Raw genomic sequence first — 288358 nt, 5'->3', positions numbered from 1 at the left:
TTTTTTTTTTAAGATTTTCTCCATTTATTTGACAGGAAGAGAGAGAGAAAGAGAGCACAAGCAGGGAGAGCAGCAGGCAGAGGGAGAAGGAGAAGCAGGCTCCCCACTGAGCAGGGAGTTTGACACAGGGCTCAATTTCAGGACCCTGGGATCATGACCTGAGCTGAAGGTAGACACTTAACCAACTGAGCCACACAGGTGCCCCTCAACTAAGTTTGTTTTCAAAAATCTATATTATTGAATTATAATTTAAATACCATAAACCAAAGCAAACCGCATTTAAAGTGTTTGGTTTGAGTTTTTTTTTTGTTGTAGTTTTTGGCTTAAGACAACAAAGATTTACTAGCAGTCTATGTGAATAGGTATTTGAGAGTGCTTAGTTGGATTTTTCTGGCTCCAACTCTCTTATAAAGTTGCAATTAAGTTGTCAGGCATGGTATAAAGTAACCTGAAGGTTTGAGCGGGGTTCGGGGATATGCTTCTAGGATGACTCACTCACTTGGCTCTTGGAAATAGGCCTCAGTTCTTCTAACCACACAGACCTCTCCACTGGGCTGCTTGAATGTTCTCACAAAATGTCAGCTGGATTCCCCAAGTTCAATGAATTCTGAAAAACATACACCTGCAAAACCACTTACAATCAAGATACAGAACATTTCTTTCATCCAAACAGTTCTTTCAGGAACCTTGCCTCACTTCTGCCCCCAGAAGAGGTGTTTTTGGGGGTCGCCTGGGTGGCTCAGTCGTTAAGCGTCTGCCTTCTGCTCAGGGCATGATCCTGGAGTCCTGGGATCAAGCCCCACATCAGGCTCCTCTGCTGGGAGCCTGCTTCTTCCTCTCCCACTCCCCCTGCCTGTGTTCCGTCTCTTGCTGGCTGTCTCTCTCTCTGCCAAATAAATAAATAAAATCTTAAAAAAAAAAAAAAGAAGAAGAAGAAGAGGTGTTTTTGGTTTGTTTGTTTGTTTTGCATTACTTCATGAAACCAGTTGCCGTCATAGACACAGCTACAAAAATATCCATATACTGGGTTACCATATAAACTTACTTCTTGCTATGCACTTCATATTTGAGTAACTCTGCATTAGAGAGAAGAATGACCTTCAATATGCATGTGAGGAGAGGCAGGATGGAAGGTTAATCTTCCCAATAAACTTGCTCTAATGTAAGCTGCTTAGAAATGGTATCATTCTCCAGTTTTAAATTTTTTCTTCATCATTTTGTTGACCTGGAATTTCTGCTCCTGTTGAAAATGCTGTTCTAGTTTAGTTTTCTTCTATTGCAAATGCATCAATTTTCTGGAACGCTCATTAGTGAGGAACTCTTTCTTCTTGTAATTTACAACAAGGGTATCTTTCTCGTTCTGCAAAGGAGAAACTTGGCTTTCTATTACTGTTGATTAGTATTTATTTTCTAGAACTTCATGTAAATGGAATCACATAGAATATAACTTTTGTGTAGGACCTCTTTCACTTAGCATGTTTTTGAGATTCATTCCTGTTGTATGTATTGCTAGATTATTCCTTTTTATTGCCGAATAGTGTTTTGTTATATGGAAATACCACAAAAATAGTAATTATTATACTTTTAATTTTACCAATAAAACATTATTGGACATATTTTGTCTTGTTATGTGACTAGCTACACAATATCCTTATTGTGCAAAGTCTAAAATATTTGCTACCTAGACCCTTAAAGAAAAAGTTTGCAGACCTCAAACTAGCTGAATGGTCATGAGCTGAGAGCTTGATAAAAATGCAGAATCATAAACAATACCCTAGAACTACTGAATCAGAAACTGGATTTTATTAGCAAGATCTCCAGATAATTCATATGCATATCAAAGTCTGAGAAGCCCTGCTGTTTTCTTTTTCTTACAATTTTTACAAGAAACAATACATATCATATATGTAAAAGTGTGTGAGCCTGTGCATGTGTGCATTGATAAGCCTAGAATCATTCATATCTATGATTTTCGGAAAATTATTACAGTTATCTAAGATAAACTCATAAAAAAGCAAAATACAGAGGTATAAGCAGGTTGAAAAGTCTTATTTTAAAATCATTTTTTAGATATAAAATGTTCATTACTTTCCAAAAGAGCAAGTACAGCACAAATAAAAACCATTCTGTCTTCTGTTCAAGGATGTACCAGTGATTAGTAGAGATTAACAGATGATCATCTTCATGCATGTGATCAACAAGACCAAAAGGTCAACAGGGTTTTAGTTCACCATATGCTGCAAAATTTGTGCTGCAAACCTACTTGGCATGTGCTTTCATTACACATACCTTTTCATCAACAAATTAGAAGTTAGAGAACAAATTCACTTACATTCCTATTAACATTTGTTCAATAAGTACTAGAATATGAAGATTTTTCTCTTCTTTATGCAAAATAACATGATAAAGATATTTTCAAAACCAGAGAAAACTAATTTATATGTAATTATTTTAAATTTGCTATAAGCAGTAACAAATGACATTTTTATTACTAAACTCAGATGTTCAGTTTGTAATAATCTCATATAACCAACAGCTGTAACTTTTTGGGTTTCCTAGTTAACATTTGAAACTAAATTATATTTATGTAACTACCATTTTAGATAAAGAGTTTCATACTTTCACTGACTTAGTTCTATCAGTTCTAAGTTACTATTTGAGATTCAATAAAATTCTTCAAGATAAAGAAAACTTTAAATTTCTTTTACATATTTATTTCATTAACGCTAGCCAGAAAATAGCAATTTCTCCTTTTCAAACAATCTTTTCCAGAATTTCTTGATTCGCTTTGTATCTTTTTGCACACGTTAGTTCTAAATATATATCTGAACTCTAAATGACTTCTGCTCATATTAATAGTCCATAACAAGCTATTAAATCTTCCTTACAACAAGCAACAATATGCCAAAACACTTGCTTTGTATTTTGGTACTTTCATGAAAAGAACCTGTAATTCCCCAAAAAGTAATTGTAAAACAGTCATTCCTTCATTAATATATATTGTGTTCTTCATTCATATAACAAAATTCAGCAATAGTCAGAAACTATCAAAAGAATTATTCAAAGGCCAAGCGTTTTGGGGATTTTTTTCATCTCATTTGAAAATGTATATGTATCATGCTTAAAACAAGATTATTTGGTCTCTTTAAGTCCTTCAGTTATGCAGTTCAATTAGTCCCACTTTGGAAAGTGAAAGTTGTTTCCATATTATTGTTAAAATCAGAAAACAAATTAACACAACAGTACATCTTTCTGTTTCTGTTTGGCATTCTGTTCATATTTATCTCTCATTCTTCAGATAAAGTTGAATTTGTGAAAAAACATACAATAGATAAATTATATACTATAATACCTAGTTTAGAAACAAGAATTTATTAATGGTAAGAAAAATATAATAAAAAGAAGGGTTACATTTAAAACTCTGCTTCTGAGAAATATAAAAATAAGATGAGAAAGATTATATAAAGAGAAATACAAGCAAAAGTATAAAAAAGGGCAGCTAAAATGAAACTCTAGGTTTAAATATAGGTGTTTGGAGAACACATAGGTTATAATGTAATAAGCCCTGATTTTAAAAGTCAAGTTTTTCACTCTGAAAAATACCCTTTCATATTTGTAAGGTAATATATGGAGAAAAATAGAAATCATTAATGATGCATGAGTCAGAACATTAGTTTAGAGTAAAAGCCAATTACAATTATGGAATCTGCATCTGTTCATTACAACTTTGTCAGTTTTCCAGAATATGAGGCTAGGCAGTTTTTACAAATGACGTAAATGGAAATGTGTTTAGAAACGGCTAAACAATTTGTGCAACATGTAAAAAATGTGATGTTACAGCTAAAAAGGAATTCACTCTTCTTCACATTACTATTTATATAGACTTCTCTTGATTCTATTTCTATGGACTTTTTTCTTACTCTGTACAATTTTGCCATTAAGAGACTGACTCAACATTCCATGAATGCTTAAAATTTTGACTACTTTTTCTATTAGAATATAGAACATCTCCCACCAAGGTGTATAAAATGGTTTACAAAGAATGTAAATGACTTTGAAATTTTGCTATAAATTGTCTGATGAGTGTGTGATAAATGTTTAGATGAATAATCTTCCTAAAACCATCTGTAATACATAGGCTCAGCTTTTCAGAAAATCAATGGACTTCTTAAGACGTGTCATTTAGCCGAAAAAAGGCTGTGTGGATTAGTAAGAAAGAAAATACATTTTGGGCATATCAAGTGGACCAAAAATGACATCACACACACACACACACACAAATAACAAGGGAATTAGTGTAAAGAAAGTTAAGCAGAACTTTAGATATCAAATAAGCATTTCCTGTCTCTAACAAACTGAGAAAATGGGTTTTATCATTAAGTAGGCTTCAAAGATACTGAGTATTCTCCTTCCTCTAAGACAGTCACAGTGTACAATAATAATGAATGAAAGACTCTGTTGAGCAAAGTGCTGGAAAAAATATCAACCTGATTTTTGTGCATGAAATTCCCATTCCTTTTTGAAAATTTCAACACACATATTTTTCCACAGAAGAAAATTCGGGAATGTTTTAATAGATAATTATAGATATTTAGGCAGCAAAATGTTAAAAGTAAAAATGTCCCACAATGAAAAACTATTAAGTTAAAAAATGAGCTGAAGGAATTTAAGATTAAAAAAAGAACCAGCAGCGAGTTGAACTCTTCTTTCAGCCATTATTCATTCATTCAACAAATATTTACAGAGCACTAACTTAAGTACCAAACATAATGCTAGGCACTGAGTATAGTTTTGACTTTCTAAGAAGTTGTTCTCACCTCATCTTCATATTTCCCCCCAAAAGACTAGGAATCTTTTTGAGAGATACTTGAATATCAACTGCCAATTTCAACTCTAATGTAATGATAACCTTGTTTCACAAGGACTGATATTAGTAAAGGTATTTAACAATCAGGAAAATAACCAAATGCTAGGAAATGCAAAAATAAACAAGTGGGACTACACCAGACTAAAAAAGCTTCTGCACAGCAAAAGAAACCATCAAAATGATGGGAGAAAATATTTTCAAATCATATATCTGCTAAAGGGTTAATATCCAAAATATATAAAGAACTTACACAACTCAATGGCAAAAAAAACCAATTAAAAAATGGACAGAGTATCTAAACAGCTGTTTTTTCAAAGAAGACATACAGATACTCACATATACACGAAAAGATGCTCAACATCATTACTCATCAGAGAAATGCAAATCAAAACCACAATGAGATATCACTTATCACCTGTTAGAATAGCTGTTATCAAAAAAACAAGAAATAACAAGTATTGGAGAGGATGTAGAGAAAAGGGAACCCTCTTGCACTGTTGGTGGGAATGTAAATTGGTACAACCACTATGGAAAACAATATGGAAGCTCCTCAAAAAAATTAAAAATGTAACTACTATGTGATCCAATAACTCTACTTCTGGGTACTTATCCAAAAAAAATGAAAACACTAACTTGAAAAGATATGTTCACTGGAACATTATTTATAATAGCCAAGATATGGAAGCAACCTAAGTATCTATTGATGGAAGAATGGATTAGGAAATTGTGTATACACACACACACTCACACACACACACCAGAATATTATTCAGCCATAAAAGAGAATGAAATCCTGCTATTTGCAACAATATGGATGGATCTCAAGGGCATTATGCTAAGTGAAATAAGTCAAACAAAGACAAATACTATATAATGTCTCCTATATATGGAGTCCAACATGCACAGAGAACAGACTGGTGGCTGGAAGAGTCAGGGGGTGAGAGGAGAAATGGGTGAAGTGTCTTTTTTGCTTGAGTTTAAATAAATTGAATAAAAATAATAAAATCCCAGGGCCAGGGCATTTCTTTTAAGCAAAAGAATCTGAAGTTACATCACTTCTGCTCATAATCCATTTGGTGAAATCTTTGTGTCATATAGTCATGACTTTGCAAAAGTGACTGGGAATTGTAGTCCCAGGCCAGGCAACCATATTTTAGCTATGGCTCTATTGTTATGGAGGATGGGAGAATATAAATTAGTGACTGCGTCTCCGCAAGGTCTATATATACCTATAAACAGAAAGAAAAATATCTGTTCTCTCCCTACCCAATATCCAAAGGTGATATGGGAATAACCATAATGAAACTCCTATTTGGAAAAAGGAAGAATGAGAAACACTAACAGTCACTGATCCAGATCAGTTGTTAAGCCCACTTAACAGGTAATCCAAAGACTCCTACCTCTGATCGTGAATTCCTTGACTAGACCGACTGCCCTGATTTTACTGGTGGGGAAAATTCCCGTGACCACTATCCTCTAGGGGCCTGTCTTTGCTCTCTGGGAGTTTCTTCTTTGTCTATTGTTCCCCATGATCACAAAGAGGAAGCTGGGGAAATATTCTTCTTGGGAGCTGTATCATTTTCATAACCTGATTCTTGCTGCTGCATGTTTTTCCAAACATTATCATCCTATGTGTCACCTAGATGGTTTCTAATGCTGCATTGGTTAATGCTCAACTATTGTCTCTGGGATTTCCCCAACCATTGGCACCCACTGTGCAAGTTCTGATGCTGGCACTTCTTCATCCTACCAGAATTTTAGCCTTCACTAATACCAAATTTATGCTTTGTTGCTCTGGGCTTTTTGCAAATAGATTTTTTTTTTTCATTTCAATGGCAAATAATACTATATTTTTGACATCCTTTTTAATGGCAATGGAACTTAACATATGTGGTATCAACAATGCATATAATGGGATTGCTGGGTGGCTCAGTTGGTTAAGTGCCTGCCTTTGGCTCAGGTCATGATCCCAGGGTCCTGGGACTGAGTCCTGCATGGGGCTTCTTGCTCAGCAGGGAGCATGCTTCTCCCTCTGCCTACTGCTCGCCCTGCTTGTGCTCTCTCTCTCTCTGATAAACAAATAAATCTAAAAACAAAACAATGCATATAATTCAACCAAAGTGACGGCAATATGAATTACTTTGGCTAAATTCCTGCATGTTTTAACAATTACAAATACATCAGAACAGATGCTTGACAAACAGGGATTGTAATTCACTATCAATTATAAGATACTCTTGATTTCCAGAATATCAAAATGTTTTTAAAAGCATGTCTTAGAATTAATAATTTGAATGTTATCTCCATGTTCACTGCAGCACTATTTACAATAGCCAAGACATGGAAACCTAAACATCCATCAACAGATGAAGGACAAAGATTATGTATATATACATATAGTGTGCTTGTGTGTGTGTGTGTGTATAACAATAATATTCAGCCATAAAAAAAGAGAGAAATCTTGCCATTTTTGACAACATGAATGGAACTTGAGGGCATTATGTTAAGTGAAATATGTTAGAGAAAGACAAACACCTCATGATTTCACTTATATGTGGAATCTAAACAAACAAACAAAAATCCCCAAAAACCCAAACTTAGGAGATGAGATTTTTGGTTAGCAGAGGGTTGAAGCAGGGGAAGTAGAGAAATAGTTAATACTGCTGCATGGTATATTTGAAAGTTGCTAAGACAATAGATTTCAAGCGTTCTCATCACAAGGAAAAAAATATTTTTTCTTTTTTTTTTGTATCTATACAAGATGATGGATGTTAACTAAATTTATTGGGGTAATAATTTCACAATATATAGAAGTCATTATGCTGCACACCTTAGTGCTGTATGTCAATTACATTTCAATAAAACTTAAAAGAAATAAAGAATTGATAAGAAAAGGAAATAAACGTGTTAATTATATGAAAACTCTTCTCAGAACTGAAGAGTGAATAAATCAGTGAATGTTTTCCCAAGTTAAACAGTAACAAAGCATCCTAGTGAAAACACCTTGCTCTTAATAATGGGTGTGAGATATAGGATAATCCAGAGATGAGATACAGGCAATCATATGATGAATAATATTTGACTTTAATAGTATAATGGTAAGTCAGATATTTTAAATAGGTTAATGATATTCAGCAGATAAATAATGCCATAATCCATATGACTTTTATCAATACTGCAAAACAATCCTATTTTTATTAGGTGACATACTCAGAATGAATATAAATCAGCTGAAGGGCTCCCTCTCACTGGTCAAACCTGGGATAATTTGAGCATCAAATAACTAATGATAGCAATGGATTTTAACCACAGAATGAAAGAATCCACGAATCCCTAACAATAGAAATAAATTAAAAAGGGAAAGTTCTTTCTTAAAATAGAATTCCAATTAATAAATGTGGTAGATTTGATAGATTAGAAAAAAATCACAATTTGTCATGAAATAAAGTGAAAGACTAAGGAATTACCTCAGAGTGAAGGAGACCAATAGAGACATGATAACTAAATGCAATAAGGGACCCTGGACCAAAGTAAGAGCAATAGGATATTTAACAAAATTTGGAACAACTCTTTTTCTTTTGCTATAAGAGGCATCTGTGGAACAACTGGCACAATTAGAATCTCTAGACCATTACTGTCTAATAGAACTTTATGCAATGATTAAAATGGTCTATATCTACGCTTTCTAATACAACAGCCACTGAACAGCTAAATGCTTGAAATGTTAAGTAGTATGACTAAGGAACTAAATTTCTAATTAATTTAAGTAGCCACATGTGGCTACTGGTTATCATATTGGATGGCACAGGTATATAGATTAGACAATGATACTACATCAATGTAAATTTACTGATTTTGATAATTGTATTGAGTTTGTCATACTGTCCTTAATTTTAAGAAATATATAGAGAAATTTTTAGAAGTTAAGGGGCATTACGTGTGCAGCTTAAATACTTCAAAAAGCTTCAGAGAAAGGTGAGAGAGAACTAAACCAAATGTGGTAAAATGTTAATATTTGGATTATTTGGGTAAAGGGTACAGAATTCATTGTATTATTTTTGCAACCTTTTTGTAAGTCTAACATTACTTCAAACTAAAAGTTAAAAAGAGAAAAGAATAAAATAGCTGCATAAAACCAATGTTATTCTCATTAGAACTTATCATAAATATAAAATTATTGCGTTCCTATTCAGCTCCGCATTTTTCACTAGTTTCTGAAATTTAAGTATCAACCAATTTGATTTTCATAAAAAAACCATTCCTCCAACATTTGAAAACCAAATATTCACTCTTTTTTTTTTTTAAAGATTTTATTTATTTATTCGACAGAGATAGAGACAGCTAGTGAGAGAGGGAACACAAGCAGGGGGAGTGGGAGAGGAAGAAGCAGGCTCATAGCCTGATGTGGGGCTTGATCCCATAATGCCGGGATCACGCCCTGAGCCGAAGGCAGACGCTCAACCGCTGTGCCACCCAGGCGCCCCCCAAATATTCACTCTTGACCCAAAGTGCGTATATTTAGTTATTCTAAACTTAAGAGTTAGCAGAGAAGGACTGAGGAAAAAGCTCAGATTTTGGCTTGAGTATTGAATGTTAAAAGCAGCAAAGGTATTTAAAAGTTAAGGTCAGGGGCGCCTGGGTGGCGCAGTCGTTAAGCGTCTGCCTTCGGCTCAGGGCGTGATCCCAGCGTTCTGGGATCGAGTCCCATATCAGGCTCTTCCACTAGGAGCCTGCTTCTTCCTCTCCCACTCCCCCTGCTTGTGTTCCCTCTCTCCCTGTCTGTCTCTCTGTCACATAAATAAATAAAATCTTAAAAAAATAAATAAATAAAAGTTAAGGTCATTCAGGAGAGCACAAATAACATTTTAAGCATCTCTCTGAGGATGTGGAACATATACAGTCATCCCTACAGAGTAAAATGGAGAGGCCTGCAAAGAGTAAGATATAGTGGATTCATCCTTAGGAAGATAATCAAGAAAAATATTCCTATATGTCTCACCTATATGTGATCAATCACATGTCAATGACAAATAATGCAAAATTTGCTGAATAGAAAATCTGGAAAAAAAGCAAGAAAAATTATCTAATTTTAAATCAGATTTCTTTTTTTCTATATACTACTTAATCCAGTATAATCAAGTTAATCACCATTACTTCACTAAACTATTCTCAGCAAGATCATTTATGTACTTTTCACTAAATCCAATGAATAATTTTTGGTTCTTAATATCTGGATAATGTTTGATAATACAGACTATGTCTTTTTTCTTGAAACATTCTTTTCTCCTAACTTTAAATGATGTACATTTTCCTGATTTTCTTATCTCTCTACATCCTGTTTCCAATATCCTTTGCATGCTCCTCTTTCTTTACTCATTGACTATTAATATTTCTCCAGATTCTGTTCTAGACCATCATCTCTTCTCATTATACACACTATCTGTGGGTAATTTCATCCCATATTCCTGGCTTAGAAAACCATATACTGCACCTATAGGAATGAATCCAAAGAGCATGCTGTCCTAAACTGTTCTGAAGGTTCATGCCCACAGATGGACTCATGAGCATATCCAGTTGAATGTCTTTCAGGAACTCTAACTCAACATGTCAAAAAGGACGCTTATTACCTCTGACTCCTATGGCTACTGCTTTTCCATACACTCTTCCTTCATTCCTGCTCTTTAAAAATGGCACCATCATTTATTTGGTCACGATAGATCTGGGATTTATTTTTGATTTTTCCCTCTCCATTACCTCTATTTAAAGGATCATCAAGTTTTGTACATTCTATCATTTAGAGCATATTCCCATTATCTGCAGTAGTTATGCTCTAATAAAGGTATAAAGTAAATGTTATTGATTTAGGATCTTTTTTTTAAATAATGTAGCATTTATAGTTCCCAGTAGTTTCTAATACTTAAGAAAATGAAAGCCACAGCAGCAGCAAGGCCTGAAATAAAAGACCAGAGCTTTTAAATATAAAACCTGTGTCTAGTTGCGATTTTTGGCTATGATTCCTTACACATGAGACAAACTAGAATCAGCTAAACTAGAAGCCTAAAATTTGAGATAATTTTTTTTAAAAAGTCACATATAGCACTTATAAAAGCGTCTATTTAACCCCTAAAGAAAATAATGGGCTCCCAAAAATGCAACAGCAGAAAGTTGTTCTTAAGTTGCACATCCCACAAGAGAGCATATTCTCTAATGTACAGTTTAAATGTGGCTATAAACAAGAACCTTCTAACAGAAAAGCCAGGGATCACAGAAGATGGAAGAAAATATTCCTACCAACAAACAGAACTGGGGAGAGAGGAGGAGATAGGTGATGCTATACTATACGTGGGCAGTGGTTATGGCTATTTGGATGGTCTTTTACTTATCTATTGCAGTGTAATAAATTGCCACAAATTTAGCAACTTAAAACAATGCACATGTATTATCTCAGTTTCTGAGGACAAAGAGTCCAAATATTACTTAGGTGTGTCCCTTGCAAGGCAATAATCAACATGTTGGCTAGGCCTGGGTTCTCATCTGAAGGCAGCATTCTATTCCTTAAGATTATAATCCTGAGCTTTATATACCTGCCATATTCCACTCAAACATCACAGAAAAGCGGTGGCTATACCCCCAACCCAAAGCCTGATAGATTTCCACTGTGATCAGGATATAATGAGACAACCCTCAACTGTGCAGAACTGGAGTCAAAGAGATCAACAGGGAGACAGGACTTTCATTCCCACTGGCTGATAAAAGGCCCTACTCCTGGGATGTCAGTGGAGGCCTTGTGAGGAGATGGAAATTGAACACCTATCCAGCTGTCATGAGAAACTCCTCTCCACAATCTCCCCTTGGGAATCAAGAGAGGACAACTGGGAAACCTAACATTTCTATCCCCACATGGCAGTAATGAGGCTCCTTCTCCTACTGGACAGGTAAACCTATTAGCTAAAGTAATAGGGTAAATAATATTTGGAGTCTCATACTGTAATTCTGGACAAATTAAAAATGAGGTTTTGACTGAAAGTTACTCATCATACAAAGAACCAGGAAGATCTTAAGCTGACTGAAAAAGACATTCAACAGATGTCAAAGCCCAAATAACAGAGATGTTAGAATTCTCTGACAGAGATTTTGAAGTGGCCATCTATCCTTCAGGAGCAACTAAGAACACATGTTAAACAAATAAAAATTAGAAAATTCAGCAAAGAAATAAGAGATATAAAGAACTAAATGGAAATTTTAGCAATGAAAAATATATAACCTAACTAAAAAACTCAATGCATAGGATCAACAGCAGAATGAAGGAATCAGAGAAAATAATTAGCATACTGAAGATAAAACAACAGAAATTTCACAATAGACAAAAAAAAAAAAATGAACAGAACATTAGGAACCTGTGGACCTATAACAAAAAAAATCTAACACTCATGTCATCAGAGTCCTGAAAGAGGAGAAAAAGTGTGGGGCTGAAAAAGTACCCAAACAAATAAAGGTTAAAAACTCCCCAAATCTGGAAAAGATAAAACTTACAAATTCAAGCCCCCCAAACATAAACCCAAATAAATTTGTACCAATATAGTGTCAGACTTCTGAAACTAATGACAAAGAAAAAAACTGGAAAGCAGCAAGAAACAATCTGGATGACAGATTTTTCATCAGAAACCATAGAAGCTAGAAGGCAGTGGGATAACATTTTCAAGAGCTAAAAGAAAAGAGCTGTTAACCCAGAATTCTATATCCATTAAAATTCCATCAAGTATGACAGATTAATCAAGACATTCCTAGAAGAAAAACTAACAGAACTTGTCACCAACAGACCTAGTGTATAAAAAAGCTACAGGAAATCCTCTAAACAGAAAGGGAATAATAAAAGAAGAAAAAAAATATGGGTAAATACAGTATACTTTACTTCTCAAGTTTTCTCAATTATATTTGATGACTGAAGTAAAAATTATGTTAACTACTGTCTCTAAATGTATGTAGAGCAATACTTAAGACAACTATATTATAAATGGGAAAAGATAAAAGAACATTAAGGGAAGTAAGGTTTCTACACTTGAACTGGTAAAATGAGAACAGCAATAGACAATAAGGTGTGTGTGTGTGTGTGTGTGTATGTGTGTGTGTAGTAATACCTGGAGCAACCCCTTAAAAAGCTATACAGAGATATTCAGAAACACTAAAGATAAATCAAAATTCTAAAGAATGTTCAACTGACCCATAGGAAAATGGAAAAAATAAAACAAAAATGAAACATACGTTAAACAGAAAAAAAGAGGCAGACTTAAGTCCAATATAGTCACAATTACATTAAAAGTAAATGATCTTACTACACTAATTAAAAGACAGAGATTGGCAGGGTGGATGAAAAACATGACCCAAGTATATGCTGTCTACAAGAAATTCGACTTCAAAAATAATAATATAATCAGGTTGAAAATAAAGGTATAGAAAAGATGTATCATGCAAACACAAGTCAAGAGAAAGAGGTGTGGTTCTATTTAGTAGACTATTACCAAATTACTAAATACAGACAGTGACATTATATGATAATAAAAAGTTAGTCCATTAAGACAATATAGCAATCTGAAATGTGTATACACCAAAGAGCAGAGCTGCAAAATTTGAGGTAAAAACTGGTAGAACTAAAAGAGGAAATAGACAATCTACAATTACAGTTGGAGATTTCAACACCACTCTCTCAACAACTGATAGAACTAGACAGAAAATCAGAAAGGATATAAAATCTGAACAATACAACCAACAAACAGGATCTAATAAATATTTATAGACTACTCCATTCGTAACAGCAGAATATACACTCTATTCAAATGCCCACAGAACATATACCAAGATAGACCATATCTTGGGCTATAAAGCAAACCTCAAAAAATTTAAAAGAATTGAAATATAATAGAGTATGTTCTCTGACCACCATGGAGTCTAACTAGAAATCAAATATCAGAAGGATAATGGGAATATCTCCAAACACCTAGAAACTTCGTCAAAGACCAAGTCTCAACATAAATTTATAAAAATTCACTGAATTGAATGAAGTGAGAATAAAACATACCAAAATATGCATGACAGATAAAACAGAACAAAAAGTTATTATCCATTAGGTATATTCATATGAAAAGAAGTCTCTTATCAATAATCTGTTCTCACCTCAAGATCCCAGAAAAAGATCAAAATAAATCCAAAGCAAGTAGAAGGAAGGATATAACATAGATAAGAGAATAAATCAATGATATTAAAAGCTGAAAAACCTATAGGGAAAAATCAAAGAAATTACAAATTGGCTCTTCAGAAAGATCAATAAAACTGACCTCTCACAAAAGTGAAAAAGCAAGAAACAGACAAGACACATATTACCAATATAAAAAATGAAATAGTGATATCATAATAGACCTGCAGGCATCAAAAGGATAACAAAAAACTATTACAAAGAACCCTGCACACATAAATCTGACAAGTTGTATAAAATGGTGCGATATCTCAAAAAACACAAACTACCATAACTCATCCAATATGAAAGAGATAATATCCAACATAATCATAATTACCTTAGATTGAATAACCCATCATCTAAAAGACTCCCAATGTAATCAATCTTCAGGCCCAGGAGTCTACCAAATGCTTAGAGAAGAACTGACACAAATTCTGCAGTCTTTTCCAGAAAACTGAAGAGAAGGGAACACTTTGCAATTCATTTTATGAAGCTAGTAATACCCTGACACCAAAATAAAAAACAGTATATAAAAAGAAAACTACAGACCAATACCCCTCATAAGTATAGATGCAAACATCCTTAACAAAATATTAACAAACAGAATTCAGCAATATACAAAAAGGTTGTTTCACTATGATCAATGGGGTTTATTCCAGGAATGCAACGCTGGTTCAATATCTGAAAATCAATGTAGTCCTTCATTATTAACAAGATAAAGAAAAATCACATGATCATAACAATCAATGCATAAAAAGTATCGACAAAATTCAACACCAATTTCATAATTAAAAAAAAATAACTCAGAAAAATGAGGATAGAGGAACTCCTTCAACTTGACAGGGTATCTACAAAAACCTACAGCCAACATTATAGTTAATGGTAAAACTGAAGGGAGAAACTTAGAAAATCCCAAGAAAGGAACAAGTATGAAGGGATGTCCTCTCTAAACTACTTCTATTTAGCATAGTGCTTGAAGTTATAGCCAGGGGAATGGTAGAAAAAAGAAATGTATAGAAACTGAAAAGAGAGAAAATTGTCCCTGTTTGCAGATGACATGATTGTCTACATAGAAAATCCCAAGGAGGGATGCCTCGGTTAAGCGTCTGCTTTTGGCTCAGGTCATGGTCCCAGGGTCCTGGGATTGAGTCCCATATCAGGCTCCTTGTTCAGCAGGGGACTTGCTTCCCCATCTCCTTCTGCCTGCTGCTCCCCCTGCTTGTTCTCTCTCACTCTCTCTGATAAATAAATAAATAAATAAATAAATAATAAATAAATAAATAATAAATAAAATCTTAAAAAAAAGAAAGAAAGAAAATCCCAAGGAGTCCACAAAAAACTCCTAGAACTAATGAGTTCAGCAAGGTTGCAGGATATAAGAAAAATGTATATTAGCAATGACCACATAGACACAAAATGTGAAAATACAATACCCTTCATAACCATTCAAGAAAAATGAATTACTTAGATATAAATTTAACAAGACATACAGTACTTGGATGCTAAAAATACAAAATAGTGATAAGAGTTAAAAATCCTAAATAAATGGAGAAATATACTGTATTCATGGATTAGAAGACTCAATATAATTAAGATTTCAGCAGTCTCCACATTGATATTCTAACTTCATTCCATTCCTATCAAAATCACAGCAAGAATTTTTGTAGATATAGGTGAGATTATTCTAAAATTTATATGAAGGGTAAAGAATCTAGAAAAGCTAAAACAATTTTGAAAAAACAAAGTGAGAGGAATAGAGCCCATTTTCAAGGCATGACATAGATATAGTAATCAAGACTTTATGATATTAGTGGAGGGATACATACATAGATCAATGGAACCCAAATAAGAAACAAGAAACACATCTATACGAATGTGGCCAACTGATTTTTGACTAAAGAGCAAAAACAATTCAATGAAGCAAAGATAGCTCTTTCTTCAAACGGTACTGGACCAATTTGGTGTCCATTATCTCCCCAACTCCCACCAAACAAGAATTTACCTAAGTTTCACACCTTATACAACAATTAATTCAGCATCAATCATGGACTTAAGTGTAAAATATAAAACTATAAAACTTTAGTACCTTTGAAGAAACCAGATTTTACATTGTTTTGGAAACAACCCAGATGTCCTTCAATGGGTGAATGGTTAAACAAACACAGTGGCACATCCATACTATTGAATAATACTAGTCAGCGATAAAAAATAACAAACTACTGAAACATACAACTCTCTGGATGAATCTCTAGAGAGTTATGCTGAGTGGGGGAAAAAAGCCATTCCCAAATGGTTACATACTATATGATTCCATTTATATTACATTCTTTAAATGATAAAATTATAGAAATGGAGAACTAATAGATTAGTGTTGTCAGGGTTAAGGGAAAGCAGTGGGAAAGGAAGTAGATGTGGCTTTTTAAAGTTAATGCAAGGGATCCCTGTAGTGATGGAAATGTTCTGTATCTTGACTGTTTTAGCATCAATGTCCCAGCTGGGATATTGTACTATACAGTTTTGCAATACACCATATTGAGGGGAACTGGGTCAAGGGTACAATGTCTGTAGTACTATTATTACTTAAAATTGCATGTAAATCTACAATTATCTCAAAATAAATGTTCACTTCAGAAAAGTCTTCAGAAAGTATGAGAAAAAAAAGACTACAAAATACATCTGCCTAAGAAATCCCTGCATTATATAAAATGATAATATTATTGTTTATCTTATATTCTCTGTGTTGGGTAATTAATTTTGATGGAGACACAAATAAATAATTTGAACAAAATAGCAATGTTGAATATAGCATAGCTGATTAAATTTAGCAAAATATGTAATATCTTAATTCTTTTAAAACTGATAACATGAAATATAACATTTCATACTCTCGTATGCAAAAAGATAGGTCTATTTTTCTTCTGGTATTTCAGACAACTTTCATGCGAGAGCTTTTTGCCCCTAAAAAACCACCTTATAATGGGCTTCTACTATATTAAGTTTCTTCTGCAATACCTCATTGACGTGGTTGATCCTAGTTAATCTTATAAGCATTCTCATTAGTGTCAAGGGAAACTACATTGAAGTAACCATCTGTTAGAGATGGAAATCTTAAGGCTCTACAAAAATAATTAGCTGGACACTTTAGATTGCTAGAGGATTGTTTTTTAGATTTTTAAAAAATTTATTCATTTGAAAGAGAGAGAGAGAACACAAGCAGGGGTTGCATCAGGCAGAGGGAGAGGGAGAAGCAGGCTTCCTGCTGAGCTGGGAGCCTGATGCTGGACTTAATCCCAGTACCCTGAGATCAGGACCTGAGCCAAAGGCAGTTGCTTAACTGACTGAACCACCCAGGCACCCTGAGTTTGTTTGTTTTTTTAAAAATCAAATGCATACAAACATCATTTTCTAACTGTGATCTTGACCAATTTATTTAATACCTCTGAGACTCAGTTTCTTCATATATAAAATTGCATACTTCCTACAGCAAGTGACAAAATAAACTACAAGTATGGAAGTAGTAATGATATCTGGCAGTAAACAGTTATATTTAATAAGTTTCAATAATAACTGATACTTCTTGGTTAAGGAATAAATAATATAACATAGGTATAAATTACATCACGCTGCTCTTTAAAATCTCTTGAACCAAAGGATGTTTTCTTTTTGGGAAGGGGAACAGATTGTTGAAGTTGTTTCCATAAAGCAGCATGATTAGAGTAAAATCATAAGGAGGGATTTCAAAATCTTTTCTAGTGTAGGCTATGTCACAATACCTGTGACACCTCTGATCATGTTGAAGAGCACTGACACAGTTATCATGTGGTGAGATAAGAGGAACTGAAACTCTTCATCTTTTCATGCATGTTTTAGTTGTGTTTTTTATTTAGGCAAAAGGACTAAATGAGATAATCGTCACTTGCGGTGCACAGAATGGCTTCAAAAAAAGGACACAAAGCTCACTTTGCACATAATCTCCCTTCTATATAAAGTTAGTATTAGATGCTAAAGGAAGGCAAAATGCAAAGTTGTTAAGAACAAGTGGCTTGGGGCACCTGAGTGGCTCAGTTAGTTAAGCAACTGCCTTGGGCTCAGGTCATGATCTCAGAGTCCTGGGATCAAGCTCCCCGGGCTCCCTGCTCATCAGGGAGTCGGCTTCTCCCTCTCCCTCTGCCCTTCCCCTTGCTCCTGCTCTCTCCCTCCCTCCCTCTCTCTCAAACAAACAAATAAATAAAATCTTAAAAAAAAAAAAAAACACCAAGTGGTTTGGGGGTGAAAATGCCTGGGTTTATTCTTATTTTTTTTTTTTTTTAGAGATTCTACCTATTTATTTGACAGAGAGAGACAGCCAGCAAGAGAGGGAACACAAGCAGGGGGAATGGGAGAGGAAGAAGCAGCCTCCCAGTGGAGCAGGGAGCCTGATGCAGGGCTCGATCCCAGGACCCTGAGCCGAAGGCAGATGCTTAACGACTGAGCCACCCAGGCACCCCAAATGCCTGGGTTTAAATTCAGTCTCCATCACTTCCCCGCTGTAAGACTTTGGTCCATTTACATTCTATTTCTAAAATTGAACTTCCTCATCTACAAAAAAAGTTCTTTGCATGTGAAGTTCTTTGCATAAATCCTTTTAGATATTAAGAGCACAATAAATGTTAGCTATTAATAATAACAATAATCTTACCTAAAACAGCTGCTCAAGTATAACAGAGATAATTATTGAAATCACATCTAAAATATCTTTTCTGATAAGGTGAGATGTAAGGATTAAAACATAACTTAACTGCAGAAGAGCCACTAGAACTGAAAGAATTTGCAGGGTGATTTTGCCTGAATGTGTTCATTATTCTGAGAAAGTATTATGCACTCTGCTCTATAAATATTTGATAAAAGAACCATAATTTCCTTTTTAGCTCATTGATGGCAGTTTTCAAGCATAAAATTAAACAAAATTGTTACATTAATAATCATCTTCATATTCATGAACAAATACATTAAAAAAATACTTTTAGAAATTATTTATGCCACTTAGAATATTAGTCAATTGAAACAATAGTTTTATAAACATATGAATCTATCTCCTTAACTGTCAAATAAATTGTCTTTAAAAATCAAATTGTAATAAACAAACGATATTATGAAAACTTTAAGATTAGAAATTAGATATCATTTGGGCCTGGGAAGGGGAAATTAACTAAGAAATTCTATAATTGTAAGTAACAGCTGCACAGTCAATATTTAATCACTATATTGTGAGACAGTTCAGTAGTGGAAGACAGGATTAACATATTGCTTTAAAACATTCCATTACTTTCTGCATCTGTTTACTGATAATAAAAGACACAGCTGTTCTAAACGAAACACACTAACAGGTGTAAAGTGCCAATTTGGCATTTTACATAAAAGTTACTCCTCATTTCCTTTTGGAATACTCTAAAATTATACTCTAAGCACAGCTACCAATAACTTAAAGAATTTTTATACTAACTTGGATTATTCTAGTCATTGAGGAAAAGATAGCTTCTTTCTCCATGAATTCAGGATTGTTTTTAAACAGTACACATCCTGAACTAATTATAATTACCCCAGATGTTTTCCATAAAAATGGTCACACATTTGAACAGGGTTTCTTTAGCAACTGTTCTATATCAAATTTACTGCAAAGAGCATCAAAATTATGAAGTAACACTGTCTCAGATTTGTTGCGTTTAAACTACAAATGATAATGAAGCTTGAGCTTGTAATTTATCTTGACAAGCATTCCAGCTAATCTGTAGCTGTATGTATTTAATCCAAGGCCACCATAAGGAAATTCAATATTTTTATAATAAATTCTCAATGATCACTCACCTAAAGCATGTCAAAGTAACCAAAATTTTTGAATTCCATAAACATAACTATATAGTTTACACTTTTTTTGTTTGCTTGTTTTTAAAACAAAATATACCACAATCAACTTAAAATATCCTAAGTAGAAGAACTCCATTTTAGTAATTTAATAAACCTGGATAGCTACTTTTTAAATTTTATAAATACATTATGAGACAATTACAAAATCAATGTCAATGAAAATATTAATATATTAGTGATAAGAAAGAACACTGAAATATTTTAATTTGGCCATTATATTTACTTTAATATATAAAACTTGGAGAGGAAACATTAAGGTAGAATATCAAAGCAGTCCAAAGCGTTCCAGTCTCTTTCTTTTCTTTTCCTAAAATAAAGACATTTGTTAAATTAGCTTTAGAAAAAGAGGTTCACTAATATTTAAAAATACGTAGAGTCCTTGAAACTATGTCTATATTTTAAGATATACCATCCGAGGAAAAACATAAAACATACATATTTTAATTAAAATTATATAAAGCATTCACATCTTCCCCCAATAGTTCCTTTTCCTTATTAGCTCAGGTACAAATTCAAATAAAATACTCTACAGCTTTGCAGTAAAGTGTCCTCAGGTCATTTAGTTACAACAGCTTTTCTGGTCCTTCTGGAAACATGTTATGATCAATGAAAACTCTATTAGTTTGCTTCTTAAGCTTTGAAAAGAAACACGGGAAGCAAAATTTTACATCAAAAGAATAAAGAAAAACATCAGTTTTACTGTGAAATCTAATAAAGTTTAACTCTGCCTATAATGTGGTAAAATTATGTTACCTAGAAAGATAATCATGGGATTTTCTGATTTATAAAATAAGTCAAAGTATATAGTCAGTAATCCAAATCATATGATAATGAAATTTGTGAATTGTTTATATAGATTTCATAAGGCTCGCAGTCTTCATAAATTTAATTACTACATATAATGATTTATCCAAGCTATCTTAATCTTTATCATATTTAATTATCCAGAAAGGGGTTTATTACTTGGAATTGCATGGAAGCACATGCTGTGCTTATCAAGTACAAAAGTACAATGCACACCTTAAAGGATTTTTAAATTCCTTTCCCATACAAGATTATATTTAATTGTTTATATACATATATATACCTACATTCTAGTAATTACATATTTATTTTGCATTGTTTTGTGTTCATAAGGAATGATGGATCAACCAATTTGTATTATTAAAAGAAACAGTTGAGGTAGATAAAAAAGAAAAACTAGGAGTAGAAAGGAAAATAGAGCCTCCCTTAGAAAACTGAGATTTTAAAACACTTGCTACAGCAGTTAATTCCATTACTTCAGGGAAAAATATGACAAAATAGTAACCTAGAGACAAATTGACTTGTAATTCATTAAAGATGGTAGGGATGACAGTTTAATGCCTTAAAAAAAAGCAGCCTTTAAAGGAATTACAGGATGAGTTTCTAACAATGAAAAACTACTGAATTTTAAAAATCCATATTGTACAAATTTAGTCAAATTTCTATATTAAACTCTTGACTCTTTTTCTAGTATATATAAGTATGGTTAGAATCATGAGATACTGGCATAGGGTTTTACATTACACAGCACTTGAATAGCCACTGCACTTCATCTAACAATCAAGTAATGAGTTACAGCTGTGGTTTGAAATTTTTAGGATGTAAGAAATCAATAAATTCTCTAAACTTCTTTTGTAATTCAATAATCTTACAGCATGTATCTCATAGATCAATCTTAAAAACTGATATATTTCCTCCAAAACTAGTAACAAATACATAGAGTCCTATGTTCAAGTGGATTTTAATAAAATGGTATGTTAAGACTAGCAAAGCTCAGCTTTGTTCTATAAAATTTCATTTAAAAAACTGTATTGAATGTAATTCCTACAAGCATGATGTAGCTATACATCTGGTAAGTTCTGAGAGCATTAATGATTAAGTCTAAATAGTGTGCTTTCCTTCCACCTTCTAATATGCAATATTTCTTCAGATGAAGTAAAATTCTTCTTCCTGCTCATTGTTTTTCAAAAATTCAAATAAAAGTTTGCATCAATATGTAACTCCATGTAGAATAATACATAGGAGACTTCATTTAGAAAAGGTATATTAGAAGCTTGACTTAAATCCATGGAATGAATTCTGCCTTTCCTTTGCTTGAGATGTGAACAGTGCTTAAAGAGGAAAGAGATCAAGGTATGTATAGTTTATATCAGATTACCTCCAATCTTTAGTGAAAAAAAAATTACAAAATAGTGTTTATAAATACCTTTTAAAAAGTTACATATGTTACATATCACCATTTTACACCCCCAAAACAAAAGCTGTGTCTTTGTTTTCACTGAAAACTTATGCTACCATATTAGCAATTTAGTTTCTGATTTCAATACTGATTAACTTAAATACTGATTAACAGTAAAGGAAAATTGATTATGCTTCAATTGTTACAATTGAATAAAACAAGATACTCATAAATACAGACTACTAAGACATATTAATCCATACTACTAATGCATATTAATTAAGCATAGAAAACTATTTTAAGTAGTAAATAAGTGAATTTTAAAGAACAGGAATTTCATTGTTATGTACATAGTATCAGAATAGGTCAAACTACTACCTGTTAAAAATCAAAGGGGATTTTCAAATTGTTCTGTGACTGTGTGGTTTGAATATTTCCAAGTTTTAAAAAAATCAATTAAAAATACAAACTCAGGGGGCGCCTGGGTGGCTCAGTCGTTAAGCGTCTGCCTTCGGCTCAGGGCGTGATCCCGGCGTTATGGGATCAAGCCCCACATCAGGCTCCTCCACTATGAGCCTGCTTCTTCCTCTCCCACTCCCCCTGCTTGTGCTCCCTCTCTCACTGGCTGTTCTCTATCTCTGTCAAATAAATAAATAAAATCTTTAAAAAAAAAAAATACAAACTCAGATCTTATATATGACATGTTTACATAAACTAGAAGATCATCAATGTATTAGTTTGGGTGTTAATGGAGAAAGATTAAGAGAGAGATTGAGAGAGACGGGGAGAGAGAACAAACACAAACCTTGGAGTAAACTTTGTTTGGTCATCTCTGCATACATTCCAAATTCTTACGACAGTACAATTTAGGAAAATATAATTTGGTATGGAGCTGCTGGCTTAAATTCAGACTGGCCAGCCCAGGTCCACTGTCAGGAGTATTCAGATGAGTGTAATAATACTGTGAATCAAGACTTGTGATATGACGAAGCCAAAACAAAAAATGATAAAGACACTGCAACCAGTGCTGATATAAGGCTACAACTATTACCTTTAACCTTGTTATATTAGTTCCTAAAAACACTCTCTTGTTCTCAGACATTTTTATATAAAAAGTAGATATTATAAATTAACATAACTTTTATGCACAGTGCTTTTAATGTTTGTTCTAAAGTCATTAAAATATCTTTCATTTGTATATTAATTTATTTAGCGAAATTTCATAAGTCAAAGGCAAATACCCGATCCATTTCAAACGATAAATTCTTAAATGAATAAAATTTGGACCATAAAGCCAAATTCAGAATAAGTCTATTTTCAGAATAATATATTCATGGGGGCTAATTCAAGCATAGAGCTAAAGCAAAACGTATTTATTCTAGACATTGGACCTGTGTTATAGAGACCATTTTTATACTTGAGAAAACACCATTAACAGAATTCTAAAAGCAAAATTTTTGTAACTATCACCACCGAAATCAGTAGTTATTCATAAAGCATTTGAGGTACATAGAAAACATAGTAATAACCATCAATATTGGTAATTTTTTTGTTCATACATATTATAGCTTACCATGTCAGTATTAACTTCTTTGCCTAAGAAAAAAAGATAATTCAGATATCAAATGATACTAAACATTGTCAGATAATAGGTTCAATTTTAAAAACTGAAAGAAAAATATCAATATTTATACAAGCAATCTAAGCTCTTCCTTATGGTAGCTACCATTACTGAACACCTACTACATGTGCTAAGTACTGTATATATAACTCTTTACATGGATTATTTGTATGTTTAAATCATCTCTACAAGACTGGCATTTTCCAGATTTTATAAATAAGATGACCATGAGATTTACTGATAAAATTGGTACATTTCTGAGAATAAAGGTGTTATTAATAATTATGCTAGGAGGACAGGTGTAAATCATGACTGTTCTAGGAAAACGACAATACATAGTCACCTTACCGATGAGGAAACTGCATCAGACAGACTCATTCAAAATGTAGTCAGTGAACATTTATTGAACAGATTTTGCACTGTATGTTAGTTAATGGGGATGGCACTCTGATTTTGCAGAACAGGTAACTGTAATATTTGCTTTCAAAGTTTTATCTATAACCACTATATACACTACCTACAACCCATAAATAATCTGAATCTCTAAAGCTTTATGTTTTTCAAAACATTTTCACATTCATATATCCTTTGATTTTAAAGGTACAATTATATATTACCTATCCATTTCAACCAATAACTCCTATACTTAAAAAATGCTCTGAGAAGTTTGATAGGCATTTTTATTTTCTACTAGTTTAGTTCTAGTTTGACATTATATATATATATGTATTATATATATATGTATTATATATATATATATATGTATTTAATACACCTCCAACTTACTTTGAAACATAGTATGAGATAGGATTCTAAGTTCTTTTTTGTTTTGGTCCAAATAAATAATGTAATGCCTGAATATGGTTCTGAATAATTCATTACTTGACCAATGATTTATAGCACTTGCTTTTTCATTCTTACAGGTTAAATTTGAGTCACCAATTTCATTCCACTGATATCTGCTTAATCCCATGTTATTAATATACTATCTTATTTACTGAAACTATATAACTATTACTTGGCCTTACCACTCCTTCTATACTTGCTATTGTTGTCTATTTTTGCAGATTCAAATTTGAATCAAGATAATCAAATTCCAAGAAAAAAAAAAAACAAAAAATTGAGAAAAAATTCAGAGAGAAAAAGACAGTTGTGAGAATCAATGGTAAACACAGAAACTGGTACGATCTTGGTTAACAATTGACATAACATTTCTATATTTTCTGTTAAAATACTGAAACAAATTCTAGGTAATTTTAACAAGAAATTGCCTTGGGAGCTCCATGGGTAAAGTTAAATTTGTCTTATTCAGGGGGAAGAGAGATGCTGACTAATTTTGTTAAAAAAAATTACAGTCAAGAATATATTTTAGGAGGACTTTCCAAGATGGTGGAGTAGGAGACCTTAATTTTGTCTGGTCCAAGGAATTCAGTTAGATAGCTATCAAATCATTCTGAACACATGTGAACTCAACCAGGGATCTAAGAAAAGAACTGCTGTAATTCTACAAATAGAAAAGTGATTACTTTCTGCAAGGTAGGAGGTGCAGAGAAGTGAATCCAAGGTGATATATTGGAAGATAAACTGTGGAGGAGGGAGCTTTCATAAGCCAGCTACTGGAAAGTGATATAGCAGTGGAGTGCAAAATCAGAACTTTTAGAAGTCTGCTCCAGTGAGGGACGTCCCTGCCTAGTGGTGAAACAGGGTGGAATCCTAGGTGGGACAGTGTGGTCTCAGGATCCTGGGAGTCAGAGAAAGAATGGGAATGCCTGAGTGTGGCAGAGTTCCCAGGCATCAGAGGGGGGAAGCTGGCTGCAATCACTGAGCCCAAGTGGGCTTTCAGCTCAGTGTTGCCATAAAGCACAAACCACAGAACAGTTGGGCAACTGCGCTGTCCAAGCAGGGGCCAAGCAAGCAGCAAGACCACAGTGAGACTTCCCCTCCCTCCTCTGGGAGGAATGGTGAGGTTGTGCGCCTCAGGAGTCTGCAGCCTTTGGATACTCAAAGCGGGATTGCATGCCTGAGATAGAAATGGTCAGTCACAGACTGGGTGAGCACAGAGTGTGGACAGAGACCAGGGAGACAGGAGTGATTGACTGCTTTGCTCTGAGGGCACACTGAGGAGTGGGGGGCATGAGCTTTCAGCTCTGGGGCTGGAGATTGGGAGGCTACTATTTTCATTCTCATGCTTTAAAGAGGCACGGAAAGCCTTCAGGGAAAAAAACCCACATAGAGCAATCCAGAGCCACTTAGACTGGCCCCCTGACAAGGGCAGTGCAATTCCACCTGGGGCAGAGACCTGAGCATCAGCACCCCTCCTACAGAAGATTAACAAGAATATCCAACTAAGACCAAGTTTACCAATCACACAGAACTACAAAACTCCAGCACTAGGGGAAAATAGGATATAGAATTCATGGTTGTTTTCTTATGATTCTTTAGCCTTTCAATTTAATTTTTTTTCTCTTTCCTTTTCAACCAATTTCTTATTTTATCAACTTTTTTTAAGTCTTTTTTAATTTTCATCTTTACAGTTACACTCTATCCATTCGTTGTATTTAATTTTATTTTTGTAAACATATAAGTTTTTCTTTCTTTACAATTTTGGGATATAGTTTTCTAACAAAATGACCAAAATACACACAGGATCCAGTGTATCGCTCCGTTCTGTTCACCTGTCTGGTTATATTCTCTCTTTCTCTCTCTCTCTCTCTCTTTTTTTTTTTTTTTTTTTGGTTTCAGGTCTCTTCTGATTTGTTTAGTGTATACTTCTTTGGGGTCACTGTTGCCATTTTAGTATTTTGTTCACTGTTCATCTGTTCTACTCTGGACAGAATGACAAGATGGAAAAACTCACCTCAAAAAAGAGAACAAGAGCAGTACTGACTGCCAGGGACTTAATCAATATGAACATTAGTAAGATGTCAGAACTAGAGTTCAGAATAATGATTATAAAGATACTAGCTGGGGTTGAAAAAAGCATAGAGGACACTAGAGAATCCCTTTCTGGAGAAATAAAAGAACTAAAATCTAATCAAATTGAAATCAAAAAGGCTATAAATGAGATACAATAAAAAATGGAGCTCTGCTAGGATAAATAAGGCAGAAGAGAGAAACAGCAATATAGAAGACAAAATGATGGAGAATAAAGAAGCTGAGAAAAAGAGAAAAAACAACTACTGGATCAAGAGGGGAGAATTTGAGAGATAAGTGATACTGTAAGTGTAACAATATTAAAATAATTGGGATCCAGGAAGAAGAGGAGAGAGGGGGGCAGAAGGTATATTGGAGCAAATTACAGTGGAGAACTTCCCTTATCTGGGGAAGGAAACAGGCATTCAAGTCCAGGAGGCACAGAGAACCCCCTTTAAAATCAACAACAATAGGTCAACACCTCAACATATAATAGTGAAACTTGCAAATCTCAGAGACAAAGAGAAAATCCTGAAAGCAGCTTGGGACAAGAAGTCCTTAACCCACAAGGATAGAAACATTAGACTGGCAGCAGACCTAGCTACAGAGACCTGGCAGGCCAGAAAGGACTAGCATGATATATTCAGGGTATTAATTAAGAAAAATATGCAGCCAAGAAACTTTATCCAGCCAGGCTGTCATTCAAAATGAAAGAGCTAAAAAGCTTCCAGGACAAACAGGAACTAAAAGACTTTGTGATCACTAAACCAGCCCTTCAAAAAATATTAAAAGGGATCCTTTAAGTGAAGAGAGAGTCCAAAAGTAACACAGACCAGAAAGGAAGAGAGACAATATACAGAAACAGAAACAGTGACTTTACAGGGAATACAATGGCACTAAATTCATATCTTTCAATAGTTACTCTGAATATAAATGGGCTAAATGCCCCCAGTCAAAAGACAAAGGGTACCAGACTGGATAAAAAAGCAAGACCTATAAATACACTGTCTATAAGAGACTCATTTTAGGCCCAAAGGCACCTCCAGATTGAAAGTGAGGGGGTGGAAAACCATTCATTATGCTAATGGACATCAAAAGAAAGCTGGGGTAGCAATCCTTACATCAGACAAAGTAGATTTTAAACCAAAGACTGTAGTAAGGGAAGAAAAGGAAAACTATATCATACTGAAAGGGGTCTATCCAACAAGAAGATCTAACAATTATAAATATTTATGCTCCTAACTTGGGAGCAGCCAATTATATAAAACAAATAATAACAATTAAAGAAACACATTGATAATAATACAATAATAGTAGGTGACTTTAACACCTTACTCACAGCAATGGACGATCATCTAAGCAAAAGATCAACAAGGAAGCAAGGGCCTTGAATGACACACTGGACCAAACGGACTTCACAGATATATACAGAGCATTCTATCCCAAAGCAACAGAATATACATTCTTTTCTAGTGCACATGGAACATTCTCCAGATCACATCCTGGGTCACAAATTAGGTCTCAACCATATTGGGATTATTCCATGCATATTTTCAGACCACAATCTTTGAAACATGAACTCAATCACAAGAGGAAATTTGGAAGGAACTCAAATACATGGAGGCTAAAGAGCATCCTACTAAACAATGAATGGGTAAATCAGGAAATTAAAGAATTTACAAAATTCATGGAAACAAATGAAAATGAAAACACAACTGTTCAAAACCTTTGGGATGCAGGAAAGGCGGTCCTCAGAGGCAACTACATAGCAATACAAGGCTTTTTCAAGAAATAGAAAAGTCTCAAATACACAAGCTCTCCTTACACCTAAAAGAGCTGGAGAAAGAACAGCAAATGAAGCCTAAACCCAGCAGAAGAGAAATAATAAAGTTAGAGCAGAAATCAATGAAACAGAAACCAAAAGAATAGTAGACCAGATCAATAAAACTAAGAGCTGGTTCTTTGAAAGAATTATAAGATTGATAAACCCCTAGTCAGACTTATCAAAAAGAAAAGAGAAAGGACCCAAATAAATAAAATCATGAAAGATGAGAGATCACAATCAACACTGAAGAAATACAATTATAAGAACATATTATGAGCAACTATATGGCAACAAATTAGGCAATCTGGAAGAAATGGATGTATTCATTGAGATGTATAAACTACAAAACTGAAACAAGAAGAAATGGAAAACCTTAACAGACACATGACCAGCAAGGAAATTGAAGCAATAATCAAAAATCTATAACAAACAAGAGTCCAGGGATGGATAGCTTCCCAGAGGAATTCTACCAAACATTTAAAGAAGAATTAATACCTACTCTTCTGGAGATTTTTCAGAAAAAAAATAGAAATGGAAGGAAAATTTCCAAACGCTCTATGAGGCCAGCATCACCAAAACCAAAGACACCACCAAAAAGAATTACAGACCAATATCCCTGATGAACATGGATGCAAATATTGTCACCAAGATACTAGCCAATAGGATCCAACGGTACATTAAAAGGATTATTCACCACAACCAAGTGGGATTTATTCCTGGGCTGAAAGGGTAGTTCAACATCTGCAAATCAAATATAAAATACACTACATTCATAAAAGGACAAGAACCATATGATCTTCTCAATAGATGCAGAAAAAGCATTTGACAAAGTACAGCATTCTTTCTTGATTAAAACTCTTCACTGTGTGGGGGTAGAGGGAACATACCTCAATATCATAAAAGCCATCTAAGAAATGCCCACAGTGAATATCATTCTCAATGGGGAAAAACTGAGAGCTTTTCCCTTAAGGTCAGGAACATGGCAGGGATGTCCACTATCACCACTGTTCTTCACCATAGTACAGGAAGTCCTAGCCTCAGCAATCAGACAACAAAAAGAAATAAAAGGCATCCAAATCAGCAAAGAAGAAGTCAAACTCTCATTCTTCACAGATGACATGATACTCTATGTGAAAAACCCAAAAGACTCTATCCCAAAATTGCTAGAACTCATACAGAAATTCAGTAACATGGCAGGATATAAAATCAATGCACAGAAATCAGTTGCATTTCTATACACTAACAATGAGACAGAAGAAAGAGAAATTAAGGAGTCAATCCCATTTACAATTGTGCCAAAAACCATAAGATACCTAGGAATAAACTTAACCAATGATGCAAAAGATCTGTACTGAGAAAACTATAGAACACTCTTGAAAGAAACTGAGGAAGACACAAAGAAATGGAAAAACGTTCCATGCTCATGAATTGGAAGAACAAATATTGTTAAAATGCCCATGCTACCTAGAGCAATCTATACATTCAATATAATCCCTTTCAAAATATCATCAACTTTTTTCACAGAGGTGGGACAAATAACCCTAAAATTTGTATGAAACCAGAAAAGACCCCAAACAGCCAAAGAAATGTTGAAAAAGAAAACCAAAACTAGTGGCATCACAATTCTGGACATCAAGCTGTATTACAAAGCTGTAATCATCGAGATAGTATGGTACTGCCACAAAAACGGACACATAGGTCAATGGAACAGAATAGAGAACCCAGAAATGGACCCTCAACTCTATGGTGAACTAATCTTTGACAAAGCAGGAAAGAATATCCAATGGAAAAAAGACAATCTCTTTAACAAATGGTGTTGGGAAAATTGGACCACCCATGCAGAAGAATGAAACTGGACCATTTTCTTACACCATACAGAAAAACAGACTCAAATGGATGAAAGATCTAAATGTGAGACAGGAATCCATCAAAATCCTAGAGAAAAACACAGGCAGCAACCTCTGTAACTTTAGCCATAGCAACTTCTTGTTAGACATGTCTCCAAAGGCAAGGGAAACAAAGGCAAAAATGAACTATTGGGACTTCATCAAGATAAAAATCTTTTGCACAGCAAAGGGGAACAGTCGACAAAACCAAAAGACAACCAACAGAATGGGTGACATTTGCAAATATCTGATAAGATGAAGGGCTAGTATCCAAAATCTATAAAGAACTTGTCAAACTCAACACCCAAAGAACAAATAATCCAATCACAAAATGGGCAGAAGACGTGAACAGACATTTTTCTATAGAAGACATACAAATGGCCAGCAGACACATGAAAAAATGCTCAACCTCACTCAGCATCAGGGAAATAAAATCAAAACCACAATGAGATACCACCTCACACTGGTCAGAATGGCTAAAATTAGGGGCGCCTGGGTGGCACAGTCGTTAAGCGTCTGCCTTCGGCTTAGGGTGTGATCCCAGCGTTATGGGATTGAGCCCCACATCAGGCTCCTCTGCTGGGAGCCTGCTTCTTCCTCTCCCACTCCCCCTGCTTGTGTTCCCTCTCTCGCTGGCTGTCTCTGTCAAATAAATAAATAAATAAATCTTAAAAAAAAAATAAAGAATGGCTAAAATTAACAAGTCAGAAGATGACAGATGTTGGCAAGGATGAGGAGAAAGAGGAACCCTTTACCCTATGACCCAGCAATTGCACTACTAGGGATTTATCCCAAAGATCAAAGGTAGTGATCCGAAGGAGCACCTGCACCTCAATATTTATAGCAGCAATGTCCACAACAGCCAAACTATGGAAAGAACCCAGATGTCCATTGATTATATATATATATATATATATAATATATATATATATAATATATATATATATATATATATATATACACACACACACACACACATATATACAGTGGAATACTACTCAGCCATCAAAAAAGAAATCTTGCCATTTGCAATGATATGGATGGAACTAGAGGGTATTATGCTAAGTGAAATAAGTCAATCAGAGAAAGACAATGATCAGATGATCTCACTCATATGTGGAATTTAAGAAACAAAACAGAGAGGATCATATAGGAAGGGAGGAAAAAATAAAACAACAAAATCAGAGAGGGAGACAAATCATAAGAGATTCTTAATCATAGGAAACAAACTGTGGGTTGCTGGAGGAGAGCAAAGTGGAGAGGTGAGGTAGCTGGCTGATGGACATTAAGGAGGGCACATGATAAAACGAACTGGGTATTATATAAGACTGATGAGTCCCTGAACTCTATCTCTGAAATTAATAATACACTGTATGTTAATTAATTGAATTTAAATAAAAAGAAACTAAAATTAAAATGACACTCTGAGTGTTTAAAAAAAAGAATATATTCTAAACATTAAAGAGTAAGAATTAAAAATAAAAAACAACAAAGACCAAGAACAGCAAACAAACAAAAAACAGAAACAAAACCCACTGCTTCCAAACTAAGGGAAACTGAAAAAGGGAAAATAAATTTTATTTTTTCAAACAGAAAGCATTAAATCGGGGAAACACACACACACACAAACAAAACAAAAAGCACAAAATAAGATTAAGATGATAGCAATATGTCCAAATAGATCAGTAATCCCAATAAATACAATGGTCTAAATTCACCCATTAGCCAATATATATTGTCAAGGAGATGAACAAAACTATATCCCCAATTCTGTTAAAGGACTGGAGGTAGAGAGAAGCCATGCTGCCTTCTGGTTTCAATTTTCTATACAAAACAGGCTAACGATTTAAGTCTAAGGTTGTACAGACTCTCTTCTAAAATATTATTCTTCCTTCTCTCCCCACCAAAACACTGATCACGCATACTTAATAAAAAGATCTCCCAGCCTCACTGGGTCTCCAAAATGCTAGTAGCCAGGATTATCCTTTTAGAAGGAAACTGAAATATTCTTCTCTTGGGAATAGGACCAGCCCAAAGAAAAGACCTGATATCTGGCCTGGCTCCCCAAAGAAGCAGTCCTCATAACCATTTAAGGACGCCTTCAATAAATAAACCATACCCAACTAGCTATTTAATGTCTCTTATTTTTAGTATAAACAGGCAGTCAAGGATCAGAAGACATCTGAGAAAAGCCACTAACATAAAAGACTAAACTAAAAAACTGAAAGAGAAACTTGGAACGAACAAAGGGATATGAAACCTTCTAAAGAACTCACATTGCTTATTGAGAAAGAAGCAAACTCATATATGATTAATGGAAGTGCAAAATGGTACAATCCCTATCGATAAGAGTTTGGTTATATCTAACAAAATTTTAAATGTATTTACCCTGTGACTCAGAGTTCCTATTTCAAGGATCCATCCTGAATATATATCTCCACCAGTAAAAAAAAAAAAAACATATTTCCAAAGTTATTCACTGAGGCATTATTTATAATAACAAAGACCAGAACAACAAAAATAACCATATTAGGGCATTAGCTGAATAAACTGTTAAATATTCACATAATACTATGCAGCCATAAAAAAGAGTGAGGAAGCTCTCTATGTACTGATTTGGAATGATCTCCAAGATACATTGTTAAATGAAAAAAAAACCAAGATGCAACACAAGCTATCTCAAGAAAAAAGAAAAAGCTCAAATAAACAACCTAATCTTATACCTTAGAGAGCTAGAAAAACAAACAAATAAACAAACAAAGCCCAAAGCTAGTAGAAGGAAGGAAATAATATTAGAACAGAAATAAATGAAAGTGGGGTGCCTGGGTGGCTCAGTTGGTTAAGTGTTGACTTGTGATTTCAGCTCAGGTCATGATCTCACGGGTTGTGAGATCGAGCCCCACAGTGACAGGCTCCATGCTCAGTGGGGAGTCTGCTTGAGAGTCTCTCCCTTTGCCCCCCCCAACACATGCATGCTCTCTCTCTAAAATAAATAAATAAATAAATAAATAAATAAATAAATAAATAAATAAATAATTTTTAAAAAAAGAAATAAATGAAACAAGACTAAAAAAAAAAAAATAGAAAAGATCAATGAAACCAGAAGCTGACTCTTTCAAAAGATAAAATTGATAAACCTTTAGTCTGACTCATCAAGAAAAAAGAAGGAGAGCTCAAATAAATAAAATCAGAAATGAAGGAGAGGTAACAACCGGCACCACAGAAATAAAGGATTGTAAGAGAATACCATAGAGAATTAATTGCCAACAAATTGGACAACCTGAAAGAAATGGATGAATTCCTGGAAACAGCTTATCTTCCAAAACTGAAATAGGAAGAAACAGGAAATTTGAACAGAATACAAGAAATGAAACTGAATTGGTAAAAAACAAAAACAAAACCTCCACACAAACAAAAATCCAGCACCAGGTGGCTTCACAGGTGAATTCCACCAAAGAGTTAACAGCTTCTCTTCTCAAACTATTCCAAAAATAGAGGAAGAAAAACTTCCAAATTCATGCTACAAGTCCAGCGTTGCTCTACTACCAAGACCAGACAAAGCAAATATGAAAAAAGAATACTACAGTGTGATATCTCTGATGAACGTAGCTGCAAAAATCCCCAACAAAATGCTAGCAAACTAAATTCAACAATACATTAAAAAAATCATTCTCCATAATCAAATTACATTTATTCTAGGGATGCAAAAATGGTTCATATTCACAAAGCAATGTGCTATGTCACATTAATAAGAGAAAGGATAAAAACCATATGATCATCTAAATAGAGGCAAAAAAATTTTGATAAAATACAACATCCATTCATGGCAAAAACCTTCAATAAAGTGGGTTTAGAGAGAACATACCTCAATATAATAAAGGTCATATATGAAAACCCCACAGCTAACATCATACACAATGGGGAAAAACTGAAAGCATTTCCTCTAAGATCAGAAACAAAATATGAATGCCCACTCTCACCACTTTCATTCAACTTAGTACTGGAAGTTATAGTTCTAGCAATCAGACAAGAAAAAGAAATGAAAAGAATCCATATTGATCATGAATAAGTAGAACAGTTATTATTTGCAGATGACATGACATTATACATAGAAAATTCTAAAGATGACCAAAAAACAATTAGAACTAATGTAAAGTCACAGGATACAAAATTAATATAGAGAATTTTGTCGCATTCCTATACACTAATTATGAAGTAGCAGAAAGAGAAATTAAGAAAATAATCCCATTTGCAACTGCACCAAAAAGAATAAAATACCTAGGAATAACTTAACCAAGGAGGTGAAAGACCAGTACTTTGAAAACTATAACACATTAATGAAAGAAATTAGAGATGACACAAATTGAACAATAATCGACACTCACAGATCGGAAGAAATAATATTGTTAAAATATTCAAAATACCCAAAGCAATCTATAGTCAACGCAATGTTCATCAAAATACCAATATTTTTTACAGAACTAGTACAAATAACACTAACATTTGTATGGAACCACAAAAGACCCTGAATACCCAAAGCAATCTTGAGAAAGAACAAAACTGAAGGTATCACAATCCCAGATTTCAAGATATACTACAAAGCTGTGGTAATCAAAATATAGTATTGTAACAAAAACAGACACATAGATCAATGGAACAGAATAGAGAGCCCAGAAATAAATACATGATTATATGGTCAATTAGTCTATAACAAAGAAGGCAAGAATACACAATGGAGAAAAGACAATCTCTTCAATAAATGGTATTGGGAAAACAGGACAGTTACGAACAAAAGAATGAAACTGGACTATTTTCTTACACCACACATGGAAATAAACTCAAAATGGATTAAAGATCTAAATGAGACACCTGAAGCCATAACCTCCTAGAAGAAAACACAAGCATTAGTAATCGCTTTGAGACAGGCCTTTGCAACATTTTTCTAGCTCTGTCTCTTCAGGCAAGGGAAATAAGAGCAAGAATAAACTATTGGGGCTACACCAAAATGAAAAGCTTTTGCATAGCAAAGGAAACCATCAACAAATGAAAAGGCAATCTACTAAATGGGAGAAGATACTTGGAAATGATGTATCTGATAAAGGTTAATATCAAAAAATACAAAGAAGTTCTATAATTTAACATCAAAAATACAAATAACCCAATTGAAACAATGGGCAGAGGACCTAAACATTTTTCCAAAGAATACATACAGATTACCAATACACACATGAAAAGATGCTCAATATCACTAATCACCAGGGAAATGCAAACCAGGACTACAATGACATATTACCTTATACCTGTCAGAATGACTTGAATCAAAAAGACAAGAAATAACAAGGTGGTTGTGGAGAAAGAGGAACCCCTGTATACCATCGGTGGGAATGTAAATTGGTGGAACCACTGTAGAAGAGTATGGAGGTTCCTCAAAAAATTAAAAATAGAAATACCATATAATCTAGTAATCCCACTACTAAGTATTTACCCAAAGAAAACAAAAACACTAATTCAAAAAGATATATACATCCTTACGTTTATTGCAGCATTATTTGCAATAGTCAAGGATGCAAGGAACCCAAGTGTCCATTGATAGATGAATGGATAATGAAGATGTGGTACGCACACACACACACACACACACACACACACACACACTGGAAAATTATTCAGCCATTACAAAAAATGAGATCTTACTACTTATGACAATGTGGATGGACCTAGAAGGTACTATACTAAGTGAAATAAGTCAAATAAAAACAAATACCATTTGATTTCACTTATATGAGGAATCTAAAAAAACAAATGAACAAAGAAACAAACAAATAACAAAAATACCCTTTTAAATACAGAGAACAAATTAGTGGTTGCCAGAGGGAAGCTGGGTAGGGGAATGGGTGAAATGGATAAAGGGAATTAAGAGGTACCAACTACCAGTTATAAAATAAGTCATGGAGGTGAAAAATACAGCATACAAAATATAGTCAAAATTATTATAATAATATTGCATTGGTAACAGCTGATGACTACACTTATCATGGTCAGCAATGAATTATTGAGTCAATAAGTTCTGCAATGGGGCATCTGGGTGGTTCAATCAGTTAAGTGTCTCACTCTTGATCTCAGTTCAGGTCTTGAGATCAGGGTCATGAGTTCAAGTCTCATATTGGGCTCCACACTGGGTCGGGGGGGGGCTACATAAAAAAAAAAGTAGTGGATCTGAAACTAATACTTTATGTTAATTATACTTCAATTAAAAAAAAAGGCAAGGTACAGAACAGTGAATAAAATAAGTTATGTTTAATCTTAGAAAATAGAAATAAATTACATATATGTATGTATAAATGTATGTATTTGGGTATTTTTGCAAAGGGAAACAATGGAAATATACAAACTAATAAAAATGACTGTCAACAATAACGTCTATAAGAATGGGATGGGGGTGTTTCTCTGTCACATAAATAAATAAAATTTAAAAAAAAAGAATGGGTTGGGGGAAGGGAGGACATGAAAGCAAGACTTCTCTAAATACACCTTTAGATTTTGACTATAAACATTAAAAAATGTTTTATATAGCTTAAAATAAAATTAAATACAAGTAAACCCTGAAAATGAAAACAAACTACAGCAAAAAACCAAATTAAAAAAAACGATGTTACAAAACCATTAGTAAAAGACTTATCAAACATTCTTAGTCAGAATACAGACTTTAAGATATAGATAAAACACGTGAAAAAAATCTTAACTTTCCATCAGTATTTTCACAGTTAGCTTTACTATTGACTTTTAAAAGCTGTCTTACATATATTGTAAAATAAAATAAAATAACATTTTAATGTCATAAGAACCCAGACTTTCAGGATAAGAAAAGCAATTTTAAGTATAAAAACAAAGCAGAAAAGGAAAAAACCTGAAACATTTTGAGTTAGAAATACATATTTGAACTCAATTTTTAAAAAAATGATGTGTGGTGTGTGTGTATATGTGTGTGTATATCTCTATCCATCCTACCTACAGGCACTGATAAAGCCCATAATTATTAATACCATCCCAGTAGAGAATGAGTACACCTAAAATACCTGCCATTAGTTTCTATATGCTATTCTGACAAAAAGGAGCGAGGAAAAATGGCTGATTTTCAGGGGTGAGGAAAGTACAATATGAGCCTGGGGCATCATCATGTGAAAAAACAGTGATGTGCTCAAAGACTATAAAAGGATAAGTCAAAAGGACACAAAATCAGCTTGAAGGGACTCTTAATGGGCAGATTTGGAATAATTTAAGTGTTAAAAGAGTATATGTAATTGACTCTAAGATACTGAATTAATAAACATTCAAGAATCCATTGTACCAGTCAAAGGGAAAGGAAAAAAAAATCTTTTGCCACCAAAGGAGAGGACTATCAAATCACTTATACAGTGAAAATTGGTAAATGTTCAAGAATTAGACATTCACCCTGCTTTTTTTACTCTAGTTGGTGAGGGAGAGCTCTACTTCAAAGAAAAAACAAGTCCGCTAATAAATATAAAAAGAACAATCCAATTAGAAAGTGCCATTCTGTAACCCCCAGTGTAATGACTGACTTAGGAATATTTGCACAATTAGCAAGGCACCTGGGTGGCTCAGTCGGTTGAGTGTCCGGCTCCTGATTTTGGCTCAGATCATGATCTCAAGGTCGTGGAATCAAGTCCCAGACTGGACTGTGAACTCAGTGAGAGTCTACTTAAAATCCTCTCTCTCCCTCTTCCTGTGCCCCTCCCCCCACTCGTGCACTCTAAAAATAAATTCTTTTAAAGAAGGGAGGGATATTTGCACAACAGCAAATATCTTTTCCCACTGATCACTTGCTAATTGCAAAGGGAAAGTACATCTTTACAATGAAGAGGTCAAGCAGTCAACACCTTCACCAAATGATCAAACATAGCATCATGGATAGTGGAACAACCTGATAATTATATCCTTCCATTATTATGTAAGATGAAATACCCAGTAGTCATCTATGAAGTATTCTTGCCAAAAAGATCTAACCTGAATTTAATGAAATTGAATTTAGAAACACAAAGCACAGAACAAGTAAAAAAACAAAAAAACAAAACAAGAGAAAACAATCAGACAAATCCAGGATATGATTCCTTCTTCAAGACAACTTTCTTGGGCTCTTTAAAAGGACAAAGCTATTTTTAAAAAATGAAAGAACTGTTCAACATGAAAAGAGACTAATAGATACAATACCCAAATGCAATGAATGAATCTGATTGTATTTGAATTTTATTTATTTTTAAAAGATTAATTCATCTATTTTGAGAGGTAGAGAGAGAGAGAACACGTGTGAGCAGGGGTAGGGGCAGAGGGAGAGAATCTTCAAGCAGACTCCATGCTGAGCATGGAGCTGGACGTAGGGCTTGATCCCCATGACCCATGAGATCATGACCCGAGCTGAAACCAAAAACCAGGCACTCAACTGACCGAGCCACCCAGGCACCCCTGTCTTTGAATTAAAACAAAACAAAAAAACAGTTCTAGAAGATATTTTTGGACTGGGAAAATCTGAATATGGATGGATATTAAGTGCCTTAAGGGATTAGTATTAATTTGCTTACATATGACACTAGTTTTATTTTTGAAGAAGAATATTTCTAGGAAATGCATTCTTTTAGGAGACACATCTTGAAGTACTTAGAGGTCAAGTGTCGTGATGATTACATCTTTCAAATAGTTCAGGAAAAAATACAAACATGTGGGTAAATATGGCAAATGTTAACAATTATAAATCTAGAAGGTGAGTATAGGGTAATCACAGTACTGTTCTTTCAGTTTTTCTGTATATTTGAAAACATTCGTAATAAATTATTTGAAAAAATACAGAATATGAGTTCATATTAATAATAGATTAGCAACATTTTTTTAAAAAATTGGAAAATGAAATTGAGGAAATTTAGAAAATAGAGCATAAAGGCAAAGAGATAATCATTCATACACATATACACACACACACGTGTATGTAGGCATGTGCATATCCACCTATATATACATCAATCTAAGAAGAGTTTCATAAAACAAATTTAAGAGAATACACACAGGAAGAAACCAACTAAAAAATAACAAAAGAAAGTATCTCAGAACTAAAGAACATAAATTTAAAATTGAAAAGGCTCATGGAGTGCTTAGCACTGTGATAAAATCAAATTCTCACCAAGACACATTATCATGAAATTCCAGAATAGTTAGGATAAAAAGGTCCTACAAGTTTCAAGAGGGAATAAACAAGTCAGATACAAAAAACAAAAAACAAAAAAAACCCCCAAAAAACAACAAATGGCTTCATATAGCACTACTAGAAGCTAAAAAAAAAAAAAAAAAAGCAACGCCTTAGAAGTTCTGTAAGAAATTTCTTCCACACTAGAATTTTATATCCTGCTGGGTATAAGAAATCAAATATAAGTAATTTCAGGCACAAGAGGCCTCAAAAACTTTAATTCTTATACACCATTTCTCAAGAAACTACTGGAGGATGTGCCTCACTAAAATAGGTAGAAAACAGGAAAGAGAAACTGGGATTCAGAAAACTGGATTCAACTCAAGACAGATGTAAAATGAATCCCCAGATGATGGTAGATCCCTGGAAAATGGCTGTGTATGAGGCATAGAGAATGACCAATTCAGAGTACAGCAGATCAGAAGCCTTCAATGAGGTGACTTAAAGAAAATAAAAATGATAAACTACATAATGTGTGTAAATGTACTGAGAAGCAATTTAGACAACTGGGCAGGTTTGGTGGATAAATGAATGACAGATGTAAAAACCCCAAAGGAAAAAAACACATAGAAAATAAATTTATATTTGATCATGGAATAGGAAAAGTTTCTTTACAAAAACCTGTTGTTAAAGTTGTTAGATTCTACAAGCAATATTTGCTCTATATAGCAAAAAAAAAAAAAGTATAGAAAAATATATAGGAGAAAATTAAACCCACCTAAAATTGTATTACTTAGAGAAAATAGTCATTCATTAAACACATAATTATTCAATGCTAACTATATGTCCTGCCCTATTTTAGTATCTGGGATTCAGCAGTGCCTAAAATAAATTCTTGTTTTCATAAAGTTTACATTTTAGTGAGTAGAGACGAACAAACCATTAGACATAGATTAGGTCGGTGGTAAAAAGAAAAATAAAAGTAGGATAAGTGGGACAGAGTAAAAATAAAAAGGGAGGGATGGGCTATGCGCTATAGAGTGACTAGGAAAGTCATTGCTGATAAAAGGATATTCTGGCAGAAAGTTCAATGAAGTGAGTCAATAAACAATGTAAGTACCTGGAGAAGAGCATTCTAGAGGGGAAAAAAAAGCAACTGGAAAGACCCTGAGAAACACATGGCTCACACTTTGAAGCAACATCCAAGGAGCCAGTGTGGCTAGATGAATGAAACATGGAACCAGATATAGAATGTTAAAACCAGAGAGAAATGGAAGTTGGGGGATGGGAGGCATTCATAAACTTTGTAGGGCATAGTAAGGACTCTGGATTTTACTCTGACAAAGGTGCTGGAAGTTATACACAGAGAAATGACTTAATTTCTATAGTTAAAGGATTGCCCTGGCTCCTATGTGAAGAATAGATTATAAGGAAGCAAAACTGGAATTAAGAGATCAGTTAAGCAACTTAAAAAAAATAATAATTCCAGTTAGCTAACATACAGTGTTATACTAATTTCAGGTGTACTATACAGTAATTCAACAATTCCATGTATTACCCTGTGCTCATCACAACAAGTGCACTCCTTAATCCCCATCACTTATTTAAACCCATCCCATGGCCCGCTGCCCTCTGGTAACCATCAGTTTCTTCTCCATAATTAAGAGTCTGTTTCTTGATTTGTTTTTTCTTCCTTTGCTTGTTTCTTAAATTTCACATATGAATGAAATCATATGGTATATGTCTTTCTCTGACTGATTTATTCTGCCTACTATTATACTCTCTAGCTCCATCCATGTCTTTGCGAATGGAAAGATTTCATTCTTTTTTAAGGCTGAGCAATATTCCATTGTATATACACACCACTTCTTTATCCAATTGATGGACCCCTGGGCTGCTTCCATACCTTGGCTACTATAAATAATGCTGCTATAAACATAGGGGTGCATGTAACACTTTGTTGTTGTTGTTGTTGTTTTTTAATGCTGGTTATCACTTAATGTGCCTCCAGCTTCTTTTTTTTTTTAAGATTTTATTTATTTATTTGACAGAGATAGAGACAGCCGGCGAGAGAGGGAACACAAGCAGGGGGAGTGGGAGAGGAAGAAGCAGGCTCATAGCAGAAGAGCCTGATGTGGGGCTCAATCCCATAACGCTGGGATCACACCCTGAGCTGAAGGCAGACGCTTAACAGCTGTGCCACCCAGGCGCCCCGCATGTATCTCTTTGAATTAGTGTTTTTGTATTCCCTGGGTAAATACCTAGTAGTGGAATTACCAGATTATATGGTATTTCTATTTTTAATTTTTTTTGAGGAACCACCATACTATTTTCCACAGTGGCTGTACCAGTTTGCATTCCCACCAACAGTGCAAGAATGTTCTTTTTTCTCCATATCCTTGCCAACACCTGTTTTTTCTTGTGTTGATTTCAGCCATTCTGACAGGTGTCAGGTGAAATCTCATGGTTGTTTTGATTTGCCTTTCCCTTATGGTAAGTGATGATGAATATCTTTTCATTTGTCAGTTGGCCATCTGTATGCCTTCTTTGGAGAAGTGACTATTAATGTCTTCTACCCATTTTTTATGGGATTATTTGGGGATTTTTTTGGTGTTGGGTCATATAAGTTCTTTATATATTTTGGATACTAACTCCTTATAGGATATGACATTTGCAAACATCTTCTCCCATACAGTAGGTTCTCTTTTAGGTTTATTGTTTCCTTTGCTATGCAGAAGATTTTTACTGTGTTGTAGTTCAAATAGTTTATTTTTGCTTTTGTTTCCCTTATTTCTCAGGAGACATATCTAGAAAGATGTTGTTACAGCTTATGTCAGAAAAATTACCACCTGTGTTTTCTAGGACTTTTACAGTTTTGGCATTTAGGTCCTTAATCCATTTTAAGTTTATTTTTGTGTGTAGTGTAAGAAAATGGTCCAGTTTCATTCTTTTGCATGTAGCTGTCCAGTTTTCCCAACACCATTTGTTGGAAACTATCTTTTCCCCGTTGGATATTCTTGCCTCCTTTGTCAAAGATTAATTGACCATGTAATCATGGGTTTCTTTCTGGACTTCCTATTCTGTTTCATGTTTTTGTGCCATTACCATTTTGATTACTACAGCTTTGTAATATAACTTGAAGTCCAGAATTGTGATTGCCCCCAGCTTTGCTTTGCTTTTTCAAGATTGCTTTGGCTATTCAGGGAGTTTTGTGGTTTCATACAAATTTTAGAATTGTTTGTTCTAGTTCTATGAAAAATGCTGTTGGTATTTTGATAGGAATTGCATTAAATGTGTGCATTGCTTTGGGTATAGACATTTTAACAATATTTGTTCTTCCAATCCGTGAGCACAGAATGTCTTTCCATTTCTTTGTGTCACCTTCAGCTTCTTTCATCAGTGCTTTATAGTTTTCAGAATACAGGTCTTTCACCTCTTTGGTTAGGTTTATTCCTATGTATTTTATTACTTTTGGTGCAACTATAAATGTATTTATTTTCTTAATTTCTCTTTCTGCTTCTTCATTATTGGCGTATAGAAATGTGGGACGCCTGGGTAGCGCAGTCGTTAGGCGTCTGCCTTCGGCTCAGGGCGTGATCCCGGCGTTCCGGGACCGAGTCCCACATCAGGCTCCTCTGCTGGGAGCCTGCTTCTTCCTCTCCCACTCCCCCTGCTTGTGTTCCCTCTCTCGCTGGCTATCTCTGTCAAATAAATAAATAATCTTTAAAAAAAAATGTAACAGAAGGGGTGCCTGGGTGGCTTAGTCACCTGAGTGTCTAACTCTTGGTTTCGACTCAGGTCATGATCTCAGTGTTGTGAGATAGAGCCCCATGTCAGGCTCCATGCTCAGTGTGGAGTCTGCTTGAGATTCTTTCCCCATCTGCTCCTGCCCTTGCCCTGGCTCATGCTTAGATAGATAGATAGATAGATAGATAGATAGATAGATATAGAAAAAAAGAAATCTTACCCCCCAAAAATGCAAGACTTCTTCTGTACATTGATTTTGTATCCTATGACTTTACTGAATTTGTTTATCAGCTCTAGTAGTTTTTTTGGTGGTCTTTTGGGTTTTCTATATATAGTATTATGTCATCTGCATAGTTAAAATTTTACTTTTTCTTGGATGCCTTTTCTTTCTGTTGTCTGATTGCTGTGGCTAGGACTTTTAGCACTATGTTGAATAAAAGTGGTGAGTGGGCATTCTCTTGTTCTTGACATTAGGGGAAAAACTGTTTTTGCCCATTAAGGATGATGTTAGCTGTAGGTTTTTCTTATATGGGCTTGTATTGAGGTCTATTTCCTCTAAACCTACTTTATTAAAGGTTTTTATCATGAATGGATATTGTACTTTGTCAAATGCATCTATTGAAATGATCACACGGTTCTTACCCTTTCTCTTATTGACATGACGTATCACATTGATTGAGAATACTGAGCCACCCTTACAACCCAGGAATAAATCCCGTTTGATCCTCGTGAATGATTTTTTTTTTTAATGTATCATTGGATCTGGTTTGCTAGCATTTTGTTGAGAATTTTTGCATCAATATTCATTAGGGATATTGGCCTGTATTTCTCTTTTTTTGTGGTGTCTTTATCTGGTTTTGATTATCAGGTAATGCTGGCCTCATAGATTGAATTTGGAAGTTATCCTTCCTTTCCTATTTTTTTTCGAATATCCAAAAATTCTTCTAGCTTGAGAAGAATAAATATTAACTCTTCCTTAAATGTTTGGTAGAATTCACCTGTAAAGTCATCTGGTCCTGGACTTGGAGTTTTCAGTACTGATTCATTTTCTTTGCTGGTTATCAGTCTGTTCAAATTTTTTATTTCTGCCTATTTCAGTTTTTGGTAGTTTATATGTTCCTAGAAATTTATCCATTTCTTCTAGGTTGTCCAGTTTGTTGGCATATAGTTTTTTATAATAGTCTCTTATAATTGTATTTGTTATTTTGGTGTTATTTCCCCTCTCTCATTTGTGATTTTATTTGTGTCCTTTCTCCTTTTTTCTTGATAAGTCTGGCTACAGCTGATCAATTTTATTGAGTTTTTCAAATAATCAGCCAGTGGTTTCATTGATCTGTTCTACTGTTTTTTTAGTTTCTATGTCATTTATTTCTGCTCTAATCTTTATTATTTCCTTCCTTCTGCTGGTTTGGGGTTGTTTGTTTTTTCTTTTTCTGGTTCCTTTAGGTGGAACATTAGGTTGTTTATTTGAGATTTTTGTTGCTTTTAGGCTTGTATTGATATAAACTTCCCTCTTAGAACCACTTTTGCTGCATCCTGATGGTTTTGGGCCATTGTGTTTTCATTTTCATTTGTTTCCATGTACTTTTTTTCTTCTTTCATTTCCTGGTTGACCCATTCATTGTTTAGTAGCATATCATTATTTTTTTTAAAGATTTTATTTATCTATTTGACTGAGTGAGAGAGCACAAGCAGGGGGAGCAGCAGAGCGAGAGGGAGAAGAAGGGAGGGCTCCCTGCTCAGTGAGGCTCGATCCTAGGAGCCCAGGATCATGACCTGAGCTGAACACAGACGCTCAACCATCTGAGCCACCCAGGCACCTCAAGTAGCATATTATTTAACTTCCATGTATTTGAGGTCTTTCCATATTTTAGTTGTGGTTGACTTCTAGTTTCAGTGTTGTGGTCAAAAAAGATGTTGTGATATGACTTTGATCTTGAATTTGTTGAAGCTTCTTTTGTGGGCTAATATGAGATGTGTTCTGGAGAATGTTCCATGTGCACTTGAAAAGAATGTGAATTCTGCTGTTTTAGGATGGAATGTTCTGAATATATCTGTTAAATCCATCTGTTCCTGTGTGTCATTCAAAGCCATTTTTTCCTTGTTGATTTTCTGTTTAGATGATCTCTCCATTGATATAAGCGGGGTGTTAAAGTCCCCTACTATTATTGTATTAGTATCGATTAGTTCCTTTATATTTGTTATTATTTTTTATATTTGGGTGCTCCTATAGGAAGCTTTTTTAATAACTCTGGTGAAAGATTATAGCAGCTATTAAGATCTTAGTGTAATTCCCTCTAGTCTTTTCCTGTGCATTTTACTGTATGTATAATTAATGTAACTGGGATTAAAAGATGTGTACAGTTACATACCATGCTTATATGTAAAGTTAAAATCTTTCATGTAATTTAAAATTCTCATAAAAGGTAACAATTCTGTATCTAACAAATATTTTTCTTTGTTTCTTATATCCTAATACGTTTATTTAAGTATTAAATGATATATAGAAACTTTGAATAAAAAATCTGAGAAAATTATAACAATAGAAATCGTCAAAAATAATGTTTAAACAAATCAACTTCATATGCTGAAATACTGTGTAGCTATTAAAAACAACACCTAACATTATTTTTAACATATGAGATAATGCTTATATAATGGAAAGTATAAAAAACAGAATAAGATTATATACACCAATATTCTTATCTATGTAAAGTATATATCAAAAACACTGGAAGGAAATATATACAAATATTATTTCTGGATGGTGAGATTATGGGTATTTTTCTATTGTATTCTGCACTCTTCAAATTTTCTATAATGAATTGGAATTAATTTTATAATTTAAAGAAGTTCATATTAACACAAATTAAGAAACACATAGAATTGAAAGATATAAATTCAAATGTCTTATATGATACTAATCAGCTGTTTCTTAGATTAAGTTCTCTCCTAAATATTGATTTTCTCACTTTGAAAATGAGGATAATAGTTTCACCCTCAAAAATGACTCTGAAGATTATAAACATGAGTGCTCTCAACTCAGTATAATTCCTAACATATTCAATGCTTGATAAATGTTTAAACAAATATGAAAATCTGATGGTCTGAGAATTCATATTTCAAGTAATATGCAAACTCTCTCACGAAGATCTGATTTAAAACAAGTGAAAAATGTCATTTTTTCTTTCACTCTGTTCACTCTTACCTGCCATCCAATTCAAACTAAAGAAAAATAGATGACTCCAAAATTAATATAAAAGGCAAACCAAACTGCTACCTTCCTTCTTGGGGCATCTGTCTGCCTAAAGTACTCCCTAATATCAGAAAGAAACTTTCAAATTTTGCTGCTAAAAATTCTCTTCCTAAAGTTGAATGTAAATGCTGAAGAGGAATTATTTAAGTCCCCATTTGTCAAGCAGATGCTGAATGAAAAGTGATTAAAGCACAATTTCCCACAGCTGATGAGAGCTTGGAAATTCATATATGGTACTGACTCAATTTAACAGAAAATTATCAACTGATCATAGATTGGGATGGAAGTACTTTTAACATAATAAATATATAAAATTTTAATAGTGGCCAAGGATTCAAGGTAACTGTGGACTGTAGATGTTGAAGAAAAAGACAGGCATTTCCTCTCACTAGAGGAATCTAAAATTACCTTATCTGCTACAGATTTTTTCCCATAATTATGACTTTCAGATTTTGTTATGTGTGGGCAGGTAGGGGAATTATGAATGTCAGTCTTGTGCCAACTACATAATTATTGCTATATACTTATTCATTCAGTCCCTGACTGAGGTAAATGTCCTCATTTTCATACTTTTAAAATAAAATAATAAAGTTCAAAATATTTCTCTAAGCAGCCCCATATGAATGGAAACCTGAGACACTGTGTACTTGCAACTAAACTATTGATTTTTTTAAGGAAATACAACTGCAGGTGTCGCTAGCTTGAAAAGACTAAAACTCCAGATTTAGAGGACAAACAAATTATGAAATTACTGTATTATACAACGTTATCTCACTCTAATCAAACACTTTATCAAATTTTCTTTTAGGTGGAAACCTCACTCCTGAATTTAAGTATTTATTTGTAAATCTTACTTATTGGTGGTGGAGTTTTAATAACCTCATCCTTCTCTTTTGAATAGAAAGGTAAGAGAGATGCATAAGTATAGATTTCAGTAGCAATAAATGAAAAAAATTATGGTGCTTTCATGTTATGATCTTGTTTCACATGAATAATTCCAACAGATGATAGCAATATTCTTACCCCATTTTTTAAGTGAGAACCTAAGGTTCAAAGAGGATAAATGATTTTCCGAAGGTCACCGAACTAGGAAGTACCAGGGTCATAATTTGAATACAGGTCTTCTCACTCTAAACAGTGTTTTTTGTAGTATACAAAATCATCTTTTCTGTGCCACATTTTCTCTCAAGGTAGGTTGTATAAATTTAAGGATTAAAAGCCAAAGTACACTGATGTTAATAACTGCACAATCATTTAAAAAACCATTCCTTATTTTCAAATATCTTTTCCCAAAAGTGACTTTAAAAAACAGGTTCTCTCCACAACATGGCCAAGATGACTCACTAGGAAATTGTTTTTGCATTTCATATTAAGAAATCCAGTTAGGTAATCTTTTCCCATTCTGTGCTAACAACTTTAATATATTCAGAGATGACTAAAAGAAACAACTATTTTGTCTTTATAAAAAGTATAATTGTAACCATAATTCTGTAAGCAACTCTGTAGAATGTCAGCATGGTGAAAGAGAAGTGAACCAAGAGTAAAGAGATTTGCCAGGGACAAACCTTGGGCTAGTTACTTAATAAGCATGTTGTGCTTCATCTGTAAAACAGTAATGACCTATAATATTTCTGTGAGAATTACATAAATATTATTATGATGACAATCTGTAAGGCATCAAGCACTATATAAATATAAGATAACCAAATTACTCATTTGCTCATGTGTTTCCTAATGTAGATACCAATCATTATTCAAATATATAGTTAAACTTATTTTAAGCTATAGAAGTTACTAAAAATTGTGCATAAAACAAATTTTGAATACTCTTTCCCCTCCCACCTATTACTTATAAATTAAAAATTTTTACACATGAAGAATGACTATAAAATTCTAAGTTTACTTTCTACAAATCATATACATAACCAGTCTCATTACTTATCATCTGAAGTGTATCTTATAGGCAATGTGTCATCTCTTTTTCCAATACAGAATAACAATTTGAATTAATCCAAAGTTTACAATGTAGAAGGCATCAAATATTTATATACTGACTCTAAAGGTGATGACTGATTAATGTTAACTAGTAATTCTCAAAGAACTAAAATAAAATGATTGAGATATACTTAATACAAACTATAATAAAAATTTTAATTTTCCTTAAATGATAAAAACTTCTCTTCAAGATCTTCCCTTGCTCTAAGAATTATTATAATGTATATGAATTATTGTACAGTATTTTAATAATCATTTAGCTATCTAAGACTAGTGGTTAGAAAATTAATTTATAAATATGTTTAACATAAGTTAATACGTGCAATCATTTTATTTCCCATATTGTTCATATTATTTTGGATTAATTTTATCAGCCTATATAATCTCCTACAATAATTAAAATTAAACCTAGTAACATATTCAGCATTAAAGTTTTTATATCTTTCAAGGAAAACTGTGCAATAGAATATATAGTTACATAAGGTTTATAGCTATTCTGCTCAATTTTTACTCGTTGATCTTCCATGTATGTTTCCTCTATATTTTACACTTCCAATTTTTCTTATACTTAAGATCCTTAAAAAGCCCATTTTACAATATCTCCTAACACCTATCCTGTTAAACTACTTCCTTCCTTCCTCATCTCCCAACTGTTAGTTTCTTTCTCTTCAGTTTCTTTCATCATAACCTTAAGAAATAATTAACAAAGAATCATTTTTACTTAATGTACTTGAACAAGGAAAAGGGAAGAAACAAGATGTGCAGGAAAACTGATAACCTTCCTATTACTAGTCTTCCCTATTGACTAAATTCAAACAAAAATTGGGGGTCATGAAAAAAAGATAGCAAAGCTGAACACTGAAGTATAGGTTTTTCATGGCTGACCAAAAAAGGATAATTCTGATACCTATTACTCATAGATAATGTTTATGTCCTACACGTTTACCTTAATAGCATATTTATAAGCACTTATGCAATACATTTAATAGTGACAGTACATACCAGTTGACATATTGAATCCAAAGCTTTAAGGAAAAAATAAAAAAGAAAAGCTCTATGAGAAATTTCTAACTATGCAACTATCACATAGAAAATATTTCATATTTTGCATTTTTTGAAAAAGACTTTATATTAGGAAAGCAGGAATTACCAAGAATTTCCTGGTGATTTTCTGAATTCTTCATTTGTAATTATACCAAACTTCTTTATTCTCATATTAAGCCTCTGAAAATGAATAAAATATTTTATAAGCTTAAGAAACTGTAGTAACATTGGAAATAAAACATAACAAAAGATGACAATATACCTAGTAATAATCTCAGGAAAAAAACAACAGATAAAATAATTAAGAACAATATTTAGAACGTCAGATATCTATATAATTTGTGGAGAATATATAGTAAAGAAAAATAAGATTTTAACAGATGAAGATAAATACAATCTCCTAGGCTTTGAAGAAACATAAAGATGGAAAATTTGCCTTACCAGATATTAAAATTTCTTATATAGCAATAATTATGAAAAGTTTGGTTCTGATCACAAAATAGAATCAACAATGTTAATAACAAAACTTAAAAATAATTCATTTATTGGGCATATACTATGAGTCAATCAATGTGTTAAATGGCATATATGTTTTATTCATGTTTACATTTAATGACTCATTTAGCTCTTGCAAAAGATTTATTATCTCTATTTTATAGATAAAGAAAAGTGCAGAGGTTAGGTAATTTAGTCAAGGGCATAGAGCCAACATACTTGAATGAATAATAATCTAGCATATGATCAAGGCAGTATTTCAGGTGAACATGAATTATTTTCTAAGTTCGAGAGACAACTGGCTACCATTTTAGAAAAGAAAGGTATTCATGTCACTTCTCATACCAAATGAATTTCCATAGTTAAAGATTTTCATTAAAAATTTAAAAGGACCAGGGGGTGCCTGGGGGGCTCAGTTGGTTAAGTGTCTGACTTCGGCTCAGGTGATGATCTCAAAGTCCTAGGATCTAGCCCCGCATCCATCAGACTCCTTGCTCAGAGGGGAGTCTGCTTGTCTCTCTTCCTCTGACCCTCCCCCTGCTTGCATTCTTTCTCTCAAATAATAAAATCTTTAAAAAAATTTTTTTAAGTACCAGAAGAAAACAATAACATACATTTATGTAATTTTGAATTGCGATTATTTGTGTTAGGATACCAAGAAAAAAACAACCACTAACAAGGCCTCTAATATATTTGATTACATAAAACTCAAAACATCTACATGGTAAAATACATCACCAAGTTACATACACATAATAAACTGGTAATATTTTTTTCAACATATAGTACAGTTTTACTCTCTCCAAAATAGGAGTTTTACAAATAATAAAACTACTGATACTCTAAATAGAAAAAGAAACTGGTAAAAAACAGAACAGGGCATTCACAAGAGAAGAAACAATGCTCAATTAACATATGAAAATATTTTCATCTTCACTAGTAATCAATAAAATGCATACTAAAAATAATATCAAGGTATATTGCTCGCCTGATGAGCAAAGATAACTGGTGTTGGCAAAGGTGTGGTAAAATCTCCACTGACAGTTATTGTGGATGTGAGAGTTAACTACACCATATTTTCTGTGGGTAAATGTGGTGACATGTAAAACATCTTTTTTTAAAAAGTCATAGATCTAAAAATTTTACATCTTATGAGTTTATCCTAAGCAAATAAACAAATAGGCATATATTTTTGTAAAAATGTTTGTGGGCTGCACTGTTTATAAAGGAGAAAAATACCTGGAAGCAAACAAAAATTGAACAATTCAATACTGTTTAAGTAAGTTCAAGCAAATCCATGATATACTAGGCTATGATTAAAATGGTGATACAAATCTATATACACTGATATGAAAAGATTATTGATAAGAAAAGCAAGACATAGACCAACATGTTTAATACTATCCTAATTTCATGAATACTGTATATGTAGACTAAAAGACTAAAAGAACAGAAATTAGGTCTGGGTAGGAATTAAGATCACCTTTTTCTTTGTTTTGAATTTTCCACTTTTTCTAAAAAAAAGCAACACTTACACAAATAAATTAATTTAAAAAAGCAAATAGGTAAAAAGTAGAGAAGCAAATATAATGCTTTTATGATAACAGGTTATAAAGGAGACAGAATGAAGGTGATAGCCAAGGGGCCAACATATGAATAAAAAAGAGAGACTCACAGTTAACAGGGATGAGAAGGGCAAGAGCCAAAGGAAAACACATACAGCTTGGACCATAGAAAAAATATTTCAAAATTATTATAGAAACAGGTTTGAATTCGTGGTCAAAGATCCTTGAACAAATAATGGATCAAAGAAAAGTGGAAGCTAAAGAAACACATATTATCCCATTTTTGACAATACAGTCACCAATGATCTCAATGAAAATAATGTGGTGGCCTAGGAAACATATGAGTTAATATTTTCCAAGAATGTGTATGAAGGACAGCAGTGAACATAAAACAATGATTAAGCTGATACATATGAAAGTACTATGTAAACCGCTCAGATTTACAGCAATGATATTACTAATCTTAAAAACTGAGTCAATGAAGTTAGCTCAGAATGAAAACTGGCTTATGAAAACTACTGAGGCAATGTAAGAAGATTTTTAGATATGCTTAAAGCAGGAAGATAAACCAAAAGGATTTGTTTCAAATGATAACGTAACTCTGAGGAAAGTGATGTAGACAAAATAACATAGATCAGCTTCTACTCTGCTTCCTTTTCCTTGCCATATTAAAAAGAAATTTTATTAGAAAAGGTAGAACATGCAAAACTGACACTGCAGATACAATGTAGATACGTTACAGAATCCTACAAATTCTTTGAATTAAAGGTCTCCAAGTAAAACCCAGATCATTCTGACATGAAATATATGTGATAATAAAACACTGGCAGCTCAGCCAGATCCTTAAACATTCAGAAGCACCATTTCACATATATACAAACCCCAGTTCTCGACAAAGAAAGATCAATAAATGCTATCATCTAGAACTAATGTAGCTTTCATGTTCATGGGTACATGGGCACATTTAATCATGACCTAATTGAGAAGAATATCCAAATTTCTTAGAACACTACATGACTTAGGTCTAAAGGGAAGTCTCCGGGGCACCTGGGTGGCACAGCGGTTAAGCGTCTGCCTTCAGCTCAGGGCGTGATCCTGGCGTTATGGGATCGAGCCCCACGTCAGGCTCATTTGCTATGAGCCTGCTTCTTCCTCTCCCACTCCCCCTGCTTGTGTTCCCTCTCTCACTGGCTGTCTCTATCTCTGTCAAATAAATAAATAAGATCTTTAAAAAAAAAAATAAATAAAGGGAAGTCTCCATTCCTTGCAGCTAGAAATAAAGTACTCTAAAAAAGCTAGATAGACATGAAGAAAATGAGGAAAGGCAGCTGAAATCTGTTCTTCCTCTATCAGCAATTAAAATGTTTCCCAAAAGTAGAAGTACTATATGATGCACATCACTCTGCAATTAAACAAAGCTAAGGTACATACCTGACCTCAGCTAGAAAGTGGTCCTCGATACTCCAATTCCCATCAGCTCCTATCTTTACTTCCTCCTATCCTGTTGGATCCCATGTCTATCTCATTCTGTTAATGATTCCCTCTTCTGCACCTTTACCGATTCTTCTCTATGCCTCTTTCCTAATATGTAAACATGTTAAAAGGTTTTTTTTTTTTAAACATATTTAACAAAAATTCTCACTTGGCTTCATATCCCATTTTGGCTAACACACTCTCTCCTCAATATATTATTCTTTATGTTTACATTCTTCTTTTCTTATGAACTTCTCAACCCACTATAAGATAGCTACTCTTTCTGCTCTACCGAAAGTGCTCTTGCTAAGTTCCCCAAAGATCTCTAAACTGCTAAAGGATATTTTGTGATCCTTGTCTTATTTGACCTTACGCATTTAATACTTTCTCCTCCTTCCTGAAATGATCATTTCCCTTTGCTTTTAAGATCACTGCTGCTTATCTCCCCTGCCTCTACAACATCTCTTTGGCTGCCTCTTCTCTATAATCTTTATGGGCTCATCCTGTCCCTTAAAATATTAGTGCTGGTCAGGATTCCATTCTTATTTTCTAAACAAATATATAAATACGTGCAATTCCAAATTTTCTTCCCCTGCATATGCTCTTTGGATAATTTATCTACACTAGAGACTTCACTTATACAACTATTAGTTCACGTCTGCATTTTCAGCTCAATTCTCTGTTTCAAGCCATATATATGGCTTGGAACAGAGAAATATCTCAGTGCAGATGGTCCCTAAGTGCTTTGGGTGGGGGGGGGGGGGATAAAACCAAAACAAAAACAGAGGATAACTTTCAAATTAGTACAAAACAAACAAACAAAAACATTCCACTGGAACCAGAAGTAAAAACATCCATAATCACAGTGAAAGATTTTAACATCCTCTTTCAGTATTCAACAACAGAGAAACAAAAAAAAGTTCATGCATGTTTGTGTTAACAACACAATTAATGAGCTTGATCTGATCTAATGAAAGGGTGTTTGTGTGTATGTGTGTGTAAACCTGCATTCAACAAATGGATACTCTTCAAAAACATTTACAACAGATTTATTTTATAAAGCTGTAATAATTAAAAACAATGTCTTAACTATGACACAAAGAAGCCAATGAAACAAAATTGGGAATTCAAAAATCAGTGGAGGGAGGATATACCTCGGTAATAATAAATATCATAGGATAATTGAAAACTTATAATCTATATGATAAAAAAAATTTGAATATATACAAAATAAATTCTAGATGAATTCAATTCTTGAGTGTAACAATGCTGAAGTTTATCTGAACCCTGTGTTCCCTGAAAGGAGTGGTAGCTGAAAACTCCCACCACCTTTCTGTGATCCCAGAACTGACTAACTACAAAAGACCACTCTGCTCTAACGAGCTCTACCTATTCCCAGATATGACCCACTTCTACCCTTCCCCAGTGATTATAACTTCCTTGTTTACCTGCCATTATAAAATTCAAGTCCCCTTCTTTTGCGATGTTCCTAACCATTGCTGCCACTATTGCAATACCCTCAATAAAATCATCTTCTTAATTGTGTAGTGCCTCTGACAAGTATGAAAAGCAAAGTGAAAACACTGTTAAAAGAAAATGTGAGAGAAAAGGTTGGTAACACTGGGGTAAGTAAGAATTTCTTGTCTAAGATAAACTTCAAAACATGGATAAAGTTCAATAACACTGTTAAAGTGAAAAAAAGTTGCAGAAAAAAACCCTTCACTTATATATTTATATAAAACTTTAAAAGTGTGTGTAATTAAGGATCCAAACCTATGTGATAAAAATTTAAACCATGGACAAAAAGGATACATATCAACTTTAGAATAGTTATTATCTATTGTGAGAGAGGGAGGTGAATAGCATGGGAGAGGGGGTAAGTTTTGTTGGATATATATCTTCTTTTTAAAAATGATTTACAACAAAGTTTCAAATAACTTGGGAATTTTGTTAAAATACAGATTGTGGCTCAACAGGACTGGGACTGGGGATGCTGCTGAGATTCTGCATTTCTAATAAACTCCCAGGTGCTGTTAATGCCGCTGGGCCATGGACCACACTTTAGATCCTTGAATTTCTTTATTAAACCTAGGTGGTGAGTATAAAAGAGTCTATTGTTTTCTGATATATTTGAATTAGTTCATAAGTAAGTGTAAAGTTGAAGAGAATTTCTACCAGCCTCACTGAGGTGCCACCACGCAGTAGTAAATAATTCCTCTTTCAACTGTATATACATATAGCTTAAGGCTGTTCTCATTTTGTGATACATACAATACTATTTACAAATACATAAACATGTATGAAAATAAGGAAATCACTTAGGATTCTAAAAAAATGTCAGTAGCATAAATTCTTATAAAATTATTTTATTAATTGAATAAGATTATTAATAAAATCATTAATAAATTTTTAATAATTAATTAGTGGTAAAATTTTACTTTTTTGTCATTTAGTCCCTAAATGTTGACAAGTTTCTTAGTGAATTAATCCTAACCTCTTCATCTGTCATTGATGAGATACTCCTGAGGGACACTTTTTGAGGTGTTCTTACACTATAAAAAAATGGAATATAATAGCATTAATTCAGATTAACATTTAGAATATAATAATTCAGATTAATATGTAAAGTAACATAAGTAAAGTACTTCACAAAAAAGAGAAAAAACTCTGCTTCATGAATGGGTAGTTTCTGTATTTGAAGAAATAGGTTTAGGAAGTTTACATCAATTGATTAAGACAATCATTAAGCATAGAATAAAAGGTCTCTGAAGGCCAGAGCTCTGGTGTGGCTTGTTCTCTGCTATTTCATCAGCATCTGAAACACTCCTGGTATATAAAAGCCCTCAACAAATAACTGTCAAATAAATAAATAAATTTCACTTAGTGATTCCAATGTACCAGGATATTGTAAAGGCTATAAAGATAAAAGACAGTCTGGCCCTTCAGGTGTCAAAATCTAGTAGGGATGACAGACAGAATAAATTTATATCTTATATATTATAAAATTATATATGTAATAAATAATATTGACATATTTAGAAATCTATATATTTTTATGCAGTAGAAAAAAGTATGGTCATGTAGAAAAGGAGGAAAGACATGTATTCAGAGAGAGGATCTACATATAAAGATGTGTATAATGTGACAATAGGTGAGGTGGCAAGGATGGTAAAATATGTACAAGATGCTATGAAAAAACATTAAGGAGAGAATGCTCAATTTGCTCAAGGAGATCAAGAGTTAATTCTCAAGAATTAAATTAATTTTGAGTCTTGCAGGATAAATCAAAGTTTGATGGGTGGCTGTGGACTGACTTGGGGTAGAGCAGGAGGGATTAGATTGTTGGGAGACAGATATTCGAGCAAGAAGAATGTACAGAAAAGCAGGAAAACCAAGGCTTATTTTAGAAAACTTCAAGCAATTTTGCATGTCAAGGTTTGATGTAGAAGAGAAAAAATGATTGGAAATGAGGCTGAAAAGGTATACTGAGGCCAGACTATGAAGTGCTTGATACACCATGCTAAGAAGTTTGATTTATAACAATGATTATAAGCAAGAAGAGTGATTTGATTAGATTTGTATTTGAGAAAGATTCTTTGGTAGCAACAGGAAATATGAACAAGAAGCGGGTAGGACTAGAGAAAAAGAAAGGTCTTTCAATACGATTGAGGCCAAAAGTGAATAGAGCTTGCGCTAAGGCAATAGTTTTGATGAGTGAGAACAGATTCAGGAGCTTTCAGGAAGTGAACTGACAAGATGATAAGAGAGATGTTAAAATGGCTCCCATATTCCTGACCTGGGAGACTGGGTGCAGTGCGTATCAGTGATTATAAGTATACCGATGCATGTGTGCTAAAAGCATATGCATAAGACAGAAAGAAAATGTGAACAGAGAAGCACGTCAGCATGCAGGAAAGATGGGGAAGGCAACATATAAAATGAAGTATATATATGATGTGTATGTGAGAGAAAAGATGGACACAGATGGAAAAATATGTTTGTGGGAATGTTTTTGTTTTTTTTAAGCAGTCCTCATTTTCATTTCAAATCACCTAAAAGCTATACTTGCAATTCAGGCAATGTCTAGTTCTCTAAATGAGTTAACATATATAAAAGGCTTAGAATAGTATCTAGTAGTTAACTTCTGAATGAATTTTAACTATTTTATTATTACCCTGAACCACGTAAGAGCTTTAGTCCCCATTCTCACTTTTCTACTTCTCTCACTTTTCCACTTCATTCAATTCTGAGTTCCAAAGAAGATTTGGTAACATCTCTGGGGTAGATATAACTTTCAAATTCTTCAACATTGTTACCCAATAAAAGCATTTTGTTGAACTAAAGATAGTCTGTTTATTCAAAACAAGGAGAAGCTGGAATAAGAGCTTTCATTAATTATGGAGATTTGCCCCAGGAAATATATGAAACTTACCCACCCCAAGTAGGTATTAGTGACAGCGGTTTCAGATCTGCCTTAGAAAGATACTTTATGTCATTGAGACTTGATGCAATCTGTTTCTAAAATGGAGTTATGAGTAAGAGAATAATTTGAGAAGAAAAGGAAAAAGAAATTCAATAAATTTCTGGAATTGCTTGAGTTGGACCTTCAAAATGTTCTTATTCTTTTCCTTGAAGAATTAGAAATAATCAGACCAAAAATATCCATATACTACAGCAAATTTCAAAGAAAATGTAAATTATTTTTAACTATATAGGAGCTTTCTTTCATTAGCTTAGTAGAAAATTAACTGTAAATTCATAATATCAAATTATTGTCAGCATCTATTTACTCTAAGATACTGTCATAATGAGCAACTTACCAAAAATGATATACGTTTGTTATATTTAGATGTACAGTGACAGACTAAGCATTTTTAAAATACTTAAAAAAAAAAAAGGAAGGAAGGAAGGAAGAAGGAAGCAAGCAAGCAGGTAGGGGCAGGGCAGGTGGGCAAAAAAATAAAATGCTTTGTTTTTTAACTGTAATATTTCTTAAGAAATAGTTGAAAAGAGATAAGGGATGTGAACTAATATTCACTGAGTACTATGTCCTAGGTATTGTACTAGCTGCTTTACATTTTCCCTCATTTTGTCTTTACAAAACTTGGCAAAGTAAATATTATCCCCATACAACATAGAGGTGGCACATAGAAGTTAATACTCTATCATAACAGAGCTAGTAATTGATAAAGCTGGAATTTAATACTGAAGCTTTCCAACTCCAAGGCCCACAGTCTTACAGCATACTATACTACTGACTCTTAAATATAGGACATATATGTCTTATATTTGAATAAAAGTTAAAATTTTAAAGAAATTTGTATATTTCACTGACATATCATGTGCTTCTTTTGAACTACCATCTTCACTTATAGTTTCTGTTTCTTCCTCCTTTGGGGAAAAGAAAAATGTAATATTAGGACCAGTCTTAACATGTATATGAGAGTAGGCAGTTTTACCCCAAAATGTATATCCCTAAATTGCCTGAAATTCAGTAATTTAGAGATTAATTTCAGAGCAACTGATTCATTTTAAAAATCCAAATATCCTAGTCATTCATAGCATAGTTTTCCCCCCTCTATGACAGAATGTACCTTTATATCATTTACATTGATAAAAAACCCTTTCAATCTAATCCTTTTTAACACTTGGCCAAGATCAACCAGATTAAGAAAAAGGAAGTGTAATCTGTGGTTGGGAAAGAAAGAACAACCAAGAAGTTATCTGGAAATACTTAGGCCCCTAGGGAATCCAGAGAAAGTACAGAGACAGTAATAAGGACATGAAACCCACAAAATCTATAGAGAAGGATAACAAAATATACATTTCCTCCCAAGGCGACACATCAGAATATTTGCTGTTATGAAAATGAAGACAAATTAAATAAATTTAAAGCATCTTTTTGTCCATGTGCACCATAAACTCAACATTCTTGTTAAGTATGGTTGATCATCATCCAAAGTCACTAATGAACACATTTTACTGGCAAATATTAGACAGAAAAATGGAAAATAAAAATATATGCTTTAAAATTTACTTTGAATTTACGTTTAGAACTAATATATTTTTATACCTCAAGAATGTCAAATTCTTCTTCAAGCTCTTCTAAAGAAACTTCTTCTTCTTCTATGTTGAATGAACACAATGAAAATAAGATGACTAAGACACTTAGACATAACATAAATGGAATTTTAGCAGTGTGATCTTTTTCAACTAACCTTCCTTACTCCTTCCAATTCATTTTCAACATGTTTTAAACTAATATTCTTAATGCACCGTTTTGATTATGTTACTTTTCTTCTTAAAAACTTTTAGCTGCTCTTACTAAAGAAAATCTTTAGTCTGGGGGCGCCTGGGTGGCACAGCGGTTAAGCGTCTGCCTTCGGCTCAGGGCGTAATCCCGGCATTATGGGATCGAGCCCCACATCAGGCTCCTCCGCTATGAGCCTGCTTCTTCCTCTCCCACTCCCCCTGCTTGTGTTCCCTCTCTCGCTGGCTGTCTCTATCTCTGTCGAATAAATAAATAAAATCTTTAAAAAAAAAAGAAAAAAAAAAAAAAGAAAATCTTTAGCCTGATATTCAGGGCCCTTCAAAATCTGTTTCCAAAAGAATTTCTAATCTTACTTCCTGTGACCCTCCTTTGGATGAAGAATAAGAGTACTGGTGAGTCAGTATTTGCAGATTTGGAATTAAAAGAAAATAGTGCTAAATAATAAGCTATCATTCAAATATACAGATAATTATAGATTGCCTCTGCATGCTGGGTGATAAAGATAAGCAGAGGTAAAACTATATATAAGAAAGATTACAATACTTAGTGACTTTAATACTAATTATACTAAGCATTGAATGAATGACAAACACAAGTGCTAGAGTTTAGGGTTTACTTCACTGTTTTGAAACAAACAAACAAACAAACAAACAAAACAAAACAAAACAAAACAAAAAAACAGAAGGATGCCCAAGCACAGGTAAGAGTCCTATAAGCTATGAGTGAGAAGGAGAAAATAAGGGAAGAACTTTTGTAGTGATCAAACAAAGGTTCCCTCCAAACCTAGGGTTTCTTCCTTTCTTCCTATTGACTCTGGCTGTTGCTCTCCACCTAGAGAGCATTTTTATTTTGTCTTTTCTGTATTCTTTCATATTCTTTTACTATTTAATTTGAATGTCTTTTTCTATGTTAATGGTTCTGATCTCACTTTGTTTTTTAATTGTAATCCACTGCAAATCCTTTTTGGAAATAAACAGTGATCAAGTCACATTTTCTTTACTGTTTCAATTTTTTTTTCCTTCAAAAAGCAAACAAATTAAAAATGTATCTGAACAGATATTTTTCCAAAGAAGACATATGCTCACATGTACATGAAAAGATGCTCAACATCATTAATTATTAGGGAATTGCAAATAAAAACCACAATGAGATATCACCTCACACCTGTTAGACTGGCTATTGTCAAAAAGACAAGAAATAGCAAGCATAGGCAAGGATGTGGAGAAAAGGGAACCCTTGTGCACTGTTCATGGGAATGTAAATTGGTAAAACCACTATGTAAAACAGTACAGAATTTCCTCAAGAAATTAAAAATAGAACTACCATATGGTTCAGCAATCCTTATTCTGGGTATTGAAAGAAAGAAAGAAAGAAAGAAAGAAAGAAAGAAAGAAAGAAAGAAAGAAAGAAAGAAAGAAAGAAAGAAAGAAAGAAAAGAAAGAGAGAGAGAGAGAAAGAAAGAAAGAAGAAAAAAGAAAGAAAGAAAACACTAATTTGAAAAGATATATGCACCCCATGTTCACCAAAGCATTATTCATAATAGCCAAAATATGGAAACAACCTACGTGTCTAATGATGAATGAATGGATAAAAAAAAAAAACCCTGTGGTATAGATCTACAATGGAATATTATTTAGCCATAAAAAACATTTGTGACATTTGCCATTTTGACATGGGTGGACCTAGAGGGTATGATGCTAAGTGAAATCAGTCATTCTCTGATCTCTTAAATGTGGAATCTAAAACACAAACTGATAGATAGATTGCCAATTGGTGGTTGTAGAGGCTGGAGGTGGGGGGGGACTGGGTGTACTGTGTTTAAGTTTAAATAAATTGAGTAAAAATTATTTTTAAAAGTACACTCAACATTACATAACCTATGATGGAAGAATGTGAAAATATTTCATTAAAAATGGTAAGTGTGAAAAAAATAAAGTGAACAAAACACATGCAAGAAACTTGAGAAACAAAACAACAAAACAAGAAAAATTCCCAGCCCCCACAGCCCAGTTGTGCAATATTCTTCATGAAGAATATATCACCCTTGCTGATGTGATTTGCATTTATTCTGAACCTGGATTTTTATTCCTCTCATTCAACATTGATTCTAACAGGGTTATTTGTGGACTATTCTCTTTTAATAGACTAAATCTTCCTGACGGCAGATATTATGTTTTATTAAATTTTGAATCCTTCTATGTCTTGAATTCCCCAAAGTGGTTTTGATAGATGTCTGGTAAAAACAGTGAGTGAATAAATTTGAGTAAGTTTTAAAATGTCACTAAAATCATTCTTTATGAAAGAGGTAAAGCCCAGAGGAGATTGCCCTTAAGAAACTATTTTGGGGAACGATATCTAGACAAACAAGAGCATGAATCAAAGATAAAAGAAAAGTTAATATTCAGTAAAAATTATTAATCTCTTTCTCACTCATAGTTTGATCCCATGGATAGGTGACAACATGGGCAGGTAAGAATAGAAAATTCTAGTGATTATGTGGAAGAGCTGAAAATCAGACCTTCAAATAATCCTCAAAAGTAATATTATCTCCAGTCTCAAAGGCATAATCATAAAATGACTTAAATATAAATTATTTTTTAAAATATAAATTATTTAATGCTAGAACATTTTCATGAGAAGAAAATAAAATGTGGGGCACGTGGGTGGCTCAGTTGGTTAGATGTCTGACTCTTGATTTTGGCTCAGGTTGTCATCTCAGCTCAGGTCATGATCTCAGAATCACAGGACTGAGCCCCAAGTTGGGCTCCATGCTCAGTGGGGATTTTGCTTCTCTCCCTTTCCTTTTGCCCCCTCCCTGCTCGCACGTGCACTCTCTAAAATAAATAATCTTTTAAAAAAAGGAAAAAAGAAAAGGAAAATGGGAGACATTTCATAAATTTATATTTTAAAAAAGACCACAACATTTTTGTATGAAAATTTCAGATGAATTTCCAACTCCTATACTGATCATTTTCTCCAAGAAAAACATGACATTTTAGTAATAAACCTTCTCAAATTGGCATAATGTAAGTGTTCTGTTTGTCTATCTCTGTATAATAAACTACATCAAAACTTAGTGGTTTAACAATTTATCTTTCATGGTCCTGGAGGTTGATGAGCTCAGCTGGGGCGGTTCTCACTCTAAGTATTTCATATAGTTGTAACAGATGGCAACTAAGGCTGGAGTCATCTGAAGGCATCTTCCCTTATGTCTGGCACCTAAGCTTAGGATGGCTGAACAACTGGGATAGGTAGTCAAGCATCTTTCTCCACCTGGCTAGCTTGTGCTTTCTTCTAACAGACTCAAGGTAGAATAACTTCTTATGAGGTGACTAACTTCCTCAGAGAAACTGTTTCGAGAGAGCCAGCCAGGAGGAAAGCCACAGTGGAAAGGAGGAAAGCTGCAGGAGGAAATCTGCTTTATCTTGGAAGGCATATAGTGTCACTTCTGTTATAATCTAATGGTCAAGGTAATCATAAACTAGCCCAGATTTAAGGAAGTAGAGGAATAGTCTCCACCTCTTAATGGGGGAATGGCTTGTGGGTACAAGAAGGTAAGAACTGATGGTGGACATTTCGGAGTCAGGTACCTCAGTAACATTCTTGAGAATATATAAATTCAACTTTTTTTTTTTTTTTTTTTAAGATTTACTTATTTATTTTTGAGAGAGAGTGTGTGTGCATGCGGGGGAGTGGCATGAGAAGAGGGAGAGAAACAGACTTCTCGCTGAGTGGAGCCCAAGGCAGGGCTCCAGGGCTCAATCTCAGGACCCTGAGATCATGACCTGAGCAGAAATCAAGAGCCCGAGATACCTGGGTGGCTCAGTCTGTTAAGCGGCTGCCTTCGGCTCAGGTGATGATCCAGTCCTGCTTCAGGTTCCTTGCTCAGCAGGGAGCCTGCTTCTCCCTCTGCCTGCTCTGCCTGCTGCTGCTCCCCCTGCTTGTGCTATTTCTGACAAATAAATAAAATCTTAAAAAAAAAAAAAAAAATCAAGAGCCAGAGGCTCAACTGACTGAGCCACACAGGCACCCCTAAATCCAACTTCTTAAATAAAGAATGGTGTCGCTTAAGAAAACCTAACTTCCCAATGAAAACTGAGAATAGAGAACCATAAACAGACTCATAATTCTGATTATTTGATTTTCAGTAAACGTTTATATTAAAAATGTATCTGTATTCTATTTCAAGAACCTAGCATTTGGCCAAAGGATTATATGTGTACTCTTGTTAACCCAGTATGGTTCCTGAACCAGTAGAAATGTCAGAAATGCAGAATATCAGATCCTACCCCAGAACTATTGAAGCAGAGTTATATTTTAGCAAGATGCCCAAGAGATTCATATGCACACTAAAGTTTTGGGAAGTGCTGACTTGAACCATACTCATACACTAGTATACACAGGGTATCCTCAAACTTCTCATCATAGGAAGAAACCTAGAAAAGATGAAGTATCCTTCTTCCAACTCTGGAGCAAAGAAGTATTGTATATTTAACTTTGGTTTTAAGTGGAAAAAACAGCTAAAACTTGACTGCCCCTATAAAATCTTTGACAAGTTAGAAACTACTTGTGTGGAGTGGAAATCTTGTTTTTATCTGGGACATCAAGGATCATCCCTACGTATGTGGGAAAATGTTTGATCTATGACAGTTTTTTTAACATAACTAGGGAAGTTAAGGAGACAGACCCAAAAAGGTGCAAAGAACTTGAAAACAGATTAGAAGTACCTTATGTACATTTAGCTAGTTATATATAAAGACACATGGAAATGTTTTCTGCTATTATTAGTGAATTATTTAAAAAATATTTTTAGGCAGGACAACATCACTGTCTTGCAAGTTAGCTTGCTATTATTTACCAATGTCTTTAAATTAAATGAAAGCAAATTTAAAACCAAAAATGTCCTTTTTAAATAAATGAAATTAACTTTTGAGAACATACCATTTTCTTCCAAAAATATGTTCAATCCATTCACAATTTCTTGCTTGTTTCTTCTTAACTCACCACTCATTTCTATGATCTAAATTATAAAATATAAAATGCCTACAAGAAAGTTCTTGATCAAATAAGTTCAACATTAAAGATAATTTTTAATTTGCCACCATTATTTTGTCTTGCTAGGAAATTATATTTGAACACTGAGGTCCTTTATGAATAAAACTATTTCATTTCAGGAACAGCTAGAAACTTTAGGTTGGTTCCCAAAGGCCCCAGATACAAGCCTAGATTATAACTTAAACATCTGATATAATAATTTTCTAAAAAGATATTGAATTATTTTCCTAGTCTGTGAGAAACTCAAAAGAATTAGTTGCAATTATATTGACTTTTTAGTAAAGAAAGGAAAGGCAAACGAGCCTCTACTCTTCTAGTAATCGGATAGCACCATAAATTAGCCAAATGAGGAGAGACTTCTTTTCCACTTTAATTCTATTATGGCATCGTCTCAGAGAATCTAAACTGAAATCGCCCACAAGGCTACAGGGCCCTCGCTACCTGTCAAATAGACTCTTTTCAATACTACAGAGCCTTTATCTCTTTCCATTTGGATCACTCACACTGTCTGAATTCTTAAGTAGCCTGCTAACTTGTTCTATCTGCTTTTAACTTGGCTAACGTCTTCTGAACCTTACTGTGTACTTTCCTGCTTAAAAATTTTAATGGCTTTCCACAGTCCTTATGATAAAATTTTCCAAATCCTTTGGGCGCCTGGGTGGCTCAGTAGGTTAAGCGTCTGCTTTCAGCTCAGGGCATGATCCCAGGGTCATGGGGCTCCCTGCTCAGCAAAGAGGCTGCTTCTCCCTCTCCTTCTGCCCCTCTCCCTGCTTGTGCGCGCTCTCTCAAATAAGTAAATAAAATCTTTAAAAAAAAAATCCAAATCCTTAGAGGCCTGAGACCCTTTATGAACAATGTACTGCCTAGTATTTTAATCCAACCTCCGCTTACTCAAGATCCAATGATGTAGAATTCCTTGCATTCATCAATACACTGACACATGCTATTTCATCTGCCTGAAATACCCTTCTTTCTTCTCCCAGATAATTCCTTAACAAGATTCAGCTTACTAGTTTCTTCCATAGATTTCTCCAAGTTGGAGTGGGTGCGACTTTATGTGCCCATAGTACATACTACATACCCTCCTAACATTCATATTATATTGCAATAGTTTTTCTCCTCTAGAGGGCAAAAAATGTCTTTGTAGTCTGTGTTTAGCACTGTGTGACACTCCATGTTACCGAATAAACAAAGAAAGTAATATACAACTAAAGTAGAGATGGAGGGGTTTGTTTTAGTGATTTCTAGTCCAATTTGAGCAAGGTGGAAGAAATCTACTCCCTCCTCCCCCCTGCCACTGATTTATAGTTTAAAAGATTTTATGGAAAAAGTGGCCTAGTCAGAGGCACTTAAATATGGTCAACAGTAAGGTAGTAATAATTAACTAAAAAGAGGTTATTCCAGGTCCTAATGAATGTTCAAGACAAAATAGGAAGAAACAAAATTATGGAATGTTATAAATGATTGTGCACTTGGGGGTCAAGTTTAGCATCTTCACTGCAGAGATGAAAAATAATGAGCTGAAAGAAATGGATTTGAGACTGTTGGGGGAACTCTGATACAGGATAGGGCAGTGGTTCAAATCGGTGTGGCTCAAATTTGATAACCACTGGGACAGGATTTTAAAAACTAGAGAAAGGATCTTTATATTAATTTGTAGTGGTTTAAGGAGGAATAAAAAGTATAATAAAAAATAAAACAATCTCAAGACAGCAGTGGTGAGACTTAAGTGACGTGTTGCTAATATTACTGAAAACAATAAAGGTTTTGAAGGTTAAAAATTTGTTAAGTTTAGGTGAGATCAATCAAAAGATCCGGACTAAGGTAACAGTTAGCCCTCACTTATTCATGCTTATAAAGTAACTGACAATATCAAGTCATTTTTTAAAATTTGGCTTTGCAGTAAAATTTATTCTTTCAGTACTTACCTTGCTTTTCTTTATGGTAATAACATTTGAAGTAGAACTAGTAGAGTACTAGATCATCTGTGGGCACTGAGGCAAATCACTTACTTATTCATCTGTAAAACTGTTCGGATTAGATCACCTCAAAGGCTCTTTTTATTAACTATGAATCCGCCAACACTGGTTTGCCATAATCAACCTAGAATGCTCCAATTCCAACAAGTCTAATTCATTTAAATACCTTAATATCATTATTGGTATTTTAGTTTGCTTGGTGACTCTGGTTTTTAAGTTTGTGGGTCAACATTTGGGTGCCCAATAAATACGTCATATTTATATATTTAGTTAAGAAATGCAGGCTGCTGGTGAGCTGGATTGCAATTCCTACAATCCCAGGCACAAAATCTGGACTAAGATCACAGAGAATCAAATAGCCAGTATAAGTAACGACAAAAACCTGTCCATCGGAATTAAGGCCTAACATTTTCAATAGGTTAAATAAACGGAACTTCGTAGGCACTGCTGGACCACGCATGGCTACCTTCAAGGCAAAAGGTCCAACGTCGGCAGCCTGTAGGCCTCGCCTCCTTATGGCTTTGGCGTCACTTCTGTGCCTTAGCTACCGCTGGGATGCTAAGTTAGGCTCTTGGGTCTCAAGAGCACTTTGGAGAATCCACACCCTGCGAGTCCCCCCTCTCCCCAGCCAACTGAGAAAAAGGGGCAATTTAAGGTAGGCTTTTCTTTCTCTCTAGATCTCCTCCCCTCACCCTTAACGCCCAGTACCAGCCTCCCAAACTGCAGTGGCCGTTACCTCCATCCTGGGAGCCAGGGCTTCACCGTCGCTGCCGCCCGCTCCAGCCATTTTGTCCCTTGGGGCCACGGCTGCTGCAAGGACTTGTGGGGCGATGGGGAGGGCACCCAGGGCAGCGCGGGGGCGGGGCTTCCGCGGCCTCCTACGAAGTCAGGAGACGGGGCCTCAGACCAGCCTGGATCCCACTCACCAAACTCCCTTAGAGAAAATGCTACTGCCCAAAGTTGAGCTAGGATTCCTTACAGTGGTGCCAGGGAGCGTTCTGTACTTCTCTTTTCCCCCAAATACTTTTATTGGCCTTAACGACTCTACAAGGCCTATTTCTCATGGCAGGCAGTTTAACAGTGGTAAAGAACAGGAGTTCTAGGGATAGAGTCTCAATAGTACCTACAATCCTAAATTTGTTAAGATTAAATGGAGATCATACAAGCTAAGTAAGTGCATTGTGTATCCAGCAAATAGCAAACCTGCCATCATTACTACTAACCTGATTGGGCACAATCCAAGGCTGCAAAAAAAGGCCATTGTAGGATCTCCTGCAACAACTGTTACCAGCTAGAAAATGAGTCCTAAATTTTGCTTGGCACTGGCACAAATGTGTGATGCCAATTCGTCATCTTCTATATCTCCGTGGGCTTCTCTTTCCTCAATTTACCCAGAGACTCAGAATGTCTCCCAGAGAGGGGTCCCAAACTTTCAAAGGGGATTATGGAAAAAATACAGTATTTAGGTTATAGGTAAAGGATCATGTTGTCAGGGAAAAAAAGGCCTGGCTTCAGGTAGAATTCCAGGTATCACAATTTGTATCTTAACAAAACAAGGTTCGTAAGAATTGAAAACTTCTTGAGAATTATGGGAGATAGTACTGAGTATGGAGATAGTGTATCCAGTATAACACATCTTACTTTATAAAACAAATATATCCATTAAACATGTCTCAACTTTCTGTAAATTAAGTGTTTTGGTGCACGGTGTGTGGGACCTAGTTTTTTAAAGGACACGATGAATAATCTTAACCTAAATTTTCTGTTAAATCTCTGGATCTTCCCATTTTCTCTGACAAATGTTAACCTCAAAGCCCAATATTTCTGTTACCCCAAAATAGAGGTAAATGGCAGGATTTTGAAAGCTAAACTTTCTTCCTCTAAACTTCATTTTCTCACTCTCTCCCACTCTGTCTCTCCATCCTACTTTAAACAACATGGACAACTTCTGTCAGATATCTGCCAGCTCAGTCTTTAATTTCTCTCCGCACAGGACTGACCCAGTGCATTAGTCCACTCAGGCTGCCATAACGTAATAACACAGACTGGGTGGCTTAAAAGAACAACAGACATTTATTTTCTCACAGTTCTGGAGACTAGAAGTCCAAGATCAAGGTGCCAGCATGCTTGGTTTCTGGTGAGAAACCAGAAACTATTCCTAATCTATTCTTGGATTATAAAGGGCCACCTTCTCTTTGTATCCTCACATGGGAGTTGGTGGGAGAAAAGGAAAGAGAGTGAACAAAAGCTCTGATGTCTTTTTTTATAAGGGCACTAACCACGCCATGAGGGCCCTTACCCTCATGAGTTCATCTAAACCTAATTACCCCTGAAAAGGCCCCATCTCCAAATTCCATCACAATGGGGGTTAGGACTTCAACATATGGATTTTGGTGACACAATTCAATCCACAGCCCTTAGTAAATCAACCACCCAAGAATACTAGGTATTTTCAGTTTGCAGTTTACAACCAATAATTATTATGAAGGCTGGTTCTTGAGAATAAATTGAATAGTTGACATTGGTTTAAGTTTTCAAAAATTTTTAAAATATACAAGTCAGTGAAGCTTCACTTATAAAATACTTAACACATGATAGTACAAAGATGGCTTAAAAACTGACTCCTATTATTTTATTATGAAATCAATTTCAATATAACAAATTTTCTTATACATATTTAATCAGGTAGCTTCTGGAAGATGGGTTAAATGATGAAAAAATGGGCGACCATGAACACACCCTTTAATTTCATTTCCAAATTCGTCCTTCATTCTGTAGATAATGTCTTGGACGTCCTCTTTGGATAAGTACATGGGCAACTGTCTAGATAGACGCACTGCTTCTCCCTGTGAAGAGAAAGCCATATGTTTTACCATGATATACCCTGAAGCAGAAAACATGTTATTCCTAGCAAGAAAGAAGACAAAAATAGATTATATTCTTATTATTCATTCACTCACATATTAAGCACAAACTATGTGTTAGTCGCTACTGTAGGTTTTACACACAGTGGAGAGTAAGACAAACATCCTTGCTTATGTGAAATTTATATTCTAGTGCAGAGAAACAAAACAGATAAAGACAAAATTGTGGGGCGCCTGGGTGGCTCAGGTGGTTGGGTGTCCAACTGTTGATTTCAACGCAGGTCATGATCTCAGGGTTATGGAATGGAGCCCCATGTTGGGCTCCACACTGGCATGGAGCCTTCTCTCTCCCTCTCCCTCTCCCCCTCCCCACACCTCTCTCTCCCTCTCTAAAAAAAAGAGAGACAGAGAGAGAGAGAGAGAGAGAGTCCTGACATGAATGGATGAATGGGAGGTAGAGTCAAAGCCTGTTGATGAACTAGTTATGAAGGATACAGAATCAAGGATAATGTCCACATTTTTGGTACGGTGATGCTGTTTTCTGAGATAGGAAAAACTGAGCATTTAGGGGTAAATAGTATTAGCAAAGCTGGCTTCTTTTAAGATTTATTTAAAAAAACTGTACTTCAAAGAACTTGAGCCTACTATTCTAACCACATACCCTCTCCCATTATCTTTCCAACCATCCTACTCCTTTCCAACTAAACCTATTGTTTTCTTCGCTTTGACCTTTAATCTCCTCAGTCCCTCCTAATTCCTCTGCCCCATCAGCACCCTTCTTGTCATCCTTGTATTCCTTTTTGTTCCTACAAATTCATCTTTATATTCCTCTAGGACCTAACACAGTTTCTCGTATACATTGTGGGTTCAAATGTGTTCACTCACCCCCTTGTTCTACCATATTCATCTTGTAATCCTTATACTTGGATAAACTGTATCATGTACTATTGGAAAAATCACCAAACTATCCTGACTGGATCTAATAACAATATTAGCTCTTATGAGTGCTCCATGCCATTTGGACATCTTAGTCTTCTCTAATCAATCTTCTCTTATGGTACCTACAGCTCTTATTTTCAGATCTTCTCTACTACACTCAAATCCCCAATACCTCACCAGCCTCTTCATTTTCAGTAATTTCTTCTACACCTTCATCACATGTATCATACATGACTTCTCTCAAGTTTACCTCAAAATATTTTTACTTCCACCTTCCCTCTCGTCTGCTCTTGACTGAGAGAAGTTTCTCCTTTCTAAAACTTATATTGTTATCCCAACTTCCTTCCTGCCTCTTCTGGAACATCTGCTTTCCAATCTTATACGTCAGTCTTTTCCACCAACAACATACACAAGCTAATCTCTCTTCTTCTTTTCACCACCATATGACTTGCTGCCTACTCTTTTTCACCACTGCCCCACTCTTAAGCCACTGGCAAGTCTTCCATCTGGACTACTTTTCTATTGCCACAGCTATCTAGCAGCCATACCAGATGGTCTTCAAGCAATTACCCTATAAACAATCTGATACTACTTTCTCATTTTTAAATTTCTTTTATTCCTTGACCTTTATATCTATGCCTCTACTGGTTTTTCTTTTACTCTCCTACCTTTATTTCTGATTATCTTATTCAGCTTGACCTTAAATGGAAGTATTCCTGTAGATTTTTTTTTTTAAGATTTTATTTATTTATTTGAGAGAGAGAGTGAGAGACAGCGTGAGAGGGGAGAGGGTCGGAGGGAGAAGCAGACTCCCTGCTGAGTGGGGAGCCTGATGTGGGACTCGATCCTGAGACTCCAGGATCATGACCTGAGCCAAAGGCACTCGCTTAACCAACTGAGCCACCTAGGTGCCCCTCCTTTAGATCTTACAGAAGTTCTCTTTTTTTCCTAAACTCTCTTCTATAACAATCAATCCACAACTGACTTAATGTAATGAGAGACATAGTATTAGTAAAAATATTTATATCTAATCCCAACCACTTTTTTGGTTATTTTTGAAATCATATTTCTTCCCAGGTGGTTTTTTTCAATAAACAAAACACTACCCTCAAACTCCTTCAACCTTCATTTAAGTTTATACTACCTCCTTCAGAAGAACAGATTTCTTTGAAGTCATTAGAAACTCAGTGTTAAATTGCTCCCACAAAAGGCTAGGAAGTTCCATAGGTCAAAGCTCTTGAAGGACTTACAGAATCTACTGAATAACAATCCTTGGAAAGGGTAAAAAGTGGACTTTCCTGAAGTCTGACCCTCAGAATACAGTGGGCACATCATGATTATAGTCTAAACAAAAATGGCCCATTTTTTTTTTTTTAAAGGGAGAAAACAAATCTCATTTACATTCAGGTTTGTTCTTGAAGTAATACCAAACTTGAGGAATAGAACTTCAAACATGGAGACACTCAGAATTGTTTCCCAATCACTATCCTATACTTGGACATTCAAAACCTTATAATCTTCCTCCAACCCATATTACTTCAGAACTTACTTTTTATCCCACTGTTACATTTCTCATTTGTGGTAGATATTCCTAGGAAACTAAAATTTCCTTTTATTCAATAATACATCTTTCACTTTTCTTCCCTTTTTGCCCTTGTAGAGATCGGTGATTGAAATCCCACTGCAGTTCTTTATAGACAGGTATTTGGTGTAAAGATGGAGAAATCTTATATCCCTTCTTAAAAATCAGAAAAATTTCTCCAAAGGAAAAAAAAAAATCAGAAAGAACTTCTCTATAAAGGGTCTCATGCATAAGGCTCTTCCTCAATATGCACTCAAGAAATAATGTTAACGTAAGGATCCATGATAGTTTACTACAACCAGTCTATGATATGAAATTTTTTCTTTTTTAGTATTTCTTCTTACAAACAGATAATAAACCTTATAGAAACTTTACTATTTTGAAAACTTACTATTTTAATAAGAAATAGTTAAGTATGTTAAAACCTAACCAACCTACATAACCTAATAATGCATACCTCTAAATAACTTATGACTTTGCGAGGTCTACATTCATAAACTTCCTTTGCATTTTTGTTTAATATAGCATTAAGAATTTCTTTTAAGTCCATCACTCCATAGAATGGGAGACAATTAGCCATTTCTTCTATTTCCAAGTAGTCTTCAGCAATGGAAACGCCTAAAAGAAAAATAAATAAAACCACATGTAGATAGAGTTAGTTTTGTTTAAATTATATTCCAGAAAATATCTATTAAAAACAAAATCACTGTTAAAACACTTAATGAGCCCTCCTTAGAATTTAATATAGTCAGGACAAAGTTTTGTTCCTTAGTTGGAGAACAAATAATAATTTCCCATAGGATTTCACATTAAGTCATAAGTGCTCATAGACACCACATGTGCTTTATATCATTTAATTTAATCTTAGTTATTGCACTTCTGTTCCCTACATTTGTTTAGAACATTTCTTACTTTGGAGAGAAAATGGAGTCCCATGATATTTATTAAAATAAAACTGGTCTAAATGTTTTAACAACTGCTGCTGTTCAAATTTTGTTCTACTAGTTTAATACTAATTTAAAGGCCTGAATTATTTCTGTGATTATTTAAACTTACAAATTATAAAAATACTCACATAGTAATTTATTTTTTTCCAGTTTTATTGAGATATAATTGATAAACACTAAGTTTATGGTATACATAGTATTGATTTGATACACTTATATATTGCAAAAGGATTACCACTATAGTAACTTACTAATATATTACTAATTTGAGGTAATGAAATACTGTTTACTCAGTAATGTTTACTCAAAATATTTTAGTAAAACAATATTTTAAAACTGACATTATTTATCAAACTACTTTAAATAATTTAGTGACTAAAATAAAACTAAAAACCAGCTACATGATTAGCTATATAATGGGGTAAAATATCCATAACACCATAAATTCCAAAGGATCAAATCTGGCTTTAGAATGCATTTTAAGATGTAGCAAAATAGCAAATATTTGACTTCTTTGGCTCCATCTGCGTAACAGTGTTCTTAATATTTAAGTCCACCCATGTTACCTAGAATTAAGAAAATGAGACAGTTCAATGTTGGGTAAGTAGCAGCTATCAACAGACGAATAAAAAAAGAGGAGTGATGTAGCTTGAAGAGTTTCAGATCCTGAGACGTCAGTGATCCTGTCCCTAATCTGCTTCCAGTTAAGATCACTTCCTTGACCTGGATAAGATACAATGGTGGTACACTAAACAGAGCAGGCATCCCTGGAAACAACTGGAGAGTATCAGAAGATCTATAATCAAGCATTAAGGAATAAAACAGAGAGTTTTGTCAAAGGAGACAAAACGAGAGTTTGAGCAACCAGGGGAACTTAAATGGGACCTGAAACAGGATTTACACAGGCAAAAAGGAGGAGGCAGAATATTATAGTCCACATCTTTTTACATATATAGATAAGGAAATTACAAAAATATTAGCCCAGGGACTTTTCACTATTGCTGGTTCTTCACCTTTTATAGTATAATTAGACTGAAAAGTCTAATACTGACAACATTTGCCCTGGAAAATCATACACATTTCACAGAATTACTTGTGGATATGGGTTAGTATTCGGCAACAGATAAGGAAATTGAGCAATATTTTAATCACCATGTTTGCAAAATTCTGATATGGGAAACTTACAGACATTTGGAACCTTGTAAAAATAAATTTTCAAGAATTTTCCATAAGATTCTGTGAAATGCTTCCCAGTTTTCAGGGAAAACACTTCAAATGAGTAAGTGGAATGACAAGTTTTCGCTTCTTAAAATACGGAATTCTTATTGATGTAGAACAAAAAACTATTCCCATGAACAAGAAAAATTCTTAGGATCACATTCAGAATCTTTTCCCTCAAAGTCAGATGTATTCCTCCTCTCTTTTAAATGTCCTTATCATTCAAAGATGTTTTGTGACAGCTAGCAAACTCCTTATCCAAAGTTTGCCCAAGACAACAAACTCACTAAGAGAAGAAATGGTCTTTAAGAAAATATGACATAAAAATTAATGAAGGGGAAAAAAAGGCTTAAAAAGAGGAAAACATGAGAGTTTTTAATTTGATCTGTTATTGCTAAGATAAATAATGCTGATGACAATCTAAGAAAAATTAATTCTAATCAAATCAAGTCAGTTTGCAGATGACTCTTACTCATTTTTATATCTTTGGTGCCTTGCAAAGTACCTGGCATTCAACAGGACTTAAAAAACACAATCCACAAGCTAAGAGCTGAAAGCATCTGTCAGACAGAAACTTACTGGGTAACTCAAAAATAAACATGCTCTTGGAAAAGGCAGGGAAGTAGTGATCCTAACCTTAAAAAAACCAAACCCAAACCCAAACCCAACAAAAAAAAAAACTGCTGTGATAACATTTTTCATGAAAAAAATGGCACCTGCCAGCAATACCACATGGTTAATTAGAAAAACAGATTAAGGGGGCGCCTGTGTGGCGCAGTCATTAAGCGTCTGCCTTCGGCTCAGGGCGTGATCCTGGTGTTCCGGGATTGAGCCCCACATCAGGCTCTTCCACTAGGAGCCTGCTTCTTCCTCTCCCACTCCCCCTGCTTGTGTTCCCTCTCTCGCTGGCTGTCTCTGTGTAATAAATAAATAAATAAATAAATAAATAAATAAATAAATCTTTAAAAAAAAAAAAAAAGAAAGAAAAACAGATTAAGAAAAAAGGAAGTCTTATTACTCACATACCTATACACACCCCTTGCCTCACACTTCAAATAAATTAAAAAGATGCTAGGTGTTTCAAGGAAGAAAGATTTCTGGGAGGACTAAAAGAAATGACCAAAAGAAATGACAGAAAGGGTACTGGAAGATGGGAAGAAGAGAATATTCGAACATCTTCCACTGGCAAGTACTATGCTGATTTTCCTAAGTAACTCTTTAATGCTCACAACTACTTTATGAAGTAAATATTTCAGTTTTTATTGGAAGCAGTATAACAAATTAGTTAAAAGCTACACTGTAAAGGCACTTGGGTTCAAATCCTGGTTCTCCTACTAACTGGTACCCTTAAGCAAACTTCACTGTGCCTTGATTTTTCCATCTATAAAATGGAGACAGTAACAGAATCTACTTCATAGGGCTACTAGGAAGATTAAATAAATTAATACATTTAATATTTAGAACAGTGCCCTGTACATTATAATTATTCAATAATTATTAGTTGTTACAATAAGAAAACATTAAGGCCACTCTAAATCTAAATATCCAAGATTGAGGTAGAAGGTACAAAGTTTAGGGTAGGTGTTCCTAAAACTGCAAAAGTGAGTAAAATTGAAGTTTGGAGCACTAAAACATTTTCTGTATATACTTAATTTCATAATTTTGTACAACAGTTTTTACTCGTTTTCTTTTTATGTCTCAGTAAAACATTCCTATAAAAATCTTCAACACTGTTTTGGTTGAACTTTGTTTTTCTACATCTTGGTCATGACAAGTTTAGGAGCAGGCAGGAGAGGGGACAGTGGAATCACTCTTCATGGTACCCTTGATACCAGACGAAGGGAAAGTAATAGGACAAGACCAGCCTAGGCAATTAGGGCAGAAAACAGTTAAGTATGAAAGTTATGAAAGAACAAAGAGAGAACAAGCAGGAAAACAGAAGTCTCCTTCCCAGAGGATTTACTTTTCTCTCCACCCAGTGAATTGCCATACAAAAAAAAATAGTGTTATCACAGTCTTTTTTGTAGCAAAGCAATGGAATCAAATCATTCCCTCTCCAAATAGTAAGACTGCTGATGTTACAAATCTAATTGGCAAAACAGGAAAAGAGATGTCCATTTTTGTCAGACCTTTCCAACATACTACACATTTATTTCTTTTATCATCTAAAGGAGTATTAAATAATTTAAACAAACTAGGCAGCTTGCATTTTGTGACAAAAGATGTCAAAAATTACAATGAAACTACTCGATTAGCTATGAAAACACAAATGCAAGGTAACAGACTGAAAGGGATGCCAAACTTGCTATTTTCAGAGATGACCTTTTTGAAATATGACTGTTTTTACATAGCTGACATTGTACTTTTGATGAGACACAACTATACCCTGATATGTACATTATGAAACCCAAATGTAACTTCTGGAACAAAACTTATCTTTCTAATTCAGGAAATAGTAAATAAACCACATCATCATACCTGGTATCCATTTTATCTTGAAACCATTTGCTGTAAGACGAGGATCAGACAGGTAAGTTGATCCACTATATCTCTGATCATCTGTGGTCATTTTACATAAAATCTCTAAATAATGAGATCCATTAAAAAGACTGAAAAAGAAATTATGGTCCTTTAACTTATTAAATATGTAAAATGAAATAAGAGGATTTATGGAAAAATGTTAATGCAAGGGCCCTTTAAAAATGATCAGTAACAACAATACAAAGATATAAGTAGTAGCCCTGTGAGAAAATTTACTTTTCTACATTTCCGTTAATATCTTTTAGAAGACCTATACAATATACAGAAAGGAGGAAAAATGGACATAAAAGACAGTTTTTATCTCTTAGAACACTACAAACTAAATGTGAAATCAAAAACTGGTCTCTCTATATAATACAAATGAAAACTTTATTTATAAATAATGCCATTATTATATTATTATTCTATCATAAGGTTGTTGTGAAGATCAAAGGGGTTTAGTAAAGTTCCTATCATATGGTAAGTCCTCAACAAACATTAGCCATTGTTGTTATTACTGAGTTCTTACTTTGCATTTTATAGAGATCTAAATTACTCCATTCAGAGACAAACTACACAATCTGCATTAGAACTGTAGTGAGAAAACTGAACCCAACCCATAATTACCCTGTCTTTGACTCAGTTTTGAAAAACTTATAATAATTGTGGTGGGCATGTCACATTTCAAAAGAAGGGTGAAAACAACTTTGAATTCAGCTTTGTTGCTGTCCATGTTCAAATAAGAAAGCTTTATTTTCAGGCTTTAGTTTTAATGTATTTTTAGTTTTTAATGTATTTGTTTTTGAATAACAGAATATCACTAAAGGAAAACATCTTTAAAAATGTTTAATTTGTACAAGCACAAAATGATTGATTTTTAAGATATAAATGAAAGTTCACAAATACCACTGAGAAAAGTAATCAAGTTTAAAATTTCAGATACACCCTAGCTCTTTTTAAGGGAAGAAAGAGAAAGTACTATCAGATCTCTGAACTGTTTAATACAGCCCAAATCTGTATTAATTCTTTTTCTAATTCGTTGACAGTTTGCTAAGTCAATCTTAAGAGAATACTATGCTAAGAAAAATGCTGGATTTAGGTGAATGTGATTACTGTTGCCTTAATTAAAAAGACAGCTCTGACAAATGTTTTCCTGTGTCCTGGTCCTATTTTTTCCTTCTGGTAGCAGAACTTTTTTTTTTTTCAAAAGACAAAATTATATTGTATTTTATATATATATATATGAAGACCAGATAATTAGAAGGTGAAATTCAAAAAAATAACCCCATTTATATTCGCATCAAAAAACAAAATACTTAGGAACAATTTTTCAAACAATACCTTTATACTGAAAACTACAAAATATTGCTGAGGAAAACTAAAGAAGACTTAAATCAATGGAGACCATTGTTCATGGATTGGAAGATGCAGTATTGTCAAGATGGCAATTCTCCCCAAAATGATCTGCAGGTTCAAAGGAATTCTAATCATAATTTGGTAGCAGGGCTTTTTAACACAAGTTTTAATATATTGTATAAAAGATTTTTTATTTATTCTTGGGAGTTTGGGAACAGAGCTATCTAGTGATGTGTCCTAGAGAACAAACCCTCAATATCTTTCTAATTTCAGGTTTTTACCTCCTTTATCATACATATGATTCTCTCCTCTGTCAGACCAAAAAAATAAATATTAAATATAAAAAAGGGAAATGTTAATTGGTTAGTTGTCAGCTATTCATTTTTACAGAAAACAATTTGCTCATGTAGGATATTAAAGGGAAATATCCCATTTTGCAATCTATAATAAAATCAGTTCAGGCAATACTCATTAATGGACGAAACCGTTAGACGGAAAGGCTGACAAGGAATTTTAAGGTATGAGAGCGGGCTGTCAGTGGCTGAACCCAGTGATAAGTACCTTTTGATGTGATGAAATATGAAGCACATAGCACAACCTATTAAATAGAAAGCAGAATCTAAATCTATTCAATCCCCCTAACTTCTGTTTAAACATGGGAGAGGAAAAAAATAAGTTGAACACCACCATGAGGAAGCAAAGGGACAAAATGAGACAACAGGATATTCTAACAAACAAGTGACTTAGTATCAGCAGCAAGTTAATGGTGTGATATTTAGAAGAGATTTAAGAAACAGATCAAATGTAATAGCTGGACCTTATTTAGATACAAATTAAACTTAATAACTATAAAAAAGACATTCTGAGACAATGAGGAATATTTCCAAGGAATTAATATTGAGAAAGATACGAAAAGGTCACTGTGGTTAGGTAAGTCATTTTTAAGACAGAAACTGAAAGATGAGTAGGAATTGTCTAAAAAACTTTAGGAGAGAAAAAGAAAATATGTGTATGTGTATATATACATACTATACATACATATATTTGAAAGGACAAATAGACAAATGTGGCATAATCTTGATAATGGTTGATAAAGGCATTCATTGTATAATTCTATTTTGGTGTATGTCTGAAATGTTAGAGTGTACAATGACAGAGAGTCATGGCAACCTAACTTCAAAATTATCCTAGGCAAGTCACTAATGTACAGAATTGAGGTTGATATTTACTGACTGCAGAACTATCCAGAATATTCTAAAATTATTTGAAAACAGTTCCATTAAATATTAGAAAATCAAGTTTTAAAAAAGATTTCTTTAAATAAACTTTTCCCTATCAGAAAACACTTCTAACTTTTTACTTTCAATTTCTAATCTAGTATGGACTGATAAATGTTTTGAGAGTTAAAAAAAGAATTATATTATTTCACCATACCTCTCTGTTAATATAATTGGGTTTTCCAGTGGCTCTGCAGGAAGTTTATGATTCTCAATAAGTCTTTTAAATAGGAGAGCTTCTTCCACTCTGTAAGGATTTAATAACATTACCTCTGTTTTGGATGTAATTAGCCACGCATCAGGAAACTTGAGATTGTGGAGCAAGCAAAGTTCTTCCTTCTCTTCTAAGTCAAATTTACATTTCTCAAAATTTCTTTTTAAGTTTTCCATAGAAAAGGGTATCTGAACTATTTTAACGTTTTGGTTCTTTTTCTCAATTTGGGACTGAAAGAGCTCATCAAGTTTTGGCTGATTAGATAATGAAGTTTTCAGTTTGTGCTTCTGTGCCAAGTTCCATGCACTGGTGGGCTTTATCTTTTTTCTGCCATCCTTAAATGATATTTGTGACTCTTGTTCAATGGCTCTCTTGATTTGCCTATTATATCGTTCCAAATCTTTAGTAGCCTTCTCTTCATATCTGGGAATAAAGATAAAATAGAACTAATGAGGATAAAGATAAAATAGAACTAATAATCAGAAATGAACTAGCCATCTGAAGTAAATTTTACAAAAAACAAAGAGCTGGTGTTCCAAGTCTGATAATGATGAAGGAGCTTGTACTGGACTAACCCTCCCATATATAACTATAACTCTGAACAAAAAACAGAAATCAACTATTTAAAATGGACAGGGAAGAGCAAACAAAAACAGGCAGACACTGGAATGATTTAAATTTGAAAAAAGAGATCCATATTTAAATAGCTTTTACCCAAAGGGCAGTTCCCTGCATTAAAGGGGAGTGGCAAAAACTCAAGCAATAAGCTGTACTCTTTTTAAAAAATATTTTTATAATTTTTATTATTTATTTTTATATCACACAAAATTACATTATATAAGTTGCACTCTTATTAGCTTGAATAATCAGAACAGAGTTCCTTGCTTCCAAAACAACTGGAAATTGAAGGAGAAAATCCCAGAAAATTCCATATGTGGAAGCCTAGAGGAAAAAGACTGCTAAAATGTTAAATGAGCTAAACAGAGATTTTAGTCACTACCTAACTGCAGAGTAAATGGAATTTGGAGTTTGAATTCTATATAATTAGATGGCTTAATAAACACTTTGGGCTTTAAATGAAAATTAGAGGAGGACTACATCTTAGGGTAAGGGAAAAATTACTTCCTAGAACTAAGGAAGCTGACCTAGGATTAAGGGCAAAATTTAAACAGTTTTTCTCTAAGGAAGTATAAAACAGCCTTTACAAGCTCAGTGTGATCTGTCAGTAACTTAAATAGTTGCAGAACAAACACCAACACTTTTCAGAAGACAACAGAATCTAGTTTCTTCAACATATCACCCACAATGTACACTAAATAATCAAAAGTTATCATTCAAGCAATAAAATGGAAAATGTGAGTCATGATCAAGAGAAAAAGTAGTCAGTAAAAACCAACCTCAGTATGATTCAGATGTTGGAATTTGAAAAAAAAATTACTTTTTAAATAAGTTTTTATAAATATTTAAGGACTTAAAGGAAAGATGATTCTAATGAGAGAAGAGAAGAGGAATCTAAACAGAGAAGGGAAATTATAAAAAAGAACCAAAGAGAAATTCTACAACTAAAAAATACAGTATCTGCAATGAAAAATTCCCTGGGTAGGCTTAACAGCAAATCAGAGATGGCAAAAGAAAGGGTCAGCAAACTTGAAGACTGATCAGTAGAAATTACCCAATCTGAACAAAAGAGAGAAAAATGAAGATTAAAAAAAATCCCCGTGGCGTATGGCACAACAAGCAACCCAACATATATGTAATTGGAGTCCCAGATAAAAGATATAAAAGTGAAGAGAAAAAAAAAATTTTGGAAAAAATTATGGATGACAATTAGGCAATTTGGATAAATGAAAAAATTTTATAGATCCAAGGAGGTCAGTGAACCCCAAGCAGGATAAATACAAAGAAATCCATAGCTACGTATATTAGGATCAAACTGTTGAGAAACAAAGACAAACACAAAATCCTTGAAAGCAGTGAGAGGGGGAAAAAGACACTACAAAAAAAGAACACCACAAATGATGGATGTAACTTCGCATCAGAAGCAGTGCAGAGCCAGGTGACAGTAAATAACATCTTTTAAGTGCCAACAGAATCCAGAAGTCAATGATACAAAGCAAAAATGTCCTTCAAAAATGAAGATGATATAGACATTTTTGGATAAGAGAAAGCTTAGAATCTGTTGCCAGCATAACTGCACTCTTGAATTGACACCAGATAGAAACTGTGATTTATAGGAAAAATGATAAGCACCATGTAGGTAAACAGCAAAAAAGGATCTTTGAAAAAATTCTCATTTCTTTGAAAGATAACTTAAAATTTTTTAAAAATAGCATTGTAAGCATATGATTTCACTCATGTGGAATTTAAGAAACAAAACAAATGAACATAGGGAGAAAAAAAGAGGGACCCAACTCATAAGAGCCTCTTAATTACACAGAACAAACTGAGGGTTATTGGAGGGGAGGTCAGAGGGGTAATGAGCTAAGTGGGTGATGGGTATTAAGGAGGGCACTTGCTGTGATAAGCACTGGGTGTTATATATAAGTGACAAATCACTAAATTCTACTCCTGAAACTAATATTACACTACAGGTTAACTGGAATTTAAATATAAACTCAAAACATAAATAAATAAATAAATAAATAAATAAATAAATAAATAAATAAATATTTTAAAGTGTGTTTTATATTGTATATAGATATAAAATATATGACATCAACTGCACAAAGGACAGGGGTAGTAAGTGAAATTATACTTGCAAAGTTCTTATATTCTGTGTGCCTGGAACCCTATTAGCTCTAACTAGATTATGATAAATTAAGGATGTATAATATATTCCCCAAAGCAAAAAATAATGCAAAGCCAACAGAATTAAAATTAAACATTAAGTTATATTCTTTTAATGCTAAAGAAGGCTGCCTGTCTCCCACAAAAAGGAGGAACAGAGGAACAAAACAAAGATGAAACATATAAGAAAATGGTAGACCTAAACCTAACTGTATCAGTTATTACATTACATGGACTAAATATTCCAACTAAAAGGCAAAAATTGTCAGAGTGAATTTAAAAGCAAAATCCAGGGCGCCTGGGTGGCTCAGTCAGTTAAGCATCTGCCTTCGGCTCAGGTCATGATCTCAGGGTTTTGGGATCAAGTCCCGGATAGGGCTCCTTGCTCAGCAAGGAGACTGCTTTTCCCTCTGCCTGCCGCTCCCTCAGCTTGTGTGCTCCCTGTCTCTCACTCTGACAAAAAATAAATAAAATCTTAAAAAATAAATAAATAAAAATAAGCAAAAAGCAAAATGTCTACATTTTGCTATGTATGTCTACAAGAGTTATATTTTAGACACAAATACTAGTTCAAAGTAAAAGAAAAGATACACCATGCAAATGGTAAGCACAAAAAAGAATAGCTATAGTAATATAAGGTGAAATCAATTATCAATTTCAAAACAAGAAATTATACAACAGATATGAGGGAAAATTCATAATGACAAAAGGGGCTAACATTAGGAAGGAATACCAATCACAAATGTGTATGTATCTAATAACAAAGGTACAAATTACATGAATCAAAACTTACAGATCTAAAGTAGAAATAAATCCAGAATCATAGTTGGGAGACTTTAATACCCCTTTCTCAGTAACTGGAAGAACTAGACCAAAATATAAAAAACAGTAAAGCTACAGAAGATTTTAGGAATACCATCAACTACCTTGACTAAATAGACATTTTAGAACACTATATCTAACAGCTGCAGAATTCAGATTCCTTCTAGGTGTTATATACTTGGAACATTCATGAAGATAGATCATGTGCTGGGCTTAATTCTCAGTAAATTTCAAAAGCATGAAATCTGACATTTTCCCTCTCCATGACAGAATAAATTAGAAGTCAATAAGATATTTAGAAGTCCTCCAAATATTTAGAATATAAATAACACATCTTTATTCATAATAGCCCCAAACTGGAACAACCCAACTGGAGACTGAATAAACAAATTGTGGTATTTATACAACTGAATATTACTTATCAATTTCAAAGAATGAACTAACTATACAAAGATATTCAACAAACATGGATGGAAATCACAACATATTTTGTTGAGAAGTTAGACATAAAAGAGTACATGTTGGGTCGCCTGGGTGGCTCAGTCAGTTAGGCATCTACCTTAGGCTCAGGTCATGTTCCCAGAGTCCTGGGATCCAGCCCCGCATCAGGCTCCCTGCTCAGGGTGGGAGTCTGCTTCTCCCTCCCCCTCTGCCCTTACCTCCCCCTCGTGCGCATGCTCTCTCTCAAATAAACAGATAAAAGCTTAAAAAAAAAAAAAAGAGTACACATTGTACGATTTTATATATATGAAGTTTAAGTACCAGCAAAACCAAAGTAGTGTTATGGAAGTCAAAACAATGGCTGTGTTTGGAAACTGGTGGATAAGTAGCATAAGGGAACTTTCTGGGGTGATGAAAGTTGCAGTATTTTGTTTGAGGCAGTGGTTACATGGGTGTACAACATATAAAAATGCATTGAACTATATATACAGTTAAGATCTGTGTATTTCACAATGCTACATTTTACCCAATTTTAACAACCACTTATGGAAGCACTGAAGACAAACACTAAAAAAAAAAAAAAAAAAGAAAAGAAAGAAAATCTTATAAAGAAATAACTAAAACAGTTAATTCTATATCTGAAGAGTTCCTTACACATTTACTGTAATATCAACATGGAATAAGCAATTTCTTATTTGTACACGATAGAAAATTTGTACACAATACTCCATTTACTAATTAGATACTAGTAAAATTAAAGTCATTCTAATGATAGCATGCAAAATAAAAATTTTATGATTAAATTTGTAATGGATTCATAGCTAAATATTCATTTTTCAGTTGCTATTTATTTCTCATTTTAGAGACATCAGTGAAAAAAATAAATTCAAATAAACTCAATACATCCAAGCCATTTAACTTAATTCAGTTTCAAAGGTATCAGATAATGGATGCTTTAAAATTATACTGGGTAAAAAATCAAGACATCTTTTCTTTTGAGTTAATGACACTTCTATAGGCAATCAAAGACAGTCTATCATAGTGGTTATAGCAACCTTTTCTAAAAAATTGAGATGCCTGAAACCACCCTCAAATTTTCAAATTCTCTAGGCCGAGACTGAGGTTGAACAACACTGTTTTGAAAAGGCTCCATGGGTAACTCTAATGCATACCCAAAAGTGAAAACCACTCTTAGGTGGTTCAGTAAAGTGTAGTGGTAAGAACACAGACCCTGGAGACTGACTGGCTGGTCTGGTGCTGCCACTTAGTAGCTCTGTAAATCTAAATAAATTATTTAATATTTCTGTGCCTCAGGATAATCATCTGTAATATATAGATAATCTACATTTACTTCATAGTTCTGATAAGAGCAACAAAATGAGTTAAGATGTTTCAAGTACTTAGAATAATGCTTGACACCAGAGTAAAAGATTATAAATGTTTGCTATAATTTTGTATCAAGAAACACATCTTATAATGAATGGGGCACATTTTTGACTAAAGGCTGGTAATTATTTAAGCAACTTAACAAATTTTTAAATGCAGTTTTAAGTTTGAGACTGGAGAATTAACGCTGTTTCTAATCTTAAGTAACTCTTAAGAAACTGGCTAAATTCTATTGTAGGTATTATACATGACACATTTTTAAGGAGAAATTTAGAGAGGTATGTGTTAGGAAATAAAAATCATATTCTTGGGTAAACTATGTTAAATGTTAGAATTGAGACTAAGAGACAAAAGACCACAACACGTTGTGTAGTTTGTACTCAGTATATGCTAAATACAGAAATGTTAGCTGGGTAAGAATGTAAAAAAGACCTTGTTTCACTGTAAACTAGATGAAAAATACTCTCTGATTACTTACCAGGCTATATTTATAATTTTGTACATGATTTTCTCCCATCTCTATTTAGAATCTGAACTTCTGGACTAGCTACATAAAACAGATAATTTTCAATAGTTTACTTTCAATAGGTACTATTAGTAAGTATTTTTTAGCTCTTGGACATTCCAATTCAAGATTTTTCCCTTACGGTGAAAAATGAGTTCAAGATGAAGGTCACCACTTGTAATTAATTATAATGTGCAAATTTTCACATATGGTACTAATCTTATGACTTACTCAAGAAGTCAATTTAATTAGTTCCTTGGGAAATATAAAAAGCTATCTCCAAAGGAATATTAAGCAAATGTTAAGTTAAAACAGCTGCTACCTTTGACTTAATGTCATTAAGAGATTCAGGAACCTGAATGGAAAATATTAATTTTGATTTGACCAGTAACCAATTCAAATGTTTTTGTGACTAAAGATTACATGTAATTATAAAGTTTATTTACCATTTTCAATACCCCAATTACAATATTATTCTTATTTTAAGTAGAAGTATGTTCATAGTACTGCAAATGAAAAGTTCAAGTTAACATCAACTGACTGAACCCCAGTGGGCAGGGCACAGGCCTAAATCTGGCTTCTAATCCACCAGAGGAAAGGAGAAGAAAAGCAAAGGAAAAGTATCCAGAAAAGAAGAACTAAAAAATGAAGTACACCCCACTCCAAAGTCTGTCCTAAGCTCTCAGCAGAAAAACCTTGATCCTAGGGCTTATTCAAACTCTTTGTTATGGCTTACAGAACCTTACATAATCTGGCCTGCCTTCCCTCAACTTACTTTACTATACTCTCATATTCTGTTCCCATCACAGAGAGCATCTTTAATTTCCTTAATGACAATATTTTCCTTCTAGCTGTTTTATTTAGAAAATTCCCTTTCCGATTATTTCTACTTAGGGACTCATTTCCTATCTCATAGATGAGATTAAGCCCACTGCTAAGTATTTTCATAACTCCTTATATTTATTTTAAAACTAACTCATCGTATTCTATGATTATTTGTTTGTGTTTTCCTTACTATACTGCATCATTTATGAGTAGAGAAAGTATATTTTATTTATCACTGTATCTGAAGTGATTAGCTAGAGTACATAGGGCCTTGTATACAGAATGCCCTGAATAAATATTTCCTAACTGAAGACAGGTAAAAAGTAAGGGAGGGAAGAAGGGAGGAAAGAAGGGAGGGAGGGAAAGAAGGAAGAATAGAAGGAAAAGAAAAGGAAAAAGGGAAGGGCAAGGAGGAAAAGAATGAAGGGAAAGAAACAGTAAGAAAGGAGAAAAGGAGAAGGGAAGGGAAGAGAAGGAAGAAAGGAAAGAAACAGGAAGACTAGAAAAAAAATGAAGGGAGGACAGATGGAAAAACCAATTATTCACAGAAGAGGTGTCCACTCTGATATCCCTTAGCATTTCCTACAGAATATAGGATCACGGAAAGAATTCCAAGATTATTACAGAAAACTGGTAGTGTGATTGTTGAGTGTGATATCATTTTTGCTCCACTTTCTCACTGATCATAATTTTGGACACAGCCATCATGGTCCCCAAACCCCTGGCTCTGGAAGATTCTAACACAATATTTTGTGACATACAGTAAGCTCTCTTGATTCCAAAATACTTACATTTTCTTCTATTTTTGGCCTCCATATTAAATTTAATCTTGACTAAGCAAGTGAAAAATAATGTCAATCACAACAGAGAAATTTCCTTTTCACAGGTTAAAAACTCTGAGTAAGATCATAAACAATGTGCCATTTTTCTTTCATCATAACACACAATATCCTATTTAATGCTCACAACAATCTAGGAGATACTGTCCACAGATTTTTACAAAAAGCTAGCAGAGAAAGAAACTGGAGTTAAAACCCCGGTGTAGTTTCAGAGGTCTGCTCTTGACCAACACTGCCTCTTTTGTCTACCTTATGGCAATAAGATAGAGAAAATTTTGGATTCCTGAATACTGCCCCATGATAAAATTTTAGATGAGGCCCATTAACCATCATCCTGTACCCTGATACTTTGGGGCCCACAAGAAGAAACAATGCTGACACTCCCCAAAAGTCAACTGTAACAATACCTGCTGTTGTGAGGCTGTGAAGGAGCAGCTATCTTAAGCCGCTACACTGTCCCTATCTTCCATGAGAGGGAAACAGCTATGCTTTTTCCCCTCCTTCTCAGATAATACTCAATTCATCAGCTCTCTGGTCAATGCAATTTAACTTCTGTGGGCTTGCTGTACTAAAACTTAAATGCTCTGATCTTTAAAATGCCTATGTCATTTAGATAAAACTAAAGACAATCACACACTGTGAACCTTATTTGCACGCTGATTCAAATAAACTTTAAAAAAAACAATATTAAGTAATTAGAAATTCAAACACTGAATATCTGATATTAAGGAATTCTCGTTTTAAAAATTATGATGATTGCATTATGGCAATATTTAAAATAGGAGCATCTTTACTTTTTACAGATACATAGTATTTATGAAATAGATATTATCCTAGGATGTGCTTTCAAATAATAATAGTAAAAAGGGGAAGTGAAGTGCATGGATGTATGGATAAAATGAGACGGACGGTGAGATGATGGTTTGTGAAACAGAGTAATGAGTTTGTTGTACTGTTTTGTCTACTTCTGTGTATGCCTGAAGAAAGAAAACACAACCACCCCCACCAAAAAAAAGAAAAAAAAAAAGGTAAAGAGAGAAGCTAATTTATGGAAGTTTTGCCTGTCAGTGTTAATAGTGGCACATGATGTGATGAGCACTGGGTGTTATACGCAACTAATGAATCGTTGAACATTACATCAAAAATTAGTGATGTACTATATGTTCGCTAATTGAATTTAAATTAAAAAAAAGTTGCATTCTACGCACAAAAAATAGTGGTCATGGGGCGCCTGGGTAGCGCAGTCGTTAAGCATCTACCTTCGGCTCAGGGCGTGATCCTGGCGTTCTGGGATCGAGTCCCACATCGTGCTCCTCTGCCGGGAGCCTGCTTCTTCCTCTCCCATTCCCCTACTGTGTTCCCTCTCTCACTGGCTGTCACATAAATAAAAATAAAATCTTAAAAAAAAAAAAAATAGTGGTCATGATTATGTTAAATTGATAGTGTCTTTATAAGACTGAATAAGCTAATGAAAAAAGAAAAAAAAATCGGTCAAGTATCCATGTTTGTCACCAAATAAAAACTATGAATGATAAGTTATGTTTAAATTTTCTTCCAGATGTTTAATATAATATTGAGATACCCTACATAATAATATATGATTGGAAGTATAATTCCACTCTTTCGTTTTCTGGTGGGCTAGATCACTCAAGACATAGTACTTTGTATTTATAATAATTGCCCTAAGTCAACTATACACACTCATATTATTTTATATTTATTTAGATCATCTAATCTAAAGATGGCAATATATAGTTATTTTCATCAAAGATAGATCAAACCGCCTATTTACCTACCAAAATATCCCACCATAGTTTATAAATTGCCAACAAATAAATAAAAGATCTGGAAGGAAGGCTTCAGTTTATACTGAATAGGGACAGTACTGACTCCACTAAATTGAATCTGTAAAAATACTGTAATTTTCATATTGTGTTCAATTTAAAATGGAGACCAATTTAAAAAAGGGAATAGTCAAGATATTTCTTAAAACCATCACTGTTACAATTGTTCTAATGCATAAGCTTAAAAAAGAGAAAGTTCTGTCATAGAAAGATTCTTCAACATAAAATAAAAAAGAAATAGAAGAAAACAGTAGTTTTAAATTAAGAAGAATGGAAAACCTTTAACTTCAAATTTTAATAATAAAGTAGTTAAGGCTTGTACCAAAAACAACAAAACCAAAACAAAAAACTAAAAATCTCTCAATTTAAAAAAGTGATTCCAAAAAAGGTACTCTAGCCAAACCAAAAGGCATTTTCCATTCTGCTTTTCCATAAATAAGAAGTTTAAATTTTTTTTTAACCCAATGAGTCATATAGAATGGAAATATCTCAGCATCAGGTCACATGCAAGCTCTGGAAACTTACTTCAATTTTTCCTCTTCACTCAATGTCTTCCACAGTTCTTCAATTTGTACTGTTGTATCCTCCACACTGGTCTTAGAATTTTCTGTGAGAAACTGAGCACGATGATCTTGAATAAAAAGGGCGCTTGCTGACATGGGTTTCTTGATTACCCGATTACTAATTAAATCATATGCTGTAAGCTGTCCAGATTTGTTATCTACCACATTTGATTTTTTGTTACAGGAACCTTCACTGAGATTCTTTTGTTCAAGGCTTGGATAAGCGTTATTATTTAGTTTACATGCTGAACTTTCTTGAGGCACTAAGATTTTCACAGGTTCAATGTTTTCTCCCATTGAACTTTTAAGTGTATTTCCCTTGCTCCAGTCATCTGCACAGATTTCCAAAGACTTCTCAGGAACTGCTGCTTCCTCATTTTTCCCAGTCTCATCTCCATTGCTTTTATTGCCATTTTCTGATTGGGTATGCTTAACAGAACCTACGAAACAAGTTTCACTACATTCCTTCTGGGCATCCTCACATGGTAAATTATTCATTGGGATCTCTTGAAATGTATTTCTAGTGTTTTTATCAATGTTAGAATTTTCACTATTAAAATGTTCATCATAATGGTCATCAACATGTATCTGAGGATTTAAACAATAATTAGTGTTTTTCCCAGATCTGTCATTATGCACATCATTTTGGAAAGGAATGACTGAAGTATCAACGTTTGGATAATTATTTCCAGATGATTCCATCTTATTAAAAAGCACATCTGTTTCTGTTGTATTACTAACAACCATGTCAGCTGAGGAAACATCTGTTTTATTATTTTCGTAAGAATTTGTACTAGGTAGTGATCCATAACAAGTCGTCATCAGATTTTCAAGAGCAATTAAAACAGATTCCTAAAAATATAAATTAACAAATGTTAGGGAAAATTATGAAATTAATAAATAGGCAAGATTTAAAATAATATTTAAAAATATGTATGAACAAGCAACTCTCCCATGTGAAAATGCATAAGTTTGTAAGTAACATTAATTAAAAAAATTATCCAAAATTTACCTTATTCTGTAATAATACTTGACTTTTATCTGGTGTTAAATTTACGTCCACATCAGCTGTAGGAACATCAATTTTCAGGAAAAAAATGGGATACAAACGAGTAGATTCCTTTAGGCACTTCAGAGTGTAATAATGTCGGATTAGCTAGAAACATGTAATAAAGAAAAGATAAAAATACCATGTAAAGATAGTACTGCCATCCTTAAATATAACCAAAAAGTATAGTCAGCTGAGAAACTGAGTGGATGTAACTGCTTATGAGGAAAAGCAGTGTCTAAATGGTAATACTCATTTAGAGGCCTTGAATTTACAGGAAGCACAAGCATTCATTAAGAAGTACAACCTTCCAGTGCAGCTGGCTTCACGGTTAAAAGATCATAGTGTCATGGATGTTTACAAAGTCCAGGGTTCAAATCCGAACTCTGTTGCTTCCTGGCTACAATGGGCTTCTTTGTCACTAACTTCTTAGTCACTAACATTTCAGTTTCTTCACTATAAATAGGGATAATAATTCATCACAGAATTGTTGCGCAAGACACCTAGCACAATGCTTATTAAATATTATGGTATCTGCTTATCTCCTTCTCCTTATTTTAGAGCAAATCCTTAGAAGCAGTCCTTACAACAGTTGACAAATGACATTCTGATCCAAGTAGTACTTTTTTTTTTTTTTTCTAAAATAGATTACCTTTAATATGTCTTTTTGATGTATTGGTCTACTGTTTATAAAGATAAAACTCCTTTCTGGGGTTGAAAGACTTGTTAAAGAGTGGTCTGCATCGCGCTTTGGAAGAAATCCACTTAGATAAATCTGCAATTATAACAGTTACAGAATTAGTATACACTGTCGACAATGAATGTGGTTCCAGGGGTCTGGCTACATACAGTACAAAAGGTATAAAAAAACAAAATGGATTTTCATCTTACGGTCTCAAGAGTCCTATACTTGCTGATAATCACGTCCTGAACATTAACATTAAATAAAATATGGAAGCATATTACACTGGTGTTCTTGGCTTCTACCTCTTTCTGAAACTCTTTTTAAGGAAAATGGCAATCATAAAAGCTTCATGAATGTGCATAATGTCTTACTGTCATATGACATACAGCATAAATACTGCTGTCGGTTCAACCCTATCTTCTTTCTTAAAATTTCTTTTTTTTTGGATAGAAGAATGGTTTATTTTTTTAATAATTTTTTTTTATTATATTATGTTAGTCACCATACAGTACACCCTTAGTTTTTGACGTAAAGTTCCATGATTCATTACTTCCGTATAACACGCAGCGCACCACGCAATATGTGCCCTCCTTAATACCCATCACCAGCCTACCATTAAAAATTCTTCATATTGTGACTTTCTTTTAGATGTTTGTCCTTTTCTTTTTAGCCATTTCTTCCTGTAAAGAAGTGGCTGTTTCGATCTTGTGGAGTCAATCTGACTGGGTTTTCATTTCTCAATTAAAAGTCCCTTTTACTCTGACACCGACTGCAGTACTTTATTTTCATTTTTGTTTAGAGAACTTTTCTACAATCAAACCAATTATTTTTATGCTCTTTCTCTAGTTTACAAATGCATGAAAAGGAGGGAGAAAATGATGAAGGATCCTAGAAAAAACAACAGAGAGAAGAGAGAGATTGAGGAGACAGAAGCCAAAAAAAAAAAATGTTCCTACTTTTTATCTCGAAAGATAATACAGAGATTTGTTAAGAATACAGGACAGAGCCAGACTAACATGATTTAAATCCTAGAACCACTACTAACTATGTGATCTTGGTCAAGTTATTTAAAATATAAGCCTGTACTCTCTTATCTGAAACCGCTAGAAACAGATATATTTATATTAACCTGTTAAGAAACACTAATAGTAAAATTTCAGCTTAGGTTCAGGAAAGTGAGAGTGTCAGTGGAGATGTTATTTTTAGGTAAGAAGAAACCATGAGGCTCTTTAACAACACATAGGGTAGTCTGCCATCTATGTCTACAGCTATCCCTACCCTTGGAAATAAGTGATTAAGGAGATGCATTACCAATTTTAGAACACTAAGTGCATTATTGTCGCAGTGCCAAACTGAGCCAATTTAAAAAATAAATTAATAAAGCTGGATAATCCATTACAAAATACTACTTAATTAACTGTAAAACTTAACAGCATTTATAAATGGTTGTATAATTTACCAGGTAACATGAGACCCTTCTTAAAGCACCTGCTGAGCATCAGGAAGCACCTGTTTAGTCTCTGAAAGACTTACTAGGTGTGTGAATTATAAACAAAACTGCCCCAAATAGGTAGAAATGAAAAATAAAATGAGGAAAAACTGGTATTATTGCTTGTGTTTTCCTTTTACACCATCTTAGCTGTCCACTGAATAATTATTATCATTTCCAAAAAGATGGCTTAGGATAACTGTAAGAACAAAGTATATTTAAGTTATATGGAAAAGTAAAATCAAAGAGCAAAGTCTAATAAAATGCTCTAAAAATGAAAATCAAGAGTAGTTTATGGAAAAAGAGTATCTGTTAGAGACCGAATCAGTGCAAAAAAAAAAAAGGAGAGACAGAAAGAGAAAGACTGAATCAGTGCAACCAAATAAAAAATTCAACCATACAAGATTCTGTACCTAAGTATTCCTCAAACCTAGAAAGCAAAACAAAAATGAAAGGCAAGAATATAAACAAATACTTCTCCCCTGATTGCTCTACAACTATGGACCTCTCCCTCCTTCCCTTCATCTCCAACCCCCTATAATCTGGTTTCTATTACCTCCAATAACCAACTACAATGCACACTCAGCCCTTCTCTTATTTGATTCTCTGCAGACCCTAACATCGATGACAACTCTCTCATTTGGGAAGCATCACCCTCTTTCAGCCTACTCTTTTGGTCTTTCTGCTTCCTCCCTGATACTTCCTCTTTAGTCTGGTTTGCTGATTTTTCTCCCTTTGCTTACCACCTATAAATGATGATGGTTCCCCTGAGTTCCATCATCAGAGCCTTTATTCTTGGTCTCTACTCTCTGAGTAATTTCATTCACATCTATACACATACACCAGTGATACTAAGATACAGATGTATAGCCTCTATTTCTTTCACCCCCAAATGCTTACTATTTTTAACTAGCTGTCACAAAAATCTCAATCTCATCACATTCAAACTTGATAAAATATTTCACCCAATGGCTCCTCCTGTATTCCTTTAGCATAATGAGACCTGCCACCTACCCAATCTGTCAAATCCATCTCCTCTCCTCTCCTCTGATTCTGCTGAAGTAACCCTGACTAGTCTCCTAACAGTACTTTCCTCTTTCAGTAAACCTCAAGAACACCAGGAGTTATGTTTCTAAAGTAATGATTTAAGTACTTCTGCTAAGGACAGTGGGATAAGTTCATGAGAAACTCCCTTCTCCCCAATCCCAACTGCAAATACGTAACAGTGATAGGTAAAATCAATCTTTACAAAAATCTCAAAAGACTGAATCATTTAAAAGTAAGACAACCTAAAGATGTTACGGATGCAAAACATAAGGGAGAGTGATGGCTGAAATCAAAAGCCCTATGTGTTGCTGGATCACAAACCAGCTGTGTCAGAAAAAAAAATGTTTTTGTAACTATGTGTGGTGATGAATGTAACTAGACTTATTGTGGTGATCATTTTGCAATATATACACATAACAAATCATTTTGTTGTACACCTGAAACTAATATAATGCTATACATCAACTATATGTCAATTAAAAGAAGAAACCATCTGTGTCAGTTGGAAATTAGATTCTGATGTGGAAATAGAGACAGAAAACACATATAAGGCAAGAGATTAAAATCAGTCTTTCCATGTGAACTGGGCTGCTGAGACAGCCCTCTTCCTCCCCCTCAAAAATGCTTAAAAATATTGTGACCACTGCTTATGAAGCTGCTTGCAAGGGTCACAAGAAAGAACGTGGATAACTCTAAAACCAAAAATAAAGCTAAGCCAAGTCAGTGAGGAAAAGGGGTCTATAAAATCTTGGCAGGATGAAAAGCATGAACTACTAATATTAGCACCTGGTTTTGAACTGGGAGCGGGGCGGGGGGTGGCATCTGCCAAACCACGAGGAGGAAGGTGGAGTAGGTAAAACAAAATAACAAAAACAATGAATCTGCATGCACGATGACTGTGCAAATTAAAATTTCAAAACATAAAAAATAGAGAATGAGAGAATATTCTCCAAAGGAAAGTAGAAATGACAGAGCAATAGGAAAAGAACTTTGAAATTAATACATGTACCATGCTTTCAAAGGAGTAAAGAACAGTTACATCCATTATTTAAAAAAAAACAGATGATTAAAAAAATCAAGACTCGTAGCTATAAACAAGTTTAGAAGAGAATAGGAAAATGAATAAATCTGAATCCTGGAAATATGCAGTTTGGGGAATAAAAATCAGGCAGCATCGAGGAATTTACCCAGAACTTGGCATAGAAAAATGTAGAGATAAAAATATCAAGAGAAGATAGATGTCAAAAAACAAAATATAAAACAAACACGAAACAAAATAAAATTTGAGGAGCTCCCTTAAGTTAATAAAGCCACATTGGGAAACTCCTAATAAATGCCATCACAGCAGTGGTTCAGCTGGGATCACCATCCATAATTAAGAGATTCTCCAACATGAAGTGGCTATAGTAAAGAAAGGGACCCTCAACATTATGGGAAGAGATACATAAAGATTCTCTATATCAAGGTTCCCAATGACGAATGCACTTGCCATCCCAGTACAGTGAAGGGGTCTTGGTGGCCAAGTTTCACAACTTGAAGGTATGTAATGGGGATAGAAGTGAGGTGAGACAGGTCAACAATTAGCAGTTGGCAAACAACTTAAGATTGCTTTTGGCCAGGAATGAGAAGGGGTCAAAGAAACTCTGATATAGGATAACCCTCCTTAAAAGCCCAGAAAGCATGGATATTGGAGTGGTGATAGGGAGCCACTGGCAACATAAGTACGACACCCATTTATATACACAGTACATAAACAGAAGAGGGCTTTGGTTAGATGATCACACTTACTAGAGACACACTCAAAAGTTTATCATTCTGACAACCCATGGAACTGGAACTACTCAGCAACACATGCTTTCCAAATTCCTCCATTCCTCTGTGTAAAGATAACCACATTAAGGTATGGCAAAAGTTTTGATATCTATGATAGATATCATAGGCTGGTAAGCAGTCCTCACACAATTCTATCTCAAGAGAAAATTTAAAAATCAAAGGACAAGCTAGATCTGGCAACACATCTCAATATAGATCACACACAAAAAATTCCCCATGGGAAAATGACTAACGGGACAGTTCCAATCACACATGAAATCATAACTGACCAAGGTCTAAATCAGTGTTTTTCATACTTCAATGTGCAGATGGGGGGCCTTGTTAAAATGTAGATCCTGATTCCCTATGTCTGGGATGAGGCCTGAGATCCTTCATTTCTAATAAGCATACAGGTAATGCCAATGTTGCTGATCTTCAGACCAAACTATGACAGCTAAAATACCTAGAGCACAATACCAAAGATATCAAGTCTGGATCTCCTGTCATAAGCTTCCTGGGTTACCAGTGTAGGCAACAAAGTACCATGAAACCAAAAGGTAACTGGGGGAACTTACTGTCCTGAGACAGTACCTTTATTATCCCAAGCCAGTCACCATAACCAGTCTGAGGTGGCACTAGGGTATACTGAAACTACTGAACAACTATTAAGGGAGTTCTGAAAATCAGGACTATATCAGATCATGGGCATGCTCCAGGCACTATAGCTGGCCACTAAGGCTGGCCTGAATTGTTTCTCAGGCAGAGAGAACATCAACTAACCACAAGCTCCATCCAAGACTAATAAAATGATCATAATTAAAAACTCAATACTGCAAGGGGAACAGAGGAACCAGTAGCAGAAAAGAGATTTCAACAAATGAAAAAAGAAGGGAAGAACAGAGAAACCAACTGTTTAGCAGAACAGAGAGCTTTCAGGCTTAAAGTAAGCAGACAAGCAAAAACAAGCAGATTCTATTTTATAGACTCTTCTATAAAGAAACTGCATAAGGATACTCTCATGAACCAATTATAATTATCTCATTTTATGCTAGGAAGAAAAAAAGAAAAAGAGGAAGGAGGGGGGGGGAAGGAAAGCGATGAAATGAATTTCCTGAGAACTAGAGCAGTGAGTATGCGTGCACTGTGCTAAGCCCTTACCCCATGATAGCACTTGTGACTCCCCCAGACTCCGGGAACAGGACCAGGATCTTCATTAATTAATACTCAAATGAAGCCTGACACTCAATAAGCCCAGCCACAAACACTGAGTTCCCAATTAGACTTCCTATTCACAGAATAAGATGGCTTTCAGGAAAAAGACCTGAAAAGCAAAACGAAACTGACCTCCTAAAAAACAGAGATAATTTAAGGAACAAATAATTTAAAAATGGAAATAAAACTTAATATCTCTAGAGAGATTTAAGATTTTATATCCATAAAACAACAATATGAAGTTGTAAAAAAAGCAGTAAAATCTGAAAATGTTCTTGGAGGGGCGCCTGGGTGGCTTAGTTGGTTGGTTGAGCGTCTGAGACTCTTGACTTCGGCTCGGGTCATGATCTCAGGGTTGTGGGATCAAGCCCCCCCGTCAGGCTCCATGCTGGGCATAGATCCTGCTTGGGATTCTTTCTCTCTCTCTCCCTCTGCCCCTCCCCACCCTCCTTCTCTCTGTTGCTCTCTCTAAAAAAATAAAAAATTGAAAAAAATGCTCTTGGAAATTAAACATAAAACGTTCAAAAAAATCCCAAAGGGATAAAAGAGAGTCAGACATCTCCAAAAACTTACAGAAAAAGGAAAAGATACAAAACTTGAGAAAAACAGTAAGAGAAAAATATAGACGGTCCTAAATCAACAATAAGGAGTTTCATCAAAAGAGAAAAATGATCAAAGTTATGACAGATGGAAGGAAGTACATAACCCAGAGATGAAAAAGAAACAAATTTTCAGATTCAAAAGGTCTCACAACAAGTGTTCAGCAATAATAAGCAAACAAATAATAAAAGACATATCTAGAGACATTCTTGAAAAACTGAAGAATGGAGACCAAGGAAAGATGCTAAGAATGTTCAGAAAGAAAAATACTTATCAGCTAGAAAAAAAGAACTAGAATGCATTCATCTTCCCACCAGCAACAATGGATGGCCAAAGGTACTCAATATCTTCAAAATTCTGAAAAATTATTTTCAATCTAGAATTCTGGATCTACCAGACTAGAGAGAGAAAGTCAACAAGAGAAAGTGCAAATAAAGTCATTCTCATACATAAAAGTCTACCTCTCATGTCCCCTTTCTGGGGTAGTTAACTAAAGATGTATATGAGAAAAATGAGAAGGAATACTAAGAAAGAGGCATGGGATATATGAAATAATGAATAATGGAAAAACCAATACTACTAGTATTTCTATGAAAAAAAAATTCCAGGATGGGAGCTGTGCAGAATGCCTGACATGCAATCAGTCCAAATAAGAAACTAGGTTCTAAATCTAATGCTTTAAAAAAATGGAATAGAATGAATTACCAGCCATAGCTAGAATAAGTAAAAGAGCTGGATTTAATTGCTGACATGATAAAGAAAACTTCTTCACTTAAAAAAGGGGGAAAAACCCCCAAACCTTGGAAACCTCAGAAAAAGCAAAAACTTTGTAAGATAGTCCATATACAAAGCAAATTTTGAACAAGTGACAGGAGAACAAGAAAGGAGATTCCATTTAATTGGGACAATAGAAATATTCTCATTTGTATGGCATGGACACATAACATGGATTCTTAGGAAATGTAATCCCAGCATAATATTTGGCTTTTCACTGAAAACTATTTGTAGTCCATACAGTATATTCCATATAAGTTTTCAACTTTTAGAATCAATTTTCAAACAGAAGATGGAAGACTTAAAAATGGTTGCAAAAGAAAACAAATTATTAAGCTTGGTAATGCAAAAGTAGAGCTGTGGTGATTGAGGGAAGGAAGAGCAAGTAAAAGTAAGAGTGGGAGTGTTCATAATTCATAACCTCATCTAGCATTACAGGAACTCAAGAAGCACTGTCTGAAGCTGTGAGATCAAGAAAAGGAAGCTGGAGTACATACTTAGAATGGTAAAGGGAAAACAAAGGTAAGAGAGATCAACTCTTGGGGAGCCTGGGTGGCTCAGTCATTAGGAGTCTGCCTTTGGCTCAGGGTGTGATCCCAGAGTCCTGGGATCAAGCCCCACATTGGGCTCCTCTGCTGGGAGCCTGCTTCTTCCTCTCCCACTCCCCCTGCTTGTGTTCCCTCTCTTGCTGGCTGTCTCTCTCTCTGTCAAATAAATAAATAAAATCTTAAAAAAAAAAAAAAAAAAGAGAGAGCGAGAGCAACTCTTCTTTTTCTTTTTAACATTTTTTTTTTAAAAGACTTATTTGAGAGAGAGCGAGTGAGCGAGCTTGGGGGGAGGAGCACAGGGAGAGGGAGGGAATCTCAAGCAGACTACCCGCTAAGTGTGGAGCCCAATGTGGGGCTCAATCTCACCACCCTAGATCATGACCTGAGCTAAACTCAAGAGTCAGACGCTTAACCAACTGAGCCCCCAGGTGCCCCAACTCTTCTTTCATAGCAAAAAGTAAATAGATAAGATCCTTTATTAAAAATCACTATAAAAAAAATAATGTAACCACAATGTTTAAAAAAAAAAACAAATCGAAAAACAGGAAGTAGGGTTGGGGAGAGAGGGTTAATATAAGCTGTAAATGTATTCTCTTTTTTTTACCCTATACATATATCTAATTAAAATGTTATAAGAAAAGCTTCTTGCCACCCCAGACCTCAAAAGAAAAATAATTTGACAGTTTCACTGGTAAACCAGAATTATTGAAGAATATTTTGCTATATACCTGAGATTCTTCAGAGTGGTATTGAAAGGACTCCATGTTGCCCATAACGGCAGTCCCCAGAACAGACATCAGAGCCATCTTATGATCAGATACTCTAGTTTTCTGCCAAATAACTGCCTAGGGACAAAAAGACACAGACAGCTTTTAACACAATTTAGATTTACTAAACTCAAATACTTACCCCATTTATTTCTGTATTTGGCATTCATCCCCAGCCTACAATTTCAGTGTCATTTAGAAGAGATGCATGGGCTATAAAGTCAGATAGAACTCTGGTTCTGAATTGTAGTAACTGTATATGTTATGGTATAAAATCTATTTAACTTCCCCTAACCTCAGTTTTCTCCTCTCTACAAGGTGACTAAGAATATTTATCTCCCAGGGTTGATAAAAGATGAAAATATACAATGAAGGCAAACCAATAGGCTGGTGCCTAATCCTCAACTTTAATTACAGTATATACTTCAGAGTATATTTAAATTAAATTGTTACTCCCAGTAAGGTATAACTGTTTTATTGAGTATGGACCACGAAGCTACAAGATTTCTGTGAACAGTCAAACCGATATAAAAATTTGGGATAAGGCATGCTCTTTAAAATTATTTTTGCAATTACCTTATACATACAGACCACTTAAAAAAGCTAACTGAACCTCATAGACATAAAAGCTGAATGATGAGCTTGGATTTTTTTCACCAGAAATGTATAGTAGGGTAGTTTAAGAGAATCATGGTCCAGAGAGACTGGACCAAAGTTTGTGAAGTGCACCATCAGGTATAACATATTGCAATTTGTTCAGCTAACAAGATCCAATTATACTTCAATGTCTTGAGAAACCATCAATACAGACATAATTTGTTCATTCAACAAATATTCACCTGGCACCTCCTAAATCCTGAGAAAAATGTGTAAAGGACCTAGGAGAAAACATCAACATTCAATGGACTTGCAGAGGAAGAAGAGATTGAAAAGGAGCAATGGCCACAGAGGCAGGTAGAGCTACAGGACAGTATGGTACAAAGACCAAGGAAATTTTTTAATGACGTAGTCATACAAGACCAATGTCAAGAGACCAAGGTATGAACAGAGATGTGGCGACAGGATTTAGCAATCAGAAGGGTGTGAGCAGTTCTAGGGAAGGAGAGTAAACAAAGCCAAATTTCAATGACTGAATAATGATTATAGGGAGAACATAAAAAAAGTGAACCTAGACAGCATTTCAGAAAGCTTCACTGAAAAGTGAAAGCAGATAGAGCAATAACTAGAGGCAGGTGTGGATCAAGGGTGGGTCTTAATATGACACATGTAAATTGGAAGCAGTGAAGGAAGAATGGGTATATAAACAAGTAGGTTTGTAGATTCAATGGCTAGAGATTAAGAAAGTTCCTTTATATTTTTTCCTTATAATGTAGAAAAGTTATATTTGCTGTGAGTGACAAGACAGTGATTTAAATATCTGATTGTAGAGAAGGTGAGGGTGAGAGAGAGAGAGAGAGAGAGAGAGAGTCTGACGGGATCAGACTAGACCAAAGGATTCTGGCCAAATGAGCTCCTTAAATATGACCAGGAACCTATATAGGTAGTTTGAAGTACTAAGAATATTCTGTATAATAACATGAAAGGTGAAGTAAATGGATTCATGTTGTCCTCTGGCATGTTGGGGGACAGCAGTGACAGGAAGTGCCCTTCTGGACATGACAATTAGCACTGACTCCGCATGTTGATGTGTATATCTGTAAACCACTCTGTTTTTAGAATGGTTTTTAAATGGTTTTAAATGGTTTTTAAAAACAAACCTGCTTGGGAAAATAGAGGTAGTATAACAACTATTCAGTAAGACAAATTACCTGATATTTAGTGTTAACAGGAAAACCTTTTACCTATTCCCAGGGTTTTATTAATACTAATCAAATAGGAGTTATGATTTATGAAGAACTTACTTGGCACTACTATTCTAGAAACCACTGTTAATTTTCACAACTGTTTCACTTGGGTATTATTATCTCATTATGCAGAGGAGGAAACTGAAGCTCAGACTGATTGATTTACCCAAAAAACTTAGAGAGTAGGTCATGGAACCATATTTATACCCATCTTTTTGGCTCCAAACTCACTGTTTTTACTCTGCTAACATCTCTCCCCTCTCAAGTCAAAGACAGTAATAAGTTAGAGCCAATACCAGACCCTAACTGGGAATTCTCAAAGACAAATCCATTTTCATGTATGATTACGCTCAATGGCCATGTGATATACTCTCTACTCTTCAATTAACTTGAGGGTATTAATGCATTCTCAAACCAAAATTATTTTTAATCTATTCATTTAAAGATAAATAAATAATTGGGGTCCTCAAATCAAAGAAACCACACCAGAATAATAGAAGTCCAAAAAGATCGGGAGCTACTATCCTAGCATCCTAAAATCAGAATATTTTTGAGTGCAGTTGTCACTACCAACTTTAATCTTATTATACAGATCCCTATACCTAAGGGTTTCTAAATTTCTAATAATTTTCATTCATTAATATTCATATAAGTACAGATGTGCAGTAATTAGGCCCAAAATGCACAGCAAAATGACAGAATTAGGAAAACAATGTAGGTATTGTTCCATCTTAAATTTCACCTTTCCACTATTATGCATTGCCTTGAAAGTGATCTGAATGAGAAAAAATAAACTACATGAAGAAATCAAAGCATAAAAATAAATTGCAAACAATTAAAAAACTGAGATATAGGTTCAATGTGTATATTTCTTCTTTTTTAAAAAATATTTATTTGTTTATTTGAGAGAGACACAGAGAATGAGCAGGGAGAATCCAAGCAGACTCCACGCTGAGCATGGAGCCCAACATGGGACTCCATCTCATGACCCTGAGATCACAACCTGAGCCAAAACCAAGAGTTGAATGCTTAATCGACTGTGCCACCCAGGTGCCCTTCAATATGCATATTCCTAAACAAAAAATTATTTCTTGGTAACTACGTTTATACTTAAAGGGCAATACACTAGACTACTTAAAATTAGAACTGCTCCAGGAAAGAGGATGTAGAGTCACAAATATATTTTTAATCTTTAATTTTATCACATATAATATATAAATACTTTGGCTAAATTAAATATTTTGGAGGAACTCATTTTGAATTTTTTTAAAAGATTATTTATTTTTAGAGAGAGAGAGCGTGAGCACAGGAGGAGGGGCAGAAAGAATGGGAGAGAGATTCTCAAGCTGACTCTGCGATGAGGCCAGGGCTGGACGAGGCCAGGGCTGGATGTGGCGCTTAATCCCATGACCCTGAGATCACAACCTGAGCTGAACGCAAGAGTTGGAGGCTTAACTGACTGCACAACCCAGGTGACCCATTCATTTTTAACTTATTCAGCAAAATATTTACTGAGCATCTACTTCATACCAGATTCCATGCTAAAAGCTGGGAAATCAAAGATAAAAGGATAAGGAACTGGCTCTCAAGGAGCTAAAAATATAAAAGGAAAACAAGATATTAAAATACTTATAATGCATTATAAAAACTGCTATTACAAAACACAGCAGAGGCACTGTAGTAGAAACCTAAGTCTACCTCACAGAGCGACTGCATGTGCAGTGAGACCTGAAAGGAGTCTGCCACCCATGACTCGTGGGATTGGCACTGCTGACAGATAGAAGGGCACATGCAAAGGCATGGAAGCACAGAGAATATGGGTTGCTGGAGATGAAGGTGGAGAGACAGGAGCCAAGATCATGAATGACCAATCATACCATGCAAAGAAGTTTACAGTTCATCTGCATCATGCAATGCAGAGTCACTGCAGAAAGAAATCTAATTGGGAAAATGCTTGATCAGATATGGATGTTAGAAAGAGATCTCTGGACTTTAAGGACATTATGCTAAGTGAGAGAAGTCAGAGAAAAACAAATACTGTATGATATCATTCATATGTGGAATCTAAAAACAAACATGTAGAAACTAGAGAATAAAATAACTACTAGGGAATAGGAGGTGCAGAGATAGACAGATGTTGTTTAAAGGTACAAACCTGCAACAAGTAGTAAATAAGTCCTAGAGAGCTAATGCACAATATAGCAAATATTAACAACAGTATTGTATAATAATCATCAAACTTGCTAAGACACTAGAACCTAATTATCCCAACCACTAAAAAGAAATGATAATTATGTAATATGACAGAGATGCTAATAATTGCTACATATTACAATATATAAATGTATCAAATTAACATGCCATATACCTTAAATCTACATAATGTCGTATGTCAACTGTATTTCTATAAAAAAGATCTTTTATAAGAATGAATTAATGATGGGGCACCTGGGTGCCTCAGTTGTTAAGCGTCTGCCTTCGGCTCAGGGCGTGATCCCAGCATTATGGGATCGAGCCCCACATCAGGCTCCTCTGCTGGGAGCCTGCTTCTTCCTCTCCTACTCCCCCTGATTGTGTTCCCTCTTTCTCTGACTGTCTCTCTCTGTTAAATAAATAAATTTAAAAAAAATCTTAAAAAAAAAAGAATGATTTAATGAGAACTGAAACTAAAGCAATACGGATTTTTAAAAATGTGACTGAATTAATCCAGCTCAGAGATTCTCGCTTTTACTAAGGACATGCAAAATGGATGAAGTTCACATTCCAAAATATTTCCAACAGGCACTGAGGATTGTGTATAATTCCTGGCACACTAGCTATAATGCTACCACTACTTCTTCCACTTATAAAAAAAACAAAGTGGAACGTATTGCATGGTGTACTGGGTGTTATACGCAAGTAATGAATCATGGAACTTTACATCAAAAACTAGGGGTGTACTGTATGGTGACTAACATAATAAAAAATATTATTTAAAAAAACAAAACAAAACAAAGTGGAATGCAAGTCAATGAAAGTGACAATTACAGGATTATTCCTCTAATTTTTTTTAAGGTAAAATATTTGGATACGTTGGTACTTCATTAGTATTAAAACTGTGGCTGAGGGGTGCCTGGGTGGCATAGTCGGTTAGGTGTCTGACTCTTAGTTTCGGCTCAGGTCATGATCCCAGGGTCATGAGAATGAGCCCCACGTTGGTTTCTGTGCTCAGCATGGAGTCTGCTTAAGACTCTCTCTCCCTTTGCCCCTCCCCCCCATCAAATAAATAAATAAATAAATCTAAAAAAAAAATACCATGGCTGAGATTCACTGGACAGAACCAAGCATACTGCTAAGAGGGAAAGAGAGCACAGTAATAATCTAAAGGATATGAAACAGACTTGATGTGACTTGGTGACTGCATGTGGAGAGAAAAAGAAGAATCAGGAATGTTACCAAGTTCCTGTTATCAAGAACAGTATCAGGTACCCAACAGGACCCAATAAACAATTTGTTGAAGGAGTGAACATTTGTAGAATACAGTTTTCTAGAGAAAAGTAACCCCAGTAGAGTTGAAACTACCTCTTTATTTTTAAAAATTAAGACTGCTGGTTGTCACACCACCACATGGGTTAGAAATTATAGTCTTTGTCTACTCCTTTACTTAAGGAAATCCAAAGTAGCCTTTGTTTTTCTTTCATTTTTTAAATATTATAGTCTTACTGAGATATAATTCATAAACCATACAATTCGCCCATTTTAAGTATACAAGTCAATGATTTTTAGTATATTCACAGGGTTATGCAACCATCACAACTAATTATAGAACAATTTTATCATTCCAAAGAGAAACCCCGTGCCCATTAGCAATCACTCTCCATTCCCTGCCACCTTCACCCAAGGCAATCACTAATTTACTTTCTATCTCTATAAATTTGCCTACTTTAGGTTTCTCGTGTAGGTGGAATTATACAATACATAGTCTTTTGTGAGTGGCTTCTTTTACCTAATGTAACATTTTCAAGGCTTATCCATGTTGTATCAGTACCTCATTCCTTTTTAATGGCTAAGGAACATTCCACCCTGTGGATGGATATACTTTTGAATTATCCTTTCATTGGATGATGTATGTTTGGGTTATTTCCACTTTTTGGCTATTATGAATGATGCTGCTATGAACATTCATATATTAGTTTTTGTGTGAAATATGTTTCCATTTCTCTTGGGTATATTCCTAGAAGTAAAATTGCTGGGTAATATGGTAACTCTTTCTTTTTTGAGGTACTGCCAGACTGTAATCTTTGCATTTCCTATGTGTGTGTTTGCGTGTGTGTGTGTGTGTGTGTGTGTGTGTGTGAAAAGACAAAGAAGTGCTGGCTTCTGATATTACAGATGTTATTTTTTTAAAAAGATTTTATGTATTTATTTGAGGGAGAGAGAGAGCAAGCACAGTAAGTGGCAGGCAGAGGGAGAGGGAGAAGCAGGCTTCCCGATGAGCAGGGAGCCCAACGTGGGGCTCGATCCCAGAACCCTGGGATCATGACCTGAGCCGAAGGCAGATGCTTAACGACTGAGCTACCCAGGTGCTCCTACAGCTGTTATTTTAAGCCAGCTAGTAGGTGGTGTTTTAAGGAACAACATTCAAAATACAGAAAGTACGTAAGGTTCTGAATAATCTGCTGTATGGGAATGAAGTGCCCCTGTTCATACTTACCATATCACAGGTTACTTTAAACAAGGAACAGATGAGGAATAACAATTTATTCATGAAAAGTTTATTTCTTTAAGGCTACGCTACATCTCTGATACATACATGTAAAATATATATAAAGTAGTCACAAAAACATTTCAAGAAAACTAATGTTTTAAAATTTCAAAATTTCTTGCACTGATACAGATAGAAAGCCTGTGATAGTTCTAATGTAAACAACATATTATTTTAGTTTGTACTGAAGTGTTGCCTCAGGTGATGCCTAAAGATACAAATCTTAGCTGCTGATTAATGCAAAGATGTTATTTCACTGCCTGACCTGCTGAGTAGCTACTGCACAGACTTGTAAAAAGGTCACTTGAAGCAATGGGTTCTAAAAAAGCTGTCAAACATAATAATCATTAAATGTGGAATTTTGTTTTTAAGTAAATACGGCTAGTAGTTCTAGAACATTACTTCACAGTAGCCAATTACTGCATCAGATCAAGGGGCTAATTTAGGAGTATTTTCTAAATTAGCTACAGTTGGGACAGCAATAAATGATTACACAGGTCTGCCAATAAGTTAAATCTTCGCTATTGCTCAGGCAATTAAAATTTTTAAAACAGCACCCATTATTAATGGATTAAAATTTTTAAAAATGTGGTAATTAAAAATTGAGGATCTTTATTTTTTAAAAAACTGAAAATTTTTAAATACTGTATATACAGTACTTACTACAGCAAATAATTTTTAGTTTGCTTTTTCTACCACTTCATCAATTCTATATTATTTTCTAAAACAGAGATTTTCTTTTCACTTCTTGAGGTTTTGCATATATTTTGCCCTGAGGCAGAAAGCTTAACATGCTAAAAATACATGCACATACCCCCATATGTTTTCCATCTAGGTCACACAAAGTTGGAGCATCTGGATGTGCCAAGTAAGAATCTGACTCTAGTCAGTATGATGACAGTGCAAAAACACCTCAATAAAAAATATATTATTACATGCACACCAGTAATTGATTGACATTAACCAAATATATCTTGCCACTCTTCCTACTTCATTGACATATACTATTTGAAGGAAATGATTAGATGAGAATACTTAGTATTAAATTAGTAAACCTCAATTGTGAAGGCAATTTTTTTTTTTAAAGATTTTATTTATTCGACAGAGACAGAGACAGCCAGCGAGAGAGGGAGCACAAGCAGGGGGAGTGGGAGAGGAAGAAGCATAGCATCCTCATAGCGGAGGAGCCTGATGTGGGGCTCGATCCCAGAACGCCAGGATCACGCCCTGAGCCGAAGGCAGACGCTTAACCGCTGTGCCACCCAGGCGCCCCATGAAGGCAATTTTTGATAGCAGGAAAGAGGAGGTTGCATACAGATGATATACAATTAGCTAAAAAGTGCAGTGCTCCTAAGGCTGCCTGAACAAAGGTGACTCCCTCTAGAACATGTAATAAATATATATATATATATATATATATATATATATATATATATATATATATATATATATATATATTGGCCTGGAGTGCAATCAAACTTTTCATACAAATTATATGCACAGGTATACTAATAAGTTCATATCTGAATTTCTTTAAAAAAGCTTTAACTATTTCCGTTACAATATCATTACTATTATTAAAAGAATATCACATTCTATTAACATAAGCATTCATATGATTCTTGCTAAGCAGGCTCAGACTTTCAAAACAGATTCTATCTTGGTAAAATTTATTCAGCACAATTCTGAATTTAATATCTCTTATCCCTACTTTTACTCAAGCTTAAATATATATCTCTTAATTTTACATTCATTTTTTTGAAATAGAGTATATATAATTATTTTTCCTGAAGATTATAAAGAAATTAGTAATAATAACCTCACCTATGGAAGGGGAAACTTGTAAGAGCTATGTAGATAAGAGTCAAAAATGAGAGTAATTTTTTCACTCTACCTTTTCATACTTTTTGGTTTTTGAACCCTATAAAGATACGACTTATATAAAAATTTAAAAAACATAAAGAATCTTTACATAACTTTCAAAGGGAGATTGTCACTACTCTTTGTGGACTTTATTTATTTTTTTTAAAGATTTTATTTATTTGACACAGAGAGAGACAGCCAGCGAGAGAGGGAACACAAGCAGGGGGAGTGGGAGAGGAAGAAGCAGGCTCCCAGCAGAGGAGCCTGATGTGGGGCTCAATCCCAGAACGCCGGGATCACACCCTGAGCTGAAGGCAGACGCTTAACGACTGCGCCACCCAGGCGCCCCTCTTTGTGGACTTTAAAACAAGAGAGATTATTTCCAAGATTGGATTAATCTTGTCTTATCAGAAATGTTTTTCCTGACTGGACCCTCTCTCCATGCTCTGTGCAACTGCCTTGACTACTAAACCAGCTACTTGTATTACACAACCACTAAACATAATCTGGCCCACCTTCCAACTGCAATGAGAATTATCTTATTTTGTTAGTCTCCTAATGAAATGTTCATTAGACAACCTCCTTGCGGCTTCCTCAGTATAATCTGAAACCGGCCCCTGTAGATGGAAGGCAAGAAGAGACCAAAGAAAGAGGCCAACCACTCCAGATTGGTAGGTGGTGGTTTTAATAAGCAAGGGAACTTATGAGGCTGGTCTTCGGTGGCCCCAAGATAAGTAGGTCTCTGCACCCACCATCCCGAATTTTAAACGTCTATTTAAGGCCTTAACAGGGTTGTCTCGCACAATGTCTAGATGGTCCCAACATTTTACTCTCTCAAGGCTATGTCCTTAGAACAGCTCCCACTGTGGGAATGGTAGGCAGAGCAGGCACTGGGGGAGAGGGGAGGAATGGGAAGGGCGCACAGAGGAGCTATGGATTGCCCAAGGTCCTGCTCAAGGGTCAACCGGTGGTCATATCCTCTTGATTACCTCCTCCAACATGAAACTACTCATTTTATTTCCTTTGGCCACATGGCAAGAAATCTACACTCCCATATAAGGTATACAAGGTCCTTCAGAATCTAGACCCAAGCACCTTTCCAGCCTCATTTCCTATTTTCCTATACCAGCTTTCTCTGACCTCTGAGGACTTTTTGGCTTTGCATGTGCTTTTCAATGCCTCTGCTCAACTAGTCTTTCTCAAAAACCAGTTCTAAAGCTACCTCCTCTGAAAATACTTTTTGAACCCGAGAAGCACTTAATAACTGCCTCCAGATTACCCATATTTCTCAATACTGTTTATAGAAAACCCTTCAGATCAGCCTTTCTGATAAGCTCTTTCATCTTGGAACTCTGAGGCAATCATTACTTCCACCCATATTTAACTTAACAGGAAAGGTTAGGTGCAAATCAAGCTGCTACTGCTTTATAACAATATCTCATTTCAGCTTTTCCTCTTTATTCTCACTGAATAGAACACCTTACCTATTAATTTCGTTTCTCATGAGATATTTATTTTCCAAACTTGCTCGTACTTCTAAATGAAGCTACCTCAGCCATCTCTTCTGAAATGCAACTCCATCCTCCACATGGTTCTCTAGTTGTTTTCTTTTCAGATCAAGACCAATAACGGATAGGAAATCCAGACAGAAGATCAATAAGGAAATAGAGGATTGAACAACACTACCGACCAAACAGACCTAACAGACATATACAGAACAATCCATCCAATAGCAGGAGAACACATATTCTTCTCAAAATCACACAGATCTTTCTCCAGGATAGAACAAGTGTTAAGACAAAACAAGTCTTAGCAAACTTAAGCAGACTGAAACATACCAAGGAATTTTTTCTGACCACAATGGAATGAAACTAGAAATCAATAGGAAGAAAAGTGGAAAATTCACAGTATATAGAAATTAAATAACACACTCTTGAACAACCACTCAATCAAAGAAACAAAAAAAATATTAGAAAATACCTTGAGATAAACGAAAATACTACATACCAAAACTTATTGGGAAGCAGTACAAGAAGTACAGTTTATCCATAGCAAAATGCCTACCTTGTAAAAGAAAGATGTCAAACAACCTAACTATATACCTCAAGTAGCTAGAAAAACAACAAACTAAGGCTAAAGTTAATAGAAGGAAGGAAATAAAGATTAGACCAGAACAGAAATAAATGAAACAGAAAATAGAAAATCAGCAGGAAAAAAACAAAACTAAGACTTGGTTTTTGGAAAAGAAACAAAATTAACAATCCTTCAGCCAGAATAAGAAAAAAAGAAGACCCAAATAAACTTAAAAATGAAGTGATATTACAACTAATGCCACAGAAATAAAAACAATCATGAGACACTATATGAACAATTATATGCCAATAAATAGGATAACTGAGAGAGCTCAATTCCTAGAAACATACAACCTACCAAAACTCAATCATCAAGAAAGAAAAAGTCTGAACAGAATTACAACTATAGAGATTGAATCAATAATCAAAAACCTTTCAACAAAGAAAGCCTAGGACCAGATGGCTCATTGGGGAATTCTACCAAACATTTATTTAAGAATTAACATTGATCCTTCCCAAACTCTTCCAAAAAACTGAAATAAGAAACACTTCAAAACTCATTTTATGAGGCCAGCATTACCTTGATCCCAAAGCCAGACAAGAACACTGTGAAGAAAGAAAACTACAGGCCAAATCCCTGATGAATATAGATACAAAAATCCTCAACAGAACACAAGAAACTGAATCAAACAACACATTAAACAGATCATACACCAATGGGATTTATCTCTAGGGTGCAAGGATGGCTCAACATATGCATTTCAATAAATGTGATACACTATATTAACAAAACAAAGGATAAAAATCACATGATTGCCTCAATAGGTGCAGAAAAAGCATTTGACAAAACTTAACACCTCAAGCTACAAATAGAAGGAAAGTAACTCAACATAATAAAAAGCCATCTTTTTGGCTTTTATCCCATTGTAACCATACTCAATGGTAAAAATACTCATAATCAATGGTAAAAAACTGAAAAGCTTTTTCTTCAAGATCAAGAACAAGACATGGATGCCCATTCTTGCCACTCCTATTCATCATAAAACTGAAGTCCTAGCTAAAGCAATTAGGCAAGAGAAAGAAATAAAAGGCATCCAAATCAGAAAGGAAGAAGTAAAATTGTCCTGTTTGTAGATGACATGATCCTCTATATAAAAAACTCTGAAGACTCCATCAAAAAACTGTTAGAAGTTAGAAATTCAGTAAAGTTGAAGGATACGAAACTATGATACAAAAAACAGCTATGTTTCTATATACTAACAATGAACTATCTGAAAAAAAAAATTAGAAAAACAATTCCATTTACAACAGCACCAAAAAAGAATAAAATACTTAGCAATAAATTTAACTAAAGAGGTGAAAGACTTGTACACTAATGACTACAAAACACTAATGAAAGAAATCAAAAATGACAAATGAGAAGGCATCCTGTGTTCACTGATCAGAAGATTTAATATTGTTAAGATGTCCATACTACATCTACAAATTCAATGCAATTCCTACCAAAAATCCTAATGACATTCTTTACAGAAATAGAAAAACACAATTCTAAAACTCATGGAACCACAAAGGACCACAAATAGCTAAATCAATCCAGAGATAAAGAACAAAACTGGAGGCATCTCACTTCCTAGTTTCAAAATATATTACAAAGCTACAGTAAGCAAAACAGTATGGTACTGGCATTAAAAACAGATATAAAGGCCAATGGAAAAGAATAGAGAGCCCAGAAATAAATCCATGCATATATGGTCAGTTAATGTCTGACAAGGGTGTCAAGAATACACAACGGGGAAAGGACAGTCTCTGCAACTAACAGTGCTGGGAAATGATATCCATATACAAAAGAATGAAATTGGACCCTTATCTTACATCATACACAGAAATCAACTTAAAATGGATTAAAGTCTTAAATATAAGACCTAGAATTGTAAAACTCTTAAAAGAGAAAAACTTCATGACACTGATCTTGGCAATGATTTGATATAGCAAAAGCACAAGCAACAAAAGAAAAACAGACAAAGGGACTTACAACAAACAAAAATGCTTCTGCACAGCTATGGAAGCTATCAACAGAATGAAAAGGTAACCCACGGAATGGTAGAAAGTATGTGCAAACCATATATCTGGTTGTTAATTCCAAAGTATATAAGGCATTCCTAAAATTCACTACTAGAAACACTAATAATACAAATAAAAAATGGGCTAAGAACTTGATAGACATTTTTCCAAAGAAGAAAATACAAATGGCCGACCGATATGTGAAAAAATGCTCAATTTCACTAATCATCAGGCAAATGCATATCAAAACTACACTGAAATATCACCTCACACCTGTCAGGATGTCTATTATCAAAAAAAGAAAAGACAAATATTGGGGAAGATGTGGATAAATTAGAACCCGTGTATACTATTCATGGGAATGCAAATATAATGGAAATAGGATGGAGATACCTCAAAATATTAAAAACAGAACTACCATATGATCTAGCAATCCAATCTCATGCCAGAATATTTATTCAAAGTAACTGAAAGCAGGCTCTGAAAGAGATATTAATATTAGCACTCCCACATTCACTGCAGCACTACTTACAATAGCTAAGATGTGGGAAAAACTTAAATGTCCACTGATGGATCAATGATTAAAGAAAATGTAGTATATACATTTGACAGAATATGATTCAGCCTTAAAAAAGAAAGATATTCTGCAATATATGACAGCACAGATGAATCTTAAGGATATTATGCCAAGTGAAATAAGCCAGTAACAGTAAGACAAAAACTATATGATTCCATTTATAGGAGGTATTTAAATAGTTCATAGAATCAAAAATTGGAATGGTAGTTATCCAGGGGAAGGGGGAGGGGGAAATAGGGAGTTACTAACGAATGGGCATCAAATTTCAGTTAAGCACAATGAAGAAGTTCTAGAGATCTGCTGTATAACATTTTACCTCTAGTCAACAATACTGCACTGTACACTCAAAATCTTAAGGAGGTAGCTCTCATGTTAAATGTTCTCAACAAAATAATGTTTAGAAAGAAAGAAAAAAGACCAAATCCACAGATTCTGAGCTTCCAACACTCCCATCAGCTGGCTCCCTGGTACTTCCCTGATGGTATTTCTCTTCCCATACATCCTGTATTATTCAGATAAGTGTCCCAATAATAACATTAGTTTTCTAATTTTGTGCCTGCTTTTAAAAAACAAGCAGTAAGTTTAAAGGCTAACAAGTAATATCCAGCCTAGAAAGGATTAGCTTTTCTTTCTTAATTGACTAGTTAACAAAACCTCTACTCATGAGGTAACAAAACTTCACTTTAAAACTTCACTTTTTGTTTGATTGTATTAGCTTTTTAGAGTGAAACCAAAATTATGTCAGAATAATACCCATGAAGGTAACTACATTTTATTAAAAGTGAAAGTCACAGGGCACCTGGGTGGCTCAGTCAGTTACGCATCTGCCTTCACCTCAGGTCATGATCCCAGAGTTCTGGGATGGAGCCCCACATTGGGCTCCCTGATCAGTCTGCTTCTCCCTCTCCCTCTGCCTGCCTGCCATTCCCCCTGCTTGTGCTCTCTCTGTCAAATAAATAAATAAAATCTTTAAAAAAATAAATAAAAGTGAAAGTCAGATGCACCCATCCAGGGGTAAAAAAGGGGTAGTGCCTTACCATTTTCCTAGGCATGTAAATTAAATAAATCAGACATCCTCAAATCTTTTCATTTTCCACATGCAGTCAGTCTCATTGATTCTTCCTCATAATAGCCATCACAGACACCCTTTGCTTTCTATGCCCTATGTATTTATCCTAATTCAGGCCCACAGTGCTTATTAGACTTTTGTTATAGCTGTAACACTCGCTGCTTAAAGCATCCTATACTTCCCTGCACACTACTGCCAAACTGTTAGTTAACACCTTGACCAAGTCACTTCCCTACTCCCAATTTTCTATTAAAAAAAAAAAAGCAAAAAAGATTCAGCTTAACATTCAAGACCCTTTATAATCTAGCCTCAAATTATCTTTCATTATCTTCCCCTACTCCTTTGTACAAAATACCTGACTCACCCAAACTGACTTGTCTCTAAATGTGCTCTGCACTTACCTACCTATACCTTTAATGTTCACACTATTTCTCTACCTAGAATGACCTTGATCCATTTATTCACATTAACAAATTCTAAACTATATTAGCAAATACTGTAATAGAATACCCCTATGACTCACCCACCTGGCGGGGGGGGGGGGGATTCTAGGTGAGATCACTTTTACAGGTTGTGTCTACTTCACTGAATCAATAACACCTACCTGTGTCTTGTGACCAAAGTTAGCTCTCCCTCTTCTGAGACTTTCTAGAAGTACCCAGAAAGAAAAGGAAGTATGTTAGATCTAAGAGCTGATATTTGCTATTTTGCCACCTCTCTGTTCCAGCTGCTGTCTTTAACCCTTAGCGACCACATCTGCCAGTATCTTAAATGCTTAAATACCTATGTTCATGATCTAGAATGCACTAGGGCCACCCATGCGATGAAACACTCCTGTCCTCCATGCTCTGAACCCTTGATTACATTCATGTACCACAAATTTTTTGAGCACTTATGTGAAAGACTACTGTAGGCTCTAGGAATACAGCAGTGAAACAATAGTAAAACACCTTTACCCTCATGGAAATTATATTCTAGAGAAGAGAAAGGCAGTAAATCAAGATAAGTATAGTATATAACATATGAGATGGTGATAAGTTTTAAGAAGAAAAATAGAGCAGGAAAATGTGTGTGGGGTAAGGGAAATGGGTGCAATTTTAGGGTGGCTAAAGAAAGCCTGAGGAGTTTGAAAAGCTGAGACTGAGCCAGATATACAGAAAAGTGTTCTACGCAAAGAAACTATAAATACAAAGGTCCTGAGTTGAAAGTATCACTGACAAGGTCAAGGAACACAAGGAGGCTAGTTCAGCTGAAGCAAAATGAGTGAGAGGAAAGAAAGAAATGAGATCAGACATCTATAACAGAGATAAGCAAACTACAGCTCAAGGGCTGAACTGCCTTTAAATTTTTTTTGAAGTTTTACTTCTGTGGTTGCTTTCTTGTTACAACAGCAGAGCTGAATAGTTGTAAAAGACTGTATAGCCCACAAACTGCAAAATATTTACTATATGGCTCTTTATAAAAAAAGTTTACTTACCCCAATGTAGAATTCATAGGACATTTTTATAAAGGCTTTGATGTTGCTGAGAGGGAAACTCATTAAAGAGGAGTTGCATGACCTGACTTACATTTTTATGGGGTTACTCTAGCTGTTAGGCTGGAAATAGACTGAAGACAGCAGGAAGGAAATGGGGAGATCCAATTAGGATGCTATTACAAAAATCCAGGTAAGAGATGATGGTAGCTTGGACCACAGTGGTAGTCACAGACATAGTACAATCTAGTTAATTTTACATATATTTTGAAGGTAGACCTACAGAATTTACTCTTGAATCAAACTGAGAATCAGTAACCAAGCATAATCCTAAGGCTTTTGGTTTGCCAAATGGAAAAACAGTTCTCATATACTGATGGGAAGGGATGTGGAAAAAATAGTTCCAGGAGAGGAGATACAGAGCTCAGTTTTTGACATGTTAAATGTGAGGAGTCCATTTTTACTAAAATATGCAGAGGGATTCTGGGTGGTGATCTGAGTTTAGAGTTCAGGGGTGAGTTGTAGAAAGGAGATAAAAATTTAGGAGTCATCAGTGTATAAATGATACTTAAAGTCATTAGACTGAATAAGCACACTAAAAAAATGAAAACAATATAAATATGTATACATACATAAAAGAAAGTAAATTCCAGGATGCCAGAAGTTTATAAGTTAGGATATGAAATGGAACTAGAGGACTGATAACAAATGGTAGAAAGAGAGATAGGAAAAAAACAAGGTTGTAGACCTAGAAGCCAAGATAAAAAGTGTTTCGAGGATGGGAAGATCAACTGTGGCAAATGCTAATAAGTAAGAAAAGGACGGAGACGTGACCATTGGATTTAGCAATCTGGAGGTCAACAGTGACCCTGACAAGAACAGTTTTAGGAGAGTGGTAGAGAAAGCCTGAGAGAAAGTGGGTTCAAGAGAGAATGGGAGGACAGTAATTGGAAACAATGAATAAAGACAACTATTTCAAGAAGTGAAGGAATCGGTTTTTCCTAGGAACATGGGGAGTACATCCATAGTGATGGAAGGGAAGGTTGAATATATGAGCACAACTGCAAATAGGTGGGTGGTTTGTGGAAGTTCTCTTTTTATTGCCTCAATTTTCTCACTCAAATAGGATGCAAGATCTGATGACAGTGACGACAGAGAAGACGGTGTTGGCTGTCTGTCTGGGACCTCGCCATTCAATGTGTGGTGCACGGACCAGGAGCAACCACGTCACCTGGAGACTTGTTGGAAATGTAGAATCTCAGGTTCTCCCTAACCTACTAAATAAGAATCGGCATTTTAACCAGATCCCAGGTGATCTGCATGCACATTAGTCGGTTTAAAGCACTGATTTAGGGGGCGCCTGGGTGGCTCAGTCATTAAGTGTCTGCCTTCAGCTCAGGGCGTGATCCCAGAGTCCTGGGATCAAGCCCCACATCAGGCTCCTCTGCTAGGAGCCTGCTTCTTCCTCTCCCACTCCCCTGCCTGTGTTCCCTCTCTCGCTGGCTGTCTCTCTCTCTCTGTCAAATAAATAAGCAAAATCTTAAAAAAAAAAAAAAAAAAGCACTGATTTAGGAGACCAGGAAGGAAAATGCACTAGAGAAATACAGTATAACTACCAGGCAGCACTAAGATTAGTAATCATGGATTTAAAGTGGTACTACTTAGGATGGGTGTGTGTTTTCTTTCAGCACATTTTGCTTGGTTCAGGCACCAAGAAGACAAAAAGATGGCTTTAACCAGGATTTGGTTAGTCAAACAAGTACAGTTCAGTGAGAGAAAAGCAATGATAATTATCGATCTTGCAATTTAAGAAGAGAACTGAAGATATCACAGTTAAAAGACAGTAAGATCAATGGATCACAGGTCCAGCAGAGTCTGAAGACTGTTGGAGGGAGTAAGCTGGAGAGACAGAAAGTGATGATCAGAGAGTGAAATATTTAACACTGAAATTATGGAGAAGGTGCAGTTTTTGGCAAAGAGAAGGTCTATGGTATAGTTATGGGAATTAATGGCTGACGTAGGGTGGAGAAAAAAACATCACTGGAGAAAAGGTGAAAGATTTGAGAAGCTAGGAAGGACTGTGTGGATACTGAAATCACCAGAGTGATAGTGATCTAGGAATTTAAAGAACTGAAATTCAAATCTGAATAAGATTTTGGGTTGGAGAGGAAAAAGAACAGTCTGGAAGTTGCAATGAGGCACAGTGAGGTGAGGAACAGGTGAGAGAAATCAGTCACCATTTGGAAGGACTGCAGAAGATATAGTGTTCTCAGGCAAAGCCAGATTTCAGAGCAAGAAGTTCAAAGAAAAGCCTAAGGACACAGGGATTTTACTCATGACTAGTCATGAAATGGGGCATTTCAGGACATGGGGATGTGTGAGAGACGGAGTTAGAGAAAGCAATGATTTGAATGAGAAAAAGAGTCCAGGGCAACTGGGTGGCTCAGTTAGTTAAGGCTCTGCCTTCAGCTCACTCAGGTCCTCATTCTGGAGTTCTGGGATCGAGCCCCCGGTCAGGCTCCCTGCTCAGGGGGAGTCTGCTTCTGTCTCTGTGCCCCTGCCCCCAGTCATGATCTCTCTCTCTCTCAAATACATAAATAAAATCTTAAAAAGAGTCCAGGGTAATAAAGGGATGAGTTGAGAGACTCAGGCTTCTTGGGCTGATTGACATAAATGAGAATAAAAACATGATGTGATTAGGGCTGGTAGTCCGAAAGCACTTTGTAGTTGCAAGACTCTGACTTTTAAGGGAAAGGGTAGAGAGGTCTTGCCAGGATTGAGAGTTCTGGGAATCCCAGCTGAAACTTCCAGACAAAAGCATGGAGGAGAGAGGGATGATTTTGTTCTCAGAAGTAAAGATTTCCTAATGGTAACTGCCAATGAACATCTACACCCCATTGCTCTGGGCTCTCATCTGGCTCCTATCAATAAAAATCTAAGAAGTTTTCCTTTCTACATATTAGATACCTTCCCTCACTCATAGGAATTTTTTTCAGAGATTTTGCTGAACCTCTCTTGCCTTTACTGCCTTTATTTAGTACAGAACTGCATCCCAACTATAAAGAGGATTTAAAAGTTTCTTTCCATAAAGCTCTTAGGCCTCAGGCAAGTTCTCTAAATGTTTTGTGACAGGTAAAGCGATGCTTCATCTGTTCAGAGCAAGAGAGAACTTTTGTTTATGGGCTCAAACCTATCTCTGCACACTGATCTACCCCAGCCAAGACATTTGCTAAACAAAACAAAACAAAATCCACACAAACTTTCAAGGTTGGAACTGGAAGAATTAATTTCTTCATAAGAAAAGAGCATTTGAACCAAAGTCCTGAACTGGAATTTCTTGTTGACTATACTGCCTCCATAACCTTGCTTGGGATGTGGGAGGGGGTTAACCCTTTAACACTGGTCCAACTGTGGACTTTTTCTTGATTCTGTACAGCTGAAACAAAATAGAGACATTTAACAATATTTGAGTAAAAGGCTAAAAGTACTGCAAAAAAGAATAAAATGAACAGAGAATTACAGGCTTCCACTTTTTATCTTGTTTATAACCTAATAAACATGTCCCTTTTTTATCATTCTTGGTCACCTGCTTCCTCCCAAATCTTCAGCCACCACCACAGAAGAGTCTCTCTCCCTCCTACAGACCCAGAGAACTATATGTCAAGAGAGAGCCACTACACTCACTACCAAATCTCTATGACCACTTTCCTGGGTTTCTGTTCCTTGCTAAGGTCCTGCCTCTTCCTGGAGTGACTGATGCCAGATATTCAACTTTTTGAAGCTGTGCCATCATTCTTCCAGACCTCAAAAATAAATAAGCTGATCCCAATAAGCCTTAACACTCATGTGACATGGAGGAGGGGTAGGTGGGTGGGAAGTCATTCCTTAAATTACTTCTCTCTTATAACAGTAAAACCCTTGTATCAGTGATAATCCAATTTAGCTTTTGCAATACAGTGGGCTTCTAATTATCAAGACAAAAGTCAATTCAAAACAATTTTTGAAACCACAAATATCTTAGGCAGAAGAAAATATTCACAAAAATCAACAAATATGAAGTATGAAAGTATTCCTTATTTGAAAACATAATTTAACATAATATTCTGAACTAGTTGTCTACAAAACATTCATGCACATATGAGATAGCTAGAATACTGAAGTAGTTTCAGACATTATCACATTGAGAAAAACTTTTAATTCCAGGAAATAACTACTTTATAAATGAAAATATACACAGCAGGACCTCACAGGAATTCAGCTATTACAACAAAAGCTGAATACTATAGTGCTTTTTAAGGAATGGCTCTAGCAATTTCTCCAAATAATATCTACTTTAAATAAAGTCACTGAATCCACTTGTAAATTATTTCCCTTTGGCTGTCTCATTATTCAATATGCTTTCAAGGAACATGGTGATGAAAGAAGAAAAATACCTCTTTCTAACATAACCATACTGGCAAGAACATCAACATTATCAGTATTCAAAGAATGTCTTGGCAGGTTAAACCTTCATAAAAAGAAGGAACACTATCTAATCCAAGATGTCAAAATAGCAATAGTACTTCTCATATTATGTGCAATATGATTGTTTGTTTCTAAAGAAGAAAAAAACTTCAAAAAAGGATGTCAATATTGTTATGTGTAAATTTTAGGCAAAGGCAAAAAAATTCTTCAGAAAAGCACATAAAGAATGATAAACATGTTTAAAAGAAAAAGGCAAACAGCAGAGCAGGACTCAATGTTCAAAGAGATTTATGACATGTGCCACTACTATTCTGGGAGGTTTAACAATATATTTCAACATTTGAGGCAGAACAGTACTATTAAGAAACAAAAGTGGAATAATAATTAGTACAAAGAGAAAAAAGCTTGAAAACAGATTACTTATTCTAATTAAGTCCTTGATTTCCTTGTGTAGTAATAGCTAATACTTAATTTTAAGATTTTTTATAATCTTACATTATTTTCATGGTATAATACTCTCAGCATACTCTTTAGGATTTGAATTGCATCTGAAATTACTGAAGGATATCAAGGGACTTGTGTTTGTTCAATATCAGTTCAGATGTGCAGTCCTCCAAAAATAATAAAATGCAGCATTTTATAAAATACTACTTTCCAGTCTCATAATGCATGCACTGATGATCTTATAAATGGTTGGGAAAATTTATATAAACTTATCCAAAACTTAGAAAATATGTATTTGACTTTAAATACTCATTTCCATTATATGAAGCAGAAATCTTGGTTTAATTTAGTATTATTTTCTCATACTCAAAACATTTCTCTTTATAATTGCTTTTCTTTTAAAAATATGTAGTTCCTATAGTCATATCATTCCTATCACTTTTTTCATATATTTTCCCTTCCTGACCACTTATTCTTCTGTCCTTGATCTTTTTTTAACTTGGGTACATTTGATTTTTAATTGCTAAATGTCCTTTGGATCAGGAGGTCATGGGGTTATTTATACTAGCAGGATGAGCCTCCATCCGTCAACATCCTGAGGAATCATAGCATGGTAGAGCTGGAAGAGATCTCAAGGTATCATGTGGTTGAGCTCTATGGCAGCAGGAACAGGTGGCTGACTAATCTTAACGTTCTTCTTTCTTTTTTGTTTTTTTAAGATGATCAGAGATTTTGATCATAAATATTCTACCACAGCTTGGTTTAATACAGAATCATCTTAATAACAAGTAAATAGACATAGAGTAGAAGAAAAAAAACTGGAGGGTTCTGACCTCAGTACTATTACTTATTATAAAATATAAAACAATTTCTTTGATTACTCTGAGCTTCAGCTTCCTCATACAAATAGAGATAATGCTGCCTAACTTACAAAGTTATTGTAAGTGTTCTGAACCCTGGAACAGAACTATATAAATGTAATATAGTATTAAAATGGGAAAACAAGACAGTAGAGTGTAAAGAGCCTGCACTCTGCAGGCATGTTAAGTTTCTAATCCCATCTCAACAATTTAGTAGCTGTGCGGCACACAGTTTTAAACCCCTCTGAGTTCAGTTTAGAGGACAACAGTAAATTAACGTGTCCACCTCACTTAGTTGTTGCTGTGGATTATAGGAGCCTAATGGACTTAGGATATGATGTAGCATTGCATAGGCCCTCAATAAATGTTAACTCTCAACTCCCCATAAGGTTTCCATACTTCTGCCGTGTGGTCCTGCTCTCCTCTCATTAAATATTTCAAGTGCACATGTGGAACTTTATGAAAAACAGAATAATCAGAAAATACATAAACTGTTCTTTCCACCAAGATTCATCAAGCAAGAATTTCTTCATCAGCCTCGCTTTGAAAAATGAAAAGAAATGAGGTAGAGCTTCCTTAAAAAAACAAAAAAAAAAACCTCTTCCAAAGAAAAACCTATTTGTAATAGGTGAAAAATGTCACTAAACTGTGAACTTCTTAAAGGAGAACACGTCTTACTCATCTTCATATCTGGGAAACACTCAAACATTTCTTGGATGTCTACTGGCAGAATCACTGATCTCAGAAATTAAAAAATGAAGGGTTCAATCAGATTTCATTTAGGTATCAGATAAGAAAGTAAAGATGCTCTTTATATAATAAAGATAAAACTGAAGAAATGTAGACATATTTTTGCAAGACTTTACATATCTGATTTAGATAAAATACATTGTCCCTTTATAATAATATATCACATACCAAAAAACACTATAGAAGCATAATAATGCTTACCTTGTTATGTATTAAAACAATCCTTAAGTCAGGTTTAAGTATACCATAGCTTATGAGGAGATCCTGGACCTTTTTTATTTCATCTTTACATTTTTTAGCAGTTGAGTAGAACTGCTTTCTTACAGGTAGATTCTTAAACAGTTTTAAAGCAGTTACAGTTGTACCTGTTGGCAGATAAGAAGAAAGCACATTTAGATGTGAAAAAAACTTCACAAATCTTCAAATCTATATACACCAGTATTTAACCCCTTCTATCACTGAAGGCCAGTCCACTCCCAACCTTGGGAACCCAAAGGTGGCTCAATTTTGCAACCTATTCTGATCCTTTGCTAGACTGCTCTATTTGTCACTGGACTGGCCTGGCCAAGTATGATCTCTTCTGTGTAATCAAAATAAGAATAATCTTATTTCTACCACCACAGAGAAACATGGGCTCACTAGAATATAGTATGTTAAGAAATCTGCTGATATTCAGACCACCTGGGAATGAAGCTTATTCTACACCTTAAAATATAATATATAGGTGGCATAAGGCTAAAAATACAACAAATATGAAAGTTCCAATTACTCCACAAAGAATTCTTACCTGAAATAATATCTAACTGCCTGGTTTAACTTCATCTACTGAACAACAAATATTCAAAACACAGGATTATCTAACACAAGGATTTCTTTTTTACTAGTCAAGTTATTTAACTACAAAGTTGAATAAAGGTAAAAAAAAAACTATACTGCTTATTAGGTTAATAATCAGCTTTTACTTAAAAAAACACACAAAATTAGAACTGGATATTTTCTCATGACTATAGCATAAGTGTGTGTTTTTCAAATACTGAGGAACTTTTAAAACCACCAGTCACCAGCTAATCTGGACGTAGTAAATCAATCTCCTCATGTGATTCTAATGAATGTACCGCCAGGGTTGAGAAATAAAACACTGAGGAGTCAAAAAATCAACTTAGTGTACAGTTTTCAACCACGGCACTACTGACACTTGTTGAGGGGGCTGTCCTATGCATTGCAGGTTGTGTAGTTGTACCCTTGGCCGCTACCTTCTAGCTGCCAGCAGTACCCAACCCAGTCGTGACAATAAAAACCTCCCCACACATTGCCAAATGTCTCATGGGAGGCAAAATTACCTTCGGTTAAGAATCACTGATTTACTACATAGCAACTAGCATTTTTTAAAAAAGGTAAAATAAAATAAAGTCTTGAATAAACAAGAACAGGAAATAGAGTGCATCACACATTATAAGTGTATATAGTATATCAAGAATTTTTTGCTTTGATTAGATTTGTATGAACTAGGTTGCTATTAAAATGTATTTCTCATTGTGAGGGAAAGTCAGAAAGGCTAGAAGTTGCTGCAATAGGTCAATCTTTGACCTACTGCTCATAACAAAGGGCAAAAACACATGGATGGCAAACACGAGGGAAATATAAGACTTAGAAACCCAAGCATAAAATCAGAGGAGTTCCAGGAAGAAAAAAACAAACAAATGGAGAATCAATAAATAAACATAAGAAAATTTTCTTGAGTTAAAGTCTTGGGTGCAGACTTCAAGAGCTTACTACAAGTAGGAATACACACATACACATATATATAAAGACACCGCATTTCACCTGGAAATCCTACATTTTAAAGGTAAGGAAAAAATTTTACAAACTTTCAGAGAGAATAATTTCCTTATGAGGAAAGACTAGCATCAAATTTTTTAACTGTAAAACCAGAAGACAATCTACAGACGACTGAGGGGTAATCAAGAAACCTACTACACCCACTTGAGCTAGGTACAAGGCAAAATGAAGACATTTTTGAACTTGCAAGAATATTACCCAAGTACATTTAATGTACTTGGAGGATAAACACTGGCTAGATGAGAATTACACCAAAACAGAAGTTTCATGACAAAAGAAGATGAGAAAATAAACTTGGTGAGCAAAGACTCTAAGCCAAACATAAGATGGCAATGTGGCTGGAACATGCAATGCAACGGTTAAATAGGGATTACTGAAACAAAAGATAATGTAGGAGAGAGCCTAACAGGAGCATGGAACTCACTGTTTTAAACTATTAATAATAATACTGGATAACTGGAGTAAAGGGGTTGGGAATAAAGAGGGCTAAAGCTTATAGCTATATAACCTTGACTGTGGCTATCTCCTTTCCTACCAATGTCCTTCCCTCTGCTCTGTCCTCCAACACATCATACTTGTTTCCACCTCAGAGCTTTTGCCCATGTTCTTTGCCCTACCCTTTGCATGGCTAACTCTTTTATCAATCATCAGATCTCAACCTAAGTATCAGTCCTTTAAAGGATCCACCCTGAATGCCCTATCAAAGACTGGTTCTCCCAAACTGAAACCATGTTTTATTTCTTCCTAGAAATTATCAATATTTGAAAAAACTTGTGTCTGCCTCCCCTCTTAGAATACAAGAAGCATGAGAGCAAGTGACTGTCTACCATGTTTGACATAACATTCCCAGCACCTCAATGACTAATAACTTGTAGGCATGTAACAAAAAATTTTTGAATAAACAAATGAATAGAAATGCATGCATAGAAATGAATGCATAGAAGAAACAAAGAGAAATAGGGTAGTAAGAATAAACTTCATATTTGTTTGGATTGTTTCCTTAGTTATAAGGGACACATGGTATTTTTGTAATTTTTGAAAGGGAATTCACTAAAAGAAAAAAATCCAAAATGTTAGGGAAAAAAGATCATGCGCAAAAAACCCAAAGGAAAAGCTGTATTTCTATTTTGCTCACATGTGATGTTTTTCTTTTTCTTTTCTCTTGATCAGGTATTTCATCAGCATATTACATAACTGACAATTTAATTAAAAACAATATTTTTTTTGCTTTCCTCCGTTTTTATGTAGGGTATTTCACAAATAAAACTAAAGTCCTTGGATCCCCACTTGTAACACTGTGGTGCTACTATTCTCTGCCTTAGTTAAGTAAAAAGGCCACTGCCAAGTTTTGAGGTGAAGTTGACAGAGAGCAAGGAGTGCACACAGCCCAACAATCAAAACAAGCATGCACTCTGCCTCCCTGCTAAATAGAGCACACACTTACAGCAGAATTTATATCAGATTCTATAATCAGAGACCTTCTATGCCTTTTTCTCATTTCACTCTATGTTCTGCCTAGATATTTCCTTCACTCCCACAGCTTCAACTACCACCTATATGCCAATGACTCTTTTGATCAAAGTTTTAAGAAACACCACAGTTTTATAAATCTCTGAAAAAGAAGAACATTGCCAATTAAATCATGATATACAATGCCTTGACAACAGTCCTGTGCAACACATGAATTAGCCTAGTCACACCAGCCTCTCACTGCTTAGACATTACTTTTAGCTATCCCCACAGATACGGCAATTTCCTCTGGTGTGTTTAATTTCAATTGAAGCATGTGATAGCAATCCTTTTGTACTTAACCCAGCTTTTTTCACTTGTGTCTAATGTCTCCTTTTTAGAACTCATAAAGGATTTGTTTTTGCAAGAAAATATTTCTGAAACTGTTGTTTATTCCTGCAATCAACACATGAATTACCAATTAATACACAAAATTTCCTGTCCAAAAAGGATCTGGGGAGGCCATTAATTATAAGCCACAACCTGTTTTCAGAGATGTCAAAATGTGACAAAACACGCATCTTAGAACTAAGATATATTATCTGAGACCTACGGCGTTCAAGTTACATATAAATGCTTATTCAATATCATCACATGGATGTCCCAAAGCCACCTCAAACCAACCACATCCAGACCTGAATTCACTATTTTCCTCCATGAGTCTGATACTTATACCTATTCTCTTTCTCATATAACATTGACATCCAACAGTTTGCAAAGGCAGATATTCTAGCTTTAACTGATTCTTCCCTCTACCTCTTACTGCATATGTCTTCTAGGCCTACCTATTCTATCCTAAAAATCTCTCTCAGATCTATGTCAAGTCCCGGGGTGCCTGGGTGGCTCAGTCATTAAGCATCTGCCTTCGGCTCAGGGCGTGATCCCAGGGTCCTGGAATCTAGCCCTGCATCAGGCTCCCTCCTCCGCTGGAAGCCTGCTTCTTCCTCTCCCACTCCCCCTGCTTGTGTTCCCTCTCTCGCTGGCTGTCTCTCTGTCAGATAAAAAAATAAAATCTTAAAAAAAAAAAAAAAATCTATGTCAAGTCCCTTTCCTTCCTTCAAAACTTAGTTCAAGATGACACTTCTTATAATAAGATATAATTTATGGTATTATAATGTTCTGCTAGTTAATTTTGTAAATAACATATTTGCCCTCTACCTAAAAAGTTTCAGTGGCTCACTGTTGGTTATAAGAAAAGGTATAAACTTTTACTTTCGGTTCTAGAAATTGCACTTGGTTCTTTCTTAGAGTTCCATTTCTCTACTGAAATTCTCCACCTTTTTACCAATTTTGATCATCTTTTCCTCTAAATTCTCTAACATAGTTATTTTAAGTTCTTGTCTGCTAATTCATACATCTAGGTCATGTTTGTGTTTACTTATGTTATTTTTTTCTCTTGATTTTACGTTCCATTTTCCTTATGTTTCTCAGTATTTTTGTTTTTGCCAGACATTGCTTACAAAAGAAAAATAAATACTTAAGTAGATAATATTTTCCCCCAGAGAAGGCACTTCATTTCCTCTGTCAAGCAGCTAGAGTGACAAGAGGATCTCTTCAATATAATTAGGAATGTAACTGGGTTGGAGCTGAGCTATCCCTTTATTTAGCTCTAGTTCACTTTCAGTTTCAAATGTCTTAAGGATGGAGGGGGTAGAGCTCAGGGGTAGAGCATTTGACTGCAAATGTCCTAAGGATGGAATCAGGTCTTCTCCTCTAGCAAGGCTTTGGGATCTAAGCACTGCAAGACATTAAGATCTTTGTTTCTTTTAGCTCAATCCCAATTTTCTTTATCACTGCTTACTCAGCAAAAGTCCTGATGAGATTTGGCATCTGGGGTGAACCAGCTTTGTGTTTGGGGATCCCATCCTCCAATGTGTCATGTCAGCTCACATGTGGCTATTAAAAGTTCAGCGGGTTTCTTCTAGGTCCATAAAAGATCCTTTATCCACAACGGAGACCACCTATGCCTCCAGACTCAGTTAATGCTCTCAGAGATGCAAGTAGCTGCCAGTCTCTTCTTGTCTAGGAAGGGTTATCTTTCTCTTGAACTTAGTTCATTTAACTTCCTTCCCCACCCCCTGCCCCCAAGTTTTCATTTAAATTCCAGTTAGTTAACATAGAGTGTAATATTAGTTTAAGGTGTTAGATTTAGTGATTCATCACTTACATACAAAACCCAGTGCTTACCACAACACACGCCCTCTTTAATACCCACCATGTATTTAACCCAACCACCCACCTACCTCCCTTCCAGCAACCCTCAGTTTGTTCTGTATAGTTAAAGAGTTTCTTTTACAGTTTGCCTCTCCTTTTTTCCCCCTCTGTGTTCATCTGTTTTGTTTCTTAAATTCCATATGAGTGAATCATACGGTATTTGTCTACTTTGTGACATAGTTCTTCAATGGGTTTTAAAAAAATACAAGTTTTTAAAAGTATGTGCTCTTTCATCATTCCTCTCTTGCTGCAAGGTTAAACTCCCACCCCTTCTTACCTACCATCTTCAAACTCAAATGATAACTTTTCTGAAAGATTCCCTAACCTTCCTCTAGGCAACTGGTGGCTTCTATTTGCTGTCATTCCTTATTCAGTCATCTGTGTTCTCCACTACTCTGTCAGTTCCTTTAATTCATCTGTGTTCTCTACTGGCTGTGACAAATATAATGGCATATATTGTAGCTGTGGACAGACAGATGGTGAGAAGGCAGGCAGGCAAAAATCAGTAAAGCAGAATATAAATGTGTTTATGAAAAGAAAAGATACCTGTTGGCTTTTAAATATGTTATACATGAAAGATCACACTATAATTAATCCATATATTGAAAAAGTATTGCTTCAGCAGTTAAAAATGTTCTCTTAGAGCAAACTGAGAATTACCAATAAGCCAAGATTATATATGTTTGAATAAAATTTAATGATGGTAAACTTTGCTGATTCTACATAAAAGGTGTATCCTTAAAAAAAGTACCAAGTAATACTGGCCAATAGGGAAGAGGCCCTAGTACTATCATATTTTACAAGAGAACTGCTCACCTCTCTAACTTTAGCACATTCTACAAACACCAGAATTAAATTGCAGTCCTATAGTATGGCTCCCTGTTATATTTTTACATAACCCTATGTTATGCCATTTATAAGGGCAGCTATTTATATTCCTAGTGTAAAGAGGTACGGTTGCTTGAATGTTTCAAACTTTTCTTAAACTATTTATTGAGTAATGTTTCATTCTCCAGATGAAAAAATCTTCCAATACACGCACAATCATACCTAGCAGGGATTTACAAAGTACATGATGCTCTACTCTAATAACAGGGTAAGGAAAGGAACTACCCTGATTACTTTAAATATACTACTTTTGATATCTGAGAAATTCCTAAGGCAGAAGTACGAGGAGGTGTTAAAAGAACTTGTCCAGGAGAGTATATCAATTTAGAAGCTTATACTGATTAGGGTAAAGGAAATAGAAGTGATGACACAAAGAAGATAGGATTAAAACAAATAATTTAGTACGTTACTGGTAAAATAATTTAAAAGCTGGGGATTTATTTTTACATTTGTTAATTTTTTTAATTTCTTAAAATAGAAGTGAACAGAAGGGTAATTTAAAATGACATACTATTAAACACATATATCATTTTAAATGGTTGAATTAATCCATAAAACAAATACCTACACCCAGAAAAACCAGAACTGGAATCTCCAGGCAACTATTTTTAAACATTTTAAATATGTTTTTTTAAAGGGGTAACAAATTTTCCAATGCCTAAAAAAGATTTTGCTGTAAGCTGTCCCTGCATCTACAGTTAGGCTGTCTACAGGTGTCATTATCCGATCTATCGGATGACATGAGGAGTAACTGCTATGACAAGGATGTTCACACCACTGCAGAAATTAATCTACAAGAACCCTAAATGCACATGTATTAATTAAGATGGTTGTACTGTAGTTTTATCTTACACAGAAAATATTTAAATGGAAGTTGAATGACAGCTGGTGCTGAAATGTGAGTCTGAGTCAATCACTCAAAAACTATCAGCACTGGGCAATATAAACGTAAAAGTCTTTTTGAAAGTGTTTGCAGATTTCTGTAAAATGTCCATCTACAGCAATTTGAAACTAAGAGCTTGATTTTTTGTTGCTTTCCTAGCCAATCAACTATAATTAGGAGATAAAAATGAATCATGAAAGGCAATTACTAGATTCACAACTAATCGCCTTCCAAGTACATTGTTTCTTAAGAGGAATATGCAAAAGAAAATAAGGATCATTTCTTGACTGCAGAAATTCTTTAATATGCATACCTAGTAGTCTCAGTGAAGTAGAAGACTTAGCAAAAAAAGAAAAATCAATCAGCAAATGGGCAAAGATCAGAGGGATTCCATATTAAGTATTGTTATTTCATAGTTCCCATGGAGATGAAAGTATGAGAAGAATGAGTGATGCAGAGCAACAGGCCATCCACATTAGATTGGCTACTGCTAAGACAAAAATAAATACATTAAGTTTTAAAAGGTGACTAGATTACTTCAAAGTACTCTACTGGATAGCCACCCAAATATCTCCTAATGGTTTCTTAATTTGAACTCCTAAAAACTGGAGTCAAGAGAATTTCTAGAAAGGGACCATACTAAAAAAACAAAAAACAAAAAACCCTTCTCTTTCCTAACCTTCAATACATAAAAAGAATCACAGTCTATTATTTTTAACTAAAATGTGTACAATATTATTATACATCAAATTAAACAGCTACTAAACGAGCTCATTTACCTGAATAAATGAGAAAAAAAGTGTATTTGCTTAAGAGTTCCTACTACTCTTTCCTTTGTGTGGATATAAAAATATTACTCTTAATAAGCAGGAATAATCAGTAACTAATTTGAAGATTTATAAAATAATAGAAAAAGTGAATTTGGTATCAGTACTAAGATATAAAGAAAAAATATATATACATTTTTTTAGATTTTATTTGTTTGAGAGAGAGAGAAAGCATGAGTGGAAGGGGGCAGAGGAAGAGGGAAGAAGCAGGCTCTCTGCTGAACAGGGATTCCCAATGTGGGGCTTGATCCCAAGACCCTGAGACCATAACCTGATATGAAGGCAGATGCTTAACCAACTGAGCAACCCAGGTGCCCCACAAGAAAATATATTTCAATGAAAAAAGATCGTAATCATTAAAAAAATAAATCCAATAATTCAATATTAAAATTGAAAGAAAAAGCTACAGAAAAAACATAGTACTTTAAATAAATTATAAGGGACACAAAATTAAAAAACGAATTTATGATACAAATTGGAAGAGAAGGGCAAACAGCAAGAAAAAAACACAGGTCCCATTCAGATCAAATAATTCTTTTGAACATAACTCTAAAGAGGTCATATCTTCAACATTTTCTCAACTTTAAACGTTCCATTACCAGAAGTTAGCAATATGAAAAAAATTAAGGGAGATACACGAAACTCAAGCCTGAAGAGATTTTCTTTTTCCTTGTAAGTGAATAGAGGAACTTAAAAACATAAGATGTCAATTAAAATGTAATAAAAATACGTACGTGTATAAAACACTAAAGAAATGTATTACAAATAGCAACAATAATTAATACATTTATTTGCTTCCAATAATACAGAAAGAGGAAGTAGATAAGGGTATTAGATGAAACAACATTAGCAATGGGTGGATGACTGTTGAAATTGAGTGATGGGTACACTATTCTATTTACTTGCATATACATTTGAAGTTTTCCATAAATATATTTTAATTATTTATTAATCACAGTATCTTGATGGTATGGTTTATTACCATGATTACCCAATCAATAATGTTTTAGGCATTTCAATAAAATATCATCCTTCACATATAAACAAAACACTAATGATCCAATAATAGTAAAACTGTTCTTACAGTTTTACAGTAGGGTGACTAATCCATATTTTTGTCCTAAGGCTTTTACACAGTTCCTCTTGAGAACAATTTTAAGTATGTAAGAGATTGGTGACTAAAGTAAGGAAGTAAACTAGCCTTTATAAAGTCCAAACCTCAAGTAGCACATTTGAATTTAGGGAATAACAATTTTTTAAAAAAATAAATAAGACAGGAAAGGCAAAGATACAAAGCTACTCTCTCACCTTGACCAAGATGTGAAGGTTTCTGAGAAATTATGTGGCCGTTGCCATCCAAAACATACTGGGTGCTAAAATTATCAGAAGCTGTCCTTGTAGTAATTAAAACCTGGAATATAAAAAAAAAGCCACTAATAAAATTATTATTTTAGATACTGCAGTAGACTCATTATCAAATCAGATTTAAAATAATTATACATTTACTTAAAATTGAAAAAAGTTTTACTTGTTAAGCTCTTATGACCACTTCTCTTGTAATATTCCCTTAGAGTTATACTAATAATAGGCTACCTTGTATTTTTTTTAGGCAAATTACTGATCTTTGAGTATTTAACTTTAATTAAAATACTCATACACAAATCAGTATATCTAAGATGGCTGTTTGTATTTTGTAACTTACATCTGTAAAATCAAATATTTTGACTGCATTAGGGAAACTTGATTTTTAAAAGACAATTCCCATAAATTTGTTGGTAATGTGAAAAATACTTCTGTAAAATGATCATTCCCTCCTTTTTATATTCTGTATAAAACTATACTTCTTTCAAGCTAATGGTTAAAACTAATAAAAAATATAAATCATACACATATATATTTATGGACAATTTTTTCTTAAAACCAAGCTTTGAACTATTTAAATGTAAATTTTCTATTAATTGAAAAACACTTTAGCATTAAGGCATGTATGGTATAAGAAAGGATTTCACTGACCATGAAAATATTCCCTAAGATGTTAGGGACAGAGATATAAATTTAAGAATATCTGCATTCAGGGTGCCTGGGTGGCTCAGTCGGTTAAGCATCTGCCTTCAGCTCAGGTCCTGATCCTAGGGTTCTGATTTCTAGCCCAGTGGCAGGCTTCCTGCTCAGCGGGAAGTCTGACTGTCCCTCTCCTTCAGCCACCCCCCCCCCCCCCCCCCCCCGCTTGTGCTTTTTCTTGGTATGTCTCTCAAATAAATCTTTAAAAAGAAAAGAATAAGAATGTCTGCATTCTTTTGAGCTAGCCTCACCCTCGGCTTTTTGTTTACCTATTTTCTGAGATTAGTGGGAGTGTCTAACAATAGTAAACATTCCACTGTCAATAAATACCAAAGGTGGAGAGTGGGGGATGCTCTGGGAAAGCACAGTGGATTCTGAAAAAGGTAGCCACAATATTTTGTGAGCAATGATGACGCAAAATTGGAGAAATCTTTCTTGGCCATTCTTGGACTCAGCAGAGCTATGTAGTTTAGGAAGAAGCCACAAAGATCCAGCTCCACTGCTGGAACTCACCTAGATCCGCTTGGATCTACACTGGATTTGATGGTTCTGCCACCCTGTTCTAACCACGCACTGATTTACAGTAGGCCATATGGCTACAGAACATATGGGTACTAATGCAGGAAATAGCAGAGTCATCCCAAAAATAGCTTCTCTAGCTCACAATACTAGTAGAATCTATTAGAATCTCTCTGAGGGTAATGTCCATCAAATCCTTATCAGGGGCACTGCCTCAAGCTGCCATTTCTATAATAACTGTTCTTTAAACAAGCTGCACCTAACACAAAGTTGTGAGCTTCTGTATAATCTTAAGTGATTTTTCTACTTCTTCCAAAAATACATTCTGTGGTTCAAAAGTTGTATAATTTTAAAAGTTTTCCTGATAACTAATCTTAATCTTCCCTGCTACATCCCAACTCTATTCCATCCAGTAATGAATTTTTCTAATAAAGTTTAAAACAAAGAATTTCTTTCCTATCTCTAGTTTAATTACTCTATGATTGTCCCTTTAAAAAATAATTCTACATTTAACCAACCACTTCCCAAAAATGCCAAGGTCAACTGAATTCTATTTCTATTCTCTAAAGAGCTAGCCACCTAGCCTAAGTTGGTGTCACAGAGCAAAAGTAGCCCTGGAACTCTGAGTTCTAGTACTAACTATGCCAGTGGCTTGTTAGATGGCCCTAAATAAATAATTACTCTATCACCTTTAAGGGGAAGGCAATGATAAGATGAAGATGATGCTAGTACTTTACAAGGCTATGTGGGTATTTGTTTTAACTACTTTTAAAGCATTTTATAGTTATTAACTTGTTCATCCTTTAAACGTATTAGTTAATAGTAAATATACTCCAACCTATATGAATAAAATGATGTGCTAAAAAAAGCAAAATAGGACCCTAGTGGTCACACTGTAATATTTGTATTAAAGTAAAAAAATAGAATACAATATTATTTTCCAATGTTAAATTCTTTTAAAATTAGAATGTGTAGGGTGCTATGAAAATTTATTTCGATAGGAAATGCTCTGCAATTCACTGTGAAAGACAGTGAAGGATAACACACAAGCATGTTTCACAAATTCATGAAATACAATGTGTTCCTCAGAGGAAGGAATTGTATTTCAAGAGTTTATTTCATCATATGACCCTGTGTCCTGGGCAGGAAACCTTTTTTTGGACTAGGCACAAGCTTAGAATGTGTTAGCTCTGCAACAGATACGTGTTAACATATCTGAACCTGTAGTAACTCCACCATTAGATGCATCTCTAACATTACAAATTATTACTTGTCTTCTTACTAGAGACATTAATGAACTGCGGCATAACGAATCTAGTGGTGTCAAGAGAAGAACTAAAGATTTATTTTAAGAATTTTAAAAAGAGCTTATTTTAAAAGGTAAAGTTTTAGAAGTTCTCAGAAAACCTTACAGATTATATTAGCTATTAGTTATTAAAAACTGACTTTTCAGTCCAGTAATTGAGTTTCAAGGAATTATAATACTAATACAAAGTTAAATTACACAAAAGCATTTAAACTTTAAATAAGCATAATTTTTCTCAATGTTTTAGATAAAACTAGAATTTAAAACTTATGTCCTATTAACTCATGCAAAAAAAAAAAAAGACCCTCTCCTGGCAAAAATTTATTTAAGATAATTATGTTAAAGTTTTGTTTTTATTTTTTTGCCGAATTTTGGATGAATACTTTGGCACAGAAACGGGAGTCTGAAAACTAAGATAAATCGTCTTCATGATCCAGGTGAAATATCAGTTTTGCCTGGATCACTGAAATGCTTTTTTTCTTTCTGCGTGTGAGTATGCCTGCCTGTGCATAGTTGTACACTAATATAGAGCTTTGACGTCAGAACCTTCTCCTGGATAATTCACTGTGGGAGACTAACAACAGGGAAATCTTGGCTCTCGGCTTTTCTCCTTTCAACAGAGTTGTATTACCTACAAGGAGGCTGCATTTAGAAAGCAGGATACCCCGCTGCTTCAAAAATTCCTGAGCCTATTCTAATTAAAGCTCTACCACCATGGCTTTAAAGAACATAGGATGTACCCTACAGTATGGAACAGGAGGGAGAAAACATCGAAATGATACTAGGGGCTTCCTCCTATCTTTTTACAGCTATGGGGGCCCACAATTAAGGAAGTCCCAACTTTCATAGTCAAAACAGAATGACATAGCTTTTCAGTCTGCCCCCTTTAAGCCATGGAGGTTTAATGAAATGAACCTACAAGAAATAGTGCAGAGGATCATAGCGGAAGGGAGAGAAAACTGAATGGAAGAAATCAGAGAGGGAGACACACCACGAGAGACTCTTGACTCTGGGAAACAAACTAAAGATTGTGGAAAGGTAGGTCAGTGGGGGGGATGGGGTAACGGGGGGATGGGCATTAAGGAGGGCACATGATATGATGAGCCCTTGTTGTTATATACAACTAATAAATCACTGAACACTACATCTGAAACTAATGATGTTGGCTAACTGAATTTAAATTAAAAAAAAAAGAACCTACATATCATGTTACCTCATCAAAAAATTATGTATAATGAACTTGATAGACCATAATAATACCCAACACATTGTCACCACTTAAAAAAAACGGATGAATGAATCAATAAACATGAGTTCTATGCAGAGGATGGCTGGCACCTCTTAATTCTTCAGAGGGAAAAACAAGAAAAAATAATGAATTTATGCTACAGAATAAAGACCGTTTGTGAGAAAATAGAAGGAATTTATCTAGGAATGTCTTAGAAAGGATTTCCCCAAAATGTTGAGCCATCTGCATAAACTCTGAAAAGTAAGGTGAAATACTGCTTGCCAACAAGGAAATGAACAAGTCTGATGATATTATCAACTTTATGAGAAAGATACATACTACTTTTCATATTCAAGTCCAGAGTGAAAATAACTGTCACCTGTATGGCACATGACTGTATTCAAAATACCTATGTATTATTTCATTTGACCCTCAAATCATGATTATCCTCAATGATTCTCAGAAAAGTTAACCTGCTTTATGCCTTTGGCCAAGTCTCTTACTCAAACACTTGGTACTGAGAATTAGGGTTCTAACTCTTTGCTCAGTGTTTGTTCTGATTTTAAGAAAACAAAACTGTTCAGTATTTCTCCTAAAACTGAGGTGTAACTTAGCCTCCATTTAAAACCCAGGTCAAAAAACTTCTGAGTTTCTCGGGGCGCCTGGGTAGCACAGTTGTTAGGCGGCTGCCTTCGGCTCAGGGCGTGATCCCGGCGTTCTGGGATTGAGCCCCACATCAGGCTCCTCCACTGGGAGCCTGCCTCTTCCTCTCCCACTCCCCCTGCTTGTGTTCCCTCTCTCGCTGGCTGTCTCTCTGTCAAATAAATAAACAAAATCTTTATTAAAAAAAAAAAAACAACTTATGAGTTTCTTAAACATTTGTTTGGAAGCGAAAAAGATCATTTTTAATACAATGTATATAAAAATCAACCCAAAAAGAAATAAAATCTTTTATTACATATTTTATTATCTGATAGGAACAATATCTACGAAGTCTTCAAAAAATTTTTATAAAAAGGTCAAACAGAATTTTCAAAAATATCTCTAGCTCATTCCAGTCAGTATGCTTGGTAATCAGTACCAGGAATTTAACATTGGAGAAAACAAATACCTCCAAATTATTGCTGTACAAACAACAATAAATTTTAAGAGAAGTTATGCCTGATGATATGATTTTAAAGAAAACCCTATCAATAAATCTGTGATACATTCATCATAAATTAGGGAAGCGGTAATTCCACTTTTAAATACCAACAGGATATTCTGTGGGTATAAAAACAATGTTTTACTCCTTTGTACTGGTTTAATTCTAAGACTGGAAGTCATTTTAAAATTGACAAATTAGGAAAACTACCCATTCTTTTAAGTATATCAATAAAGAATATAGAATTAGATAGGTTTTAAATTCCTCCAGCCAATTTTGCTAAAAGCCTACTTAATTTTTCTTTTCTAACTAAAATTAACATCTTTAAAATAATCTAATAAAAATAATTCCAACAATCAGAATTTTGGGTGATGGCTCTTTAATAGTGTGACAAAACTATATTCCAGTTACATATCATCAATCTACTGAGCCTGAGATGATTTACATCTATATGACTTTAAAATTACCTGCATCAGTTAGTCTGGTGGATAAAATAACCAAACCACTAATTTTTATTATGTAACTGTAACCTCTGCCCAAAGATTTTCAAAATAAATTGGAGCCTTTAAAATAAATATGCAACTTCTATATATGAAATTTCAGTTCTGAGTGAAGAATATTCATTAAATTTAAAAAGTGAACTTTTCTCCCCAAAAAGCACTCATTAATCACAATAATAATTCCTCAATAACAATTTTTTAAATCTAATTGACCTGAACAAGCGTATTATTACTTTCTGTATTTCTGAAATACTATTCAGAATCCTCCCACATAAGTTTCAACTTGACTATTCCTTGATATCAACTATTGAGCTTACAGCTGCAGGCCTGAGTATAAGGTATTTTTAAACTAATAAATACCTCTCTAACCATACCAGTAAGAAGGCAGCATGACCTACTGTGGAAAACTCAGTACTGGGAGACACGATATTGGAACTAATTCTTGGCTTTGCCATGGACACATTATATGTCCCTAAATAGGTCACAATTTTCATTTTCCATTTACTGCCCTGTGCACAGTTCTTCTAAAGTAAACTACTTAGCACAGCACACTGCATACAACAGACAATTAAACAGTAGCTGACTGATTATTAGACTATGTTTCAAAGTTGGAGTAAGAAGACCAGGCATTTGGCTTCACAAGACCTAAGTTTCTTCATCAGTAATATGAGGAGACAGAACCATAGAAGACCTACAATTCAGGGTGGCTTACCCATAACACAGATTGAGAGGGAGACTAGTGAACAGGATGTTCACTGGGGGTGCTCCCGAGATGATCACTTGTGAGGGCAGGGCAGAAAGAGAAGTGGGGCTCTGCAGTCACAAACAAGGACTTGGCTGACTCGGGGGGTCACTGTGGACCAGAGATAGCATGGCAGAGTTGTTCTGAATTGGAATAGAACATTTATAATTCCTCATTAGTCGGTCATTGGATGCAGGTTGCCCTGTTCAGCTGAGGTAAGGGCAATCTCCCAGGACAGACTCAGCTTTGGGCATTCAGTTGCCGATACTTGGCAGCTAGGGGAATGAGTACTCAGTCCTGATGGGGGGGATCTGGAAGTGACTACCAGGATCCCTTCCTGTTCTAGATTTTTTGATGATGCTTTAGCTTTCAGAAACAATCAAACCCAAATCATCATAAAATCTGTGACAAAATAATACATATTGTAAGATTTCACTTAGATCAAGTTTAAGAACAGGTAGTCTACATTGATAGAGGTCAGAATAGCTGTTACCTATTGGGAGGGAGCATGACAGAACCTTCAGGGGTGCTGATCATGATATATATCTTGACCCTGAGTACACATATGTAAAATATACACACATGTATCTATGTGTGGTTTTTCCCAAAGATGTACGAGAAAAGAGATTACAAAAAATGCTGTTAATATTTTGTAAGATAAACACTTGACATTACAATGTGTAAACTGAATATAATTTTTAAAAAGTTTACAGCCTTAGATTATTCTGGTAGTTTGACAATTCCTTTATTCTTCCTGCAATTCTGATAAACAAATTATTTTAAGTATTTATAGTCAAGGCATTCAAATGCCTCAAAAATGAAACAAAAAACAAAATGATAAACTTGGATTATCAAGTGGGCTTAAGTAATCAAATAGAGAAAAAAAATAGAGTACCACTGAACAGAGACTTGCAAAACTGCCATTTAAAATCAGAACTACAGTAAAGATTTGGAGAAATCATATGGCTTATTACCATGTATTTTAAGACTAAGTATAGTGCTGCCACCTAGTAGACAAAGCTGATAATAACCAATTTCAGTTCTGAAAGGTTATATACATCTTATAGAAAATACAGAAATGCCTTTTTGTTTGCTTATTCATTTGTGGGGGGTTTTTTCCCCTTAGATTCCACCTCTGAGTGAAAGGAGATACTGGCATCCAATTAGGGACTGAATAAGTCATGGAGCATAAGAGGCACAGCATAAGAAATATAATCAATGACACTGTAATAGTGATATATCAAGACATGTTAGCTACAGCTGTGGTGAACATAGCATAATGTATGAACTTGTCAAATCACTATGTTGTGTATCTGAAACCAGGGTGGCAACTACACTAAAATAAAAAAATTTTTGAAAACCCAGTAATACTAAATTATATATTTATTCAACAATACCCTGCCAAAATATACCTTAAAGACCACCAAGTTTGGACAACAGCTAAAAAAAAGATCAAATAATTATGTTCTCAAATAAATTACATGATTTCTGGGGCACCTGTATGGCTCAGTTGGTTAAGTCTTTGGGCCTTCGGCTCAGGTCATGATCCCAGAGTCCTGGGATTGAGCCCTGAGCTGGGCTCCCTGTGCAGCTGGACGTCTGCTTCTGCTTGCCACTCTGCCTGCTTGTGCTTTCTCTCTCTCTATCAAATAAGTAAATAAAATCTTTACAAAAAAATAAATTACATGATTTCTAAAATAGCTACCAAGAGCTCAAACAATAGTATGTGCTAGTACTGGGAGTTTCAGAGGTTCCCTGGTACAAAACTGAACCCATTTAAAAAACAAACACTTTCTACAAGATCCCATGGCTGTAGGTTCCCAGACACGCTCTCTAGGGAGAAAGATGGGCAAAGCCCAGTTAGCTCTACCCTCTACTTGCTCTTCCCTAAAATCTATTCGGAGACTCAGTGAACTCTAAATAAAGCAAGTGTTGCGACAGATAGGGAAGCAGAGAGTATGCAAGATTTTGGATAGAGGTTTTAAGCAGAATGCACGTAAGGACAAGGGCTTTCCTCCTTTAGCAATGTCTGAACATCTGGATTCTTCTTTTAATTTATTTATCTGAAAGAGCGAGCGTACGCAAGTGCATACATACACAGAGGCACGCTGGGGACAGGGCCAGGGCTGGGGAAAGGGAGAGAAAATCTGAAGCAGACTCCTGGCTCAGCACCGAGCCTGACAAACCCCAGGCTCCATCTCACAACAGCCAGAGCACAATCTGAGCTGAAACCAAGAGTTGGACGCTTAACCAACTGAGCCACCCAGGCACCCCTGAACATCTGGATTCTAACACACAAGGTCTACCTAGTCTACCTCTGTACTAGAACAGCAAACTCTCCCACTTTAAACTCCACCTCCTCCCCCACCCACAATTTTTCTTTGTTACTTAGGCATCACCTTACAGAACTCCAAAAGAGAAAAGTGAATACCCAGCAGGCACTCTTTTCACAAAAAAATGGAGAAAACCTACACTAAGCCAGAACTCTAAGGGCAGAAGGAAAGAGGGAAGACCAAAATAAGCATGGAGATTATATGACTGCTGCGGAGACTAGGTTACTAAACAGATGTCCAAAAAATGGATGAAAAGAAAGCAACGATATCTTGTGTACGTGCCACTTTTCTAAAACAGGAGGTAAAGTTCTATCATTTCATTGTACCTGAGCATCCTCATCCAAATATGGTCAACCAGCAAATGCAGGGATACACAGCCAGTAGGCACACACCGTACACAGATACTATTACACTATAAAACAGCACCTAATACACAGAATAATATAGTACAGCACAAAGAAACTAGGGCACAGTAGTGTGATCTAACATAAATGAGACACATGGAAATGAACAGATCAAGGTTCTAGACAGGCTCTGTCACAAACTAGTTACGAAACCTAGTGCGGAGGCAGTGAAGTATAATTGGTACTATGCAAACAAGTTGGTCAGGCACTGAACTGAGGGGTTTATAAGCATTGAAGGCACCTAACCAGGGTCAGGAGAGCAAAGTTCTGGGATTCAATCTGCCTCTGACTAGCTATGGTTTAGAACAAGTCAATTCACATCTCTAGAGCCCAATCTATCTGTATTGACTCGAATGGTATTTCCAAAGTGGGTTCCACAGCACTGTAACAAAAAAGTGATATGCTTATCAATAAAAGGGTTTCATAGTCAAGTACATGCAGCAAAATGTAACTACTATCAACCACCAACCTTAGAGATTCACAATGCACTTCAGTATAGTACTATCTCTGAGAAGAGCTTATAATTGATATGTTTAATTTTATTTAATATGTTTTTTCCCCAAGCCAACGGGTCACCAAACTATTTTTTCCTTTTATAAATATTAACATTGTAAAACACACTTTGCCATTCCTCAAAAAATCAGACAGAATTACCATATAATCCAGCAATTCTACTTCTGGGTATATACGCAAAAGAAGCAAAAGCAGGGACTTCAATAGACACGTGCACGCCCACATTCACAGCATTATTCATGATGGCCAAGAGGTGGAAACATCCCAAATGTCTCAACAGATAACAGGATAAATAAAACATGACTTATACATACTAGAAGATCATTCAGCCTTAAGAAGGAAAAAAATTCTGATACATGTTACATGTATATGCCTTGAAGACATTTTGCTAAATGAAATAAGCCTGACACAAAAGGACAAATCTTGTATGACTCCATTAGTCAAATTCAGAGACAGAAAATACAACAGTGGTTACAAGGGATCGGAGGTGGGGAAGGATAATGGGGACTTACCATTTAACGGGTACAAAGTTTCAGCTTGAAATGATGAATAAATTCTGGAGACGGATAACTATGTGCACTTAAAGCCACTGAATTGTACACTTAAAAATGGTTTAAATGATAAATTTTATCAAAAAATCCACACTCTTTGCCAAAAACTGGGTTCATTTTCTCTTAATGCTACCATTCTGTGATTATGAAATCACTAAAAAAGTCAATATGAATTTTCTTACCTCAGCTACACAACAAATTGATCCCAAGGCTTCTCCACGAAAACCATAAGTTGTCAAATTTTCAAGATCTTCATGACTACCTATTTTTGAAGTATAGTATTTTATTGCCATTACAGGTGTATCAATGGCTTTGATACCCTCACCATTGTCTCGCACCTCAATTTTATCAAATCCATAGTTCTCCTATAAAAAGAGAATATTTTTAGTATATAAAGACAGTAAAGTGTTGTTTGTTAGAAACAGGAGCACAAGAGAAACAATGGTGTAATTTATTTTTTATGGAATCTTAATTATAAGAAAGAGTTCAATTAATTAATTCTTAATTCTATTAATTCTTAACTATGGTACAATGGGCAATTGTTTTCCCTGGACTCAGATTCAACTGTAAAAAAAGGAAGTCAGTCTAATCTTTACGGTTCCCTTGAATTGTTTCAGCATCACGGATCCTTGTGTTTAAATTTACACTTAAACTTGACTAAGAAAATTCTACTAAATTATATATACTTTTGCATATATAATCTCTCAAAAAAACCAAAACAGAGTACTATCACCATCAAAAACAGCACCTGGTTCTACCCACCAAGAGTCTAGAAATTTGCATTATTCATCCTGATTTTTAATACTTTCTCCCCTTAACAACTTACTGCTTCCCTAAGAATTTTAAATATTTACTATATTATGACTTTCTAAAGTTCTTTTTGCAAACAGAGAGCAGAAAAATGCTAATACACAAATTTGGCAATCTCTGTGAGGTCTTTATCTGAAAAATGAGGGCAAAAAAACCCCCAAACTCAATTCATAGCTTAGTATTTGTAATCTAATACTAGTATGCACACATAAAAAAAACAAAATCTAAATTAATATAGAGATCTTCCTACAATTACAATGACTCTAGTATTTAAAAATAATACATCATTTATAATAACCTAAATTTATATAATTCTGTATGTGTCAGTACTTTTTAGGTCAATTAGATATATAAGGTATTGAAGGAAAACGTTACTTAAGATTTAGTTCCTCATCTCTCTCAATCTAAAATTAACATCCTGGAAACAGTTTGGCTGTTTCATTTTATACAAAAATCATTAATTACAGAAACACAAATCTTGTAATACAAATAAGAACTCCACGCATCTGAGTAAAATTAAACAAAGATCTGTTTATATTTTTAAATTATATCAACTTTAATTAACTAATTATGAAACATTCCTACTCAGGACAGTTACTGTTAAATGTAATTATAGTAAAACAGGTATTATATAAAGCAAAATAGGTGTTTATTTTAAAACTCTACAAAGCTGAAACTGGTAAATATTAAGACACTAAAATATACAGCCAGATAAAAACATGTACTTTACTTTTATAAGAGGACTTCTGTTGCTTTCTAACAGTATTTTTAGAAACATGTTTTTCTTCCAGAGAGCTTTAAGAACTAGGTATATGTCTGCCTGCCTAAGATTCATAAGTGAAATCTACCAAAGATTGTATCCTAATCAGACTGTACTATATGAAATGCCTAAGAAAAATAAGTTGTCTTTCTTTGGGTTTAATAAATTTCCAAGGTCATAGAGGTTACAATACAGTTGACCCTTGAACGTAGGGATTAGGGGTGCTGACTCCCACATCGCCAAAAATCCATGTATAACTTTTGACTCCTCAAAAACTTAATAGCATACTATTTTTTAAAAAAAATTTAATTCCAGCATAGTTAACAGAGTATTATATTAGTTTTGGGTGATATACAGTGATTCAACACTTCCATGTATTACTCAGTGCTCAAAAAGGTAAGTGTACTCTTAATCCCATTCACCTAGTTCACCATCCCCACAGCCACCTTCCCTATAGTAATCATGTTCTCTGTAGTTAAGAGTCCGGTTCTTGGGGAGCGCCTGGGTGGCTCAGCCAGCCATTAAGCAGCTACCTTCAGCTCAGGTCATGATCCTAGGGTCCTGATCAGCCCCACATCAGTCTCCCTGCTCCGCAGGAAGCCTGCTTCTCCCTCTCACACTCCCCTTGCTTGTGTTCCCTCTCTCGTTGTCTGTCTCTGTCAAATAAATAAATAAAATCTCTTAAAAAAAAGAGTCCAGTTCTTGGTTTGTCTTTTTTTTCTTTGCTCATTTGTCTCCAAAATTCTACATATGAATGAAATCATATGTTATTTATCTTTCTCTGACTTACTTTGCTTAGATATTCTCTAGCTCCGCTCACAAGGTTGCAAAGGGGAAGATTTCATTTTTTATGGTTGAATAATATTCCATTGTATATATACACCACTTCTTTATTCATTCATCTATAAATGTACAGTTGGGCTGCTTCCATATCTGGCTACTGTAGGTAATTCTGCTATAAACATAGGGGTGCATGTATTCCTTTGAATTAGTGTTTTTGTATTCTTTGGGCAAATACCCAGTACTGCAGTAAGTGAATCACAGGGTAGTTCTATTTTTAACTTTTTGTTGAACCTCCATACTGTTTTCCATGGTGGCTGTACCAGTTTGCATTCCCACCAACAGTGCAAGAGGGTTCCTTTTTTCCACATCCTTGCCAATATCTTTTGCTTCTTGTTTTTTAGATTTTGGCCATTCTGACAGGTGTGAGGTGATATCTCAATAGTTTTGATTTTTATTTTTCTGATGATGAGTAATGTCAACATCTTTTCAGGTCTCTGCTGGCCATCTGGATGTCTTCTTTGGGAAAATGTTCATGTCTCCTGCTCATTTTTTAATTGGATTATTTGGGTCTTGTCGTGTTGAGTTGTATCACTTCTTTATATATTTTGGATACTAACTGTTTACTGGGAATGTCATTTGCAATGATCTTCTCCCATTCGGTAGGTTGTGTTATTATTGTTTCCTTTGCTTTTTTTTTTTTTTTTTTTTTTTTGTGATGCACTGCCAATAGTAGTCCCAATTATTGCAATGTAATCCCAATAGTTTATTCTTGCTTTTATTTCCCTTGTCGGAGACATACCTAGAAAATGTTGTTATGGCCAAAGTCAAATTACCGTCTGTGTGCTCTTAGGATTTTATGGTTTCAGGTCTCACATTTAGGTCCTTTATCTATATTGAGTTTATTTTTGTGTATGGTGTAAGAAAGTAGTCTTCCATGTTGTGGTACAGTTTTCCCAACACCCGTTTGTTGAAGAGACTGTCTTTTTCCTTTTGCATGTTCTTGATTCCTTCATGGAAGATTAACTGACCATGTAATTGGGGACTTACTGTTGGGTTTTCTATTCTGTTCCAACGATCTGTGTGTCTCTTTGTGCCAGTACCATACTGTTTTGATTACTATAGCTTTGTAATATAACTTGAAATCTGAAATTGTGATACCACCAGTCTTGTTTTTCTTTTTCAAGATTGCTTTGCTATTTGGGGTCTTTAATGGTTCCATACAAACTTTAGGATTGTTTGTTCTAGTTCTATGAAAAATGCTATTGGTATTTTGATATGGATTGTATTAAATGTGTAGACTGCTTTGGGTACAATATTACAATATTTGTTCTCCCAACCCATGAGCATGGAACATCTTTCCATTTCTTTGTATTGTCTTGAATTTCTTTCATCAACGCTTTATAGTTTTCAGAGTACAGGTCTTTCACCTCCTTGGTTAACTTTATTCCTAAGTATTTTACTATTTTCAGTGCAGTTGTAAAAGGGATTTTCTTAATTTCTTTCTGCTGCTTATTAGTATATAGAAAGACAACAGATTTCTGTATGTTAATTGTGTTTTGTGTGACTTTACTAAATTCATTTATCAGTCCTAGTAGTTTTTTGGTGAAGTCTTTAGGGTTTTCTATATACATTATCATGGCATCTGCAAAAAGTGAAAGTTTTACTTCTTCCTTACCAATTTGTATGCCTTTTATTCCTCTTTGTTGTCTGACTGCTATGGCTAGGACTTCCTGGAAATAAGCTGAATAAAAGTGGTGGGAGCAGACATCCTTGTCTTGTCCTAACCATAAGGGAAAAGCTGTTTTTCACCACTGAATATGATGGCAGCTGTAGGTTTTTCATATATGGCCTTCATTATGTTGAGGTATGTTCCCTCTAAACCTACGTTGTTGAGGGTTCTTATCATGAATGGATGTTGTACTTTGTCCAATGCTTTTTCTGCATCTATTAAAATAAATCATACAATTTTTATCCTTTCTCTTATTGATGTATCACATTGATTGATTTGCAAGTATTGAAAAACCCTTGCAACCCAGGAATAAATCCCACTTGATCACGGTGATTTTTTTAATGTATTATTGGATTTAGTTTACTAATATTTTGCTGAGGATTTCTGTATCTATGTTCATCAGAGATAGTGGTCTGTAGTTCTCCTTAATTGTGGTGTCTTTATGTGGTTTTGGTATCAGGGTAATGTTGGCCTCACAGAAGGAATTTGGCAGTTTTCCTTCCTCTTCTATTTTATTGAATAGCTTGAAAACAATAGGTTTTAACTCTTCTTCAAATGTTTGGTAGAATTTCCCTGTGAAGCCAGCTCATTCTTAATTTTTGTTTGTTGGGAGTTTTTTGATTACTGATTCAATTTCATTGCTGGTAATTAGTCTGTTCAAATTTTCTCTGTCTTCCTGTTTTAGTTTCTGGTAGTTTATATGTTTCTAGGGATTTATCCATTTCTTCTAGGTTGTCCAATTTGTTGGCATTTAATTTTTCATAATATTGTCTGACAATCTTTTGTTTTTCTATGGTGTTAGTTATTTCTCCTCTTTCATTTATGATTTTATTTCAGACTTTTTTTTTGATGAGTCTGACTAGACGTTTAACAATTTTGATCTTTTCTAAAACCAGCTCCTACTTTCATGATTGTTCTATTACTTTTTTTTGGTTTCTGTACCATTTATTCCTGCTCTAGTCTATTATTTCCTTCCTTCTGTTGGTTTTGGGTTTGTTTGTTCTTTTTCTAGTTCTTTTAAGTTTAGGTTATTTGCGATTTTTCTTGCTTCTTAAGGTAGGCCTGTATTGCTATAAACTTCCCTCTTAGATTCATTTTTGCTTCGTCCCAAAGATTTTGAATTTTCTTTTGTCTCCATATACTTTTTTTATTTCTTTGATTTCTTGGTTGACCCATTCATTGTTTGATAGCATATTATATAACCTCCATGTATTTGTGCTCTTTCCAGATTGTTTCTTGTGGTTGATATCTAGTTTCATTGCATTATGGTCAGAAAAGATACATAGTATATAACTTATCTTTTTGAATTTACTGAGACTTGCTCTGAGGCCTAATATGTGATCTATTCTGGAGAATGTTCCATATGCACTTGAAAAGAATGTGTATTCTGTTTTAGGATGGAATGTTCTGAATATATCTGTTAAATCCATCTGGTCCAACATGTCATTCAAAGCCACTGTTTCCTTGTGGATTACCTGTCCATTGATATAAGTGGGGTGTTTAAGTCCCCTACTATTATTGTATAACTGTTGATTAGTTTCGTTCTGTTTGTTATTAAAAACCGTTTTATGCATTTGGATGCTCCCATATTGGGTGCATAAATATTTCCAATTGTTATGTCTTCTTGTTGGATTGTTCCCTTATTATTATATAGTGTCCTTTGCCTCTTGTTACCATCTTTGTTTAAAGTCTAGGGTGGCTTAGTCAGTTAAGCGTCTGCTTTCAGCTCAGGTCATGATCTCAGGGTCCTGGGACTAAGCCCCACATCAGGCTCCCTGCACAGTGGGGAGGCTGCTTCTCCCTTTCCCTCTGTGGTCCCTCTACTTGTTTTCTCTCTCATAAAGAAATCAAATCTTTAAAAAAAATTAAAAAATAAAGTCTATTTTGTCCAATATAAGTATCGCTACCCCAGCTTTCTCTTGACATACATTTGTATGAAAAATGTTTCTCCATCCCCCACATTTATTTGACAGATGTTTTTAGGTCTGAAATGAGTCTCACAGGCAGTATATAGAAGGGTCTTGGTTTATTATCCATTCCATCACCCTATGTCTTTTGACTGGAACATTTAGTCCATTTACATTCAAAATAATTATTGATATGTATTTATTGCCTTTGGGTACTTGTTTTGTGGTTGTTTTTGCAGCTCTTCTCTGATCCTTTCTTCTCTTGCTCTCTTTCAAGGTATGCTGCCTTTCTTTAATTATATACTGGGGTTACTTTTGCTTTGTTTTTGCATATCTATTACAGGTTTTTGATTTGTGGTTACCATTTCGTCTGTACATAACATTTTCTGCATATAGCAATCTATATTAAGTGGATGGTCATTAAGTTTGAATCTATTCTTTACTTTTCTCCCCCCAGTATTATAGATATATCATATCATATTTTATATCCTTTTGTGAATCACTTGACTGATTTTTACAGACATACTTATTTTTACTGCTTTAGTATTGTCCTACTTATGGTCTTTCCTTTCCACTCAAAGAGTCCCCTTTAAGATTCCTTGAATGTTAGTGGTCATGAATTCCTTTAACTTTCTTTTGTCTGGGAAACTATCTCTCTTCCTATTCTGAATGATTGCCTCAATGGATAGAGTATTCTTGGCTGCATATTTTTTCCATTCAATGCACTGAATTTATCATGCCACTGCCTTCTGGCCTGCAAGGTTTCTGCTGAAAAATTCATTGATAGGCTTATGGGGTTTCCCTTGTGTGTAACTGTCTTCTCTTCTCTCACTGCTTTTAAGATTTGCTCTTTATCACTACTTTTTGCCATTTTAATTATTATGTGTCCTGGTGTGTGCTTCCTTGGGTTGATTTTGTTGGGGGCTTTCTGTGCCTCCTGGATCGGGATCTGTTTCCTGCCTCAGATTAGGGACATTTTCAGCTATTATTCCTTCAAATAAATTTTCTTCCCCCTTTTCTTTCTTTTTCTGGGATCCCTATAATGCAAATGTTATTATGCTTGATGAAGTAGCCAAGTTCCCTAAGTCTATTCTCATTCTACATACTTTTTTTCTCTCCTTGTTCAGCTTGATTACTTTGCATTACTCTGTGTTCCAGTTTGCTAATTTGCTCCTCTGCATCCTCTAGCCTATTATTTCATCTAGTATATTTTTAATTTCATTTATTGTGTTCTTCATCCATAGTTCTTTTTTATCTCCTTGTTAAGGATCTCACTGATGTCCTCCACTCTTCTCTCAAGTCAAGTACATTTATGACCATTACTTAAAATTCTCTATTAGGCATATTACTTATATCTGTTTCTCTTAGGTTTCGTACTGTGGTTGGCCCTGTTCTTTCATTTGGGACATATATCCTCTGTCTCCTCATTGTGTCTCATTCTCTGGGTCTGTTTCTGTGTGTTAGGCAGATCATCTATCTTCTGCTGTTGAAAATAATGGCCTTATGAAGAAGTCCTATACTGTCCTATAGTGCAGTGTCCCCTGTTCACTAGAACCTGGTACCCCCTAAAGGGGGTGCCCTGCTGTTGTGTCCTGGCCACTTTTTCCTTCGCTGCAGTGCTCTGCAGAGACTCTCTTTGTCTACTGTAGGCAGTGTGCAGTCCCTGGCTGGGGCTGGGTGTGCAGTTTTAACAAATAAGTGCTGGTCTGCTGCCAAATGAGACCTGCTGCCATTGCCAGACTGGGCACCGCAAAGTGCATGGGTTGGGAGATGAGGTGTTAGGAAGGTCTGCACTGGTCTTCTGGCGGAGGGGACTCAAAATGCCGGGACTGAAGCATATGTAACTGGGAAGGGTGGATCTGCTCAAGCGTGGTGTTAGGGGGATGGAGAGGACTTGGTGCAAGCAAGTTAGGTAGTGTCAGTGCTACGGTGGTTCTCACAGGTGGCTGTGTGTTTATGTGGGGAGGGGGGGCGCATAGGAGAGAAATGGTGTCTGCCCACTCCTTTGTTTCTGGAAGAGTCCCTCAGTGATCCCTGACCTCCAGGACATGCTCTGAAATGAGTAAACTACTATCCCTCCAATTTTCAAACTGCTGCTTCTAAACTGTAACTCTGAGGGGTGTTTGTTGTGCTCTCTTTAAGGGCAGGGATTCAGCTTCCTATTGCCCTCCAGGTTCTCCCAGAATGGAGGTTGCTGACTTTTAAAATTCCAGGCTATAAGACCTGCTGGTTTTAAGAATTCATGAAATTGAGCACCTCTGGCTTTCAAAGATAAATATGGGGATTCATCTTCCCTGTGCCAGTTCCCTAGTATGACATAGTTTGTTTCTCTCCCCTCTCCATGCCTGCTGTTTATTCCCCTCCATGGAACGCCTTGGTCTGTTTCACTCCCCACTGCATCTCTGCCCTTCTTACTCTCTTTGATGTGGCCTCTTCTCTACCTTTGGTTGTGGATTTGTTCTGCCAGACTTCAGGTCTTTTCTGGGTTATTTATACTGATGTGAGTGTTATCTAGTTGTATATGTGGGACAAGGTGAGCTTAGGTCCTCTTAGTCCACCATCTTCTCTTAATAGCTTCCTCTTAATAGCCTACTATTGACTAGAAACCTTACCAACATCATAAAAAGTCAACTAACACATATTTTATATGTTATTTGTATTATACACTATATTCTTACAACAAAGTAAATTTAAAAATAAGAAAATGTTATTAAGAAAATCATAAGGAATAGAAAATACATTTACAGTACTGTACTGATCAAAAAAAACAACCCACGTCTAAGTAGATTCATGCAGTTCAAACCTGTGCTGTTCAAGGGCCAAATGTATATTATTTAAAACAAAAACAGGTTTGGTATGGTATAGAACAGCAGTTCTCAGCATCAAGTAGAAACCTGTTGTAAACATAAATTCTTGGGCCCTGCCTAAAATCTGAAATTTTAGAGCCCAGTAACTGTTTTAATAAACTCCCTAAAGTATTCTGATGTACCCAAATGTTATTAGAACCACTAGCATAAAGCAAAGATCTTGAATGGGTTTTAGAAACAGAAAGATCTGAACTGCAATATCAGATTTACTACTTACTAATTATATGACTTTGGGCAAGTTCTTGGAACCTTCACTATTGTTAAAAAAAAAAAAAGTATAGTAGTAGATAAATCACAGGGTTTTTATAAGGAGCAATTGCAACTACATATACATGCATTTATGTGCATTCTATATATAAGTTATCTCTGTGTATATATATATATATATTGAAAAGGTAAGTCTCTTTCCTACAAAGATTTTTATCGGTATTATTTCTAATGTTGTAATACTGAATGTAAATATCTGATAATTAGAAGATTATAAAAAAATGTACTCCTATATTCACTCAAACAATTTATTCACCATTTATATACCAGGCACTGGCCAGGTATGGAGGACACAAAAATGAAAAAATATAGACCTTACCTCTACAAGCTAGTAGTTTATAATAAGGGAGGTAGACATGCCAACTAATTGTAACAAACCATAAGAAGTATCATAAATCATATTAACTCAAATTATTTAATACATAGCATTTAAGATTTTTTAATGTGAAAACTATGACACAAGAAGGGATTTAGTTTTGAAATCAGATTAGGTGGAAAAGATAAAATACAAATGAGTATAAACAAATAAATATAAATAACCAAGAATAATTAATAGAAAACATAGACAAATTAGATTCACGTTTTAGGTGATGGAGTCCTAAAGAACACATTTTCTTTTAGAATTTCCTTTAGAATAAATAACCAAGAATAATTAGTAGAAAACATGGACAAATTAGATTCACGTTTTAGGTGATGGAGTCCTAAAGAACACATTTTCTTTTAGAATTTCCTTTAGTGTTACTGCAGTATCAATTTAAATAAAACTTATTTTTAAGAATTTACTCTTAAGACAAAAAATGCAATGTCCTAAAAACAACTTATTAGCACAAAGAAAGAAGAGAAAGGTAATAGCCGTAAGGAGAAATCATCTGCCCAGACCTTTTTTTCTTTAAAGGTATTTGGCTTCTCAGGGACACTCACCAGTTTAACATCTATGCTTGTGGCACCTGCATCCAAGGAGTTTTCAATGAGCTCCTTTACCACACTGACCACTGAAGTGATTATTTGAGAACTTGAGAGGAGGCACACTGTTGCTGCAGGCAACTGTTTCATTCTAGTATTTAGTACAGTAGCTAGATAAAATGTAAGTTGTACAAATAAAAATTGTTAAACATTCCTAACAGATCTGATAGCAACAACAATTAATCACAGCTCACATTTACTGAACTTCCCACTATGCCAGGCTCTACTGTAAGCACACACAGTATTAAATCATTTATTTACTACAATTTTTTTTAAATAGGTGGCATTATCACCTCCGTTTTATAAGACTGAGGCACAGAGAAGTTAGTTGGTAAATCCATACTACAGTAATAATTCAAGAACAGTAAGAAAAACTGTGCTATAATAACTGTAATATATGATCTACCAGGGTAGGAATGACCAGGTGGTGCTGTTCCCGTGGGATGTAATGTCATTCACTCATAAGCCTTTATGGCAATCTCTCAATCATTAGTCATCTATATGTTTTGATGAATTACAATGTCTTTTTCAATTATTAAGCTTTACTGGAGTTAGGGTGCCTAGACCTTAGCATTACTGCTCATCTAAACTAGTCAGATGTCAGACACACCAGATAGCTCTATCTCCTATACTACCGTGCCTAAAACATCATTCTAATAATGTAGCTCCCCATGATAAAGCTCAAATCTCTGTGCTGGCATTCGAAGTCCTTTACATGCAATCCAACCTTACATCCAAGATCTCTCTACCACTAATTGTTTTAGCAAAAAAAAAAAAAAAAAATCCTTTGTCTAAAACCTTTCAAACAAAGAAACAAAAAAAAAGATCTTTTATGGAAATCCCACGTGTAAAACATGCAGGGAGCAGTGTTTGCTTTTGCCTTAATGCTTAATTTCAGAAAAGACTCCAGGAAAATAAAAAACACGAGGTTGACAACATGAAACTCCTTATAGATTCAAGACAAAAAAATGGGGAGGAGGGGAATCCTAGGTACTTCTTTAATTTACCATGACTCACATGCTTACATGATTTGATCCTATGGAATTTAAATCCAAACAAAACAGCAATGCCAAAGACAAAGCAAATTTTAAAAATATCCATTTAGGATTCTCAGGCAAATTAAGACATAAAACAGCAGAATCATATAAAAAATAGGTAAGAAATGGGAGTATAGTCACTATAACAACTGCAGAGGAATTTAAGGGATGCATTTCTGGGAAGAGATCAACACACTGAGATCTGAGTGATATTAACTGGTGACAGTTACTAAATATAACTATATTTTGCTTTGTACAAGGCAAACCTGATCAGCACAGCAGAAAAACATATCAGACTAGAGTTTAAAAAACAGGTTTAGAGGTTCATATTTAATACATATAAACTGAAGCCTATCACTTAACTTGCTCTGTAAAATCAATTCATCACCTCTATAAATGGAGATAGTGCTTCACAGGTTTGTTGTGAGGATCAAATAAGCAAGCACATATAAAATGTTCTGTAGGGGTGCCTAGGTGGCTCAGTTAGTTAAGCATCTGCCTTTGGCTCAGGTCATGATTATTTATTTCTTACACTGACTACAAGATGAAATGATATTCTGAATATATCAGCCTATCTCATTATATTATTAAAATTAACCTCTTTTTTTTTTACTTGTTTTAATGTGACTACAAGAAAATCTAAAATTGTATATATGTGGCATACATTATAGTGCTATTCGAGAGTGCTATATAGAGTAGTGGTTAACAAAGCAGGCTCTGAAATCACATCACTTTCATTATATACTAGCTCCTATGCTAATAGTTATATAACACTAATAATTATAATTAAAGTCTAAAAATCATCTAATCTACAAAAATAGAGATAATAATATATGGTTATGGTGAGTAGTAAAGAAGATAATGAATCTAACTTATTACAGTGTTTTTCATACACATGTTAAAGATCTCAGGATACTTGGACTACACTGAGTTCCTCTAAACTCTTAAAAGAATAGGTTCCCCACCCATCTTCTAATCCCTACTCCCACAGGGGTTAACCCATGGCCTGCAACCAGATCAGGCTTGGGTTCAAGAGGTCTTCTACCTTAGTTTGAGAATGCCAAGGATCTAAGAAAACACTGATCAGACTTTGGGTATAAACCTAGCATCGCCTCATCTTTTACTCTTTCTGAGCAATCTCCTTATTAAACTCGGTATTTTTGCCTCATTCTCTACAATCTCTCTTTCAAAATCTGTTTTCCCCCAAGTCCCTAATTTCATCCCTATACTGATGTCAAGGCAGACCATAGCATGAACTCTATCTTCACACACATCTTACCTCCTCCACCCCACTGTGTCCTCTGGTTTCTTAAAATGATTACACCTCTGCCCACTCTTCTTCCCTAACTCCCAGGTCAATGTCTCTTCTAAGAACTTTCATCTCAGTACTTTAACCAGTCTGCCTTTAGGCATCTTGACCTTCAAAGCAAAAAAAAACAAAAACAAAAATTGTTCCCTCAACCCTATTACCCCAATAATCATCTTCCTTCTTTAGGAAGCCAAAATAACCTCTAAAACTATATCCCCAACAGAGATCTTTCTCTTTCCACATTAAAACAGGCATTTCTAACAACCAGTGTCAAGGCTACCTTAAGATAATTATTTGTAAAACAGAATTTATCTTCCTGCTCCCCTCCCCATACCCTCTACTTCACTTCACTATTTCCCTTAATATATACTATTTTTAGTGACTAAGATCAAAAACCTTGATCTTCCTTTGCCAGCAATCCCATCCTACTTGTATCTCTACTTCCTCCTAGTGCAATCCTATCTATCATTCTAGACTCAGTTCCACAGCCACTTATAACATGGTCTTCTGATCACCCAACCAGGAGTGATCCTCCCCCCCCCCCATTCCTAAAGAACTTGGTTTGCATTACTTGTGGAATGTTTATCACAACCCTGTCCTGACCTGTACAACTTCTGAACGCAAGCAAGTATATATTACGTATTTCTGGATGCAACACAGAATAATCAGAGTACTTCACTCATGGCAAGCACTTGAAGAATACTAATCAAGGGCCACAAAAAAAATTTTTATCAGCACTCCAATGTAAACATTAGGAAGGGTGTCCTCCTTCCTAGTAAGTCACCACTGCCTTAATTTCTTCCCTTTATAAACTTTATTTTAACTTCCATATCATCTCTTATCTCACCTATATCTCCTACCCAGACTCTTTTCTGGACTGCAGGACCTCATTTTCAAGAACCTTCTAAATATCATCATTTAGATAAGTCAGAGGAACCTTACATTTGAACATGTCTCAAAATGATCTCAGATCTTTCTCTATTTGACTGTTTTTGTTCCTGTATTTGTTTGATAATAAAAATAACAGCTATCATAAGCAACTTTGCATATATATATATAAAATCCCATTTAAATCCTCGCAACAACCCTATCACTCCTCCATCACAAATGAAATTTGAAAGTTTTATAATATCAAGATCACAAGATTCAAGATCACAAAACTAGTCAGTGACAGATGCACACCTGCATACCCTGGCATGTTTGATTCCAAAGGCCCTGCTCATCCAGTCTCACATGGCAAAATTAGAAATCCTGAAGTCACCCCAGAAATTCTCTTCACTTTCTACATCCTGCCACTCAGTCCTATCTATCCTACTACCTAAATATTTCTCAAACTAGTCCTCTCCTCTCTATACCGATAACCTCTGTTCAGCCTCTGAACAATTCTCCCCTGAAGTACTGAAATAACCACCTAATTGATATTTTGCCTCAAATCTCAACCAATGATAGGGTTCTTTCTAGATTTAATTCTCATCATGTTGTTATCCTAAAGTTTTATAAAGAGTTCCAGTTCATCAGATAAAGTTCAAAATCCTTAACTGGACCTCTACCTTTCTGATCTCATTCCACTATTCCCCAAATACAGAGTAAACTTGTCATACTACACAACTTGTCTCTCTTAATGTGTTGGCACTCACTTGTTCCTTAGTTCACAAGGTTCTCTTTCTCTACCAAAGACTTCTAACCATCCTTCTGGATTTAGTTCAAGTATCACCTCCTCAAGGAAGCCTTGCTTAGCTGCTCCAACTTTGACACCTCCCCACCTCAACAGACTAAGCATTCCTTCCTGTGTACTCCCACAGCACGTTTTCCTTATTTCCAAATGAAAACAGATCACAGGCTATTCTATTGTTTTTCTGTCTCTTCCTCCTGGCTCAGAGTTCTCTGAGGACAGAGATTTTATATTAATCTCATAGCCCTGGCATAATCTGTAGAACATAGCAAGCATTCTACCATATGTGTACCAAATGACACCTTTTGAAAAGTGAAAGAGTTATCAGGCTTACATCACAGCATAGAATGTGTGAGAATATCAGGAATCAGTCCTCCATATTTGCTGAGAGGGAAATCAAACACTCCTGAAAGAATACCATCCAGGAAAATCAGTTAAGGACAACAAGGTACCTAAAAAAGAAGTAGAGAACGTGTAGCTACAGGCAAACACAATGAAATAATTTACTTTAAAAACAATAAACATAACCCAATTGTTTTCAGAGAGCCAACAGAAGTTCGATTTCAAAAAGATAATTCCAAATTATCTGACCTTTTCTTTCCATTCTCAAATAAGATCAATTTTTGAAATTCACATTTCCTCAGCATGTCACACAGGTGCCTGTCTTCAACGTGTAGATAAACGCAGAATGACACCAGTAAAAATCATGGTTAAGTGATGAGAGTTTGCTTACATCACTTGTATGACGCCACAACACACAATATATACTACACTCACGAGTTACGGCTGTCCGGAGTTAAAATGTCTGCCTGGCAAACAACTTTAAATCCTGCACTCAGAAGGCCTTGGGAAATGGGCTGCAATAAAGGCCCCAGCACGATTTAGTCAGGAATGGCCAAACCAGACAAAAACCGACCGAGCCCTCTTAAAGACCGCTCTCCACGCGTGCGCACCCACAAGCCCGGCTTCGTCCGCTTCCCGCCCCTTCTTGGCGAGGGGACGGGGGCGGGCGGGGGGAGGGGAGTGGGCAGGAGGCACAAGGTTTTCAGCCGCGCTCTCACGCCAAACGGGACAAGTCGAGGGGAAGGGACCCTCGAGACTAACAGAAGACAAGAATGAATGCCCGTTAGGCACACAACACTACCGTCTTGCTCGCGCGAGGTGGACAATTACCATCCACTAGCGAACCAGCCAGCGTCCCGCCGAGCTCACAAGCCCAATCTCGCAGATCCCGGACTCACCTTCAGCGCGCGCGACGGGGCGGGCACTAGGCGCGCAGCGCTTAGTCCCGCCTTGCCCGGGGAACGTGGGACTGGCGCTGCCCGCAGCCAATCCCATGGCGGCGCGTTAGGTACTGAACGCTTCCGCAAGCTGCGCTGCGCTGCGCTGTTCTGAGACTGATCGTAGGCATTCGGCCTTGGAGAGACGCCGTAGCCGCGGAGCTGGTTTTGTTCCGAGCTGGCCGCCGGGAGTGGGGCGGCGGGTGAGTGGGCATGAACGGCTGTAGGGGCTGTGCTGCTGTCTGCGTCGGTAAGGCGCTGTTGGCGGGCCAGGGTAGGCTTGAGGGGAAAAAGCGGACTACGACTTCGTCCGCGGCGTTCCGGGTCTGCCCGTGCGGACCAAGTGGCCCCCGGGGCTTGCCCCCAAATCCTCGTCGTCTTGCTCTGGTACTGATGGGATGTGCAGCTCCGAGAGGAAAGGGGCGAGTGGGGGAGGCGTTGCGGCGTAGCTGCAGCGGCTTTTGCTGAGCTTCCACTGGCCGTGCGCTCCAGCTTTCAGGGTAGGGGCTGCCCGTGGTTTTCTGGCTGGCGAGGAAGTCCCCAAGAGGACGGGTCGCGGTCCTCGAGGCTCTCGCACAGGCAGAGCCGAGAGGCTCTTCACAGTCGAAAGCCCTTGTTTGCTGGTCCTGAGGGGCGCGGTAGACCCTTGGGGTAGGGTCAATACCACGCCAGCTTTGCCTCCCAGCTCAGATATAAATTGTAAGCCACTTTGGAGCTTTATTTTTTTTTCTTTCCATCCTGTGGAAAGTGGGGAAAGTATCTTGAGTTGTGGCATCTAAGTATAACCTATAGCTTATAAAAATAATGTCTGATGTAAAATAGATACTTAGGTGAGAAGAAATATTTACACACGTAAATTTGAGACTTTTGCGTCTTGTTAGTGTTACCAGCTTTCATCACCATAAGCCTTGTTGGGTGTTCCCTAGATGTTTTGGACAGAGAATGCGACATTTTACTCCAGAAACACTTGTTGGATGGGTTTATGAGAAATTCCTCTTTTAATGCCAACTCTGTAATAGAAAAAAGGTTCATGTACTTCTAAATCAGACGTGTTCCAAATGTACTCTAACCATGCCCCCTTCCCTTTCAGTCTCACTGGTTGGTTTTTACCAGGATGATAGGTATTCAGGACAGCTATATTTTGTTCGAGGGATTCTTAGAACCAAGGAAACGTCAGCACTAAAATAACTGGGAACTAATACCTGTTCTTCCTTTGGTGTTCATCTTGAATACAAAAAAGGGAAAAACTTAGAAAAAAACTAATTTTAGGGGCGTTTTAAAGGAGGAAAGACTCATTGTTTTAACCTTATTGTATTATGATTAAGAAACAAACCTTATCCCTAGACCATGTAAATTTTTTGCCACATTATGTTCCTCCCAGGTTCAGTATTTAAAAAGAAGTGATTTAAACCTGACTACTCTTTGGAAACAATGTTACATTAGGTTTAAGAGTCTGGGTACTCAGAATAGACTGGCTGGAACCACTTTGCCTTTTTTTGTCTTTAATTCAAGTATAATTAACAAACTGTTGTATTAGTATCAGGTGTACAGTATAATGATTTAACAATTCTATACATTTCTCAGTGCTCATCAAGATAAGTGTACTCTTAATCCCCGGTATTTATTTCACCCATCCCCCCCACCAACCTCCCCTCTGGCAACCACCACCAGTTCTCTGTATTTGAGTGTTTTTTGGTCTTTTTTTCTTTTTTTTTAAAGATGTATTTATTTGTTTATTTGAGAGAAAGACAGAGAGAGATCACGAGCAGGGTTGGGGAGGGAGAAGCAGACTCCCCACTGAGCAGGAAGCCAGCTGTGGAACTCGATTCCAGGACCCTGGGATCATGACCTGGGAAGGCAGACCCTTTTTTTTTTTTTTTTTTAAGATTTTATTTATTTATTTGGCGGAGAGAGAGACAGCCAGCGAGAGGGAACACAAGCAGGGGGAGTGGGAGAGGAAGAAGCAGTCTCCCAGCGGAGGAGCCTGACATGGGGCTCGATCCCGGAGCGCTGGGATCACGCCCTGAGCCAAAGGCAGACGCTTAAGGACTGCGCCACCCAGGCGCCTTGGAAGGCAGACCCTTAACCCACTGAGCCACCCAGGCGTAAAGTCTCTTTTTTTCTTTGTTTTGTTTCTTAAATTCCAAATATAAGTGAAATCATACGGTGTTTGTCTTTCTGTGACTTATTTCACTTAGCATTATATCCTCTATATATGGACCAACATGGTCCATCCATGTTGTTGCAAATGACAAGATTTCATTCCTTTTTATGGCTAAGTAATACTCTATTATAAATATATATATATACACACACACACACACACACACCCCCCACATCTTCTTTATTCATTCACATGTGGATGAACACTTGGATTGCTTCCATCTTGGCTATTGTAAATAATGCTACAGCTTTGCCTTTTTTTATATTAGTTTATTCTTTTGGTACATTTAGCTCCTGAGCTTTCACTTTGGTTTCATGATATAAGAAAGTGTAGGTTTTCTCTTTCAGTTTGAGTTTTCCTGTCCATTATTTCATTTAGTAAAACCAACATGCTAGAAGACAAGCTTTAGGAAAGGGATTTTAATTTATTTTTTCAATAAGAACCATAAAAATAAGTCCCATTTGTCTTACCATGAAGTCAGATAAGAATTGCTTACTGCTTTCATTAGCGTCTGCAAATAGCCTATTTTGGTGGATGTGTTTGTTCTATTTCAGAACAACTAGAGAAAAATGATCCTAGTAACACTTATTTTGTCATGTCAGAATAGAGTGTTTAGGTTTCCGGTTTTATCATTGTTGATTCATTTCATTGCTTTCTTACAGAGCAAACATGAATGTTGGCGTTGCCCACAGTGAGGTGAATCCAAATACCCGTGTTATGAACAGCCGGGGTATGTGGCTGACATATGCGTTAGGAGTTGGCTTGCTTCATATTGTCCTACTCAGTATTCCCTTCTTCAGTGTTCCTGTTGCTTGGACCTTAACAAATGTTATACATAATCTGGTAAGAATTTCACTTTATAATAAGCACTTATAAGCCTAAAGTTTAGTGCTTGTCAGGCACTGAGGGAGGAAGAAATAGGGAGTTGCTATTTAATGGGTACAGTTTCAGTTTTGCAAGATGAAAGAGTTCTAAAGATGGATGGTGGTGATGGTTGCATAACAATGTGAATGTATATTATACCACTGAACTGTATACTTAAAATTGGTTAAGATGGTACATTTTATGTTATGTGTATTTAAACAATTTTTTAAAAAGCTTAAAGCTTTATGCTATAAAGAAGGAAAACATGATTTAGTTTAACAGTTTTATTGAGATGTAATTCATAATTATATAATATATAATATAACATTGACTGACTTAAAAGTGTACAGTTCAGAGATTTTTAATGTATGTGACAATTTTGAAGAATTCTAATCTGGGATAGGATTATATTTTTTCTATTAATACTTTATATTTAAACATTGGGCCCTTTTTCTAAGTAAGACCTTTTTTTTTTCCTCTTGATGGTTTTATGGAATTGAGAAAATAGTAGGTCATTTTAGCAAAAATTACAAGACACTGTAATTCAGGCTACTGTAATATATTGATTAACCAGAATGCTTCAGAAGTAATTATGGTTTTTGATTAACTGGAGACTAATAACCATCTTTGATTTCAAATCTTGTTAAACTTCAATCCTTTCTCAATTGTATACATATACTCTCCTTCAGTATAGAAATTTTGAGCTTAATCATATCTTATATGATTGAGAATCTTACGGTGCCTTAACTTTTTCATGTTGACTGTGGTTCTTCTGTATTATAGGATAGCTTTGCAAAGTATCAGAGGTTCGGTTGATTCTACTGACCATATTATGCAGCCCTGAAAATTGTCTGTTTAAAAAAAACAACTGATAGTGACCTTTCTTATCTTTAACTGTCTATGAAAGCAGAATGAAAGGGGAGAAATCCATTAGTCAAGACTTAATTGAATCCAGATTAATTATGTATTTGTTTAAAGATATCTAGAAAATGAAGAACTTGGAACATTAAGACAGGAAAATGTAGGAGAAATAGATTTTTTTAAATTAATATTATTTATTTCCTATCTTCTGAGGAGTATTTGAATTTGATTGGAGAAGGACAAGGATAATGTGGTGGTAAAAATAAATGAATGTCCATTTAGTCCATCTTATGCGATAGACTTTGGTAGGGCTATTTTTAAGTAGTGACTTCTCTGAAATATTTGACAAGAGTTACATCCCTTTTACTATAATTCCTTTCCTTTGGCTTCCACGGGATCACTTTTTCCTAGATATATTTCTGATTCTTCCTTTTCTTACCATTGTTCCTTCTGTTTTCCTCTCCTAAATATTGCTGTCCCCAAGGTTCTTTTCTTCATCTCTTTTTATTCTGTGTATTCTATCAAGATTACTTCATCTATCCATAATTTCAGTTTCTACCTGTAGAATGATGATGTTCATTTTAATATTGCCTGATCACCTTGCACCTTAATCCAAACAATTATAAATTGAACTCAGTCCTGATCTGTCCCTTACCACTCACAACCTGTTCTCTGGCTTTGTTCCCGATCTAATCTAAAGGCACCACTGTCTACCCGTAAGTCAAGCCAGATAGCTGAATGTCAAAGGTAAAGGGATTCGTATAATGAGTTATCCAAATTGAGACTGTTTTGAGAGTAAAAGGGAGCTCTAGTAATAACTACTCCAAGAAAATTAGTGTAAATTAGGATCATTCATGCTATTGAAGATATATGGTCACTCTAGTCTTAGATTAACTCCTTTTCCTCTGTATTCCATATCCATTTAGTCAGAGCCCTGTTTTACTCCTTTACTGTCTTTCAGCTTGATCCCCACTGGCCTTGCTATAATTTGTACACTTATTTTTTTCTCAGGTGGATTACTCCAGTAGATCAAATGGTCTCCTGGATGTTCCTCTACCGTCCTCCATTCCAACTTGACAGAGAGTTATCTTCAAAATGCATATATCTTCAAGTCATGCTCTAAGTCCTTCTATGATTCCTTATTATATTCATAGTAAAATAACAAGTTCCTTATGTGGCATGTAAGACCAGTTGATAACAGTACAGAGGCAAGAAAAGGACTCAATCTTATTCCAGCCCATCTCCAAACATGAGTATTGCTCTAACAATAATGAAAATTATCTTGTTGTCACCTTTTTGCTTTGGCTTAGGCTCTTTTTCCACTGTTTTAATACCCTCCCTCCATCCTTTTCTGCTGGGCTGATTCCTACTTGTCCAGGGAAACTACTCAAATATCTCCTCCGGGAAGCTACAAAATTCCCATGCTGCATTCTTTTAAGTGTATTTATCATAGTTTTATAATTAGGAATTTGCCTCTTTATTTCCCATATCTCTAAAGACTTATGTAAATGTTTGCTGAATTAATTAGTCTGTATTGTCACATAATTTTCCCTTCTCCAATGGCACATGTATTAAATGTATTTTAGAAGTCACCCCCTACCCTTGCCCAGATGTTTTCAAATTGGTTGACTGAGATTTTGAAGCACAGTATATGGCTGTGAACAAAGCATAGGTAATTGAGGGAAGCGAACTTCTGACTTATTAGTTCACCACACTAAAAACCTAACTACCAGCCATCGATGTAGCAATTAACATGACTCCAAATTTAAGTTACTTTTGAAGACAGACTACATTAAACCGATAAAATATGAAATACGTACTGAACGCTTTTAAAGGTTGTTATCTGTGGTTAGAAAAAATACTGTCTTTGCCTTTCTGAACCATACAGTAGAAATCTACAGTGATTGTTTTTATTCATTTTTACAGTGCTGTAGTTCACTTTTAGAGGTATTAATATTTCACAAAATTCTTAGCCTAGCTTTTAAAATGAATGAGAATTTTCTGCATTTTGAGCCAGTAAATATTAACAGCCAACCATGAGCTACATATTTTTCCCCAATTTTTTTGATTTGAGTATAAATCATCCATCACTAAATTTTATAGAATAACTATTAAAAATAATGGGATAGAAGTTATATGGTCAGGTAAGATTTTATTCTGTTTAACTGAAAAGGATATATAAAATATTCTGTTTGAATATTCTAAACACTGGTGATGCATGTAGTTTGAAGGAAATAATGAGAGGATTGTTTTTCTCTTTGATGATTCTAATACATGCATTAGTTAGAGTAGAGATTCTGAACTTTTTTGGGTCCCCTACTCCTCAGAATTTAAAAGCATACAAATTCTATTTTACTGTCTCCTGTAAAGCCCATGTGAAAATGGTGTCCTTGTGCTTACAGAATAAACATTCCTTAGCTTAGTGTCATCTTGGCTTAATATCTAACACTTGCTGTGTACCAGCCCTTGTTTCTGAGGTATTCATGCTAATGGGAGAACAAACATGTAAATAATTCTAACAAAATATATTGTGCTATAAATAAAAGTATTTTCAATAAAATTCTATACAAGCACATAGGCTACTACTGATGAGGAAGGCTTCCCTGAGGAGTTGTCATTTGAGCTGAACCTTCAAGAATGAGACAGTTGACAAGGTAGCATCGCAGCTTTTGCCTCAGCAACAGAGGACATTTCCCTCTTCTGCATTGGCTGTGTACTTGGTAACTTTGATAGCACTTTCTGTCCTACATTTTAGTTGTTTATGCATATTTTTTTTTTTTCTTACCATCTCTTAGAAGATTGAGTTTTTTTCAAGGCTGTGGACATTTCTTACTCAATTTCATATATGCGTACATGTCCTGTGTCCTGTACATATAAGCCACTTATTAAATGCTTTTTGAGTTAAATCTAATTGAACATGAGTCCATTTCTGTATAGCTTAGGTGTTATTGTACTAAACAACTTTTGAATTGCCTAATGGAATAATTAGAAAGTAGACTCAGCTTTGAAAACAATGGCTCTCTTAACCTAGTTAATAATATAAAATTTCAAATCACTAATTTTTCTTTTTTTTCCATATATTTATTAAAAGTTGAGGAAGCAAAAATGACACCTCATTGTGACTTCTAGGAGGAAAAACTGTTTGATGATAATATTTAGGCAAGAATATTGTGTTACTGGGGCGCTTGGGTGGCTTAGTCGTTAAGTGTCTGCCTTCGGCTCAGTGTGATCCCAGGGTCCTGGGATCCCACGTCGGGCTCCCTCTCCGCTGGGAAGACTGCTTCTTCCTCTCCCACTCTCCCTGCTTGTGTTCCCTCTTTCGCTGGCTGTCTCTCTGTCAAATAAATAAATAAAATCTTTAGGGGCGCCTGGGTGGCACAGCGGTTAAGCATCTGCCTTCGGCTCAGGGCGTGATCCCGGCGTTCTGGGATCGAGCCCCACATCAGGCTCCTCCGCTATGAGCCTGCTTCTTCCTCTCCCACTCCCCCTGCTTGTGTTCCCTCTCTCGCTGGCTGTCTCTATCTCTGTCAAATAAATAAATAAAATCTTAAAAAAAATAAATAAGTAAATAAAATCTTTAAAAAAAAAAAAAAGAATATTCTGTTACTGGTGCCTCAGACAGTGATCCTGCAATGAAGTACTACCAATGATCTAAATAGAATCATAACTCAAGGAAACAAAATCTAGTATGTATTGGTTTTTTCCAAATCACAAAATTAGATGTTCAAACATATCCCTAGACAGAATGGATTTTAGTAATGTTTTTTACTTTCAAAAACACTGACTTCAGGGCCACCCGGGTGACTTAATCGATTAAGCATGACCCTTGATTTTGGCTCAGGTCATGATTTCGAGGTCCTGGGATTGAGCTTCACATCTGGCTTTTCTCCCTCTCCCTCTGTCCCCCTTAAATAAATAAATAAATCTTTTTGAAACTAACTTCAAAAGAAACAATATTGGGGCACAGTGGTGATTTTTAAAAGCAAATTGAGTTGAACGTTATTTCTACTATATAACCATCTTTGTTATGTTAGAAGAGAACTATTGAGGGGTGCCTGGGTGGCGCAGTTGTTAAGCGTCTGCCTTCGGCTCAGGGTGTGATCCTGGAGTTATGGGATTGAGCCCCACGTCGGGCTCTTCTGCTGGGAGCCTGCTTCTTCCTCTCCCACTCCCCCTGCTTATGTTCCCTCTCTTGCTGGCTTTCTCTCTCTCTCTGTCAAATAAATAAATAGAATCTTTAAAAAAAAACAAAAACAAAAAACTGTTATGACAAAGACAGTCTTAATATTAAATATTTTCAAAACCATTCCCCTAATGTAGAAATTTTATTATTATTTACAGATTTGTATGTTTTTATCATTTTATAAGTATCATCACATTTATTAATAGGACACTAAACATTCCTATACATCAGGGATAAGATAATCCTGTTTCCTGGACACCTAGGTGGCTCAGTCGGTTAACCTACTGCCTTCAGCTCAAGTCATGATCCCACGGTCCTGAGATTGAGACCCGCTTTGGGCTCCCTGCTGAGCCTTCTCCTTCTCCCTCTGCCACTCCCCCTGCTTGTGCTCTCTGGCTCTCTCTTTCTTTCAAATAAATTAATCTTTTTTAAAAAAATGATAATCCTGTTTCCTAATAGGAAAGGTATTAGAAGATCTAAATGTAACGATGTAAAGTGGTCCTGATGTTACTTTTTGTGAATTTTCAATTTAATGGGACATGAAAACAGGTTACTTTCAGTTGATCTTTTACTGGTTTTCACCAAATAATATTCATATGCCTCTGGAAGTTTTATTTTACTATGAAGAAACTGGCCACAGCCTTTCACAAGTAATATGAAAGCTTAAAATTTGAGCTGTTAAGTTCAATCACCCATACTGTCATAAGTAGTCTGGAACTATCTTTATGCTTACTGACAAGTACTAATTTTATATTTGGTATTGATTATATATCCCCTTGCTTGTTTTCCAGGGGATGTATGTATTTTTGCATGCAGTAAAAGGAACACCTTTTGAAACTCCTGACCAGGGTAAAGCAAGGCTCCTAACTCACTGGGAACAACTGGACTATGGAGTACAGTTTACATCTTCACGGAAGTTTTTCACAATTTCTCCAATAATTCTGTAAGTGGTGGAAGTTTTTTAGGTATGAGGAAGATTGGGTAAGAGGGAGTTGTCCTTTTATTAGGTTGAATTTCAATTAGAAACAGAATATTTATTGAAACCTCTACAAATAAATAGCTACCACAGAGCAAAAATACAGGCAAAATCTTTAACAGGCTGGTAATAATACCATTTTTACCTCAGTCAGTAACCTATAGAAACAATATAATGTGCCCATCAGTATCTTTAGACATTCTAGGATATACAGGTCTAATATACTCTAGTTCATATGCTTAAGTTGCTTACAAGAAAGCTAAATGCATAATCTTATTCTATATTCCACTATCAGATTAATCTCCCTAAACAAGGATTTGGATGATTTCAGATGAATTTCATTGACCACCTTACCGCCCCCCCACATACACACACACAATTTAGATGTTCAAACTCCTTGAGAGAGACTGCTGTATAGTTTATACACAAGAGAAGTTAGGCTTTCATCGTAGAACAGAGCTGGGTTGAATCCTGTGTTTATCACTCAGCCTGCTTGGTTTGCTCATAAATGAAATTCTAGCCAGTAGTACATAGCTCAATATGACGCCATAAGAAATACATGATATAATATGTATGTGTAAAGCATTTAACCTTATATTACCTCCTATCACCTGATATTCAGGGCCCTTCACAAAAATGGTTCCTACCTCATTTTTCCATTATGTGAATATTTACCCCCATCCATCTCCCACCTGGTCAAGCTCTTCTAAGCAGCATTTCTTGAATACTTCATGTGTAGTCCTATTTCTATGCCTTTGTTCAAATCATTTCTCCTACCTGAAATACCTTCTCCTTTCTTAATTTATCCTTCTTTCAAGATTTAAATCCTACCTCCTCAATGAGGTCTTTTCCTTAGCACCCAACCTTAAGTAATAATCTGTTTTGAACTCCTTTAGTAGTTATTATACGTCCCTTATTTATGTCACTTTGTATTATCTGTTATTATAAATGATTTGTTTATGCAACGAATTTTTAAGTGCATGGATTGCTTTGAATTTCATACTCAGTACAGTTGGATGCATATAATGGATGCTTTACGTATATCTTAATCAAACACTATATACCACACAGCTTATATATAGTAATGCATCCCTGATAAAATCAGTGCAGTCTGGAGTAACAGAAAGACTTCTTGTAGGCATTAGGATTCCTTAAACTGGGACTTCAGGGAAGGTAGATTTTAGATAGATGTGCAGAAAAAGGAAGGCATTTTCAAATGAAAAGAATACATTGATCATAAAGTGATAGGTTTCTTTTTTCCTATATTGATAGCACTTTGAGGAAATTTTTAAAATTTTTGTTCCAGCCCCACATAAAATTAACATCAAAAGATTAATGATTTGTACCACATAACAAAGATAAGTGCAATAACAAGAATAATAGTTATACAAACAGCCCTAAATTTGGGTTTTAGCTCTATTGCTTTCTAGCTGCGTGACTTTTGGCCATTTCTTTGAAAGCCTGTTTCCTCATCTATAAAATGTTGAGGATTGCATTATAATGAATGTAAAAAGCTTGACATACTGAATTTTTAATAAGAGTTATCACAAAATAGTCAACTAAGATGTACCTGTGTACAACATCCATATTTCTGAAAACATATTTTTGACCCACAGGTATGATTTCAAATATTCTGTGATTAAATTCCTTATATAACTCAAGAAACAACATTAAAGCCATCTATATAGCATTGATATTTTTCAGAGTGCTTTCACATTTTCTTATTTGATCATCATTTGTCAGGTAGGTGAGGCATGCAGTGTTATCCCAGATTTTTAGATAAAGAAACAGGCTCAGATGCATTACCTTATTTCAGATCTTGCAGCTAGTTAGAGTCCAGAGCCCGGATGAAATCCTAAACTTCTAATACAGGTCTCTTTCCAATATACCCTTTGGCATCTGGAAATTTGGCAACTGGCAATTACACAATTCCCACCTTGGTTTTGCATCCCCTTGGAGGATTGTCTAGGTTTTTATAAGAGCCAAGTAATTTTTATATAATTTACACATAAAGTTAGTTTTTATTAAAAGACATAAAGGGGGACATATGCTACAGTATGATGAGACGCTATTCCAAGAAGATTTACTATTTCCAACGTATCAGGGTATACATAAAGCCCATAATGATTATGGGAGATGAAATGAGCTTACCAAATGCAAGTGGTATCTTATTTTGTTCAGTGAAGGAAATATAAAAACAGTCTTAAAGTGTATGAAAGTTGGAAGAAAGGGTTTAGACTAAAGGTTGAAGAATATGGTTTATTCTCAAGAAGCATTTTCTGATTATAATTTCTGAAATAGGTGGAAAATTACAGAATTCCTCAATTTAGATGATTCTGAAAATGATGTATACAGCTCTCTGTGATGTTTTTAGCCATACCTGAAAATAGCTCTTCTTTTCTAACCGTATTGCCCAAGATGTTTTTCTCCCCTTATTAGAAATTATGACAGTACTTAGAGGAAGGGCTATTAGGATATTTTCCTGTATGCTCTAACAGTACTAATTAGGTAAACACCCATATTCAGACTAACTTTGTAGCTCTGATCAAGTAAAGTATGATGTTTTAGTCTTTACATCCTGTCTATATTAGGATACTCTCAGTGGCCAGATGGTGTGTCTGCACTCTGATGTACCCTTGGGTAAAACCAGACAATTCTGACTTGATGATTTATGGTCCTAAAGGTAGCTTAGGCTTGTTAAAACAAATTCTCAGATGTTGAATGTCTTTGAATATGTACATATGTTCAATTACAGCGAAGTAGTTGGAATTTTCCGGTTAAACCGGTTGTCGACCTGTTCAGCTATAGTATGGAAATGAGAACATCAAAAGGGCAATCAAGTATTTGCTTTCTTTCAAAGATACGGAATTGTACTAATGTACTAACACCCCATTTTTCACAACTTCATAGCCGTAGTTTTTAACCTTTTGGTGGCTCACAAAACCCTTTGAGAATATGCTTTGGATCTGGATCTTCTCTTCAGAAACATACACATAAATACAAACTATACGTGAAATTTCAGAGAATTTTATGAACCCTAGTTTGAAAGACTTAGGCTTTAAAGGTTGCTAAGTAGCAAACACATTCTTTTTTTTTTTAGATTTATTTCTTTATTTTAGAGAGGGAGAGGGAGAGAGAATCCCAAGCAGACTCCATGCAAAGCACAGAATCCAATGCAGGGCTCAATCTCACAACACTGAGATCATGACCTGAGCCAAAACCGAGAGTTGGACATTCAACCGACTGCACCACTCAGGCGCCCTGCAAACATTCTTTTAAATGCATTTAACATAATTGCAGAAATGCAAAATGTGCATATATGCCTCCATTAAATAGGTTTTTAAATCCCAAATTAATTTAGGCCCCAAACTGTAAAACTCCTATTTTAGTGCTCAAAAGTGATTCTGCTTTTTTAGGTATTTATGTTTCAGTGGCTTTTTTTACCTTTAAAGTTTTTACAAATTTTACATGTTACATATGTTTTTAATTTTTATTTCCACAGATATTTTCTGGCAAGTTTCTATACGAAGTATGATCCAACTCACTTCATCCTAAACACAGCTTCTCTCCTGAGTGTGCTAATTCCTAAAATGCCACAGCTACATGGTGTTCGGATCTTTGGAATTAATAAGTATTGAAATGTTTTGAAATGGAACAAAAATTTTTACAGCTACTAAGTTTTCTGTAAGGAAGGAATGGTTAGTAAACTGCACTGTTTCCATGATAATGTGAAATGAGAAGTATTTACATTGGAGGGCCAGTTGCTGGTTCTTCATACGCTGTTTTGAAGTGCAGATATTTACTAGAAGATGCCTCTGTTTAATGCATGTGGTATCTTTCTGAAGAGAGGCTTTAGGCAGGCTGGGCAGGCCCAGCTTATAAGTTAAGGCTGTAAAGTGAGGGTATAGTAGATAAATCCAAGGAAATAAGAGATTTATAAGACACTGAGACCAGATTAGCTTATAATGAGTGGGCATTATTTTAGGAGAAGAAAAATTCCAATCATTCAGTCAGTTTAAGCAGACATACATATAAACCAGAATCACCTCTTTACAAGTTTATTATAGATCATTTTTATTACCATATGTGTTCCTCTTGTGTTATATATGAGGATATTTCCCTCCTGTTTTATACAAGCCAATCCCTACCATATGATTGTACTTTTTTGGTTTTGCTGGCTCAACATTATATTGATGGAGGAGGTCATTTTTACATTTATTAAGTTACTGAGTTCATGAAGGTCCACCTTCATGAGTGGTGATAGAAGACAGCCAGGCATCTTACCAACAGCCTCTGATTAGCCTTCTAATTTTGGAGCAGAGTGGGTTTTGCTGCCTTTCCAGACACAAGGCCGCTAATCCAATTAAGGAAATAATTTATTTCACACAGTTAAAATATATGGTAATTTAAAGCTGTCTGCTTATTTGGTTGATCAATCTAATTGTTAAATTCTGCTATTATTTAGAAAAGGAAACATAAAATGGACAACTATTTAGCCAGCCTGTGGTCTGGCAGAAACTGCTTCTCCAGCAGTAGTACCAAAGTAAATAATGGGGTCTTCTTTAGCAGGTCCTCAGTAAAAGAAAACATTGTCTTTTCTTACACCCCCTGCTCTCGGCCCCCATATTTTGCCCATTAATGTTTTGCCTTTCAATACGTGGGTTTTAGTGTAGATTAACCCAAAGTGGTAACTATATCCAAAGCAGCAACCATATTGAATTCTTGTCACTTAGAGAAGCTATAGTTGACATTAATTGCAAGAAATAACTATATACTACTTTGAGAAGGAAACACGTCAAAAACAAAGTTCTGATATGGGATGAAACTGAAAACTCCAGTAATATTTGTAAACAAAACTGAGTGAAAAGAGTTGTAGACCAACTGAAAAATCAATTTGTTTTAATAAACTGACTTTTGGGGGGTAATGATCATTGTTTTGTATTTCAGAAGTATTGAGTTTAGAAATCAGTTGTATAATAATGCTTTTGTATGTTTGTCTTTTCCCATGTATTTTTAAACCAGTAATCTATACTTGAATAAAACTTTTCTTTCATGTAAGATTATTGCAAATAATCTCCAAATTCAGTCAGCAATGTCACATTTATTTTTCAGGGTTTTTTAAGCAACTGAATTTGTAAAATTAAGGTAGTTAAAAATGTTGCTTTTCTTCATTTTAAAGGCTTAAATTTTTGCACAGACTTGAGATAGAAATCTACTTCTGTTAATACAGGCCTTCTGCTTTTTTCCCCACTTGTCACCCTTCAATGTTTTAAAAGTATTTATTCAATAGATATTTGAGGGCCCATCTGGTGTAGGTGTTGTTTTAGGTATTATGGCTATAGTTTGTAAGCAAGACAAACCAAATCTTTTCCCTTATAAGCTTACATTCAAATTGGAGAAAAGATAATAAATGAGTCAAAACGTATTATTTCAAAATGTATTATTTCATTATTCCAGTGATAAATGCCATGGAAAGAAAATTAACCAGGTGAAAGTCAGGAGAGCCTACCTCAGAAAGCCTTCCCTAATGTTCCTAAGGTGATTTTTGGACTAGAAAGGAGTAATAAGGAAGATGAGAATGGTAACACATGAGGTCAGAGAAGTAGTAAGGGTCAGATCATATAGGACTCTATTGGCCAAGGTAATAAGCAAATTTTCTTCTAAGCTTGACAAAGCCATTTGATAGTTTTACATAGGAGATTAAAGGGGTCTGATTTATTTTTTTTAAAGGTTAAATGGCTAATGTTGAGAATAAAGTGTAAAGGAATAGGAAGCAGGAAGCATAGTAGGGAAACTACTATAGGCAAGAGGTAGCTCAGACTAGGAAAATGGCTGATGAAGTGGTGAGAAGTGGTCAAATTTGGGATATGCTTTTTTGGTCTTAACACATGGGTGAATGGTTGTCTTAAATATGGAAATGTCCCAATTTCACAAGTTTGTATCGTTTAATATGAAAAAAAAACCTTTTTTTTAAAACAAAATCCATAATGACTATTATTTGGAACAAAACTAATTGCTGTGCTATAATTGCTCCTAATTTCAAATCAAGAAACAATGGCAGTTTCTAAATAAGCATGAGCTCAGAAGTGCCACTAATTTTGGCATTCATTGGTAAATTTTCCCTGCAACAGTTATTACTGTGGAGTTCCATGGTGGTTTTCTACTTCCCTTTTCCTTCTACATTTATTTATTTTTTTAAATTATGTTCAGTTAGCCACTGTATAGTACGTTGTTAGTTTTCGATGTGGAGTTCAATGATTCATTAGTTATGTGTAACGCCCAGTGCACACATGTGCCCTCCTTAATACACATCACCCCGTTACCCCTTCCTCCCACCCCCTCCTTCTACATTTATTTATTGGAATTCTGTAAGGAAGATTTTTTTCCTTCTCCATTTATTCAATCATTATATTATTTTGGACTTAGAGATATTCTTTGGTTTACAATTCATTATTATCATTACTAATTTGTTGTTCAAATTGTTCTCCAGATTTGGCCATTGGAAGTCAGAATTCCCAGTAATAATTTCCTAGTTGGCTTCTGTGTCTTTTTGACCTGCCTCCCCCTTTTTTTCTTAAGCATAGAACTATATTTTTTAGGTTTATGGCACTATGGTCTACTAAACTATGAAGATCCTAAGGGGCATAACAATATCTCCTTAACTCATATCTGTATGAATTAGCCTTATGGAGTTATATGATGTTAAGAGTTGGAAAAGACCTTAAAGGCTATATAATTTCAACCCCTTGAATTTTCATTAATCATCATGCCTCCATTCAGTTCTGTGTTATTCCTAATAAAGGAGGACTTAAACTTACAAGGCTGCATTTTTGTAATGGAATTCATAACTTACTTTACAGTAAGCTGGAATCTAAACCTTTTTCTACATAACTCTTCAACCGTTTAACTTTTAAACTGTTATCAGTAGCACTGAATAAACATTACCTGGGTTTTCGCCATTTTCCATATGATACAGTTTACATTTCTCCTATCCTGGTAATTCTGCTGAGTCGCAGTTTCTTATTATATAGGATTAGAGCTAACTACAGGAGGTGCTAAGATGTGATGGCACTGCAACGGTACCGCTTCCCTTGTTCTGGATCCTTTTGTTTTTCTTAATATAGTCTCATTTTAGCTATTTTGACAGCCACATATCACTGATTGTTCACCTTGCAGTCACTAAAACCTCAACTCTTCAATATGTAGTGCCTTTAAATGATGGCTTTCCCTTCATATACTAAATGGACTTATTCAGCCAAGTCTATGATTTCTTTTTCCTGTGGAACCCCATCTTGTCAGATATTAGCCTATTGATTCATCTTCTCTAACTCAAGTTGAAACTTAATTGTCATGCAGTATATTTCTCCTATATTATATCTCCTGTATTAATGTGTCACCAGGAAATATGACCCCAGAATGCTCTCATGCTAATCCGGAAGAAGACAAATGCAGCAGCCCAGCGTAAGCCAGTGCAGTTTTGGAATGCTTCTAACAAGATGATAGAAAGAGTAGTTTTCAGAACAACTGCATGCATATTACATGTGGATGTAGGAAATGTAAACAGGTTCAGTACTGGGAAGACAGGTGTAAGTAAAATAATCTAAAAGGAAGTTTGGAGCAGCACTGGGCAGGGAAGGAAGGTAGGTAAGAGAATAGCAAAGATAAGCTCTCCTTAATTTTGCCTAATGTCAAAAAGAAGAGTTATGAAGTATTTCAGGTTTTCATTTAACTCCCTAATTTCAGTTCCAGTTAAAAATGATTCAGTAGGTAGTTTGTTACATACGGTTTAAAATTTTTCATTTCACTTCATATGAACACATGAGAATTATAAATTCAAATTTAGAATACTGTCTTAGGTATACAGTACACAGAAGGCTTCAACCACATCGGGTAATATTTCTCTTAAATGAGTGTTGGGCTAACAGAAGTTGATAATAGTATTCTTGACACTTTCATAATCAAAATATTTCATAATTAAAACATAGTTTAATAGAAATACATTTGGATTCTATGTTCAGCATTGTAATTTATTCCATTTCTTGACTCATTCAAGCCTTTGATAATCAACTAATGATTATGGAAGGGACTCAACCTGTAGCACTAAAGTTCTATGTAATTCTAAGTTTGGCAGATAGGCCAAGTTTATCACTATGACTATTCACTCTAACTATAATTATATTAATAAAAATAAATTCTCAATTATGAGAACTATAGTAAACTACATCATTAACAGTGTATAATGAACTCTTTAAAATATAAAATATGTATAAAATTTCTGACTTTCCAATAATGTAGTTATACATTTCTATTGACATTTTTTTAAATGTCCATATTTTGCAAAAAACTGTATGTTGAGTGTATTATCAAGAAGATAAGCATACATCATGTTATAATTTTTTAAATAGGAACAGAGAAGCCAGATGACATAAGTGGCATTGTTGAGAATTTTCCCAGTATACCACCTACTACAGAAAACCTGATACAGTGATTCTGCTTTGAGAAATTTATCCCTCCTATGAATTAACAAGTCATATGTTTCTATTATGGTACCAAACAGTCATAGGGATTATATGGGAGCAACAAAAAGATTCACCCTCTCCCCCCCCCCCCGCCAAAAGTACTCATAGACCCCACATACTTGAAAAATAAGATCATCTGGAATAGTAATTCCTCAAAAAATTAAACAATTACTATATGATCTAGCAATTCCCATTCTGGGTATATACCCAAAAGAAGTGAAAGCAGGGATTTGGAAAGGTATTTGTGCAACACATGTTTATAGAAGCATTATTCACAATAATTAGAAGGTGGAAACAACCCAAGTGTCCATTGACAGATGAATGGATAAACAAAATGTGGTATATGCAAACAACAGAATATTCCACTTTGAAAAAAAATTTTTGACACATGCTACCACATTGGATGAACCTTGACATTAATGCTATGTGAAATAAGCCAGTCATAAAAGGACAAATACTGTATGATCCCGCTTATAAGAGGTACCTAGAGTAGTCAGAGACATAATGGCCATTTCCAGAGGCTGGCAGGAAGGGGAAATGAAGAATTAGTGTTTAATGGGTACAGTTTCAATTGGGGAAAATGAAAAGTTTGTAGATGGATGGTAAAGATGTTTGCACAACATTGTGAATATAATTAATGCCATTGTACTGTACACCTTAAAAATGGTTAAAATGATAAATTGTGTTACATATATTTTACCACAATAAAATAAATCATCTGAGTAAATTTGTAAAATAATCGTAATGGCTCAACAATGAAAAAAAAAAGCAAAATATCTTCTAAGGATGAGACCCGATTGACAGTATTACCATTAATGGAACTTCTACATCAAAGAGATATTTGTAAGCAAAAAACAAAAAACAACTCTTTAAAAAGGAGAAAGGCAAATGACTGTATTCTTAGCACAATCCAACCCATGAAAAATATAAGACAGGTGACTCAAGTGAAAAGAGATGCATCAGACCTGAAACACTAGCCATTAAAAGCACCAAACTCATTTCTATTGCTTCCATTTCATATTTATCAAACAATCTGATTCGGATCTGGCTTTCACTGTAATTTGCTCAATACAGAGAAAGTGAGGATCAGCAAGCTTAAGTATCCTACCTCCATCATTACATTTTTCATAAATTAACACATTAGTATATTGTTTTTACAAAGCAATTCCTTAGCAGATTGAGTGCATGACTCAGCACCCCAGAGTCCAGTCACTTCCAGATCTGATATACCAATTTCAAGCCTAGAAAATCAGATGTTGAAACCCAGTAATCACACCAAGGTCCTGCTAAGCCATGAATACCTCTGTGGAAAGCTATACCACCTTCCCCAAGCAACTTCCCATCTCAATGTACACTTTCCATAATGATGTAATTACCTATTATTAGACTCCATTCCTTGAAGATAGGGAGTGGATCCCATCTTTTATCCGTAACAACTGACGATAGCCCAAAGTAAAGAACCCAATAAATATGTAATAAATGAAAATAAAATCCAATTTAGTAAGATGTTAATTAGGAAATGAGTATTGTAAAGATTCTTCTATATATTACTTTCCTCTAAACTTACAAATGGACAGTTAGGCAGGCAATAGCACAGACAAAATGAGCAAATTTTGATCCTAAATTCAAGTGGAAGTTACAGTAGTTAAGCCATATTTCTTTGAGAATGTCCACCAGTGGCTTCAAATCATATAATGTGATCTGTGTGAAAGCCCAGGCAGGCCTCAGAGAGCATAGCCGCCTTTCCACCAATGATTTCTCCTCTAGTACAAAAAACAACATGGAAAATGTATACCTTCATTTGCCAAATATGTGGTACTGGTATAAGTGCCTTTTCTGTTGCTACTCACATGCCATCAGTCTCAGGAAGAATAAAATTCCTTCCGAATGTGTTACTAGAGTTTTGCTGTTTCACATATGCAGCAATAAGACTCAACACCAGCCAAAAGTGCCTGGATGAAGAATCTATCGAGGATACCAGCACATACAAAAGGGATACTCCTCTTGACATATTCTTGCACAGGAGGGCATTGAGACACACCTGCTGAACATAATTCAAATTGCAAGAAAATGCCAGATGTGAAAGGTTTTGTGGTCAGACTAGATTTCAGCATATAATAGAAAATAACCTCTAACCAATCATACGCAGTCAGACAGGAAGACTAATTCTTCTTAACCTTTTGGTCTTAATTTTTCTTTTTTTCCTTTTTTTGGGGTCAGCCATACATCCTAGCGAAAATATGAGTTATTTTATCTTCTAGAAGGTAAGGAAACAGATTCTAGAACCAGATGGCCTAACTTCTAATCCTAGCTTTGCATTTAACTAGCCATGTGGCCTGCAAATCATCAAACTCTGGTCCATTTGCCTCATCTGTAAAATGAGGACAGTAACTACCTCACAGGATTATTGTAATGATTAAATAAATTAATCTGCAACACTGCCTGGCACAACATAAGTTAATTGTTAATTATGGTTATTATTGTCACACAAATAAAATTTTTGAAAGCGTTAAGTTTCACCTAAAAAATTCTCAGCATTTTGGTAATTATGAACATATATATTTGTATCTACCACTAGACTATAACTGTGAATTCCCGACCATGAGTTACTTATCTTTTATACCAAGAACGTCATGCTGTTCAAGACACAGATATATGTGACAGCCTTATCCAAACTTGTATATATGAAGTCCTTGCTTAGTAAGCTTAGTAAAACCTTAAAGTCTAGCAGGAAGAAAAAAGCCTCTTGGGATAAATCTATTCATACAAATGACAAGTTCACACACGAATAAAAGAAAAGAAAAAAAGACTGAAGGAGGTCCAAGAATGAGTACATATTTTCCTGAAGGTTGTGTACATAGTAAGCAAAAACCATAAAATGCATTGCGAAAATAAGATACTTCCATTTTTTCATGGTAAATTAATATACCGCAGCACCCTCCCCTTTTTAACCACAAAAAAGAGCAAGCCCCACACCTTTACCCTCAAAAGTGGGAGTGACGGTTTAGACCGTCCGATCGGAAGCGCTTCCGTTCCCTCAGAACCCCGTACAAGTGGGTCCCTGGCGTCGTCCCTATTTGCCACTCTTTGTTTCTGAAATTATTAGCTATTTCAGGCCACAACCTTTAGATCTAATGATAGTTCCTCTAAAATGGAATGACGAATAATCTACACCATGCTTTTCTCACAGTGGCGTCCAAATTCCAGCCAAAGGCAAACAATTTTCTTTTCACGTAGCGAAGTGCTTAGAACTTAATGCTGTATAGTCAGACGAATCTACTTCGGCCTCCGCTAGATCAGTCACTAGCCGTGTGACCTTGCACAAGTCTTGTCACCTACAAACCTAAGGGAAACACATTAGCGCACGCAATGCATCTTGGACCAAAACAGTATATAAGCTTTTTTGTACTGAGTTAAAAGTGACGCCCTCCAAGGCTATAGCAGCAGGCGCGGCGACGAGACGCTGGCACCGTGTTGATGACATCACTTCCGGGGCGACAGGTTCGGCCTCTTGCTTTTGCAAAAACGCTGTCGACTGTCTTTGCTAGGGAAAGGATACCAGTACTAGCTACAGTCGTTGAGGAGGAAGGTGGGTAAAATTGCTCACCCCCTCTCTCAGTGGTTCTTTCGCCTGCATGGAAGGGCGATTCCAGTACAAGCCTTTCGCTTCCTAGAACAGAGACTAGCGCTGGCAAGTACTCTGGGTTCATTTAGGAGCCTTCGTGACCCTAAAGACAAGTGCTTCGCACAAGCTGTCCTGCCTGGGTTTAATGACTGCAAATCTAATATCTCCGGGTGTGTGTGTCTGGGCTGCACTCCCGCAGCTGTCCTCTGCGCGAGAGGGTCGCTCATCCCTAATCCTCGGATGCCCTCTGCCACAGGGGAACAGTAGAAATTCCAATTTTTATTCTCTCATTTTTTTCCATTTTGTCCGTTAGTGTGTAGGGAAAGGGCCTACGTAAGCATCCAGAAAGTTCTTGAAGAGGCGATTTGGGGGCATGAAATTAGATACTTGGAAGTGTGAGGCTACCAGGGCGCTTTATTAATGGACTGCTATTATTTTGAGGAGAAAAAAATGGATTTGGGGAGATCCTTATTAAGATAAACTTGTGGTAAAATGGAGATTGAATTAGAAAAATGGTAATTAATGGATAAAATGGGTATTCGGTTGCAGTCGTTTTAGTACTGATGTGGTTCTTTTAAGATGAGCTTTATAAGAACACTTGTTTCCAAAGTAGATGACTAAATTGTGTATGTCTTCTATGTGAATTGTTTTCAAACCAAATTATTAAATTTTATTTTGAAAGATATTTCCAGGAAATGAAATGCATTTTTTTCTGTTCTGTTTTGCCTTTATCATTTAATTTTTCTAAACCAATTTTGTCTTAATTTTAGCTATCAAAAATAAATAGCACTTTCCAGAAGACTATCCATGCGACTATTAGCTATTTCATAAATAATGAATAGTTTGCTAAGAACGGCATAATACTAAAAAATGTCATATCTGACTTCCTTGTTTTCCCCCTTCAAGAACATTATATTCATTCATAGTGTTATTTATGTTCACAGGTTGCTATAGCCTTTAAAAAATTTCGCTTTTGGGGCGCCTGGGTGGCACAGCGGTTAAGCGCCTGCCTTCGGCTCAGGGCGTGATCCCGGCGTTCTGGGATCGAGCCCCACATCAGGCTCCTCCGTTATGAGCCTGCTTCTTCCTCTCCCACTCCCCCTGCTTGTGTTCCCTCTCTCGCTGGCTGTCTCTATCTCTGTCAAATAAATAAATAAAATCTTTAAAAAAAAAAATTTCGCTTTTATAAAAGTTTCCTATAATTTTACAAAACTATTATACTGAAAAAAATAAAGTTTTCGGAATTTTGCTTAACTGAATGGGTTAGTGGTTAATGTCAGTTCCAAATAATTAGTTTGTTTCTTCATTTCTTTTCCAGTTATCTATTGAGTAAGTATGTTAATACTGAATAAGACAGCAGGAGTTTTTTCTAAACCATCAAGAAGGAGAACTTATGAATTTTTAAGAAGTTTTAATTTTCATCCTGGAAAACTGTTTCTTCATAAACTAGTATTGGGAATTGAAACCAGTTGTGATGATACAGCAGCTGCTGTGGTGGATGAAACTGGAAATGTGTTGGGAGAAGCAATACATTCCCAAACTGAAGTTCATTTAAAGTAAGTAGACATTATCTTGGCAGTTCCCACTTTTGGGAAAAGTAAAATGAAATAATTCTTTTCTATTTATCATATATAAAAGTTCAGTTTTAAGAGTTAAGTTCTTCTTTTGTGCAAAAGCTTCTAATAACTGCTATGGAAAACCTTAAATCCTACACCCTGGCTTTTAAGGCTTTCCACAATCCCAACTGTAACTGTGCCTCTTGCCAAAAAGAACTAAGCTCATTCCCAGCTCTAAGATTTATTCATGATTTCCCCTTAGTAATGCCTTTTCCTCTTTTGTGCACCTGTATGTTTCGTGGTCTTGACTGAAGCCCTAGGAGAGCATGACCCTATCTATAGCCTGTGTGAAACACTGGAAAGGGCGCCTGGGTGGCTCAGTTGGTTAAGCATCTGCCTTCGGCTCAGGTCATGATTTTGGGGTCCTGGGATCGAGTCCTACATTGGGCTCCCTGCTCCGCGGAGAGTCTGCTTCTCCCTCTGCCTTTTACACTTGCTTGTGCATGCACTCTCTCTCAAAAAAATAAATAAAATCTTTGGGGTGCCTGGGTGGCTTAGCCGTTAAGCGTCTGCCTTCAGCTCAGGTCATGATCCCAGGGTCCTGGAATCGAGCCCCGCATCGGGCTCCCTGCTTGGCGGGAAACCTGCTTCTCCCTCTCATACTCCCCTTGCTTGTGTTCCCTCTCGCTGTCTCTCTGTCAAATAAAATCTTAAAAAGGAAGGAAGGAAGAAAGGAAGGAAGGAAGGAAGGAAGGAAGGAAGGAAGGAAGGAAGGAAGGAAAAGAAGGAAGGAAGGAAGGAAGGAAGGAAGGAAGGAAGGAAAACACTGGAAAAAAAAATCTCACATTTATACATATAACTCATGTTGGTACTTAAATAAATAATAATACACTGTTGCATTAAAGCATAGAATGGTGCAAGGTTTATAAACTCATCTCTTTGCAGAGGACCACTAGTCAGGCTACATAGATAAGTGGGCTGGATATAAAGTGGAAGATATCTGGAGGAGGTCACTGCTCAGCTCCCGCCAGTTGTTGCCATGCAGAAATGTAGGCCCTGTGTTTTTTGATCATCAGAATTTTCAAGAGAAAATGGAAATCCAGAATGTAACATCTCCAGATTTTAAGATTAGTTGGTAACTCAAAATATATTAAAATGCTGTACAGATCAAATATGCCATCAAGCCATCAATTTATAACATCTGAATAGTGAAAAAGGTTGGTATTTTGAGATCACAGACCTGTATTTGAAGTATCAATTAGGCAATTGGTGTTGGCTCTGATTTTAGGCAAGTTCCTTATCCTCTCTAAGTGTGTTCTCACATCTGTAAAATGGGAAAGATAATTCCTGCCATATAGGATTGTGGGGAGTATAATAGAAATAATATAGGGTATTATAATTAGAAATAATATATGTGAAGAGAAGAATAGACCTCTAACAGTTACATACTATGGGAATGGGACTGTGGTAAGTGTTAAAATGGCATAGTGAAGTACCAGAAAGTCCTTGCCTTCAAGGAGCTTACCCTAATCTCTGAGGCATGATATACAGACCTACAAGGAAACATACAGCGTACAGTACAAGGCAGCATCAAGTAAGTATCAAACAAGTGGTGCAAACAATAACTATTACTCCCATGCCTCAGTTCCGCAGTTCTTTCAGTATTTTCGAGTGTCCTGGACGTTTGAACGTGTAAATGTTGACTGTGTAGAAAGGCCTTCCCTGACCACTTTATCTAAATCTGGTATCCCCACTGTGTTTATTCTGTATCACCACACACTGCTTCTTTTCTTCATCTTCCTTTTGAGAATTTTTACATTTGCTTATGTATAGTCTTTCCCCCAATAGACTAAACTCCATGGTGACGGGCTGTGTCTGTATTAATCACTACACCGTGCCTGATAGCCAGCATGGCATCTGATACACTGCGGGTGTCAGGGGCCTTGAAGATAGGTAGGCCTTCAGTGAATGGAGACGAAAAAAATATTGTAGCGTGAGTAAACATTATAGCAAAGGCAAAGAGGTGAGAAAATACAGGACAAACGTCCAGTTCAGTGCATAGGTCGCTTGAGAGGAATACACAGGAAGTAAACTGTGTGGTACCATCTACACAGCTCATCTCAGCATTTATTGAATTCCTACAACTGCCAGGCAACATCTGAAACACCGTGGTACAAATACAACTAAGATACACGATCCTTGCCTCTGAGCAGCTTACTATATAAAGCGGTTTAGAGTGTAGGTTTACATTCTGGTTCATCTATGGGACATTGCACGATTTTCTGTGCCTCGGTTTCCTTATGTGTGAACTAGGGATAGTAATGGCAACTAGTTCCTAATACTGTTGTGAGGATTAAATGTGAATTCTTCCAAGGTGGGTAGTGCAGTTCTTGACAAATAGCAAGAGCTCAGTAAAAGCTACCTATTATTAGTAACAGTCGTACTTCTAGTACTGTTATAAATGAGTGAAGAAGACAGGTAAACAAGTCATTGTAAAACAGCATGGAAAATGCATTTATGGAGGACTGCTCGGCAGGGGGGTCCTTTCTTCCAAGCCAGGAACCTGAAGGACAATCTTGACTTCTTTCTCACCACTCTGTGTCAAATCAGTCATCCAGTCATAGTAAATCTACCTCCCAAATACTTCTTCAAACATTTCTCTCCCTTTTACTTAGTTCAAGCCCTTAATTGTCTTATCTGAATTCTTGGCTCCTACCGTGAGGCCAGATGGTTTCCCATTTTTATTAGCTGTGGTTCCTCAATCACCTACTCTCCATACTGTGTACAAATTAATTCTTCTGACAATAAAGCCATGGTCTTACTCATCTCTTTTGTCTCGAGTGCTTAGTTAGCATAATCCTTTGAAGATAAAATACATTAAAGAAGTACAAAAAGGAAGGGAGCTAGGCAAGTGGGAGAAGGAGGAAATAAGTGAGAGGGAGAGGATTTGGACTGAAAGTTACCCAAATTTCAAGAAAGTAAATGTTTTTGAGTAGGAGAGTTATGGGGTCAGTATTTCGCTTTACTTTCTGGCAACACAAGGTAAAATGGACTCCAAGGATCAGAAAATCTATCTAGGGAATTGCAGTTAGAAGGCTTTGAATAGACTGAGATAATGAGAGCTCTTCGAACTTGATGGTGGCAGTGGGAATGGTGATACACTTAATTGTGGAAAGTGAGATAAAGAAAGCAGATAAAGATGAAGCTGGAAACCCAAGACATCAGAAGATTTAGGGGCGCCTGGGTGGCTCGGTCATCTGCCTCTGGCTCAAGGCGTGATCCCAGAGTCCTGGGATCGAGCCCCACATCAGGCTCCTCTGCTGGGAGCTTGCTTCTTCCTCTCCCACTCCCCCTGCCTGTGTTCCCTCTCTCACTGGCTGTCTCTCTCTCTGTCAAATAAATAAAATCTTTAAAAAAAAGAAAAAAGATTTAATGCCATTAACAGAGTTGAAGAATATGAGAGAAAAAGTGGCTTTGAAGAATTAAGGTAAATAGAATTACTATATGAATGTGTTGAAATAAGATTGTTTCTTCTGTTTCCCTCATTGCCTGATACAATACATATTATAACTATTTTTTAAAAGATTTTATTTATTTATTTGAGAGAGAGAAAGAGCAGAGCGAGAGAGAGGACACGAGCAGGGGGAGGGGCAAGGGGAGAGGGAGAAGCAGGCAGCCTGTGGGACTCGATCCCAGCCTGGGATCAGGGCCTGAGCCGAAGGCAGACACTTAACTGACTGAACCACCCAGGTGCCCCTGTATAACTATTAAGTAAATATTAATTGAATGCTTCTATTGAGGGTTTTCATTTCTATATATAGAACTTGCAGCATCAAATATTTGAAGATTTCTTTGAGATTAGAAGTACATCTTGCAGACCCTATATTTTATTGCTCTGCTTCTCTGATTGGAAGTCAGTCACATGCTGGCAAATTTTTTACGAGCAACTTTGCCTCCTACTTCTTTACTCTTGACATTTGGAGTGGGTCCTACATAGACCCAAAATCAAAATTACCAACTCTAACCACTAGATTTCCAACTGTATTTCAGGATTGCAAGCTGTCTGCTGTCCTGCCATGACCTCAAGTGCAATGTGTTTAAAAATAAACTCATCTTCTTCACAAAACTGTCTTCATGTTTCTGTTAGTATTTTTTTTCTCGCAGTCATTCCAGCTCAATATGTGAATCATCTTGGATGCCTTGGTCCCCCTTCCCCTTATATCCAGTAAGGTGTAACAGTTTTCAAGGCTCTCTGTCCCTTTCTTTCACTTCCCGTGATCATGTAGTTTAAGATGTAAACAAATACTTTTCTGATAACCTCTTTAAAAATTCTCCCTGTCAGGACGCCTGGGTGGCTTAGTTGGTTAAGCATCTGCCTTTGGTTCAAGGCCCTCGGATCAAGTCCCACATCCCAGTCCTTGCTCAGCAGGGAGCCTGTTTCTCCCTCTGCCTGTCAGTCCCCCTGCTTGTGCTCTTTCTGTGTCTGACAAATAAATAAAATCATTAAAAAATTTTTAATATAAATAAAAATTATCCCTGTCTCCAGAGATTAATTTTTTCTAAAATCCAATTTTATCCTGTCCTTTCCTTGTTCAAGACATCTTCCATGGAATGCTTCTTAAGATTATTTTGGTTTTTCCATTCATCGACCAATTCATAGGAATTTGTTGTATACAGTTTTGAAAAGTCAGGCATTACACCCTTCAGCACTGCATCCTGAGTTCTTACAGTGTGCTGCATTATAAGGCACTCATATTTGAATATACTTGACTAACATTTTTAACTATAAAATGATTAATTTGAAAACATGCTTTCAGCCCTAATATAAAACTTCTCTTACTGTATTTTCACAATCTTGAAGTTATAAAAAGCTGTTTTTTTATTTCTTCCAGAACAGGTGGGATTGTTCCGCCAGTAGCTCAGCAACTTCACCGAGAAAATATTCAACGAATAGTGCAAGAGGCTCTCTCTGCCAGTAAAGTCTCTCCAAGTGAACTCTCAGCAATTGCAACTACTGTAAAACCAGGACTTGCTTTAAGCTTGGGAGTAGGCTTATCATTTAGCTTACAGCTAGTAGAACAGTTTAAAAAACCTTTCATTCCCATTCATCATATGGAGGCTCATGCACTTACTATTAGGTTGTTAAATAAAGTAGAATTTCCCTTTTTAGTTCTTTTGATTTCTGGAGGTCATTGTCTATTGGCATTAGTTAGAGGAGTTTCAGATTTTCTGCTTCTGGGAAAGTCTTTGGACATAGCACCAGGTGACATGCTTGACAAGGTAATTATTTAAGAATTAATTTCTCCATTCTTTTCTATTAAGGTGTCTATTTCAATCAAATAATAATAGATACACTACTACCATTTATCTAAATATTTCTGATTAATATATTAGACTGAAAAAATTTTTGTGCAGTAAGAAAAAAAAGAAAAAATGAAAGATTTCTTACCTGTTATGAGTGAAATGGTAAGAGGTTTAGGTCAGTACATAAAGGCTCAAATAGTTTGCAGGTGCAGTTATGTTTTTAATCAAAAATATATCTGAAAGAAATTGCCATGTAAAGTACTATAAAAATGTGAAATAGGGTATATAAAGATAATATAAAGACATTAAAGATGTACAAAGTCTTGTGATTAAACTTTACAATTGCTGACACCACCAACAAGCAGGTTTCTTTTTCCTTTGTTCATGAATCCTAGAGCCTACTGCTCTCTGCAGAAATCCTATTGCCAACAGCTGCAATGATTAGAAGAAATGGACAGGTTCTAATTTTTGAAGCATTAAGCAGTCATTGTGAACTTCAAACTTATTTTTCATCTCCAACAGAAGAGCAGAAGTAGATAGGGAAGCAGCGATTGACCACTATTGATCAGGCTGTCAGAAGGAGCAAGAGAATGTCCTGAGTGACTACTAGCTATAGTCCATATATGTAAAAGCATAGCGTGTCTTATTCATCCAGGTTTGTTGTTGTGTTTTGGTTTTTGGTTGTTTTGTTTTGTTTAGTAAATTTCATTTCCTTTGCACCTAGGTTTCAAAACGTGCAATTTTATGACTCATTACAAAAATTTTTGTTTTTGATAGGTAGCAAGAAGACTGTCTTTGATAAAACATCCAGAGTGCTCCACCATGAGTGGTGGGAAGGCTATAGAACATTTGGCCAAACAAGGAAATAAACTGCATTTTGATATCAAACCTCCCATGCAACATGCTAAAAATTGTGATTTTTCTTTTTCTGGACTTCAGCATCTTGCTGATAGGCTAATAACGCAAAAGGAAAAAGAGGAAGGTATATTTCGAATTGGGCAAGTTGGAAAAATAAGTAATCCTGGATTGTGCCTAAAACTAGCTGCTTATTTCTGCAGGGATCCCCAAGGGGCAAATCCTGTCTTCAGCTGCACACATTGCCGCTGCAGTGCAGCACACAGCAGCGTGCCACATTGCAAAAAGAACTCACCGCGCCATTCTGTTTTGCAAGCAGAGACAGTTGTTATCTCAAAGTAACGCAGTACTGGTAGGTTCTGTCATCTCCTCTAGCATACTCTGCAGTATGTTACTTTTCTTCTAGGAGCTTAATTGATCCTGTGCATAGGATGAAGATGTCTTTATGTCCTAATGCTAGCCCGGAAGTATGAAATTTTGCATTATAAAGACTATTTCTTATACAGGCATGGCAGATTTATGGGACACCTGCACAGCCTGTATGGCAAAAAAATCCAAGAGTGCATCTTCTCATTGAATTTGAAAGTGGGTTTACAATAAGAAATGAGATGCAGTAACTCCTATCATTATTAGAAAAATAAGCTAGTTTCCTTCAAATTTATGTTCCTTTTGGTGAAATTTAAATCTGCATAAAAACCTTGATAAACTTCCTGTTAAACTTCATCCTTTTGAAAATTATAAAATGAGAAAATATTTAAATGATGATAGATTCACAGAATAGAATATTATGTGAACATCAAAGGTAATAGCTTTTTCAGAATAATTTAAAATGAGAAAAATGCTTATAAGTAAAAATGGAAGGGTCTAAAATATTGTTGTACTTTGATTATAGTTAGAAAAAAGAAGAAAAGGTACAAAAATGATAGTGGTCCAGGGCTCCTGGGTGGTGCAGTGGGTTAAGTGTCTGACTCTTGGTTTCAGCTCAGGTCATGCTTGATCTCAGGATCCTGAGATCCAGCCCTGGGTCAGGCTCTGTGCTCAGTGCAGCGTCCACTTAAATAAATAAATCTTAAAAAAACATTATAGTGGGCATTGTACGCTGATATTGAAATTGTTTTCTTTTCCTCCAAACTTTTATTATACAGATTGATCACTTGCCCATTCCACACCTATCAAAATGTGATATTTTCTTATTGTATAATGCTGGTGTTTTCCACAGGTTTAGCTAACAGTTTGGCTATTACAATATGTAATATTTGTTAATTTTGTCTTTTCAATTCCTTCAGGTTGTATCTGGAGGCGTTGCAAGTAACTTACACATCCGAAAAGCTCTGGAAATTGTAACAAACGCAACACAGTGCACTTTGTTGTGTCCTCCTCCCAGATTGTGCACTGACAATGGCATTATGATTGCATGGTAAGCCACGGGATGTATGTGCTTCACTCATAATTTGCCATTTCATCACGCTACATCTTCTTCCTTTAAATCTTGGTCTCTTTATTTTATTTAAATGATTATTATTTAGGAATGGTATTGAAAGATTGCGTGCTGGCGTGGGCGTTTTACACAACACAGAAGGCATCCGCTATGAACCCAAGTACGTGGTACCTTTTATAATCTCTATGCAAGTTGCAGTATAAAATTCAAAGCCTAAATTTTGCTTTTATATATGAGGTTTTCATGACATTCTGGTGGGACCTGAAGAAAGATTACGTTAATTTCTTTCATGAAATTTCATTTTAGAAGAAATATTTTTGGTGCAGTATCAAATCATAAACATTTTGACAAATCAGGTTAGAAACAGGCTGTGGGTAGGGCTGGTGAATTCCCTCATTTAGTAGCAGAATAGAAACCATGTCCATGGCCTGGAGTTTTGCAACGTCAAGGCAATCTCGGGACTAGCTGGTATGCTGGGAAACTTCAGGAAGATGTATAAAGAGCAGTTAGGTGTGAGACTGGGTTGTGAGTATGCTCCACAGGCAGCTGAAAAATGGCCAAAAGATACCTGTTTTCCGAAAGCCTTATTCGCTCTCCCAAATCAGAGTTCCAAAGAATAGCATGGTGTTTCAATTTGTTACCAAGTTCTGGTCTAAGTTAACTGGAATAGTAAACATAGTAAAGGATGATTATGTTTCATAATCTGCCATAATCCTGTTTTCAACATGATTTCATTTAATGTTTTAAAACTTTTCAGCATTTTAATCCATAACTATATCTACATAAACCGCAGACTATTAAGACTGATCATAAACAAACAGAGTTTAGTTAGTAGTGGCAGAAGGAATCTCCTATATTGATGGCCTCGCCTCAGGTCGAGTATATTGTCTGACCCGGTGTTGCCTTCTTGTAACAGTGTTCAGCTGAAGATGATGGCTTTTTCCAGATAACAGTCTAGTTGAAGCCTTATATTGGGCAATGTTGTAAAAAAAAAGCAGAAATCTGAGGCCAAAATTATTTACTGAGGAAGAACAGAGAAAGACAGTAGGGTCTCAGACCTCTCCTGCCAGTAACAGAGGAAGGTAGAAAAGGAACAAGGCAGCTTTTGAAACGTCAGAGAAGAATCAATAAAAACCTGGGGAATTTCTAAAGTAGAAATGGATGCAGATTTGACTTTAGCTGTATGGTAAACTGTTTTCACCCTTTCAGCTTCATAGAGAATTGTGAGGCATTTTTGTCATTTTTCTATTTCATGTCAAGTTTTTATTTATAGTGTGAGAGCAGAACTATGGCTTTCAAAAACTTCTCAATCCTCACTGAGTTGTATACATTAAAGATGTATAGCTTTTTACCTGTCAATTATACCTCAAAGTAGTTTTAAAAAATCCCGAAATGTAGATTTATTAACAGAACTAGCCTTCTCTTCACCCCTTATTCCTGCTGTTTTTGTATTCAAGAACCATCATCACATATGATTATACATGAGATATGTATACTGTTTGTCAGAATTCTAAGCAAATAGTTTGCAGAACTAGCAACAGATCAGGAAGCAAGTATTTGAAATAATGTGATTTATCTGATTGTGTTGCAGATGTCCTCTTGGAGTAGATATAACAGAAGAAGTTGGAGAAGCTGCCATAAAAGTACCATGGTTAAAAATGGAGATTTGATTTTTGCTTTTCAAAAAATCCCTAAAGGTTATATTTCAACTTCAAGTTGTGATTTTTTTTTGCATTTCAAATTGTGTAAGATACATAATATTAATTGTTCATCAAGACTTTCTTTTGTTTTTATGTTTGATGTTTAACCTGCTCTTCTGAGAGACTATAATGTTATAGTCTTATAAGGGAGTGTAGATTTTTTTTATTATCAAAATTAAAACATCTTGTGGGGAAAAGAATGTACTGTTATTGGCAGGTAGAAAGAAAACCTTGGAAGATAGACAGTGATTCTGCTAAATCCTAGTCCCATATTAAACAGGCCTAGGCCTTTTTCTCTTTTCTCATATCACGATTGTAAAAGCTATTTTTTTACATTATATTCTATTTATTTTATTTTATTAAATTTATTTTTATTTGAAGTATAGTTGACATACAATATTATATTATTTTGAGGTATACAACATAATGATCCACCATTTATATGTATTATGACACCATAATAAGTATAGTTTTACTATCTGTACCACGCAAAGTTATTAAAATGTTACTGACTATATTCCCTGTGCTGTACTTTTCATCCCCTGACTTACTTTATAACTGGAAGTTTGTACTTCTTAATCCCTTTCACTTATTTCATCTACTCTCCCCATAACCTTCCCCCTGGGAAACTGGCGGTTATCAGTAGAAGCTATTTTTTTTAGCTCCTTTTGAAACATTAGCCTAACTTTTCTAATGAGAGAGCAATTTTAGAAAGATAGCCAGGTCACAGTCATTTCAAATCAGAGAATTCTAAATGAAGACAAAAGGTGACTCTAACAGAATGCATGTTATTAATTATAAAAATCTATATTATTAGGTATCTTCCCCTGGAGCAATTGGGATGTCTCTAGATTTCTTAAAATCCATCTGAGATTCTAAGAAATATGACAGGCAAGTAATCCTTCAAGTGTGTATTGTACTTTTTAGGTGACCATGTATATTTACATCCATTATTTTAGGAATTGTATTTAATCAATGAAGATATATGAGATGTAAAGGGTTCTGGTCTTGTTTTTGAATAATTTCCTTTGAGTTTGAACCTTTATACCAGTTTATCGCTTTTTTTCCATCTGAGGTTACTGAATGTACTGTCCTTTGAATATAAAGACGATGCTACTGACTTCAATGTCCTTTGAGAGATTTTACCAGTAAAGAGTTATATTACATCATCCATATTGGACCAAGTTAATTTTCTAGTCAGTGACTTGCTTTATTGAAAAAATAGGGGGTAAGGATAAAAATCTAGACTGAAAAGATTTCTTATTTTAACCCAGCCTTAAGGTCACCTCCTTTTTGGGAAATTCCATAAGTGATTTTTTTTTTTTCTGTTAAGAATTGTGATCAGAGAGTATTGCTTTATGATTATCCATTTGGAAATAGAAAATATAATTTATATGAGGGAACATATAGAAACAGCCAATATTTACTTTTAAAAAATTTGTATTCTTTGCTGTTGAGGTATAGCTATGATAGAATTGGTTTGCAAATATTATTTAGAAGAACCTATTAGTTTGTGAATTCACACTTTTCATTTAAATTTGTATTCTGTATCATATGAACCTGAATTCACAGAGAAGTAATATAAGTATTTCCTGTGCCTCTCACAATCAGAGTACATATAAACTATGGAAGGAAATTGACCAAAATTTCTTCCCCCATCACAAATATTATAAAATGGGGATATCTATAATCTAAGTTCTTAAAATTTTTAAGTCCTTAAAAAATTTAATTTAAGGTGTTACAAGCACACATATCAAAACTGAGTTCATGATATAAGTAAGAGAATTACAGATAGGGAAAATGAGCAATTTGGGGAAGCATTCCATATCTGTAGGCCTTTAGTACTTGGCCATAAGGAAGGAGGGAAGGGAAAGGAGAAAGAAAAAGGGAAGGATAAGGAAGGGAGAAACACTGAACTCTATATGGGCAAGCATGTGTACCAGAGTTAGCTAAAAGTGCAGGTAAAAGGCAGGCAATTTGCTGAAATCCTCTGTATCTTGAGGCCTTTCTTGTACATAATTTAAAAAAAATGCAGGGTAATAAAAATGATCTTTACTAGAGAAGCTGTACTTCAGGAAAAATACTGTAAGTTTTAGGAGTAGTAGGATGGCCTTGGTAGGCCAAGAAACTCAGGAAGTCTTACATTACTGAATACAAAGAATCCCTGATACTCAACCCTGAACGTATTCTTAACATACAGTCTTTAGCCCACCAGAAGCCAGTTCCAAAGCTCAAAGTTTGTTGTCTAGAGGGTTTTGATTTGTTTTGTTTTACATCTACAGAGGCTTAATATTTCCATTGATATGAATTCTTAATCCTTAACAGTGCTGAATAAATGACTCAGTTTCTTACCATTATATCCCTTCGTAGTATAGAATAAGCCATTTCCCCCCCTAATTAATTCCTATATTAGTGCATCGACCAGAATTAGAATTAAATTTGCAGATTAGAGAGGTCCCTTATTGTCCAGTGGCAAAAAGCATAGGCTTTAGAGTCTGGTGCATGGAAAGCCCTAAGTACTTGTAGCTGCCATCACCACCATCATTATGGTTTGTGTTAAGGCATGTTGGGGAAAATAACTGCTAGATAATATATATGTTCAGTGCAGCCCAGGTAGATGTATGGAGACACCTGAGCAAACTCGTCAGAGAAAAATGAGGGCTTTAAAGGTTACAGTGGAGCCCAGCTTGATTTTATATCAAATCTACCTGCTGCTGTAAAATAGAAGGAGACCTACATCAAAACTTGTCCCTACTGGAAACAGTACTCGTTGCGCAAAGACATCATGTGATTCTAAGCCACAGAGAGTCACACTTTCCAGCTGTAAACCAAAAATACCTGTAAGTATGGACAGTAGTCAACATTGACAGCCACAGTTTTTAGCCATACTTTCGTACTTGGTAGGCAATGATTTCAGATTTTTTTTAAAAGTCTTTTAAAAGTATACATTTCTAGGGGCGCCTGGGTGGCACAGCGGTTAAGCATCTGCCTTCGGCTCAGGGAGTGATCCCGGCGTTATGGGATTGAGCCCCACATCAGGCTCCTCCGCTATGAGCCTGCTTCTTCCTCTCCCACTCCCCCTGCTTGTGTTCCCTCTCTCGCTGGCTGTCTCTGTCTCTGTCAAATAAATAAATAAAATCTTTAAAAAAAAAAAAAGTATACATTTCTATATTTTGGGTTTTAAAACCCTCATGCATTTGTAGTATTTATCATTAAATATTTATCTCAATGTACTACAGTGAGTGTTAATATGTAGGCTATTTTGAATCAGGCCTCTTTAGCCCAGCATACCAATTTAAAAATGTTTCTAACATTTGATATAGATACACTAATTATGCTACTTGTGTCAGTTGCTGTATTTTAAGGTGTTAAGTGCAGGAAAATTCTATTTACTTTTTGAAACTATGACTCTGACCTGATGTTAAACTTCAGTAGACAGGCTAGAGAAAATCTGTTTAGTATCAATATCAATAACTTCCAATCAAAGTGTTTATACTCAGTTATATGTATTTTACTACAATTAGATTAAAATTAAAAGTAAAAAATTTGGGGGCGCCTGGCTGGCTCAGTCAGTAGAACATGTGACTCTTGATCTTGGGGTTGTGAGTTCGAGCCCCACATTGAATATAGACATTATTTAAAAATAAATTCTTTTTTAAAAAGTAAAGAATTTAAAAAGATTGCTCAGGAATTCTTTCATACTTTCATATTAATGCTTTTATTAGCCCTCTGCAGGCTCTAGGTTAGCTTTCTGTACATGTTTCCCAAGTTGGCTCAAAAACACTATTCTTGGTCTTGATACTTTTATGATATCTGATGAAATTGCAGGTGAAAAGGAAAAAATATTGTGAGAAACAGGGGTCTTTTTTGTTGTTTTGAAGAGTCCCATGAAGTTAGTTACAGGAGGTATTAAAGTCAAAGAATCTCTTGGCTGAATTTTAGATTTTAATTTTCTTCGGTGCTCTTTCCCTGAAAATTAAAGAGCCACAATTAAATGTCTCTTTCTTAAGCCCAAGAGCCCAAGAGCCCTAGATATAGTCTCATTGCTTTTGGTTCTATATAGTTCTATTTTCTTCCAATCACTAAAACATACTAAGAATGGATGCATAACTTCCAGACTTTTAGGTGTCAGAGTGCAAAAATTTATGGGGCCAATATATGGTTACCAACGTTTTATTATGCCAAGTTAAGACTAATAAAAGAACAAATACCAATGTCATTTTGTAGCAGTAGGGATATCTTAACATCCAAAAGCAAGTGTAAAAGGTACTGTCTCAAAATGACACATTTTGTATAGAATGAAACTAACTTTATCAGAAACTTGCTATTGTCCTTATTTTTTCTTATGTTACCATAAACCTGTGAAAACATTATCAAACCATTAGTGTTACACAGATTGCTATTTAGAAACCAATATTAAAAAACAACACAAGAAAACAGTTATTAAAGTATAGAAAAAAATGGGACTGACTATTCCTTTGTGTAAATTACTTCACTAAAGAAGATATACAAAAAAAAATTCTTCTACTCATAATATTCATATATATAGCCTCCCACACAAACCTAGCTTCCATCACAGACTCCCTGAATAAGTGAAGTTCTCTCTTCTACTTTTTATTCTCCCCCTTTCCATTTGTGACTCTTACAAACAGATCTTGGCTTTTGAATGGTTCTGTCCTTGCCATAAGATAATATACCAAGTAAGACTGATATTGGTCCTACACTAAGCACACATGAATAAGCACTAAGCATAAAAATTAAGTGAAAAAAATAATTTATTTTCCCTATTACATGTCTAATAGGAATTGCTGAGTAACCTTATAAGATCTGGACTCTGATCTTGCCTAAAATCACTCAGCCAACATCTGCCAAATATATATAAAACCGTAGTGTATCAGTGGAAAAAATGTGGTCTCTACCCTAAGAGCTTACAGACAAGTTGTACAGGAAACAAAATAATAGCAAGATGGTAATTTAGGGCATACTCATGTGTTGCTTCAGTAATGACCTATTTCTATACATAGCTTAAAGAAAAAAAGTAAGAGGGGTTTCTGTCAAGGGATATAATAAGGAATGATTAAGATAGTCTTGTAAATGGGAAGAGATTTCAAGTATACAGAATGACAAAGGCAGAGTTTACAGGTAAACTTTTTTGGGGGTAACCTCTACATTTTGAATTTTTAGAAATGGAACACAGAATTGTAAGGTGTCAGGGCTAGAAGTTACCTCAGAGACCAAAGAAAAATCAGTTACCTTTTTTAAAGACAGGAGTTATGGATGGTCCTCCATTTTTCTCTAGACTAAATGGAAAACATGTTGATCACAAAAACTTTATTTTCAAAGCAATGGTTTACCAATAAAGTACTTCAGGCCAAAGAATAACAAGGTGTACCTAGTTAATATGGTGGGGGGGGGGGTGGCTCTTAAAAACAGTATTATTTTAAATCATCATCCTGTACATGTAACATAATATACTTACAAAATTACAAAATTTCCCTGGTAATAAAATTTTATGTCTCGCTTAAAGTTAATATATTAAAGGTGGTTATCACAAATGTATAGCTGGTTAATTTGATGAGGAACATTTGCTGTTGTCCACTTTAATGAGGCACAGACTTCAGTCTGTTCATATGCCAACTTCATGGCCAGAACATGAAAGTAGCTAGCATTTAGGCTGAGTGCTTTCATACAGGGGTCAGTGAACACCAGCAAAAATTAGGCCTCTTTCCATACTTCAAATTTTGCGTATCCAAGGACTCTTCTAATCTGCTGTTCTTGGGGCTGGATGGGAGCATGGGAATAGAGAAGTAGTATATACACCAAAAAAATGCTATCATGATCCCAATCAGTGTACTTGCCAGTAGTGGTATCACGGAACATTTCGTGGAAGGGTATTGTTATCCATCCCAAAGTTTCCAAACATGTCTTAATAATCTTTTAGCACATTTCCCATAGTTTCATTTAATCAAACTCCTTCACTGAATGGTTATGAAAATTACAGGGAATAGTCCATGTAAATACTCTAAGAAGAGTTCATAACAGTATTAGTTATGGGAGTAATTATTATTTGCTAACCAGTTACACCTCACGTGGTAACCATTCTTATAAGTTTACTGACTACTGGTCACTGCTTACAATCCTAAAAGTTGAGTGGTCACAATTCCAGAGGGTACCACTCACCCTCAGTCATTGTAGATTTGTATAGTTATTACACCTATTTTCCAGCAGATGACAGTAAAGAGTCCTAAGGAAAGGGCATCTTTCTCTAGTTTCCGAAAAGTTGCCATATGGGCTAGTTGTGGGAGTAATTGTGTAAAATAATACTTTTCATTATTTATCCTAAATTAATTTCTGAACCAGTATTATTTTTTTAACACTGTCAGTTACAGGAGTTTAATTTAGACTTCCCTGTCTTACTATATAAAATTAGGTAACTAGTTTTGAGTTTTCAGTTTTTCCAAGAATTAAAAGGAAGATGTACTCATTTTTCTCTATACTGAAAATTGATTTACAGAACCTACAGTATTAGGTACAGTATTGGATCCTATTCTTTTCTATTATTATAGAGTAAATATCGTATCTTGAGTAGTTCTGTTCCACACACAAATAGTGCTAGTTGCGGAGAAGACTTGTAATTCAGCTACATCGAATAAAGAAAAGAAAATATGTCCATTCTAAGGAGATTCTCCTCTCCATTTGCAGAAACTTAAGCTCTGATGAAACTCCAACACTGAAGCAAAATCCCCTGGATAAATAAATGCCTATCAGACTTTGCTGTAACTGCAGCCACTGGGTCTGATTTAGCCCTACCCTGGGAGTCTGGCCTACCTTTGAATGAAGTTCAAAGGTCTCTTGAACCTTTTGAACTTTTTTGATGATACCAAGGTCATGGTGGTATTCCTGGTTGGCTCGGGACTCCCAAGTATATCCCAAAAATGGTCTCCTGGATCAGACTTGGAAGCAACCGGAATCCCAAAAAGCTTTTCTGAAATGTGAATAATCTTGGCCAAATGGGATCCCCAAGATCTGGTTGTATTCTTGCCTTCACAAGCAGTTTTGTTGCTAAATCAGAATTAAAACAGGCTTTGGCAGTGGACATCTAGGATGCATTTTCTCTCATGGTATAGAGGGCATATATTCATTCGTATCAGGAATAGCTCCCCTTGTTTGATTTTTCTTAAACTTTCTTACAAGTTCCTCTATTGATAATTTCTCTACTGCAATTTCACAAATATAGGCACAATACCTTAAGGAAGGAAGTCCCACTCGTTGTTGCATTTGAAATTCCTTTAAAAAGGCTGGGTTAATACTTGCATCTCTGTTGATATTATTTGTTATACGAAGGAACTGATTAGGCTTATTTCTGCATTCCTTTAATAGGATGCGGAAAGCATTTGCATTGTAAGTTAAGTAGCCAAGCGCACAGGAGCAAGCAGTGCGAACCTAAATGAAGAAACAATTCCTCCACTGAGCTTTATTTTTAAAATATCTAACAAAGTATTCTCACTAAACATTTCATAAGACAGTCTCTGTGGCTTTGCAGAGCAAACGTGTGTCAGCCGATGGCAACCTATCGATGGAAGCAGAACAGCCATATTTTTAGAGAAAGTTGTCAACCGCCATTGATTTCTAGTAGTTGTTCTCAGTCCAGACTGCATTTTAGAATCACCATCAGTTAAAAAAGAAAAAAAAAAAAAAAGCCCACCAACTTTCTTGGGGGTAGAACCTGGGCATTCGTATTGTTTTTAAGAGTGCCGCAGGTGACTTAATATGTAGCCAGAGTGAGAACCATTGAGTTTGAACTAGGACACTGGGTCTCAGTCTTGATTGTATATTGGAATCCCCTTGATACTTATGAAAATTACTCAGTGCCTGGGTTCCATCCCTAGAAACTCTAATTATTTTGGGGTGCAGCCTGGACACTGGAATTTTTCAAAACTGCTCAGCTGATTGTAATAGGAAACCAGGTAAGAGACTACAGGATAAAAATAAGTTAAAAATAAGACACTCAGGAAATCAATTCAATTTTCCACTGGCAAAAACCAAGTATCAGCCACAGGACTCCAGAAAAAGCAATCTTTCCTTTTTTGAAGGGAATACCCTCTGCCTGTGACCGTGAAATAATTAGGTTTTTCATATGATAAAAGTATATTTCTGGGCAGTTCTCAGAAAATCCATTAGTGGTGGCCTAAGAAATGCCATAGAATGAACATAAGCCAGGCCCATGCAGGGCACCAGAGGGTTGGTATACTGGTCTCTGCATTGGCATCCGACTGCTGCATATGCCCGTGTATCTTCCATACCTTGAATAGTGGTCCCCAGTGTATGGTCCCGATACCAGCAGCTTCAGCTTCTAGGAACTGCTTAGAAACGCCCATTTTAGGGCCTAAACCAGATGTATTCAATAAGAAACACTGGGAATGGAGCCCAGCAAACTATGGTGTAACAAGTCCTCCAGGTGATTCCTGTGTATCCTGAAGTTGGAGAAACACTGCCTTACACCTGGCGGAGAGGGTAGGGGAAGGCTCAAGCAAACCACTACTCTGGCCTTCTTCATACTGTCACCTCTGATGCTGCTTGGCAGATAAGGAAAACTGCCCAACGGATTCCACTTTCATGAATTCCAAATAATCATAGAAATGACTTAGTGAGATCACAAAAACCGGTTAGTTAATAAGTCAGTAAGTTAGTAACCAGTTTTTGTGAGGTATTTTATAAATGGTTTAATTATAAATTTCTATATCATCAATGTACTTATTTGTATATTGAATCTCAAGTATTGAAGTTAAAACAAATGTGCACATTTTTTGGGAACCAGAATTATGGATGGCAGATGTAGTACTGGAAAAATCATCTAATTTTGAGTAACATGAACTATAACATAGTTAACCTGTAGAGAAAGTAGCCCACAAAAGTGAGAGGCAATTACATTTTTAGAATATTCAATTATAGAATTACTTTTGTTTTTACCTCTTCTTTTCCTGAGTACAAATGATAGCAGAGCTGTTGGATTGTCCCTAATGTGGTAAATGCTTCTGGAATACCAGCTCTAGAATGAGCCAGGCTAGCTATTAAATTCCCTATAAATTAAATAAGAAAAAATGTGTTATTTAATTGATATAAACTGATACACTGTACTTTTGTTCATTTGCATATATTATACATCTAACAGAGCTGAGAAAAAGCGTGTACATATTAAATGTAGAATTCTTTCCCCAAAATTAGGATATGGTTTTCTGTCACAAACAGTAAAAGTTAATTAGTTTTATTTAAGAGTAGGGAATTTTGAAAATCAGAGTTGTTCTTCCCTATGGCTTCAGAATGTATTTTGTTTTGAGGTTTAGTGTTTTTTTAATGACTGTGAACATAATGACTGAACTACGATTAAAAAAATTTAGTATGTCCTTTTTGCAATTCAGATCACTTTGAGTTAAGAGCTTAATGGTATTGTAAGCCCAAGCAATGTATTAAATTTAAAATCATTGACATTTTTGGCATAAAAAGAAATGTTTGGAGGTTGAAGATAATAAAGTAGTTCAGTAGTCAAATAAATGTGCAACTACCAATTTAAAACTGTTTCATGCGAATATTTGCTTAATTTTTAGAGCAATCATGATATTCTTTCACAATATTGCTGCTGTGTTGGAATAAGTGCAACACATGGGGCGCCTGGGTGGCTCAGTCGTTAAGCGTCTGTCTTCGGCTCAGGGCATGATCCGAGTGCTGGGATCGAGCCCCACATTGGGCTCCTCTGCTGGGAGCCTGCTTCTTCCTCTCCCACTTCCCCTGCTTGTGTTCCCTCTCTCGCTGGCTGTCTCTCTCTCAAATAAATAAAATCTTAAAAAAAAAAAGGAATAAGTGCAAACAGATTTTAAAATATAAATATTTCTACCCATATAAATGTGGATGGATACTTTACTGAAGTATTCATTGGGGTTTTGTTCTTGTATTCTTAAAGCAAGGCCTTTGTATTTATTATTTCAGGATGGGGAGGGATGGATCATATGGCTTAAAGCAAAAAATGTCTAAAAATAACCTTTTGTTTTTCAGGCGTATATTTTTAAAAGTCTATGTTTATAGAAGGCATTATTTTAGGTGAAAGGGAGAGAGGTGTCTTTAAAGATGAGGAGTAAGAAATGGGGAACAATGGAGGCAGGCAGAGAATCTAGGATTAAGAAGGAGATAGTAGGAACAGGAGCTGTGTGTAAAGAATGGTTATGTGGTGCACATAGGAAAACTGGACACTTGGCAACAGAAATCCTAGTCTTTGTAAAACTTCCGTGCCTTTGGAGGCTCTTCTGGGAACCCTGTCAACTTAGACATTTAGCACAACACTTATTTTACATCATATCTGAGGCCCGAATATCCTGCTTTGCTTGGGATACCCCAGACATGCATATGACTCTGGAGATGCATATGACTATGATGGTGGAGTGCAAAGAAAGCCCAGTAATTTTTGAGATGCAGTTCCTACCAAACTGAGAAAATTAATATTTGAAAGCTAGTAATAATATAGTATTTCTTGCACACAGGAGTTTGTGGAGTAAAATTTAAACCCACTACGACTGTTTTTCAGAGTCAGAGAATTACTATGACTTGAATTAAGAATGCTATTTAAATAAGAATGTATTTAATAACTTAAGCATGTTTCTTTCCTAGCTAGTTTCCATCAGAAAATTTTCATTTGCATGAATTTTCCTTCCTTGCCAAGCAAAAATAAAATTCTGTAGCAGCAAGTGTAATTTCCTTTCCTACCTTCAGTGATCCATTTCAGTTAAAAACCAAAGACCTTATTTATTTTTTGGTAGTAATCACTTCGTATGGTCATCATTCTGATACTGTTTCATATTGTGTTGAGAGTGATATATTAATGCAATTACCTCATTATGCATCTCGAAAATTAGCTCTAGAGTAGATATAGTTACGCAATTGCATCAAGTGTGCCAAGAACTCTCTTGGACTCTTTTGCTTTGCTATATTGCATAGCAACATAAGGAACTCTTAAATGTTACCAAAATGTGATGTTGATTAAAAGAAAACCAGACAGAGGTATAGAGGGATAAATCTGCCATAACTATTATAAATCGGCGTGTAAATTGTGTTGTTAGTAGCTCAGAGTTGGAATCTCATTTTATATTCTCGAAAAAATAATTAGGGGGTTGAAAAAGCAAGTAGGAAATCAAAAAGGCCATATTCAGAGTTTCCCTGCTTCTAGTTGAGGTGCAGAGTAGATTCCCACTATTCCAGGTAGACGTTGTGTGGAGTTCCATGTCGACCTACACCAGTTCATTCTTTAAACCATGTGACATAATATCAAGCTTATTATTTTACTATTGTTGATTACCCCAAAAAATTGTGTTGAAAATAGTTTTATGCAGAGGTAGTTTTATGTTAACCACCTTCCAGTTATTCCTTACCTGTCAAGGCAATAGTAGTGGAATGAACTGAATACAGACTATCAACTAAAATAGTAACACCTCTTGCAGACAAAGTGATATGGTCCACATCTATAATGACCTTAGCTAGGATGATAATCTGAAAACAAAAAGCAGCACAGAATCATTGAATGTTTTGTACTCTGCTTCTCTAAATAAGCTTTTATGTTTTTTGGTACTTCACAGGAAGGTAAGGGGAGTAATTTGGTACGACCCAGTAGAAGAAAAGCAAGTGGCAGGGGTTTGAATCAGAGTAGTTGTCACTATCTGATCACTGTGGTGAACGTGGCAGTCCACTGTACTCTTCCTACAATATTTGCAGCTTTTGATTCTTTCAAGCGTGGATTCATAGAAAATAGTTCTCCTACAGGTCACTGGATGGAAAAAGCAGCACCCAGATACATCCAGTTGTCGTAGGTTGAAGAATCAGTGTGACCAGCTAAAGCTCTGCAGTTGGAAAACGTGTCTTGGATACTACCTTGTTTCTCTGCCTATAATATGGGGATGATGAAAATGATACTATCTGCCCATCAACCTGAAGGGTTGTTATAAGCATCAGATAAGATACAGAAGCAAAAAGTGCCTTGTAACCTGTAAAATTGTATATAAATGAAGATATCCTCATAAAGAATGGAGTTTTTATGAGGTGGAAAGGGCTGGTGTGAAAAATACTGTGAATTTTACAAATTGGTAAATGCTTTTCCAGATCAAAATTTTTTTCTCATTTTTAATAAAGTTTTGACTAAAAAGACATATTTATTGATTTGAAGTTTTAACTTCCAATTTTATACCTGAAATGCTGCCATTGCCTTCTCAGTTTCAACTGTTGATGCAAGAAAAGGTTCAAAGATTGATATGGTCATTACTCCACTTTCCAGTATGAAGTATTGTTGAAGGCGATTACGGAAGGCAAAAAGGGTTAATGCATAGCCTGCCCTTAAACAAATGCCCTAGAAGAGGAGAAACATGCATCATCTTCAACTTACTTCATTTACTATGTTACTCGAGGTAATAGATTCTGAATTCTTGCTCATTTAAATATATTGCATTCTTATCTCTGGGAGTAAAATATAACATTATTGGGGAAAACAGGTAATAGAGTTAACCCAGAATGTTACTGAACAGATAAAATAGAGAAGTAGGTTATGGTATCAAGGAGAAGAAGAGAAAGTAATTTTAATTTTCAGGGGGAATGTCAGGTTAATGATTATGCAAATAAACAAATAGTAACAGGAAATTCCATAATTCCATTAACCCTCAACTTTTTTGTTTTAACATATTTTAATTTTTATTTTCATTTCCACATTTCAAAGTAGACTTGATAAATCAAAACTTCCCTTGTATATAGCATGCTGTATATTACATTTTATGCATTGTGGGATGATCTCTATCATCTCTTTAAAAAAGTTCATTTGTAAAATTCTGTACTGTATTCTAAGGGGAAATAAAAAGAAAGATGATTTAAAAACCCATTTTAACATTCTGGGACTTGGTAAACAGAGCAAAAGCCAATTCTTCCTTAGAGCCAGTTCATTTGGCAAAGATGAACAAATATGGTAGATCTTCCAGAAAGATCAAAAAGAATTTTATCACTAAGTGTTATTTTTAATATTTTGTTTGAACAGTATAGTACAGAAAGAACCACTAATCTAGGGAGTTTTCTGCCACTGTTAATCATTTTATAAAAGTGCTATATGTACATACTAAAATATTTACCAATAAAATTTTATGATGGCTGAGATCTGCTTCAACAGTTTTATAGGATGAGGGGCTCCTGGGTGGCTCAGTCGGTTGGGCGTCTGAATCTTGGTTTTGGCTTAGGTCATGATCTCAGTGTTATGAGATCAAGCCCCACAGGGGCCCCATGCTCAGCAGGGAGTCTGCTTGAGGAGTCTCTCCCTCTGCCCCTCCCCCCACCCATGCATGTGCACACTTTCTCCCTCTCTCTCTGTCTCTCTCTCAAATAAATCTTTAAATAATAATAATAATATAGGAAGAGCAAGTGGGTGTATAGATGAAATAAGACTGGCCATGAGTTGATAATTGCAGAAGCTGAGTCATAGAAATATTTAAGTTCATTATGCTACTCTTTTATTCTATTTAAGTTTGAAATGTTCCATAATAAAAATTATGTACACACAAGTAGTCAACTGGACACAAAGCAAGAAGAAAGGTATTAGGAATACACAAAGAAATAGGGTCCAGTAAGTGAAGCAGGTGGGAACAGGCTGGGAAGAAAAGGAGAATGATTAGGAGTAGAGTTAGTAGTAGAAGAAAAAGGAGAAGGGTGTCCCTGAGGAATAGGGTAATGAGAATAAAATATGCAATGAACAGCGAAGAAAGGTGGCTTAGAGAGTTAGATCCAAATTCAGTCTCCTCATCCTATACTCCTCATAATCTTACAGCAGCACATCTCCATTTTTTCATATACTTCAGTAGAGTACAATTCTATATTTTAAAAAATAATGCAGTTGAGTTCATGTCTCCCCTTTTAGCCTTCCTTTCTTCCTCCCAAATCCCCCAGAACAGAACTGACAGAGATAGTTGGCAGTTTTCTTCCCTGATTGCTAAATGCACTGCAGACAACAAAAGTTCTCAAATTTCTCTGGGGTTAGTGCTATTCAAAGTATGGCCCATGGACCAGTGATAGTCCGCAAAATGGTTGACAGTAGGATTACAGAAACTGGGAATTAGCATTTAAAAGGAACAGCTTTGGGACGCCTGGGTGGCTCAGCCTGTTTAAGCTTGTGTTCAGCTCAGGTCAGGACCCCAGTGTCCTGCTTCTCCCTCTGCTTGCTGCTCCCCCTGCTTGTGCACTCTCTCTCTCTCTCTCTGACAAATAAATATTTTTAAAAATAAAAAAAGGAACAGCTCTTCCTTATAGTTAAATACCAATTAATAAATATACAAAGAAGATGATGTTTATAGCAGCATTATCAACAACAGCCAAATTATGGAAAGAGCCCAAATGCCCATCAACTGATGAATGGATAAAGAAGATATGTATATTTACAATGGAATATTACTCACCCATAAAAAGAATGAAATCTTGCCATTTGCAATGATGTTTATAGAGCTAGAGTGTATTATGCTAAGTGAAATAAGTCAGAAAAAGATAAATACCATATGATTTCACTCATAAGTGGAATTTAAGAAGCAAACAAACGGGGGGAGTGGGAGAAGAAAACCAAGAAACAGATTCTTAAACTATAGAGAACAAACTGATGGTTACCAGAGGGCAGGGGGTGGGGGGAATGGGTTCAATGGATGATGGGGATTAAGGAGGGCACTTGTGATGAGCACCAGGTGTCATATATAAGTGTTGAATCATTAAAGTCCACACCTGAAACTAATATTACACTGTATGAACTAACTGGAATTTAAATAAAAACTTTATTTAAAAAAAAGAGGAAGAATTTTTTTTAATTGCCATTAGGCAAATACCACATAATCATTGTTGCATCCATGGATGCTAAAATTGGTGAGCAAAAGTACATGCAAAACAGAATATTTGCAAAGCCTCAAAGTGTCTCACCTCAAGAAACTTGTTAATTAAAAAAGGGAAGTACAGGACTTTATAGTGGAGAAATATGGCAGACACTACTTTAACCAAGTACCCAAAGTCAGCACTGCCCGTTATAAGACTAACAGCAGCATGTACCTCCTGAAATAATGCACTGGGCAGTGAGTGAAGACCGCATCATTTCTGTGGTTTTCTTGCCAAAGAGCACCACCTCAATTTAATCATGAGAAAACATCAGATAATTCAAATTGAGGGACATTCTACAAAGTAACTGGCGTGGACTCATCAAAAATGTCAAAATCATGGAAGATATGTAAAATCATGAAAGGCAAAGGATGTTGTTTCACAGATTGAAGGAAACTAAAGGGACATAACAACTAGATGTAATAGGAGATCCTGGATTGGATTCTGGAAGAGAAAAAGGACATTGGTGAAAAAATTGGCAAAAATTAGATAAAATTTGCAGATTAGTTAATTATATGATATCAATGTTAATTTCCTTATTGATATCCAGGAAAGCTGGATAAAGGATATGCTAGAACACTCCATACTATTTTTTGCAAAATTTTAGAAAATCTGAAATTATTTCAAAACTTAAAGTTTTTGTTTTATTTTTTTGTTATTTATTATTATTATAATGGTCAGTTAGCCAACATGTAGTACATTATTAGTTTTTGATGTAGTTTGTTTTTGTTTTTAATTATCCTCCCCATAACAGATTGTTGGGGAAAAGCTTTCCTTCATCACTAATAGTTTGAGAAGCACCACTCTGGAATACTGGGTAAGAAATAGATGACTGAGAGTTGAAAGGTCATGAAATTAGGAAAAAGTTTCAATGCATCCAGGACAGAAGAGATTTATTGGTTCTTGGAGCATTAAAATTGCTATATTTCAAAGAAGAAATATGACAACTATGAAAAATATGGAACAGTATTATTTCATCATTACAAACCAATGACCTACCAAAGAGATTTTACATTTCTTATGTAATATATTTAAGTGTTGCTGTGAAAGACTTATCATTTGACAATGTGGTCTAAAAACCTTTCTACAAGAGCTCTAACATTTTACAAAGGTATTACCTTATCTGGTGAGTGAAGAAGATAAAGGACATCAGCATACTTAAATCCTTCAGTTTCTTGTAATTCATTCTGTAACAGATCATTCCCTAGGACAATGCATGCCAAGGAAAATGCCACTTCAACCTAAATATGTGGTTTTCAGAAATTAATTTATTTTTCACTCATGGTTTATCAAATGACATATTTCATTACACATTCACATGGGATATACTAATTCAAAGATAATATATAATTCATTGAATCCAGTTCTCTAATATTTAGAGAGTGGCATTTATAATGTCTGGAGGCACGTCCCTTATAATTTTTAACAGCTGGGAAAATACCCTCCCCCTCCGTGGGGGGAGGCAACCAGAGCCAGCCAGAAATGTGTGGAGGTATTGTTCTTTAAGTATTACACTGTACATTTCTATGAAAAATGAATTTGAAAAGCATGATTATTACTGCAAAAATATTTGTTTACTATAGAATCGTATTTGAAGAAAAGTACTGAAATGTACTTATGTTCTGTTTTTAACAAGTTGAGAAACTCATTGAAAATATATACTGAAATATGGATGGATGCAATTGAAGTAAACTGTTTTGCCATGAAATTGCATGTTTTAAAATAAAAATGTATTTTTATGTGGCATTTTCCATAGTCTTATGAAATTTATTTGTACTTTGAAAGTCAATGTAGTTTTTACATATAATTCAAGCCAAAAAATTGCTAGCATATGCTCCTTCCTTTTGTATCCCTAATCAACTCCTACAATAGAATAATCTCTCTCATAGCCAGAAAAACCACATAACTTATTAACATCTTTTCTGATAATACATTCCTTAAAATAAATAATGCTGTATTTACTTACATATTTCTGTTTTCTCATTTCCAACAGAACTCATACCAAATTTTGAGGAGAAAATATATTTTTTGTTGTTATAATTTCCTGCCTGGTTAACTCTACATGTCCTAAATTTCCAAAGCTTTGGTTTTGAGGATTTGAATAGATGCGAACATCATTTTATTAAAGGCAGTTTGCTAGAAGTAAGTGGAAGAGTGAGTGACTCTTAAACAACTCATAAGTTGTTCGTATTGAGAAAACCGTTGCTGCTGGCCAACACAGGCTGCTTGGTAGAAGGTAAAGCTGTTTTGATGGTATAAGACTGGTAGTAATCACTTATATTTGAGAAATTTGGCTACATAAAGCATACATCCTCATTATCCCCACCCAGTTTTAGCAACCAATATCTGAGGAAGAAGGGGAGAAATTCTGTGAATAATCAAATATCTGAGGAATAAAACTTATTTGATGAGTAAAGACAAGATTTAATTATTTGAAAATTTAATATTTTAATAAAATTTACTATTTTATAGCAATTTCTTAATTTAAAACTTCTAGGATTTTGTTTAAAATGTTAAATTTTTTATTATACTTGTGAATTTAGAGACAAATTATTCTCAAAAAGTCATAGTTCTGTTAATTTTTACTATATCAGAAAAAAAAAAACCTTAAAACCTTTTATATACCTTGATGTTAGGAGAAGGGTGATTTCTCAGTAGCTGAATAAGTACTGGAAAGGCATTTTCCTCTACAACGAATTGTTGACTGATAGGATTGCTTGTATGGGCGACACCTATAAGAATATACATACCAATAAGAACATTTCTTTCCATCTTGGAAATGGTAAAGTCAAACACAGCTTGATATGTTGGGTTGGTTAAGTGTTCTTGCATAATATGGTTAATAAGTTACAAAAGGAAATGCTATATCTTACTGGATATTTACCCCAAAGATACCAATGTAGTGATCCCAAGGGGCACCTGCACCCCAATGTTTATAGCAGCAATGTCCACAATAGCCAAGCTATGGAAAAAATCCAGATGTCCATCAACAGATGAATGGATAAAGAAGATGTGGGGTGTGTGTGTGTGTGTGTGTGTGTGTGTGTGTGTGTAATGGAATAATACACAGCCATCAAAAATGAAATCTTGCCATTTGCAATTATGTGGATGGAAGTAGAGGGTATTATGCTAAGTGAAATAAGTCAATCAGAGAAAGACAATTACCATACGATCTCACTGGTATGTGAAATTTAAGAAACAAGGCAGAGGATTGTAGGGAAAGAGAGGAAAAATGAAACAAGATGAAACCAGAGGGAGACAAACCATGAGACTTAATCTTAGGAAACAAACTGAGGATTGCTGGAGGGGGAAGGAGGTGGAGGGGATGGGGTAACTGGGTGATGGACATTGGAGAGGGTATGTGTTGTAATGAGCAGTAATTATATAATGCTCATTACATAAGACTGATGAATCACAGATGTGTACCCCTGAAACAAAAATAATACATTAGACATTAATTGAATTTAAATTTAAAAAAGGAAATGCTATATCAACATTATTTTACCTGAATTAATTTTTTAAAAAGCAAAATGGATAAACATGGAAAAATTACTATTAAAAATGTGGATGTTTTCTACCAGTTACAAAACCAAGAAATGAGAAATGCTAGACTATCAAAGAATAATAATATAATAGCTATCATTTATTGAAGATTTATTATTTGTAAGATACTTAAGCTTATAGTTGCTATTGTATTCCATAAAAAATTATTTTTATAAAAATGACTAGAGTAAATCACCTGGTTAAAATTTCTAGATTCCTTAAATACACATACTAAAGAGATAATTTTACTGTCTCCTTTTATAATACTTTAACTTATAGGCCTAATCTCAGTTTAAAAACTTGTCATCTCTGCCTAGTGGATATACAAATAATTTGAATTCTGTTCTTTTGCCAACAAAAACCACAACATACACAGCAGTTTTATATACTTAAATATAAATACAAGATCAGACCTCTCTCTGAACAATGAAGAGAAGTCACTTATCATCTGGGGAAGTTTGCAGGAACTGGAGGAAATAGAAGGAGAAAAGAACATGCTTGTTTCCTTGCCCACTACCCTCACACTGGCCACCCAGGGTGTACACAGACATTGATTACATGAATATTCTTGATTCAGCTGACAGGTCTTGAATGCCTAATTCATCAGGAACCGAGAAAGTAGAGTTAAAAAGAGGAATTAGGGGGTGCCTAGGTGGCTCAGTCAGTTAATGTGTGACTCTTGATTTCAGCTCAGGTCTTGATCTCAGGGTCACGAGTTCAAGCTCTACACTGGGCTCCACGCTGGGTGTGGAGCCTACATAAAAAAAAATGGAAAAGAGGAATTAGAATCTCTGCCTCCAAGGTATTTATATTCTATAGGGGAAGCAACTATTTAAATACATGATTTCAGGACATGCAATGAGTGCTTTAACAGGCGTATAGAAAAATACGTTTGAAGCACAGAAAAGGGATTGCTCACTTCAGAGTAAGTGGAAAAGGAATAAGCAGGGAGATTTCCAAGAGTGAAGGTGCTGGAGGTGGGGCCACCCAAAATGAATATTTTTAATAATAATGCCTTGATAATGATGATGGCAGTGTGATAAGAATACCACCGTCAAATCTTTGAATCATCGCATGTTAATAATGGGATGAAACTCCATTAAGCTGAGAAAAGAACCACTATAAGCAGCAGGCTGAACAATTGTCAGAGCTCACAAAATGCTAGGAATGGTTTGTGTTCTCTGGGCAGACTTCAGATACCTCATAATTCAAGGGAATATATAAGGAATTAAGTCCTTGGAACAATATCATCTTAATAGTGGAGTTAAGTTAGTTCCAGAGTGAAGGCTGCTCTAGACTCGTCCTAACAAAGCTTGAAAGCTAGCTACAAAAGGAGCAAACTGATCCCAAGTAAGATAACTGCATGCCAGAACAGAACCTAACTCCCTTTAAAGGAAAACAATAAAATCCAGCATCTATCAGTTTACAACTAACAATGTCCAGCATTCAACCAAAACTTATTATGCATAATTTTAAAATACGAAATACCTAAGATAAAATATATACAAGAATTGTGTATTGGAAAATAGGAATCATCCCTGAGAGATATTAAAGAAGACCTAAACAAGTAGAGAGACATACTGTGTTTATAAAGACCTAATATTACTGAGAAGTGTGTTCTCCACAAATTTATTTATAGATTTCATGCAATTCCAATCAAAATAATAGAAGATCTTTTTCAGAAATTGACAGATTAATTTTTTGAATTATATGGAAATACAAAGGACCTAGAATAACCAAAACAACTTTAAAAAAGAATAGCAAGGATGAAGGACTCATACTTCCTACTTTCAAGATTTACTGTAAACTTCCAATACTTAAGACTGAGTATAGCATAAAGATAGACAAATAGGTAAACAGAACAGAATAGAAAGTCCAGAAATTGACTCACAAAAATTCAATGGAGGAAAAGATAATCTTTTCAATAAATGGGGCTGAAGCCTGGATAGCCATATGCAAAAAATAAATAAATAAATCATGGCCATATGCAAAAATTAACTCAAAATGGATCATACATCTAAATACAGAGGAAAACAGAAAACCTTTATGATCTTGAGTTTGGCAGAAGTTTCTTAAAGAGGACACAAAACCTACAAACTAAAAATTTTTAAATATCAATAAATTGGACTTTATCAAAATTAAAAACATTTGCTCTTCAAAAGACCCTGTTACAAAAATGGAAGGACACACCATAGACTGGGAATATGCAAAACATACATCTAACAAATGATTTGTATCTAGAATATATAAAGAATGTTTACAATTCAATAAGACAACACAATTTTTAAAATGGGCCAAATAACTGAACAGACACTTTACCAAAGAGGATATACAAATGGCAAATAAGCACATGAAAAGATGTTCTGCATCATTAATCATTAGGGAAACGCAAGTTAAAACCACAATGCGATGAGATTTACTTCATTCCCACTATAATGGCTAAAATCATACTAAGTGAAACTGCTGGATGTGAAACTGCTGGAACTTTCATACGCTGCGAGTAGGAATCAAAGTTAACACAACTTTGAAGACCAGTCTGGCAGTTTTTCTAAAAGTTAAACATACACCTACTATATGATCCAGCAATCCTATTTTTAGGTATTTACCCAAGAGAAATGAAAACATTTGTGTCTGTACAAAGACTTATACACCAATGTTCATAGTAGTTTCACATATAATAGCAAGAAATTGGAAATAATCTAAATGTCCATCAGTGGGTGCATGGATAAACAAATCATAGTATATCCATATGTATTAGTCAGGGTTTCCCAGAAAAACAACCAACAGGATATGTATGTATTTAGGTAGATAGGTAGGTAGTAACTATATATATATCATAAGTCATAAAATTATCCATCATACCGTACAATGGAATCCTACTCAGCATTTAAAAAGTGAACTACTGATAAAATAATATGCATAAATATCAAAATAGCTATGTCGAGTGAAAGAAGAAAAAAAGTATAGCAGTATAATCCACTTACATAAAATTCTAGAAAATACAAACTAATCTATTATGATAGAAAACATCACTGTTTCTCTGGGGATGGGAGTGCAAAGAGGGAGGGATTACAAAGGCACACAATGAAACCATTTGGGGTGGTGGTTATATTCATTTATTTGACTGTTGTGATGGTGTCACAGCTGAATGCATATGTTAAAACTCAACAAATTGTATGGTTTAATGTATTTTTATATTTTATTCTATTGTATATTTTATTTAAATATTTTATTGTGGGGTGCCTTTGTGTCTCAGTCGGTTAAACATCTGCCTTCAGCTGAGGTCATGATCTCAGGGTCCTGGGATCAAGTTCTGCATGGGGCTCCCTGCTCAGCGGGGAGTTTGCTTCTCCCTCCCAGCCCCCCATGCCCTCATGCTTGCACACACACACGCTCCCTCTCTCTCTCTGAAATAAATAAAATCTTTAAAAATAAATAAATATTTTATTGTATGTAAACTATTTCAATAGGTCTTAAAAAACCCACATTTAAAATTTTCTAGGCATGCAAAGAAGTAGGAAAATATGATTCATAATCGGGGGAAAAATCAGCCAATAGAAAGAGACCCAGAAATGATTACAGGGATGTTAAAACAGCTATTTTAAATATGTTACATATGTTCAAGAGCGTAGAAGAAAATATGAACATGGTGAGGAAGAAAAAGGGAGGTGTGTGCGTATGTGTAACCAGTCTAAACTAGTAAATTTGAAATGAAGAGTTTTCTTCCATAGTTCTGCTGGAGATCCCTTGGTCTACGGCAAATGTAGACAGGTTTGTAGACAGCTTTGAAGTGAACTAATGAGAAGAAATTGCATTTGTGCGCACACACACACACAGTATCTTTGCATATATGTTATCATCTATTAGAATTTTAGAAATATCTATAAATCTATACCATAGCCTCTGGCTAAAAAAAGAAACATTATTTTGTCTGACTGACTGCCTTGGAGCTTTAATGAACTTCTGCAACGTAGCTTTTTCAAGCAAGGAGAAAAAATCTTTTTTGAACCAATTCCTACATTCTTCATTCAGCTACACTATTTTTTGAGGAAATGCAATCAACTACATATGAAGATTTTTTTCTTATCTATCAGAAACAGTCTACAATCACCTTCATATGTTCATGAAGATCAGCAAAGAACTCAAATTTTTATTTTTGGTAGCTCAATTACTGACAATTCCACAACACTTTCACAGATATCCCGAAATGTTAATTACTTTGCAATGAAAGAAACAACTAGACCTACTGGCCACTTTTTTTTTTTAAAAGATTTATTTATCTATTTGAGAGAGAGAGAGAGTGAGCGAGAGAGAGGAGTGAGGGAAGGGGCAGAAGGAGAAGCAGACTCCCTGCTGAGCAAGGAGCCGGGACTGCGACTGTGGGGCTCAATGCTGGGCCTCCAGGACCATGGCTTGAGCCAAAGGCAGATGCTTAACTGACTAAGCCACCCAGGTGCCCCCTGGCCACTTTATAAAGAAAGAATCATCACGGAAAAAGACTGGAATTGAAAAATGTGCCCCAGCATGAGAAACTCTATATAAAACATATAGTTCTTAAGATTTGAAAGAAGAAATATTTTTCTCTTAAACAATGAGACTAAACAATAAAACAATGAGATTCCTTTACCTCAAAACAGCCGAAGCTCATTGTCCTCATTATCCTTTTTAGCCAGAGTTGAAGGGCAAAGCTGATAAAAAATTCCTAATTACACCACTTTTACTCATTAAGGTCTTAGAGGAAAAAAATGGTAAGCCTTTTATGGATTAAATATGATTTAGGGCTTTATCAATGGGCACAGAGAGGAAATGCAGTATCTTACTGATATTTTAAGAATTGAGAAAAAAATTTACCAACCAATACAAATGGACCCCACTGCTCTGATGACACTCAGAAGTGTGCCTTCAGCTATGTTACTCATCCTCAGCAAGCGAACCAACGGCGCGATTCCGTTCCCTTCACATATTTGATTTTGATGCATCCTGCTGTCCTTGCTTAGAGCGATGACTGCTTCACCTCCTGGTCGAGAAAAGCAAGAACTATGTCTGATGCTTCCATGCGCTGCTCTACATTGTGCAAATTTATACATACTTACCAACGTACTGCATTTTAGTGGATGGTGACAAAAGCATATTTATTATAAAGTTGTAGCCAATCTGTTCTGCCATATACTTCTGTTGTTTCAGGGTTTGTCCTGCCAAGGCCCAGAGGGCTACAGCTCCTTGTTCCTTAACATCTATTTGAAACGCCTATTAAAAAAAAATATTCCGTTCTTGCAATAAGCAGTTATTGAACACTGTAGGAACATTTTATAAAAAGTTTATTCTAGGGGTGCCTGGGTGGCTCAGTTAAGCGTCTGACTCTTAGTTTTGGCTCAGGTCATGATCTCAGGGTCATGAGATAGAGCCCTGTGTTGGGCTCCACACCAGGCACAGAGTCTGCTTGAGATTCTCTCCCCTTGCCCCCAATACGCTCGCACTCTCTCTCTCTCAAATAAAATAAATTAATTAATTAAATAAAATCTTTTTAAAAAAGTTTATTCAAGAATTGGTTTTAGTTTTCTTTTCACTTTACTAAATTCAGTATTGAATACTTTGTCTAAGAAAAATGACAAGTTATCATAAAATTCCTACCTTGAGGAGTTTTAAAAGGTATTTACTTAATGATTTTTCCAGAAATGCTCTCTGTATACTTGGGTTGTAACTAGCCAGTGATTCCACAGCCATAGCACCCTTCACTTGGACACTAAGTTGTTTCCCTTTAAAAAGAGCCACCAGAGGCGGAATGGCTCCTTCCATAGCGACAGCAACCTGAACATCCCTATTGTCACGGGCAACCTCAGCAATCGTAGCAGAAGATACCGCCTTCAACACATCTTCAAATGAATTCAAGAAACAGTTACGTAAACCTTTTAAAAATGTAAAAATGGAACTTCTCATTAGATTCCATAAGATCAAACTTAGAGTGTATAGAAAATTTAGAAAATAAACAAACAGAAATAAAACTGTCCAGATTCTCACCACCCAAACACAAATATTTCATTTAATCTTATTCACTTTTTAAAGGAAAAGACATATTTAATTCGTGTTATAGACATATTTAATGTAGTTGTACTATAAGCACAATATCCTACATTTTAATTTACCAGCAAAACATTTTCCTATTCTTTATGAACACCAGTGTCTCCTAAATATTTCATTAATCAGTGTATTACATTTCCTTATCCATTTACCTCTTTAAAAAATACATGTCATTTCCAGCTTTTCAGTTTTAAACAATGTTTAGGAGAAATCTTGATACATAAGGTATTTTTCCTTCTGTTCTTTCCCTTAGTATAGAGTCCAGGAATTACTGGAATAATTTAATACATCACTGTAAATTACTTTCCAAAAATGATAATTGCATCTTACCCTTCCATAATTGGAGTATGAGCGTTTCAATGTTGTTGTACATTTTAAAGTATAGATATTATCATTAAGAATAGATACATACATTTAGCTAATTTAATAGGCAAAAAACCGTATCTCCTTTTATTTCATATTTTTGGTTACTGGTGAATCTAAATAGTTTCATAAATGTTTATTAACCAGTTGTATTTGCTCTCTTTAAAACTTACAGAAAAGGTGCAAGAGCAAGTCCGAGAACTCCCTCAAGAGTTAGCAACAATTGATACACTTCCGTCTATTTTTTTTAGCATTTTCTTACCTTCTGTCATGATGTTTCAATCTTACCACATACCTGCTCTGCTCCAGCCCTGAAATTAACCATTTCTTCAAGAAGTTCTGTTTCCTTTTAATGAGGAATTGTACTTATTCCATTGCTACTGAAATATCATTGCTTCTAGACTCTCTTAGCAGACAAAACCAGGAAAATATATATATTTCCAATTTTCCAATTCCAGCCCAACCCCACAGGACTTAGTACCTTTCCATATTCTGTATACTTCTTTTTACAGTGAGAACCCAATACTATCAACATATTTACTTATTTGTTTCGTTCTACAATACTTAGAACACAGGTGCAGAGCTGTTTCACCCATATCACTATGAAATACAAACCCACTAAGAAAAATTCAAGATATGTTTGCAGTTATTTTTTTTCCTCCCTTGACTGGGGCTATATAGTCAAGTGCTGTGTTCACTGGTTTTGTTTTCTTTTTTTAAGCAGGCTCTACACCCAGCATGGAGGCCAATGTGGGGCTTGAACTCACAACCCTGAGATCAAAACCTGAGCTGAGATCAAGAGTTGGATGCTTAGCTGACTAAACCACCCAGGCACCTGTGAAGGGCTGTGTTCAAAAGTCACATAACAAAAGCGTCTTCCTTCGTCTCAGGGCGTGATCCCGGCATTCTGGGATCGAGCCCCACATCAGGCTCCTCCGCTGGAAGCCTGCTTCTTCCTCTCCCCCTCCCCCTGCTTGTGTTCCCTCTCTTGCTGGCTGTCTCTATCTCTGTCAAATGAATAAAAAATCCTTAAAAAAAACAAAAACAAAAGTCACTTGTATTCACCTTTTTCTTCTTCTTGTAAAGTCTTTATGTAATTCATTTGAAATTTAGTTGGGTTCATTTGTTTCTGCTTGTTTTCAATTTTAGTTTCCCCTTGGTAGCCTTATGGATCTAATGCGTTTTTTTTCTAATATGTAAGACATATGTTTCCAAACATCAAAACTGTACAGAAAGTGTTTTTGTATTCAAATAGGCAGACTCTAAATGTAGCATTTGTTCTTTCATAGACTATTCAGGTTACTTATCTCTGTTAAGGCCTTAATGTTTGTTTATATATATATATATATATATATATATATATATATATATATATACACACACACACACACATATATATATCACTTATATCAAATATATTAACCTTTGTAATGGATATTTTCATCATTCAATCATTTGTTTTTTCAGCAAATACTTTATTGAGGAGCTACTACATGCCAGGCACTGTCCTAGGCACTGGGAAACAGTGATGAATCAACAAGACAAAGTCCCTGACCTTGTGGAACAAGCCAAAGGCCAGAAGTATGAAATAGCAATACATTCCATACTACTTCAGAGTAAAATAAGAGAGGGAGAGAGTGACAGGAAGCGAGGGGAAGGTCATTTCCATTTGGAATTAGAAGGTTAGAAGGGCCTATATGCTGTGACAGAAATCTGGGCTTTATCCTAGATGACAAAGAGCCAGTGAATGATTTAAAAGAGGGTAAAAATATGATCAACTTTGCATTCGACATATATCACTCTAGTAATACCCAGAATGTTGTGAAACCCAATAGGTTACTAGAATTACGAGAGTGGGGGGTGGATCCTTCATTTACCCTGTACTACTACATCAGTCCAACAGTGGAAATTCCTACACTCAGGTGTGTTTCTTGTTTCATCCATAAAAGGAATAGTGAGTTACAGAATTTCTTAATTTGGAGAATCATTCATCACAAACACATGACTTGGGTTCTGTTGGCATTTTTTTTTTTTTTTTGGTTGTTTTCTCAAAGAAAGCTTTACAGCAATAAGGCTGAAGTTCTTCTCTCTATTTGATTCCTGTGTCTGCTTATCAATTGGATCCAAATTCTAAAGGGAGAGGGGCTATCTTAGTGCCTCAACAATCCAAACTAGCTCTAAAGCTCAGAGGAGAGGTCAGGGATTTGGATGGAGAACTAGGAAGGATAGATTATAATCATAACAAAGTTCTGAAGAGTAAATACAATTGCTTAGGAGAGTGTGCTGTATTAAAAAATAAAATAATAAAATAAAATAAAATAAAATAAAATAAAATAAAATAAGCAGCAGACCAAGGCCAGAAGCCTGAGGAACTCCCAACTTTAAGAGTTGGAAGAAGTTTAATGATGGAGATGGCCTTTATCTAAAACTCTTGTGAACAGAATTCCAAAGTTTTCAGATTTTAGAAGGCAATGATTGCATTAAGTATCAATTACCTAACATCCCAGGGAGTGTGGAGAAAACACGTCTGCAGTGAAATGTGTCAATAATCATTTTAAGAAGAATGAAGTGTTCCTTAAGTTGTGCTGATAGTTTGCATTTGAAAAGCATTTTGTTTAATTTCTGTTACATATTTCGGTTTCCATGGTGGGGTCATGCAAACCTATGTCAATAACACAGAACAGGACAATTGTGTTCCATAAAACAGAGGAAATCTGAAGCATGGCAGGAGTGAGAGTAGGCATGCAGGCACACACGTAAGCCGAAGAGTGTGAAATAAGCAGCTACAGATGGGGGAAGCAAAGGCTTAAACCAAACCAAACTCAAGAAAGGTTGAGGAACTCCTGGAGACAGGGGTCAAGACTAAGGAGATGTTAATAAATCCATCGTCTCAAGAAACTACCTGTGACTCTGCTTTGGGGCCATTTTACCTGAATGCATGAAATCTTAAAGTGGTTGAGAATGGTTAAGAAGATATTGGAATTAATAAAATTCCTTTGTGAACCCCTACAACTTAAGAACCCAGCTAACAGCCAAGAGAATTGTTAAAGCACTAACATTATAAATGAAGCATTTATATATTATAAATGAAGAGAAAAAAATTAACTTTTTTTTCCCAAAATTATCTTCCTTGGAATGAGAATATAGATTACAGTATAGGATAAGTTACTTTCCTTTAGATAAGGCAAGAGCCCAAAAAGAAACAATTTCAACAATTTATTTCTATAGCTTTCTTTCATGAATTTATACACGTTTATTTGTTCAAATGGCCTCTATAATTCGTGCTTTGTTCTAGCATCTAGGATTTGGAGGATGAAAAAGGATAGGGAAAAACTAGTCCCTGTCTTTACATTGGGGGGGGGGGCAGAGGGAGAGGGAGAGAATCTTAAGGCAGCTTCACACCCAGCATGGAGCCAGACTTGGGGCTCAATCTCACGACCCTAAGATCAGGGCCTGAACTGAACCCAAGAGTTGGACGCTTAACCAACTGAGCCACCCAGGCATGCCCTGTCCATCTTTAAATTTTAATTAAGGAGATGAAACACAATAATAAAATAAAGAACAATTATAAACAGGTAAAAATTCTATGGCTAAAATAAGCATAAGAGCTGGCTCTCTCTAATGCTATTTTTTTAAACTTTCTAAAGATATTTATTTATTTATTTATTTGACAGAGAGCGAGCATAAGCAGGGGGCCTGCAGGTGGAGGGAGAGGGAGAAGCAGGCTCCCCGCTGAGCAGTGAGCCAAATGTGGGGCTTGATCCCAGGATCCTGGGATCATGACCTGAGCCGAAGGCAGACACTTAACTGACTAAGCCACCCAGGTGTCCCCAGAGATGATAATTACTTAACTTTGAAGCTCTAAAGTAAAAGAAAGCTCTCTGCAACAATCCCCTTACCCATAACCCTGTCTTACATGTTAACCAACATATTTTTTTCTATATTTATTCCTCAAGAACTAGAATGGAAAGATGATAAACTGAGGAGGAGGAAAAATGGGCAAGCTTTCCCCCAATTTTTTATCTCCTCAAATTTGGGGAAAACCATGGATTTGAAGCTTACCCTGTTATGTGTATGCACACTGAAATGAGATCATTCTTATAGAACCTAAGAGACCATTTGCAGTTCCGACAAGAGCTACCTCATAGCTTGTGATGTTCTTGGTGCTGATATGTACTTCAGACTGTGATGACTGGCCTAATGACCTGATGACCTAGAATTTTGATATCCAATATCTAACAGCAAATCTGAAGTTGTTGTGGTAACTTGTAGAATAATTCCCATTGATCAATATATGTGTTAATCACACAAGGAGTTATCTACTCAAGTCCTTCGGCATATTAACTGCATTATTTTTATGATTTATGACAACATTTCCATTTATAAAAAAGTCCAATTAAACTTTTTTTTTAAACTATGGCTTTGACAGTCAATTCCTTTTATAAACCAGCATTTGAACTTGAGTGTTCCAGATATTTAGTTTATATTATATATGTCTAGATCCATTCTAAGATAAATCCAGGACATATATTCATATAGGACAAGTCCAGCCTGTATTTGCTTCACTTAATATATCTGATCACTTAGAAATAATACAGAAATTGAGGCTCACCTGAATCAGAACTCAGAAATGTGATAAGATATTGGATGCCATTATGGTCTCTCACTGTTCTTTGATTTTGTTCATTTCCCATACATAATACCCGTATACAGTTCATTACATTTATTAGCACATTTTCTATGTCTAACTTCAAAAGATTTATCAGAGCTGGGATTCCATTCTAAAAAGAAAGAAACAAAAAATTAATTGATGGGCACGTGATGTGATGAGCACTGGAAGGTATACACAACTGATGAAACGTTGAACACTACATCTGAAACTAATGATATACTTTATGTTGGCTAATTGAACTTAAATAAGAAAACAACTGAATTATTTAAGATTTATGCAATCTTTATTTAAAAACATAAGTCTATAATCTTTCTTGCTATAAATATCTGCTTATGTAGGAGATAATGATTGTTCACAAACAAATGTGTCTACTGGTATGTCACATTAAATGACAGTTAATATAAGTTTGAGCATAAAGTAGCCTCCTCTACACCAAAATTGAATTAAGGCTACAAGTTCACTGTAACATTTAATAACTCTCAAAAAAGTAAAGCAACTGAGTAAGATTAATTGAATACACTGCCAATTTGGAAATATTTGCCATTGCAGACATTGTACTGGTAATTGGTAATTATATTTGTGCAACACAAAATATTTTTAAATGTGAATATAATTTCCTAATTTTAAATGGAGTAAAGATGGCATTTCCCTGTACTAACAGAAATAATGCAAGAGTATTAAAAGAGATAAACAGAAATGTAACTTCATTTTCCATAAAGGCAGGAGACACCTATAGTGTTGAGTCACCAGAAGTATGTGTGAGTTACCAGCAGAGATGAGAGAGATCTCCAATGGCCACTGTCCACAGGAAATGCTAGCAAAGCACAGTTTTTCTAAGTGAGTTGCCTCTACCTTGAGGGGCAGAAAAAGAAATACACAATTCCCTGTCCAAAACAATGGGAATGGATATGTAGGATGGCAGCAGGCTCTTTCCTGGGTCCATTTAGCATAAAGTTTCAAAACTTAGGGAAGGCAAGGATTAGCAACAAATCATACCAAACAGGTATGTTTGGATGAAGTAGTCTATTGGTGAGGTAAAAAAGGAAGAGACAGACTCTGGATTGTGTAGGAAACAGAATCTACATTGTGAGGTACTATGCACCAGTCTCTGTGGGCTTAGGGAAAAGTAAAGCTGAAAGGATCCATGCATACAACTCCGTGGCATAAGTTATAACCTTGCTAGCCCAGAACTGGGCCCTTTCCCACATATACTTCCTGCAAATAGCCAGACCAGAAAGAACTTACCTAATTCAAAGATGAGTAATGATCATAAAGGAACCAGAACAGCATCTTTCCAAATATATTTAAGAAAAAAACTTATGACAGATGAAGAATGCTCATCAAGAAAAAAAATACTGCCACAAAATAGATGAAATTTTAACCAAAAGTGGTATATTATTAGCAACGAAAAAAATTAATGAGGTAATCACTTCTATAAAACAAGAATGCACAAGAGCGACATCAGAGATCGGGGAGTTTTTTTTTTGTTTTTGTTTTTGTTTTGAGACGGGGGAAATGAAATGAGAGCTGAACAAGCTCAGGAAAGATGTGGAGAAATATTAAAGCCAAATTTCCACACAAAAATAAATCAATGCTGAAAAACATAGCAAGTGACAGGACAGGATTGAGAAAAAAAGAAAAATGAAATAAAATGAAACAATGAGTGGAAAAGGACTACAGAAAAAATGATAGCTATGTAAGACAGAAAAAGGTGATACAATACACAAATAATTAGTGTTCCCACAGATAAGTGGTCATTTAATTCAGACCAATAAATCCAGTGGTCAGCATTTGACTTTCACCTCACAATAGCTTTGACACTTTTCATCATCTTTTCCTCTTGAAACACCTTCTTCACTTTGCTGATAGGACAACAGATTCTTCAGGTTTCCTCCTACCTTGCTGGCCATTCCTTCTTAGTCTCTTTTGAGGTCCCTCCAGATCTTTCAACTTTCCCACAAATCCTGGTGACTCAACTTTAAAAATATAATACAGAATGTGATCACTTCTCACCATTTCCACTATTATCATCCTGGTCTAAGACGTCATTATCTGTCATCTGGATTGCTATAATAGTTTTTTAATCAGTCTCACAACATCCACCTTTGCCCACCTATTTCAAAACAGAAGGAAAAGTGATAATAAATCTCTCCATGGAACTTCCCAGAATAAAATCACTCAATGGCTTCACATACTCAGTGTAAAAGCTAAGTGTCTAACAGTTGCCCACATGGCCCTACATGATGTGGTCCACCACTACCCAGCTAAGCATCTCCTATTTCACTCCCCTCAGCTACTTTTGCTTTCTTGCTGTTCTTTGAACATGCCAGGCACATTCCAACTTCCATTAACTTTGCACTTTTTTCCTCTGCCTAGCGTGCTCTTTCCAACAGAAAACATGACATACTCTCTTAACTACTTCAGGTCTATACTCAAATGCCAATTTCAAATGCCAACTCCCCCCTTCCCTTTCCCTGTTTTATTTTCCTCCTTACACTTCCTCTCATCTAACATACTATATATGTGGTTTATTTGCTTTGTTTATTGTCTTGCTACTCCCAACTACAATACAAGTTCCATGACACTGGGGTTTTGCCTGTTTCACCTACTGCTATCAGCCCAGCATCTAAAATAAAATAAAATCTGCCATCTAAGAAACTCACAAAAAGTACTTGTGTGGATAGACTAAAAGAATACTACAGGGAAAAAAAATACTTAAACATACAAATTCAGGAAAACATTCCAAACATAAAAGATGAACATACATGTTGAAAAGTTATACCAAATCCCAGAAAAAACAGGTAACTAATGTTGATACGTCAGTCCTGGACTTTAAAGGAGAGAAAGAAAACACTGACCATACAGTAGAAGATTAAAAAATAATGAGAAATTATGACAGAACTAAGATTAAATGTCATAAGTGTAAATGAGTCTATACTCAATAAAAAGCGAATGGCAAAGCAAAATGTAAATATGCTGTATACAGGGACATATTTATCCTAACTCTGGGTAATTATTAGATTAACTGGAGATATAGAAATTCTAAATAAAGACTAACTCTAGAGGTGGGCCTGGGGTTTTATATTTCTAATATATTTTCCAAATGATAATAAACCAACCAACAGGAAAAGGATAGGCATATCCTTTGATGAAAAAGGATAGGCAAAGCCAAATGAAACATGAGAACAGAAAGGAAACAGAGATCATAAACATAATTCTGGACAAGCTAGAATTCAGGGAAAAAGTATTAAACTTGACAAAAAGGGTACATTTTATGATGCTAAATGACTCGATCCATGGTGAAGAAGCATCGCCTGAAGAAAACTATAAAAATAATTTTATAACTATCTACTAAAAGATCTTAAATAAAACATTAGCAGACACAATAAGGTGGGTTTTATTTGAGGAAATATGGCATGGCAAAGATTGCTTGGTGTTCACAAAATGTAACTTTCTGGTATATAATCAGACTACATTTTCCCGCCAGAACGGAAGAGCCAAAGTGGTAGCATTTCTTTTAATATCTTCTCATAAACAACAAGAAGCGACCACACCGCAGAGCTAAGTAGTTACTTGGCCTGCCATCCATGTTATCCCAGGTGATAGTTTTACTAGATATTTTTGTTGAGAAACAGTCCTCCCTGGACCTCTTGCACTCCTCCCTGTATTGGAGTGTATCAAGATTGTGACAGCTCTTTCACCTGAGCTGTTCCTCGGGACTTTTATGCAGCTAGTAATCTTGAAAGGCATGGTAACGTCTCTTCAAAGAACAGGCTGGCTTACTGACTGCTACTAAAGTGACAGGTTTCTCGGGGCGCCTGGGTGGCACAGCGGTTAAAGCGTCTGCCTTCGGCTCAGGGCGTGATCCCGGCGTTCCGGGTTCGAGCCCCACGTCAGGCTCCTCCTCTATGAGCCTGCTTCTTCCTCTCCCACTCCCCCTGCTTGTGTTCCCTCTCTCGCTGGCTGTCTCTATCTCCGTCAAATAAATAAATAAAAAAAAAAAATAAATAAAGTGACAGGTTTCTTAAGCTCGAGGTCCTTCTGGGGCAACACAAACCCAATGTATGGGTAGCATCCCTCGGGGTCCACTGTGCTGCCTTGGGAGAAAGGCACAGGGGAACCAGACAACTCTGCCGGAGCTCATGTCCTTTGCTGTGCTTACTCTGGCACTGCCTTGCTGTTGTTTACTTTTGGCACTCACGGGATTGTGGCAGGTTTGTTCTTTGCCATCTTCCTTGAGACTGGAGCTTTTCCCTGGGAGTTTCGCCACTGCATGATAACACGGGCGTGTACCTTTCTAGCTTCTATATAATGGAATTATTGTCAGTCAAAATGATATTCAATGAAAAAAACTTACATATTTGGCAATAATGTCCTTGTTTTCAAGTTGAGCAATGTCATATAAAATGACGGCACAGCGAGAATGTAGTTCAGGCTCATCAGAAGCCAGTAGGTTGATCAGAGCTGGGATGCCTCCTGCCTCTACTACAGCGCGCACGATGCTTGCGTGGGTGGAGATATTACTCAATAACCCAACTGTTTTGCACTGTAATTTTATTTTGGAACCTTTTAATAGATTGATTAAGGCAGGAATGGTACCTACAATGAAGAAATCAAGAAAAAAAACCATGAATTATTTGTAACCATTTATAATTAACTTATTATGATAAGATTTAAATAAGGGTTATGGTCACTGCCATATAAACAATTAGCAAATAATTCTATAAAATATTTGTAAAATTATTTGAAACTATATGAATGTACTTTTTTGTCTTCTCTATAATTCAGGCAGCTCTCATTATTCACACATTGGATAGTCACACAGCACACAAATCTGTATTCCATATTGGCAACTCGCAGCCCCCTTGGAACCATGGTCTTTTGGTTTAAGATGATGGATGAATAAATTCTTTGAGCTACTATATGACAGAGTTCCATTTCGGTATTTCATCCAATTTTTGTGGCGGTATTTGTGCAATTATTTGAGCATTTTATTATATTTTACATACATATATATATATATATATATATTTTTTTTTTTTTTTGCAAGCAACTGAAAACAAAAAGTGCTCAATCTAATAAAAAGCAACTTTAGCTTCATTAGTTACAATAGGTTCAAGGTCAGAGATCACTGGATATGGTGAAAAATAGAAAATCTGGCTTCAGCTACATCCTGTATATCAGCTCAATGTGAAGAAAGAAAAGTACACCCTCTAGAGCACACAAGAAATGCTGGAAAATATAACGGGTATAATTAGGGCTTTATTTATTTATCCACCTGAAATGAAACCTCCTTCATAACTTATCTATGGTTCACTTTTTGGACACCGAGATTTTGTACACGTTTTTAGGAACACTAAAGGTTAGTTTTAGGGTACCACCTATACTTTTTATTCATTTATTCATTCAACAAATATTTATGGAGCATTTCATGTGTGCCCAATATCCACATTAGAGCTGTGGATACCATACTGGACAGTGCAGATAGGACATTTCCATCATTTCAGAAAGTTGTATCAGAAAATGGTGTTCTCAGAACAACTCAATGAAGTAGGAATCACTTGATTAACGAGGAAATTAGGGTTAGAGAGGGCAAGCAATTAGCCTAAGTTCTAAAAGCAGAGCTAGTTATAAACCCAGGGCTGACACAAAAACAGCTATTTTTAAAAGTTTTTATTTGAATTCCAGTTAGTTTACTACAGTATAATATTAGTTTCAGGTATACAATATAGTGAGTGATTCAACAATTCCATACAATACGCAGTGCTCACTACCAAAAAACTATTTTTAATTTAAAAAATAAATTGTGTAAATACAGAATAGGGATAATTTCTAAGCAAAAGTAAATATAAAAGGTAGTACAGTAAGTAATTTAATATCATTTTTGAGTTTGCAATTTTTTAGAGAGTGGAATTTATAAAGTTTTTTGATCATGTGCAGTTTCTGTGTGAAAAATAAAATATAAAGTTGTCAGAGAAAGACAAATACTATATGATTTCACTTGTGAAATCTAAAAAACAAAATAAATGAATAAACAAAGAAAAAATAGAATCAGACCACTAAATATAAAGAACAAACTGATGGTTGCCAGAGGGGAGGGAGGTGGGGGGAACGGGTAAAAAAAAAAAATGGGTGAAGGGGAGTGGGAGATACAGACTTCTGGTTATGGAATGAATAAATCATAGGAATAAAAGGTACAGCATAGGGAATATAGTCAATGGTACTGTAATAGCACCGCATGGAGAAGACATGAATAGACATTTTCCCAAAGAAGACATCCAGATGGCTAACAGACATATATGAAAAGATGCTCAACATCACTCATCATCAGGGAAATGCAAATCAAAAAATCACAATGAGATACCACCTCAGACCTGTCAGAATGGCTAAAATTAACACAAGAAACAACAGGTGTTGGCGAGGATGTGGAGAAAGGGGAACCCTCTTGCACTGTTGGTGGGAATGCAAACTGGTGCAGCCAATCTGGAAAACAGTATGGAGGTTCCTCAAAAAGTTAAAAATGGGGACGCCTGGGAGGCTCAGTCGTTGGGCGTCTGCCTTCAGCTCAGGGCGTGATCCCATCTATTGGGTCGAGCCCCGCATCGGGCTCCTCCACTGGGAGCCTGCTTCTTCCTCTCCCACTCCCCCTGCTTGTGTTCCCTCTCTCGCTGGCTGTCTCTATCTCTAATAAATAAATAAATAAAATCTTTTGAAAAAAAAGTTAAAAGTGGAATTACCCTATTGTTCAGCAATTGCACTACTAGGTAGTTATCCAAAGGACACAAAAATACAGATTCAAAGGGGTACATGCAGGTTAAATACCAATTAATAAATATACAAAGAAGAAGATGTTTATAGCAGCATTATCAACAATAGCCAAATAATGGAAAGAGCCCAAATGTCCGATGACTGATGAATGGATAAAGAAGATGTGGTACACGTGTACACACACACACACACATACACACAGTGGAATATTATTCAGCCATCAAAAAGAATGAAATCATGCCATTTGCAATGACATGGATGGAGCTGTAGCATATTATGTCAATCAGAGAAATAAGTCCGAGAAAGACAAATAGCATATGATTTCACTTGTATGTGGAATTTAAAAAAGAAAACAGATGAACATATGAAAAGGGGAAAAGAAAAAATGGGAGAGAGGGAAACAAGCTATAAGAGACTCTTAATGATAAAGAACAAACTGAGGGTTGATGGAGGGAGGTGGGCGGGGGATGGGCTAGATGGGTGATGGGTATTAAGGAGGGCACTTATTATGATGAGCACTGGGTGTTACATGTAAGTGATGAATCACTGAATTCTACTCCTGAAACCAGTACTGCACTGTACATTAACTAACTAGAATTAAGGTAAATTTTGAAAAAAAAAAAAATAGCATTGCATGATGACAGATGGTAGCTGCACTTAAGGTGAGCACAGCATAATGTATAGAGTTGTTGAATCACCATGTTGTACACCTGAAACTAATATAACATTGTGTGTCAACTATACTCAAATTAAAAAATATGTATATAAATACATAATATTTATAAATTAATAAATATTTATATCTATGTGTTTATCAGGTAAAGGAAGTGATCTTAGAAAAAAGAAAAATAGAAACTTAAAATGAACTAAAAAGTTTCCTCTACAATTAAAAAGAGATTTTAAGGGGCGCCTGGGTGGCTCAGATGGTTAAGCGTCTGCCTTCAGCTCAGGTCATGATCCCGGGGCCCTGGATCAACCCCTGTTGCATTGGGCTTCCTGCTCGGCAGGGAGCCTGCTTCTCCCTCTTCCTCTTCAACTCCCCCTGTTTGTGCTCTCTCACTTGCTCTCTCACTCCTTCTCTCTCAAATAAATAAATAAATACTTAAATAGATTTTAAAGTGATTGAACATAATTACAGCCCTACATAAAATAGTGTAAGCAAAAGACAGTTAATAGATTTTACATCACCTGCATCCAAAATATATTTCCAGTATCCATCATTTGCTAAGCAAATTACTTCCAAAGACATCACAGCCATCATCCTTCGTTTATAGCTTTCACATTGCAGCATTTCTGGTAAGTGTTCAGCAGAAAAACATGTTATAATTTTACAAGTAGGAAAGGAATGACTGACCTGCTTCTGTACAGGCCAACTGAAGCTGTGAGTTGAGATCACCACTATCACCACCAAATGCTATTCATTAAATTCCCTCTGTGCATGGCCTTCTGTGAGGTGCTGAACAGATTGTAAACGCCCATCATCTTTGAGGGTTATAATCTATAGTTAGTACAAAAAATTCTGAAATTTTTTATCTTTGGTCTGAATGACTTAGATTGACTGGTCATGTGGTTCAAATACACTGGGAAAACATATACCTTCTCTTGCCTGAAATCAGCTGTTGAATAAAATCTGAGTGTGGGGGTACCTGGGTGGCTAAGTCACTTCAGTGTCTGACTCTTGGTTTTGGCTCAGGTCATGACCTCATGGGTGGTAAGATTGAGCCCTGCGTTTTTCCATGTTCATTGGGGGGGGGGGGTCTGCTTCAGATTCTCTCCCTTTGCCTCTCCCCCCACTTGCATGTATTCTCACTCTAAAATAAATAAATCTCTAGAAAAAAATTTGAGTGTGAGTTTCAAAGATGGCAAAGTAAACTCCATTATTGTCAATAAAATTTAATATCCATTAAATCATATATGAAGCTTTATATGTTTCCTAAGGATGAAGAAGACACTTCAAAAAATCTTAAATCTCCAGACAGGAGATAATGCAAATAAATATATATGCTTCTAAACAATGTCTATGGACAAGAAAAAAGCCACATAGACGTATCCTTTCCTGGTCTCTCTTTACCCAACCCCTTGTAATAGCAAATCTGGTCCTAATCCTACCTTGGCCAGATCACTCTCTGGAGCTCTCTTTTAAAATTCAGCTGCTACTCCAAGAGCTAAACCTGGAGACTTATACTAAATTTTGACTAATGCTTCCTTTCCTCATGGTGGAATTGGGCAGTGTGAAGAAGGAGAGCTATTCCAGGGCTTAAAGAAGCAGCGGTCAGATGCTCACTGGTTATTGTTGTGTTCAAGTCATTATCAGCACTTCCCAACAATGGCTGCAGGAAGGAGAGGCTGTCACCAATTTTTTGTGCCATTAGGCTATTCCTGTTAGGGACTAGTTCTTCCAACTATTGAGGTATTTCAAATGTGTTATTCTCACAAAAGTACAGGATGGTCTGAGTTCCTCCTAAAAAGACTAGGATATAATGATATATATATGCAAGCAAATAAACACTGGAAACACTCTCCATATCTCTTGGGGCTGATATGATTGGAACGTGTTCCCAGTATCCAGTAAATTCCAAAATCAGGCATTGAGCCACTTTTGAACCTAATCATTCATACTTCTTGAATCAGTAGAATGGAGTTGAAAATCTTAAATCTATCTTATCCCATCCCATGTGTTGTTGGGAAAGCCATCAGTTTTCGTTCCCCAATTGGTTTCATTTTTACTTTAGTTTTATTTCAGTAAAGTAATACATGCTCTTGATTCAGAGTTAAATGTTACTAAAAGGCCTATAACAAAATATAGTGGTTCCTTGCCTCACCCTCTCCACTTTTCTGGGTTCATCTCTCCAGATATAACCACTTTGGACTCTTTCCCCTATACCTTTTGTTGATTTACATATCTCCATATTTCTAAATACTTACCATCCACTTTCCTGTATCAATTTTATTTTATTTTTTAAAAGATTTTATTTATTTATTTGTCAGATAGAGCACAAGCAGGGGGAGCAGCAGGAAGAGGGAGAAGCAGGCTCCCCACTGAGCAAGGAGCCTGACATGGGTCTCCATTCCAGGACCTTGGGATCATGACCCGAGCCATAGGCAGACGCTTAACCTCTGAGCCACCCAGGTGTCCCAGCACTCTATCAATCTGAGAAATCATAGATTGACTTCATGTTATGGTAAAGGAGAAGCTAGCTCTTTCAACACTGCGCTGCCATTTCCTCTCTCCCCTTCCCCATGTTTATAGTATTCAGTTAAATTAATATTCCATACTTACATTATAATGCCTTTACAGATACTATTCACCGGTAAGCATTGTAGTGTACTACAGTTTTGTCTCCTTTCTTACTTTTGTTTTTCCTCGAGGTAATAATTTCCTTATTTTATTTCATCTGCTCAGTGTTCTTTGTACCTACTGGGAATGCCTCCCACATTTTCTCTTTGGCCGAGGTACACAGTTTCCATTCTGGGACTTCCCTTTGCTGTCGTCTTTGAAATCCCCTTTGCTTTTCTCTTGGGTCAGACTCCCAATTTCCTCTTTCTCAAGGAGAATTCCCACCTTAGTATCTCTAGGTCTTTTTTGGCGAGCCTCAGCAGACAGCATCCTGATTGGTACTGTGGCTCCTAGAGCCTCCTGAGGATTCAGGGTGGAAGTCTGAGGGGTCCTCAGCTTCCCCACTGTTGCTTGGAATGACTTCTCCAGCCCGCTAAGTCCTAAGACTTGCCTGCTTCCAATATTTTGTTGCTATGGTATCCTTTCCTGTTTTCTCTGGAATGTTTGTTTCCTGCTGTTGCTGATGTTATTCTTTAAGCTCCATGTAATTTTAGCGGGGTCTTGGGAGAGAGTAAAATTAGATGTGTGTATTCAATTGCCCTAGTAGCCCTTACCTTTATAACATTTCTGGCTAGACTGAATCCAGATTTGGAAAAAAATCTCCAGCAAAATTTTTCACAAAACATTTATCAATATATGAGAGAAAATGTTGCTGAATCTGTCTTTTAAATTAGGAAAGAATAAATTGGAGGGTATCTTTTTCACTTGAACTTTAATTTCCTTCCTCTTTCCTTGTTTTTTTTTTTTTTTTTTTTAATTTGCTTTTCTGATGGAGAAGGGATAGATGGACTTTTGGAGAAAGTTGGAAAACAAAAATAAATATAACTGTATAAAATAAAGTCTAGGTTACTATTGTTTGATTTTTAATTTAGAAATAAAACTACTTTTGGGGCGCCTGGGTAGCGCAGTTGTTAAGCGTCTGCCTTCGGCTCAGGGCGTGATCCTGGAGTTATGGGATCGAGCTCCACATCAGGCTCCTCCTCTGGAAGCCTGCTTCTTCCTCTCCCACTCCCCCTGCTTGTGTTCCCTCTCTCGCTGGCTGTCTCTGTCAAATAAATAAATAAAATCTTTAAAAAAAAATAAAAATAAAAAATAAAACTACTTTGTACACACAAAATATAGTTCAGTATTATTTGTATTTCTGGTTTTAAGTAAAAAACGTTTATGATTTTTAACTGTTTAAAATATGCATGTATTATTTTGTTTGCTCTATTTCAGAGTTAGCATCAATGATTAAGCTAAATAATAATCAGAACATTTATTTATACAAAGATTACATGTTGCATACTCACCTACCAAAGTTCTCCAAACTGGGAGTTCAGGAATATTTAACTCTATGATATGCTTGAGAACCTCTGTGTGAAAGGTTAGCACTGATAAGTGAATTATATTATTTCCTTTAATATCTGTTTTCCTCCAGTTAGCACCAAGAGAAAATAGGTACTGAATCGTGTCCAGTGCTCCCGAGGTGGCGGCAAGCAGCAGAGGCGTGCACTGATTCCTAAAAATCAAGGACGTACCACAGTAACGGAGCACAAGCACGGTGTCGAGGTCACTTTTTGTGAAGCTACACAAACTGCTGTTGGAGGAAGTCGGACTCACACCATCACCTTGTCTTCATCACGTGTCACTGTTCTATATATGCCACATGTGAATCGATTTGCCTCCCTTGCCTCGGTGGTCCTTAGTATTTGCGCCTACTCTCTCTCCCAACTTAATTGTCACGCCCTGTAATTTGTTCAGAAGTTGATAATGCACAAAGTTCTTAGAATGTACCACCTACTGTCATCCCTGCAACAACTCTGAGTGAAGGAACAGCAAGGCACAAGCATTATCAGCACATTTTACAAAGGAGGAAACTGAGGCTCAGGTAGCGTTCCAACCCATTTCTTTATTCTTTGTGTCCAGTTCTCAAATCTCAGCTTCCTTATCATGGCAGAAACTAAGAGAGTTTCTCAAAATCCCACTATCTGCTTTTTAGATAGTGAAGATCTTTTGGTTAGGCACATGGCTGTCCAGCCAAATACTGCATTTCCCAGATTCCTTTATGGATAGCTATGGCCATATGCCTAAGTTTAGCCAATGTGATGTTAGAAGTTATGCGGGCAACCCTCTTAAAGAGAAAAGGAATGTGCCACTACCTTTCATTTCTTTTTCTCTTCATGGCTAACATACAGGCCTAACAATGAAAGCAGGAGTTGCCGTTTTGTACCAGGATATGGAAACCACATGTGAACAAGCAATGAGAAGACTCACATGTTCACCTTGTCTGAACTACAGTATTCTGGCACGTCTGTCACCACAGCTTCAACTGTATCTTAAGTAACAGATCTAGTGACTAGCAATGTGGCCTGAAGCAAACTGGGTTACTTTTTTCATCTGTCAAAGAATGAGGGTGATGACACTCAGCTCACAGAGTTAGTGTCAGGGATGAGTACAGTGCTTAGCACAGTCTTGATACACATTCCCCTCACTCTCTTCTCACCATGTCACATGCCTCAAATGTTACTTTTTTATCCTTATACCCGTGCTTTCCTCTCTTCATGAAACCCTCCTTCTCTTGATGCCTGTCCTTGAACTTTCACCTCTGTCCAGCTAGCCCCAGATCTTTCTCTCTCTCTTCTATTCCCTTTTTCCTGGGCCTTGGGGAAACTCTTGTCTTTTATGAGTAAACACCTCTTCACTTTCTCCCTTTTGTACTTCAACAAGACTGTTCTCTTGCTTTCTTTATCCTACTCAATGGTAGGAATAAAGATTACTTCTACTTTAACGCCATCACTCTGATTTTCCTCATACGAAAAATATACTATCACATAAACTATATTTCTCTTTTCAATTCCATACTGCCGTTCCCCCTACCCTGCGGAGTCCTCTTCCAGCATCTTAGCTCATGAATTGCCTCACCAACACGCTTCAACGTCCATGCTAATGACCATCTGTGTGCTAATCTCTCGGTTCTTTGTCCTACCTTCATTTGGGCTCCACCGTCACACACACCTGCACTGTTACACTCTTCATTAGTTCCATGCAGCTCCCAACCTCAGTAACTGTCCTCTCTATGAATCCTTGTCTTTTTCCTCACATTCATAGATAGCTTCTTACTTCTACCTCTGATATTCAACTGTTTCACCTTTCGCAATCCATTAAGTCTTTATCCCCACCCCTCCCTTCCTCTCAAAGACACATCGTCACAATATGACAGAGCCAGAGCTGACTCGGGTCTCCACATGCCATGGCTCTTTCCAGAATCTATTAGTTAGAGAATCTATTAGCAAGAGACCTTGGTGTCCTGAAAGCTTTCTCTACATACATCTCTGCCCCAACCTAGAGGGAGGATTAATTTCTTCACTGAATAATAATGGCCAGGTGATTTGAAGACCCAGAAATATCTGAATGAAACTATACCTAAATTGTGTTCAGATTCAAAATGATAACCTATCTTTCAATTACAATCAAGAATGTATGTTCAGCAGAAGTTATACCTCCATCCTAAAGATTGGTCCTCCGCTAAATTATGAAACAGAATTGTGAAACAGAAATTGTGAAATAGAAGTTAAATTGTGAAATTGTGTTTGGGATGTTTCACTATTTCAAAGTTACTTTCTTCTTCTTTTTTTAAAAACTTGATTTTATTTTTGTGTAAGCTTCACACCTAACCTGGGGCTTGAACTTACAATCCTGAGCTCAAGAGTCACATGCTCTACCAACTGAGCCAGCCAGGTGTCCCCAAAGTTATTTCCTTCTTTTTAATGTGTTTCTTTTCTGGATACCATTAGATGTTTCTCTTGTTATCTGAGGCCTATCCACATTAGTCTGGAGCACTTGAGCTGTCTCCTGGCTGGTTAGGTTCCAATTTCGAGCACATTTCTCCTCCCTAGTCTCAGGTTTCTTCCAGAGCACTAAGTAGTTAACTTGATAAACTAGTCTGTAGGGCCACACCATTGAGAAGCATGGATAGGCTAGTAGAAGTTCTGTCTTTATACACTCTAAAGGTAAGTCATAGACGAAGAAGGTAGTGTGACCAGAAAGGACAACAGAGTAAGCCTTACTACAGACTTTCACTTCAATGATACCAACCATTCCTTTTAGTGTCAGTGTTTGGCGCAAGCCATGAAAGCAGAAATTTATATTTTTACAAATGCTTAATAACTTACTCAGCTGTTGCCTCTGCTTCCAGCAAACTAGGATCCTTCCTGTAGAGAGCAATGATGATGCCAATATTGTCATAGAAAGCTGCAAAGTGAATTGGCATCCAGCCTCTTTTTTCAGAAAGCGTGTAATCAGCTTTGAAACAGAGCAGACAGATGGTTGTCTCCAATGAGCACGCCTGCGCAGCCAGGTGTAGAGGTGTTGGACCTAAAATGGATGGACAATTACTTAAGTGATCAATATCGAACAGTCTAAAAAATATGTCTTTTTTGGGCGCCTGGGTGGCTTAGTGGCCACTGCCTTCTGAGGCATCTGCCTTTGGCTCAGGTCATGATCCCAGTGTCCTGGGATCGAAGTCTGCTTCTCCCTCCCCCTGCTCTTGTTCCCTCTTTCTCTCTCCCTCTCAAATAAATAAAATCTTTTAAAAATAAATAAATAAATAAAATATATGTCTTTTTGATATACATCCACAGAGCTTAGTACTGTGACATAAAAGCTCCAAGATAAGCACTAAAAGTACTAATTTAGGCAATTCTCTATTTCTTTAACTCAGGATGCCTGACCATTAAAAATCAATCCTTCTTTATGAACTAATAATAAATAACATTGAAAATATTAAATACTTGAAAAATTAAGTAAATGTATAAAAAAGTCTTATGATCAAATAAGCTGCTTCTTGTTTATTTTCCATTTTATTTAAATGTTTTGTAGTAGGAAGTAAGATCCTCTGAAATTGAAGGAAAAGTATGCTCACAAAAGCCCTATATGTCACAAAATCCAGTGGGTGTTTTTCAATTCTTATTATACCTCTCAACAGTAAGGTTCTTCCTCTTTAAAATAGTTTTTTGTTTTTTTTTCCCCTTGGCTTCTGTGATATCATAACCTCCTGTTTCTCTCCTACCCCTCTGGCTACTCCTTCATAGTCTCCTTTGGGATGTTCTCATCGTCTTGAGGTCTACATGAGCCTTAAGGCTCTGTCTTGGGCCTTTTTATCTTTGCAGTGACTTCATTTACCACCTAAAAGTTGATGACTCCCAGAATTATGTCTCTAGATCTCTTTTTTTCCCTCCAAGCTCCACATCTTTATCTCCAACATCTCACTAGGTGTCTCCACACACCACCTCAAACTTAACATGTTCCAAATTGAATTACCTTTCCCTCCAAACTTAGTCCTCTTTCTCTGCTGCCTAAATCAGTGAAGGATATCACCATCTAGCCGGCTCTACAAACCAGTAACCTGAAAGACTCCTTAGTATCTCCTTCTCATCTCAGTCTCCATAACCAGTCTGTCACCAAGTTTAAGTATCTTTACAACCTATCTTTACTGCCACAACCTCCCCACTCTAAGCCTCCCACTCCGTTCTTGCCCTTCACCAGTCCATTATTTCAAAATGTAAACCTGATCTTCTTACCTACTGGCCTAAAACTTCTCAGTGGCTTCTCAAGGCCATCTGATTATGAATATAGGAAAAGGATCCACTGGCTCCAATTTAACCCAAACCACGAGCTCTCCCCCTCCCACCAAAAAACCTATGACATACACAACTTGTTCCCTTCATTTGGGCCTTCTTGCAGCTCCTCAAATGCAGGGTAACCAGCCACACCCAGCCTCCCCAGGAAAGCACCCATCTGTGCCTGTTGCCCCAGCATGATGATTAATAGAGCCTCTTCCATTTTCAAGTATCCCTGATTTGGATGATGAATTATCCGGTCACCTTGGGCTATTCCTGCTGTCTGAAAGCTTCCTTTTCCCAAACAATGCTTTTCTGACCAGCGTCCAGTTAACTCCTACTTCTCAGTCTAAATGGCAATTCCTCAGTGAAGCACTGGTTTTCTCCCAACTCAGATACTTCCAATGGCCTCTGGCCTGAGTTACACATCTAAGCTTTATATCATAGCCTTTGATCATCTGTGATAGTTGACCTGATTTATCTATCTAAAATCACTGCTTAGTCTTCCAGCTACTGGTCAGGCATGGAAGTCACCACTCTGTCCTAACAGCAAGTAGAAAACTAAACAAACTGAGAACTCAACAACTCTCCTTGTATATGATTGAGAAGTGAGGTCTCAGCAAAAATGCTGCCCCCCAAAGTTGGAGATACAGACAGGCTGATGCAGAGAAGCATGCGTGACTGAAAACAAACCTCCACGGGAACCAGTGCTAGAGTGGTAGAGCTGCCTCGGTCCCTGCAGCCGACCTAACAGTCCTAAGTTTTAGCAATCACCCTTAGCCCATATGTCATCGATTAACCTTTCTTTGTATATCTATAGATCATGCATTCTTTCCCAGAAAGAACAGGAGGCTTCTGAACAACATGAAACAGAAACCAGAGCCTCTTGTGCAACCCCTTGGCACTAAAGAACCAGACCCCTTTGCACAACCCCCTTGCACAACCTCCAAGCACTAAGGTAATGTCTACAGCTGACACCATTCAGTCTGCCTGTAATTAAAAGAAATGTTACAGACCACTGTAGCCGATTTATTGATTAACTGCCCCAAAACTCCTTCAAAAATCCTTCTTGGGCCAGGCAGAAACCTTGGAGTTGGCCTCTGGAAAACAGTTGGCCTTCTCCCCAGAAGGCCAGCCTCCTGAACAAAGCTCATATTCCTTTCCAATCAAAACTCGTCTCTCGAGTATTGGCTTTTTGAGTAATAGGCAGCTGAACCTGGGTTTTGGTAACAGGAAAATCCGAACTATAATTAACAAATTGCTGGTGGCTCATTGTGGATAAGTCAGAGAGTTAAAAACTCCAGGGGGACTCAGTCCCAACCCCCCAGGGCTTCCCCATGCTTCAGTGAGTTTTAACTCCAGGAGTTTGACCAGGTCCTCACAGTGGATATCAGAGAAAGATTCCCTCATGCTTGGGAGGGCAGGGGAAAAGGAACCATTCTGAGATATACCAGAGCATTCCACTTCTCTTAACTAAAGGCTTGACCTCAGGAGAAACTATTTTATGAGAACCTAACCTGCTGGGTTGTATCAGAGCCTAACTTACCTGGGGGAAGGGAAATACCCAATTCTATCCCCCTCCAACCACCCTGACACACCTAAGGTGGGAGTCAGGACTGACAAGTACATGTGAAGTTCACAGTCTCCCCAAAGACTGAGATCTAATCATAGGACTATAGAACATGGTGGTTCATTTCAATCAACAAAAGGCTGTTAGCTGCTCTCAGCAGTAGAAACATATCAAAATGACCTATTTTTTTTTAACCACACAAGCCCCCCTACCGCCCTCTCCCTCTCTTCTTTGCCTTCCTAAAAAAAAAAAAAAAATTTAAGCACAACCTGGGAGTACTATTCTTACATCCCCTTCTTACTACTATGAAGTGTGCTTAATAGAAATGCTGAACCTTGACACCAACCCAGGTACTCTGAATCAGAATATGCATTTTAACAAGATCCGTGGATGATTCCTTTGTACTTGAAAGTTTATCCCAGAATCCTGGGATAAAGTGCCCTCCCCCCAACATCTGCAATGTCTGATGACATTTTTGTTTGTAACAGCTGGGGTGGGGATTGCTACTGGCATTTAGGGGTAAGAAGCCAGGAGTAATACTAAACATTCCTTTTTTAAAAAAACATTTTTCAATTTAAATTCAATTAATTAACAGATAGCATATTATTAGTTTCAGAGGTAGAGTTCAGTGATTAATAGTAAACATTCTACAGTGTACAGGAAAGCCCCCCACAACAAAGAATTACCCAGCCCACAATGTCAACAGTGCTGAGGATGAGAAACACTGTACTGGGACATGCTAGAATTAGGGAAGTTCTGGAAGGGTTTATGTAGTCTGAAGAATTTACTCTCTGGTTGAGAACCCTGGGCTAGGGAACAGATGCTCTATTGGGACCTGAAAGCCATAATATCTCTATTACACAACTCTGAATTCTGCCAGTGATGGTCAAATGCTACCCTGCATCCATCCATTCATGTATTCATTTAACAACTATTTCCTAATCACTTACTAATACCAGGCTTTCTTCTGAGCACTAGAATATCATGGCAAAGTGAACTACACCTTTGGCCTTTATGGAGCTTATTAAAGTGAGGGAGACACAATAGAGAGATAATATCATATAAGGCAGGGATAAGTGATACTTAGAAAATGACAAAAGAAAGCAAAAATGCAGGAAACACACTATTGTTACTCAGCTGCAAATTCCTACTGGGAGTAGGCCAGATAAGTGGGCCAGATAAGCTCCATGCCCCCACACCCCGCCACCTTCCTTTGCTACCCACTGTGCAGAATTTGCAATCCCTGTCCTTTGTCTTTCTGTCAGTGTCTGCCAATGGGGATCGCTGGCAGGAGACTGGAGAAGGGAGGAGAATGAGGTCAGTACACTATCGTCTCTATGATCACCTCAGGTTAGCTGCATTCCTCCACCAATGGAAGATGGCTGGTTTGAATAACTACTGCCTTCCCCCTACAAGATTCAGGTTTTTATAAATGGTTTATTTAAAAATAAACTCTTCTTGGTAAGAAGATGCAATGTGAAAAAGACAGTCTCCTCAACAAATGGTGTTGGGAAAACTGGACAGCAACATACAGAAGAATGAAACTGGCCACTTTCTTACACCGCACACAAAAATAAACTCAAAATGTACTAAGGACCTAAATGTGAGACCTAAAACCATAAAAATCCTAGAAGAGTGCAGGGCAGTAATTTCTCTGACATCAGCCATAACAACACTTTTCTTGATATGTCCCATGAGGCAAAAGAAACAAAAACAAAAATAAGTTATTGCAACTACATCAAAATAAAGAGCTTCTGCACAGTGAAGGAAACAATCAACAAAACTAAAAGGCAATCTACTGAATAGGAAAAGATATTTGCAAGTGATATATCTGATAAGGGGTTAATATCCAAAATATATAAAGAACTTATAAAACTCTACACTCAAAAAACAAATAATCTGATTTAAAAATGGGCAGAAGACATGAACAGACATTTCTCTAAAGAAGACACAGATGGCCAATAGACACATGAAAAGATGCTCAACAGCACTAATTATTAGGGAAATACAAATCAAAACCACCTATCAGAATGGCTAAAATAAAAAACACAAGAAACAATGAGTGTTGGTAAGGATGTGGAGAAAAAGGAATCCTCTTGCACTGTTGGTGGGAATGCAAACTGGTACAGCCACTGTGGAAAACAGTATGGAAACATCCCTCAAAAAATTAAAAATAGACTTACCATATGATAGAGTTATCACACTACTGTATATTTGCCCAAAGAATTAAAAAACACTAATTCAAAAGGATACATGTACCTTTATGTTTACTGCAGCATTATTTACGATAGCCAAATATGGAAGCAGCTCAACTGTCCATCAATAGATGAATAAATAAAGAGTATATATATGTATGTATATATATATAATGGAATATTACTCAGGCATAAAAAGGAATGAAATCCTGCCATTTGCAATAACATGGATGAATCCAGAGGATATAATGCTAAGTGAAATACGTAGATCAGAGAAACACAAATACCATATGATTTCACTAATGCATGGAATTTAAGAAGCAAAACAAACAAAGAAAAAAAGAGACAAAAAACAGACTCTTAAACATGAGAACAAACTGATGGTTACCAGAGGGGAAGTAGGTGGGGGATGAGTGAAGTAGGCAAAGGGGATTAAAGAGCACACTTGTCATCATGAGCACTGAGTAATGTACAGAATTGTTGAATCACTGTATTATACACCTGAACCTAGTATAAAACTGTACATTAATTATACTGCAATTAAAAAAAGATGTTAAACTCCTGAGTTGGAAGAATGGCTAAATCATGCTACGATTCACCACTTTCATGTCAGGTTCACTGTGTTGCTGGCTGTGTATTCTGGGGATAAACAAACCAAGCTGAAGTTGGCTGTCACTGATCAATTAAGTAGGACTAAACCCTGAAAAAAATAAACCCTCTTTGAATTATCCTATATACAGTACGAAGGCATAGTCTTTTAGAGACAGATATAGAAGATACGGCCTTTAAAATTTTTCTGACTCTCTATATTCAATACTTAGGTCAAATCTCTCACCTCAGTCAAGAATGCCTCATTCCTCAGACCTTACGGATTGTTAATGTCACTAGATGGCAGCATAGCTAAATAATATTAGCTGCAGGTATGTATGTATGGATGTATGTATGTATGTATGTATGTATGTATTTATTAAGGCATAAAAACTACTTTGGGGACTGATTTTATACAAATAAGTAGAGGTAACTGCAAATTCCACAGTAAAAAACAAAACAAAACAAAAAAACCCCCAAGACTTAAGAGGAATATGAATAAATGACCACGGGTAGAAAAAAATGTATACTTCAAAATACAGACAAAACATCATTATGTGATGTTCTCCTGTGACAGAACATTTGGAGACTATATATACACTATAAGGAGAGTTTTAACATATACGATAACCTTTCATATGCACCAAATATTCTACTTATGTCTTACCATTTCTTTCTTTTTTCATGTCCATTTTTGATGAATCTGTTTTAAAGAGGAATACACAGAGAAGTATGATTATTAATGTATAGCAGCTTCCTAAATTAGTAAAAATAAACTCATATGAATAAGAACAAAATGATGATGCTTGGATACCAAAGTCAGGACTGCATCAAACAGGACTGAGTGTAGCTTTGGTCAAGCCATCTGGGCCCGACATCATGGCAGAGCAGACCTGGGGCACTGCCTCTCAAGTGTCTGGTCAAATTGGACAGTTGGGGCAGTTCTGTGTTGTAAAGTCATAATGAGTAGACATTGCAGGTAGAGTTACACACTTCCCATACTTCAAAATCTATCCAATTCTTAGCAAAGGGAAATCAAGTAGTCATAAGATGAATGAGAGATTTTGATTTACCAAAGATTTTTTCACACCAAAAAAAGGCTTAAAATACAACACATCTTTAACAGAGTACTCATTGCATTTAAATTTAACTGAATCTGTGCTCTATTTTAATCAAGTAATAGAAGGATCTTAATATCAAAACATTTTAATTACTTGATAAGAATACAGAATTTATTAGTAGTCAATAGGATTAAAGCAGAACATTCTGCTTTGGTGTGTGAAAATTTAACACAACTTTTTAAGATAGCTAGTTAAAACATAAAATCATCATTTCTTATTGCCAATATTGTGTCAACGATTCCTGATATTTTCTCTATTTCCCTCTTCAGTTATGGAGGACTTTTGCTTTCATTTTCAAGTTATCATTTTTATACTGGTTAAATTTATTCCGATGAATGCATATATAGGTATGCATACCTAATATTCAGGAAAAATGGCTTTTTAAGGTCAGAACTAAGTTAGCCTTAAAGGGGCATTAATCTAAAAAATTATTATTATGGATGAATTTTTTTGTTATTAATTATAATTTAAGTTTATGTACTATGAAGAAACTATTTCCTGGCTGAGAACTCTGGGATAAGAAATGGATGTTCTGCTGGGTTCCCCATTTATCTACCTTTTCTCCAAATTTCTCTAGTACATTATTATACAGTAATTATCCCAGTGATTACCAAATGCCACCCTGCATTCATGCAACCATGCATTCATCCAACAACTATTTCCTGAGGCTTTCTTCTAGGCACTCGAATATCACGGCATAGCAAACCAAATCACTGCCTTTAAGGAGTGATTCAAGTGAGGGAGACACATAAACAAATAGGTAATACTATACAGGAGAGCAACAAGTGATATACTTAGAAAACTAAAAGGAGCCCCTCTGAAATAGGGGAAACAAAAACTTCAACTTTGCTCTAGGTCCCAGTGCCAAATTTTAATCTTGCTCTAAAATCAACATGCATTCTTAATTCTGAGTAGGGGTAATAAGTAAAAGAAAACGTTTAAATTTTAAAAACTTCATGGTACCTTGGCTAAACATAATAAAGCGTCTCTGGTTGACGTTGAAGTTAGCATTGCACAGCTGACATATAATAGCAACTCTGTTGTGTAGAGCAGCATGATGGAAAATAGCATAACCTGCTTCATCTGAAACATTGATGGTCGAGCTTGAGGTTTTACGGCTAAATGTGTGGAAAACAGCAGATAATCCTCTTTCAACAGCAGACTTCATACCAAATGGGATGCTCTAAAATTATTAAGAGGGCCAGAATAAATTTTTCAAAATACACTTAACATTTAGCATAAGGGGGAAAAAAGGACAATGTATTTATAATAAATATAATGCTAATACATAACATAATCAATAAATATATATTAATATTATCACGGGACTGGCGCTCAGTTACAGTAGAATTTTCACAAGATCCATGTGGAAAGTTTCTCACTGGAGAATGATTAAAGTTATTAGAACTATAAAGAAACATTGAGAAATTTGAAAAAAATTTTTGGGAAGTTTTTTTTTTTCTCCCCCCCCCTTTTTAGGGAGAAATTGTAGATCCTTCTTTGGAGACAATTAAAACAGGATAGACAATTTTCTTTCTGAAATACTTACACAAATGGAGATCACTGGGTTCCTTTTCTGATTTAAGAACCATCTAATTTAGAAATCTAGAAACTAGAAATATATAGCTATAGAATTTATACAATTTGTATAAGAGTACACTCTTCTTTGAGACATCTGACTACTTAATATTTTAAGATTTGATTTAAGTTTGATTTGGTTCAGGATGACAGGTTTATTCCTCAGGTTTGGTTCTGAGGACTGAAGCCTGACTCTGCCATTTACTAGCTGTGTGATTTGGAAAAGATCCTTAACTTGCTGTGCCTCAAATTTCTCTTTTGTAAATTAAGAATGATAATAATAGTACTAATACCTTGAAAAAATTTGTTAAAAGGATTTATAAAGTGTCTGGCACACAAAATAAGCACTCAATAAATACTAGCCATTATTAAGATTGGTCACAATCTTAACAGTTCATTAACATTATTTTGTAACCCTACCAGAAATTTATAATCCAGAATTATATAGCTTCTAAGCTGCTAAAATGTGGAATTTTTATTTCACACTGAAAACTTTATTTAACCTAATATTTATCCCTAAGATAAAAAGTTGAGACATATACTTATCTATAATAACATATTATTTATAATAGCTTCCTACACTAAAGTGTGTGATAATTACTGAAATACCTTGCATTTCATAGCTTTTTTGAAACCAAATTTTTTCTTAAATTGTTCATGTAATTGAGCATCTGTTAGTGGAAGTCTTTTCGGTTTCAGATTGTTCACGATTTCATTTATGGCTCCCCACCACTTTGTCTTATATAGTTGATGATAGTAAGTTTCAAGTTCAAAACAGATCACATAGTAGCTATAAAAAAAGAAAAAAGATAAATCTTTCTGACTTCGAAGTAATTTGCTACTTTTTTTCTATGCTGACTAAACTGTATTTTTCTATAATAATTACAAATACAAAACTGTATACAAATACAAAACTGTAGTTTAAATTGTACTTGATTGAAAAAGAAGGTCTAGGGAAATACTGTTATGAACTGGTTGGAGGCAGATATCCTCTCTTCCTTGATCTTTACCTCCATCCCAACTTTCTGAATATAATAGACTTCTGCAGGGATGGAGGCACATTTGAGGACCTGTTTGCATGTATTTGAAGTTATCATTCTTCTCATCTACGATCCTCTCTCCCAAAAGGAAACTAGACCACAAAAATCGAAACTGAAGGCTGTCTTCATGCACACCTTGCAGAGACAGTGCCAGTCTAGGTGGTGGGACTTGTCACATTTCCCGTGGGCCCCAGCTTGTGGAGGTGCCACCTTCATGACTGGGGACTTGCCTAACTTACTAGACTCCGGCCTCCAAAGTTGAGGAACAGTTATTCTGAATCTTACTCAGATTTGAAGGCTTTCAAATCACAGTAGTGATAGGTTCTAGGGCCTTAAGGAGCTGTATGAATTATACCTAGATGCTTAATTTACAGTGGATGACTAAACTAAATTTCTAGAAGAAAATAGCTCACTTTCCCTTCGTGTCATACACGCTGCTAAGAGTAGACGCCACAGATACCCCAAGTCCCACAAGATTGCCTCCATAGATGTCAGCATAGGGGATCACACTGAGGATATCCTTTGGTCTTTGAGTGGCTCAGCACCACATCATAGAATCCCAGTGCCTACAACCTCTTCTTTTTATGGACTTCTCCAGGGAGCTGGCTCTGGCTGTGGTAAGAAGCTGCTGACTACCCCTGCAGCCCTGGTACTCAGTGAGGTACTCTTAGATCACTGCTGAGGCAATGAAACAGACTTATAAATTTAAAAAATACAAGAGAATATGGGTTGATTTCTTCTAGAAATTCAATTTACTTCTCCAATACAAATCAAGCATTTAGAATTAACAGGGGGCTCTCCTACCTTAGAAACTGGAGAAGCAACAGGTGGTGAAGGTGTTTATGCCCTGAGAAGGTCTCTACCACAGAATTTTGTGACCTCCCCCCCAAGATTGGCTACACAACCTGCAATGAGATGACACTGGAAGCACAGAAAGCCCAGATAGCCAGCGCAGTGAGGGAGCCCTCATCCAAGGACTGCAGTGACATACCCACTGTTCTTACTCAAAACCTTTGTGCAGTCATCAGCAGGGACTATAAGGGAGCCTCACTTTTAAAATAACTCCCTTCATATTCTTCTGCCTGGGAATCTGCACCCAGCTTCTGAGGAGCTTCTGGAACCACGTTTCCCTGATACACCATTGTCATATTAAGTTGATTTCTGACCTGCCCCCTAATATCCACAACAGTATCACAATGCTGGTATGTTCCCCCCAAAATAGGACATTTTAGTACTGGTATAAATTAATAGTTTTGCTCCAGTCATTGTCACCTTAATAATTCATGGGTTCTTGTACTTTTATGGGTGGCCAAATCCTGAGTATCTGACTGTGGTCCCTATTTTTTTGATTCTGGTGTGGTAGGAGAACCCAACCTGAACCAAAATCAATCTAGGATTTGGATGTTTCCAGGCATGCCTGGAGGACCATCTGAACTGATCCTGTTTTCATAAGGGACCAGGGGTTTCCTAGGAGATAAACTATTCTGAGGAAAAAGAATATCAAGACACATGAGCTCAGACCAATAACAATGCCCTTAAAATCAAAGAGGGGAGATTTTAAGATGGCATGTTTTCAATCATTCAGATTATTCTCTGGTCCAGCACCAACACAGAATGATCCCTACATCACAGGAAAGAACAACCGTTAGCAAAACGACCAAAAAAGTTGTTTTTGCACCAAATTCTTAGGGGTTCAAGGCAGCACTTCCTCGAAACCAATAAAACCAGGAAAGAAATTCTCCTTGTTTCATTGGATTGGCTTCCACATGTCTCACAGCTGATGCATGCTATTCAGCAGGCATGAGGAGCGAGCCCCAGAGGGGACACCTGATCCACAACCAGGAGCAACAGCGTCTCTAATGCAACGGCATTGCTGCTGAGTTGCCTTCATGGGGGCCTATTGAGTGCCAGGAGCCCAGCAGCAGATCATTACAGAGAGCTCAGACAGGCAAGAAGGAAACTGAAGATATCTCACCAAGCACAGCTTTCATCTCACCCGATTCCCTGCATGCCCAGGATCATTAGTGTCCAGCCAGACACTACACCCTGGGAAAATAAAGCATTATTCAGAGGTGCTTCCAGGATCCTACTTAGCTTGGCAAGGGTTGTACATGGAGTATGTCAATAGGTACTGGATCCATGAATGAGAGATTTCCTCCTCCAGGAAGATGCACACTAACTGCCCATTCTAGAGGCATGAGGTCTATTACTTAATTCCTTCCAAAATCATGGAGGTCATTAGCCTCATGGTCTTTGACTTCATCTCTAGTACCATGTGTGCATCCAGGCAGTATTAACGGAAAGATCCACCTTTCATTGTTTATCTTGCTTCTCCCTCGTCTTGTTTCTGGTATGTTCCTCATTGCCATGCATCTTAAGAGAAATTTATAATCTTTGTCTTTACTTCTTCACATTCCGTGAACTTTCCCCAACTTCACCCTTCGGCTCACTACACATAGCCTATAACCAGAACTAATTCTCTTACCAAATCATTGCCAAATTGAGTCCTCTCTTTAGTCTTAAGTTGACTTGGCCTTTTCTCTGTTGAATTTGATGCTTCTAACTATTTCCGTATTTTAAAAATTCTCCCCATTTGGCTTCCATGCTATCATACTTTATTGGTCCTCCTCCCCGTATCATTCCTTCTCAGTCTCCTCTGCTCTCTCTTCTGCATCTCCCCACCCCATTTAAAAGCTGTTCTTCTCCAGAGTTCCAGAGTTGTTCTCTAAACCACTTCCATGCCTTAAAAAAACAAAATCAAAAAACCTCTCCTATATGCTTTTCAATCTCAAGTCTCTACCTCCTAATAACAATGCCCATGGCTCCACTTTCCATATTTCCAAACTTCAGTGTCCAAGATACGAAAATCCAAGAATACACTACATAAAAGACCCTAGAAAAACTTAGAGAAACATATAGCTTCAAAAGATGACAGGCATAACAAGACCCAGGAGAGGAAGAGGAGTTTAAATCATATTCTTTATGGAACTAAAGGGCTTTGGGCTGAGTCCACTGCTTTTCAGTAGGCCCGCCTCCATCCCCTATAATCACGGTGACAGTTTTAAGAACTAATCACCATCTGTAAGGATTATTATACAGAATGTACCAAAGAGCATGAAGTAATAAATATACTATTTAATACTTTGTTGAATCTGTATTTCATTCACGTGGGTTATTGTTCTAGGATCTCTATGCTGAATATTAAGTTAGCCTTTGCATTTTCACACTTTCCTTGTTTTCTCCTAACTTTCAACAAGTTGTGGCTACTGTGAATAATTACTCAAAGTTCCTTACCTTTTTCCATTAAGTTCCATGACTGGTATTGAGTAATATTCTTTGTATCCTGAATCTTCTACAAAAGCATTAGCAGCACAATCCCGTATTGTTTCTAAGTTGTTCTAAAATATGAGTTATGTTACTAAAAACATACCTTTAAACAACCCTAAATAATTATGGCTTCTTTTAGATGAAATTTTATACTTGTAAATGATAAATTTTTAATATAATATCCCACCAAACCCTAATGATAACTTCATGTATCCAATTCCTACTTCAGGAGTGAGGGAAAAATACAAAAGATAACGTAAGGAAGGTAGAAAAGCAACGGTAATTCAAATGTTATAATGTGTATATTAAATTCTAGATTAAATTATTGTTCTTAAACTCTAGAGGATCTCTGTTCTAATACTAATCTTTGAGGAAAATGGAAGAATATGTAGTGAATGTTGAAGGATTTCTACTATACTCTTTGATTAACTACTTTAGGGCACATTTGGTCCATTAGAGGTCTATAAATTCTGTGAGGATAGTTGTACCTAACTTACTTATCATCTCACCTCTGACACCTAACATACCTCAGATATAGTTGCACTTAATTCATGTGTGTTACATAATGTATGAAAAGATTAGTGAGTTAGGAAGGTAATCATTTGGAGACTGGCCTAGTGCCTGTACCAACAGAGACTGTTTCTGGATGGAGAATAAGATAAAAGAGTTGAGAAATGATAAACCATTTCAGGAACAATAATAATTTAAACCTGAAAATCTTCCAAAGCACTCTCAATTGAAGGTGTGCTGATATCAAATTCAATTCCTCCATGAACATGAAAATACTGATCCTCTTTGTAGTGAAAATGCTGGCATTTAAAATCTCGTCCATAAATAAATGGAGGCAATTCTCGCTCTGTCTTGACCTTGTCATCTCCAAAAATGAAAACAAACTTCAATTCAAAAAGTGAAAACAGCATATACACAATCATATTTTGAAGATCCAGATAAACCAAGTGAAAAAAAACCCACATTAAATGAAAATCTTGACAATTATAGCCTCTAAAATCATGGCCTTAATTTATATTTTAAACATGAAAATATATTTATATCATATATTTTGGGCATTTTCTATAGTTTCATTGTATAGACATTTCAAGAGAATAGTCAAAACATTATTCTACTTATTGATTTCTATGTGTGAGTTCAACTAATATCTTACCTCCAATTGTCAGAAAAGATTTGAAACTATGCCTCAGAGATTCTTGAGCTAAATAAACAAAAACTTAACCTGAGCTGGTTCAGGCAAAAAGAGACATTAAAAAGAAATAGGTGGGTATCTCTTACTGACAAAAATAACCAGCTCACTTTTTTGGAAAGTAATAAAACCACACATACAACATTTATTTTAGAAAAATGATTTTCTAAAACTCCAGTAATGATTAGGTTTGCCTAATATTTTGACTTATTAGCAGAATATGGTTTCATTAATGTAAAGTATATAATGTATTTTGAGAAACGTAAAAGGTACAGAAAAGTACAAGGAATAATATAACACCCTAATATCACCACCTGGAACTACTAACATTTAGTCATATTTGCTTCCAATAATCTAAGTAATAAAACATTACAGGTATAGCTAACATTCTCTTTAATCAAAGGCCTCTTAGTTCCACACTGCCCTCCTACCTCCCCCACCCCCCCAGGATAAGAACGGTCATGAGCCCATTTTTAAGTAGTTCACAGATAAGGGTAATAATTTTCACTATTTGAATGCTCATGATACAAATTTTCATTAAATGATTTACAAAATTTCTACTGAAAATTTGCCACCTGAATAGAATTTCTACTGCAAATTTGCCCACCATGGTAAGTCTCCATGTTTGGGCATCAAAGAAAACATATAAATTTTGTGCTAATCTGGGTGGAAGGAATAGTTTGCACTACATGCCTGTCAAAGTCCATGTAAGTACAGTCCTACTTCAGCTCTCTATTCTCTTACATTGGTTTATTTGTGTATAACAGTGCTAATACACTAGTAAAGTTTTAAAATATGTTTTCATTTCTTTTTCAGAAATGTGACACCATTCATGACCCTTTAATATTAATTGCAGAATCATTTATAAACTTTCATGAAAAACATGACAGGGATTTTGAATAGAAGTGCACTGAATTTATACGTTTATAGATCAGATATGATACATTCACAGTGTATCATACGTCTCATCATGAACATGGCATATTTCCCTATTTTTCTAAGAATTTAGTTTTAAGTCTTCTAATAGCCCCTATAATTGGTATAAATATATACCAAGTACTATGCACATGTAGCACATATTTGTAACTACTTTGGAGGCATTAAATTTTGTTTTGTTTTGTTTTGTTTCCTAATAGGCTACAGCAAGGTTATATGCCTGGACTCACCTACTACAAGCAAAACTGAATATAAATTTAATCGATCGATCTATCTATATAATTATTTTATATTTGATTTTTTGGTGATACGCTTACCTGAAAAAGGTGGAAACAGACTACTTAAATATGGAACTTTCATCTTCTTTTTTAAACTCAAGAGAAATGGAGTCAGAAAACATATTAACTTTAGGTATCCTATCCCTCTTCTGATTTCTTTTTTCTTCTCAAAGTGTTTCTGAATAACTTTTTTCTGAAGATATAATCTTTGCTGTAATCTCTGGTAGGTACAAATATCAAGATAATCCTGCTTATATTTTATAGCATTAGTGAGCCAATAGGCTGTTTCAAATATAAAAACATTTTCATACTGTTGAACTTGTGTGGTGCTAAATGTCAACTTTAGCATAATGTTTTCAGCATATTTCATAAAAACAGCTTTTTCTTCAGGGCTATTGGGATTATATGTTGGATCTTCATTCACGTCTTCATCATAGATTCCATTGAAGTCCGGATCCTTTGTAATATCAATCAGACCTTAACAGTAAAAAAAAAGAATTTAGTGAAAACATCATACTTGGCTTCTGGATAAATAGAGGAGATTGAATACTGGGTTTCATCTTGAAATCCTACTAAAGTGACAATAAAGGGATAATAAGATGCCAAAAAAAATTGTTAAAAGATGGAAAGCATGTGGATGAGTGGTAACTAAGCAGAGTAAAGAATGATGGAAGCTTATAGAATTAGAATAGACACAATCCCATGGATACAGTGCAAGTCCCATATTTAATCAGGATAACTATGGAAGAATAAAAAAATGTGATCTCCCTTAAGCCAGGATTTGGCTTCTCACTTGGCTAAAAGTATAATCTTTTTCAAGCCTTACATTACACATTTCTTGTTTTTGCTGGTATCAGAAGCTAAACATATACAATACAGAACTTTCCTGCTAACTAATCCTAATGAAATAAGAATTAAAACTTGATTTTACTCTCTTATAAGTGACAAATTTCCTGTTACATTTTCATCCTATTTATGATGAAATTAAGGGCTTACTTGTTGTCAAATTGTCTTTTTAAGGACAGTTACACTTATAATGTCACCCTTAATCTAAGCTTGAGAAAACTGCATAGAATCATAAAATAATGTCTCGGTAGAAAATTTGGAGTCTGTAACATATGGCCTTAAAAGTGCAAGTGATACATCAATGCGCCTCCCTTTCTTTTTCCTTTTTGTCCTTCCCCAAATCTATTAAAAAAACAAACAAAAAATGCCAGAATACAGTTGGATTTTTAAATGGCCAATAGATTCACTTGCCCTTTGCAAAAATTAAATTAAGAAATTATAAAGAAATTAAAGTATTTCTGAAAAGTATTAAAGTATTTCCAAAAAAATCTGAACATAAGCCAGAGTATTTGTTGACATCTCTAAAATTTTGGAGCCTGAGATGGCTGGGGCCAATAGGCAGGCAGCAAGTCAATTCTCACCGAGAGGCACGAAGGCTTAGAAATTGGAAGCACGTGGAACCTCTGACCGATGGGTCCTAGCGTTAGAATTACTCCCCTCCCCTTCTCCAAAACAAATGAAGACAAGGAGGGGGGAGGAGGAAGCGGCTTAGAAACTGGAATCACGTGGAACCTCTGAGGACGGGTCCTAGTGTTAGAATTACAAAAAAAAAAAAAAAAAAAGGAGGAGGAGGCACAGAAAAGATTGGTTCAAAATCTGATTAAGATGCACTGAAATCCCCAGATCGCCTTCCCCCGATAGCCCAGCCCCTCCCCTTCTGTAAAAGGTTTGAGCAGCTGAGCTGAAAACCGGGTACCATGAGAGTCTGCGCGCTGAAGAGAGAGATCCAAAGCCCCCTCCCCTCCTCTGGCCCCAGACTCGGCCTCCGTCCAGGAAAGAGACTGCAGCAAACAGACCGATCAAAGAGGAAAGACCTACAGATGTAGCATTTGGGGAGAGGCTCCCCAGTGAAAAGACAAAGTTTCTTCCTGAGCCCACTACAGGGCGGAGTACCAGTAAAGCAAGCCCTGTTCCTGCCCCACTCCTACACGAGAACAACCTGCGAGCATCTTCATACTGGTGACGAAAACCTCTCAGGTGAAAGTCCCGACCTTGACTTTGGACGGAAAGGAGACGAGGAAACAACGGGAAGAGGGTGGAGAAAAGAGGAAGGGAGGGAAGGCGAAGGAACGGCACGGTGGGGCGGGGCAGAACGGCGGAGGGCGACAAGGGGGGAAAGGGATTTTGGAGAGCCAAAAGGAAAGTGCCTAGAAGCGCATCAGTCCGTTCAGATAGAAATAGGAGAATGACGGTGTGGGCAGACACATCTTTAAGGGAAAAAATGGAATTGCTGCACCACCTCATACCTGACTTTACTGAGGGGAGTTGTAAATGGAATTGGAAAGCTAATTTTTTTAAATGACACAGTTCATGTCACAAAAAAAAGGTATTAAAGGAAATGTGATCACAACACGTTATGCAAATCATATGTACAAAGTCATAATAAAGTAAAAAATGAGACAGGATTTAATAAAAAAAAACTAGATATAACTAAATTTGGAGGATAAAGGAGGGAAACACAAGATTCCATTATTTTAACCTCTGTTAATTTTTTTTAGTCTTATCTCCTGCCCTGCTTTTGCCCCTGAACTCCATTCTTTTTCAATGCCTAATACATGTCTTTATCTGAAGGTCACAGAAACACTCCCAAACGAAATTTATCCTTCCTCTCCCCCAAAGCTGCTTTCTTTCATTCGTGGTTAATGATACTATTTATCTATCAGTTCCTCAAACTAGAAACCCAAGGGTCTCCTTCAATTCCTTTTCTCTCACACTCTGTTGCTATTAGCCACTTAATTTCCACATGTATTGACAGTTTACATTGTGCCATCCACAGTATGAGGTGCTGAGGAATTTAAAGAAGAAAAAGGCACACTTTTCTGTGCTCTTGAAGAGGAGTTTAAGGGCTAATAAGGGAGACACATGAAATCAGTAATTTCAATACAAAATGATGGAGTGTGCATAGAAGAGAGGAGGCTGTGTCTGAATCAAGTCTTGAGAAATGAGTAGCAATAACCTGGGGATGAATGTGGAAGAGTGAGGTGAAGTGGCAGGGAAGAAGGCAATTACAGATAAAGGACAGGGAATGAGCAGAGGCATAAAGAAAAACAGCAACAACCATTTCATTTTACCAGTTGTGGTACTAAACGAGATATATATTTGTATTTTAACTAAAAGTCATCCCCTCCACATGTTTCTATCACGAGAATATATTTTTCTTATTTCCTCTCATCCCACAAATCTAATGTAATAAATCAAAGAATCCAAGAATTACTCTGATCAAGAAGCCCTCCATAATTAAAATCCCTACGGAAAACTAGATAATATGACCAGATTTTGGTATGCTCTGTTCTCTACAGCTGTTGCTACCGTTTAAGAGTGGTGTTCACTGGTGGTTTTGTAAATTGCAAATCAGAGAGGTAAATAAAGCTTAACATGGCCGACTGATTCTTAGCCATCTGCCCTCCTAGAAAAAGAGTTTGCCTTCCGCAAAGTTCCTTGGAAATCCACTTTAGCACAGTGTTTAGGCAACGGCATGGTCAGTTGCAAGGCTTGAGCCTAGTCTCCCAGTCATGCTAAGAGAGACAGTACCATTTTCCCAAATACGAGTGATGATCTAGAAATTATTGCTGTTAGTTTGTCATCATATAGCTACAACGACAACGCTTGGATCCCAGTTTCCTGATCAAGTCAGTGGAGGAGTGGTATGCACTTTGCACCTCAAACACTGAGGAGGGTAGGGCTGGAGCCAAGTTTCCATGAGTCACACTATATATCAGACACCTTTTGTTCTCTACCTCCCTTCCTGACTATATTTTCCACTCCAGCTTTTGTTGTATTAACCAGCTTCACAAAGACACCTGAATGTGCTTTGCTTCAGATGCACCACGTGGTTCTTATTTTTGCCCTGGGACTTCCCTACTACTGTGGTGTTACACTTCTGATGGAACCCATCCAGTCATTCTGATGCATGAAAAATCTGGAGTGTGAGGGCATTGACCAATAAAGGAGAGGAGCTGGGGAACACATACTGCCCTCTTCTATCCCTTGGGCTGACAACTCTAAAATGTATTCTATGGGACTCCTCAGAGAGTCCCTACAAAATGGACCTCCATGGCCCAAGGGGTGAAAACTCAGCAGCACGTCCTTGGATTGATGTTTCCTCCTTTTCTTTTCACTTTTCCTGTCCCTCATTTCTGTTCCTTGGAGTCATTTCCCATAAGCTACCCTGACTTAAGCCCTCATTTCAGGCTCTGATTTGGGGGTAACCTAGGCTAATACACATTGCTCTCGTACCTGGCCTCTGACCTGGTGTTTCCTTGATCATGCAGCGTAAAAGCCTCACAGCCTGAGTCTGGGTTCCTCTCCCCAAGTCTGACCCTTGGCCCTGCAAGATTTCACAGTGATGCTTCAAATGTGGTACATGATGGGAACCCATACCTGTTCCTGCTCCTGTGAGTTTCCCCCCATAAAGGTCTGGTGTGTGTTCCACTTGGTCATTTACCATTGTTTACACTATACCATTGTCGCAGTGCGAGAAGCATGCTGGTGCTGCTGGTTCTTCAGTGGAATCCCAAGTGTAGTAGAGGGAGAAGAAACTCTCTGCCCTGGTATGTTGCTCATCTTTGATGCCGGCAGCCAATATTACAAAGTGCTTTAGTGTAACACAGCACTCTCCCCAAGGCACATGGTCATAGAGTGACTGAATTTAGAAAGATTTCCAGACTCATATACAGTGAAAGGGGATCAGAGTCACAGTAGTCTAGGCATGGGTTCCCTGCCAGGAAAAGAGAACTAAGTAGAAATGTCTGGGACTGATATTTAGCTGATACATATCAATATGGCCACACTGCTTGTTAAAATATTGATCCCCTTCTTATTTGGTAAATTGAATTGCTGTAGCCCCAAGTTCTTTGAACTCCTCCCTCCCCTGGGATCTCCTGGAAAGCTTCACAATCCTGCAAAGGCTACATAAGACAAGCAGGAGATCCTGCTCCAGGATTATGGCTGATGTCTGTTCTTGTTGGTCAGTGCTCATACTGTACTGGTGGTTAAATATTTTTAATACCACCCCTGAAAATGTAGGCAGTAGAAGACAGCCTTAGTTCCTGGGTGCTCCCCCACTCCACCTTCAACTTGATTAGAATGTACCTATGTGTCTCTGATCCTCTCAATCAGGAGCACCACCGTGAGAGGACCTTCATTGGAGGTGGCCTCAGATATGACAGTTGGGCTCACGAGACCAGAGGGTGGGCCATGAAGCTGCTTGATATAACGGATCTTGTCATCCACTAAGCAGAAGCCCTCTGTTCTTAACTACACAAGACATGTGCTCCTTCCTGCCATGGTCTTGTCTCTTATTATTATTATCGGTACTCTCACCAGATGATCCAAAGGCTCTTGTGATTTTAATATGTAAATGACATCAGTGTATACCTCTAACCCTGATCACTCCAGAATTTGACTTCTATAATGAAAGTTTCCAGACACATCTTGGCCAATTCGATTACAGAGAGACATCATCTGGCTTGTGCAATGTTTCCTGCTGTCTTCCAGTGATTAACCAATGGATTGTTGGACAACTTCCAGGACAGAAGAGTCATCAACTACCAAAAAGACATCTTAATTTAGCTGCATTTTATTTGCATTACCTGAGCTAGGCTTGGAGGTCCTAAACTACCAGTAATGATAGTAGTACTTCTGGGCAAACACTAACATATGTTTTTAAGACTTTGGCTGTGCCATATTCTCTTCAAATGCATCTACATAATGCCAAAATGTTAGCGTCCTTTAAGAGGGAACTGTCAAAGGAACACAGAAATGAATGGAATTCGCTAGATATTACTGGCAATACTTTGCATTTCTTCAACCTTACCACCTCAAGGACCTGAACAACAAGAAAGGATTTGTTAGTTCCAGTTACAGCTATAATCTTTAAAAGCTACTGACCCTCCAATGTTATAGGTACTATAGGTACTCGGTACCTAGCCAGGCGGCATTTGTCCTTACTCCATCAACATCACAGGTTGAGTAATTCTCTCCCAGAGGAGAATTTCTGCCTTATACTCACTACTCTTGGGGCCTGTTCTCAACAGAAGTTGACTACCCTGCATGGAAATGAGAGCTATTAGCTACCTAAACTATCTTTGAGACACAGAAGTACTGTCTTCAAGAGATGGTACTGCTTGCTGGTACACTAAGGCAACATATCTGAAAACCCAACCCAAAGCAGGTGAGTCAGGCTGCCTGACTGTCATCAAGCAAATCTTATTCTTAGCTATTTGAACTTCACAGCAGTCCAGCCGCAGATACAGTAAATAGCATCGGTAGCAAACAAACACTTCCCGTGGTTCAGGTCCTAACCAAGATTCAGAAGTGTTCAGCGATGTGTATTGCTGAAGGTAGTGGTTGGGAATAACCGCCCAATTGTAGCCATTGTACCTAAACACCATCCTGACTGGACACTTAGGATGGTCAAAACTTTGAGCTGATCTACCTGTGACATGTTTGCTGAGGACCTGTTCCCTCAGTTCACAGTTATTGTCCTTTGGAACGTCCAAGCTAGACTTGATTTCTAACCTGACCCACTGCTAATGGTAGAAATCCCCTCAAGGGTGTCATTCGGGGGCACCTGAGTGGCTCAGTCGGATAAGCAGCCAACTCTTGATTTCAGCTCAGGTCATGACCTCGGGGTCCTGGGTCAGTCAGGCTCCACACTCAGCAGGGAGTCTGCTTCTCCCTCTGCCTCTCCCCCTGCTCATGCTCCCTCTCTCTCTCTCAAATAAATAAATAAATTTTTAAAAAAGAGAGAAGTGTAAGTCAATTCATTTAACTCAATTTAACAAATATTAGTGGATGCCTACTTTGTGTCAGGGACTGTCTTAGGCACAAAACATACAGGGATAAACAAGGCAGTAAGGTTCTTTTTGTCATGGCGCTTTTATGTGAGCTTACTGTTAACTTGTTCTTGACATCAGGCTTATTTTTGTGTCTGAGCTAGAAATAAAAGCTCAGTGAAAATTTGTAAAATGACTAAATCAAACTAGAGTCCTTTATGAACACATATATGTACATTTTGTATGTGTGTGTATAATTTTTGATTTAGCTATCAATGACAGAAGGAAAAAAATAAGAAAACAACAAAACAACTCCATGAAACTACCTTACCATTTTAACTATCTTACATATTCAAATGATCACAATTCTTCCACATCTTATTGAGAAGCTAAGAAACTACTAATTTTGTTTTCAAGGTATTTGCTTTACTAACCAGACTTACACTGACAAACTAAAGTTGTTTTCAGGTAATTTTCTCCCCAGTTACATGCACAATTCAGATAAAAAGTGGTTCGTTCCACCTGATCTACTATTAAGAGCTTCTGTTATTAGCTCTATTTAGCCAAGGGAAATCTGGCTAATTAGGGGAGAATATTAATCCTTTTCTTACTTAGTAAGGTTAAGCAGAAACTTATTGCCATATTAGGATTATGTATAAAAAAACTGAATAAAAATTGAAAATATTATATTTTGAATATCAACCCCCTAGAGTGCAGCCAATCTACATGCAATACACAAATCAACAGATTTGTTCTCAGAATAGTCAAGAAAGGAATGTCTGAGTGACATTTTATTCCCGAAGAACAAACTGTCATCCTTTTTTAGTTTCAGATGAGATTAAAATCTAGGTAAAATCTATTGCTGTGCTCCCTCCAGTTAAGTGAAATTCTAATACATTTTTACCAGAATTGAGACTTATTTTTAAGCCTGTGCCCACAAACTGTGGAAATCTATTTAGAAAATGATTAGATATATTTAATCAATGAAAGCAGTTGGGAACACTGTCTGAACCACTCATTTCCCAATTTACTCCCCATTCCACATGGCCTGCTACAAAGGAACTTACAGGATTTTTTTTTTTTTTTTTTTTAAGGCTCAATGAAACATTTACATATATGCTGGGGAGATGCACCAAGATTTAGTGGTATCTGTTGTGAACATACAGGCTTTAGAGAAATACGGCCCTAAGAAGGAAGGAACTTAAAAATTAGGTGAAACAAGAACAAATACTTATTACACCAAATGCTACTAAAATACCAAAGCTTAGCTTGCTGATGCATGTCTATCCTTAACTTCAACTCTACCATTCGTTCTTGAGGTTTATAAAAATGGCAATGTAAATCACTAGCCAATCTGGCAGTCATTTTGTTTCCAAGTTTGGAGGTTTTTCTCACCGCACTCGAATTCTACTCTTGGCTCTATTACTGATTTTCCTACTTAGGCTCTGTAAGACAAAAGGTATAAACTAAAAACTCCAACTGTGACAAAGATAAATTACCTTTAAATTAAAAAGATGGCTTCTAATAAAAATAAAGCGTGTTAGATTCTCTTACCTGCAGCACTAAACTCTGCAAAAATATCTTTATGTGTTTGAGGCTTCCCATCTGGATCAATGTCCATGATAGTACGCCACAATTCAGAGAATCTTGCTCGTTTCTCTTTGGGCATGTATATTCCATGCCACAGTGCTTTCAGCATGTAGTCAATATTGATCAGAATTTGCCCAATTCTGGTATCATAATAGGCTGGCGGTAATTGACAAGAAGAACTCTGATCATAATTAGCTTCTAAACTGATTGAGGGAATTTGATTTAAGCAATATATTCCAACAGCCAACTCCCTTATGATTTGATGGACTTCTCTATAGTCTAAGAGGGCAGTTGGGTCCACAGGAGTCAGCAGGATTGCAGTGGAGAAACCTACATTATTCATTTGGGTCATAATTCCGCATGGGAGGTCCAGTTGAGAGCGGACGTCGTCTTTGGCAGACAACCAGCTGACTAGGGCAGTAGTTAGCAACTCTTGTACTTCACTCCGATCATATTTTTCAAAAAAAGCAGAAGCATTTCTCTGTACTGTTAAGTTTTCCAGGTAGGTTTCTTCATCTTGAATTTGATCAAATCTAGGTAATCCTTTTTTGGGCAATCTTAACATTTCTTACTAATTGTAGGTGGCCTTTCTGAAGTTTCTGTGATGAATACAAAGGAAAAGGCAGGCAATGAAATTGGTCATGGTAATGAAGCTGGATTTCTCAAATAAATCTGTACCTTTATCTTTATTAGGTTGTTTCATGGTCAACCATTATAGTTTTCAATCTTTTTTTAATAACATTTTTAACAATTGAGGTGTAATTGTCATAAACAGTAGTTTGAGGTCTACAGTGATTAAATATTTATATATATTTTGAAATGATCACCACAATAAGTCTAGCTAACATCACCATACATAGTTACAAAAATTTTTTTGATACCTACTTTTAAGATTTGCTCTCTTAGCAACTTTTCAAAATGCAGAGCAGTATTATTAACTGTAATTGCCATGCTATACATTACATCCCCATGGCTTATTTATCTTATAACTGGAGGTTTGTACTTTTGACTCCCTTCAAGTTTCACCAACCCTCAAACCCCCTCCTCTGGCAACCACCAATCTGTCCCCTGTATTTATGAGCTTGTGTGTGTGTTTTTTTAAATTCTATATATAAGTGAGATCATGCAGTATGTCTTATTTCATTTAGCATAATGCCCTAAAGTTCCATCCATGTAGTTGCAAATAGCAAGATTTCATTCTTGTTTATAGCTGAATATTCCATTGTATACATTTAACCACATTTTCTTTGTCCATTCATCTGTTGATGGATGCTTAGGTTGTTTCCATATCTAGACTATTGTAAATAATCCTGCAATGAAGATCAGGTGCATAGATCTTTTTGAGTTAATGTTTTCATTTTCTTCAGGTAAATACCCAGACGTGGAATTGCTGGATCATATGGCAGTTCTATTTCTATTTTCAATATTAAACTAATTGCACCATAAGAAAGTTGAGATTTGAATTAAAACAATTAAAAAAGTAAAATCTCTAACAATCATGTTCTGCTTTTCAAAAGTCAAAAGATACTGAGAAGTATGTCAAAAAGAAATGTTTACAGAAAAGTACTGTTGCATACTTATTCTTTTTTGCTGGAGAAGCCTTTTTGTATATGTTTATTTTGTTTTCAGTTTTTTTAAAGCAAGAAAATGAAGACCTGCTTAAAAGAAAAGGAAAGACACGAAAAGCCTATTTAACTTTGTTTCTATGTAACTAAATGTCTTTCTGTTCTTGGAATAAAAATGATTATAACCAGTATTTTTTGAACATCTACTATTTGCCCAGCTCTTTATACATAATATTTTACTTATTTCATTTAACTGGCCCCTCTTATGTAGTGATTCTCAACGTTTAGCTTGCATGGAAACCACCTGGGCTTGTTAAAACATTGCTGGACCCTGATTCAGTCGGTTGGAGTGAGCTGGGTAATTTGCATTTCTGAAAAGTTAGAGGTGATGCTGATGCTGCTAGTTCGGACAGGACTCTTGGAGAACCCAACTCTTCGAGATAGGTGTTGGTATCCCCATTGTGCAGACGCAGAAATGGAGACTAGGAAGGTTACAGAACGTGCCTATGGTTTCACACGTAAAGAATCAGAACCAGCCCAGGTCTGGTCCAAGAACTACGTCCACATGGACACGAGAGAGAGAGGGGAAAGGGCAAGGGAAGAGAAGAAACCTACTTTGGAATGATTGTTTTCTTGTTCAGGAGAAGGAGGCCTCGTCCACACTGGTCCCCAGAATATTCGTCGGGGCCAGGGACAGTGATCGCTCGAATGGCTTCTCACCTTCAGGATCCCCTCGTGGGCGAGGGCGAGGCGGAGCCGCTGCAGGTAAGATCTGAGAGGGACTCTCCTGCAACGACAGCCTGGGGAGGCCGACTTGTCCCGCGCAACCGCACGGCCCTCCTGGGAGCCCTCCGCCTCTCGCGGGAACTGAGCGCGGGAGCTGTTGGTCCTCCGGCGAGCACAGCCCGGCCGCGCCGCAAGGGGGCGCCCCTGCGCGCCCGCGGGCCGTGCCTCCCCCGCGGCGTGGCGCTCCCTTCGCGCTGAGGAATTTTTCCAGACAGGTGTCCCTGCCCCTCCCCTCTTTACAACTCAATCCCGCCTCATGCTCTGAGCACTGTGCTTCCCCATCACTTTTCACTTTCACGATTTGCCTCTACGAAAACACAAAACCAGAGTGGCAGAGGCCAAGGCGCCAGGCTCTGAAGGAGTCCTGAGTTGGAATCCCACCTGCATCATCATTCTTCCACTCAGCGAGTATTTATGGAACGCTTATTATGAGCCAGGCATCGTGTCCGGGACTCAGAGACCCTGGACAACAGGACAGACACAAAAGCTCAAGGAGCTTACAGTTACGCAGATAATCATACAATTGTATTTAATCAGGTTGATAAATGTGAGGTGTAATGACAGCACATGCAAGAAATCTAACGGAGACAAGGGGCTGGGAAAGGCTGCCCCGAGGAAGTGATATTTTAAACTGAGCCAGGAAGATGAAAAAGAGCTATCCAAGCAGAGTTGGAGAAATAGCTTTCCAGGGTTAGGGAACAGGTGATGAAGAATCCAGTTGAGAAGGAAGTTGAACTTTTTGAGAAACCGAACAAAACCTTGCTTAAAGAACTAGAGAGACAATGGGCACAAAATTAGGCCATAGAGGCAGGCGAGGGCCTAATCACCCAGGCTGCTGAGTTAATGATTTTGAACTTTATTCTAAAAGTTTAGGCTAGGTTGGTGGCAGTAGATGCTGGGTACAAGCTAGAGTGTGTGGCAGTGGAGATGCAGGGCTGTGGATGGATTTGAGAAATAACGAGGTGGCGACATTGAATGGGGGTGGTGTTCAAAAAAGAAAGTGGTTATCCAGATGACGCTCAAATTTCTGTCAGGAGAGATGGGGAATCAGGGCAAGATTAAGAGTTCAGCTGTAGACATACTGACCTTGATGTACCTGTGAGAGAACCGAGTAGAGATGTCACGTATGCCTTAAGTATACAGGTCAGGTCTTGGCTAAGAATGGCAGGTTGGGGTGGATGCATACATGTGGGCAGGCTTAAATCACCAAGGGAAAGAATCGAGAAGTTCGGAACCCAGGATGGAAACCTAAGAAGTCTAATTATCTAAAGGTCAGGTGGGGAGGACGGAGTCAGCAAAGAACACAAAGAGCAAGCGGTCACGAAGGCAGGAGGAAAACCAAGATTGGGCACACAAGTCAAGAGAAGTGTTCCGTAAATAAAGGAATCCCAACTTCATTGACTGCTGCTGCTATGTCAAGGGGGATAACTTAAACTTTCCCACTGAGTTTACCAACATGGATGTTTTAGGGATTACCTGGGAGTGGAATTTCTCTTAGTCCAACCATGTCATGATTTTAGCTGCTATGGAGGTAGTATTAAAAATTTATGTTTGCTGCTCCAGAGCAGGGATGTAAAAAAGTCACTGCTACTTTAACAGATTTTCATGTTTGCACTTATGAGCAGTGTATGTAAATTCTACTTGCATGTTTTTTGCTCAGGTACCCAGATGGTTTGTTCTAAGTGTCTCAAATCTTGGGAAAATTGTTTAAGGACTAACACAAACCCTCATCCCAGGGTTTATGGAATTAAGTGGTAAGAAGGTTTTAAAGAATTAGGCTCTCTGGGGACAAAACAAAACAAAAAACCTGCGCACACGGTATTCTGCTGGAGCAGAATTCTGCTGGAAATTCCCTAGAGGTTCACCTGGATTAACACATGCAAAGCTCATAAAGTAGTGCCTGCCACAGAATCATCACTACATGAACAATAGTATTGAACTGCATTGTTACTATGAAAGTTATTATTACATTCAAATCTAGGCTGCTAGGCAAACCTATCAGTTTATCTATTCCTGATGGGAGCAATGTCAGTTTGGTGCTCAGGACCACACAGATACTTCGTTGTCTGCCCTCAGGTAAAGGGATGAAAGCTATTAAAGTTACTATCTAAACATGGTTTGAACATTGCATTTCCCAGAGGATAAATACAGGGCACATGAACAGTCTTTGACAGGTTTCTGTTTGTCAGTATTCTAAAACTGCTTTCCCACCAAGATTAAAAGAATCAAAGTATGTCCAGGTCTAGAAAGGGTGTCAGCCCTAATCAGGATAGACCCCAGTGACCTTGGTATGGTGGTCACAGCTGACTAATGTGGGTGGGTGTCAGGCTGGAGTGGAGTTGAGATGAAGGGTGGAGAGGGTAAGAGTGGATGGGAGGCAAGAGATGATAAGCAGAGGAAGATACAGAACCAGGTATGTGCATTCTAAACTGGTTAGACCAGAACACTTTAAATGATGTTAGGAGGGATCCGACAGAGAAGAGGCTGAAGATACTGTAGAGAGAAGAGTAGAAGGTTCCTGAGAGGCAAGAAGGGTTGGGATACAAATAACAGGTGGAGGCACAGCCTTCTGATGGGTGGATGGACACATTTCCCCTTCTAATGACAAGAAGGGAGAAAAGGATGGGTGTACCTACACGTCACTTAGAAGTTCTAGTGTTGGAAAGTGGAGGCATATCTTGTCCTAATGACTCTGATTCTCTGTGAAAAGCTCAGGTCATGAGCTGAGAATGAGGCAAAGAGAGGGAGGCTACAGATTTTGGGGATAGGAGAATGCTTAAAATCGTCAGAAGTTCTGAGTGGGAAAATTAGCTGCCTAAAGAGATATAAGAGAAGTAACAAGTGTTGCTCAGGAGTGTGAACTTCAAGCAAACCCGTTTAGCTTCTCTAAACCTTAGTTCTCTCATCTGTCAAATAGAGCGCTGTTTAACCAGGCCCGTGACAACAACAAATTGAGTTATTTCTGGGTGTAGCTACCAAGAAGAGAGTCGGTAAAAGCTGCCTTCTTTTAGCGTTGCTGGTGGGACATTACCATGTAAGAGCTCAAAGTAATGTTAGTATCACAGCTTCGAACTTGATCAAGTTGTTCTTTCGAGTATTATCTTTTTCTCCTGTGTCAATTTGACTAAACTGGCTCTATTAAGTTACACAGCCAAGTAAAAATTCATGTAATGAAACTTAATACCACTACATTATATAATAATAAAGCAGCAGAGTGTTTTTACATAATCATCATTCAATAAATGTTGTTACATTGTGAAATATTACGTTTTAATCTCCTTTTCAATAGAAAGGTTTTCCAAGGAAATGACTTGGAGCCTTCCACATTTATCAGATGCCTTTTCATTATTCTTTTCCATTTTTGCAATTCTAGATCCAAACTGCATGGCCCGTTTTGGCAGAAGAGCAGAGGTTGTTAAGCCAAGTTCCACTGCTGCAAGACGCAAAATTAGTTTTTCACCAATTCCACGGGGTAAAGTCAAGTTTGCCTTCTCCCAAACTGGTAGGGAATTCAGAAAGGAAACGACATTTTCATCCAGGAAAGGAAATCTAAAATAAATAGATAAATATAACCACTATAAAAAAATAAAACCAATTTGTTATTATTTCTTTTACATTTTATTCAATGTTAAAATTTATAGCATCAAATTATTTTTGGTGGCACTATTTTCTCAATTAAAAATATTCTGGTTATTTACACAATTTTACAGCTAAAATTTAATCACAGTACAAATATTTCATGTGACTAGTTTTAATACATATGCTACAAAATAAATAAATTTTGCCTCAAAAAATAAATAAGTCTACGGTAAGAAATAATCTCAAGCTGCTTCACAAGGTTTCTTTGGGGATGCCTTGAAAACTAGTACATTCTTTTTTTTTTTTTTTAATAACATTTTGTATATTTATTTGACAGAGAGCCTGGTGGTGGGGGATGAGGGAGAAGGACAAGCAGACTTCCCGATGAGCAGGAAGCCTGATGTGGGGCTGGATCCCAGAACCCTGAGATCATGACCTGAGCCCAAGGCAGACGCTTAACTGACTGAGCCACCCAGGTGCTCCACAAGTACAGTCTTGATTCAATTATTCAATCTGTGTCTGCTCTTTATCATGTCAAAAAAAATGAACTTTAGAGGTGTGAAATCAATTCAGAAGGGCTCTATAATCCTCAACTTGTGAAACATTTACTTATGGTAAAATTTTATGGTATCAAAATTGTTTAGGGGCACTTGGGTGACTCAGTCAGTTGAGCGTTTGACTCTTGGTTTCAGCTCAGGTCATGATCTCCCAGTCACAAGACAGAACCCCAGTCAGGCTCCATGCTCAACAGGGAGTCGGCTTCCCCTCTCCTTCTGCCCTTCCCCCTGTTTGCGCTCCTGCATTCTCTCTCTGAAATAAATAAATCTTAAAAAAAAAAATTGGTGCACATGGGTGGCAGTCAGTTAAGTGTCCAATTCTTGGTTTTCACTTAGGTCACGATCTCATGGTCAATGGTAGGATTGAGCCCCGCATTAGTCTCCGTGCTTAGCAGGGAGTCTGCTTGAGGATTCTCTCTCCCTCTGCTCCTCCCACTCATGCTCTCTCTGTCTGAAATAAGTAAATCTTTAAAAAACATTGTTTGATTACATTTAAGCCATTTAAATGGAGACCAATGGTATAAAAAAAACAAAGTATTAGATTAAAATAAATAATTTTCTGCCCCTAGGCTTCCCTAATTTCCTATAAAATTGTGTTTTTTGTTTAAAATACTTTAAAACTCTCCCTCCAATTCTTTAAATGCAAAACTGTTACAGTAGTGTTTCTGTTTTATTACATTTTATTCTAGCTCAAGTAGAGAGACTGGAAAGGGAAAAGGCATTTGTTATGTGGACTATTTTATAAAAATGAATTAATTGCAAAAACAAATTTATATATAAGATAATCTAATCAACTAAGCACTGTTAATGCTTACCAAGATACATAATAAATTCATTTTTTAGATCTAGTCACTATCGTGGTATTTGTTACATCACAATTCTGTATTCGCTGTTTCACCTTCTTCATATGCACTTTTACGTAAGGGTATCCTATGGGGCCTTTAAAATTAACTGCTTTTACTGAGTAAATTAAATTCCCTTTTCTCTGGCCTACCTGAAATAAAGGACTGAATTTCTCTCTCTCTCTCAAATACATATATCCTTCAAAGGAAAACATTTTACGGCTTTTATACTGTGGTATGTAATACATATTAATCATGTATATTATACATGTATCTTCAATACACATAGAATTTATATATTTTCTATATATACTGAAAAGCTGAAGTAGAGTTAAGGAACAGTGAAGTGTTGGAGTAGTTGTATTATGATGTCTTAATTCTCCCAAAGCTTATTAGGACTCCCTGTTCTCACATGCTTGTACCCTTGTAAAAAACTCCACTTAATAAATTAACCTACTGGAACAAACTTCTGCTTTTTATAACTAAATAATACATCTTTCTTTATCCTCAGTAATTTAAAAAGTGGTTTTCAAGCATTTGTTTACTACCATCAGAAATATGTTGTAGGTAAAAATAAACCCCTGAATTAAGAAAGAATATACACACGAAAGTGCCTTCATCTCTTTGAAAGTTTTAGGTAATCTGCAACATATGACCAAATTGAGTTCAAAACATGTAGCAGAGGGGAATCTAATACTGGAACCACCATTTCTATCAGTATGGCTCTCTACATACAGAAATGTCCATAGTGACAAAGCCAGGTGCCCTCACACTGCAGGGGAAAGCATGGGAGTAGGGCCTATGCTCTTACTGGGAGGAAAGCAAACATTTGAAACAAAACCCAATCCTTTAAATACTTTCTCTCAGCATTTCATTACCTCAGTTTTATAGTCTTTTTCATTGTAGCATGGAAAACAATCACATCATTGTATTATCTTTGAAAATTACCAAAAAGACATTTAGAGAATGAGTTCTGGAAAATAACTGGTCCCCTGACTCCTCCCCAGCTTTCCCTCTGATGGACAGTGTTTGTAATATAAAGCCAAGATATTATTGTTGCCACTGTTACTCATTTGAACAGTCTTGCAAAGAAAAGGAACCGAAAAATCTCCTTTTATAGTCTAGTGTTTCTACAAAATTACCCACAGCACTTGGATAAGTAGAATTACCTTGCTTCTTTTCCGTGATCACCAATAACTCTGTCATCACGACCAAGATTTCTAGAAGATATTCGTCCCAGTTCCATCTCAATTTCCTTATTTAATCCTTCCATTCCGTGTGTCTGAAAGCGGACACGATGGCGAGAATAACCTGCAAGTTGCTCATCAGCACCAATTCCAGTGAGAACTACCTGTAACGGTTTAAAGAAATCCATACTTCCAATGTAAGATAAAGAAAATGACTAAAACAAAAGCAAAGCTTAAAAAGTTATCATCTCAAAAATAATTTTCTGACAAAAGCACAAGTTATAAAATAGTAAAATATGCCCAATTTTTAAAAAGTCTTATACACTGCACTGTAGATTAAATGCAATTAAAATATGCTACATTCTTGCAATTTAAATGCTAATAGCTTTAAAGGGTCAAAACCAGGTCTCAGAAATTCTGAGTACAGTGTGTCTGCCATGCCGTACCTTTGCACTGCTCTGATACGATTTCACTTCATCCTGGGTTACTAACCAACCAATTCCTCTGGAAGCAAACCAGACTGCACAGCCAATACTATCATCCAACACTGTATCCAACGGCTGAACTAAGTGGCATATTCGAGTTCTTCTTAATTCTTGCAGTTCCTCCAGAGAAACATTAATTTCAACGAAATTCCAAATCCGGGAAGGGTTAGCAGCTTGTAGTTCCTTTAGCCCCATTCTTCCTGTGATACGATCTGGTACTCCGAATTGTTTATCAGGACTGTCGTCATCACCAGCAGCAGCAGCATTTTTAGAGGATTCTTCAGAAGGTATTTCACAATGACTTTTCTGTTTTTTCCTCTTTTTGTTAAAACCAGTTAATACAGTCTTTTCTTTAGTCATGAAAGCCACATTAAGAAGATCAATTGGCTCATCTAAAGGTATATGGCGGTCAGCAAGGGCTGCAATAACCATGGAATCAATACCCCCAGAAAACAGGATTGCAACATTTGCTTTCCTAGCATAAGTTTTCAAAGCCTCACTTGATGTCAGGTTTTCATCCCTAGGTAAACACAAGACACGCCTCTTCACTGCAATACTCAGGACATCAATGAATTGCTGAACTACTTCCTTCATGTGTCCATCAGTAAGAAACACCTGAAGTGTTTCCCTTGTAGGAGGGACACTAGCAATATTACTGCAAGGAATCGTCAGTGGAGCTTGTGGCAACACCATATTTAAAGGAGCAACAGGTTCTTTAAGATATAGTTTGGCTTCATTTGCTACCGCTGATACAAATGTTGGCAAGTTTGCTGAAATTTGAATCAGGCTATTAACACATTCTTTGATGACATTCTCCCCAGAAATAGATCTCCAAGGGTACAATTTTAAAACCAAAGATTTGGAAATGGAAGCTGACTTGAGATCAATTCTGAAAATTCCAGATGCTGGAACTTCTTGCCACTGACTGGCCACTCCAGATGTCTGTGAGCCAACTGAAGAGAGGCAGAAACTCTTGCCCAAATTACTAAAATGCCAAAGCAGGCTACGGCGACCAAAAAAATCTCTACCAAACCATAGATGATGACTGGATGCTTGGTAATATATAAAAGACCAAGGACCTTGGACTTCTGAGAAGAGTGACAAAACATCAGATTCATTCTTACAAGAGGAAAGGTAATTAAACATTATTTGAGTATCATTCTCTTCAGCTTCAACCGTTATGCCACTAAAGATTTCTCCATTCCACAGGAGCACATCGCCCCTTTCATCTTCCACAGGCTGGGCAGTCAAAACACCTCTTAAGTGAAGGACATGACCAGAAAATAAACACTGGTAGCTACCACTAGACTTTAACAACTGTTTATTACTATCGGGTCCCCGTCGGTTAAGATTATGCAGTAAATCCTCTTTCAAATCTTTGCTGAAATGCTCAACAGAAAAGCTTACAGAACAACAAATGCCACACATTGTTATGTGAAATCAAGTTGACTATTTCTTGATTTTGGTCTTCTCTGAGTTTTCTATTTCTTGGTATTCTTTTTTCAGTTCATCCAATATATCTGTCGGGGAGGGGAGAAGAAATATTGAGTAAAATGAAAATTCTTAGACCTTTCCCTAGTAATTCATAGAGCGACACTTACCAAGATCAAACCACTTGAGTATATGCACTGTGTTACAACAGGCTTGTAACGACAAATGTTTATCTTTTAGGAAAATAATTTCTGTTTATTAAATGCTTATTTTAGCCCAGGCACTGGGCTATGAACTTTATCTATTCCTTCTTGTTTAAATCCCCTCAAACTTTGGAGGCTTAAAGTGATTCACTCAAAGTCACGAAGGGAGAAAGTGGTAGAGCAGTTTTCATACCTAGATCTGCCAAAAATTCTAAAGCACACATTAATAATTATGGTTTTCTAACACAACTTATATATTTTTATTTTATTTTATTTTTTTACTGTAGACTCATTTTGGAAGGCCAACTTGAGGAAAAACCAAACCACAGCACTAATTTCATTTGATATACCACCATCCAACCTTCAGATATATATTTAAACATTCAGATACAGACAGTATAATTTAGGAATGACCATGAGTTTCTACAGAAACCCTAGAAAAGACTTTTCATGCATTTCTATATAATATACCAAAAAAACTTACTTTTGCTTTCAGAAAGCATTTCTGTTCGGTCTGCAAGAAAGAATATGTTGCTGTTCTGTTGCTGCCTATATACCTTCTGTAAAACATAATTTAGGCTAATATCAGGATTTAATCCAAAAAGTGAATGCCAAAACTCTGAACCTTTTTATTGTATATTCTTGAACTTCAGTGACATATACTCAGAATAATACCTTAGCGAATACAGATAAACAAAAGTCACCCATTATTCTGCCATCTAGAAACTGCTACCACTAACACTGAGGTGAAATGTTTTTTCTCTGCACATACCAAACTACCAGTTTCCTTGAACAAAAAGGCTCTTACTAGAAATACAGATTTATTATTTGCTTTTATCAACAAACAATATGTTGGGAACACTTTTTCTTATCAATAATTATTCTTTTACAACATTACTGTATGGGTATAACATTACAGTTTATTTGATAAGTCCTCAAGTTTTAAACATTTAAGATATTACCAACTTTATAAATCAATGTTGCAATGAAGTTCTTTGTAACTAAATCTTTGTGCACTCCCATGATTCCTAAGTATCAATTCCTACAAATGGAACTGGGTCAAAGTGCTACATAGTCTTAACTTTGATACATTCTGCCAACCTGCCCTCTAGAAAGTTTGTATCAGTTGTGCCTTAAGTTCTAAAATTGCAAAAGGGACAATATCAGAAATGTTTAACCAACCTGTCAGTTATACATGCTTTAAAGGGCTCAAAATCATTTCTTCCTGAACTTTAAAATGTAATTTTTGACAGTTTAAATATACATAAAGCAGTAGATTGCTTGTTTATGAATACATTAATGGAAATGTTAAGTATTTGGAAGATTTGTGTAAAAAAATTTGGGGAAGGGGAAAGCAATTTATCCTTTTTGTTTTTTCAACAATTATCCACATTCACTTAAAGGCATAGTTTCCTTTCTTAGTATATTTAAAGGTATTTTAATTCAAAAGAAAACACCAAATTCAAATATAAGTAAATACCATTAGTGATTACAGCTCCAAGATACCATTGTATAATTAGTATCTTTTGGTTCAAAGGTAGTACAAATTGCATATGATGGGAAAAAATATTATCAACTATAATTAACATATAGATATTCACATATGTATATAAAATTTTGGACACTTTTCACTTTTTCAATGTAACTAAAAAATTCTGAAATCTTGCATATTTTAATGTAAATATAAATCTTATATATAATTCATTTAACTTTAATATATAGTTAATAAGATATAACCAAACCTTCCAACACACAATTCAGAATTACCCTAATAACTCACCCTGTTCTTCTTCAGGTTAGAAAGTTCATCCACAACAACTTTTTGTTCTTTAATCTATTGAAATAAAGAAAAACTTCTTAAATCAGAGGCTAGCAAAAAACGCTCAATTGAGGGCCTTTTTAAATTAGAGAGATGAGATAGGGGCTATAATTTACTGATTGTCCAACTGGGCAGTCTGTGAATACACAGATTCTTTTTGAACAGCAATGTGTGGGGATGCAGCTGGGGGAAATTTGGAAGAGGAAACAGTGATTACACCTGACAGGTATTAGAAACCCACTGAGCCCAGATAGGGGGTTTGGCATTGGTAACCAGCATTCATGCAAGGGCCAGAGTTACTAAACAAAGTCTGTACCTTTTATTTCAAAAAGACAGTATGCACCAAAAGTAATATCGGTTTTCAATGATTTCTTTTATGTTTTAGCTTTTTTTTTTTAATAGCACATGTCATGAGATATCAATGCTTTTCATGATTTATATACTGAACAGTGCAGCCACACATTCAGAACAAGCAAGTAGTACTAAATGCCCTACCTGGGGCAGTAAGGCATATCACTTTCCATCTTGGCTTTATTCCTCTTTATGTTTTGAAGAGGAGAATGGTGCTGGCACTGTTGAACTATGCCTCACTTCTTATTACTAGGATAGGGCACAAGGCACAACTAAGTGGAAGTGAAATTTCTAACTCTTTTCAGTAAAGACAGTTATGTTGTGAACATGATACTGTGTCACCAGTGCCTCTAAAAGCAGGTGTTATAATCTCTGTCCTACCTCACACACCTCAGAGATCTGTCATACATCAGTATAAATGGCTTGCTATGGTAGTAACTGGAGTGGGCTGTATGTGCTTTGAAAATTCACTCCCTATGGTGTGCACACTTCTGTCTTTCCAGTCAACGTAGTAATTGGCTAGATTTGAATTGAATTCCAAGGCCAAATTTGTATAACCTCCTTCAGACTTGTGTTTGAACAGCGCATCCCCATTCATTTTAGAAATAGCAAGTACACATTTCAAGGAAACCGATACAGAGGGATTAGAGATTGCTTGAGATGTCACTGTCAGTTTGGGACAGAACTAAAGTAAAATCTAGGCCATCTAATACCTGAAAAGCTATAACCATTCCCATCTCCAGCATATTTTTAAAGGTTCTATCTGTTTATGGCAGTTAAGAATTGCTCCCCCTCCCCCCGCCCTTTTGGACAGAACAGCGACAATCTGATACATATTTTAGGATCACTGCTCTGGCTAAAGTGGAGAATAGACTGGAAGAAGGTAAGGATGGATGAACGAGACCGGTTAGGAAACTTCTGCAGGATTCCCGATGGCAGATGAAGATGGCTGGTTTAGGATGATGTGTGTGCATTGTGATAAAGAGATTTATCTGAAACGAGCTTCAGAAGTAGAACTGGTTAATCTTCGTGATGGACGTCAAGGAGAGCTCCGAGGTAACTGGCACGGACGACTGAATGGATGATGGTGGCATTTTCTGAGATGGAAAACACCACAATAGATTTGGGGTGAGAGGTACTTCTAACAGCTTAAAAAGAGTAGAGAGAAAAGATCCCAACCAAACCTCTGTCCCACTACCATCTGGGTCTAATCTCGGGGCAAATTTCATGGTCTCCCTTTAACTCTAGCTGCCAAATGCTAAGACTGAAGGAGCAAAGCAGCAGGGCAAAGCCTAGGCTGGGCCATGTGGCGCGGGGAACCTTCTTCGGAGACAAGCGGAGCCCAGTCCGGACCTTCGCGCCTCGTCCCACACTCACCTTGCTGCTAAGATCCTCCTTGTGCAGCGTCGAGTGGTCTGCGGAGAACAACCCGGCGCCGTCCTCGGGCCGTGACCCCCTGCTGGGCATTTCTACCGAGCGCGCGGAACTCAAGTTGTAGCAGCGCCCCCTCCCCCCCGCCCCGTGCCCAATACCTCCCATCCTCAGCCTCAGCGCGTGCGCGCTCCCCGTGGCTCCACCCCCTCCCGTTCTCTTTCCCATCAGTCTTACCAGCAGCAGCGGCGCGCTCACTGGAACGCCTGCGCAATCCGGACGTATCGTGGGAGGCGTTGTGCGCGTGCGCACAGGTGCTTAGGGAGCGCGTGATCCTGGCTGTGAAATCGGAGAGGTTGCCTCATGGTCCCCTAGCGGATGCGAAGTGGAAACGCTCTTGTGGTCTCCTCACCGCCTGGAGTCCAGTGGATTGTGCGTTATATGCGCCCTCCAGTGGTAAATATACAAAATAGAAGCGGGGTAAAAAATAACCACTTAATTGTCTGGGCAAGGAAGGATATGAAACTAGGCATTGATTTAAGTCTGGCAACGGCGTTGTACAGACTTGGTAAAATTTTTGTTAACTTCTTATTAGGGTTAAAATATAAATACAGGATTCCTAGTTAAATATAAATTTCAGATAAATGAATAAATTTTTTATGTATGTTCCATGCAATATTTGCAATAGCTCACTCCTATGAGAAAAATTATCCAAGCCTTGTAAACAAGAGATTACCGGTGTTCTTTTATATCTTTTCTGGGCCTGACTTTCTATTGACTGGGCTATTTTACAATTCTGTAGGAGCAGAGGTTAACTTGTAGATTTTTGTGTGGCAGAGACACACACAAAAATTCTATCTGCTGGGCCAGATAATACCACAGGTTGTGATTTATTGTTCAGTTTTGTATCTAACTCTGAAATTCTAACGATTTCTTTATTAATATATGCTTAGTTTCTCATAAACTTAGGTTTTGACATCATCTGTTCCTTCAGTAATTAATGGATTGAATAAAACTTTGACATAGGTTCATATTATCCTTGCGCGAGAGACATGATTTTGTGTATACTATCCTGCCCTATACTTAAGCATAAGAACTCTCAAGGTTCCACAGAGTTGACAACTGATGTGTACTCAACTGATGGAGCAAAACTGTATGGCTAAGGAAGTACACCTCAGTGTGGTTTAAGCCCAGGCATATCTTTTATTGGTTCTTGGACTAAGTCTGCTGTCTATTTTTCCTTTTTACTGATTTTTTTAAAATTTTGTTTTTGTTTCTAAGGTATGCATGCCTGATAAATTATTATATATTACTAGCAACAATGATTGGGGATTTGGTTTTATGGTATATCCGTTTGATGACACCTATTGGATGATGGAGATCTAGTCTCTATTAGAAGAGAGATGAAAGAATCCAGTTTTTTGGTCTTTTTGTTTGTCTTTTGTGAGCTCAAATTAATTAAGAACTTTGTGTCCACTGGGAAGGAGAACTGATTTTTGAGTTCTGGGACAGTGAATTTTTGTATTTCTGTGGTGCTTTCAACCCATGATTGAGATGTAAAACTGAAGCTATAAGCTATCTATGTGTCCATGTGACTATAATTTAGAATAGTCTTTATATGTTGCTCAGTGTAAAAGGTTTTCATACTTCTGGAGGGTATTAATGAATTCCATTATAATGTCTCTTAAATTAAAGAACTTCTGTTCTGATTGGTCTGTAGACATAAATGTGCCCTTGCATAAATCCCCAAAATTTTAAAAAGCCCAAAATATCTAATACTTAATATGTACTGAACTTCTAAGGAAAAAATTTCTTCTTACAAAACCTGCTAGCTTACATACATGTGAAGAATATAAATTTATATAATTAAGATGAGTCTTTGGAGAAATCAGGTTAGATTAATAATTTTGGTTTAAGAAAGAAAAAAGCAGTTATATATCTTTGCACTGATTTGTCAATGTTAAGTAAAATACAGATGCATGTTTTTTTAATGACATTTAGATTTGCTTTCTCATGAAGAGATTAGATAATCTGAGTTTCCTAAGCTTCTTATATTGGTTTACTGGTTAAATAAGCTAGCATTACTACTACAAAATATGCAAGTTTATTAAAAATGTAAATGTAAATTTCTGAATAATTATTCAGACATACTTTTTATATCAACAGTAGTTATGTTCTGTATTATGTAAGTTTATGCATAACTTCAAAATCCTTAGGTAACTTGAAATCCTGAGATAATAAATTGGGTTAATTAATGATTAATCATTAGATAAGTAGATAATTTATTTTAAAAATTGAATACAGAAACACTGATTAATAGATGCATAATTTTAATTTTATGTACTTTTGCTTCTTGTTTTTATATACTGTGGAATGGCTGTCCTTTTGGATCATTTTTTAGAAAGTTTTACTACTTTTATTTTTTTAAGATTTTATGTATTTATTTGAGAGAGAGAGAGAGAGAACACAAGCAGAGGGAGCAGCAAAGGGAGAAGCAGGCTCCCTGCTAAGCAGGGAGCCCAAAATGGGACTCAATCCCAGGACCCTGAGATCATGACCTGAGCTGAAGACAGATGCTTAACTGACTGAACCACCCAGGCATCCCAGCCTTTAGGGTTTAATACAGTTGAGCTGGTGGGAACCTAGGGACATAGCTCTCCTGACACATGGGATATTATTTTTAATTCTGGTGGGAACCTAGGAACTCACCTCTCCTGACACATGATGTTATCTTAATTTATGCTTGGAGGCAAAGTTGAGGCTTTTCTATATAGCTGGAGACTGAGCTTCCGAGTATATTGGTCTTCTTTGTACTCCACCTTCTATGGCAGTAGCTGGCAGAGTGGGAGTTCTGGTTCAGATTTGAGCTGACTCTTTGACCTACAATTGTTTCCATACTGAGTGGTCAGAAATACTGCTGACCAGTCTACAGCTGCTTACCCCCTTTTGGAGGTGGGTTATTGCTTATGACTGTGCTTGACTTGGATATTTTTTTGTTTTTGTTTTTGTTTTATTCCTGGGGGCCTCTTAAGATGTCATACTACTAAACGAAATAGTGATAGTCATATTTGTATGGTTCTAAACTGTTTTCAAAATTCTTTCACATTTTATCTTATTTTTTTCATGTATATCCAATTGCTTCTATTCCCTCTCTCAACTGCTGTAATTCCTACATTGCTTAAAACCACCTTTTGGGGTTACCTGGTATCATTTGTCTTGCCTGACTGGTTCAGGACTGACCATCTGCAGCTCACCATACAACTAGCTAGGCTCTTCTTCCTTCTTCATTTAAGTCCATTGCTGTCATGTATCCTACTTAGTAAGATAATTTCATGTTTATTAATGCTATTATACTCTTCCTCTGGTGCTACACTCTTAATATATTTCATTCTGTTTAACAATACATAATTCACTGTTGATCATTTTATAAAGGCATAAGGTATTATTATCCTGCCTTCCAAGGTTTTGAATGAATAGTTCCCCAACCACTGTTTTCCCTTGCTTTTTTGGTATATTGCAACACACAATTGTTTCTAGCCACATAAGTCTCCTTTCTGTCTCTCCCAAATGGGGTGTGCAATAGTGTTGTGGTTCCCACATACCAGTTAGTAGGTGGGTGCCCTTCTAACTATGTAAAATCATCTGAAAATTTTTTTCATAGACATACACATTTCTCAGTCCTTTCCCCAGATTTACTGGATCAAATTTTTGGGACTGGGATATGGCTGTCTGCTGCGTAACATAGTGTTAACCATTTACCTTATAACCAAAATGGCTGGGCTTGAAGTTAGGCTTATATTTATTAGATGTGTGACTTCGGGTAAGTCATTAACCTCTCAAGCCCCAGTTTCCTAATCTGTAGAATGGAAGTAATAATAGTGCCTAACTCAAAGGGTTGTTATGAAGATTGAATGAGTTAGTGTTTGTCAGGTGTTTATAATAGTTTCCAGCACTATCTAAGTTTGTGTTAAAAAGATAAGTTAGAAGTTCCTCCAGATGAATTTGACACAAGTAGGGTTTATGAACCAATGGAGTGGAAAGAACCAGGCTCCCAAATGCTTGGCCTCTTTCTCATTGAAGGTATGTCCTCTCTTCTACTTCCAGTGATTCTCAACAGGGCTAAAGCTGAAGGCATTTTTGGTTATCTTGGTTGTCACAATAAATGGATGATTCTGTTAACTCTGATGAGGTAGGACTAATTGGACGCCAATTGAAAGGAGGCGGACTGAGCCACAGACTTTTAAGAAGCCTAGACTAACATGCTAAAGGGTGGTCTTAGCAAGCAGGTAGCACTGGAAATAGGGTGGGATTTTGGCCAGGCTTTAAATAACAGACAGGTAAGATCAAGGGAGAAGTAATATTGTAATCTAAGTAGGTGATTTGCATCAGGAAGTCTGTCTGAAGGTGGCAAGGCCTGAAATAGTGGACTGGTGTTTATAAGCAGGGCTCTAGTATCTGGCAGTGGGACTACTGGGTCTTATCACACAGGCTTTGGGAGGAGGAGACAGTATCTTAGATTAGTAGAAAAGCACACCAGCCTGATCTTGGTCACTTAAGGGAAATGGTTGAATCTCCAAGCACTGGGCTGGAGATGAGTAAACTCTTTCAACTAAAGAGAGGATTGGTTCTGCAACTTAGCTTCAGCTAAGGAACATGGAGATAGGGCACCCTTGGCTCCTACAGCCAGCATCACTTTGGGGCTCTTGTGCAGGGCAGGGACTAGAGTAAGACAAATGGGATAACCTAAGTGCAAAATTTAAGGGTGCACGCACTCTCAGCATACTGCAATGAGTGCCTCTTTAGATTTTCCAGCCTGGGTATCTCATACGTCTCATTCTGCGTGGGCCCGGCTCTTGTACCAATGGATTTGAACACTTCATTATTGGTGGTACTGTCTTACAGTGTAGGGCTCAGTGTGGCTTGTGAATGACAGCAGGAGAAGATGCTTTTTTTTTTTTTTAGAAGATGCTTTTTATGCTATCCATGCATCTTTCCATTTCCGACGGTTAAGAAAAAGGTTGGTTAAAATTATCTTACCTTCTTCCATTCCCCTGATTTCTTAAGACTAAGGATATGCTTTAAAAGTTTTGTTCTACATTACCAAAGAAGCAAAGTTAAACATAACCATCTCTGTGAGCTAGATTACAGTGAATGGCTAAGTCAATTGAATAAAGTTATGAAATGTTTAATATCTGAAGAATTTTAAGGTGATTAGGCATTTATTATTACCAAATTTGCATTTAGGTGCTTTTAAAACATGCAGAAATGTGTCCATTTGAGTGAATCAATAGGAACAAATAAAGTCTAAATGATATATTAATAATATATATTTATCTATTTGAATAATATTTTTCTTTATGGAATGCGCTCCTTATAATGCAGAGCTGGGTATTTTTACCCTAGTTCTGATTGTTAGCTATAATAAAGTTTTACAAAGCTGTTACTCAAACTCTGTTTATGGTAACAATGCAACCCTACCTTGGTGTCTTAAGATTTTTTTTCTTTCTTTGTGAGGTAACTACCAGGAAAATTCTATTTATGTTACCACAGTGTAAGCAAGCAAATAAGTTAGTGCAATTTAGTTCAATTTATAAGTTAGTTTGCTTGTAGGTTCTGTTGTTTTAGTATTAAAAGCATTGCTATGCTGTGGTTATTGGCTTGCCCTAGTAAAACAAAACAAAACAACACAACACGTGGATATGTGTCCATAACTCCCAGTGGTTTTATAGTGGAAGTTGAGTATGCAAGGATGAGATTAACTTCTGGTTGACTAAAGCTGTATTCATTGCTGATTTACTGCTGTCATAGGTGTGTGGCTGCCACTGCAGCTGAGCCTGTGTGGTTGAGGCTTCCCAAAAGAAGGGGCAGAAGATGGTTTTTGCAGAAGAAAGAATTTATATAAGAGATAGGAGAAGAGGGAGTTGGTGAAAAAGTATGAAGGAAGTTGGGCAGTTAGAATTTGGGAGACTGGTATTCAGAGAACAGAAACTATGATCATACCACTGGTGCTAATATTTGAACTAATTGTAATTTTACTTGAGTTAAGTAAATGAAGACAAAATATAACTAAGTAGACTTATCTATGAATATAAACCTATAACGGGGCTTTAGCTTTTTTTCCTACAAGTTACATGGTTTAATTAAAGTGTTTGTTCAACTAAAGAACATTTTTATCAAGGCATGAAAGTTTATTTTTGTTGTTGTTGTTTACTTTCTTCTTCTTCTTCTTCTTCTTTTTTTTTTTTTTTTGTAGTTTCAAGTTTTTATTTAAATTCCAGTTAGTGGGGCCTCTGGGTGGCTCAGTCAGTTAAGCGTCTGACTTCAGCTCAGGTCATGATCTCAGGGTCCTGGGATCAAGCCCCACTTGGGGCTCCACGCTCAACAGGGAGCATGTTTGTCCCTCTCCCTCTCCTTCTGCCCCTCCTCCCACTCATGTTCACTCTGTCTCTCAAATAAATAAATAAATAAATAAAATCTTTAAAAAGATATATTCTGGTTAGTTAACAGTGTGATATTAGTTTCAGGTGTATAATTTAGTGATTTATGGCTCAGTAATATTCCACCACACACACACAAACACACAGACACACACACACCACCTCTTCTTTATCCATTCATCAGTAGTTGGACATTTGGGCTCTTTCCATAATTTGGCTATTGTTGATAATGCTGCTATAAACATTGGGATGCATGTATCTCTTCAAATCAGTATTTTTGTATCTGGGTAAATACCTAATAGTACAATTGCTGGATCGTAGGGTAGTTCTATTTTTAACTTTTTGAAGAAACTCCATACTGTTTTCCACAATGGCTGCACCAGTTTGCATTCCCACCAACAGTGTAAGAGGGTTCCCCTTTCTCCATATTCTTGCCAACATCTGTTGTTTTATACTTATGTAAAAATTTACATGGTTCCAAAGTAAGTATACAAAGCAGGGTATTCAGAGGCATTTAACTTCTTCTATTCCTGTTCCTTCCATTGTATTTCCCACCCTCCCTCTGTAGACAATCATTTTTATTCTGAAGCTGTTTTTTGTTCCTATAGTTTTGTCTTTCCAGAATGTCATGTAAATGGAATTGTACATACAGTCTTTTGAATCTGCCTTCTTTCACTTAGAAAAATATATTTAAGATTTTCTCATGATGTGTATATCAATAAAGTGTTTTTTTATTGCTGAGTCATATTCCATTGTATGAATGTAATATGTCTTGTTTATATATTCTTAGTTGAGTGATATTTGGATTATTTCCAGTTTGGGTGATTGCAAATAAAGACTTTGTGAACATTCACAAAATATATGTGTGAATATAAGTTTCATTTCACTTGGGTAAATATTTTATTGTGGGATTTGCTAGATTATATGATAATTTTATGTTTAACTTTATAAGAAACCATTTTCCAAAGTGGCTGTAATATTTTATGTTCCTATCAGCTATGTATGAAAGTCCCAATTGCTCAGCATTCTTATCAACAATTGGTACTATTCTTTATTTTAGCCATTTATTAGTTATTTGTAGCCATTTTTTATAAATTTTAGCCATTCTAATAAGTGTGTGGTGGTACTACACTGTGTTTTAATTTCCATTTCTCTAATGGTTAGTGATGTCAAACATTTTTTCCCATGTGTTTATTTGTCATCTGTTATCTTTTTTGGTGATGTGCCTATTCTAATATTCTGCTTATCTTAAATTGTGTTGTATGTGTCTCACGATTGAGTTTCAAGTGTTCTTTATACATTTCCAAATACAAGTTCTATGTCAAATATGTGATTTTCTCCCAGTATGACTTACATTTTTGTTCTTAACAATGTCTTTCAATGAGCAGTTCTTAATTTTAATTAAGGACAATTTATTGCTTTTTTTCTAGAAGTGTAATAGTTTGAGATTTCACATTTAGTCCTATAAATCATTTTGAGTCAATTTTTATAATGGGCATGAAATATGGATCAATCTTCTTTTTTTATTGTTGTTTTTTGCTACAGATATCCAAATATTCCAGTACTATTAGTTGAAAACTATCTATATTCTGAATTGCTTTTAAAACTTTATAAAAAATCAGTTGTTCATATACATATGAATCTATTACTGACGCTCAATATTTGATCTATATATCTATACTTTCTTCAGTACCACACTGTTGTTTTTTGTTTTTTGTTTTTTTCCTTTAGAAACCACTCAGACTGCATCCTCTCCCTCTTACTGGCCCAAAGGAAGAGAGAAGAATGATCATCAATGGCAAAAGGCAGTTGCAGAAACTAACACCTAGAGCTGCTTCGTGGTCAGGAGAGAACACCACACCTCCTTCTTGTGTCCCACTGTCCACTGTCTTGATTAATGTAGGTCTATAGCAAGACTTGAAATCAGGTAGGAGGAGTTCTCCAATTTTGTTCTTCTTTACTAAAATTGTCTTGACTATTCTAGTTTCTTTGCTTTTCCATATATATTTAAAAACCAATTTGTTGATCTCTACCAAAACTTCTACTGGGATTTTGATTAGAATAACACTGAAGAGATCCTGATCGAGATTAAGAATTGACATACAACTAATACTGAGTCTTCAAGTCCATGATCACAGTATATATTTCCATTTACCTAGGTCTTTTTTACTTATGTCATCAGTATTTTCTATTTTTTCCACATATATATTTTGCACCTATTCACAGTACATACCTTTGCACCTATTTATGCCTAGATATTTTATGGGTTGTGGTGGTATTGTAAATGGTAGTTTTGGGTTATTATTTTATTTTCCAATTGATCATTGCTAATATATGCAAATCTGATTGATTTTGTAGATTGATCTTGTGTCTTGTGATCTTACTAACCTCACTTACTAGTTCTAGAAATATTTTTGTAGCTACTTCAGGATTTTCTATGTAGAAAATTATGTTGTCTGTGAATGAACAGTTTTATTTCTTTTTCTTGTCTGATTGCACTGGCTAGAACTTCAAGTTTGGTGCTGACTAGGAGTAGTGAAAACACACCTTTTCCTTGTTCCTAATGTTAGGGGAAAAGCAATCGGTCATTTACCATTAAGTGTGATATCAACAATAGGAACTTTTGTAGATTTTAAAAATCAGATTGAGAAAGCTGAAAGTTTGTTGAATGGATATTAAATTTTATCAGATTCTTTCTTTGAAGTGATCATATGGTGTTTCTGTAGTCTGTCATTATAATGAATTAAATTTCTAAATGTTAAGCCAGTCTTATATTCCTGGGATGAGTTCTACTTAGTTGAGATGTATTACCTTTTAATATACTTTTATTGTAATTTACTAGTATTTTGTTCAGGATTTTAAAAAATCTAGGTTCAGGAATGCTGCTGGTCTGAAGCTGTATTTTCTTTGCAACCTATTTTTCCTGATTTTAGTATCAAGGTAATGCTAGCCTCATGAAATTAGTTGGGAAGTGTTCCTTCCTTTCTGTGTTTTGGAAGAGTTTGTATAAGATTAATATTATTTCTTCTATTAACGTTATGTAGAATTTACCAGTGAAGTTGTCTGTGTCTGGAGTTTTCTCTATGGACAGTTAAAAAAAGACTATTATTTCAGTTTCTTTAATAGATATAGGACTTTTCCAGTTATATATTTCTTCTTGAGCTTTGTCTGTGCTTTTCAAGGAGTTCCTCCTTCAGGCTTTTGTCTTTCCTCCAGGTCTGCACCATGAGACATGCTTGTTCAGATCTCTTGCCTTGCTTCAAATCTTACTTGTGAGCATTGGTGGTTGTGGATTTCCCTTCTATTTATGGCTTCCAGAGGTTTTATACTCTCTTTCTTACTTACATTTGCCTTTTAGCAATTTGTGGCCATTTTAGCTGAATTCTTCATCTTGACTTGTATGGTGACTAGTGGGGTCTCTTCATTGATTTTCATGAGATACTTGTTCTTTATCCCTGCAACCACCAAAAGCAACTTTGCAAAGAAATGGCATCATCAAAAGAAATAGAGTAGAATCTAATGTTGAAACTGTCAATACCTAATAAATATATAAAATCTTAAAAAAAAAAACCCTCTTTCTCAAATAAATAAATAAAATCTTTTTAAAAAGGGGGTTAGTACCTGAATGGCCCAGTTGGTTGGGCATCTGCCTTCAGCTCAGGTCATGATCCTAGGGTCCTGGAATCAAGCCCCTCACTGGGCTTCCTGCTCAGTGGGGAGTCTGCTTCTCCCTCGGCCACCCCTCTTGCTTGTGCTCTCTCTCTAATAAATAGATAAAATCTTACTAAACAAAGAAACTGTAAATACCTTGAGTGACTAACTCAAACCATGTCCAACGATGTCATGTATCACTGTTTCTCTCAAAAATGTAAAATATTGTATAGTGCCCCTGTGAGTTACTCTGACACCCTGGGCACCTTAGTGCACTGTTTGGGAATGCAGGCCTTGCCACGTTGCTGCTATAGTCATCGCAGACAATTTAAAAACCTATGACCTCTCATCACTTCCATTTCCAGAATAGCCTTCTTCAAATTTAGCAACCACATTCTATTTTTTGAACACATCAGTAGAGTCACACATCATTTCTCAGTCACACATATTACGATTCTTCTGCCATTTTATTCCCCAAAGACTCAACTCTGAGTCCATTCTATTAGGCTAGAAAATCACCTATCACCCTCTTACTTCCTTATCTGTGTAATCACTTCCTCAGTCCAGTGGAATACAGTACTTTTCTTACCTCTATTGACAAGTCTCAAAATTCCTAAATTCAATATTTGAAATAATAAAATTTTAAAAATCTTATTAATACCTTGTTCCTTATGACCAGCATGACAGTATTGAATGCAGAGTTGGAAAGAAATGTGCAGTTGCATACTATAGATGTAAAAAGCTAAAGAGCATGGGTAGCAGTAAAATATAGAGGGGAAGAAAAGGGATGTGATGAGTTTTTAGTATTTCTTGCCTTTGTTTTAAATATAATTTATTTAATTGTATATTTACATTAATTAATTTTAAATAATGGTCATGTTTAACAACCAGCTTATAAAAGTTCGGAAAATACAACAATCAGCCAGGTTGGGCTGGGTCCAGCCACTACTCTTCCTGAGGCTAAAGTTTTAGTTATACAATTAAAGGATCAAAGCGTATGGGAATATTTTGGTTCATCACCATTTTGTCAGGGTGTTGTTACCTCTTAAGTTTTACTTTATGATTATTGCTCTTGCCTTGATTTCTATTTCAATCTTTGATTGCCCATTGGAACTTGAAATTGGCCATGATTCAAGTATGTACACTACATAAATTGGCAAATGAAACAAGTCAGAGCTTCTTCCACTCTTCCTTCTTCCACCCTACAGAGGGAAGTTTTTAAGCATTATTAACACACCACTGTTCTTTTTAGGATATAATTTAAAAGTGAAATAAAAAGTTATGCCTGAAGAAATGTGGCAGAATTATTCATTGAAAAAAAAAAAGAACTGAAAATACTTCAAATTACGGGTTGGGACTGGTTAATAATTTATGGTTTTATCTCTCTGAAACACTATCAGTCCTTATAATACGCATAGGGTGTCTAGACACATGGACTACTGTAGAGATATAAAACAATGTTGAGTGAAATTTTTATAATTGTGTGAAAATTTTATATAGAGAGGGATAAAAATTGGAAAATGTCATAGAAAAATTTTAAATGTTGTTTAGGTGAAGACACATTACATCCAAAAAGTATTTTAGTTTCAATGATTTCTCATTTATTTTATATATTGAATACAACATTTCTTCTTTAAGGAAAGTCTTTTGTATTTATTTCTTGTTATAATACTATTTTGAAGAGATGAATTATGAGACTAAGAAAACTTAACTCATCTTGGCAGAAACAGTATATAATGATCCTGAAAACTAAAATACTAACCCTAATAATAGTAAATTTTTAAGACACTTTCCAGTTTACAAGCATTTTAACATATGCCATTTCATCTAATTGAGGTGGGTATTACTTTGCTTGTTTTATAGATAAGGAATCTGTACCTCAAATAAATTCAGTGACTCATTCAAAAGCATACTGCAAAGGGAATAAGTAGGTCAAGTCTTTTATTTTCTTTGGGAGGAATTATTTATTATTATTTGTAAATGTCCATATCAGAGCATGTAATTATACATTCTAATGATGTATTCTTGCTGCCAATACTAAAGTCATAACGTAAACATAATGTATGAAGGCAAGGGGAATGTACACATGGGTAGAAAAGCATTTTCATACAGCCTTAAATTAGCAGGTGGGAAAGGAGTGACATAAGTAGCAGTGTGTATGGCAGTATGGTATAGGAGCTGAGAGGAGCTACCAAGAAGAGCTACCTTTGTAACTAATATTCCTATTGATATTCTTGCCATGTGAACTTAGGCAAGTTACTTAAGCTCTTTAAACCTAGGTCTTGGGGCGCCTGGGTGGCTCAGTCGTTAAGCATCTGCTTTCGGCTCAGGGCGTGATCCCAGAGTCCTGGAATTGAGCCCCGCATCGAGCCCTGCGTCGGGCTCCCTGCTCCTCTGGGAGCCTGCTTCTTCCTCTCCCGCTCCCAGGGCTTGTGTTCCCTCTCTTGCTGGCTGTCTCTCTCTCTGTCAAATAAATAAATAAAATCTTAAAAAAATAAATAAATAAAAAATAAACCTAGGTCTTCTTCTCTGCAAAATGGGCATAACAGTTCCTATTTAATAGTGTATTTTTATTTTATTTATTTATTTATTTTTAAGATTTTATTTATTATTTATTCGACAGAGATAGAGACAGCCAGCGAGAGAGGGAACACAAGCAGGGGGAGTGGGAGAGGAAGAAGCAGGCTCCTAGTGGAGGAGCCTGATGTGGGGCTCGATCCCGTAACGCCAGGATCACGCCCTGAGCCGAAGGCAGACGTTTAACCGCTGTGCCACCCAGGCGCCCCTAATAGTGTATTTTTAAGCATTGAAAATATCCTGAGGGGGCGCCTGGGTGGCACAGCGGTTAAACGTCTGCCTTCGGCTCAGGGCGTGATCCTGGCGTTACGGGATCGAGCCCCACATCAGGCTCCTCCACTAGGAGCCTGCTTCTTCCTCTCCCACTCCCCCTGCTTGTGTTCCCTCTCTCGCTGGCTGTCTCTATCTCTGTCGAATAAATAATAAATAAAATCTTAAAAAAAAAAAAAAGAAAATATCCTGAGGAACCCAACACTGAATAGTTCCTCAGTTATTGTCTACATATTGTTAGAATTATCTTATTAATTTTTTGTGTAAAATTTTAAGAAAGAATTCATTTTAATTTTTTAAGAAATAATTTATATGTTTAATTAACACTTACAACATTTAACATTTTAATTAACATATCCTATCTGTATATGCCTGTGCATACATACACGACTATGTAATATATAAATTAAGTACTTGTAGCTAGTTTGCACATATTATTTTATATGAAGCCTTTTTAAAAACAAAACTAAATATAACAATGTCCACATACATCTGTAGTTCATATAATTATGTTTTTTTCTTGCTTATATAACTGCTACTAGATTGACATATTACAGTTTCCTTAATCATTTCAGGCATGTTTTGCTTTTTTGTTAAATTTATTTTTAAATTTTTATTTTTAGAGCAGGTGGAGGGGCAGAGGCTCCATGTCCAGTGCAGAACTCAACACGGGGCTTGATCTCACTATCCTGAGATCGTGACCTAAGCCAAAGTCAAGAGTCTGATGCTTAACTGACTGAGCCACCCAGGTGTGCTGGCACGTTTTGTTTTTATGAACAATACTACTTTATTATTTATGGGATTTTGACTGCTATATGCCTACATATGGTACATAATGTAGCAATATACCCCATGAGTTATTTTCAAGGTGGGCTTGAATTCCAGCCAGTTATTTACAGGGCAAATCACCAAACCCTTTGAAGCTTCAGTTTTTTTCAACTGTAAAATGGAGGTGAAAATAACCCTACCTCATAGAGTTGGGTGAGAACTGAAGGAGATAATTCATAGCATGGCAACTGGAAAATGGTTGCCATTGCTAACTATCAGCATCATTCTTGTTGTTTTTGCTCAAAACCAATTAATGGCTTTTGATAAAATAAGGAATCCTTTACATAACCTACAAGGTCCCTCCTATGGCTGTAGACTCGCTTCTACCACGCATTTCCTTTTTTATACTCTTGTTTAACTGTTTTTTTTTTTTTTTTCTTATAACGAACTGAGCTGCACAGCCTCCCAAGGCCTTTACTCATTCTGGACCAGGGTACTCTCTCATTCTTTCTTTCCAGTGTTAATTCCTATTCTTTAGGTTTGGGTTTAAATGTTGGATCCAGAGAGATTTTTCCTGACCTTCTGATTTAAATTAGGCGCACTTTCTTTCTTTCCCATTTATAGCAGTTGGTAACTACACATTTACACGTATGATAACTTGTTTAGCTTACTTCCATGAAGGCAGAGGTAGTGCCTGTTTTGTCTGACACATAGGTCATTATTGAATATTTGCCAGAAGTACGAGTAATAGTTTTATTTCCTAACCAACCAGAATATTATACTTGTAGTGTAGCAGTGGGGATTTGGAAAAAAGACAGCTTGGTGGGGAAAGAAGGCATATATTTAAAAAAAATTATCCAGAAAGAACCTAGAGCCTCTAAAACAAATTATTAGGATGTGTTTTTAAATAATCAACCAAAGTGTTTCAGGTACAGCTGAGTAGATCTGATATACCAATATGACTGCTAGGAAAATATAACCTAGATTTTAAAAGCAACTTAACAGCTTTCTTAACAAAATTCTGGGTTGCTATAATTAATGTATTTTAAAAAAACAATATGTAGAAAGGACAAGAGAAGACAGAAGGAATAGAATAGTCCACACAGTTGCAAACATATTTGTCAGTCTTATTGTGCAACTGGAAAGCAGTTGAATGCTGGTGTTTCTGTACTTAATGCCAAAGGATAATGTGCATATAATTAGATTTCAGGGTCTTTTCTTAGAGCAGAGAGAATAAGATAATGTAATTTTGCCAGACATTTCTATTTTTGGAATTATTGGTTTTTCTAATATAAAATTAAATTATATAACAAATTGAAGGTAATAAGGATGATGTTAGAATGGAAAATATTTATTTATAATCTTTATTTTCAAGATCAATTGTCTTTTATAATCTATTGTTGTTACCAAATGAAATAATTGGAAATGTAATGTGTAGTGTTAATTTTTCTTCTTAGTAACCCAATATGATGAGACACTTAAGCAACAATTATAATGTGCTCTCATTTATCTACTCCACTGAAATCACTCAAAAGCAATCAGGAATGATTAATCCAACTACACAATTAAAGTAATGTGTTTTTATACTTGACATCTGAATGTGCACATATTAATAACAATAGCTAAATTTATTGGGACTTAAAATTATAGATCAGGCACTGATTTAAGAACTTTACGTATTTGAACTCACTTAATCCTTACAACAGTGCTATCAGGGGCAAGGCAATTAGTATTTTTTTTAAAGATTTATTTATTTGAGAGAGAGAGAGGGAGAGCAGGGGTGGGGGAGGAAGGAGAGGGGCAGAGAGAGTCTTAAGCATATTCTGTGCCGAGCATGGAGCCTAACGATGTGGGGCTGGATCTCAGGACTCTGAAATCATGACCTGAGCTGAAACAAAGAGTCAGGCACTTAACTGACTGTGTCACCCAGGCACCCACGCAATTAGTATTTTTAAGAGAATATTATTTATAATTCAATAGCAATAAATTTGAAAATTTGTGAACCTAGTATGGCTTAAATAATAAAACTTAATTTAAAAAAAACATAGATGCAAATATTTAACTAAATATAAACAAATTCAGTCCATCACCAAACTGGAAGAAGACCATAGCAAAATAGAATTTATTCCAAGTTTATAAGAATGGGTTTCCTAGTTGATAACCTAAATGACAAATAGATAAAGCCAAGATGTTAGAGAATTAAGCAAGTCTCCAGGGGTTTAAAGCAAGTCATTAAAGTAATTTCTTTAATACACTTACAACCAAGAATTGCCATAGATAAAATGCAATTAATATAATTTCACCAAGGATATTTGGAAAAATTGCCTGTAAAAACCTAAAATTTACTGTTTTGTAACAGATGAACACTTATAAGCTATGTGTCCATATATAATGGTATCAACAGATATCTGGGCCTTTAAAGGGTGCCTGGGTGGCTCAGTCGGTTGAGCATCTGACTCTTGATTTCAGCTCAGGTCGTGATCTTAGGGCCAGGAATTAAGCCCTGCATTGGGCTCTGTGCTCAGCACGGAGTCTGTTTGAGATTCCCTCCTCCCTCTGCCCCTTACCCTGCTCACATGTGTGCTTGCTCTCTCTCAAATGATAAATAAATAAATGAAATCTTTTAAAAAATCTGGCCCTTTAAGGAAAGAATATAATAGTACATTGCAATTTTTAGCTTTAAATTATAATAAAAAGAAGACTATTTTGGGGAAAAATTGGTAATAGCTGTAATGTATTTCTTAAAGTCAAAATTAATTTTTATTAAATATAATTGCATTTTAAGGAATTTTTAATGACTTGCTTTTTACATTGATCAAATATTCAGTTTAGAATTTTGAAATTAAGAAAACATAAATATAGTCATATTTAAGTATGAATATGAGAGAAGCAGAATGAAAGTAGTTTTCTTTTTCATTTAGAACTCAAGGGAAGTTCCTCAGACTTTAAAGTGATAAAACTGAAGCCTTCCAGTATCACAGTTCCAGACTTCAAGTTATATTACAAAGCTGTAGTAATCAAAACAGTATGGTACTGGTCCAAAAATAGACAAATAGATCAATGCAACAGAATAGAGATCCCAGAAATAAATCCACAATTTTATGTCAATTAATTTTGACAAAGGAGGGAAGAACATTCAATAGAAAAAAGACAGTCTCTTCAACAAATGACATTGGAAAAACTGCACAGGTATATGCAAAAGAATGAAACTGGACCACTTTCTTACACCATGCACAAAAATAAACTCACCTAGCAATTGCATTACTAGTTATTTACTCCAAAGATGCAAATATAGTGATCCGAAGGGGCACCTGTCTCTCAGTGTTTATAGCAGCAATGTCTACAATAGCCAAACTGTGGAGGAAGCCCAGATGTCCATTGACAGATGAATAGATAAAGAAGATGTGGCAAATATACACCTGGAATATTACTCAGCCATCAAAAAGGGTGAAATCTTACCATTTACACCAATGTGGATGGACTGGAGGATATTATGCTGAGCCAAATGAGTCAACCAGAGAAAAAATTATCACTCATTGTGGAATATAATAAATAGCACAGAGAATCATAGGGAAAGGGAGCTAAAACTGAATGGGAAGAAATGAGAGAGGGAGACAAACTATGAGAGATTCTTAACAAACTGAAGGTTGCTGGAGGGGAGAGGGATGGGGAGATGGGGTAGCAGGGTGATGGGCATTAAGGAGGGCACGTGATGTGATAAGCACTGGGTGCTATATGCAACTGATGAATTATTGAACTCTACATCTGAAACTAACGATATCCTCTATGTTGGCTAATTGAATTTAAATTTTAAAAAATAAACTCAAAATGAATTAAAGACCTAAATATGACACTTGAAACCATAAAAATCCTAGAAGAGAGCATAGGTAGTAATCTCTCTGACATCAGCCATAGTAACATTTTTCTAGATATATCTCCTGAGGCAAGGGAAATAAAAGCAAAAATAAACTGTTGGGACTACGTCAAAATAAAAAGTTTTGTGCAGTGAAGAAAACAGCAAAACTAAAAAAGCAAATTTCTGGACGATAGAAGACATTTGCAAATAACATATCTGATAAAGGGTTAGTATCCAAATTATATAAAGAACTTAACACAACTCAATACCCAAAAAAACAAATAATCCAATTAAAAAATGGATGGAAGACATGAACAGACATTTCTCCAAAGAAGACATCCAGATGGCCAACAGACACATGAAAAGATGCTTAGCATCACTTATCATCAGGGAAATGCAAACCAAAAACACAATGAGGTATCACTTCACACCTGTCAGAATGAATGACCAAAATAAAAAAGACAAGAAACAAGTGTTGGTGAGGAGGTGCAGAAAAAGGAACCCTCTTGCACTGTTGGTGGGAATGCAAA

General features: G+C 35.8%; 6 protein-coding genes, 1 long non-coding RNA gene and 1 pseudogene across 22 annotated transcripts; 2 read left to right on the top strand and 6 right to left on the bottom strand.

Annotated features, from left to right (window-relative positions):
- Positions 1-20220: 20220 nt before the first annotated feature.
- On the bottom strand, positions 20221-49868 carry LOC130541911 (uncharacterized). Its single transcript, XR_008956008.1, has 4 exons — positions 49793-49868; positions 49645-49667; positions 23780-23802; positions 20221-20310 (listed from the first exon to the last, which is right to left on the bottom strand). It is a non-coding gene; the product is annotated as an uncharacterized LOC130541911 (long non-coding RNA).
- A 19262-nt stretch (positions 49869-69130) lies between these two features.
- Positions 69131-156512, bottom strand: PMS1 (PMS1 homolog 1, mismatch repair system component). Of its 14 annotated transcripts, none has more exons than XM_048214221.2 (15): positions 156464-156508; positions 155557-155674; positions 153521-153660; positions 151163-151314; positions 141301-141483; positions 131126-131228; positions 121859-122022; positions 99397-99513; positions 91154-91276; positions 90466-90609; positions 89416-90305; positions 79385-79864; positions 76553-76683; positions 72367-72527; positions 69131-69370 (listed from the first exon to the last, which is right to left on the bottom strand). In XM_048214221.2, exons 4-15 carry the CDS (start codon positions 151292-151294, stop codon positions 69206-69208), a joined length of 2793 nt encoding a protein of 930 aa, XP_048070178.1. In that variant the 5' UTR covers positions 151295-151314; positions 153521-153660; positions 155557-155674; positions 156464-156508; the 3' UTR covers positions 69131-69205. The 14 variants fall into 14 exon arrangements, 13 of the variants coding, with proteins under 13 accessions (XP_048070178.1, XP_048070180.1, XP_048070181.1 ...); XM_048214223.2 differs by having other exon boundaries at positions 155557-155628; positions 156367-156467; XM_048214224.2 differs by having other exon boundaries at positions 156396-156467.
- ORMDL1 (ORMDL sphingolipid biosynthesis regulator 1) lies at positions 156334-170975 on the top strand. Of its 2 annotated transcripts, none has more exons than XM_026492338.4 (4): positions 156334-156705; positions 159329-159509; positions 165366-165517; positions 169053-170975. In XM_026492338.4, the coding sequence occupies exons 2-4, from the start codon at positions 159336-159338 to the stop codon at positions 169186-169188; spliced, it is 462 nt and encodes a 153-aa protein (XP_026348123.1). In that variant the 5' UTR covers positions 156334-156705; positions 159329-159335; the 3' UTR covers positions 169189-170975. The 2 variants fall into 2 exon arrangements, with proteins under 2 accessions (XP_026348123.1, XP_026348124.1); XM_026492339.4 differs by having other exon boundaries at positions 156558-156752.
- A 6565-nt stretch (positions 170976-177540) lies between these two features.
- OSGEPL1 (O-sialoglycoprotein endopeptidase like 1) lies at positions 177541-189064 on the top strand. Of its 2 annotated transcripts, none has more exons than XM_057303474.1 (8): positions 177541-177760; positions 179013-179250; positions 184143-184530; positions 185332-185536; positions 185613-185761; positions 186696-186826; positions 186936-187007; positions 188439-189064. In XM_057303474.1, the coding sequence occupies exons 2-8, from the start codon at positions 179030-179032 to the stop codon at positions 188515-188517; spliced, it is 1245 nt and encodes a 414-aa protein (XP_057159457.1). In that variant the 5' UTR covers positions 177541-177760; positions 179013-179029; the 3' UTR covers positions 188518-189064. The 2 variants fall into 2 exon arrangements, with proteins under 2 accessions (XP_057159457.1, XP_026348126.1); XM_026492341.4 differs by having other exon boundaries at positions 177542-177658.
- A 3182-nt stretch (positions 189065-192246) lies between these two features.
- Positions 192247-258517, bottom strand: ANKAR (ankyrin and armadillo repeat containing). The gene is made up of 24 exons (XM_026492343.4): positions 258274-258517; positions 256058-256692; positions 247701-248138; positions 245960-246123; positions 245217-245320; positions 241492-241672; positions 240268-240487; positions 238851-238886; positions 232385-232586; positions 229523-229731; positions 226082-226186; positions 222483-222724; positions 218066-218234; positions 212644-212885; positions 212106-212259; positions 211868-212029; positions 206095-206201; positions 204588-204710; positions 200774-200932; positions 199965-200082; positions 197518-197627; positions 195794-195990; positions 193801-193847; positions 192247-192516 (listed from the first exon to the last, which is right to left on the bottom strand). Exons 2-24 carry the CDS (start codon positions 256656-256658, stop codon positions 192269-192271), a joined length of 4338 nt encoding a protein of 1445 aa, XP_026348128.2. The 5' UTR covers positions 256659-256692; positions 258274-258517; the 3' UTR covers positions 192247-192268.
- Positions 258518-258959: 442 nt separating this feature from the next.
- ASNSD1 (asparagine synthetase domain containing 1) lies at positions 258960-266522 on the bottom strand. The gene is made up of 3 exons (XM_026492340.4): positions 265056-266522; positions 264592-264773; positions 258960-261993 (listed from the first exon to the last, which is right to left on the bottom strand). The coding sequence occupies exons 1-3, from the start codon at positions 266520-266522 to the stop codon at positions 261708-261710; spliced, it is 1935 nt and encodes a 644-aa protein (XP_026348125.1). The 3' UTR covers positions 258960-261707.
- ASDURF (ASNSD1 upstream open reading frame) lies at positions 266507-270450 on the bottom strand. Its single transcript, XM_026492342.4, has 4 exons — positions 270276-270450; positions 268509-268562; positions 267213-267288; positions 266507-266614 (listed from the first exon to the last, which is right to left on the bottom strand). Exons 1-4 carry the CDS (start codon positions 270435-270437, stop codon positions 266544-266546), a joined length of 363 nt encoding a protein of 120 aa, XP_026348127.2. The 5' UTR covers positions 270438-270450; the 3' UTR covers positions 266507-266543.
- A 7989-nt stretch (positions 270451-278439) lies between these two features.
- Positions 278440-278625, bottom strand: LOC113250942 (small nucleolar RNA U3; annotated as a pseudogene).
- Positions 278626-288358: the final 9733 nt, after the last annotated feature.

The sequence above is a fragment of the Ursus arctos genome, unplaced genomic scaffold, assembly GCF_023065955.2.
Source record: "Ursus arctos isolate Adak ecotype North America unplaced genomic scaffold, UrsArc2.0 scaffold_1, whole genome shotgun sequence".
Taxonomy (NCBI): domain Eukaryota; kingdom Metazoa; phylum Chordata; class Mammalia; order Carnivora; family Ursidae; genus Ursus; species Ursus arctos.
Note: the sequence above shows the minus strand (reverse complement) of the source record. Positions and strands in the feature narration are given on the sequence as shown.

Coding starts and splice junctions, on each gene's coding strand:
- PMS1 (XM_044381336.3), bottom strand. CDS start 151,294: ATGAAACAGTTGCCTGCAGCAACAGTGTGCCTCCTCTCAAGTTCTCAA. Junction 122,023..131,125: donor ACCTTCACATCTTGGTCAAG/GTGAGAGAGTAG, acceptor ATCTGCCAACAG/GTACAACTGTAACTGCTTTA. Junction 76,684..79,384: donor CCAATTATATTAACAGAGAG/GTATGGTGAAAT, acceptor TTTCTTTTTCAG/TCTTTTTAATGGATCTCATT.
- ORMDL1 (XM_026492338.4), top strand. CDS start 159,336: ATGAATGTTGGCGTTGCCCACAGTGAGGTGAATCCAAATACCCGTGTT. Junction 159,510..165,365: donor CAAATGTTATACATAATCTG/GTAAGAATTTCA, acceptor CTTGTTTTCCAG/GGGATGTATGTATTTTTGCA. Junction 165,518..169,052: donor ACAATTTCTCCAATAATTCT/GTAAGTGGTGGA, acceptor TTATTTCCACAG/ATATTTTCTGGCAAGTTTCT.
- OSGEPL1 (XM_057303474.1), top strand. CDS start 179,030: ATGTTAATACTGAATAAGACAGCAGGAGTTTTTTCTAAACCATCAAGA. Junction 185,537..185,612: donor GCAAAAGGAAAAAGAGGAAG/GTATATTTCGAA, acceptor TTATTTCTGCAG/GGATCCCCAAGGGGCAAATC. Junction 187,008..188,438: donor GGCATCCGCTATGAACCCAA/GTACGTGGTACC, acceptor ATTGTGTTGCAG/ATGTCCTCTTGGAGTAGATA.
- ANKAR (XM_026492343.4), bottom strand. CDS start 256,658: ATGTTAAGATTGCCCAAAAAAGGATTACCTAGATTTGATCAAATTCAA. Junction 222,725..226,081: donor GAAATATATTTTGGATGCAG/GTGATGTAAAAT, acceptor TCTTCATTGTAG/GTACCATTCCTGCCTTAATC. Junction 197,628..199,964: donor CACTACTATTGCCTTGACAG/GTAAGGAATAAC, acceptor TTTAATTTATAG/GGAATTTAATAGCTAGCCTG.
- ASNSD1 (XM_026492340.4), bottom strand. CDS start 266,522: ATGTGTGGCATTTGTTGTTCTGTAAGCTTTTCTGTTGAGCATTTCAGC. Junction 264,774..265,055: donor CGTATCAGAGCAGTGCAAAG/GTACGGCATGGC, acceptor AAACCGTTACAG/GTAGTTCTCACTGGAATTGG. Junction 261,994..264,591: donor GATCACGGAAAAGAAGCAAG/GTAATTCTACTT, acceptor TATTTATTTTAG/ATTTCCTTTCCTGGATGAAA.
- ASDURF (XM_026492342.4), bottom strand. CDS start 270,437: ATGGGAGGTATTGGGCACGGGGCGGGGGGGAGGGGGCGCTGCTACAAC. Junction 267,289..268,508: donor CTAACCTGAAGAAGAACAGG/GTGAGTTATTAG, acceptor TATGTTTTACAG/AAGGTATATAGGCAGCAACA. Junction 266,615..267,212: donor AATGCTTTCTGAAAGCAAAA/GTAAGTTTTTTT, acceptor CCTCCCCGACAG/ATATATTGGATGAACTGAAA.